Source organism: Ovis canadensis, chromosome 1 (genome assembly GCF_042477335.2).
Source record: "Ovis canadensis isolate MfBH-ARS-UI-01 breed Bighorn chromosome 1, ARS-UI_OviCan_v2, whole genome shotgun sequence".
NCBI lineage: Eukaryota > Metazoa > Chordata > Mammalia > Artiodactyla > Bovidae > Ovis > Ovis canadensis.
This window is the reverse complement of record NC_091245.1, coordinates 126,207,910-126,451,702: the sequence shown is the minus strand read 5'-3', so window position 1 is coordinate 126,451,702 and position 243,793 is coordinate 126,207,910. Positions and strand designations below refer to the sequence as shown.

The 243,793-nt window shown below is 47.0% G+C and overlaps 1 protein-coding gene across 2 annotated transcripts; it reads left to right on the top strand.

Annotated features, from left to right (window-relative positions):
* The first annotated feature begins 8,070 nt into the window (after positions 1–8,070).
* HUNK (hormonally up-regulated Neu-associated kinase) lies at positions 8,071–141,802 on the top strand. Of its 2 annotated transcripts, XR_011248476.1 has the most exons (12): positions 8,071–8,465; positions 55,002–55,294; positions 69,488–69,543; positions 75,559–75,694; positions 90,644–90,771; positions 102,573–102,708; positions 109,550–109,712; positions 119,733–119,816; positions 128,040–128,087; positions 133,775–133,955; positions 138,499–140,812; positions 141,094–141,802. XR_011248476.1 is itself a non-coding variant. In XM_069549413.1 (11 exons), exons 1-11 carry the CDS (start codon positions 8,202–8,204, stop codon positions 139,146–139,148), a joined length of 2,139 nt encoding a protein of 712 aa, XP_069405514.1. In that variant the 5' UTR covers positions 8,071–8,201; the 3' UTR covers positions 139,149–141,802. The 2 variants fall into 2 exon arrangements, 1 of the variants encoding a protein (XP_069405514.1); XM_069549413.1 differs by having other exon boundaries at positions 138,499–141,802.
* The last annotated feature ends 101,991 nt before the right edge of the window (positions 141,803–243,793 follow it).

The window sequence follows — 243,793 nt, the reverse complement described above, 5'->3', positions numbered from 1 at the left end:
CTCACTGATGGAGGAGGAAAAAGAACGAGCTTGGGTGTTGGTTGGTGTGTATGGTTACAAACCAAAAACACACAGTGATTCGCTATGACTGTCCCCAGGATTGGCCTTCTTTCTAATGGGTGGAGCTTCAGTGGTGTATCTGGTCATCTGCTGGTCTAGATGGAAAACATATGTCAATCATCTATGTCCTATCTCTACACACAGACTCATCAGCAATAACAGATGGCTTGTCAGCTGATGAGGGGTCTCTGGAGAAGGGAATAGCAATCCACTGCAGTATTCTTGCCTGGAGAATCCCATGGATAGAGGAACCTGTCGGGCTACAGTCCATGGGGTCACAAAGAGTCGGACACTGAGCAACTAATATTACTGGAAGGAGAAACATTGGAAGGTCATCATTCAAGGAGGTCTGAGGTGGGGTATGTGGATGGACCTACGATCGTAGGCACAGATGAAGATGTCTCTACCCATGTCAGTACTCCCCAGAAAGCCTCTGCCTTGAAAGGCAGAGGCTCTGAATGACCACATCTTTTCAACCATTCACTTTCCATTTTATTTTAAATTTATTGTTTTCAAAGGTATATCCCTGGTGGCTCAGATAGTAAAGAATCTGCCTGCAATGTAGGAGACCTGGGTTCAATCCCTGGGTTGGGAAGATCCCCTTGAGAAGGGAATGGCAACCCACTCTAGTATTCTTGCCTGGAGAATCCCATGGACAGAGGAGCCTGGTGGGCTGTAGTCCATGGAGTCGCAAAGTGTTGGACACAACTGAGTGGCTAATACATACAATGTATACCCAGGGCTTCCCTGGTGGCTTAGTGGTAAAGAATCTGCCTGCCAATTCAGGAGACTTGGATTTGATCCCTGGGTCTGGAAGTTTCCCTAGAGAAGGAAATGGCAACCCACTCCAGTATTCTTGCCAGGAGAATCCCATGGACAGAGGAACCTGGCGGGCTACAGTCCACAGGATCGCCAGAGAGTCAGACCTGACTTAGAGAATGAACAACCACGAGAATGTATGCCCCAGACACTTTGCGTTTTGGCTGAAGACACCAATGACCAAAGTAGCTTCCATTTAAGAGAGGCACTTCACGCCAATTTGCTTCATTTTATCCAGGCGACAGTCCTGGGGACTAGGCGTGACAGGAAGGAGCTATTCCCTTTAGAGACGGAGAGAAGGGAGGTCTGAGATAGTAAATACCCTACTCAGGGTCACCGAACGGGCTGGTGAGGGTCGATTCTGGTTTCCAGACTGGTGTTCTGTCTGTGGCTCCTTGGGCAGTTGAGTGGAGGGAAATCAGAGCCCAGTCGCCAGCAGGCGGCGCCTGACTCTTGTTTGTCTGAGTGCGGCCACTGGACCGCCCAGAGAAGGCTTGTGCAGTCAGCCTGCCTGAGTGCCCGACCTGCAACGGATGAGCGGACTCAGTTCCCCAGTGTCCGTCCTCTCTGACCCTCCGCCAGCACTCACATTCTAGAGCGGCTCCACTGTGTGGGCTCACTCCTCAGGGGTCACTGCAGACCCCAGGATGCTGCCGGGTGCAGCCCAGTCCCCAGCAAGAACCGGACAAGGGTTAGCACCCATAATGGAGGTCATCAATTTTCAGCCTTAGTGCTTATAATAGCCTTTCCCTTCCTGCCACACTACAAATGAGCTTGCTCGGAGGTTTATCTTTGTGGCATGGTTATTGATTCTTTTTTTTTTTTTCTTTCAAATCTGTCTTGATGATGTATGCTTTCACTAGCAAAACTCAGTTTCGCTGTGTTTCTTTTTTTCTGCTTTCTCGTGTCTGTGGGAGAACCTGTGAATTACAAATTCATTCAATCAGGACAGATGTGTATTGAGGACTTCCTGTAGGCCTGGCCCCAGGCAGAGAGCCCTGAACTCGAGTCCCAGCCATCATGGAGCCTCCATTAGAGGAAAGGAGACAGAGAGTAAACAAAGTAAACAAGGAAAATGCATGATTTGTTGCGTGGTGTTAAGTGCTAGGAAGGAAAATCAAGCAGAGAAGGGGAAGAGGGGGTTGGGGAGGTGAGAGTCTGGCGGAGGTCTGCATTGTAAACGAAGGGGTCAGACCCAGGCTCACAGAGGGGGTGACATTTGAACCAAGACCCAAAGAAGCAGGTATTTGGGAGGAAGTTTTTCTAGGGAATGCATAATTTAAAGGGCCCACTGCAGGAGTAAGCCTGGTACGCGTGGCAGCAACGTGCAGGCTGGTGTGGCTTCACTAGAGTGGAAAGGGGAGCTGAGGTCAGAGAAGTAAAGGGAAGGGGTCACAGAGGGGGAAGGGCTTCGTAGTCCACAGGGATGTTGCTAGTGAGGATGTTGTTGGTGTTGACTGACAATGAGAAATGCAAGCAAGGAGAAATGGTCGGTGGAGGAGGAGGTGTGAGGGCCTCTCTAAAAAACACTTTAACTTTCATTCCTTCTCAAAGCCTCCCTCTGGAATTTGGAGGAAGGGACCAAACCTTAAATGGTTGCTATTGTTCAGTCGCTAAGTTGTGTCCGACTCTTTGTAACCCCATGGACTGTAGCATGCAGGCTCCCCTGTCCTTCACTATCTCCTGGGTTTGCTCAAACTCATGTCCATGGAGTCGGTGATGCTATCTAACCATCTCATCCTCTGTCGTCCCCTTCTCCTTTTGACCTCAATCTTTCCCAGCATCAGGGTCCTTTCCAATGAGTCGGCTGTTCGCATCAGATGGCCAAAGTATTAGAACTTCAGCTTCAGCATCAGTCCTTCCAATGAATACTCAGGGCTGATTTCCTTTAGGACATGGATTAGGATGATAGAGAGCCTGGTGGCTGGCTTGAAGAGGGTGACAGAGGTGAAGGTGATGAGCTGTGGTCACATGTGGGTGTGTTGTGAAAATAAAACCCATGACATTTGTATAGTCCAACTCTCACATCCATACATGACTACTGGAAAAACTGTAGCAGTCATGTATGGATGTGAGAGTTGGACCATAAGGAAAGCTGAACACCGAAGAACTGATGCTTTTGAACTGTGATATTGGAGAAGACTCTCGAGAGTCCCTTGGACTAAAAGGAGATCCAACCGGTCCATCCTAAAGGAAATCAGTCCTGAATATTCATTGGAAGGACTGATGCTGAAGCTGAAGCTCAAATACTTTGGCCACCTGATGCAAAGAAGTGAGTCACTAGAAAAGACCCTGATGCTGGGAAAGATTGAATTTGGGAGGAGAAGGGGAAGACAGAGGGTGAGATGGTTGGATGGCATCACCAACTCAATGGATATGAGTTTGAGTCAACTCTGGGAATTGGTGATGGACAGGGAGGCCTTTCATGCTGCAGTCCATGGGGTCACAAAGAGTTGGACGCGACTGAGCAACTGAACTGAACGGAACTGACATTTGCTGAGGGACTAGATATGAGACCCAGGAAGGAGAGAAAGCAGAGGATGACTCTTAAATTTGGGGGCGAATTTGGGTGAAGCCCTAGGATAGGAGTAGGGCGGCGTGTGTGTGTGTGTGTGTGTGTGTGTGTGCGCGCGCGCGCGCGTGCGCGCGCGGGCTGAGCCCAGTGTAAGTCTGAGATCCTTTCAGACAGCCTGGTGGAGAAGAAAGGGGTTGATCACAGGACTCTGGACTTGGGGAAGTGATCCAAACTGGAGGAAATGCTTTGGCTTCCTCTGTGATAAGGGCAGTTGTGTTTGTGGCATTCTGGAGTGACTTCTGCAAGTGTGGCGATGATGCCAGTATTGACTGAAGGGGTGAGAGCTAAAATTTACCAGGGGCTTCTCAGCGCCAGGCTCTGGGCTGAAAGCTCTGTGAGCATCATGTCGCTGAATCCTCTCGCTTCCTCAATACTCCAGTTTTATAGCTGGAGGAGACTGGGGCACAGGGAGACGATGAGTCACGACTCACTTTCAGACGAGGAGTTCACTGCGAGGTGCCGCACGAGGTCCGCTCTCCAGAGCCAGGCGAAGTTGCCTCCCTACCCCAGCCTGTGCCAGAGGGCACCCTGCCTTCCTCAGCCTCTGTGCTGTGAAAAGATCACGGTGGACATGAACTCTGGGGACCATGAGTTTGAGTCCTGCCTCTGATTAACCGACAGCTTTCTTTGGGGAGAATCAAGGGGTAGCGTTCAGAGAATTGTCTTCCAGGCAAAGGTTCTTGGTGCCTGCTGTCTTCGCTTCCCTCTCCAGTCACCAGCCGGCTCTGCCAGCCTAACTCCCTCCAGCCAACTTTCATTTCCTGGCCATGCCAGCCTGATTACTTCTAATTGTCTTTGACTGCTTCCAGCTGGGTCTCCTAGCTGGCGTTCTGTGGGAGCACACAGACCGTCTCCCAGCCATATGGTGGGAGGAGATGGAGGAGACAGGGAGGAAGGAAGCAGCTGGTACAAGTCAACTGAGAAAGCTTTTCACGGCTTTCCAGCCCACTGTGGTTGGTAAATTTTTTTTAAAGGGTTAATGCATCTAAGTTCGAGAATTGTCCGTGTCTAACAAGACAAACAATTATATTTGTTGACCACCCATAGGCAACCGACGCTTTAGAAAGCTGTTTGAAACGTCTTCCCCCAGGACAGAGGGGAATCTTGCTGTCTGGAGCAATGAAACTCCACTCATTTGAGAATCCATGAACAATTGCTTTCACTTATGCAATAAAGATATACTGAGAAATGGCCCTGTCTCAGGCACTGTGCTAGGTGCTCTAGGGCAAATATCAATATAATATAAAATAAGGGTGCTCCCATTTGCAAAGAGTCTGAAAGAGAAGCAAGACATTCAATAGGAAGTAACATAGGACTTTGGGGGTCTTCCCTGGTGGCTCAGCGTTAAAGAATACACCTGCCAGTGCAGGAGACACAGGTTCGATCCCTGGGTTGGAACGACCTTCTGGAGAAGGAAATGGTGACCCACTCCAGTATTCTTGCCTGGAGAATCCCATGGACAGAGGAGCCTAGTGGGCTACAGTCCATGGGGTCGCAAAAGAGTCAGACATGACTTAGTGACTAAAAAACAACAAGGAGTGATATGGAACAAGAAAGAAGGAGGAGCGATTAGCCTCTTGCAGCTCAGTGATGGTGGAGGGCTTCATGGGGAATGGAAAGTCTGTGTTGGTTAGAAATGGGGTTGGGGCAGCCGACTGGGCAAGTTCATGGCAGAGGCAAAGGCGCAGAGGTGAGGAACCCCCATCCGGATGAAGGCAGCTGAAATGTAGTGCTCAGGGAGGTCTCACAGGCAGATAAGATACAGAGTTCAAGATAATCAGTAGACTCTTCAGTGCTGGACTGTGTTTCAGCCAGGTGTTTTCTGCATTTCTGTCTCATATGAGGGCAGTCCATTGTTTTGGGTACTCATCTGTCCTCCATAAAGGGATTTCTGGGGTTATTCCTTATTAAACAAGGCCACTTCAGAGAACAGGACCTGTAGTTCAAACACCAGTTACAAAGCCCAGGAAGGGTAGGATCTGGACTTCTCTTTGGCATCCATCCCAGCTAGTGGAGTTAGCAGTGAGCTTGAATCAAACCCAGGCATCAGGATTGAAAAAGATTTAACGGGCTTGGATTTTCTCTCTTCTTCACCGCTTTGCTGACCTCCACCCCAAGAGGATAATCAAAAGGAAAGAAAATCTCTATTTCATTGTAAATGTCTTCCACCATGTTTGGAAGAATCAGCTAGCTTTTTTTTTTTTTTTTTTTCAGTCCATAAAGACACTTTGATGAACTGTCTCTGATATTTGCCTTACATTATAAGAAAGTAATTTCTACATTTTCATACAGAGCTAATTATCCAAAAATTTAAAGAAAGTTAGAGTCCCTTGGACAGCAAGGAGAGCAAACCAGTCAATCCTAAAGGAAATCAACCCTGAATATTCATTGGAAGAACTAATGCTGTAGTTGAAGCTCCAATACTTTGACCACTTGATGCGAAGAGCCAGCTCATTGGAAAAGACCCTGATGCTGGGAAAGATTGAAGGCAGGAGAAGAGGGCAGCAGAGGATGCAACGGTTGGATGGCATCACTGACTCAATGGACACGAATCTGAGCAAACTCTGGGAGATAGTGAAGGACAGGGGAGCCTGGTGTGCTGCAGTCCATTGAGTGGCAAAGACTTGGTGACCGAACAGCAATACTCTATTAATACATATGCTATTAATAGGGAAAACTCTAAAACCTTTCTTGGAAAGACGAGGCAGAATGGTTTCGCTGTCAAAGTGAGCTTCGTATTTGTCATCCATGAAATGTTTGTTGAACATTCACCCTTCAGGCACGGTGCTGGTCATACAGCCTTTCTCTCTCCTGCCTTCCATTGTCCTAACATTTGATTACTGTATCTGAGACATTATTGTGATTACATTGGCCTTGCAGAAATTATGGGAGTGGAGTGGTGGTGAAGAAGCCCCTTAAGCACAACAAGAAAAACATTTTTATTTATTTATTTGTTTTTGCCCGACCCAAGAAAAACATTTTTAAAGTGTATTTTTAATATTGGGAAAAGGGAACGATGAGAAGGCTGACGGAAAACAACCTCAGTCATAACCCGTGAGTAGCTGATTATAGCATTTTTGAAATGAGTTCTACTTAAAATAGGCGTTTCTCTGGGTCAGAAAGCCCCGGAGACACTGGATTAATGACTGCCGAGCATCCCTTTCTCATCCTGCCCCGCCCCAATCTCAGAGCAGGGACGTGGATCATGCCATAATTGTTTACCAAGGAATTAGTAGTGAAAGGAACTTGGTTAGGACCAAATCCTGCCTTTCAGCTCTGATGCTGTAACTCTGACGGGGGGTTAAGTATGCATAAACGCTGGCGCCTTTTATCTGGCTGCTCAACAGGTAGTATTTTGTAATACAAAAGGGGGGTATCTCCCCCTACCGGCTCTTCACTCGCCACCCCTACCTCCCTGCCCTCATTTTTTGCTTTGAGAAGACTTTGGGGATCCCGGAGAGGATCAGAGTGGTCAGGGCGGCTGCATTTGTTTACCAGAGATGAGCAGGGTCCGGGAGCCTCAGAACAAAAGCCTCCAAGAGCAGGGAGCGCTGGTCCACCGGGTCCTGCAATCACCCGCATCGTTTCAATGGAAAGCAGCGAAGGTGTAAACGTACAAGCAGAGGGAGCAAACGCCCTGATTCCTACGTTGCTGCTGCTACTATTATTGTCGCGGCTGCTCCTCCTCCAACACCGCGTGCCCGCGTGGTGTGAGCCCAGGCTTTCGCCACTCCATCCTTCCATCCATCCACCCATCCCTCTATCCATCCATCCGGGGTCCAGAGGGTCCTACTGTGTGCGGGGCCCGGGGCTGGATACCGGGCGCTTAAACCACAGTCCACCGGCTTCGAGAGCGCCTCCTTCCCTTCCTCCTGCCCCGGGTGGGTGCGGCTGCTGGTGGCGGATTTCTTCGCCGAAAGGTCCAGAAATCCCAAGCCCAGAAGCCGGGCGAGAGGCACAGGCGGAGGCGGCCCGACTTGGGCTGCCCGGGAGCGCGCGTCTCAGAGGCCGCGCGGGGTCCCCCCAAGTCTGGAGCTCAGGTGGCCCCGCCGCCCCCCTCCCAGGGCCCTCCCCTCTCCGGAGAGGGTCGAGTTTGGCTGTTGTGCGCGGGGAAGGAGGGGCTACGAGGGATTTGAAACTGCACACGCTGCGGAGTGGAGCTCGCATCTGTTCCCGCCGCCCGCGACCGGATTAAATTTCTGCAAATTCAAACTGAATGGGGCTTTCTTCTGCTGCCTTCCAGAGGGCGCCTGCAGCCCGCCGCGCGCGCCGGCTCTCGGGCGGGAGCGGCCACCCGGCGCGCAGCTAGGAACCAGAGAGCCGGACTCGCGTCCGTGCGGGCCAGCCGGCGGCGGCGAGGGCGGAGGCGGCCGAGGAGCCCCGGGCTCCGGGACCCGGCACCGGATCGCGCCCCTCGCCGCACCAACGCCCCTCCACGGCCGGCGCGCTCCCCGCGCACCCGAGCAGGGAGACGGTCACTAGCGGCCCGGACGGGACTCGGGGCAGGGTCTCCGCAAGGAGCCTCAGTAGAAGAACTTCTTGGGGGTGGGGGGCGGGTCCCCGGTACCCGGTGGCCGCTATTGTCTGCGCGCGGCGCTCGGCGGCGGCCGGGGGCTCGGGAGCGGCGGGCCGGGCGGGGCCGGGCCCAAGGCAGCTGCGGCGGCGGCGGCGGCGGCGGGAGGAGCCCGGGGAGCCGGCCGAAGAGAAGCAGGAGCCGCGAGCGCGGGAGCCAGACCGGAGCGGCGCGATGCCGGCGGCGGCGGGGGACGGGCTCCTGGGCGAGCCGGCGGCGCCCGGGGGTGGCGGCGGCGCCGCCGAGGACGCGGCAAGGCCGGCGGCTGCCTGCGAAGGAAGTTTCCTGCCGGCCTGGGTGAGCGGCGTGCCCCGAGAGCGGCTCCGCGACTTCCAGCACCACAAGCGCGTGGGCAACTACCTCATCGGCAGCAGAAAGCTGGGCGAGGGCTCCTTCGCCAAGGTGCGCGAGGGACTGCACGTGCTGACCGGAGAGAAGGTGAGCTTCCCGGGGCGCTGGCCCCCGGATCCCCCCGCCCCTCCGCCCCGGGATGGGAGATCGGGGCGGGGACCCTACGGGAAACCCTGCGCTGCGAGTCTGGCTGCGGAGCCCCGGCCCAGCACCTCCCCGCTCCGCCTGCTTTTCCTCTCGGGTTGAACGCGGGGTCGAGCCAAGCGCGCGAGCCAGCTCTCGCAGACCAGGATACTGGCATTTCCCAGAGGAGCGATCTGGGGTCACTTTCCCTGGTTAGTGGGGTGGGGGGCGACTGGTTTCCCCGCGAAGCCAGACGCCCGCAGCTTTTTTGCATCTCGAAGGGCGCCGCCTGGCGGGCACCAGCGCGGGGTTGGGGGTGCAGTGGCGGAGGGAGGAGGGAACCTCTGCTCTCGGGCCGATAGGGGCGGCAAAATCAGTGGAGAAGCTGGACCCAGGACTGGAGTGCGTGGGCCCTGATGTTGACGGTGGGAGAGCCGATTAGCCAGCCCTTTGGGGCCAATTTAGAGCCTGATCCCCCTCGCGGGCTCTGGGGAGGAAGTAGGGAACGGCCGAGACGCCAGGGACATTCCCACCTGTGGGGTGCAGAGTTAGGGGACGTTTTACCTGGTCACAGGAGGGTTTTCACACGCCGCCCCTCCCACCATCCACCTTTCCCCCCGCTGCGTCCTGAATCGCCCCCACCGCACCCCCAGACATCCCACCCCCTCCTTCCCTCCTCACTCCCGCCGCTGGGGTGGGAGCTACTGGCACTGATACCCCCAGACTTCAGATGTTGGAAGATACCTTCTCATCTTCTAGAAGCAAGGGAAGCAAATGAAGACCTCCCCCCGCCCCCCCCCCCGCCCCCAAGTCCCCCAGACACCTGAAGGGGCAGCCCCTCCAGACCTTGAAAAGTTAGCAGGGTGTGATCCCTTGTCAGGCAAGGCCCTGCTGGACCTCAGCTGTTCACTTAGGTCTGAGAAGAAACTCAACACAGGATGACTTACTTTTGAGATGCTGCGCAAGCTAGCCTGACAGTTACCCTAAGTTTGGAGCCACTTCAGGCTGGAGCATCTCAGACTCAAACCACCCCCACCCCCCACCGCCCCAGTCACCCTCCCAACCCCCCACCCCAGGCTGGGGCTTGCTCAGCCCAGATCGGGTGGGAAGCAGCCCCCTTTGGTGGCCCATTCAGAGAGAGAGACGCCAACAGTTTGGGAAAGGCAGGGAGGTTCCGGGCTTCCCACCTGCCTAGCCACTCTCTGCCCTGGGATCCTCTGCCAGCCTGGGGGTCCCAGACACACTGCTGTGGGCCCTCTGACCCTAGGGGGAACTGCCCTGCCCTCTGACCCCCGGCATCTCCTGCCTTTAATCTCTCTCGCCAGTTCTCTCCTGTGTGCTGGAGCTCCTGGCATGTGACTGCAGGTCTTCATCACCCTTGTCACTTGTTCCCTTCCTACAGTCTCTCTCGGGGTGGGATGCCCCTTTGTTTCGGGTAAATGGGGTTAGCAGTGAGTAGTTTTCAAAGTGCCTCTGGCTTGAATTTCCATGCACAAGGGGGAGTGTTCGGGAGAGGAACTCACTGAATGGAGGGGCTCTTTCAAGAAGGAAAAAACCCCTCCAAACCTCCTTCTAGTCCAAAGTGAGCGCCAGCGCCGTTTACTCCTGGGTTCGCAGTGGGCTGGGAACTTAACCCGTCGCGTCTGGGCGAAGGCGGGGATGCCTGCGGATCCGGCTAGCTAATTACAGAGCGCTCACTTCCCCGTGCCTGGCACGGGTGGTAGAACTTTCTTTTCACTCGAAATGTAGATTAGTCAGTCTGGTTACGTCCGTTTCCTCTTTGAAACTTGGCAGAAAGAGACGGCAATGGCACCCCACTCCAGTACTCTTGCCTGGATAATCCCATGGATGGAGGAGCCTGGTGGGCTGCAGTCCATGGGGTCGCTAAGAGTCGGACACGACTGAGCGACTTCCCTTTCACTTTTCACTTTCATGCATTGGAGAAGGAAATGGCAACCCACTCCAGTATTCTTGCCTGGAGAATCCCAGGGACCGGGGAGCCTGGCGGGCTGCCGTCTATGGGGTCGCACACCAGTCGGACACGACTGAAGCGACTTAGCAGCAGCAGCAGCAGCATCGCAGCAGCAGCAGAAAGAGACGAGGTGCTTTGCTCACAGCATAATGGGCAACGTTTAGGCGCGCGCGCGCGCTCCCCCTGTCCGGCCGCTCAGCTTGTTCGGGCTGCCTTCCTCTCTCCCATGGCTCGGTTCCTCGCCGCTGATCTCCCCCCACCCCCCTTAATATCAGGCTGTGTGCTTTGGCTGAACTGCCTGGGGTTGCACTCTGAGCTCAGTCCCTAGCCGGGTGCTGCGGTTCTGGAGCTCAGGGCTGGGCCCCCAGGCACTCTGGAATGCGAGGAATTCCTGCCCGGATGGGGTCCAGTGAGGATTCCCCCGACCCTGACCGCCCCCCCCCGCACCCCTTAGAGGTTCATGCCCGTTTATCTCATCTTGTCTTTTTCAAACGCTGCATCTCACTTCCTCTCCGCAAGAGGAGGACCAATTAATTGGACGTAAAATTATTGCGCTGGACTAACTGATTGAATCTAGTTAAGGAAGGTGGATCTTAGAGTGGTGGAGGAAACTGGGAGATATTTCTGATGTGTGCCCTACTTCAGTCGGTAGAATCAGGGGCTCCGGGACTGCAAGCCTCCTGAGAAGTCTGGATTTTAGTTCACTTAATGGCCAGCTTTAAAGAAACCATGGGTGTCATTCATAGCTTTTACGTCACAGATTCAATAATGCCTTGCTGCTGCTGCTGCTAAGTTGCTTCAGTCGTTTGCGACTCTGTGTGACCCCACAGACGGCAGCCCACCAGGCTCTGCTGTCCCTGGGATTCTCCAGGCAAGAACACTGGAGTGGGTTGCCGTTTCCTTCTCCAGTGCATGAAAGTGAAAAGTGAAAGGGAAGTCGCTCAGTTGCGTCCAACTCTTAGGGACCCCATGGACTGCAGCCCACCAGGCCCCTCTGTCTATGGGATTTTCCAGGCAAGAGTACTGGAGTGGGGTGCCATTGCCTTCTCCTAATAATGCCTTAATGCTTAACTAATCGATTTGGGGTTTTGGCAGATTGTAGAGACTAAAATGTGTGTGTGTGTGTACGTGACTCTACCTTGTGTGTGTGTGTGCCTGTGTGTGTGCGCACGTGTAGATGCCTCTACCCAGGAAGGACTGCTGAGCTGATGCCTCCCCAGCCCCACTCATGTGCTGTATCCTGTCTTATTAAGAACAAAACAAAGGTGAACTCAACCTCACACAATTTGTAGCCTTCCAGGTCTCTTTAAAAGGTGACCTATTAATAGAGATTTTACCCAGAGAGTGGTTACTCCTGAGAGCCAAGCCAGGGGACACCTGGGGGTGACAGGACCTGGAGGAAGGGAAATGAAATGTCCCCAGAGTGGGTGATGTGAGTGTCCCAGGAGGCCCTCTCCTCTCAATAATTCCCCCTTTGGGGAGGTACATACTTTTTGGAGAAAGCTCTTCACTTTTCTCTTTTCCTTTCTTTTTGAGAGGACACGGACCACAGACCACACATGAAATCATAAATGCTGTACTAAGATGTGTGTGTGGGGGAATCGATGTATTCTCCCCTGCCCCTGCCCCCCACACCACCCCCAAAGTGCAAGGATCGAGGGCAATCTGTCCTGAGGAATCAGTTCAGGAAAAATCTGCAAAGGGGGCTGGAGAAAAGGAAGAAGAGGAGGCGCCCCACGACCGCAGTTGTAGTCTCAAACTGGGCATGTTGTTTTGGGTGATTTATGCCAAAATCCAGAGTATCACTGGTTTAGGGCACTTGGTGTGTGTTGCATTTTGACTTGTGCATGTTTCCAAAAAGCTTTGGGTGCCATCCTCCATGGCATGCTGGGAATTACTGTCTGAATCAGGTTGGAAAACGAGACACTTTTCCCTGACTTTCATTCAATTCTATCTTATCAAGAGGCACCTTCCCATCACTGCCTGCAGGACAGTATCCCCCTTCCCCCCCAACCCCCCACCGCCCTGGCTTTTCTTTCACATACCTCTTTCCAAAGTTGTTTGAGAGTCATTTGAATCTAGTTGGCCCTTTTACTGCTTGAAAAAAACCTACGGCTTTGGGCAGGGCCTCACTTTGTCCTCTAGGCGCTTTCAGCTGGTGCAGCCTGCCTTAATGTGGCTTTAAAAGTCAATAATTCACTAGATCATGTGAAACTCTTAACTGGCACATTCTCAGTCTTGTCTTTGACTAAGTTGATGATTAGACGAGGAAAAAAAATGATGATAGGATCAAACTTTGAAAAGGATTCTCAGTGGCTTTGAGACAAAGAATGAAGTTGCTGTGCAGGAGTATGAAGTGATAACTTGTGAAGACCCAGAGGGAAGGTGTGCTCACAGCCTCTGATGCTGGTCCCCAATACCTGGGCAATGCAGAGTCTCTGGCACTTGATAGGTTATTGTACTGAATTTTTCAGAAACATTTGTTTCTTTACCTATGGTTGCACTGGGCCGCTGTTGCTGCGCGGGCTCCTCTTTGTTGCGGCGCACGGACTTCTCATTGCAGTGGCTTCTCTCGTTGCAGAGCACGGGGTCGAGGGTGCACAGACTTCAGTAGTCACAGCACGTGAGTGCGGTGGTGATAACATGGGCTCTAGAGCACGGGCTCAGTAGTTATGCTTCACTGGCTCAGTTGCCTAGCGACTTGCAGGATCTTCCCGGACCAGGGATCAAACCCGGGTCCCCTGCATTGGCAGGTGGATCCTTAACCGCTGGACCAACAGGAAGGCCCAAGCTTATCACATTTAAAACATGAAGAAAGTATAGTTGGAGAGGCTGACAGGGATGAGCGTAGGTGCCTTCAGGTATAGAGCTGTTTTCACCGACAGGCAAAACTGCAGAAAGGGGAGAATAGTTATTGCTGCAATTACTTTTTTTTGTGATTAAGTCTCTGTGAAGTTAGGTACATAAAATGATTGGTTAGTTTTTTTTTTTTTAAGCCTGTTAATCATTTTCATTGGAGCTATTTTGGGGCTAAAAATAAGGGTTGCCTGCTTCGTAAGTTGCCAATAATTATGCCCGAGCATGACAGCACCATGTCACGCCAGGTACCTGGAGTGAAGGAGTTACTAAAAATAGAATTTACTATGTTTTTCAGAGCAGGAAATATGACTAATTTTAGAGGTGGCCTTTTGGCAGTTCCGTTTTTAGCAAGTATTTCGGAGACAAACAGGTGCTAAATCCTGTAATTTTTTTTTTAAGTGCTAGAAATCTAGGGGTAATAGCGCTGAGACACAAGAAATGCTTAGGGAACTGGATATTCCTATTAACCCTCGGCAGGGATTTCTTGGCAAGTGAGAGGCATCGGGCAGAAGGCACCTGCTCCAAGAGTCGCATGTGACAAGGCTGCGCCTATAATTTCGGAGATTGCATGCTGCAGTTCACAGGCACAGTCTTTTCTGAACTTCCTGCCCTGCCTCATCTTTTTGAAGTCCCTGTGAATGATGGAAATTGGCACGTAGGGCTCGCTTCGTTGATCCTCAAGTCCCAAGGACTTCAAAGGGCGCTTTGAGTCAGCACAACCGTGCTGAACCGTGCCCATGAAGAGGAGCACAACCCGAAATTTTCTCTGCGGGTATGTGGAGTCATTGCTACAGGCTGGGCTCAACTACAGCGGTGTGCACACTGGAGGCTGTTCCTGGGCCACGTGGCAGTCATCCACGTCCAGGGTTCTCCTCCCAGGAGGTGTGGAGAGTGGCCCCCATTGTCTGCCCTGAGAGGGGGCAGGCTGGGTGTCCCCTGTGAAAGGGTGGGCTGGGCACGAAGTATCATTTATCTCGGGCTATACACCCCATCTCGATTATTCATGATAAGCGAGCAACCTGTTTGCTCTCCTGGCTAATTGAAACCTATAGATAATCCCTGAGCCTTATTTTTAGCAAACTGGCGAAACCGCTTCCCCCGCTCAGCCTGGGCCCTGGCTGCTTTCAAGTGCTGATCTGAATTGAATTTCACGTTCTCTGATGTAGTGCTGCTGGCTGGTAGGATGACCGGCAGGAGAGAGGTGAGCCACAGGGCCTGAATGGTACCCAAGGAGGTGGAGGCTTCTACAAAGGCAGAGAGAGCTGTTGCCCCTTCTTTTTCCTGAATGCCAGCTCAGCGGTAGAGTGCTTTGTGGCGTATCCAGGGTCTTCCATGCATTTTCTCATTAGATGCTTGAAGTGACCCTGAGCAAATAAAAACCACCTCTCTGGTATCCTTACCTGCGTTCACCAAGAGGAGGTTGCCTTGGGTGGATTTTTTCCTCTGACCTTCTCTTCTCTATTGTCAGGGTGTGTGCATGCTAAGTCGTTTGAGTCATGTCCCAACTCTTTGCGACACTGTAGACTGTAGCCCACCAGACTCCTCTGTCCATGGGATTCTCCAGGCATGAATACTGGGGTGGGTTGCCATGCCTCCCTCCAGGGGATCTTCCTGATCCAGGGATCTAACCCATGTCTCCTGTGTCTTCTGCTTTGGAAGCCCTAACAAATGACCAAAAGGCAAGGGGAGTTTGGGGGAGAATGCATAGGTGTGTATATATGGCTGAGTGTCTCTGCTGTGCACCTGAAGCTATTATGACGTTGATAGCTTAGCTGGCTACTGTTGTTCAGTTGCTAAGTCATGTCCAGCATGACTTTCTCCTGGAGTTTGCTCAAACTCATGTCCGTTGAGTCGGTGATGCCGTCCAATCATATCTTCCTCTGCCACCCCCGTCTCCTTTTGCAGTACAAAATAAGAAGTTTCTTTTAAAAAATGACCGCAAACTGGAGGACTTAAAACAACAAAATTTTATTTTCTTAGACTTCTGGAAGCCCAGAGTCCAAAATCAAGGTGTGGGTGAACCTCTGAAAGCTTTAGGGGAGCTTCTGGTACTTGCCAACCACCCCTGGCATGTCTGTGCTTGGGCTGCAGCATCTCAGTGTCTGCCTCTGTCCTCACAGGTCCTTCTGTCCCCTGTGAGTCTTCCCTGTCTCCAAATCTCCCTCTCCTTATAAGGACACCAGCCATGGGATTTAGAAAAGTAGTGAAAGTGTCAGTCGCTCGGTTGCATCCGACTCTTTGCAAGCCCCTGCCAGGCTCCTCTGTCCATGGGATTCTCCAGACAAGAATACTGGAGCGGATAGCCATCTCCTTCTCCAGGGCACCTTCTGGACCTAGGGGTTGAACCCAGGTCTTCGGCATTGCAGTTCAATTCAGTCACTCAGTTGTGTCCAACTCTTTGCGGCCTCATGGACTGCATCACAGGCACATTCTTTACTGTCTGAGCCACAAGGGAAGCCAGCCCAGTTGGATTTAGGGTCGACCCTAAACTAGTAGGAGCTCGCCTTGATGGCATCTGCAAAGATCCCATTTCTCATAAGGCCATATTCACAGGTGCCAAGGGTGGGACCTATGCATCTCTCTGTGGGGCACAGTTCAACCCACAACAGCTTCTTAGATGATGAGGACTGGATTGTAGGTGACTTCCTGGGAAGCAGACCTCGGCAAGGAGGAGTGTGGTCTTGGGGTGTATGCTCAGTGTATATCAGCTCCATCAGAGGAGGAGAGGCGAGGGGAGAAGTCAGGCAGCCTTGGACCCTGATGCAGTCCCAGCTGAAGTCCTCCACCCACGCCATGCTGTGCTCCAGGAGCTGAGACGTCCAAGCAGGGGGCTTTATGTCTTTATCTCTAGGGAGGGGTCCGGGTTGTAGGGAGGGGATGGGGGCTTTATACCCGTGGGCCTGGACGATCATTGGCTGAGAGCGGCCCTGGAGAGGGGTGTGGCCTTGGACACCGGCCGAGGGCAGTTCCTGGGGCGAGCTCGCAGCAGAGCTCAGCAGCTGTGGAGGAAGTTCTTGGCCCAGAAGGGGAAGCGGGGCAGCGGGGCCAGGTGTCCACGGCTTCCTGTGGGAGACGGGCCAGAGTTCAGGGTCTTGATCTGAATCCAGGCCGGTTCCAATAAGGGAGTGGGGGGCCTCCCTGCCCCACCTTGCCCACCTAGTGTGGTGCTATCCACCCCCTGGAATGAGGGAACAGCCGCAGAGGCTAGTTTCCAACACCGCGCATCATCATGGGAATATTCTGGCATCATGTTTCTTTTCACTAGGATGCCCAGGACTCTCTGTTAGGTTTGTGGGTGCTTTTGAGATACAGTTCTATGTATTTTCCCTTGAGGATGTCATGGCCACAGAGTTGGGGTAACTTGTCGACCAGTGGGTCTAATCAAGAGACAGTGGGAGAGACCCTCCCTTTCAATCACTCTTGAGTTGTGGGAAACTGGATAGTTCTCTGAGTCCTGGTTTGGGACATTTGGGTGACAGAAGGGTTGCTAGGTGAGCGCCATCTCCTGACATCCTGTTACCACCTCCACTGAACTGGCTCTGCCCTCCCTAGCTGCTGCTGCTGCTGTCTGACTCTTAGCGACCCCATGGACTGCAGCCCACCAGGCTCCTCCATCCATGGGATTTTCCAGGCAAGAGTACTGGAGTGGGGTGCCATTGCCTTCTCCGCCCTCCCTAGCTATGCGGTTTCTACTTACTGAATCCTTTTTGGTTTTTAATCACTTGTGTGTGTGTATGTTTTAAGGGTCATTTGGTTAAAGTCTGGAGTGGGTGATACAGACACGTGGTCGTAAATGGAAAGGTCTCCAGAGGGGGTGCAGTGAGAGGTAGTTCTGCCTCCACCTGGGTGCCTTGGTGTGTGTTGGGTTCCTCTCCCCAGAGGCAACCCCGCTTCTGGCTTCCTGTGTCTCCTTCCACACATACTCCATCTGCATCCAAGTGTGCATACATTTGATATTCTGTACGCATACATTTGTAAATGGATAGATACAGGAACAGATATTTTTACACCATACATGCTGTTCAGTGTCTTGCTTTTTTCACTTAGCAATATGTCTTGAACATCCTTTCCCCTAAAGAATTGTCTTATTCTTTTTAATTACATGCTTTTAGTACATGCTGTTGTTCAGTTGCTAAGTCATGCTACTACATGCTATTTATTACATGCTATTACATGCGTTTGTACATGCTTTTAGTACATGCTGTTGGTACATGCTGTTGTTCGGTTGCTAAGTCGTGTCCGATTTTTTTCAGCCCCATGGACAATAGCCTGCCAGGCTCCTCTGTCCATGGGTTTTTCCAGGCAAGAATACTGGAATGGGTAGCCATTTCCTTCCCCAGGGGATCTTCCCAGATCAGGGATCAAAACTGCATCTCCTGCATTGGCAGAAGGACTCTTTACCACTGTGCCACCGTGGAAGCCCATTCAGTACATGGAGGTACCATATCTATTTAGCCATTCCTTGATGAGAAAGTCAATGAACATTAGTTAAAGAATTAAGCACAATTAAAGAATGGGCATTTAGGTTGCATACCATTTTTTTGTGACAGTGAATCCCCTATATATGAATTGAGTTCTGTTCTGAGAGCACATTCTGAGAGTAAGTCCACTTTGTTAGGAAATCCAACAGTTAGCCTAGGTACCCAACTAATGCAGTCAGTTATATAGTACTGTGCTGTAATACGTTCATAATACTTTTCACACAAAGAATACATAAAAACAAACACAAAAGTAAAGAAAGCCTTTTTAGTCTTACAGTACAGTACCTTGAAAAGTATAGCACAGTACAACAGCTGATGTGCAGGGGTTGGCGTTGAGTGAACAGGCAAGAAGTGTTACTGACTAGAGGTGGGAGATGGTAGAGCTGAAGGATCATTAGCAATAGGAGACAAAGGGCAAGCTACAGTGTCACTCCTGTTGATGGCAGAGGCTCTGAGCTTGAAATAAAGATACTGAGCGACTGGACTCTATACAGTGCTGTGCAGTGAAGTACACAAAAGCACAACCATCTGTAGAGAATGCACGCACGTGACAATGTACGCCAGACACGTGAACTTACTTGCAGCGTTGGACACGTGCTTGCCCAGTTGCATCTTTGAAAGTTCACAGCTTGAAGGTTCGTATGTAGGGGACTTGCTGTATCCCCAAATTGTGCTGTAGTACATATCCGTGCCTATGTATCATCTTGTCAATGTTCAAATATATCTGAGGTTTAAATTCCTAGTTCTAGGTGAAAGGGTATGTCTGATTTTTTTTTTTTTTTTTTTTGCCACACTGTGTGGCTTTCAGGATTTTAGTTCCCTGAACAGGAATCAAACCCTGGCCCTGGTAATGACAATGCCAACTGAGTCCTAACCACTGGACTGCCAGGGAATTCCCAAGGATATGATGTTTAAACTGTTGATGAGTCTCGCCAAATCGCCTGCCAAGGAAGTTGTCCTAGTTTATACTCTCATCAACCTGGTGTGGGGATATCTTTCCAGATTTTTATCAGTATAAGATACTGTCAGACTTGTTGATCTTGGCCAATCTAGTTGGTTAAACTTAATATCTTGTGTTACATGTAGGCTATCATGTTTGTGAGTTGAACGTATTTCATATGTCCAACAACAATTTGCACTTCATTTCTGTTCATTGTTCGTGACCATTCACCATTTTCCCTTGGGTTGTTGGTCTTTCTCTTCCTGATTTATAAGCACTTCTATGTATTAAGGCAATCAGTCCTCCTTCATGTATTTTGAATCCTCTTTTTGATGTATTTTGAAGCCTGACCCATCTTGCTTGCTCCCTGTTTCCTCTTGGTCTTTGTTTCTTGGTAGTTCTCACAGAGGTTAGTTCCCTGGATTCCATTAACTAGCAAGGGACCATAGAGGAGCTTTGAGGTTCTGTTCAGTTCAGTTCAGTCACTCAGTCTTTGCAACCCCATGCACTGCAGCACGCCAGGCCTCCCTGTCCATCGCCAACTCCCGGAACTTACTCAAACTCATGTCCATTGAGTCGGTGATGCCATCCAACCACCTCATCCTCTGTCATCCCCTTCTCCTCCTGCTTTCAATCTTTGAAGTTCTGTGGATCCCTATAAATTGTATATGTATATGTATATTTCTGGGATGAGGATCCATAACTTCATCAGATTCTAAAAGGAATTATTTACCCCCAAAATGTTAAGAGCTACTGCTTTGTTGCTCCTCCCTGTCAGCAGTGCTGTCTGAATGGAGGTTTGTGTGTTGGGATGAGGATTTGGGTCACTGTGGTGTGTTAGCACCTGTGCTAATTGAGTTTGAGTTGCGGATTACACTTGGGTTAGGCAGGTGTACGGTTGAGACTATGACCTTGGCTTGGCATGCCTGATTTCTTCCTTCCTGCCCCTGCCATGCCTGGGTCCCAGGGAAAGGATGTGATGGAGTGTAGACGGATCTTTGGGAGAGCTTGACTCTTGCTCGGGCAACTCTGAATTGTGTCCTGTTATTTCTTCCTGGCAAAGAGGATGGATAGAGTGTGTGGTGAGCGGATGAGAAGAAAGAAAAAGAGGGAGCATTGGGAGAAGTGAAACCCTCTTAAGGAGCAAAAGCTGTTGTTTAACTTGGACATAAAATGCACTGAGCCAGGTGTAAGCACAGGTGTAAAAATACGCCTGGGGCCCTTCGGGGCTGTTTTGTCCACCCAAGAAGCCCTTTGAGGGCTGGTCCCAGTGGAGTGAACAACCAGGCCTGTTTGGGATCCTGGGGGTCAGCATGGGCTCGCTCTGATGACCTTCTGTATTGTCCCTGTCCCCTGTTGCTCTCTGCTCCCCACCTTGCTCTGTCTTTCCTCAAAGCGCGTCCCATCACCTGTGTAAGTTTTCTAGAGCTGCTGTGACTAAGTACCGCACGCTAGGCGGTTAAATAGCAGACTTATTGCCACACGGCTCTGGAGGCCAGAGCCCAGGTCAGGGCTGGGTCTGCTCCAGGCCCCTCTCCCTGGTCTGTGGATGGCTGTCTTCCCGCTGTGTCCTTTCACGTCATTGCCCTCTGTGTGTGTCTTCTGCATTTCCCCTTTCTACGAGGATGTCAGTCGTATTGGATCAGGGTCCGTCCTGATAACCTCACGTGACGACCTCTGGCAAGATCATCGTTAAGGTCACGTTCTCAGGTCCTGGGGGTTAGCCTGAATGTGTCCCCTCAGAGTTCATAGGTTAAAACCTCATCCCTGAGGTGATGGTATTAGGAGGTGGGGCCTTTGGGAGGTGATTATTCACGAAAGCAGAGCCCTCGTGGGTGGGATTCGTGGTCTTAAAGAGGAGACCCCAGTAGCGTGGGGAACTCAGCTCAGTGCCCTATGATGACCTAGATGGGTGAGATGGGAGGCCCAGGAGGAAGGGATATATGTATACAGATAGCTGGTTTGCCTCGTTGTACAGCAGAAACTAACAGAACACTGTAAAGCAATTATACTCCAAACACACATATTTAAAAAGAAAAAAAGAGACCCCAGAAAGCTCTTGCCATTTCTGCCACGTGAAGACACAGTAAGTAGATGTCAGTCGATGAACCAGGGAGAGAACTCTGACCAGACACCAAATCTAAGCCTGGATCTTGGACTTCCCAGCCTTCAGAATTGGGTGAAATAAATTTCTGCTATTTATAAGCCATCTAGCCTCTGGTACGTGTTGTAGCAGCCTGAACAGACTAAGACAAGACTTCCACTGATGAATTGGGGGCAGACTCCTTCCAACTTATAACATCACCCGACCCCGTGGTATATATTTATGGGTTCATGTGTTTATTATTTGTCTCCCCTCTAGACTGGAAGCCCCAAGAGGAAGGGAGAACTGCTGTATGCCTGGTGGCTAGAATAGTACCTGGTAGAGAAAGGATGCTCAGTGAATGTTTTCTGAATGGATTGAAGAATGCTTTGATCTCCCCAGGACATGGGGGCGACCTTCTGGATGACAATGATGTTCTAGTTGCCGGGAATGGTTTGAAAGCCCTGTCTGTCTCACTCGCTTGCCTTTCCTGGTTGTGCCTATGTGAGCGGTGGGTAGATGGGACAGGTGGTCCAGCTAGCGCCCTTTGGGAAACATTCCAGACCCAGAACAGCTGTGCCTTCTTCGGAGACTCATTAAGGAAGCCACCTAGGCATTAGAGGGACCTACCAGAGGCAGAAAAATATTCTGCAGTGTCATAGGAATGTTAAAGGACCCTCAGCTCTTTGCTGAGAAAATGTACCGACACCACAACAGATGGACGACGCTGCTATTTGCAAACATACATTTCTTTGGATGTCTCCCATGGAGATATATGGAGCTTTGGATTCTGTCTCTTTGACTACACATTTTTTTTTTTAATAAGTTTATCAGTCTCTTAGCCAGCTTGCTGCCAAAACATTTAGCAAACCTGTTTACTTCTCTTGCCTGTTCTCTGAGCCATTTGATTTGTTCTCATCCCTTTCCTTGAGTTTTTCTGTCATTTTTTTTTAAATGAAGTATAGTTGATTTACAATGTTGTGTTAATTTTTGCTGTACAACAGAATGTTTGGCACATATATGTATATGATTCCCTGGTAGTGCAGATGGTAAAGCGTCTGCCTGCAGTGCTGGAGACCCAGGTTTGATCTCTGGGTTGGGAAGATCCCCTGGCGAAGGAAATGGCACCCCACTCTAGTATTCTTGCCTGGAAAATCCCATGGATGGAGGAACCTGACAGGCTACGATCCATGGGGTCGCAAAGAGTTGGATATGACTGAGCGACTTCACTTTCACTTTTCACTTTCATATATATATATATATATATATATATACTTTTCATATATATGCGTTCTTTTTTATCTTCTTTTAAATTATGGTTTATCATAGGGTATTGAAGATAGTTCCCTGTGCTGTACAGTAGGACCTTGTTGTTTATCCATTCTCTATATAAAAGATACATATATATCCATTCTGTATATATCTATTTTTACATCTGCTGGCCCCAACCTCCCGCTCCATCCCTCCCCTAACCCCTCCCCCTTGGCAGCCACTGGTCTGTTCTCTGTGTCTGTGATTCTGTGTCTGTTTCATGGATTGGTTCATTTGTGTTGTAGTTTAGACTTGGCATATCACATATCATATGTAAATACTCCCCATATACATGATATCATATATCATATATAAATACTCCCCATATACATGATAGCACATATCATAAATAAATACTCCCCATATACATGATATCACATATCATATATAAATATTCCCCATGTACATGATATCACATATCATATATAAATATTCCCCATATACATGATAGCACATATAATATATAAATATTCCCCATATACATGATATCACATATCATATATAAATACTCCCCATATACATGATATCACATGGTGGTATGATAATCTCTGTTTGTTTCAATGTTGCTGCAGATGGCATCATTTCATTACTTTTTTATGGCTGAGTAGTATTCCATTGTACATATATCACATCTCACATGTATATATATTTTTGGGGGGTAGTACCTTGTGGCTTGTGAGGTCTTAGTTCCTCGACCAGGGATTGAGCCTGGGGCTGTGGCAGTGAAAGGGCCCGAGTCCTGGCCCCTGGCCCCCCCGGGGGCTCCTGTGCCACATGTTTATTCTTTCATCTGTTGCTGCACGTTTAGGTTGTTGCCATGTTTCGATTATCGTGAATAGCGCTTCTGTGAGCAAGAGGGTGCATGCATCTTTTTGAATTATAGTTTTGTCTATATGCCCAGGAGTGGGATCGCTGGATCCTGGGGTAGCTCTGTTTGTTTTTTAAGGAACCTCTGCATTGTTCTCCATAGTAGCTGCCCTAATTCACATTCCCACCAACAGTGTTGGAGGGTTCCCCTGTCTCCACACTCTATCCACCATTTGTTGTTTGCAGACTTTTTAACGATGGCCTCTCCGGTGTGAGGTGACACCTCATTGTGGTTCTGATTTGCATTTCTCTAATAATTGGCCATGTTGTAGCTCTGCCATTTTAATCTCCTACAGAGTTTCTGTCATCTTACATCCAGTCTCACGGCTTTCTGGTAAGGTGTCCGGCTCAGACATTCTTCTTCCAGGAAGCTCCTCTCTTCGTCGTGACTTACTCTTCGCCAGAGCTCTGTGCAAGCGCATGGCGAGGGTGAACAGCGGTGATGGATGCTCTCCGGGCATGGAGCATGGTGCTGAGAGTCAGAGGAAGTGGAAGATGAAGCTACCCACGAGGAGGCTTGCTACCTCTGTTCCAGATGATGGGATAACGTTTAGAATCCCAGTGATTCTTTATCAACCTGGAACAAAGCAGGATTTTGTGTCCTTCTGAATCACCAAAAGTCTACAGGAAAGGATTGAGTGCTTGCTCTGCTTTGACCACAAGGATGTATCTAATACTGATAACGATAGTAATCATTAACATTTATGGATCGCATACCGTCTGCTAGGCAACGCCCTAGATGCTTTGCTGCAGAATAGAATTTATCCCTTATAATGGCCTTCTGTAGTAGGCACTTGTGTCCTGATTTTGCAGCCTTAGGTTGACCAGCTGTCCGGGGTGCCCAAGGGCCTCCAAAGTCTTGCATTTTGAGAACCTCCTTAGGAAATGGCAAAACGAAGAAATCTCATCAGCGTTTGTAATGCTGCTAAGGGTATTCAAATAAAAGTATTTTAAAAATATTTACTTACTTGACTGCATTGGATCTTAGTTGTGGCATAAGGGATGTTCGCTGCAGCTTCTCTGTAGCTGTGGAATGGGGGCTCCAGAGCTTGGGGCTCAGTAGTATCGGCACGTGGACTTGGTGGCTCTGCCATATGTGGGGTGTTAGTTCCCTGACCAGGGATTGAATTCACGTCTGCTGCACTGGAAGGTGAATTCTTAACCACTGGACCATCAGGGAACTCCCCTCAAATAAAAGTATTAAAGAGCAGTGAATCAGGTCATGAACCAGCCATGAATGAACCCAAACCTAAAGCCCTGGGGTTAACTGGACTGCTTGTTGTGGATGATGACCTCCATGTGTGGTCCTGGGTAGTGAGAGGGCTTTTTCCACCCCTAGGAAGGGGACAACAGAGGGTGAGATGGTTGGATGGCATCACTGACTCGATGGATGTGAGTTTGAGCAAGCTTTGGGAGTTGGTGATGGACAGGGAAGCCTGGCGTGCTGCAGTCCAGGTGGTCGCAAAGAGTTGGACTTGACTAAGTGACTGAACTGAACTGACAGCTCCAATATGCTAGGCTCACAGTGCACTCCAAGTCTCCCGAGTGTGGGTAGAGGTCCTGGTCTGCCATCTTTTACAAGTTCACTGTGCGATGAAGAGCTTGAGCCTGGTGTGTGTGTTTAGTTCAGTTCACTTCAGTCACTCAGTCGTGTCAGACTCTTTGGGACCCCATGAATCACAGCACGCCAGGCCTCCCTGTCCATCACCACCTCCTGGAGTTCACTCAAACTCATGTCCATCGAGTCAGTGATGCCATCCAGCCATCTCATCTTCTGTCGTCCCCTTCTCCTCCTGCCCCCAATCCCTCCCAGCATCAGGGTCTTTTCCAATGAGTCAACTCTTCGCATGAGGTGGCCAAAGTATTGGAGTTTCAGCTTCAGCATCAGTCCTTCCAATGACACCCAAAGGACTGATCTCCTTTAGGATGGACTGGTTGGATCTCCTTGCAGTCCAAGGGACTCTCAAGAGTTTTCTCCAACACCACAGTTCAAAAGCATCAATTCTTCGGCACTCAGCTTTCTTCAGAGTCCAACTCTCACATCCATACGTGACCACTGGAAAAACCACAGCCTTGACTAGATGGACCTCTGTTGGCAAAGTAATGTCTCTGCTTTTGAATATGCTATCTAGGTTGGTCATAACTTTCCTTTCAAGGAGTAAGTGTCTTTTAATTTCATGGCTGCAATCACCATCTGCCGTGATTTTGGAGCCCCCCAAAATAAAGTCTGACATTGTTTCCACAGTATGTGTGTACATTAAAAAAAAATCGTAATACTAAACTAAATATCAACACGCATAACTTTTTGGCAGCAGACTTTCTTAATGAAGGAAGTGATGAGGACTGGTACCCACTTTGAGTAGCTCTGGTTACCGTTCAGTCTTAATTTTAGTACCTTTCCTTTGCACTGGAGGCAGAAAATTCTGTATGAGGATTTTGAATTAAATGGTGAAGCTGCAAGTACATGTCTTAGGTGGCTCACTGAACATTCGCTAATAGCCTCCTTGTTAGACCACCCCCCTTCAAGAATGAGCACAGATTATTTATTGAAAACAAAGAAAATACCCAGTGCCTTGGCCTTGCTTACTATGCAGATGGGTGGAGCTAGACTAACTTTTCTAAGCTCTTGGTCTGTCCTCATCTGGACTGAGAAGGGACGTCGGAGGCAAATGGAAGGAGGAAGTCCCGAGTGAAAATGCAGGTTTAGGGAAAGTGGCTGTAAAGTCCGGGATCCAAATATTCTAGCACGTTATCTGAGCCCTACTTTAGTGAAACCAAATGGCTACAGATGAGTGTTACCACTCACATAATCTGGTCTTTCATTGGAATTACTGCAGCTCTGAAGTAGCAGTCAAGCTTTTAAAGTGCATTCTTTATTCCTGGTTAAAAATTTAATTAGAGAAACTAGTCGATGACTCAGTTCTCAGTTGAACATTTACACTTACAATACCAATAAAAAACTTGAAAACACTTCTTCAGGTTTGTAAAGTGTCAGTCCCACAGGATGACATTTTATTCCATTAAAAACTAACATTTGTGAGCGGCAGTTGTAATTTCAAGGCCAATTTGACATAATGAAACTTGAATTTCCCTTTGGAGGGAAGGTGCTTTGTGGCTACGGCACTCCTACCCAATTTGTTACCCTGAGATGCCTTTTCCCAGATCAAGAATGAGCTTTTTATCATAGAAGCCGTTAAACTAAAGTGCCTGAGAGCTCGTAGCGTAACATATAGTTTCTTTCCAATAATCAGACTTAGAATAATGTTCTACAGATTCCAACAGGGTATATTTATTTAAAATATATCTCTAAATCATCTAATATAAGTCTGTTTTCCTATGATTAACTGTAAATATCTCTAAAATAATTTTTTAAAGTACTTTGGACTAAGTAGCTCATGTTTTAGAATTCTTTAAGCTAGTCTAGTCACAGGTGCATTCTAGACTATTTTTTCAGTTAATCAAAATAAACCCAAGGCTAATATTTGTTAATTGCCATGGATTGATATTTTGTTCTTGCGTTGCCACTTATTTGCTACCACATTTGACTAAACATGTTTCATTATATACCCTACTTCTGTTTTAGATACCTTAAAAATTATCATTTTTAAATCTGATTATTTAAATATGATCCCCACCCCTAGTTCCTTGTGGAAAATAAACAGAAACACAAAGAAGAAAGTAAAAGTCATCTGTAATCATACTACCCAGCAATAATCACGGGTTTAGGTGTTTGGGCTGGTTACATGTGATAGAGATGTAAACATATACACACATGCATATGTGTGTGTATGTATACATTAAAAAGTGTGTTTTGATAATTAGTAAGGTTTATCATAATTTATGTATTTGATTGAAAGTGTGTTTCCTCTTTTATTAACTACTGTTAATGATTTATCCCCAGGATCCTCCTGTTTGTCTTATTGATTTGCACAGACTTTTTACATATTAAAGATAATAGCTTTTTTTATCTGTTATGCTGCAGATGTTTTCTCCCAATTGGCATTTGGCTTTTGATTCACTTTATGACTATTTTTTTCTGGAGAGGAGTACGGAAAAATTTTATATTTTGTCTAGTTAAGCCACTTAGTCTTTTTTTTTTCAGTTTTTCTCTTATTTTTTTATGCTAAAGTAAACTAGAGGGTTTGTTGTTGGTTTTACCTTATAAATTATCAGTGAGGCTTGCCAATGTTTCATTGTTGTCTGCAGAAAAATCTTTGTGTTGGATAGGGATTTTTGACTGAATTTTCTGACCTGTTGCATGACAATGGGGTCATGTATTAAAGCTCAGGCTTACAGACTGAAAGCCTTGGGTTCCTATGGCTTTTCTGGTGCTACGTAGTATCTGCGTGATCTTGTGCAAGGTGTTTAAATACTCTAAATTACAATTTTTGTGTTTGTAAACTGATGATAATATCTCATGAGAATTCAATGGAAATTTGATTAAATATATATGTGTGTATATAAAATGCATACCAATTATATAATATACATACATGTGTATCTTGTGTATATGTGGTGGGCTCCCCTGGTGACTCAGCTGTAAAGAATCTGTCTGCAGTGCAGGAGACACAAATTCAATGAGACCCAGGTTCAGTCCCTGGGTCAGGTAGATCTCTTGGAGGAGGAAATGGCAACCCACTCCAGTATTCTTGCCTGGGAAATCCTATGGACAGAGGAGCTTGGCAGGCTATAGTCCACGGGGTCACAAAAGAGTCAGACATGACTTAGCAATTCTACAACAACAACGAGGATATATGTGTAAAGCACACAGCGTGAAAATGTATTCAATACGTTAGTGAAAAAAAGGCAGTTGGTAATTTTCTTCTGTTAGATTTTCACATTTATATTCAACCCTTCTGTTAATTAGGCTCTTTCAGAAAACTAGAAATGGACACCCACTCAGTTCATCATGGAAGATGGAGTTTAAGGATAAAGGGAAGGTGAGGAAGAAAGACTTGGGCTGCATCTCTCATCTCTGCTGCCTACACCTCCCTGAGGATCGGAAGGACTGCAGCACCGCTTTGGGGCCCAATGTCTGCATTCCAAACATTCTGCTTTCCTCCTCTGCCTCTACCTGGCGCTTTCTAGGTTCCCAGGGAATATTCCTCTATCTACCGCCTTCCTCTCTCTCTGCCTTGTGGCTTCTCTGCCTCCTGGTTTTCCTTTCTGCTCTAAGTATTATTTGGTTCTTTGACATGTCTTGAATTGGTGACATAGTGCTTGGAAGTTCTGACCGTTGAATCCATACTGCCTTGACCTTCTTGTCACCTTTCTGGCACTGAGCATTCTTGAAAAGTTGAAGAAAGACTCAATGTATAGGTGATTTCCCCATGACTTACCAGATTGGTATGGATTAGAAAAATGTATCAGGCCACTTCATGCTCCATGCTTTTGATTTGGTAGCTAGCTCTTTCCTCAACACTCAGTAGAATATTTTTCTTCCTTTAGGGATTCTGATTTCTTCTACATGAATGGTTTTGGAGATACGGACCTATATTTGTTAGCTGTCCCTTTGCCAGGAGTTCCCATTATTTCCGTTGTGATCTAAGATCTCTTGAGAGTCGAGGATTGCACTGAGAATTTCTTACTGGATTATTATTGCCAAAATATCTGTCTTTCCAGTTCCTATAGTGCCCCCCCAGACTTATCCTCCGTTCTTCAAAGGCAACTTTATTCATCTACTTTTTCAGCTGCATTTGGTTCCCAGTCGTTCTGTGATATGAGAATAGAATATTGATTGTTTCCTGTTGCCTGTGGGACAGGAATGTTTCTTGAATTACAGCTAATTTTGGAGTTTAAAGTACTAAATGTCAACTTTTGAAGATACTCTAAGATCTCTTTGTTAAAGGGAAGGTTATTCAAGGCCGAGGGGAAGGGAAAGGAAGATAAAGAAGGGAAAAAAGAGAAAACAGCTGATGGCTTCTTCTCCCTCTTCTGAGTCATTCCCTCCACACTCATGGAAAACTCTTTCCATTTTCATAATGTTCTTGTTAAAGATTTATCTCTTCATCTGAAGCCATTTGCTAGGTGTACTGTGAGGTCAGAACGCTCATGGCTGGAGAAATTTCCCGGTTGTGAGTGAGTTCTTAGAGAGAGCATTACCTTGACTCGGCCGTTGCAGATGATCACGTATTTTTTTCATTCAAACATTTATTGATTTCTTTCATTATGCAGAGCCGCTGGCAACTTGTATGGGCTTTTGTACAAATTAGAAAAAGCATGAATGTCTAGACAGACTGGTTAGAAAAAGATGTTGCCCTGGGCAGACTGTTTAGAAAGAGGAGTCTCCCCTGGTAGACCAGTTGGAAAAAGGCGCCCCCTTTGAGTGGCTACAGCTCCATGGCGCCTGGCGCCTCGAGGGCACATGGGTGGGCAAGCCAAGTGGGGTCTGGGTTTCTGTCCCAAATGGCCCCTCCAGTGAACATCTTTGTGTGTGTGTGTGTGTCTAAGGCACCAAATGCACTGTGAGTAGACCCAAGAACCAGATCTGCCCTCAGGAAAATTGGGTTCTAGGATCAGAACTGAACCATGAACACAAATGCAGAACTTATGGTATTACAGTAAAAATGTTTCCACAGACTTTACTGTATAGCACAGGGAAGTATGTTCAGCATCCTGTGATAAACATACTGGAAAAGAATATGAAAAAGAATTATTCTTATGCTTAGTTGCTCAGTCCTGTCCGACTCTTTGGGACCCCATGGACTGTAGCCTGCCAGGCTCCTCTCTCTCCATGGGATTCTCCAAGTAAAAATATTGGCATGGGTTGCCTTTCCCTTCTCCAGGGGGTCTTCCCAACCCAGGGATGGAACCCAGGTCTCCTGCCTTGCAGGCAGATTCCCTACCGTCTGAGCTATGAGGGAAGTCCAATGGAAAAGAATATATATAAAAGAACTTACGTAAACTGAGTCAGTCAGTCAATCAACTATATATCAATAAAATTTAAAAAAGAAAATTTCCTCAATGAGTGACTGATGAAGCATTATAGGGTTTTAAGGAACCACAATTAAAATTCTGCAGAATCAGTCCTGGTTCCTCTATGGAAACATCCACTGTGTTACTTTGCTCCATAAAAGAAAGACAAGCAAGATGAAGCATCTGGGTGAAAAATAAATTCAGTTGTGTTTGTGTTACTCACTGTCTGGGAGACAGAAGACATGCTCTGGCATATGTAACATTAAGATCTTGGGGGAAATGCCCTTCAGTGGAGCCTCAAGACCTCTGACCCCTCTGTCTCCTGAGTCATCATTCAAGGCAATGGAGAGGCCCAGGGCTCAAACTTCCTGTGTGTTAAGAACTGTAGCAGCTGTTCAACTGGGATCCTATAGACCCTGCTGCAGGAGTTCAAGCAGAAATATTCCCCCAAAGTGCTGATTGGACCTCAGCTCTTTCGGCACAGTACTTACCTTCGATGGGTAAATAGTGTGACCATTTAATGAAGGGTCAGTGACAATTATATGAGAGTGGAGGGAATGAAAAGCAAGAGCCTTAAAACAGAGTTGGTTTTCGTTGTTGTTTTTTTCCGGGAAAGGAACATGATGGTGTTGGATTTCTCTGTGTGTAATCTGAGAGGTTCATCCATCTCAGGGTGACAGAGGAAAATTTCAACATTAGGAAAGTAACGTGATTTATTACAAACAGCTGGGTGGGCCATGCCTCATTGGTGCCTGGGCATCAGCGACCTTTTCAGTAGAGTTGCTCAGTGTGCTCTGCCCCTGAAAGGGTTTGTCGGGTGGTGTTTGGTGTTCGAAGTGGTTGTGAGCTGCTATCATCCCGAGCATCCTTACTTAGAGGTGCAAGCCTTGTATCTCTTGGGGTTTTGTTCTGGGATGAATTGTGTCCACCCTCACTCCTATCCACCTTGTCAAATCCAGTGTTGGAGTCCTAACCCCTCGGACCACAGAATGGAGCTGTTTTCGGAGATAAGAACTTTAAAGAGGTAATTACTATAGGATGAAGTCTCGTGGTTGGGCCCTGATCCAGCAGGACAGGTGTTTTCATAAGACTAGGGGACGAGAAGTGCCCTGTGTTGCTTGTCCCTCTGCCTTCCCACAGAAGCCTGTCCACCTGAGGGGACCCCAGCTCGAATCTGGGTCCTGTATTTCTTAACCTTGACGTTCACACACGTGACCCTTGATGAATCCCCAGCTGGCAGAACCATTTTATGGTTTGTCGTTAGTATCACGGCAGACTTTGTATATCATGGTTTTATCAGGGCTTCTCTGGTGCTCAGATGGTAAAGAATCCGCCTGGAGTGCAGGAGACTTGGGTTTGATCCCTGGGTTGGGAAGGTCCCCTGGAGGAGGAAATGGCAACCCACTCCAGTACTCTTGCCTGAACAATCCCATGGACAGAGGAGCCTGGTGAGCTGCAGTCCATGGAGTCACAAAAAGTCAGACACAACTGGGCAACTGAGCACACACACGCACACCAGGCAAAAGTAAGTGTATGGAATATGCATTTTGCAAGTTCTCTCTTCTTCCAGCCTCTGTCGGCCACCCCTCTATCTCTGGGTCACCCCTGGGAGAGGCCCAGCATTGAACTTTGCTGTGGGTTGGAGTGGGACAGGGCGGGGGGTGGGGTGGAGGGTGATTAAAGTCAGACCAATGTGCAAAGTAATGGGTTCACAAAGTTTGGCCGGAAGGCATTTTCTGTGGATACTCAAAGAGACTGGCTTCGAAAGCTAAGCCTTTGATATTCTCAGAGCATCCAGTCAGTGTGCTTCTGCAGTTTGGTGGGAGCCGTTGGTGAGCCTCCTCTCATTTATGGTGCGATGTTACAGACACCGATGTGCGTTGTAGTGGAAGCAGTTTCAGTGATTGTCAGTTATCACCCTCTTCCGCTGTTGTGATAGGCCTATCCCAGGAGAACGCTGATTCCGTACTTGCTGCTACAGAGGAAGTGACTTTAGGGCTAGTTGAGATTTCCTGATGAACTAACCCTACTCACATCTTCAGTTTCCACATTCATATTTGTTTCCCACAAACAGGGTGGCCTCAAACAACAGGAATGTGTTGTCCAACGGTTCTGGAGACTTAAAGATTCTGAAATCAGTCGTCAGCAATGCCTGTCTCCCTGTGAAACCCAGAGGGGAGCTTTTCCTTGCCCCTCTCCCAGCTTCACTGGTCTTCCCCGGTGGCTCAGATGGTAAAGCATTTGCCTGCAATGCAGAAGACCCGGGTTCGATCCTTGGGTTGGAAATATCCCCTGGAGAAGGGAATGGCTACCCATTCCAGTATTCTTGCTCAGAGACTCCCATGGACAGAGGAGCCTGGCAGGCTACAGTTGATGGGTCGGATTTGCAAAGGGTTGGACACAACTGAGTGACTAGCAGTTTCTTCCAGCTTCTGGTGGATTGGCAGCAGTCTCTGGTATTTCTTGGCTTGTAGCCACATCACCCCATCTCTCTCTGTTTTCACAGTGTTCTCCCCGTGTCCCTTCTCTTCCTATAAGGACACGAGCCACAGTGGATGAGGGACCCTGCCTATTCCTGTAGGACCTCATCTTGTCTTTACTAATTACACCCTCAATGACCTTGTTTATGAGCAAGGCCCCACTCTGAGGTTCAGGGTTAAGATTTTTAAAAAATACATTTTAAATTAATTCCTTTTATGTTTTGACTGCACTGTGTCTTCTTTGGTGCAAGCTGGATTTCTCCAGTTGTGGCAGCTACTCTGTAGTTGCATGTGGTGGCTTCTCTCATTGCAAAGCATGGACTCTAGAGCTTGGACTCAGTGGTTGAGGTTCATGGGTTTAGCTGCTCTGAGGAATGTGGGGTCTTCCTGGATCAGGCATTGAACCCATGTCCCCTGCTTTGGCAGGCGGATTTGTATCCACTGGACCACTGTGCGTGGATGCTAAGTTGCTTCAGTCGTGTCTGACTCTTTATGACTCCGTGGACTGTAGCCCCACAGGCTCCTCTGTCTGATTTCCCAGGCAAGAATAGTGGCGTGGGCTTCCATTTCCTTCTCCAGCAGGTCTTCCTGACCCAGGGATCGAACCCGGGTCTCCTGCATTGGAAGCAGATTCTTTCCCATCTGAGCCACCAGGGAAGCCCAGAACCAGGTTTTAGTGACTGGACATAAAGACTCCTCTGTGCCTTTCCTGATGTTTCATGCACGGCAGGACTTGGCAGCGCGGGAGACTCAAGGTCTTCCTGTGGGGGCTCTGTCTGCCCTTCTGGGGCTTTGTGACCGTCCAGAAGTTTCCTTTTGACAGCTGGACTCCGCTGAGCCCTGTGTGAGACGTCAGTTAATCAGTACTCTGGAAGTAAGCCTTTATCCAGAGTCGGCAGCCAGTTTACGGTGGTTTATTTTTAACTTCCTGTTGGGCCAGGTGAGGTGTGGTTGGGAAGGATTTTCCAGAGGTTTCAGGATGGACTGGGTGCTGGTAACCCCGGTGTCCTGGATTCATTTTCTGGGACTGTGTAACAGAGAACTGTAACCTGGGTGGCTTAGAACGACAGAAATTGTTTTCCCACGGTCCTGGAGGCCAAAAGTCCAACAACGAAGGTGTCAGTAGGGCCAGGCTCCGCTTCGAAGGCTCCAGGGAAGACCGTGCTCCGGGCCTCACCCCCAGCTCTGACAGTTCCTTGGTTTGCGTCAGCAGCGCTCCGACTTTCACTTGGTCTTCTCCCCGTGTGTATCTGTGTCCAGGTCCCCCCTCCCCCCTTTTATAGGGATGCCAGTCATTGGCTTAGCATCCTAGTGACCTCATCTGGAGAAGGCAATGGCCCCCCACTCCAGTACTCTTGCCTGGAAAGTCCCATGAATGGAGGAGCCTGGTAGGCTGCAGTCCATGGGGTCGCGAAGAGTTGGACATGACTGAGAGATTTCACTTTCACTTTTCACTTTCATGCACTGGAGAAGAAAATGGAAACCCACTCCAGTGTTCTTGCCTGGAGAATCCCAGGGATGGGGGAGCCTGGTGGGCTACCGTCTATGGGGTTGAACAGAGTTGGACATGACTGAAACGACTTAGCAGCAGCAGCAGCAGCAGCAGTGACCTCATCATAGGCTTCCCAGGTGGTGCTAGTGGTAAAGAACCCACCTGCTAATTCAGGAGACTTAAGAGATATGGGTTCGATCCCTGGGTCAGGAAGATCCCCTGGAGAGGGGCATGGCAACCCACTCCAGTATTCTTGCTTGGAGAATCCCATGGACAGAGCCTGGCGGGCTAATAGTCCATGGGGGTCACAAAGAGTCGGATAGGACTGAAGTGACTTAGCACACGAGCAGTGATCTCATCTTTAATTACATCTGCTGGGACTTTATTTCAAAGACAGTTAAATTATAAGGTACTGAGGGGTAAGCTGCTTAGTTGCTCAGTCATGTCCGACTCTTTGTGACTCCATGGACCATAGCCCACCAGGCTCCACTGCCCATGGGGATTCTCCAGGCAAGAATACTGGAGTGGGTTGCCATTTCCTCCTCCAGGGGATCTCCCCAACCCAGGAATGGAATCCAGGTCTCTCACATCACAGGCGGATTCTTTACCTTCTGAGCCACCAGGGAAGCCCACTGAGGGGCTGGCGTTCACATAAATGTTTTGGGGGCACATTTCAACCCATAACAGCCTGTAGAGCCTAGAGTGTGTTGGCTAGGTTGACTTGGGTAAAGCAATGAATTTGGAGGGAGGCACCCTGAGAGATGAAGGAGGCGAGGAGAAGGGGCTGACCACTCCCATCCACTCTGCTCACCTCTGTGTGCTAAGTGCTTCAGTCATGTCCACCTCTGTGCGATCTTATAGATTGTAGCCCGCCAGGCTCCTCTGTCCATGGAGTTTTTAAAGCAAGGATACTAGAGTGGATTGCCATTTCCTCCTCCAGGGGATCTTCCTGACCCAGGGATCGAACCTGTGTGTCTTACATCTCCTGTATTGACAGGCAGGTTCTTTACCACTACCGCCACCTGGGAAGCCCCTGCTTCCCTCTAGTCCCTGGGAGATAACTCTGGCCTATACACCCGGCTGTGGGTGCGTTGCAAGCAGTTCTCCCCTGGGGTTGTTGGGGGTGGGCTCAGGCTGGTGGCCAGAGGGGCCCACCAGGCCTCTGGATCCAGGCAGAGGTCATCAGGAATGGGAAGGCCCTGTTTGAGGGAGCTTCAGAGGCCTCAGCGTTGATTCCAGCATCAGTCACGTCCGTGTTCAGCTATTGTTTACACTTACGACTTGGCACTTCTCCGTTTACACCGTCTCACCTGTACCACTGCTTCCGCTGTTCACCGGGTTCTGGTCACGCGTGTGGCAGAACCCCTTCCTGTTTGTTAGGACAGATGGCATAGGATTGTTTCACCAGGCAATGGCATAATGTAGAGACTTAGGATTTACGCTTTAAAAGAGACTAATGTGGATAGTACAATAACTTGTTTTCATTTTTCTTGGTTGCATTGAGCTGTTTTATAATGATCTAATAACCCACTGGGTAAGACAGCTCGGGCTTCAACCCAGATCCAGTGGCCCCTCCACATGGCAAGAAGCAGCTTAGCTGTGGGTTGAGAGTCAAGTTCAGGCTGCGCCTCGTCCCAGCTGGGCTGCCTGTGGGACTCGGTATAAACCGAGTTTCCACTCTGGTAAAAAGGGAGAATAGAGACTTCCCTGGCAGTCCCATGGTTAAGACCTGTGCTTCCACCGCAGGGGCCCAGGTTTGATCCCTGATCAGAAAACTAAGATTCCACATGCTGTGAAGAGGCCCCCCCAAAAAGGGAAAATAGTGGAATCTGTGGGAGTTGCATGAGACGATGCATGTGAAACGTCTTGCAGCTTCTTGCTTGCCAAGTGCCTAACAAGTAGGACTAGTCCCAGTATGAACTTTCCATGGTTTGGTGGCTGTGGTCTTTTAATTTATTTCCACACTATGCAGTTAATGAAGAAATGGTGATTGCCCAATAGCTCATTAATCTTATGCTTATGGACAACTAAACTGGACAATTTACATAATCGAATGGCTCCCCAGCTAGTTCAAATGTTTATGTAGCTTCAGTTCTTGAGACAGCTGCCTACATTGATTGATCACTTTATCTGGACCATGGAGACCCAATCCTAATTACAACATGAATTTTTAATACTGTTCATACTATGAATCTTTTCTTTATGTAATGATAAAAATATGTTCAATATAATGAGATTATCACTACTGATCCATTTTAAAAAGTATGATAATGATCAGAGTATCTATTTTTTTTCTTTTGATGGAGAGGGAGGGGAAAGGTTGCAACCAGGAATCTTGTCTTCTATGAAAAACACTATTGAAATCTTTCCATTCTGATTTTGACATAACAAAGTGCCATTAATTTTAATGGAAGAAAGAGATAACTAGTACTTGACCCAAATTCACAGTACAAGACCCAGTGCCATAGGAAATCAAACTGAGTAATAACTCCCATCACAGGCACACCTCCACCCGCACAAAATAATCTCAGAATTTAAAATGTGTTTCCGTAGTGATCACTTTCTTTTTAAGTGAGAAACATCCTTTTGAAGTCAGTGACAGTCTATTCTCTTGAAATGATTCTTTTTATTGAACTTGACTATATAAATATTTATGTTGCTGTGTGTGCACATTTCGCGTTGCTTCATTAGTTGCTGTTTTGCCATTGGAATAACAAAAAATGTTTGCTAGGTACAGATAATAACTAGTTGAAAAATAATTGTTTAAGTTGAAAAATAATTTTAACTCTTGGCCAAACAGATTAGTTTATTATTATGATTCTGGCTGCACTGGGTCTTTTTTGCTGCACCCGGACTTTTTTCTACTTGTGGTGAGAGGGCTCGCTAGTTGCGGCTCGTGGGCTTAGCTGCCTGAGGCTGTGGGATCTCAGTTCCTCAAGCAGGGATTGAACCCATGTCCCTTGCAGTGGAAAGCAGATTCTTAACGACTGGACCACCAGGGAAGTCCCCACGTTAGTTCACTCTTGCCCCCAAAATTCACCTTTGCTGCAGGCCATTGAGTAAATGATGAATAAAAAGTCTAAATTTTAAAAGGATTGTGAACAATGGTGTCCTGGATAAAATTGGGATAATTTCATTCCAGTGTGCCACATTGTCAATGTCACCCTTGGTAAATCCCAAAACTCCTTTTAAATAAAATTTACCTCCTGTCATCAGTAGAAACAGAACTAAACTCCCACTGCCTTTTTGCTGCTACTGCTAAGTCACTTCAGTCGTGTCTGACTCTGTGCGACCCATAGACGGCAGCCCACCAGGCTCCCCCGTCCCTGGGATTCTCCAGGCAAGAACACTGGAGTGGGTTGTCATTTCCTTCTCCAATGCAGGAAAGGGAAGAGTGAAAGTGAAGTCACTCAGTCGTGTCTGACTTTTAGTGACCCCATGGACTGCAGCCCACCAGGCTCCTCCGTCCATGGGATTTTCCAGGCAAGGGTACTGGAGTGGGGTGCCATCGCCTTCTCTTAAGCGGTCACATTTTAGGAGGGTTTGTGCTTCGAAAAATGTATTAATACTTTGACAAGATGAGCAAGATTTTAGAGAAAAAAGAAACGTTTGAGGTTAAGTCTTTCTAAAAAATTATCAGATTGTATCTAATGGGATGAATCATATTGATTTAAAATGGTTTCTTCTCTTTTTGGATAGCTGATTCAGATGATGTTACTCTTAGGACTTTGATACCATCTAAGAAAACAAAATGCTATCAATGGAAAAATAGCCTCTGTGGGGATAGGTGTGAATTTCTCACCTGATAGTTACTGAAAGAGTTTTAGGGCTTCCCAGGTGGCGCTAGTGGTAAAGAACCCCCCTGCCAATGCAGGAGATGCAGGCGACACAGACGTGGGTTCGATCCCTGGGTCGGGAAGATGCCCTAGAGGAGGACACGGGAACCCACTCCAGTATTCTTGCCTGGAGAATTCTATGGCTGGGGAGGTTGGCAAGCTACAGTCCATAGGGTCGCAAAGAGTCGGACACGGCTGAAGTGACTTAGCACAGCACAGAGTTTTAAAGACCTCTTTAAGGAGGAGGGGCGCTTCCCTGGTGGCTCAGAGGTTAAAGTGTCTGCCTGGAATGCGGGAGACCCGGGTTCGATCCCTGGGTTGGGAAGATCCCCTGGAGAAGGAAACGGCAACCCACTCCAGTACTCTTGCCTGGAGAATCTCATGGAGGGAGGAGCCTGGTAGGCTACAGTCCACGGGGTCGCAAAGAGTCGGACACGACTGAATGACTTCACTTTAAGGAGGATGGAGCCAAAACCCAATTCAGTTCCTTCCTAGAACCATCTCTACCCACACCCCTTCCCCCTGCCCCCATAGGCTGAACAATTAATCACAGCTCCGTCTAGTATGATTTTGTGACTGTTCACCACAAAGGATTGGATTTTCACGTGCACATATTGAAATCCTGGAAAATTTCAACCAGGATTCATTTCAGGAAATCTTTAGGAATCCATCCTCACATCCCTTTTCTGTCTCTTTATTTTTTGCTAGACGTTAAAGGGACAAATGGTATGGAGTAGCGAGTGTAGTTATCTGGTGTTTCCTAAACTTTGTGTATCACTAAAGGCAGCCAAAAAAAAAAAAAAAAAGACAATTTGGTAAGCTTAAGTTTGTGTTCTAAGTCTGTGAGTTTGTTCATCTGCACCGTTTTTTAAGATTCCACGTATAAGTCTTATCATGTGGTGTTTGTCTTTCTGATTTGCTTCACTTAGATAACCTTTAGGTCCATCTGTGTTGCTGCAAATGACACGGCTTCCTTCCTTTTTATGGCCGAGTAATATTCCGTTGTATATATGTAGCACATCTTCTTTATCCAGTCCTCTGTGGATGAAAATAAATTTCTGTTGTTGAAGCCGCCCCATCTGACATTGTTATGGCAGCCCTTGCAAACGAATATACTGGGAGACGTTAATTCAGACGATGGAAAGAACAGCCTGTATTAAAAAGAAGTCCTGGAGCATTCTGGTCTCACCCAGGCGCTCTTCTTGCAGCCCGTGCCCTGTGCCCAAGTGCCTGCGAACATGCTCTCACTGCCCACCCAGCCCTTTTGTTACTTGCTTGTGAATTTCTGGCTGGCCCTAAGAGCCTTTATCTGCTGTCAGCCAAAGCTGAGCTTTCAGGATTCCCAGCAAGTGGAGGGGCAGCTGGGAGGATTTATGGTGTCATTGCAGGAACACAAATTCTGCTTTCACGCCGGCTGACACCATAAATGGAGGCGTATAAATCAGAGCACGAGCTGGGAAGGAAGACCTAGTTTTTCTCTTTCCAAGGAGCATGGGCGCTGGGGCCAGCCCTGATATTTAACACGTGATTTATGCAGAGAGGAAGGCAGCTTTGTGTGCAGGTGGCGCTGGGAACCGGTCAGCAGATGTGGACTGAGGCCCTCTTGGGAAGGGGCAGCAGCCGTCCGCGCGGCTGGAGGTGGGAGGGCTGGGAAGGATTCCTTGGCTTGGTGGGTGCACAACTATTACTGAGTTTCTTTTTCTGGAACCACCACATCTTCCCTGCCCTCCTCCCCCCAGTTTTCTGGGGGCTGGTGAACTTTTCCACCTCGAGCAGGTCGTCTCTCTCCTCGAAGGTTTCCGTGAGACGCCCCCTCTCCCCAGCAGGCCTTCCTCCCTTCTTTCCTCTCATCCCTTCCTCTCTCCCTCGCTTCCTACTTTACTCCCTGCCTCTTTACTGTGGTCCCCTCTCCCTTTTTTCCTTTCTTCACCTCCCTGAAAGCGTGCTGTGACTGTTGCTGTTGCGTTTGACTCTGTGCAAACCCATGGACTGCAGCACGCCAGGCTTCCCTGCCCTGTAATCGTGGTGTGGTTGATTACTGCCCTCAGGTCCTTTCCCCACTGTGGTGTCACTATTGTTTGCTCAGTTTTAACTGCAACTAGGGAATGGTCATTTTATGCCAACCCCTGTATGCGGTGTATCCTGGCCACTATCACCCCCTAGTTGACCAATCAACAATTTGAGGTTTATTGAAGTGAATTTTCTTGCATGGGGTTTCTCAGTTCTAGACCTCAACCTTGGTTTGGCTCCAATAGGTGTGATTTTATTCTCACTCTGAATCTGTGTGATTGGCCTTGTCCTTCACACTGTGCAGCTGAAGACCACGAGCATCTCTTCATTCCTGTCTTCGCTCACCAGACCTTTCTGTGAGTGCTCTGTCTCAGGGAGACTATGCTGGGTCCAGGGCTCAGAGAGTAAATGGTCAAAGCCGTGGAACCAGGACTGCCTGTCCGATCCTGGCCACCTGCTACATCCACCTGTTGAACCCTGGAAATGTGCCTGGTGTGAACTGAGGTGTGCTGTGAGTCTAAAATCCACGTCAGCCTTCGGAGACTTAGTATGAAAAAAGGAATGTGAAACAGTTTGTTAAGGATCATTCACAATGTGGAAAAAAGTATCTGCAGACAGATGGATTAAAAAAATGCAGCACACATGTGTGATAAAGTATTGTTGAGCATGAGAAGGAAGGAAACCCTGACACCTGTGACAATGTGGATGAACTTGGAGGACATTATGCTAAGTAAAATAAGCCAGACACAGAAACACAGATATTGCCTGATCTCACTCATATGGAATCTCAAAAGAAAAAAAAAAAAGACAAGTCAAAGAAAGGAGATTACCAGAGGAGGAAGTCATGGGGAGCTATTGCTTAAAGAGTAAGGAGCTTCGGTTTTGCAAGATGAAAAGAGTTCTGGCGATGGGTGGTGGTAATGGTTGCACAACGTGAATACATTTGACACCGCTGGATGGTGTACTTGATAATGCTTGATTTCATATTAGATGTCTTTTATCCAAATAAAAATAAATGAAGAACAAACAAAATCTTCAGGACCATGTGTCTCATTACGACTATTATATGAAAACATTTAAAGCATGAAAACTTCATTTGACTGACAGCATTTGGGCTAAATGAAAGTTGATAGAATTCAAGCTGCTCAAAATTTTGTTTCAAAAAAAGAAAAAGTAGATAAGGGGGCACTGGTGTCAGATCATGAACAAGTTTTAATTTCTCCTCAAGGAGTTGAGTTTCTTTTAATCGTTTCTGAGCACAGAAGATGGTCATAACCGTCCTTAGAAAGAAAACCTAGGAACTTCCCTAGGTCCAGTGGTTAAGATTCACCTTGTGATACAATCCCTGGTCAGAGAGCCAAGATCCCCCTTGCCTCAGAGCCAAGAAACCAAAACGTAAAACAGGAGCAATACTGTAACAAATTCAATAAAGGCTTGAGCAGGGAAGAAAGCTGGGATGCCTCAGTGGGTCGAGAAGGAGGAAGGTGGAGACTTGAGGGAACCTCAGGGAATCCTTAGGAGCCTGGGTCAGGGGTAGTGGAGGTGGGGAGGAAGGAAACTTCCAGATGAGATTGGGTGACTGCTTGCCATGGGGATGGGTTTTTGGGGGAGGAAGGGAGTCAAGTGCTCAGCCAGTTCAGTTCAGTCGCTCAGTCATGTCCGACTCTTTGTGACCCCATGGACTGCAGGACGCCAGGCCTCCCTGTCCATCACCAACTCCCGGAGTTTACTCAAACTCATGTCCATTGAGTCGATGATGCCATCCAACCATCTCATCCTCTGTCGTCCCCTTCTCCTCCTGCCTTCAGTCTTTCCCAGCACCAAGGTCTTTTCCAGTGAGTCAGTTCTTTGCATCAGGTGGCCAAAGTATTGGCGTTTCAGCTTCATATCAGTCCTTCCAATGAATATTCAGGTAGGTAGTGATAATGATGGGCTCAATAACGAGGGGAGCGACTATCTCAGAAGAGGAGTGTGGCGGGTATGGTCTTGGAGCAGCTGCGATGGGAGGGTTGGACGCAGGCTGTCTGAGTAGAGTATCCCATGGGCACCGGGGAGTTGCTGTTTGCAGCCCGTTGACAGTGATGGCTGATGAAGAGTAGTCAAGCCTAACCATCCCATTATCTTCTGGATTCCACGGATCGATTTCCTTCTAGGTGATGTAATTTGAGCCTTCCTCTGTATTGGCCCCAAGTTACATTCTGATTCATTATATGTATGCTTGCTCACTTGCTAAGTCGCTTCAGTCATGTTGGACTCTTTGTAGCCCTTCAAGCTCCTCTGTCCATGGGATTCTCCAGGCAAGGATACTGGAGTGGGTTGCCATGCCCTCCTCCAGGGGATCTTCCTGACCCAGGGATCGAACCTGCCTCTGTTACATCTCCTGCAGTGGGTTTTTTTTACCACTCCTGCCACCTGGGAAGCTCCATTATATATATACCTTTGGCTGATTCATGTTGATGTATTGCAGACACCAACACAATATTGTAAAGCAATTGTCCTTCAATTAAAAATAAATAAATTGAAAAAGCTGGGCCTAGTTGGAAGAGAATTGGAGCAGAAGGGGGCTGCTGGGGAATCAGAGTTAAAGGGTAGTTGAGACAAATGGACATTGAATCTTTTAATCAGTGTATTTATTGATGTAGTATATTTGGTGCTTTCAGAGCCAGACGCTGTGGGGAATATAAAGATGAATTACCCATGTTCTCAAAAAACTTGTCGGCTGTTGCTGAGCTGGGGCTTTTTGATGCTTTTCCAAAACCAAAGAGAAATGATTCTAGCATTACCTGTTTTAATTTGTACCTCATCTTTTAAAATTTGTACCTCATCTTCCCTTAGGATTTCTGAGTTTTGGTGAATTCCAATTGGGCAGGGAATTTGGGCTTCCTTTTATCCTTGTGGATCATAAATACATTTTGACAACAAAGGAAGCATGCATACTGTAACTAGGTAGACAGTAGACGGATTTATAGGAATTGCAGCAGCTGCACTACTGCTGCCCTTCTTGGGCAGCCTGGCCCATCCACCTAGCTCTCTCAGACATCCTCTGTTTTGTCCTTTTCCTCCTTGCAGGAAGCAGTTTCTGGATTCCTACCTGCAGGATGTTTCTAGGGTGTCAGGATGTGACTTGCTTTCTGAGTTGGAGCTGGAGTCAGGGCTTGGAGAGCCTGGTGATGGTGGCTTCAGAACTTCCCGAGGTGGGGGTGGGAGGGTCTCCCAACCCTGGGTTCTGCTCTCATCACCAAGAGCAGCCCTAATGAGCTCTGTTGTTTAAACTGGGGAAGGAAGCTTTCCCCCCTCATTTCCACAAAGACAGATTTTAGTGTAGAGTCCCGGGAGGGTGGCTGGCAAGGAGCCAGGGGTCAGAGCTGTGTTGCTCTGTGACATAAATTAGAGCAATTAATGGGCCCCCATAAAAGACTGCGATCTGTGTTTGCTGTCCAGCGTCATTTCTCCTTGAATTAGAGTGATGCTGAAATTAATTATACAGCAAGCAGAAGATATTTTCTGCTTTCTGTTAAATGAGTATACTCCACACAGGCTCACGCTTTACTCTGATGCGATGCGTTTAAGGCGTAAAACCAATTTGTTTTCAAAACTTCCCACTGGGTCGTGCCGATTGCCACAGTTTTCAGCCCTTTAACACCGAATTCAGGCTTGAGCTGGAGCCTCAGAGCCCTCAGCCCCATGCCGTTTTCTTCCTGAATTTTTGGGCATCCCCTCCAGGTCACGCCTGCTCAGTTTACTTCATCCAGCATTGTCTAGATTTCTATACATCTAGATTTCACTGATGTAGATGAGATTTCACGGCGAGCCAACCTATCACTAATAACTTGCATGAAGGTTCTGTATCAGTCCGCTCAGGCTGCCGTAACAAAAGAGCACAGCCTGGTGGTTGAAACGACAAGTTCATTGTCTCAGAGTTCTGGAGGCTAGAAGCCCGAGGTCAAGGTGGCAGCAGGTTAGATTTCTCCTGAAGCCTGTCCCCTCGACTTGCAGATGGCCGTCTTCCTGCTGTGTCCTTGCATAGCTTGTCCCCTGTATGACTGGTGTCTCCTCCTCTTCTTACAAGGACACCAGTCCTGTTGGATTAGGGCCCCACCCTTATGTCTTCATTTAACCTTTAACTCATCTCCTAGTAGTCTCGTTGGGGTTAAGTCTTTAACATAAGAATTTGAGGGGGGACATAATTCAGTCCATGACAGGTTCTGATGTAGTTAAAATCGAACCTTTTCCTTCCAGCTGTGCTTTCATTCGTTCATTCAGTCATTCATTTATTCATCCAGGAAATGTTTGTTGGGTGTTGTCTATGAACCAGAGAATATTCTGGTTGCAGAAAGCGTGACAGGAAAGGAGGCAGAGCACTGTCTGCAGCACCACGGGTCAGGCAGACTCCACACTCAGTGGATGAGTTCTGTGGGGTTCAAGAGGTGCTGTGCACCCTGGGGAGGAATAGACTGGAGTGAGGCTTTGCTGCTGTTCAGTTGCTCACTCGTGCCTGACTGTGACTCCACGGACTGCAGCACACCAGGCTTCCCTGTCCTTCACTACCTCCCGGAGTTTGCTCAAACTCATGTCCATTGACATGCCATCCAACCATCTCATCCTCTGTCATCCCCTTCTCCTCCTGCCCTCAGTCTTTCCCAGCATCAGGGTCTTTTCCAACGTGTGGGCTCTTTGCATCAAGTGGCCAAAGTATTTGAGCTTCAGCTTCAGCATCACTCCTTCCAGTGAATATTCAGGGTTGATTTCCTTTAGAATGGACTGGTTGGATCTCCTTGTGGTCTAAGGGACTCTCAAGAGTCTTCTCCAGCACCACAATTGGAAAGCATCAATTCCTCAGCGCTTAGCCTTCTTTATGGTCCAACTCGTACATCCATACATCACTACTGGAAAAACCATAGCTTTGACTAGACGGGCCTTCTGTTGGTAAAGTGATGTCTCTGCTTTTGAAGACGATGTCTCGGCTTCCTGGAGCTTTTCTTCAATGGAGCAGGGGTCTTAAGTCCATGGCTGCAGTTGCCGTCTGCAGTGATTCCGGATCCCAAGAAAATAAAACCTGTCACTGCTTCCCCTTTCTCCCCATCTATTTGCCACGAGATGCTGGGGCCCAGAGTGAGGGTTTGGCTGTTAGTAGGTGGGTCAGGGAGTCTGTGTAAGTGGTGCCATCTCAGCAAGACTTGGAGGTGAGGGTGAGAGCCTGTGGCTGGGGCGGAAATACCCTTGTCTCATCAGAGGACCTACAGGGAGGGCCGCGGGTGAGCAGAGGGGCTGAGAGGGGGTGGCAGGGAGATGTGGTCAGAGAAGGAGGCAGGTGCGTGATGCGTTCTCCAGGCACCTTCAGGACTGTGACTCTCTGGGAGAAGTGGAGATTCTGGGTGTGTCTGGTTGGTCTTTGCTTTAGGGGGGCTTTCTTCCCAGATGGAGCTAGTGGTAAAGAACCCGCCTGCCAGTGCAGGAGATGTCAGAGACATGGGTTCAATCCTTGGGTTGGGAAGATCCCCTGGAGGAGAGCATGGCAACCTACTCTACCAGTATTCTTGCCTGGAGAATCCCATGGACAGAGGAGCCTGGTGGTCTACGGCCCACAGGGTCTCAAAGAGGCAACTTGGCACACACACACTCACACCCTGTCCTTCTGGAGTAGCTATTCTGGAAAAGATGCAGATGGCTCAGACAAGGTGAGGAGGAGGGAGGGGTGCCTGGCAGGGGCACAGCCCAGACACTGGGAGGGAGGGACTTAGGGGGCACAAAGGGGAAGCAGGAGGCTCCTTCTGCGATGGACACCAGGTGCCCAGATGGCACACTTCACTGCTGGTCATGGCTGTCCTTCCAGCTCTCCTTCCCCTTGGTGACTTCTCCCAGCCAGGCTCTCAGGAAGGGAGAGAGTGCTTCCTTCAGCAGGCCGGCTGGGCGCCTCCAGTGGAGCAGGGGACCGCAGTCCGCCCCGCGTAGGCTGGCAGTGATCCTGAACGTCTCTCTGTGCTCTCTCTCACCCTGAGAGGGCCCACCACGGCTGCTGTTTGTTCTGCGTCATCAGATCTCTGTTCTAGTGTGAGCATCTCGTGTCCTCTGTCTGCCTTCTGTCCAGGAACCCACGAGGCTCGCGCATTAACTGGGGAGGCATGGAGCGTCCATCTGTCCATCCTTTCTCCCTTTCGCTCTCTCACTCCCTTCTCCTCTCCTTACCTTGCACAAGCCTTGGCTGTGTCAGTGGCCTCGTACACGTTGCCTGAGCCTCTTCTGCGTTCCTGACACTGCCAGGCATGGGGCGCAGAAGAGTGAGCTCTGTTTGAAGTGATGGTGGGGATTGGGCTCTAGAAGAAAGTGAAGTTACTCAGTTGTGTCTGACTCTTTATGACTCCGTGGACTGTAGCCCTCCAGGCTCCTCCGTCCAGGGGATTCTCCAGGCAAGAGTCCTGGAGTGGGTTGCCATTTCCTTCTCCAGGGGATCTTCCTGACCCAGGGATTGAACTCATGTCTCCTGCATTGCAGGCCGACTCTTTACCATTTGAGCTATTCTACAAAAAGGAGAAGGTTTGAAAAGTGGTGAGAAGGGTTCAGCAGGACCAGTCCCCAAATCAGAGAGCACTTTGTGCCATGAAGGAGGAAAGCCGTAATGGAACCAATGGAAAACCAGAATGGAGTAAGGGGGTTGTGGATTGCTGTCACGGAGGGTAGTGGGTGGAGGCCGTGGTGCAGCTCTAATTAGGCTGGTTAGGGAAGTCTCTGACCTGAGACTTTTGGAGAGGGGGTAAGAGTGGGAAGGAGTGTTTCTGCATCACAGTCACACATGAGCTGAAACCACGTGCACAGGTGGCTTCACATTTTGTAATTTCCGTGGTCAAAGAGAAGGCTTTGGTCAGCCTGTGTTGAAGCTGAGAAGGTGGAGGGGAGGTGTTGCTCAAGTGGCCAACTTACCCGTGGCAGGCATAGAGATGAGCCACTGCAGCAGCCAGTTGGGACCTTTTTCTTTTATTTCTTCCCCTCCTGTCCTCGCCCTGGATGAGCCAAGCGCAGTGCTGGAAGGCCAGATAGCTGCCTTCCTGGAAATGAAAGTGGAGGGCGTCCCCCACCGTTAAGAGTGTCTGTGAATGGTTGACAGCTGGGGAATTGCAGGGTGGCTCGAGCCACTCTGGGCCGGAGAAAAAAAACTGAAATCTGAGGTCAGAGAGAGGAGTTGGGAGTTGCTCTGACCGAAAGCCCTGTGTGGGAGGGAATTCCAGGCAGGGGTGGGAGACCTCCAGATGGGATGGTGGTGCAGCCAGCTGCCCAGGGGGGTGGGGGAGGAGAGGGCGTGCGGAGACTTTAAGAGGTGGAGGCCCTGGTGAATAATTACGTGTGGGACTAGGGGTGTGATGGACGGAGGAGGATGCGTGCTTGGGCTTCAAGGGCACCTGTGGATGGAACTGCTTCAGAGGGAGTAGGAGGAAGTGATGGGTTTGGGGAGCCAGTGTGTGTCTCAGTCACTCAGTTGTGTTTGACTCTTTGCAACCCCATGGACTGTACCCTGCTGGGCTCCTCTGTCCTTTGGATTTTCCAGGCAAGAATACTGGAGTGGGTTGCCATTTCCTCCTCCAGGGGCTCTTCCCAATCCAGGGATTGAACCCAGAGTATCCTGTATTTGCAGGCTTTACCTCTGTGCCACCTGGGAAGTTCTTGGGGAGCCAGAGGACCATTTACATGGAGATGTCCTGGGCAGTGCTTTATGACAACCGGGAGGATGGGGTGGGGAGGGAGATGGGAGGGGGGTTCAGGATCGGGGAGAGGGGAATGGGGACACACATGTCTACCTATGGCCGGTTCATGTTGATGTATGGCAAAAAGCAGCAAAATATTGTAAAGTAATTATCCTCCAATTTAAAATGAATAACTTAAAAAAAAAAGTTTGGGAAAGAGGTGTAAGCAGGATGTAGGTGGTGGGACTGGCCATTAAATGGATGCTTGTAGGCATCCCGGAAGTGGGGGAGGTGGACGGTACATTGCTAATGTGAGGAGGGAGGCGGCCTGCGGCAGCATCTTGGGAAGATCGGGCTGGGAGGAAAAGCAGGAGGCTAGGAGGGAGAGTGGCCTCACAGACTGGGTGGTCAGGACGCCCTGGGGACCCTGGTGAGGACCTCAGGGAGTGGCAGGGTTGGGAGCCAGGTAGGGCGTCTTCCTGGCCTCTGGTTCTACACACTCTTCCTACACAAAACACACAGACCCTAACAGTGGACACTTCCAGGGCTTCCAGGAATGTTCCCAGGGCTCACCACCCCATAAGGTAGGCACTATGATCACCCCTCCATTTTTTGCAACAGTGAGGAAGCTGAAGCTTAGCACAGTCCAAGGCACCAGGTGGGAGGGGCCAGCTTTGAAGTCCAGGTGCCCAGCCTGGGAACCTGAGTGTCTGGCTGCTGTGGTCTGCCACCCTCTGAGCTGCCAGCGTGTGGAAAAAAAGCAGGAAAGGAACTCTCAGACCCTACCTCAGCCCTTGGAGGATGGACACTCGCCCTCGGTTCTTACGTACAGTCGCGCTCTTCTGCAGGGTAAGGGCATCTCGTAGGATTGTGTGATGCTCGGTGGTCCATGAGTCTGCTCGGGTGGCCACAGAAGATCACAGACCAGGTGCATTAAGTGACAGACATTTATCTTCCCACATTTATGGAGGCTGGGAATCCCAGATCAAGGTGCCGGTAGGGTTGCTTTCTCAGGAGGCTTCTCTCCTTGGTTTGTAGGTGGCTGACTTCTTGCTGTGGCCTCTTATGGCCTTTCCTCCATGCAAGTGTGGAGAGAGAGAGAGGTCTCTGGCATCTCTTCCTTTTCTTATATGGACACCAATCCAATTAGATCAGGTCCCCACCCTCAGCTGAAGCTCCAGTAGTTTGGCCACCTGATGTGGAGAGCTGACTCGTTGGAAAAGATTCTGATGCTGGGAAAGATTGAGGGAAGGAGGAGAAGGGGGCAATAGAGGATGAGATGGTTGGATGGTACCATGACTCTATGGGACGCGAGTTTGAGCAAACCGTGGGAGACAGTGAAGGACAGGCAAGCCTGGTGTGCTGTAATCCATGGGGTCACAAAGAGCCGAACGTAACTTACTGACTGAACAGCAACAGTAACCCCACCCTTCTGGGCCCGTTTAACGTTTTTACTGCATACAGCTCTCTCCAGAGTTAGCGGTTAGGGCTTCAACTGTGAATTTGGGGGTGTGGTGTGGGGGGGAGATGATTCAGCCTGTGACAGATGGTCATCTTAAATCACTATTAAAAATCTGAGTTATGGCCACAAGTAGGCCTGAAGATCCATGTCTCTTTCAGAGCGTATGCTTGGTGTGTATAACAGTGTCAACTATATTTTAGGTGCCTTAATAAGAATTTGCTAAAGAAGAAAAGATTCACTCAAGTTTAACATAGTGTATTTATTAAGAAACCAACATATTCTGGAAAGAAAGCTGTCCTTGGCTCATTTTTATGTAAAAAGAAAATTCATTCGGATCGGAGCCTCCTATTCTCCATGCGTTCTGATTATTTAAAACATCACGAATAAAAGTACTTTGATGAAGGGAAGGCTGAACGTACAGAAGCACATTGTACATTGTGAAATGGCTGAAGCATATATGCATGTTTCTGTGATATTAAAGAGTAGTGTCTTTGATCAGTGTTTTCCTTCTCTCCATCATATGAGGATCCATTTTACATCTGCCTTTTCATTTTGGAGATTGGATGCGTGACCCATCCTTGATGTATTTCAGAGGAATGAATTTTAAAGGCAGGGAAGGGTGATCCAAGATGAAGGGATGAATTATTTTAAATCCGGTTAAGTCTGATCCTATGTAGGCAATCTCAATGAAGTCAATATTTAAAGGAGATGAGAGAGTAGACTAATATTAAACCACCGCCTTGGGATTTAAAAGCAGCTCTGTTCCAGAGAGTTCGAAACACTCAGATGTGATTCAAGCTGCTGCTGCTGCTGCTGCTTTTTTTTTTTTTTTTTTTAATATGCTAAGGTGACAGGTCAAGGCGATGCTTTTTTTTTTTTTTTTTTGGCTGAACTAAGTTTTGAATGCTCTTCACCCTCTACAGGTGGCCTCAGTGAAAGCAAAGCGATAATGATTATAGGAACATCTTTTTAAGGAGCTCTTATTAAGTCCCAGACATTTTACTGAGTGGTTTGTGAGCATCATCTTTACACACCCATGGGTCTGTGGAAGTGTGTGCCGAGACTAGGGCCACACGCTTTGTGCGTCCCTCATTCTAAGTAAAATTCGACATTGGAATTTTTCTCCTAAGACGTCACAGGGGTCATTAGGCATGAATGCCTTTCTGCAGCTGGCCCCTCTCCGGAGGAATTAGGATACGCTGTTTCTCCTCCTCCTTCCCCGCGTGGGAGGGAGCCGGGCTTCCCTTCCCCATAGACCAGCCTCTTCCTTTGCTTTCCGAGGATCTCCTTTCTTGCCATCACCCCTTCTTCCCTGTATCTTCTGTTTCTCTACACCATAGCTGCCACCGCCTCATCTTGGATCTATTCTTTTTTTTTTTTTTGCCTTGGTATATTTCCTTTTCTTTTGTGTGAGCTTAGCTATTTAAAAGTTTGCTGATTTTATACACTGAGAGGTATTTATTTATTTATTTTCTTGCAGGAGCCTGGGAGTGGTGATGGGGTGGGTGTTGCCATACTGTGAGAAGTGTGGTGTTTTGTTAATGAGAAGCTGATGAATGATCAGTTTCACCTGTGGTTCACTGGTGCTGTGTTCATCTCTCTAGTAATTTCTCAGACTTTGCTACTTACTTGGAAATGTGGGGGCAATCTTTGAAAGCTGTAAAATTTCAGGAGGCTATGCAACTTGAAGCCATCAAAAAGTTGGAAACTTTGTTTTATTGACCTTTCACAGCAAAACTTCTTTCCCCATATGCTCAGGATGAAACTCACAAACTCCCCTGACAGCACCTCCCACCCCCCTGCCCCACACCCCAATCACAAACTCAAAGACCATGTTGGGAGTTCTAGTCTGGTCCATCAACTTGGGTCCTCAGTCCGTCTGTGCAGATTTAATTTTACTCTTTAAAACTCTCTTGACTGAAGCAGCTTATCTTTTCAGCTAGAGACCCAGCATCACACTGGGCTTCCCCTGGGTAGAATTAGTGCCTGTAAATCTCTGATTGCTGTCAAACTAAATTAGATGCCTCCCTTTGCTGATCATTGATCACTGCCAATTCCTTAATTTCCCATTCATCCCCCCCCCATTTCAGTTGTTACAGATGAAGTTGATTAAATGGTTTTGTGTAATCAAGAAGAACGTCATTCCATCTTCAGTATTATCAATACAGAGTTTACAAGTTTAGCGATGCTTCCAAGTAAAGGTGTTTAAAAATAGAGAGGGGCCTTTATAGGATAGCTTCTATAGGTGGGTCTGCGTAAAGGTTCAGGGTTTTCACAAAGGGACTTTCAGAATCAGTAGAACTTGGGAACCAAGATGTCAGATGCTGGTGGGGTGGACCCTGGTGTGTTAGTTTCCTGTTGCTGCTGTAATGCATGGGTTTCCCAGGTGGCTCTAGTAGACATGGGTTCGATCCCAGGGTCGGGAAGATCCCCTGGAGGAGGGCATGGCAACCCACTCCAGTATTCTGGCCTGGAGAATCCCATGGACAGAGGCGCCTGGTGGACACAAAGAGTCGGACATGACTGAAGCAACTTAGCACGCACACACATGCTGTAATGCATTACCGCAAACTTGGTAACTTAAAACAACAGAAGTTTATTCTCTCACAGCTGTGGAGGCCAGAAGTCCAGAGTCAATTTCACTGGACCAAAGTCAAGGTGTCAACAAGGCTGTGCTTCCTCCGATGGCTCTAGGTGGATCTGTCCTTAGCCTATCCCAGCGCCTGGTGGCTGTATTATTCCATCCCTGCCATCTCTGCCCGCTTCACCACTTTGGACTTCTCTGTGTATTTGTGTGAAATCTCCCACTGCCTCTATTTTATGGGGACACTTGTGGTGACCTTTAGCACCACCCAGATAATCTAGGCTAATCTCATTTCAGCATCCTTCACTTTTTCCAAATAAAGTCACGTTCACACTGTCTAGGCGTGGGGGCTTAATGTCTTTGGGTGGCCATTATATAACTTACTCCAGGCAATGAAAGAGCTAAATAAATTATCCTCCTAATAATTGTGTGCTCTGTTAAGAAAGGCAGATCGTATTACTGCCGGGCTTTCAGACTGTTGTTTATTCACAGTACTTTTAAGAATTTCACTGCCAAAGGGTGTAATTTTTAAAACGTTGCAACATAGAGTTGAGCAGACAGAATCTAATTGTGCTTTTCAGCACTCCTCTTTCTGCCCCCACAAGATGATGGATGTATATTTGTGTGTATATATATGTGCCTGTGTTATGCATATATACATATATTTTGTCACAAATGAGTACAGTTTTTAAAGCTTTTGGTTTTGTATATACTGAACTGGTTGACCAAACTACAGCCCACTTCTGTGGGCAGATAGCATCGGCCTCGCGTCGCCCTGGGACGTAGCAGGTTCTGATTTATCTGGTCCAGTGGCTGATTGTCCCCCTTGGTCATATCTGTGGCTTAAGGGCCTGATAATCTCCTTTAAAATGGGCGAAGGCGGTCAAAAGGCACAAACTTCTGGTTGTAAGATAAGTCCGAAGGATGTAACAGGCAGCATGGTGACTGTAGTTAGCAAGGAAAGGGAAAGGAAGTGTTAGCTGCTCAGTCGTGTCCGACTCTTGTGACCCCATGGACTATAGCCCACCAGCCTTCTCAGTTCATGGGATTCTCCAGGCAAGAAAACTGGAGTGGGCTGCCATTTCCTCCTCCAGTAGTTAGCAATACCATATTGTATGTTTGGAAAGTTGCTAATATTGAAGATCATAAAAATTCTCACACACACACAAGTTTATAACTATAGTGATGGATGTTAACCTGATTTATTACGGTAAACACTTCCCAATAGAGACATACACCAAATCCTTATGTTGCATACCTAAAACTAATACAGTGTTATATGTCAATTACATCTCAAGTTTTTTTTTTAGAAAAGACTGTTCTAGAAGAAATGATAAACTGTTTACAGCTAGATTAAGCTGTTTTCAGCTAGTTTTGCTTCAGTGATTAAGAAAAAGGTTCACTGATTTGCTTGGTTAGTAACCTGCTGGTCACTCATCGTTTATAAAGCACTGTAGTGTGTCAAAGTGGGGAGTGGTCCCTGTGTGTTAAGGGGAGGGATTGGTGCTTTAAATGGTATCACAAGCGGTAGGCATGATGGGAGCATATGATAGGAGTGTTATAGAGACTTTCTGGAAGGAAGGTGGGACGGGAGTTAGTGTCTGAGGATTTGAAGGTGTAAAGAGGGTGTAGGGTAGCTGAACGTGTGGTCAGGGGGAGTGAGGAGACCTGCTCTGGGGAGCTGGGAGTCTGGGGTGAACAGTGTCGGGGTTGATGGAGAAGAAGCTTCAGTGCTGGGCTGAGGCTGTGGACCTTGCCCCATGGGCAGCAGGGAGCCCCCAAAGAGCTTCAGGCAAGAAATCAGAGTTCTAGACCTACTGATATCAAGGCAGGGCACAGTACGAATTCGAGTATCAAGGAAAAGAGGGAGGACATTGATGTCACAGTCCAGAGCAGCGTGGCCAGACTTTTATTTTTATCACAAACTTGTCAAGAAAATAACATTTGAAACTGACACAACAGTGTGAAGCAATTATCCTCCCATTAAAAAATTACAATTTGAGTGGTGGTTGCCAGGACCTGGGAGGACTTAGGATAGAGGATTAGTGTTAAAAAAAAAGAAAAGAAAAGAATGTTTGAGCCCCTTTGTACAAACATGTATCTGCCTGCCTGTTGTTGTTCAGTCGCTCAGTCATGTCCAACTCTTTGGACCCCATGGTCTGCAGCACGCCAGGCTTCCCTGTCCTTCACCATCTCCTGGAGTTCACCCAACTTCATGTCCGTTGAATTGGTGATGCCATCCAACCATCTCATCCTCGGCTCCCTCTTCTCCTGTCTTCACTCTTTTCCCAGCATCAGTCTATCTATCATCTATTAATCATTTACTAATTAATCTATATCACACTTCTATACACTGAATGCGTTATGAAGCAGTTACAAAATATAATTACACAAAAAAGAAATAAATAGAAATGGAAGGTCCAGTGTTTCTGTCCTGCAGCCCAGTGGCTTGACAGCCTCATAGAAGAATGCCCCTTGGGTTGCTAGAGTCTCACACAGACTCAGGGCATCTGAACGCTGGGAGGCAAGGTCCCAAATAAATGCAGCCTGGCATGGGAACAGAGAGGAAGGAAAAGTGAGAGAGGCAGTTAGCACAAGCAGATGGTGAGGTGTCACTGGCTGGTTGCCTTAGAAAGGAGAGAAGATGCAAGTAAGAAAATAAGAGGGCAAAACAGTGGCGTGTTTTAAGGCTGGGTAAGTGAATTGGTGATAGCCAACGAAGGAATGGTAGGAAGGTGGAGACTTGGGCAGAAGTCTTCTCTCCCCCTTCATCCCTCCATCCTTATTCCATTCTCCTTTCCCTCCCTTCCTCCTTCCTTCCTTCCCTTTCTACAAAGCTGGAGGGTCTATACATGTGACGCGTTGATTGCAGGGGAAGTGACCCAGGAGGGGCGTCCAGGCGGCAGAGGAGATGTGGCTTTGGAGCAGTGACAGGTTGGGCCTGACTTGGGGCCAAGAGTCCCTGCATCGTGATTCAGAGGGAAAGAGGTGACCACTGGAAGCCAGGGGCAGCCGGACCTGAGGGCCCGGTGTGGAACAGAGAAGGGTAGGGAGGAAGGGCAGGGTTACCAAATCCCTGGGCATTGCACCCCTCAGCTCCCTAAACACGTCCCAGAACCGAAGATGGAGGCAGATTTGGCTGTTTCAGAAACGAAAGCCTGGGGGCACCCAACCTGGAGCAATTACGAGCTCTGAGTGGGGTGGGGGTGGGGGTGGGGAGGGGCCTTGGCTGGAGGTGACCTTGGTGTTTTCTCCGCAGGATAAAACACCAGGTTTGACACTGACTCTTCACTGAGCCTTCCAGACTTCTTCGAGGTGGCCTGAGTGAATGTCATTCTCTTCCTTCGTGGTTGATTCTTCTGACCTTTGCTGATGTAACATTTTTCTTTTCTCCCTGGATGCTATTTCAGATCAGGTTTTGCTCCTGGTGCGGAGAAGAGGCGATGTGTCTTCCTAGGATTTTGTGGCTAGTCAAGGGGGTAAACTTCACCTGCAGTGTCTGGTAACAGCTGCGTCCCTGGTGTCTCCTTAGGTGGCCATCAAGGTCATCGACAAGAAGCGAGCCAAGAAAGACACCTACGTCACCAAAAACCTTCGGCGAGAGGGGCAGATCCAGCAGATGATCCGCCATCCCAACATCACCCAGCTCCTCGATATCTTAGAGACAGAGAACAGCTACTACCTGGTCATGGAGCTGTGCCCCGGGGGCAACCTGATGCACAAAATCTACGAGAAGAAGCGGCTGGAGGAGGCGGAAGCCCGTAGATACATCCGGCAGCTCATCTCTGCGGTGGAGCACCTGCACCGGGTCGGGGTGGTCCACAGGTAAGGGCTGCGCCGAGATGCTGGCCACCACCTCTGGGCCAGACGCGCCGTGCCGTGCTACAGTGCAAGGCAAACAAGGCTGAATCCATCCTGGCTCTGTCCTTTAAATAGTTATGTGACCCTAGCCTGGTTACTTAACCACTCTGAACCTCAGTCTCTTCTTCTGTAAAATGGGAATAATCATGATACTCATCTCATAGTTGGTATTAAGGGAAATGAGTTATTATATGGAAAGAACTTGGAACTACGTTTGGTATGTAATAGGGGCATTTTAAGTGTTGGCTGCTCTTGTTATTATTATTTCCAAAACAATAAAAACTCCTGCTCAGGTGCCCGAAAGAAGCATCAGTGTTAAGATGGCATGAGACTGTTTTTTAGCAATGCTTGATGGTGCTTTCACTGTATTTGCTTTACATGTGGTAGTTGCTCAATAGCTGTTTTATTCAATGGAATTGAATCACTACATGAATCGTGAACTTGCCTTTGAAAGTGAGGCTTATTCCCCATAAGCCAAACTAAACTTGCAAATAATTATGAAAAGCAGACTTATTTTTGGAATAGCTTTTTCCCTCCTGAGGAGGAGCTTTGCAAGCAAACTGAATGGAGACAGAACTCTTGGCAGTGTTGCTGTTGGTGGTGGGGGCCGACTTTTAGTGCTAGACTAAAATAAGGTCAATGCTGCTGCTAAGTCGCCTCAGTTGTGTCCGACTCTGTGAGACCCCATAGACGGCAGCCCACCAGGCTCCCCCGTCCCTGCGATTCTCCAGGCAAGAACACTGGAATGGGTTGCCATTTCCTTCCCCAATGCATGAAAGTGAAAAGTGAAAGGGAAGTCACTCAGTTGTCTCCGACTCTTAGCGACCCCATGGACTGCAGCCTATCAGGCTCCTCTGTCCATGGGATTTTCCAGGCAAGAGTACTGGAGTGGGGTGCCATTGCCTTCTCCTAATAAGGTCAATAGAATATAGTAAAATTTAAAAAAATGAAAGTGTCCTCTTTTCCTCCCGAAAAAGTGTTGACTTCATCAGTAAATGCATACTTCTTCCTTCATGGAGTTATAATTCATAATTACTCTGGGTTGTTGAGAAAAATTAGGGCTCATGTTTAATTGATTCTCATTTAAAAAATCAAGATCAAGGAATTATACAGATATGCACACACATATGTTTAAAAATTTTGTATTGAAATACAGCTCACATCCCATTAGTTCTCATTTTAAAGGGTGCAATTCAGTCATTTTCAGTATATTCAGAGTTGTGCAACTCTACTCACTGCCTTAATCCTAGACTATTTCCATCACCCCGAAAAGAAGCTGGGGCCCACTGGCAGTCACTCTGCGTTCCCTCCCCTCCCGCCAGGCCCTGGTGTAACCACTAGTCTTCTTTCTGTCTCTGTGGATCTGCCTATTCTGGACCTTGCATATAAATAGAAACAAGACATGGTCTTTTATGAGTGGCTTCCTTCAGTTAACTTTACCAATGGGCCCCGTGTGCCTGAATCCGGACACGGTAGGGAGGTCTCGGTGGAGGGGGAAGGGAGACACTGAGGGGAAGTCCCAATCTGGATTGGGACTCACTGGGACTTACTGTGGGAAAGTCTCTGGTACGGGTCGGGGGGCGGGGACACTGGGGGGAGGCCCCAGGCTGGGGGTAGGGGGACATAGAGGGGGCAGGAGATCAGGACTTGGGGGGAACTGGGGGGAGGGGGAGGTCCCGGGCTAGGGGAGGGGGGCACTGGGGGGAGGTCCCGGGCTTTGGTGGGACCTGGCGGGAGGGGGGAGGTCCCGGGCTTGAGCGGAACTGGGGGGTTGGGGGGATCCCGGGCTTGGAGGGAACTAGGGGGAGGGGGGAGGTCCCAGGCTGGGGGAGGGGGCACTGTGGGGAGGTGCCAGCCTTGGCCAGGCCCCATTCAGGCAGATCATTTCCTCACTAAGGTAAGAAAATCTCTCCATGTACGTATTTTCAGTCAGACACACTGTCAGCAAATCACGATTCATCAGAGCTCTTTTGAGTTTCGATCAGCAAGGAAGGGAACATTCAGAAACTGTAAGTGAATAACCCTGTTTTTGGCTGTTAACAACCCCCTTGTGTAACCTGCGGTGTCAGAGCTCTGCCGCGATGGGGGACATGATGATCGGAGGATGCCTGGTTTGGTGATGAAGACGACAAAGGCAGAAACCTCGCGAATGAATCAGCTTGGGTTACCCACTCCGCTGGTCGTGGAGGAAAACAGAACTGGGGGTGGAGCTTTCCGAGGGACTCAGGCTGTTATTACTCGGGTTTCGTGCTGTCAAAAATCAGATGCGCCCTGGCTCGGAGCTTCGGGGACAACAAAGGGAAAGCCAGCGAAGGCTGTGCACTGCTTGCTGGTCCCTCCCGCAGGAAATTCTCAGCAACCCTTTTAAAGTAATTTTAACAAAATCCAATCCCTCTCAGTGCAATTACTGTCAGAACGTCAAAGGAATGCATTTAATAATGTTTTGATAGCAACGAGGGTGCGCTTTTTCTCTCTCTGATCTCCGGCATTCCGCTTCGTTCCCTATCTCTTCGGAAATATATTCATCAGCCAGTAGTGGCAAAGGCTCAGATCTTTTGAAGTTAGGGAAGGTTGGAAATACAGGTGTCGTTTTGGAGGAGTTCTTCATTTTCTCCTCTAGAAATCCCGTTAATGAGTGTCAGCGCACGTGGGCACAGGTGATTAGGTGGTGGAGACATCACAGGAAACTGTTTCCAATATATTCCTGGGTGGCTATATCTGGAATGTCTTGAATTTTCAAAGGTTTTGAATGTCTCATTTCTAGCAGCCATAATCTGGTAATACACTGTAGCCTTTTTTAATGGTGGAGAATTGTCTCCTTTATGCTGCAGAGGTGGAATGAATTCATAAATGATTTCAAGGTTGGGCTTCCCTGGTGGCTCAGATGGTAAAGAATCTGGCTGTAATGTAGGAGACCTGGGTTTGATCCCTGGGTTCAGAAGATCCCCTGGAGAAGGTAATGGCAACCCATTTCAGAATTCTTGCCTGGAGAACCCCATGGACAGAGAGGACAGAGAGGTGGGTTACAGTCCATGGAGTCAAAAAGAGTCAACACAACTGAGGGACTAACATACACACATATTTCGAGGTTAGAGTTTTCAAATGAGGAAGAGAGTTTAGATAGCATTTCAGAGACTTCCTGGTGTCCCTAGCGGGAAGATTTCTGAGCAAACAGATTGGATCATCCAAAAGGATTTAGGATGAATTTTGGTGGCTACATTATGTGATTTAAAGGGCTTTAGGTGATGTGTGTTAGAGGCTGCTTTAAAAAGCATAGTTCCTGATGAGTCTGATACTGTATCGTCATATCATCATCAGCTTAATGCCTGGCAGAGCCCTCATTTCCTGTGAAATTAAATCTAAATAGTTAATTATCGATCCAGAGCTATTTAAATATCTTTTAAAGGAAGTGGATCTTTAGAAATCATGTTACTATTACAAGTAGAAGGGAAAAAAGGAAACCAAACGTCTGTAAAGCAGATTTCCTTAGCTGGCAGAGGACTTCATTTAAAACTGAACCTGGGCTTCCCTGGTGGCTTGGTAGTAAAGAATCTGCCTGCCAGTGCAGGAAACATCGGTTTGAGCCCTGATCTGGGAAGATCCCACATGCTGCACAGCAACTAAGCCCTCGAAATGCAACTATTGAGCCTGTGCTCTAAAGCCCGTGAGCCACAACTACTGGGTCCATGGTGTAATTACTGAAGCCCAGGTACCCTAGAGGCTGTGCTCCCCAACAGGAGAAGCCCCTTCAGTGAGAAGTCCGTGCATCACAACTAGAGAGTCGTCTCCTCTCGCCACAACCAGAGAAAAGCTCTCACAATAACAAAGGCCCAGCACAGCCAAAAATAAATTAAGTTATTAAAAAAAAAAAAAGACCTGCCATATACCTTTTGTGTCATCTGCTGCAACAGTGTGGTGGTTCACTTATGCAAAATTAGAATGTGGACCTCACATCTTCATTACACCCTCTGAGGACTGCCTGAGATAACTTTGGGTTTAAATTCCAACAAGGGTTTCTTTTTTCCCATTTTTCTTTTTCTCAACTGGGCTCACACCAACATCTGATGATTTTTCTATCATACAAAAAGCATCGACCTTACCTTCCATCATCAGGAATGCCGATTCTGCCGAGAGGCTCATTTGAGATTCAACTGTTCGTTCAAAATAACAAAGTCCAATCAAGCCGTACAGACAAAACATAGCCGGGTAACACAATACCGCCATCCCTAAGCAGGAAGAGACAAGCAGGACTGGGAGTGAGAGAGATGCGTGATCAAAGGGACCAGGCGCCCGTGTGTCAACACGTCTGCTCCCAGAGCCGTGACCCCAGTCACTCATCAGCGCTGGGAAGGGGCCTTCTGCACTCCGAGGAATGCCGGGCAAGAGAGGGGACCCTTCTTTGTTCTCGTGAGCCTGACAAGAAGCAGATCCCACCAGTGCTGATGGGGTTTTACGAAGTTCTTTTACCTTTTTGGTTTCCTTTGGAGAGGGGAGAGAGGGGAAGGCGGATGAGAAAGGGGTGACTTCTGCTTAACTTGGGGGGAGGGGGCTGTTGGAGATCCCAGGGTCTGAGCACGTATTTGGAGACACTGGTTATATAGATCAAAGTTTCTTTTGTTTAATGGGGACTGAGAAAACATGATAAGAAATGTGGGATTTCACAAAGCTCCAGCCTGACCAGTTGGGGTGCGCTGGGGTCAGTGTGTGGATTCTAAGCCAGACTGCCTGTATCTATGTTCCGGGTCTACCACTTAAAAGCTGCACTGGGCAAATCTCTCAGGCTTTTGTGCCTCACTTTCTAGAACTACACAATAGGGGTAAGGGATTATCCACTTCATGTGCTTGTTGTGAGGATTAAATGACTCAATTCCTGTGAAGTGCTTAGCTCGAGACCCTCAGGAAGTACTGAGGATATGTATACTGTAACTACCACTGAGTCCACCTCATTCGTTTTATCTGTGGAGGCCGAGTTCTGTGCGTTCAAGGCCCCAGAGCTGTTCTCTGCTTGTGTTTGTTGCTTGGTAGTGTCCGACTCTTTGCGACCCCATGGACTTATACAGTCCATGGAATTCTCCAGGCGAAAATACTGGAGTGGGTAGCCATTCCCATCTCCAGGGGATCTTCCCAACCCAGGAACTGAACCCAGGTCTCCTGCATTGCAGGCTGACTCTTTATCAGGTGAGCCACCAGGCTCTTGAAATCTTTGGCTGAATTGTCTTCATCCTTCAGGTCCCAGCTCAGAAGCTCACCTCCTCCAGGAGTCCCTTGTCTGGTCATAGACTCCCCAGCACCTTCTATTTTGTTTTCCAAATGCTTTTCACAAGATTGTTGTTCAGTCGCTCTCTTTGAGAGTCGGACACAACTAACTCCTTCACTAATGCCAGGAGCTTGCTCAAACTCAAGTCCTTTGAGTTGGTGATGCCATCAAAACCATCTCATCCTCTGCCACCCACTTCTCTTCCTGCCCTCACTCTTTCCCAGTGAGTCGGCTCTCGAATCAGGTGGCCAGAGTATTGAAGGAGCTTCAGCTTCAGCTTCACAAAATAACTGGCTTGTTTCCTCTCTACCTTTTGCACAGACCACCATCTAACCCAGCACCCAACCCAGTTCAGACACAGTAAGACTCTGTTGGATGAGTGAAAGGAAATTGAATGAATGCAGTTAGTGTCAGAGTTAGCACTGGGATGGAAGCTTTCTGGTCACCAATTCATGTTCTTTCTGGAATATTCCATATTCTCTGTAGAATTTTAAGGGAGTTTCTTCACTGACTTCATACCACTTTATTTAGTTTTCAGGTCACATTTTGTCAGGTGGCATCTTTTTAGCGAATGAATAGCTCTTCCATTTTATGAGCAGAATTTGTTTCTGGAGCATTGTAGGAATTCAATAAAGGTTTCATTTTGAATAAATAAATCAGGTACATGCTTAACACATTACTCTTGCATTTAACCAAATTGCTCATCTTATAAATAAGTCAAAGATTAAAAAATCATCTGGTTTTTAAAAAATTATTTATTTTTAATTGAAGGGTAATTGCTTTATAATATTGTGTTGGTTTCCACCATACAACAACATGAATCAGCCATAGGTATACATGTGTCCCCTCCCTCTTGAACCGCCTTCCCACTTCCCATATTTAGTTTTAATACAGTGCTTTTGATGATAAAACCTAACTAAAAAATATACAAAAAAAAAAAACAAACAAAAAAACTTGTTCACTGCAAAATGCCTGTTGCCTTGGGGAGTTATGTGCTTTTCTTGAATGCTTTATTCTTAGCTCATTACCAAAATCCATCTTGTGGCCATCTCTGCAGGCACAACTTTCTCCCCCAGACCTAGTCCTCTCTGAGTCTGGTCCAGGCTCCCCATCTCCTGTCTTGGGCCCCTTCAATCTGACCTTTCATTTGCCTCCCAAGGTGGGAAAGATTAAGGGCAGGAGGAGAAGGGGGGTGGGTACAGAGGATGAGATGGTTGGAGGGCATCGCCAACTCGATGGACATGAGTTTGAGCAAACTCCGGAAGACAGGAAAGGACAGGGAGGCCTGGCATGCTGCGGTCCATGGGGTCGAAAAGAGTCAGATGGGACTGAGCGACTGAACAACAACTGTTTGCTTGTCACCGAGGGGATCGCTTATCTGAAATCTGTTTCCAAGTCTCCCCTTCCCTGTGTCTTAGAACCTTTAGCTTCATCGTCTCCCCTGGCCACATCAGCGTCTCACCTCGTATCTGTCGGTGCTTGTGCAGCTGGAAGAGGCCCGTTTTTGTCATCTCTGCCTGTCAATCGGGCCTGCCAGGTGGCCCCTCTTAGGATACCATTTTCCAAAGAATCAGGAGCTCGGAGTGACTCTTCCAGGGCGGCTCAGCAGGTCCATTTGCAAGCCCTGGCCTCTGGAGCCTGTCTGCCCTACTCTCAGGCTGCCGTCCTGGCCCAGGTTCGCCCCCCTCCTCCACACTAGGCCTTTGCCAGCTCTCCCCCATCCCCCTCCCCTGCAGCCCTCTGACCTCCTCTCCCCTCCCTGGCAGCCTCTGCTTATGCCCCTCTGTTCCTCCCCTTTAGGAGAAGGCAATGGCACCCCACTCCAGTACTCTTGCCTGGAAAATCCCATGGATGGAGGAGCCTGGTAGGCTGCAGTCCATGGGGTCGCTAAGAGTCAGACACGACTGAGCGACTTCCCTTTCACTTTTCACTTTCAAGCATTGGAGAAGGAAATGGCAACCAACTCCAGTGTTCTTGCCTGGAGAATCCCAGGGACGGGGGAGCTTAGGGAGCTGCCGTCTATGGAGTCTTACAGAGTCGGACACGACTGAAGCGACTTAGCTAAGCAGCAGCAGTAGTTCCTCCCTTTCATCTTGGGTCTTAGCCCGGAATGGCCCCCATGGGCGAGCTCTCTAGAATTCCTGCCCCCCAGTTTAGGCCTGGGGTTTGTTAGAGGCCTGACCTTCACTGCCTCGCGAGGTGAGGCCCCATCATCCTGGTATTTGGGAAGCATGTTTGTGCATGCGCACACAGGCACACAGACACACAGACGTGTGCTTGCACACACGCGCACTCTCACGCATGAGCGTGTGTTCCCCTTGAAAGCCTGTGTGCACGCACACTCCCTTGCCCTGTCTCCCCAGCAGCTGCACCTCCCCTCCCCCAGGGCGCCCCAGGACCCCCTTTTTTGTTATGGCAACGGTCCTCCCCTCCACCCCCTGGGTCTGGGAGGGCAGAGTTCCCCATGGCCTGGCTCCAAACCTTAGAGATTACCATCTTGAAAGGGATACCTTTAAAGGAGCCTTTGGGTGGGTGGGTGTGTGGAGGGGGAGGGATGCCTGCTAGCCTGTGGGCGAAGCTTTAATTGTTAGTCAGGCCTGTTGGAGCTTGTGCTTTTGAAATAACCCAGAACAAAGGACTGGTGATTAGGGCTCTCCCCTTGGGCCTTCCTCTCAATCTCTAGAAAAATGCCTACCCACCCCCCCATTCCCCAACCTCAAACAGTGTAGAGAACCGGACCCAGTGCTGGGTCGGCGGGGCAAGGGTTGGGGAGTTGTGGGATGGATGCCATGAGGAGCCCCACCGGGCATTTCTCCTGGGACTGCCCAGTCATCAGAGAAGGGCCGAGAAGCCTCTGGGTTGTGCTCTCTTGGGCGGGCAAAGGGCCTCCACTGACTGCTTTCCTTCGCTCCCAGGACACAGTGTTCCCACCCCAGCCCCGCAGCACTGTCCTGATAGCCGGTTCCGCCACACATGCCCTGTCCCGTTTCTTACTTGTCCTGAGTCCTCTTGGAAGCCCTATTGGTCAAGGCAAAACCAGTTCCTATCCATTCAGGGACCACTTTCTTCCCTTCCCCGGGGTTTTCAGTAACTCATTCATACCACCTGCAGTCAGCTGACCGCAGAGAGAAACTTGTTCCACTGCGGGTCGAGAGGAAGAGCCCTCCACGTCTGCCTCTTCTCCGCAAGGTGGTTGATCCCATCAAGGGCTGTTAAATGTGAAACTGAGCATCGCCTTATGTCAGGTGCAAACTGATCAGCTGTCAGAACCTTCTCTCCCATCTCACAGACCTGACACCGAACACAGACAAATATTTTGCTCTCAGGATGGAGCTAAAAACCATGCTTTTCACATGCACCATGGGGAGGTTTTCTGGTTTACAGAGGCCTGCCAGTGTGTGTGTGTGTGTATATATATATATATATATATATGAATCTGCCTGCAATGTGGAAAACCCCAGTTTGATCCTTGGGCTGGGAAGATCCTCTGGAGAAGGGAATGGCAACCCACTCCAATGTTCTTGCCTGGAGAATTCCATGGACAGAGGAGCCTGGTGGGCTACAGTCCATGGGGTTGCAAAGAGTCAGACATGACTGACTGGCTGACACACACACACGGTACATTGTAATATACTAACACTAAAACTTTTTGAATAAATTCATCCTTTTGATTTTTAATTTTTTTTTTTGGCTGTACCACATGGCTTATAGGATCTTAGTACACCAATCAGGGATTGAACCCTAGCCTCCTGTTGTCGAAGTGCAGAGTTCTAACCACTGTACCATCAGGAAATCCCCTTGTCCTTCTTTTATTATTCAAGAAGTTATCCTTCAATTTTTGGCCTCATGAGATCATTCATGGTCTTTAGAGTCATTGTTGAGTAGCTGGGCAGAGGGTCTGAGTGGCCCGCTGTGCTGAATGGACTCATAATTAACTTCAGGTGGTAAGGATGCTTCACAGGAAACATCCTCATACCATTCCTAGTACTGATCTTATAGGAAGGGGAAAATATCCAAGTGTTACTTAAAAAGTTAATAGACTTAATTTTTTAAAGGAGTTTTAGGTTTACAGAAAAATCATGCAGAACTAGAGTTCCCACTTCCCTTCCATGTGTTTTCCCTATTATTGCTATCTTGTGATAGTATAGGACATTGGCTACAATCGCTGAATCAGTATTGACACATTATTGATAACCAATGTACACAGTTTACATTCGGGTTCTTCAGGGCACATAGTCCATTAGGATGTTCTTTGTGTTGTACACTGTATGAATTTCGCAGATACGTGGTGCCATCTGGCCACCACTGTAGTGTGCAGAATAGTTTGCTGTTGTTTATTTGTTAAGTCATGTCTGGCTCTTTGTGACTCTGTGCTCTGTAGCCTACCAGACTCCTCTGTCCTTGGGATTATCCAGCAAGAATACTGGAGTGGGTTGCCATTTCCTTCTCTAAGGGATCTTCCTGACCTAGGGATCAAACTTGAGTCTCCCGCATTCGCAGGCAGGGAAGTCCATACGGGATAAATTTGCCGCCCTAAAATAATGTGTTCTACCTGTGCGTTCTAGCCCTCCTTCCGCAACCTTAGGCAACTGGTGATCTTCTCCTTGTCTGTAGTTTTCTCTTGAGAAATGGAATATTTCCTGCCATATCACTAAGCAAAGGATATCACGGTCATCAGTAATTGCAGCCACCATAAATGGTGAGCTGGTGAGCCCTGAGGGAACCCAGGAAGGAAAGAATACCTGTAATCTAGTAGCCATCAGACCATAGCCACTCCCCGCAGTGAGCCCTGAGGACCCTCAAGAAGTGAAAATACAGGATCCTGGCCCCTGAGAGCAGAAGTGCACATCAAAGAATGAGTTCAGTGAGGCCAGACTCTTGCTTCTTACCATACGCTGCAAGGTGCTAAATTCCTTAACTTGGGACAGCTGGTTTTCTTTAATTTATAATAATCTTTCGACCAGCTGGTTTTCTTTAATTTATAATACTCTTTTGACGTTCAGACTACCTGCCTTTGTTGCAAAACTTCTACATAACCTAGCTCTCCTCCTTACCTCCTTGGAGCAGTTCCTTCAGGGTTATTTGAGATATTTCCTCCTGGGCTTGAAGTCCTAAAAATTCCTGCCGATTAAAACATAACTGTCAACTTTTAAGTTGTGAACATTTTTAAAATCTACAGTCTTTCAGAAGGTCATAGAGTTGGAATCATAGTTTATTCAGACAACCTTCTTTTACTTAGAAACATGCATTTAACGTTCCAAGTTCAGTCACTGGGTTGGGAGGATCCTCTAGAGAAGGAAATGGCTACCCACTCCTGTATTCTTTCTTGCCTGGAGAATCCCATGGACAGAGGAGCCTGGTGGGCTACAGACCATGAGGTCTCAAAGAGTTGGACATGACTGAGCGTAATAATTACATTTTAATACTTTCTGGTTTTATGACATTTCTCCTATTTTAAAAGTGGGCCTTTTTTTTTTTTCTCTTCTGCATCTTCTCTTAATTTTAGCCTTTCATTTATATTGTTCTTTTAATCACTGTGGTTGGTTGTTCCTTGGTCTTTTGTGGCCCTGGATTTATCCAGCTTAGTTTTATTATTCTTGGCAATTGCATTCTTTGACCTCACCTCTTTAAGCTGTTTTTCTTCATAATATTTGTTCTGAACCAAATTTCTCCTTTAATGCCTTCGTGTGGCTTCCATGCTTCCCAGGGAAAGAGGTTTAATTTTGCTGGAAATCAACTGTGGCCCTCTTTTAGATTAAAATAGTGCTGCTGCTTTATAATCAGTTTTCACAGAATTTACAGTTTGGACTGTTGTTGGCACATTGTTTTGTGAGTCCATGCAAGTGGCTGGGAATTTCCATATATGCTTGAATATAAGGGTAAGACATAGTCTATCATTTTCAGGAAGGAAGAAGTGCCTTACAGAATGCTTGCAAAGTCTCTCATAGTATCAGGGCACAATCTCCATTATTTTCAACAGCAAAATGCTAGTTAACCTTGACCTGACTCATCGATGGCCTTGGAAACTCTAGAAGTCTGAGGGAACCAGTGGAAAGGGAGGCGACAGCATTTTGCGTGGCTTTAATAACAGCTGCTACAGGGATATGACTCACAGTGGTGAGAGTTTGTGAGTCCACTCTAAAATCAATTGACTCAGTGGATAATTTATAGAGATTTTAAATGGGCTCTTATTATTTAAATGGCTTGGGATAATATTTCCAACAAGCACGTCACATACAGATTCGAATGGACTTTATCTCAATTGAAAGGTCGTGTTACACTGGAGACTCCTGCTCTTGCCTGCCACAAGCCTGAATGAAATTGTTTCAATAAGATATGAGGGCGTGGGAACAATATTTCTAAAGTAATTATGTTAAGAAGATAGTATATGTTCTGAAATAGGATGGTGCAGCTTCATAGATAAATAGTGTCAATAGTCATTTGATCATTTCAGTGCTTTTCTAAAAGTTATATATTTGTGTTTTTCAAAAAACCTTCCGAGGGGCAGAGTCTTCCTATTGGAAAAGTGAGAAGGATCACCTTATATGGTGGTAGTTGCGGGGGGGGGGTAACCCTGCATTTGGACATAGGTGACATCTTTTAAAGACCGGTACAGTTTTTTGAATGTATGGTTTTATTTGAATCGAAGGGCATGTATACAGTTCTTCCCATTGGTGAATGTGTATGGATTTGTTGTTGTTGAACTGCTAAGTCGTGTCCGACTCTTCTGAGACCCCATGGACTGTAGCCCGCCAGGTTCCTCTGTCCATGGGATTCCCCAGGCAAGAATACTGGAGTGGGTTGCCGTTCCCTTCTCCAGGGAATCTTCCCGATCCAGGGGTTGAACTCGAGTCTCCTGCACTGCAGGCGGATTCTTTACCAGTGAGCCACCTGGGAAGCAGGCGTGTGCACTGGGGACTATCTATTTACCTTCCCCAGCTGCTCGGTTCAACACAGTCTCCCTTCTCATTCAGGTATTCAGCCTTAAGGCTACGAGTCATGGGTCAAGGATTCCAGTTTTGAAATCCAGTGGTGACTGTTTGGAGCTCCCCTTTTCCTGCACTCGACTCCTTAACTCTTGTCATCTTGAAGTGCTGCCCTTTTGTCATTCCTATGCCAATACTTGCCTGACTGTTCCTTCTTAGATGGCTCTGAAGGTCCTTGTTCCTGCCAGCATGTTGGCGCCTCATTTTCTGCCCTCTCCCTGGGCGTCTCATGTCCTTTGAAGGCTCAGCTTCCTCCCATACTGAGGTTGAAAATTGGGAGTCTGTAGGCTGGATCTTGCCTGTAAGGTTGGCCCATGCACTGTGGTTGTTATTGTGAATTTGTTGCCAACGTTGAAAACCTGGGATTGAATCCAGATTTCTGGCCACTCTTGGAAGACGGGATGAAGTGGCAGTGCTGGGACCAAGTTGTAAACCCCTGTCCCCAGGAGATGGGACACAGATGGGGCACTTTGGCCCCCTGGGCCTCCAGAGTTCTAGCAAGTGCTGTTCCCCTCATCTCTGCACTTCCAAGAAGTGCTATCAGTCACCATTTTTGTTTATCATGACCACAATCTTCTAGTCCTAACAACAGAGATAAGAGGACAAAAATAACTCTTTTGGCTATGTCTGTGTTCAGAAGTGTGAACATAAAAGCTGGACCAAGAATGCTGTGTTTCAAAACAATGGAAAAAAGCATTTTGTGTATATATAGAAGGGAACTATATGCTCACACATTTAATGTTCATGGTGTGTCTGAGCTGACAGGTTGCAACTTAAGGTGCTCATGATCACTGACATAGATGGCTCATACCTTCACCCACGTTTTTTTCTTCTGGAATCCCAAGTGATCTCTTTAATAATGTAGTTTCATTGGTATTTACTGGGTTATGGAATGTGCAAAGGTACTGGGGCAGAGTGGTAAGCAAGGCAGAATGTTTCATACCTTCAAGGGGCTGACAGCTTGTACAGATACCACCAACCCCTCATACTCGGCATGACCAGGAGCATGTTTCTCCCTCCCACCTCCCAAGTTATCTCAGTGTCCATGGTCAAAAGCCACTCATCGTCTGATTAGCAATCTTCATCCCATCTGCAAACTTAATTCCCTTTGGTTATGTAATGTTTACATATCTGAGGATTAGAACCCTGACATTTTTGGGGTCTATTTTTCTGTCCACCATAATAGCTACCTGCTAAATAGTTTATCATCCCTTGCCAATATGTGGATGACTCTTGGGCTTCCCTGGTGGCTCAGCTGGTAAGGAATCCGCCTGCAATGTGGGATGCCTGGATTCTATCTGTGGGTTGGGAAGACCCCCTGGAGAAGGGAAAGGCTACACACTCCAGTACTCTGGCTTGGAGAATTCCATGGACTGTGTAGTCCAGGGGGCTCACAGAGGCGGACATGACTGAGTGACTTTCACTTCACTTGGGCTCCAAGCATGGAGGTTCTAGGACTGATAATCATATTTTCAATTAAGAGGAAAAAAAAAAGAAACTGTTTGCCTGAACATTCCTTACTCTGGCTGGTTTTGCTCACCATCTCACAAAAACATGGTCACATTTGTATTTTCTCAGCTGTTCTAGCAGTGCCTGTCTTGAATGATGTCTTCTACTGTCTCCTGGTTTTATTAACTTCTAAGTTTCAGCTCTGGCCCCACTTCTTTTGGAAACTGATTGGTTCTGCCCTCCTTGCTCTCTGTCTTCTCTGAAATCCTTTAGCTTTTTGACTCTGCAGCAATTACGTATATCATGTTTCATAAATATTTACTTATTGATTGTGTGAGTTTTGGCAGCAAGCCTTCTGGGTTGGTTCAAAGTGGCTCTCAACAGTTCGTTTCCCGTTGGAAGCAAAATGTTATTCTACTGTTTCAAGTGCTTATCTGAAATGTTGTATGGTTTTGTTTGTTTCAGAGACTTGAAGATAGAAAACTTGCTGCTAGATGAAGACAACAATATCAAGCTGATAGGTATGACTTTTTTTTTTTAAAGCAAGATTATCCTTTAAATGCTGTGTTGTCAATTCTCAGTTATTTATTTCTGACTTTGAAAATTACCATGGTCTGTTTCTAATCCCCAGACAATACTTCTAGCTCATCTCCTTTTACCTGCAACATCTAAGCATGGTTTTGAATAATTTAAACATAAAGCATGTTCTTAGGAATCTTCAGACTTTTGCTTCTCTGTTCATTCAGATGGAGCTGAACTTGTGGAGGGGTTCTTTTTACTTGAATTCACCTGAAATCTTCTTAAGAAAAGGGGAACATAGTTTGGTTCAAAGATGCTGCTATTAGATTGACCACGCTTTATTCCACTTTTCAGTGAATGTAGGGGCACAGAAATAAGAGGGAATGCAGCTTACCTCCTCTTTTTATTTTTATTTATTTATTTATTTTTTATTTTTTATTTTTTTACCTCCTCTTTTTAATGTCTTTGCTTTAGCTTTGTCGTACCGGATGATGGTACAGAGTGAAACAGAGGGCTGCTTTAGAGGTCTGTGCCAATCAGGAGGAAATTCCAGGGTGGAGTGAATCATAACTGATTCACCACTAAGGGTCCGTAAGCGAATTCACCCCATGGCTTCTTCTCCAGAAATATTCTACTTTTGTTTACCTGTGTGGTTGCTCTTGGCAAAATCATAGGGCATCATGTCTCCATTCAGACGTTAGCCTCATCTTTTACTCCTTTCTTTCTTTTCTCACCCCATGTACAAGTAATTTCTTCTGCCTCGAGGGCTTGAAAAGACTTTCTATTAGAAGAAAAGAGAAGGATCAACAGACCTTTGTGAATTTTAACTTTTGTACCCAAGAAGGAAATTTTGTTTCGCAAATGCTGAAAACCATCTCCAGACTCTCTAAAACACATCATTCAAATGACCAGTTATATTCCTTGGGATCCCAGATGGCTTCCAACCCAATAACAGGCAAGAGGCTGCCAGGGACTCCAGGCCTCTTGGCTGGGTGATTAAGCATCAGTGACAGGTGTTGATAAATACACCCATTATTAGGACATTAACAATTAAGAGGAAACCAGTCCTCCCCCCCTGCCCGCCTCAGGGATTTTATAGGATGTATTTGGGTTTTATTTATTTTAATTGGAGGATAATTACAATATTGTGGTTCTTGCCATAGATCAAGAGGAATTGGCCATAGGCATACAGGTGTCCCCTGCATCTTGAACCTCCCCCACCCCCACCCGATCCCTCCAACTTGTCACAGAGCACCAGCTTTGGGTGCCCTGTGTCACACATCAAACTTGCACTGGTTATCTATTTTACGTCTGGTAATATATATGTTTCAGTGCAGTTCTCTCAAGTCACCCCACCCTCTCCTTCTCCCACTGAGTCCAAAAGTCTGTTCTTTCCATCTGTGTCTCCTTTGCTGCCCTGCACGTAGGATTGTTGGTACCATCTTTCTAGATTCCACATAATATGCATTAATATACGGTATGTGTCCTTCTCTTTCTGACTTACTTCACTCTGTATAATAGGTGCTAGGTTCATCCACTTCGTTAGAACTGACTCAAATGTGTTATGATGTATTCTTAGAAGATTCTTGGATGATCAAGTTTCTTTTTCTCCTTAAATCAGATTGTTTTACTATTGCACTTGAGTTGTCCTGAAAGCCGGGTGCAGCAGCCTTAAACAAGGCAGACTCTGGAATGTCTGCAGGATGTCTTTTTGCTCCTGGTTTCCGAAGTCTGCAGCATTAAACAAAGGCACGTCCTGCTGGGACTGGGGGGTGAGGAATGGAGGCAAGGAGATTTCTTTGTGGGTTCCCTGAAAGGGTGACCTGGCACTTGTTTTTGGAAAATGTGTGGGGAACAGTCACAGAGTTGCCCTGAAGCTGCAGAGTGTGTAAGAGAGCAGGCGGTGTGAAGGCTGGGTGTCCATTATGGTCTGAATTAGAGCACTTCACTCCCCTGCGCATTTTCTGTGCCGAGGCCGGCGACCCCAGCACAGTGTAGGCCACCACCAGGTGGTCCCCTCACCCGCCCAGCACCCCCATGCTGTTTCTGCCCTTCACTTTGCCTCTCTCTCTGCCCCTGTGTGTGTTTTCGCGTCTTTCTCTTCAAGCGATAGACCTAGACAATCATCGGTGAGAGTGGAGAGTGTTGAAAAGCACAGACCTTTCCACTGCTGAGAAGATTCTGGAAGAACCAGTCTCTGCAGATAGTGGGTGCATTTGCAAGCAGCTCACACCTTGGCCGGGCTTCCCCAGTAGCTCAGCGGTAAAGAATCTGACCGCAATGCAGGAGACGCAGGTTTGATCCCTGGGTTGGCAAGATCCCTTGAAGGAGGAAATGGCAACCCGCTCCAGTGTTCTTGCCTGGAGAATCCCCTGACAGAGGAGCCCGTGGGGCAGCACACAGTTGGGCGCGCATGAGCACACACACACACTGGCCACATAATAAACCCTCTTAGAGGAGACCTGTACAAATAAGATGAAGACACGGCAGACTTACATTAGAGCCCTTGAGATGGGTGGGGGGACCCTTTAGATACCAGGACCATTTTAGGCAGAGTCATCACCTCTCAGCGTGGCAGCTTCTGAACTGTTACCCAGGCAGGCATCGTAGCTCGTCTGGACACAGTGGGCCGTGTCAGAAACCAGGGGTCAGGAACCAGAATTCCCAAAACAGCTGCAAAGGAGGCTTTCATAACTGGGTGTCCCTTTGTTAGAACTTCTCACTTGGCGCCTATTCTCTCCTGACCCGCTAAACCAAACAGCCCTAACGTACATGTGAATGGAAAGAGACAGTATGCCATCCCAGAGGGCAACTGGGAATTGTATTTTGTTTAGCAGAATCTGCATTTCCTCATTTTTTTTTCATACAGAGTAGGTGGGAGAAGAGGGGAGATGTTTGAGGCAAAGAAAGCCCAGTGTCCTAGGTGTTTTCTTGCTTTTGAGTTAGGCAATTTGGATCAAACATCCCTACAGCTGCCCTCTTGCAACTTGAAAGCCCTTTGAACCTTTTCTTCAAAGGAATTACCTAGTTGTTTATTCAAAGGTTGATTATGGCTATTACCATTTTCTCTTAACAGTTTCTCTTTCTTTGAAATAATCTGATATAAATAAATTTACTTAAGCCATGTAAGCCACAGTTCAAGTTAACTAGAATTAACTGGAATAAGATTTGATTTAATTAGGGTCCTTTCCCCCCTTTTAAAAAAAGAAAGCAGTCTGATGTTTTTAGTTTAGTATAATCATAAAGGGTAACAGCCACAACTTAAAACGATTTTGCATGTCAGTTTTCCAAGATAGAGTTTGTTTGGGTGTTTTTTGAGATTCATTTCATAACTCTCAGAAAACTGAGTGGTAATTGGCTTATGTGTATACCGAATCTAATTGAGGCAGACCCATGTGACATTACTGGGAGGTGAACTTCCCCCTAGTTTCACAATTCTAATTATAGGTGTATGTGTGAAATTTTAATAATTACAGTTGTGCATGTGAAACACACTAGTTATTTCTCCACAATATATTTTACATTAAACCCTTTAGGCCAGGTCTACATAAGTCACTTAAAATGTAGATTTTATCTTCTCTGTCCCACAGACCTCTGTTCATTTATCTTTTTGAAAGTGAGCTTAAGACAAGGCAAGACGCCAGTGTTCACAAGCTTGCCTGGGAGCAAGTGAGGAATCTGGTCTCTTATTTCCCCCCTCCCCATCCCTGCCCTCTTTTAAGATCAAGCACTTAGTTGTAGCCCCAAATCAAGAGCTGAGAGAGTAAATTGAAGGAGTTAATGGAACCCTCGGAGATCAGGAAGTGAGACTTTTAGTTTATGGGTTCTCAGGAGACTGGGCCTCTAACATGACTATTTATAAAATTATTCTTAAAATGTTGGCCCAGTTAATATGTTTATTCTAAGGTGCTGTCTCTCCATCTTACCATAGTGGGTGCTCTTTACGCATTGATGTTCTCCTTAAATTTCCCTTGGGAAATTTTTTTTCTTTTTAGAGACTTTTTTTTTAATGATGTGGACCGTTTATTAAAGTCTTTATTGAATTTGTTACCCTGTCGGTGGTGGTGGTGGTGGTTTCATCGTTAACACGTGTCCGACTCTTGCGATCCCATAGACAGTGTTGCTTTCTCTTTTATGCTTTGGAGTTTTGGCCACAAGGCATGTGGGATTGTAGATCCCTGACCCGGGATTGAGCCTGCAGCCCCTGCACTGGAAGGTGAAGTCTCAGCCACTGGGCCACCAGCGAATTTTAAATGGCTGTTCGACTGAAAGCTCAGAATCATTTTTCTACTCCTGACCCACCTCCCAGTTCTCCCACTTCAGTGATACTACAGAGTAGAGCCCTGAGAGCAGGGGCCCTCAGAGTCTCTAGAACAGAGATCTCCTCCTAAAACACGAATCCAAGAGAGCCATGGGCCCCCCAAAAGGGCCTCCTAATGCAAGCTGGGCTGAAGGGAAAGCAAATAGGGCCCTTTTGTTCTCCTGTTTGTGAAGGCGGGAGTGGATGAGTAGGGAGCAGAGGAAGGCAGGAGGAGAGAGGTTAAGAGAGAGAAAACAAAACTCTCCAAACAAAAGAAGAGTCAAGTGTGTGAACAGGCAGCGCTCCTGGTGGGTTTGCCCATCCCGATTTGGGTTCTGATTTTTCATTCCAACCTTCAGCTGAAGAGTTTGGGTGACCTTCAGAGCCCTGATGTGTTTTCTGCCTGGATGAGGTTCTATTTAGAAATGCTCTTTCATTGTACAGCTTAACCCAACGATCGTAGGGGGGAATGTTTGTGGTGCATCTTGACCCGTGGTGTGTGAGTAACTTCATGGACTCACAACTCTGCCTTCCCGGCTCCCAGCGGGTTTTTTCTTTCATGAGCTTCTCTACAGCTTTCACAAGAGGCATGGCTTTGCAGGTGGAGACGTGTTAGCGTGAAGGAAAACAAGAAGTTAGATGTATGTCCTGCCAGTTGAGAAAGTGCAAGGACTTTTTTTCTCTCTCGATGTGGAGCCTGTCTCGGACCACAGCCCCTTTCTATCTGAGCCCGGTGGGCCGAGTCTTCTCTTTGGGGACCAGAACCATAAATATTTACACTGAAGTTCAAAGGAGGAGGCATGATCTTAATTCTCCACTCAACAAAGTTTGAGGAATGATATCAGATGAGGACCAGACACTAATTGCTCCCTAATGATCTGTCAGCTGCCCTATCTATAAAATCAAAAGTAAACAGAGCACAGAGGGCATAATGGGCCCAGTGCGGCTTTGGATGCACTGAGTGCTTCTTTCTTCTGCCCCCCTGCCTTAATCACCCAGGATCCAAGCAATGGATCCTTGCTAGGAGGCCATTTAGTCTACTTCTCATTGCTATTTTTCTGGCTTTTTTTTTTTTTTTCCCAGCCAACGCTTGGCATTGTCTAAATCACTGGGTGTATTTTTCCCCCTCTCTTCAAATCACCATATGTTGCCTCGTGCATTGGGAACATTCTTTTTTAAGAGACTTGCATGCAAGGAAAACATTCAGCTGAAAAAAGTCAACTCTATCGGGTGGGATCGTGTGTCATCTGGGGTGACACTGACACCCGCCAGAGACTATCAGTCTTCCTTCGCCTCTTACCCCCTTGGCCACTTGGAAGCGAGCAGGCTGACTCCAACGACTGTTGGCTCGTTTTCTCCTCCTGCCTGAGTCCTCGAAAGCAAGCAAGCCTGTCTTGTTTTCCTGGATGACTCATAACCCAAGAGTTGATGAAAATATGTTTTGGTTCAGCATACTTTTTAGCTCTCACTGGATTTGATTGTGAGGCCCAGCTAGAAAATATTTCCAGTTCGGCCAGGGAACCACTGCCTGACATTCTTCTGTCTTGAGACCCATATCCAGAGGTTACAGTTCACAGCTGCTGGGTTTCCTGGTGGATGCGAAATGATGTGTTAGCCCCAGAGAATGTTTCCTTTCCCGCTGCCTGTCCCCCACCTCCCTCCTTGTTCGCGTCCATGGTTTTCTACATCTGAGCCAGTTTTGTCCTCCTCTTCGCAGACTTTGGTTTGAGCAACTGTGCAGGGATCCTGGGCCATTCCGACCCGTTCAGCACGCAGTGTGGCAGTCCTGCATACGCCGCTCCCGAACTCCTTGCCAGGAAGAAATACGGCCCCAAAATCGATGTCTGGTCCATGTGAGTTGCTGAGCTTCTAAAACGGCTCTCTTATGACCTATCTCCCTCCTACTGTCTGCATGGTCCCTTTCTGAGGAGATAACCTTTGAGTGTTTAATGAGCATGGATTATCAGCTCTGGGATATATACACAGTGATTCTTTGGGGTTCCACTTTCCGCCACTGTTCTTTCTGTCATTTTTCCACCAACTGCTCCAAGAGGCCCTAAATTTAAATTCCACAAGGTGCAGGGGGGAGAAGAAAACAACCAAGCACTTGCCAAGATGATTTTTGGTTTCATGAGTCACTCGTGTCCTTCCCTGCTTTCCATCAGCATCGGCGTAAATTCCAGCCTCGGCCCTGGCCCTGCACCTCACTGAGGGTCAGCCCACCTCTCCTGCCTCTTCACCCACTCCCCCCGCCCCTCCCCAGCTGCTCACGGTTCTTTACACAAGTTGTCTTCTGTTTTGTCTTCCCTGCCTCTGGGCTTTGCAGTCACTGTGTCTTTCACTGACGTGTAGTTGACGTACAATATCATGTTAGTTTCAGGTGCACAACACGGTGATCTGACATTTATATATATTGCGAACTGACCAGCGCAGGAAGTCTAGGAACCATCTGTCACCGTATGGAGTTACTGTCGTGTTAGACTATATTCCCTATGCTGTACATTACACCTCTGTGACTTATTTATTTTCTAACCAGAAGTTTGTACCTTTGAATCCCTTCATCTGTTTTGTTCCACCTCTCACCCCACCCCTGGCCTGGGCCAGCACTCAGTGGTGCTTTCCTCTGGAATGCTGTTTCCCAGCTCTTTGAATGGCCCGTCCAGCTCCACGTTCCGGTATTGATCAGTGTCACCACTGTGGAGTCTGTCTCTTGTTCTGGGGATGCCTAGCACATGGCATGGAGCCTGGGCTGGAGAGGGAGAATGAAGGAAGGAGGGAAGGAAGGATAGAGGGAGGGAGGAGGGAGAAGAAGGAGAGAAGGGAGGGACGGAGGGCAGGACAGGTATTTCAACCAGGTGAACAGAGGCTGGAGAGAGTGAAAGTGTTAGTAGTGGGGAAGATCCCCTGGAGGAGGAAATGGCAACCCACTCCAGTGTTCTTGCCTGGAGAATCCCATGGACAGAGGAGCCTGGCGGGCTACTTGGGGTCACAAAGAATCGGATGTGACTGAAGTGACTTCGCATGCACTTATGGATTATAGCCCGCCAGGCTCCTCTGTGCATGGGATTCTCCAAGCAAGAATACGGAGTGGGTTGCCATTTCCTCCTTCAGGGATCTTCCTTACCCAGGGATCGAACCCAGGTTTCCCACGTTGCAGGCAGACTCTTTAGCGTCTGAGCCACCAGGGAAGGCCCAGAAGCTAGAGGGTCAGCGCTAAAGCGGCAGAGGAAGCAAACAAGAATGTGAGTGAGTGAGGGGATTGCAGAAGATCTGGTTGGAGGTTATTCAGAGGAACCAGAGACGAAATGAGAATCTGAGGGCACCAGAATCCCCTGAACGTTCAAGAAAGGGCCAGCTCTCCTTGGAAGCGCAGCTCAGCTCATTCAGCCGGGGGGTGAGATGTTAGTGGGGGTCAGCCTCCGTTGCTGAGGCTCTGAGTCCGCTGTTTCCTTTGATCCTCAGGACCACCTGTGAGGCCGTCTATTACCCTTTTTCACGCAGACAGGAGGGTGGCTTGGTGGTTAGTGGGGCCCAGGGCCACTCAGCCTGTAGGCTGGGGAGCTGCACTCAGCCCTCAGGGCTCTTCAAGCCTCAGACTGAGCTCTGGGTTCCTCCCAGTTCTCCAGAGAATGTGAGAAGGCTGCCGTGTACAGCAGGTGCCATGTGCAGAAGGTGCTGTGTGCAGAGGGTGCCTGTGTGCAGAGGGTGCCTGTGTGCAGAGGGTGCCTGTGTGCAGAGGGTGCTTTGTACAGCTGACTCACTGGGGTCCCCTGGGGCAGGGGAGTGGTAGTAGGGAGCAGAGGCAAAGGGTGCTTCCTTTTTGAGGTGCCCTGGGTGATGTTACCAGCATTGCTACTCACAGACTCTCTTTATGCTGTGCCCAGACGGGCCTCAGAATCCTTCTCAACACAGTCCTCCAGGCAGCCAGCCTCAGTGGATTAGAGTCAATAGGTGAAATCCATTCATGCCCTCATAAGTATGTGGCATGTCATCTGCCCATAATAGTTATTTATGTATGAATGGGGGTTTCCCAGGTGGCTCAGCGGTAAAGAACCCATCTGTCAGTGCAGGAGCCACAGGAGATGCGGGTTCAATCCCTCGGTCGGGAAGATCCCCTGGAGGAAGAAACAGCAACCCACTCCGCTATTCTTGCCTGGGGCAGAGGAGCCACCTGACAGTCTACAGTCTGTGTGGGGTTGCAAAGAGTCAGACATGACTAAGTGACTGAGCACGCACGTACGCATGTATGAATGGGTGGATATGAAAGTCTGAGTCTATAATCACTCTCTTTCCTCAGCATTTAGGGAATGTATTTATGCTAAATGGAAAGCTTTGAGAGGAATGGTATGTGAAACAAAAAACAAAACGAAATGAAACAACAAACCCCCTCCCTCCTAAAAAAGAAAAAAAAAAACCACGTGGACAATGGGTAGTCTGAAAGACCAGGGGTTCAGGGGTGTCACAGAACTGTGGTGATGGGGACTGGGCCGGGTGACAGTGATCAAAGAAAGGGAAAGAGCTTGGAAAAGATGTGACGGTTTGCTCCTGGGGTCCTGCTCTCGAAGGGGCTGGACAGTACAGTGCCATCACTGGTTGTCATGGTGACGAAGCTCAGCCTGTATAGTGGGACCCTTTCTGGCCCATGACTAACAAAACAGGCATCTCCACAAAGTCTGGAACTGCTGGTGGAAGGAAGGAAGGAGCCTGTGGCTGTCAGAGCTGTAGGAGACCACTTGGCCTTATAACTGCCTGGGGCCTCTCCTGGGAACACTAAGACGGAGACTGATTCTTTACCTTGTGTGGAGAAATACAGAGGGAAATGAAGCGTATGGACCCTAAGGGAGAAAGGGGGAGCGGGATGGATTGGCAGATTGGGATTGACACTTACACACGACTGATGGGTGCGTGTGTCAGTTGCTCAGTCACGTCCTACTCTTTGCAACCCCCATGAACTGTAGCTGGCCAGGCTCCTCTGTCCGTGGGATCCTCCAGGCAAGAATGCTGGAATGGGCTGCCATGCCCTTCTTCAGGGAATCTTACCTACCCTGGGATCGAACCTGGGTAGGCTGCATCTCCTGCACTGGGAGGGGGATTCTTTACTACTAGTGCCAAGGCAACAGCAGCCCACTCCAGTCCTCCTGCCTGGAAACTCCCGTGGATGGAGGAGCCTGGTAGGCTGCAGTCCATGGGGTCGCTAAGAGTCGGACACGACTGAGCGACTTCCCTTTCACTTTTCACTTTCATGCATTGGAGAAGGAAATGGCAACTCCCTCCAGTGTTCTTGCCTGGAGAATCCCAGGGACGGGGGAGCCTGGTAGGCTGCCGTCTGTGGGGTCGCACTGAAGCGACTCAGCAGCAGCAGCAGCAGTGCCACGTGATGCTGTGTATAAAATAGACAACTGATGGGAACCTAGAGTACAGCACAGGGTACCCTGCTTAATGCCCTGTGGTGACCTGAATGGGAAGGAGATCCAGCAAAGAGGGGATATATGTGTGCATATAGCTAATTCATTTTGCTGTACAGTAGAAACTGACGCAACGTTGTAAAGCAACTATAGTCAAGTAAAAATTAACTTTTAATGAAAAGCACAGGCTGCAGAAGGATCCTAAGTCAGTGTTAAGCTCAGTCTTTGTTCCTGTCCCTTCTTCTGAGTCCCTGGACCCTGGAAAGGAATCCACGTTTAGTGACCATTTTAGATGCTCCCTTTCTTAGTTTTGGGGCCCTGGGATTAAAATAAAGGGGCTTGGGCCATTGCCACCTGCTGTGTCCACATCCGTCCAGTGGCTCCATCCAGGCAGAGGTGAAGCTTCAGAAGAAACTGCAGAAGCAGAGATGCCCTGAGACTGGGATGCCCAGACCTGCGCCTCCCTCTTCCACCCTTGTTGCTGGCAGGATTGTGTCTGGGGCAGTGGGGCACTTCTCTGCTAACTTCCACTTAATTGCATTTTTCTTTTTTTTTTCAAGATGATGATGTGTAACTGAAGGTCTCTTGAAAGCTCTCATCAGGCCTCATTCTTGGTCATAATGCTGTCAAGCAATGTACACGAAAGGCTTTGTTAAGTGACTATGTAATTTACGGACTCTGGGCTTCCAGTTGATCCTGGCAACACTCTGGAGGCCCATGGGGGATGTCCAGGTAGACCAGATACCCCAGCCCCCTGAGTCCTTTGTTTTGGTCCCCAACATGGGGAGTCGAGGTGGAATAAATTCTCACCCTTGCTCAGCCACCAAAGACCATGTTTTACTTTTTCTAGAAACCAGGTTTTCCCAGAGCAACTCTGTGTTAGCTGACTCCCTGGAACATTCCCCAGGGGGATGAGACCCCCATGATCCACACCTCATTCACAGGGATGCTATAAACTAAAGCTTAAAAAACCAATAGGAAGCCTCGTGAGCCACACACTGGCTTATGAGAGATTTGTTCATTCGGCACATATTTGTGGAGCCAGGCACTGGGCTGAATTCCGAGCTCACAACAGTCTGTCCAGCTCCTGTAATGACCGTGATTAACCCTTGCATACCTCCCTCCGAGTGTCGGGCAGTGTTCAAGGGCTTTGTGTGTTTCAGCTCATCTCATCTCGCCTGCTTCAGAAGTCTTCGGTCGAATGCTGCGTTGTCCCAGTTTGCAGATGAGGACACTGGGGCGTGAAGAGCTGTAGACACTCGCCCAGATAACACAGCTGATGGGTGATGGGGCCAGGATGGGCCAGGGTGGTTTGCCTCTAGAGTTCTGCCTTTAGTCGTCACCCTCTACTGCTTCTGCCACGTTGCTCTTCCTCTTGTAGGATTCTAGTGGGGCGGGCAGGCAGTTTTTTAAAAAGCTATAAATTCACTGCAGTAGCCTCTCTGGAGGAAGTGGGAGGGCTGCAGGGAACAAGGATGGGGGTGGCCTCTTGAGAAGACCTCAAAGCCGAATCTGAGGATGAGAAGAATCAGCTATGAGAGGAAGAAGATGTGGGCAGAGGCTCCAGGCAGGACAGAACAGGATGTGTGTAGGCCGTAGCGTGGGAAGGAGTGGGAAGGGGTGTGAATTTTGCCCTAAAGGAAGGGAGAGGCTATGGGACATTTGTAAACAGATGCACAACGAAATGTTATGGGTTGACTGCGTCTCTCCAGAGAAAGACATATGGGAGTCCTAACCCCCAGGACCTCAGAATATGACCTTACTTAGAGATGAGGTCTTGAATGAGTTGAATGAAATCATTAGGATGGGCTCTGTTCCAATAGGACTGTGTCCTCATACAAAGGGGAGATTTAGATCCAGCGAGACACAGGGAGAAGGCCATGCGACGATGAAGGCAGGGACCTGGGTGACCCATCTGCGTCAAGGAACCCCAGATGGCCAGCAAACCAGCAGAGGCTCGGGGGCCGCGGGAAGCAGACCCTCCCTCACTGCCCGCAGGGAACACCAACCCTGCTGACACCTTCAGCTCAGACTCCAAGCCTCCAGAATTGTGAGATGAAAAATTTCTGTTATGCAAACTCTGCCCTCTCAGGAAAGGTCAAAGGTGAGTGAGAACTGACCGGTCCAGATCCCAAGAGCCAATCTCTTCCCAAGTGTGAAATATTTCCTTTATGAAGTCCAGTGCGCTACCTAGTGGATGAACTGGACAGGCTGAAGTCTCGGCTACCCCTCATCCCCGCCCCCAGTGGCCTGTAAGCCTCCGTCAGGCCCCCCAAGAGAGGGCATCAGATGGTCAAATCATAAAACAGAAGTCTCAGTCCTTGCTGTGCCCTATAGGCAATGCATTGTTGGCTATATGAAACCCAGAAAGCAAAGAAAACCCCCAGTATGTAGAACTTCGTTTACATGATGGTGGAAAAGTCTCTGGAGTAAGAGAGGGTAAGCCTTGCTGCAGAAATACTTTTGAAGAGTCCTCTGAGTCACATTTGTTCGTGTCTATTTGGGCAAAACAGATGGCCCAGTAGCCAAGCCCAGGGTCAGGAGGAGAGATATTTTCTACTCCTTGATGGAAAGAGTAACGTGGAATTTGTGGTTATTTTAAAAAATGGAACACACTAGCTATTGCTATCTACAATCTGCCTGTAATGCCAGAGACTCGGGAGATGCCAGTTTGATCCCTGGATCAGGAAGATCCTCTGGAGTAAGAAATGGCAACCCACTCCAGTATTCTTGCCTGGAAAATTCTGTAGATAGACAAGAAGAACCTGGCGAGCTAGAGGCCATGGGGTCGCAAAGAATCGGACACGACTGAGCACGTGTGCAAAAACATGTTCTGCTGCGGATTGAATGGTGTCTCCCCCAAGTGCATATGTTAAAGCACTCACTCCCAATGTGATGGTATTCAGAGACGGAGCCTTTGGGAGGTCTTGAGGGTGGAGACTTCATGATGGCATTGGTGTTCTTTTGAGACGAGCTTGCTTAGTCTCTCAAATGTGAGGACGCAGAGAGAAGGTGGCTAGCTACTGCTACTGCTGCTAAGTTGCATCAGTCGTGTCCGACTCTGTGCGACCCCATGGACGGCAGCCCACCAGGCTCCCCGTCCCTGGGATTCTCCAGGCAAGAACACTGGAGTGGGTTGCCATTTCCTTCTCCAACGCATGCATGCATGCTAAGGTGCTTCAGCTGTGTCCAACTCTGTGCAACCCTATGGACAGCAGGCCACCAACCTCCTCTGTCCACGGGATTCTCTAGGCAAGAAAACTGGAGTGGGTTGCCATTTCCTTCTCCGAGGTGGCTGTCTACAAGCCAGGAAAAGAAACCTCAGTGGAACTTGACCATGCTGGCATCCTGATCCAGACTTCCAGCCTCTAGAATTGTGAGAAAATTAACTTCTGGTGGTTAAACCACCCCTTCAGGTTATGGTAGTCAAGCTAAGACACTTGCTTATAGGTGACCTAGAAGTTTCACCTTTAAACCAATAGAGCATGTCAGGAGACACTGTGCAGAGAACAAATGTGGTTGCTCAGGTAGGTTAAATTCAAGAAGGCATCAGGGACTTCCCTGGCAGTTCAGTGGTTGAGATTTCACCATTCAATACATGGGGTCCAGGTTCAGCCCCTGGTTGGCGAGGTAAGATCCCACAGGGCTCATAGCCAAGAAACCAAAACATAAAACAAAGCAGTATTGTAACAAAAAATTCAATAAAGACTTAAAAAATGGTCCACATAAAAATTTTTTTTTTTTTAAAGAGAGTCATCGGAGGAGAGTTGAATCTACTTCTGAGGGATGAAGTAGTTTGTCAGGTGGAGAAGAGGAGGAGAAAATTTCCAGGCAGAGGGAACAATTGAGCAAAGGCAGGAAGGCATGAAAAGCCTGATTCCTTCTGCTCTTAATCTTGGAGAAAACACAACTTCAGAGCCTTCTTTAAGAGATGAATTTCCCACCACTTTGGGGTGTTGTGTCTGAGATGCTGGGTAGGTTTCTGTTTGGTGCCCACAACTTGGCTGGCAGCACTGGAAATGGAAAGCCCAAAGAGAATTTAATTTGAAAGGCTGTTTAGAAAAAGAGTGAAATTGGGACCAATTTTCTCCCTGGGTCAGACACTGTTATTACAGAGCATCCCTCTTTATAGCTCTGAAACAACAACAGAAGGCAGAGTCCACTTCCAAAACCAAAAGCAGGCTCCCATCTCCAGACGTGCTTTTGTTTTCTTTTGTGACCTTGACAGGTAGATGGGGCCTTTCTTTAAGACTTCTGATACTGGTTCAGGAAGAAAACCAGCTTGTCATTCAAGGAAACCGTGAGAAAGAAAACTCTTCCCCACCAATGGGGCCCCTAGGAGACTTCTCCTCTAGTGAATCAGGAACAATGGAAATGGAAAATGGTGAGCATGTGGACGGTGACTGCAGCCCTGAATTAAAAGATGCTTGTTCCTTGGAAGGAAAGCTATGACCATCCTACAAAGCATATTAAAACGCAGAGACTTCCCTTTTCCAACAAAGGTCCATTTAGTCAATGTTACCATTTTTCCAGCAGTCTTGTACAGATGTGAGAGTTTGACCATAAAGAAGATTCTCCATTGCAAGTCCTGCTCAGGAAGGCTCAGGTCTCACTTTGGGTATAAGAATCAGCAGCATTTATCATCCTGAAGATTCAGCCTAAATTGAGAGAGGAAAATAAAAAGGGGCGGGGTCCCATTTTTAACATCCTATTACATATAATAATACAAGCTGTCTCAGCAATAAGCAATATTTATAGGGTCTTAATTATGAGTACTGATGAAGTGATGCTTTCAAATTGTGGTGCTGGAGAAGACTCTTGACAGTCCTTGAACAACAAGGAGATCAAACCAATCAATCCTAAAGGAAATCAACCCTGACTATTCATTGGAAAGACTGATGCTGAAGCTAAAGCTCCAGTACTTTGGCCACCTGATGCGAAGAACTGACTCATTGAAAGAGACCCTGATGCTGGGAAAGACTGAGGGCAGGAGGAGAAGGAGGTGACAGAGGATGAGATGGTTAGATAGCATCACTGACTTAATGGACATAAATTTGAGCAAACTCTGGGAGATAGCAGAGGACAGAGGAGCCTGGCGTGCTGCAGTCCATGGGGTCACAGAGTCAGAATACGACTTAGTGACTGAACAACAGCAACATCTTGGGGAATTCCCATTATTTTCAATGGTCAGTGTTTTTGTATTTGGACCATATACGAATATCTCTTCCCTTTAATCCATATGAATGAAATATCTATATCTTTATCTCCAATGAATTTTGAAATTTCAGAGGCAAAAACTAAATGTTCATTCTGTTGCAATGAACCTTTTTTTATTGTTGACTGGCTTTTCCTCAAAGTGGCATATATGCTAATTAAAAAAAAAACTTGAATGCAGATATACTTTTTAGATGAAAAGAATCAAAACTAACTTGATTTTCAAAATATTACAGTGCTCTCTAGAGAACTTTGGAGAGTCTCTAAGGGTAGAGAAAAGGGGAATGGAGAGTTCTGTCTCCTGGAGATTGAGAATACAACATTTTTTTCACCAAAGCTGCTCTTGGCTCTCATGGGGGCCATCTGGAGTGGGGGAAGCATTTGTGTGAAGACCTGGTGCTTAGTTGAGTGCCCTGTACAACATATCCAGACCATCTTCCCAGGCACACTGAGTGGGAAAAATCTGCCCCAGTGCTTTCCTTTTGGGTAGACAAGTTGGCTGAGGGGCGCCTTCTTGTTTCCAGCTCTTCCATCCCTGTGTAGACCTAGGCTTTCAGGAGGAAGAGCTGGAGAATTCATTTTCGTCCCCAAAACTGTTTTGTAAAAGTACACCAGACACCACCAGCTACTTCCAGGACTCAAATCTGGAAGGATAGCATTTTGTCTCCATTCAGACTCCCTTCAAATGAAAGATGGCAGGAGAAACAGACAGAAAGAACAGCCTGATGACTTCTTTTGGGTAGTTTAGAGCTTTTGACTTTTTTTTTTTTTTGAGCAGAGAAAGGTTCATTGCAAGGCCATGCAAAGAGATGAGGTGGCTTATGCCCTAAAAAGCCTCGAGTTCCCCAAAGGGTTTTGGCAAAGCATTTTTAAAAGCTAGGCGAGGGAGGAGGGATTCCTCAGGTTACATGCACATTGACTTTTAGAAGAGAAACTTTCTTTAGCTTCAGAGATTTTTCAGTTACAAAATCCAAGACTTTTTGTTTTGGGAGCTAGCACGCACATTTAGAAGAAGAGGGAAGAAAGGAAAAGAGGGGGAGTATTCTTAAAATCCACAAGAAAATAATCTTTTGCTGAAAGCAGACCATATAATGGAGTAGTAGTGAACTTCCTGATTTTCCAAATGGATGGATCTGTTCCCACTCTATTTTTAAGACCTTAAATTGGAGGTTGTACTGAAAGCTGATACTGAAATGTCGAAGGCTATTGCTTTTAGGCAGAGAATTATTTTTAATTTTTATAAGGCAGTTTCTTTCTCGAAGAATCACACGGAAGCAAGGCATGTCAGCTGAAGGTTCTCTCAGCTTCACTCCGGTATAATATGAGCTGCCCACCAGCCCCGTGAGAACCAGTATTCACACCCTCCCCCACACCAGAGCTCTGCCAGTTACTTTGTCTCTTGTGTCTTGTTAAAGTTGCTGGTTGACTTCTCCAGGGAGCTGAGTCCCTCTGTCTTTCCTTTCAGAGATGCCAAGTGATACCCTAGCTTTCCCTCCAGGGAGTATTTTTGTGTATTAGACTAAGTATAAGGACCACTACTTGGCTCCTAATTTAAAAAAAAAAATTATTTTCATTTACTTACTTTGCTGTGTTGGGTCTTGGTTGTGTCGCAAGGGCAGTAGAGTGCAGGCTAAGTAGTTGCAGCACATGAGGTCTCTAGCTGTGGCCCACAGGCTTAGTTGCCCTTTGGCATGTGGGATCTTAGTTCCCTGACCAAGGACTGAACCCGAATCCCCTGCATTGCACAGCAAGTTCTTAACCACTGGACCATCAGGGATGTCCCCTGGCCCCTGGTTTAATCCCAAAGATTCCACTTCTACATTTCCCGGGACCTCTTCCTCTCTTCTTCCAGCTACCCTTCTGGTGCACTTTTTCTTTCTCTTTTGACATCAGAGTATTCCACCTAGTCAGTGTCTCTGGATTTGCTTGCATCCGTTGGTGACTCACCCTTATTTCTCTCTGTTTGGAAGCCTTGAATTTTATTTCTTGTTGCCCTCCTTTGGGCTTTCCTCGTGACTCCGTGGTAAAGAATCTGCTTGCAATGCAGGAGATGTGCGTTCGATCCCTGGGTCTGGAAAATCCCCTGGAGGAAGAAATGGCAACCCATATCCAGTATTATCCCACAGACAGAGGAGCCTGGTGGGCTATGGTCCATGGGAATCCGACCAAAGAGTCGGACATGAATGAGCGACTGAGCATGCACGCGTGCCGCCCTCCTTCATCCCAGCATCTCGTTACTTTCTTTCAAACTCTCTGTGGTTCTTGGGGGCCCCATGTCTGCCAGGGAGAAGCGAGAAAGCCCCTGGGCCATGTTTCAAAAGACACATCAGGAAATTCTGAACGTGTTTTGAAACTTCTACTAATTCTGTGGGATTACGGAGGTTTATACACCACATTCCACTTTTCTCCCTTGGTATTCTCACATCCTTCCGAAATGTCAAAGGGGCTAGATTTTCCTTATCCAGATATTAAACATGTATGAAAACTCTAGGGGAGGGGGATTAAGATGCTCAGTCTGGTTTCCCTTTTCAAATGTACTGTGTAGGACTATTATGTAGATTTCCGTTATTATTTGGCAGTAGGGTAGTAGGGTACACATATAATTGTAGCTTTTTATCTCTTGTTTTTAAAAAGTTTTGTGATGAACCAATAGGTCACATTTATCAAGTACTAAGATTATGCCAGGCATGGCGTTCAATATTTTCTGTGGCTTAGTTCATTTGACCCTGATACGACCTGAGAGGTAGGGTCTATTATTATCCATGTTTTATAGGTAAGAGATGCTGGATAGAGAGCTGGGTCTTCTTTACAGATTTATGACTGTTTTTGTTGATGATAAACTTCTCCGAAAGAAGTGGAAATCTGGGGTGAATTTGGTCAAATATTCAGTTTGTTGTTGTTTCGTTGCTGAGTTGTGTCAACTCTTTGTGACCTCTTGGACTGTAGCCCTCCAAGCTCCTCTGTCCATGGCATTTTCCAGGCAAGAATACTGGAGTGGGTTGCCATTCCCTTCTCCAGGGGATCATACTGACCCAGGGATCAAACCTGAGTCTCCTGCATTGCAGGCAGGTTCTTTACCGTTTGAGCCACTAGGGAAGTCTACTATATGGATTGAGTATCCAAAAAAAAAAACAAAAAAAAACACCTGCGGGAAAAATCATTTTGTTTAAGTGCCAGACTCTTCAGCTTTACGTATGAGGGTCAGAGCGAGAATTAATGCACACCGAGGTGAGTGGGGACAGGACTGGCTGGTCCCACAGCTGATGGGTAGGAGTTGTAGACTCTGGCTCAGTATTTGAAGCCCTTGCCCATGCATAGTGTTGCCCTGAATGGCCTGAGCTGCCTTAGGGGGTTGGAAGAGCTTGACTCTGAAGCTTTACCGGGGTCCCCAACAACAACCTTGTGGAGTGTCCCAAGGGGTTTCCATCCCCAAGAGCCATGTGTCTAAGACCCCTTTAAATGCACAAATGGTACAATTTGGAGGGCCCTCTTAGCTTTCCCTCTTTATCAGTCTCCAAGAATCCTCCAAGCAAGGATGGCTCTGCCTCAAACATACGCACAGTGCAGCAATGCATTGAAGGTTCTCAAGCAGGTTAGATCCCCTAATCCCCTTTTCCTCTGCCGCCAGACTACCTCTCCTCCCGGCTTCCTGGCTTCTGTTATATCGCCACCATCGTCCGGCTTTCCACGCTGCGTCTTGGCGTCTCCCCTTCAAACGTCCCTATTGCTAATTTTCCTCCTCTCTCTTGCTACCGTATGCTGCCCCTCCCATTCAGAACTTAATGAACAACGTGCCTCAGTCTGCTGGTCCCCATTCTGAGCCCCTTTCACCCACTTCATGCCAGATGACTGCCCCACAAATTATTTGGCCGCAGAAGGTTTATTCACCCAACATCTAGTCTTGTCTCGAGGATGGTGTTCCACTAAGCACACACAGGGAAATGCTGCTTTACACAGTGCTGCATATGCTTTGTTCGTTCTTACCTGCGTTTCCTTTTTTAAAATTTAAATATTTAATTTAGCTGTGCTGGGTAGTTGTTGCTGAGCAAGGGCTTTCTCTCTTTGCTGCGGGTGGGGGCTACTCTCTAGTTGCGGTGCACAGGCTTCTCATTGCAGAAAGCAGGCCCCAGGGCACTCGGGCTTCGGTGGTTGCAGCGAGTGGGTTCCATAGTTGTGGCACATCGACTTGGTTACCCTGCAGCACGCGGAATCTTCCTGGATCAGGGATCGAGTTGGTGTGCTTTGCATTGCAAGGCAGATTCTTAAACACTGGACCACCAGGGAAGCCCTTTTGTCTCCACTTCTTGGTCCACATAATTTATCCTCATAACTAGTTGGCCAAGACAGATAAACTCACACACGTATACTTACCCCGAGAGGGCTCCCATCTTCAACTACTTATTATAGTTGTCTCTCTCCCTTAATTGAACTCGTCTGGGGTCCAGAGCAGCAGAGTTCAGCATTTTCTTATCCTCTCTGCACTCACTAGTTGAAACGCTTGAACTTATTTATTTGTTGATTTGCTGATTGTCTGCCTTCACCCAGTTCTAAGTCTGAGATGGCAGCTCCTTATCTGGTATCCCCCCCGGGGGCCATCCATCAATACGCTGCCTGAGACTCAGAGCCAGCCTGCAAGCATTTGAGAAGTGAATGGTGATGTATCCGTCTCCCTAACTCCACTTCGAGTTACAGAGCAAGAACTGGGTCTTAGTATACGTCTGCAATTCGAGAATGACTTCTAGCCAGAGCCTGTGGACTCTGGACCTGTCCCTCTCCAGAGTGCCGTAATTCAGAGGCACCTCAGTGGAACAGGCCCCATGGGTCTTCATTTCAATCAGTCTCATTGGATTTGTTTTGACTGGAGATCTTGTTGCCTCTTTTTAAAACACTCCCCGGGGCACTTTTGAGCACTCGAGACCTCTTGGCAGGCCAGGCATTTCACCCCATCAGGAAATCTCATCAAAATGGCATTAGGTTTTGCACGTCAGGAAAAGAAAAATCCTCCAAGAGATGTTGCTGTTCTCTAGTTTGGTTTTGGATGTAGGTAGTGAAGCCCATTCGGAAGGCATTTTGACCACATGTGAGCTGGATGGCAGAATCTCCCAATAAAAAATGATACGAAAAATAAGAGTGGGAAAGAGATCTCCCTTCCTCCCCACCTCCAGAGGAATTTCTCTAGGTACAGGCCAAAACGGATTTCAAGAGAAGAGCGAAACACCAGTTTGGGGTGTGAGGCTTCTGTCTCCAAGGACTGAGGAGTAGCCAAGCAGGCTAGCCAGACTGCGACTTGCCCTCCCGTGGAGGGTCTTGCCATGTACTTTTTTGATCTGGTCTCCTCCGGGCTCCACCTTGTAAACACTTGGAAACCACATCATGGCGGAACTACTTTTATTCTAGGTTCGTACTTACACAAGATTCCCCAGGCATTTTTCACATCATTTGGTCTAGACTTCCTTCCAGAAGAAAAGGACATAGTTTCCCCTCCTTATGGGGATAGCTTCTGAAGCTCTTTATTTACTTTTTAAAAGTTGGTTAGTTAATTTTTTGGCTGTGCCCCATGGCCCGTGGGATCTTAGTTCCCCGACCAGGGATCAAACCCATGTCCTCTGTAGTGGAAGTGTGGAGTCTTAACAGGACCTCCAGGAAAGTCCTTGAATTTATTTTTTTAATTTTTATTTTATATTGAAAGATAGTTGATTTACAGTATTGTGATGGTTTCAGGTGTACAGCAAAGTGCTTCAGTTATTCAGATACATGGATTCATTCTTTTCCAGATTCTTTCCCATATAGGTTATTACAGAATATTGAGTGGAGTTCCCTGTGCTATGTTATGGAGTGTGTGTATGTTAATCCCAAACTCCTAAGTTATCCCGCTGCCTCTCCCTTTTGGTTACCCCACGTTTCTTTTCTACGTCTGTCCCTGTTTTATAATAAGCTCACTTGTGTCGCCCCGACGCTCTTTAAGCCCCTGTTGTCACCAGGGTCCGAGTCTCCCCAGCTGGGCTTCCGCTCGCGCCTTCCACGCTTCCTGTCTCAGCGCAGGGCTGAGCGCTCTAGGAATGGCCCAGCAGCGCCGAGGCGGACGCGGAGGCGGCGGGACCCAGCTCCCCGACGGCCCTGGCCGCTCTGCCTTCTTCCCGGGTCGTTTTCCGGTCTCACGCTCTGGTGCGTCTCTCCTTTCAGAGGTGTGAACATGTATGCCATGCTGACCGGGACCCTGCCTTTCACAGTGGAGCCGTTCAGCCTGAGGGCCTTGTACCAGAAGATGGTGGACAAAGAAATGAACCCGCTCCCCGCCCAGCTCTCCACAGGTAACGCGTCTGCCGCTCCACGGTCCAGGGTCCTGCAGCTTTGGGATCTGGACGACCCTGTGACTGCCTTTGTCTCTTCCTAGTATGAAAACGAAGTCTCCAGAAACGGTTGGGTTTCCCATTTCTAAGGACACACTTCCCTTCATCTCCTCTGAGTCCTTTCCTTGTCCGTTATAATCCTGACCCCTCTAACTTCCTCCTTCCTCCTCCTGCACACAGTACACACCTGTCAAAAGGATTGTATAGTCTCCCTTGGAAAAATAATTGCAGGCTGAGTTGCGTTAAAACTCACCATATTATAATGTTGACTCAGAAAAAAGAAGGTCGATCATCACATTGCTATTGTGTGTTCCTTAGTCAGCTCACCGTAAAGAACTATTAGTTTCATTCGAGTTTATTCTGGGATTTGTTTAGTACTGTGAGTTTCCAAGTCTGTTCAGAAGCTTTTAAATATATATGGGTTCGGTTACTTGATTAGACTGAATCCTCAGGTGTGTTTGGAAATTACTCTCAAACTTGAGCTGGTTCACATTTCAGCAAACAGCTCATGTTAAGGTTTGGTTTCAGATCCAGGAAGTGAGTGCAATTTGCTCTTTTGTTTGGTTTGCAATTCACTTCAAGTTCCTGGCCTCCGCTTGGCCTTGATGGTCATTTAATTGGCTCTTTAGAATAAACTCAGCTTCACTGAGATAAGGCATGTGGCCAAAAAAGAAAAAAAAGTAATTATTTGATTTCAACTTATGATACATGGTTCAAATATGGCATTTTTGTTTGACTACTATTAGTTTTTTTGGTGGTTTTTTTTTTTTTTTGCTTGAGTTTATAAAGCATCCATGAAGCTGACCTAGAATTTATGCTTGCCAAATAGCACCCAAGCTGAAATGCATTCTTCTATAATTATCTAATTTGGCTCATTCTTTCACCTCTGCTGAGGCGTGTTGAATCTCTGGAGGCTGAAAGCAAAGCAGGCATTATGTACTTGGAAAGATGAGTTACGTTTCTGTTGTTATAAAAGGAATAGTTCTGCACTGAGACCTGTAACTTGTGGAGTTAGAAAATGTGCAAAATGTTGATCCAATTGTTTTGTTTAGGTTTTAGAGCTTGCCAGAATGTTGAAAGTGCTGCATTGGAAGCACATTCATTCATTCATATTTCACATTTACTCACTTATTCCATAAGTCGATCCTGGGCATCAACTTGGTGCTAGAGATGTTCTAGGCACCAGGAAGACAAAACAGTCTCTATCCATGTACAGCTTACATATCAGCAGAGGAGGCAAAAAATAACAGATAAACACACGTGATGTTTAGTAGTTTAAGTGTTCTAAAGAAAGTTGGAAAGGGGCTTCCCCAGTGACTCTGTGGTAAAGAATCCACCTGCCAATTCAGGAGACTCGGGTTCAATCCCTGGTCTGGGACGATCCCACCTGCCTCAAAGCAACTAAGCCCCTGTACCACAACTACTGAGCCTGTGCTCTGGAGCTGGAAACCGCAGCTCCTGAGTCCATGCACCGCAGCTCCTGAAGCCCATATGCCATCGAACCTCTGCTCCACAAGAAAGAGAGGCTTGTGCGCTGCAACTAGAGAAACGCCGTGCAGCAATGAAGACGCAGAACAGCCAAAAATAAAGAAGATAAACCAGGATACGGGGACGGAGAATAAAGATACAGTTGGGTTTTTGTTTGTTTTTTAGCCACTTAAGGTTTATAAAAAACTTCTGGTTGTGGTGTAAGTGTGGACTCATATGCAGTTGTGAGAAATCATGCAGAGATATGTTTACGCGTCACCCAGTTCCCCCCATTGATAGTCTCTCAAATAACTGCAGTTTAGGGTTGCCACTAAGACTCGGTTAAAGGCCGTTGACCTTATTCAGATGAACATGTGCTTGTGTTGGCGTGTATTTAATTCTCTGCAGTGTCATCACCACATGTGTAGATTCATGTGATGATTAAGTCAAGATATGGAACAATTCCATGACCAGAATTCCTTATCTTACCCTTCTGTAGCCTCAGCCAGCCCCCTGCCTCCCACCTTGCCTAACCCCTGGCCACCACTAACCTGTTCTCCAATTCTGTAATTTTGTCTTTTCAAAAATCCGATATAGTTGTATCTCTTCTTTTCACGTAGCATAATTCCTTTGGGATCCATCCAAGTCGTTTCACACACCAATCCTTTGTTTATTTTTTTCTTGCTGAGTAGTAGTCCATGGTATAGATTTACCATAGTGTATGTATTTACCCACAGAAGTATATTGAGTTGTTTCCAGATACTATGAATAAATCTGCTGTCAATATTTATATACAGGTTTTGTGAGAACATGTTTTCACTTGTCTGAGTGACATAGCTGGGTTGTATAATAAGCGTATAATTGGTTTTGTAAGCAACTGCTACATTTCTGTTCTGAGTGGCTGTACCATTTGCATTCTTTCTAGCAAGGCATGAGTGATCCAGTTTCTCTGCATCCTTGCCAGCATTTGGTACTCTCACTGTTTTTAATTTTAGCCATTCTGATAGGGATATAATGATACCTCATTGTGGTAACAAGTAAGATTTAACACTTACAAATAAATGCAATCTTTCAATGTAGTCTCTTTAAGAGTTTTATAATCACAGGGCTGCCATTTTTCAGAGTGATTTTGAAGTTCCTCTTATTGTTCAGAGCCTGTTTTGTCTAAAGTGTCCCAATACAAAGAATAATAGGAGGTAGGAGGTTGTTTCTAACTTCATGCCTGGAAAAAGCAGACAGTGTTCACTTTGAATTCCAGTGAGACCCTGAAGAGCTAGAGCTGCTTCTCATTGTACTTACTAGTCAGGATGCCTAGGTTATGCTGCAGTAACAAATAGCCCCCTGATCGCAGTGGCATAAGACAACAAAGATTCTTTTCTTTTTGTTGGTTGTGCCATGTAGCATGCAGAATCTTAGCTCTCCGAGCAGGGATTGAATGTATACACCCTGCCTTGGAAGCTCGGAGTCCTAATCACTGAACAACTAGGGAATTCAACCAAGATTCATGTCTCATTCATGCTATATATCTGTGGAGAGTTGGATCAGAAGTTGATCCCTCCCTGCTCATTCTTGTCAATCAGGCTCCCAGACCAGTGGGGCAGCCACTATTTCAAATGTGTCTGATCTGAGCAGAGGGAAACAGAAATCTAGGAGGTCTGTTTTCAGCAGTGAAATCTCCCACCAACATTCCACTCATAACTTGTAACTTTCTAAAACATTTCACATGGCTTCACCCAGCTAAAGGAGCTGAGGAAATGCAATCCTACCATGTGTCTGGAAGGTGAAAAGCCAGAAATATCTGATTAAGTGGCATTACTCGTGTGAGCCACAGGCTGTGGGAGGAGGGGGTCCCTGCCATCGGCACTGGGGTGGGTCGGGCAGCGGGGCAAGGACAGGCAGACTAAAACCGCAAGGAAATCAGTTTCATTGCTTCTGAACCAACCTTGTTTTTATCCCAGTACTATTACTTAGAAGGCTAGGCTCTAGGTGCCTTCTTATTGTGACAATTCAATTTGCCTTCAAAGAAGTAAAAGTTGCACCCTGAAAATATCTTTTTTTTTTTTAAAGTCTGAAGAGAACAGAAGAAATATTAGAAATGTTCCAAGCAATTTTGGTATCATTGGAGTTGATATCCAGTCTCACGTAGCTCTTGCTTGGAACAGTTTTGACATTGGCCTTAAACTCTGAACTGAACTTAAACTCTGTGTGTGCTTTTTAGAGATCTTCATATCTGTACAGGACCTTAGAGTCTTGATTGGTCAAGCATGAACAAGCATGAAATGCATTTTTATATCTGATTTTATGATACAGGAATTTGGACATGCCCTCCGCCCCTTTTGACTTCCCTAATGGCTCAGTGGGAAAGAATCTGCCTGCAATGCAAGAGACCTGGATTCGATCCCTGGGTTGGGAAGATCCCCTGGAGAAGGGCATGGCAACCCCCTCCAGTATTCTTGCTTGGAGAATCTCATGGGCAGAGGAGCCTGGTGGGACAGTCCATGGGATTGCAAAGAGTTAGACATAACTGAGCTACTAACACTTTCACTCCCCTCTTTTATTCTCTTACTATTCTGACACAGAGGGTTAAAGCCTGAGATGAGTAGATGTTTCAGTTCAGTTCAGTTCAGTCGCTGAGTCGTGTCCAACTCTTTGCGACCCCATAGACTGCAGCACGCCAGGCCTCCCTGTCCATCACCAACTCTCAGAGTCCACCCAAACCCATGTCCATTGAGTCAGTGATGCCATCCCACCATCTAATCCTCTGTTGTCTCCTTCTCCTCCTGCCTTCGATCTTTCCCAGCATCTGGGTCTTTTCAAATGAGTCAGTTCCTCGCATCAGGTGGCCAAAGGATTGGAGTTTCAGCTTCAGCATCATTCCTTCTAATGAATATTCAGGACTGATCTCCAATAGTAAGATATGTAAATATCTACTCATCTCAGGCTTTAACCTTTTGTGCCAGGTTTGTGCTATCAAGCATAGTGTTGGCACATAGTAGTTGTTCAGGGAATCTGAGTCCCTGGCCTGGCCCTTGTGTTAAAGTGTGTGGTCTGGGAAGCCAGCCCACAGACTCATTTGGCTACTCAGCTATGAGATCTGGCCCGATCCAGTAGGGCCCAGAACTGCACCCTTGATGGTGAGGAAGCTCAGGTCATCTTCTCTGGTTTATAGAGTGAAGGACATGAGTTCTGGAGATCAGCCACTGCTTTCCATCAGCCCCCTGCTTCTCCAGCTCTTTGTTATTTGCACCCCAAGTTGACCACTTTTTCCTTCCACCGTGCTGGCGCACCCTCATCTGTGGTACCATGTGACACCAGCTTGTTCACATCCCAGAATACTAGCTTCCAGCACAGGAGTGGCTGCCATTTATTGAATGGCCATGGGTAAGTGCTTTTCATAGTGTCTTCTGTTCTCATAACAACTCTGTAAGTTAAGCTCTATTATTCCCAATTTATCAAGGAGGAAACTGAGTCCCAGCAAGATTATATAGCTTCTCCAGTTTTTTATTTACTTCCCCTTGACCCCTAAATCTGAACTTCCCTCCTGTACTGAGTTGCTTCTTTGAAAGTGAAAGTGAAAGTCACTCAGCTGTGTCTGATTCTTTGCAACCATGGACTGTATAGTCCATGGAATTCTCCAGGCCAGAATACTGGAGTGGGTAGCCTTTCCCTTCTCTAGGGGATCTTCCCAACCCAGGGATGGAACCCAGGTCTCCCACATTGCAGGCGGATTCTTTACCAGCTGAGCTATGAGGGAAGCCCAAGAATACTGGAGTGGGTAGCCTATCCTTTCTCCAGCAGATCTCCCCAACCCAGGAATCAAACTAGGGTCTCCAGCCTTGCAGGCGGATTCTTTACCAACTGAGCTATGTATAAAGGGTTGCTTTGCTATTTTTTCTTACTTTATTTTGTGTAAGATGCCCCCCCTCCCTTCCCCACTGCAGATTTGGCAGTGTTATCTATTGTCCTCATGTTTTGAGTAATATCAAAACCGAAATATCCAAATTGAGAATGTGCCATTTTATTAAGTGTCTCATTACCACATCTTTATCAATTTATATCACTCATACTTGTAATGGTCTCTCCACTGTATAACAATACTCTTTTTTTAGATGAAGTTGGAAGAATTTTTGCCAAATTTGAGCTGAAAAAGAGCACAGTGTTATTGCCCTTTGAGTCTGTTCTGCATGCTTTCCAAGAATCGTCCCTCTTCCCCACCATGTAGTTCGAAAGCTTAAGCTGTTGGGATCTTTCCAATTCTGGCTTCCAGAGTTTCTCTTTGTGCTTGTTGGTGCTTGTACATCACAGAGTCATGAATGCCTTTCACAGCTTCCATGTTTACCTTTTCATCACTACACCTCAAGGAAGGCATTTTGAACACATTCCAGATACTCACTTAGATCAAGTGGGTTTTGCCCCATGAAGTCACTGAGGTGATACTAAAGGCAGGATGTTAGCATCTGCGAGGGATGTGTCAGTGCCAATTGATTTTACATGAAAAGATGCTCAGCATCACTCATTATTAGAGAGATGCAAATCAAAGCGACAATGAGGTATCGCCTCACACTGGTCAGAATGGCCATCATCAAAGAGTCTACAAATAATAAATGCTGGAGAGCATGTGGGAAAAAAAGGAACCATCCTACACTGTTGGTAGGAATGTGAAGTGGTGCAGCCACTACGGAGGACAGTATAGAGGTTCCCTAAAAACTAAAACTAGTTATTATCACGTGTGCATGTGTGCTGTCACTTCAGTCTTGTTGACTCTGCGACCCTCTGGACTGGAGCCCAGCAGGCTGCCATGTCCATGGGATTCTCCAGGCAAGAATACTGGAGTGGGTTGCCATGCCCTCCTTCAGGAGACCTTCCCGACCCAGGGATCGAACCTACATCTCCTGGGTTGCCTGCATCATAGGTGGTTTCTTTACCCACACGCCACTGGGGAAGCCAGAATTACCATATGACCCATCAATCCCACTCCTGGGCATGTATCTGGAGAATACTCTAATTTGAAAAGATACATGTTTGTAGCAGTATTATTTACAATAAGCAAGACAAGGAAGCAACCTAAATGTTCATTGACAGATGACTAGATAAAGAAATTGTGGTACACACACACACACCCCACTGGAATGCTACTTAGCCATAAAAATGAAGGAAATAATGCCATTGCAGCAACTTGGGTAGGCCTAGAGATTATCATAAAAAGTCAGACAGCTAGAGACAAATATCATATGTTATCACTTATATGTGAAATCGAAAAAAAATGATTTAAATGAATTTATTTATAAAACAGAAACAGATTCACAGATGTGGAAAACAAACTTATAGTTACCAAAGGGCAAAGGGAGGAGGGATAATTAGGAGTTTGGGATTAACAGATACACACGACTATATATAAAATAAACAAGGTCCTACTGTATAGCACAGGGAGCTATAGTCATTATCTTGTAATAAACTATAATGATGAGAATCTAAATAGAATTTATATAGATAGGGTGAAAAGGATTTCCGAGAAGTCTCAATCATCAAATAATTGTTGTTGCTGCTTTCTCCTGGGAGCTGAGGGGGAAGGAGCCTCTGGTACAGGTGAGATCTCTCTCAACATCCCACGGGCTGCAACAGAACAAAGAATTTGATGGCTTCGCCTGCTTCATGGGGCTCTTTCCCAAGGCACGGGGTCTTGGAGCTCACACAAGCCAGCCCAGGCTCCAGAAAGCTGATGCTTGGAGGAAGCAGGTTTTGCACCAGAGGAGTGTGTACCTTCTGTGACACGGGGTGCAGAGAGGGACTGCACCCTGGGTGGGGCATCCCTATGCCTGGCTCCGAATGGAGACCCCAAGCGCTAGCTTAGAAGTTCTGGGTGGGATGTGTAGCCATGGCTCCCACAGCTTTCCAGAACAGTGGAAAATATTTTTATGCCTTTTGCTCATGAGTCATAGGGATATTCAAGACCCTCACACAGACTTCAAAGAGCTCCAAAGATGTTTTCAAAATCCTTTTTGGATACTAATGCAATATTTGCAATGTCCAAAGAAAGAAAATTCACTGGTAAAGATCTGAACTAAAATTACTTGTGCTCATCAGTGATTTGTGATGGCACAGAGTGCTTGGTTCTGAAAATAGAACAAAAACTCACATCCAGTCTGTTCTTAGCTCTTCGGGGTAAAATCATACTCTGAAAAAGCCTGGGTTGCTGTTTAGGTCCTTTGAGGGTAAGCAACAGAGATGTCCAGTTTTCTGCTGATGGGTGGGTCTGTGTTCCCTCCCTGTAGTTTGGCAGGGGTAATGGCAACCTCCTTCTAAAGGACTTAGGCCAGTACACCGTGGCTCCTGGAACTGTTGTATTCAGTGCCCCTGACCCGCGGCAGGCCAGTGTCTTCCCATGCCTCTGCTGGAGACTCCTAGACACTCACAGGTAACTCTGGCTCAGTCTCTTGTGGGGTCGCTGCTCCTTTCTCCTGGGTCCTGGTGTGCACAAGGTTTTGTTTGTGCCTTCTAAGAGTCTGTTTCCCTAGTCCTGTGGAAGTTCTGTAATCAAATCCCACTGGCCGTCAAGTCAAATTCCCTGGGGGTTCTCAGTCTCTTTGCCAGATCCCCAGGTTGGGAAGTCTGCTGTGGACCCTAGAACTTTTGCAGCAGTGAGAGAACTTCTTTGGGATAACTGTTCTCCAGTTTGTGGGTTGTCTGGTTGGCAGCTCTATGGTGGGGCTGATGGCGATCTCCTCCAAGAGGACTTAAGCCACATGCTGCACCTCCAAGGCCTGCTGCAGCCAGAGCCCCTGTCCCCATGGCAGGCCACTGCTGACCCATGCCTGCACAGGAGACATGCAAACACTCAAAGGCAGGTCTGGCCCGGTCTCTTGTGGAGTATCTGGGTCCTGGTGCACACAAGCTTTTGTTTGAGCCCTCTTAGTATTTCTGGTGGCTATGGGGTTTAATTCTAAACACTATTTCACCCCTCCTACTGTCTTGTTGGAGCTTCTCCTTTGCCCTTGGATGTGGGATATCTTTTTTTGGTGGGATCCAACATTCTCCCGTCGATGAAAATACCGATCAAGAAGATAGCAGAGAAGTACTTGTGGAAAATTCTTTATGAAATGGGAATACCAGACCACCTTACCTGCGTCCTGAGAAACTGTATGCAGGTCAAGAAGCAACAGTTAGAACTGGACACGGAACAACAGACTAGTTCCAAATTGGGAAAGGAATACGTCTGTATATTGTCACCCTGCTTACTTAACTTATATGCAGAGTACATAATGAGAAATGCTGGGCTGGATGAAGCACAAGTTGGAATCAAGATTGCCAGGAGAAATGTCTGTAACCTCAGATATGCAGATGACATCACCCTTATGGCAGAAAGTGAAGAGGAACTAAAAAGCCTCTTGATGAAAGTGAAAGAGGAGAGTGAAAAAGTTGGCTTAAAACTCAGCATTCAAAAAACTAAGATCATGACATCTGGTCCCATCTCTTCATGGCAAATAGATGGAGAAACAATGGAAACAGTGAGAGACTTTATTTTGGGGGTCTCCAAAATCACTGCAGATGGTGACTGCAGCTATGAAATTAAAAGACGCTTGCTCCTTGGAAGAAAAGTTATGACCAACCTAGACAGCATATTAAAAAGCAGAGGCATTACTTTGTCAACAAAGGTCTGTCTAGTCAAAGCTATGGTTTATCCATTAGTCATGTATGGATGTAAGAGTTGGACCATAAAGAAGGCTGAGCACCAAAGAATTGATGCTTTTGAGCTGTGATGTTGGAGAAGACTCTTTAGAATCCCTTGGACTGCAAGGAGATCCAGCCTGTCAATCCTAAAGGAGATCAGTTCTGAATATTCATTGGAAGGGCTGATGCTGAAGCTCCAATACTTTGGCCACCTGATGCGAAGACTGACTCATTGGAAAAGACCCTGATGCTGGGAAAGATTGAGGGCAGGAGGAGATGACAAGGAAGTGATGACAAAATGACAAGAAGAGACAAGAAGATGACACAGAGGACAAGATGGTTGGATGGCATCACTGACTCGATGGATGTGAGTTTCGTGATGGACAGGGAGGCCCGGTGTGCTGCAGTCTACAGGGACGCAAAGAGTCGGACACAACTGAGCAACTAAACAATGACAACAGCAGAGATGTCTCAGAAACATCATTAACTGAAGAGTCTCCTGGTTTCAACTCATTATGCTCACAGTCTTTTTTTCTTTGACCAATTAAGTATCCAAATGACCTTACAATATAGGGAAGTGGAGAGAAGGGAGGTGGAGGTTCCAACAAGAGAGACCCCTCTTTTACAGCCCCATTTGCTCTTCAGAGCACTGAAGAACATTGTAGAAAAGTTGTATTTGGAGACCCAGCTATAAAACTTAGAATATTAAATACCTCTCATGTCTGCATTGTCATCTACACATATATTTTTACCCATTGCATTCTCAAAAGGAAATGGCCTTCCAGTGGCCTCATCCACTGTTTGGAAACCTTCGTGGAAGGGTTACCTGGTGGCCTGACCTAGCAAAAGTTTTTTCTTTGGGGTTGGTTCTGGCATCAGACGTAGCCCCTCTTGACAGCTTCATTTTTACCTTGCAAAGATGGTTGACCATAATACCCATCATTCTTCAAAGGACAGTTTTAAAATGACAACTGAAGCCTGTGAGAAAGTGACAACTTTTACGACTTTTCTTTGAAAGGTTAGATTATCCTGTTGATATTGTTCAGTCGCCAAGCCATGTCCAACTTTTTTGCAGCCCCTTGGACTGCAGCATGCCAGGCTCCTCTGTCCTTGACTATCTCTCGGAGCTAGCTCAAATTCATGTTCATTGAATCAGTGATGCCATCCAATCATCTCATCCTCCATCACACCCTTCTTCTGCCCTCAATCTTTGCCAGCATCAGGGTCTTTTTCAATGAGTTGGCTCTTCGCATCAGGTGGCCTAAGTATTGGAGCTTCAGCTTCAGCATCAGTCCTTCTAATGAGTATTCAGGGTTGATTTCCTGTAAGATTGATTGGTTTGATCTCCTTGCTTTCCAAGGAACTCTCAAGAGTCTTCTCCAACACCACAGTTTGAAAACATCAATTCTTTAGTGCCCTGCATTCTTGATGGTCCATTTCTCATATTTGTACATGACTACTGGAAAGACAATAGCCTTAACTATATGGATTATCTTAGGAAACTAAAAAATAGCTTTAGAGAAAAAGATTTAAAAAGTTTGGTGACCAAGCAAATTAAGATTCGTTTCCACAAAGTTTTATTTGGTATATTGGAAATGGGATATCATGTACAAAGTTCCATAAAAGAATATTTTTTCTATTGCAAGGGTACTATCACAGTGCTTTATAAAATGAGTATACATAAGAAAACATCCTGGTCCCCAAACTCAAGCAAGAGAGAGCATCTTCATTTTCAGGGAATCCCTGGCAGTCTTTGTCCATATGAGGACCTGCATATTCTCATGCTCAACAGTTTTGGAGCCTGTGACCTTCACGTGCATTATAAACATTTTCTTCAGTGTTGTGTTCTTGTCTCCATTGAAATAATCTTAAAGGATGCATGTGTAGCACAGGGAACTCTACTCAGTATTTTACAATCATCTATAAGGGAAATGAATCTGGAAAAGAATCTGAGTCTTGGCATGCGTGATCTTTTAGTTGTGGCATGTGGGGCCTAGTTCCTTGACAAGGTATTGAACCCAGGCCGTCTGTGTTGGGAGCACAGAGTCTTAGTTGCTGGACTGCCAGGGAATTCCATATATATATATATGGTGGTTTAGATGCTGTCATGTCCAACTCTTTGTGACCCCATGGACTGTAGCCCACTGGGCCCCTTGGTCCATGGGATTCTCCAGGCAGGAGTACTGGAATGGGTTGCCATGCCCTCCTCCAGGAGATCTTCCCGACCCAGGGGTCAAACCTGCATCTCTCATATCTCCTGCATTGGCAGGTGGGTTCTTTACCACTAGTGCCACCTGAAAGGCCTATGTATAAATTCCTTAAAACCCACCTTGAGATCCAGCGTTGTCCTTTTACATTCGTCCATTCCTCTTTGGCTAACCTTTAGTGGTGAACCATGAGAGAAACCACAAGGGGTTTGGAGAAGTATGGTATGTGGGGAGATTCACACCAGTTCCTGCTTTACCATGTTCCAGATACCTCCTTGGACAGATATCTTATACTCTGGATGGGTGGCCCCCCAAGATCCAGAAAATAGATGAGCAGTGGCCTGGGAGGTGTGGTGGGTCACCTGCCTTGGTCTGCCTTCAGCCTGTAACACGTGTGACGTTTGCCCAATGTCTTCACAGGAGCCGTGAACTTCCTGCGTTCTCTCCTGGAACCAGATCCTGTGAAGAGGCCCAACATTCAGCAGGCGCTGGCGAATCGCTGGCTGAATGAGAATTACGTGGGCAAAGTGCCGTGTAACATCACCTATCCCAACAGGTACTAAGTGCACGCAGAGGGACCCCTCCTCAGGCGAGATGGGGCCTGTCTTACAAGCCCTGAATAGTTGTGGAGAGGATGCTCTGTGTGACTCAAGGGAAGGCCACATCTTCTCTTGGCTGCCCTGCCCCTCTCTGCACCCACAGGTCTGCATGTGGGGCTCCCCTCCATGCACCAGGAGAAGTGTAGGCAGGGCCATCCCACATGGTTGTGCAGAGTGCACCCTTCAGGGGGCAGCTGCCAGAGGGTACGTGGGGGCTGAAGTCCAGGCTACTCTCCCCTCCTCAAACCTGCTGCTGAAGGCCTGTGTCTTTCTTGAGTGGCACCTCTTTCCAATTCACACAGAGGGACTGTTTAGACGAGCTAAGGCCTGAGTGAGCAAGTGAGTGTGTGTGTGTGTCTGAGTATGCTTGTTTGTGAGTGTCTGTGTGTGAGTGTATGTGTTTGAGTATGTGAATCTGTGTTTGAGTGTGTGAGGATAAGTGAGTGTGTATGTGTGTCCGTTGGAGGGTCTGTGTATCTGTTTGAGTGTGTGTGTGTCTGAGTATGCCTGTTTGTGTGTGTGAGTGTATGTGTTTCAGTGTGTGAATCTGTGAGCGTGTGAGGGTATGTGAGTGTGTATGTGTGTCTGTTGGAGTGTCTGTGAGTGTAACTGTGTGTGTGTGTCTGAGTATGCCTGGTTGTGGATGTCTGTGTCTGTATGTGTTTCAGTGTGTGAATCTGTGTTGAGTGTGTGAGGGTATGTGTGTATATGTGTCTGTTGGAGGGCCTGTTTGTGTATCTGTTTGAGTGTGTGTGTGTCTGAGTATGCCTGTTTGTGTGTGTGAGTGTATGTGTTTCAGTGTGTGAATCTGTGAGCGTGTGAGGGTATGTGAGTGTGTATGTGTGTCTGTTGGAGTGTCTGTGAGTGTAACTGTGTGTGTGTGTCTGAGTATGCCTGGTTGTGGATGTCTGTGTATGTGTTTCAGTGTGTGAATCTGTGTTGAGTGTGTGAGGGTATGTGTGTATGTGTGTCTGTTGGAGGGCCTGTTTGTGTATCTGTTTGAGTGTGTGTGTGTCTGAGTATGCCTGTTTGTGTGTGTGAGTGTATGTGTTTCAGTGTGTGAATCTGTGTTGAGTGTGTGAGGGTATGTGAGTATGCATGTGTCTGTTGGAGTGTCTGTGAGTGTATCTGTTTGAGAGTGTGTATGAGTGTGTGTGTGTGTTCACTCAAGAGCTGTCCTGCCAGCATAGGCTGGAATCCAGTGGAATTGCCCCGTCCCTTCAAAATGACCCACAGGCTCCTCTTCTGCCACCTCTTTGCTCTGATGTTTGTTTCAGCCCCGAGTCCCTGCTCTGAAATGTTGGGGGCAGGAAGAAAGGCAGGAAAGGCTTTAGCCCGTGTTTCCCTGTGCCATTTGCTCGAGAAGGAGTCCACGAGGAAGCTTCCAGGCAGGAGCCCACAGTATGGAAACATGGAGGGACACCTTGTGATGGCCCACGTGTCCCCCAGTGGGGGTATCGACTACAGACTTGTAAACAAGTACAGGAAAATCCTGGGCTTCCCTGGTGGCTCAAATAGTCAAGAATCCTGCAATGCCAGAGACCCGGATTTGATCCCTGGGTCGGGAAGATCCTCCGGAGAAGGGAATGGCTACCCACTCCAGAATTCTTTTCCTGGAGAACCCCATGGACAGAGGACCCTGGAGGGCGACATGGGGTGGCAAAGAGTCACACAGGAAAATACTTCCTTGCACTTTTCCCCTACTCGTTTGACATACTGCTCACTAGTCTGAGTTAGGGGAATAAGGACCCTCCCCTTGGTGACTATATTTTGTAAAAAATTTTTTTAAGATTTTTTTTTTAATGTGGACCATTATTTTTTAAAGTCTTCAATGAATTTGCTACAATACTGCTTCTGGGCTATGTTTTGGGTTTTTCTTGGCTGAGGCATGTGGGATCCCATCTCCTTGACCAGGAACGGAACCTGCACCCCCTGCCTTGGAAGGCGTAGCCCCAACCACTGCACCACCAGGGAAGGCCCCCACCCTTTGGTAACTTTAGAGCAAACATGAAGACCCCAGGGGTCAAATACCTTCCAGGACTGAGACCCACCTAGAGTCCTTCTTCCTTCAGACCTAGAGGGGCCTACACATTCTAGATCTGAAGCCCAGGTGACGATGTGGGGGCCACTGAAGAAGGGGGACTCGTAGAGCAGTGACAGGGCAGGGAAGGGGGTGACGTCCGCCCAGGACGGTCTGGAAACAGGCCCCGAGCCCTGTGAAAGCTGCAGCACCAGCTTCTCCAAACAAGAGGGGCAGGCAGAGCTCCGTCCTGGGGAGGAGGCTCTGAGGGGCTTCCTAGGGCGTGGGTGGACAGTGCTGGGACCTGCAACCTGGCTCCTGGGCCCCATTGACACTTGCTTTGGCCAGAGAGAGCTGCCATCTAGAATTCTAGCCTTTGACTCATGAGAGGTAATTTAAACAAAGTCTAGGGGACTTGGGTTACCAAGGGAACCTGGAAACAGACTGCTGGTTTCCAGCGCTGGCTCAATGTGGGCTAGTACCTGAAATAGACACCAGAAATATTAGCCCAACGTGAGATGGAAAGCGAAGCCAAGGGGCCGAGCCTCATTACCAGGCTCACGCTGCCTGGCAGTACACAGCTATGCTCTCTATAAGGGAGCAGGCACTGGTGGTGGCCAAATGAGTCATTAACCTAATGTAATCACCATCTAAATGAGCAGACTCAACCCCCTCAGTGCAGCAGGTGTTGAAAGGCGTGAAGCAGCTATTATAGACACAGCCCTCCCTCCTTGCCGGTTGCATCTTCATTCAGAGATTCATGCCTGGCTCATTTTGTCACTTCTCCACGGGTTATAAACAGCCTTTTGTAGATTAAATCTTAAATTGTAGTTACCTGTACTGGCTTTGCCAGTTTGGTCCTTTTTGCATTTGGACTTGGTCAGAGGCATAAAGGCTGTTCAAGATCTAGTTGGGTAGATTGTAAAAATGATTGAGAACTTGCATATGAAGGAAAGCAGCAGCTCAATGCCTTCTCTTTAGGTAAGGCTCATTACTCATTTAATGAGGCAAATCAATGTCCAATTTTTTGAGGCAAACCAATGTCCAATTTTTAAAGTAATGAAACCAGAAATCTGAACTATTAGAAAAGACACATCTTCCTTAGTCTTTATTTTGAAAAAGATAGAATGCAAAAAAAAAAAGTGCCCTTGATAATTATTTTTCTGAATTTGCCAGGACACAGATATACAAAAACATGCAACTGGAGAAAGGAATATTTTCTTTTTGAAGTCTATTTTATAGCTTCTCAACGTATGTAGCCCCAGATTTAATTATTGTAGATGTTGTCAGCGTTTTACGGTTGGAAAAGAGAGAAAATAAAGGTCTCATGTTTTCTATCACTGTTCTGTAAAGCCTTCTATTAATTCATTCAAGCCTCTGAGTTGACCTGCAAGAGGCAAGAAGAAAATATCTTTAAAAGGAAACTTTTTATAATAAGTTCATGCCAGTCAGTTACAGCTGTCTGCTGTATACCAGGCTCACCTCTCTGTTCCAGCAGCAGACATTTTTTTCTAGAGCAGATCTTGGCTGCCTCCTCCATCACCCTGCCTGGGACTGTCTCGCACACCTGAGGTTAGCTCTGGAGATGGAAGGGAGGGAAAGCAGGTCATTGGTAACAAAGGACAGAATTAGACCAAACTGGGATGAAATTGAATTTAATGCATATTGACTCAAAATTATACCTCGTATTCTAAGAACACTTTAAAAATGTTGTTTATATCATCAAAACTTGGAGAGGTAATACAAATTCAACAACTGATACAAGTATGGTTGGTGGTGGTTGAGTTGCTAAGTCGTGTCCTACTGTTTGTGACCCCATGGACTATATATAGCTTGCCAGGTTCCTCTGCCCATGGGATTCTTCAGGCACTCAATATATACATTGCATATTGAAAACGTTCAAAATATTGCTGTTAGTCAAGAGCCAGTCCACAGTCTACGTTTGGCAGAGCTCACCTGTTTTTGAAGACAGTGGGTAGGAAGGGCAGAGACTGCTCACTTTTCTCCTCTCTCCTCTGACTCCAGCCCCATCCTGGTGGCATCTCACACCCAGAGCACACTCCCTTCCAGGACCTGCTCCAGGTAGAGGGTGGAGACATCCAAATGGCAGCCATGGATGATTGGCTGGGGTGGAGTCACAAAAATCATGGTCTGATTGGCTGCAGGAGTGGCCATGAGGCTGTGGCCTGATTGGCCAACATAAAAGAGCAGTGATCTCATTGGCCAGGAGTGGGGTCAAGTAGGCGTGGTTTCATTGATCAAGGGCATGGCCAGGGGCACGTGGGTATTACCAGGTAGTTTCAAACAGTTGTGTTTTCTGTGTTAAGTGTTTTGGCAACCTTCAAGTAATCATATCCTTTTAAAACAAGTGTTATTATTTTTAACTATTAATCATAGCAAGCCTACTCCAAACGGTTTCTAGAATTTGCGATTTTTGTAGCCAATAGGAGTGAGGAAGGCAGATTTGGTGGTTTCTCGGACACCTTTTGTTTGGGTGGCACTTAGCCAGACCTAGGGGAGGGAGAGCTGACCTAGTTACAATGGCCAACAGACCCAGGTCTGCCCTTGCTGCCCCTGTGAGCTTGGCAAGTCGGTCTCTTCTTCTGCACCACTATGGGGTTGTACCTGTGGTTTTTCCTAGTGTCATGGTTCAGAGGTTCCACCAAAAATGTCTCCAGACTGTTTGGCGGGGCTACAGAGCTTTCTAGCCAGATGTGCCTGCTTTCTGCTCACAGACTACTGTCCTTGCCTCTTTCTTCAGGAATGTAGAATGTTGTATCTGATGACACACCTCCACTACCAACACATATATTCCCTATGCCCTTCTCCTACTTTCATGTTCTACATCGCTGCTACTTCTTGCCAGTGTGCCCCTGGAAAAGTTACTTTCCTGCTGCGGGCCTCAGTTTCTTCATCTGTTGAATGGGGATAATAATGGTTTGTTGTTGTTGTTTAGTTGCTAAGTCATGACCAACTCTTTGCAACTGCATGGACTGTAGCCCGCCAGGCTCCTCTGTCCATGGGATTTTCCAGGCAAGGATACTGGAGTGGGCTGTCATTTCCTTCTCCAGGGGATTTCTGCAACCCAAGGACTGAACCCATGTCTCCTGCATTGGCAGGTGGTTTCTCTATCACTGAGCCACCAGGGAAGCTCTGGGACCCTCGTAAGACTATTGTGAAGAATAAATGGATTTATTTTCTCTCTTCCCCATTGCCTTGTAAACTCCATGAAGCAGGGGCTTGAATGAGCAAATGAGATAAATACTCACCTGGCATTCATTTTAGGGGCATTTTATCCCAAGGGAGTTTATCTTCATATCACTCTTGTATAGAAGCTTTAACCTGTCCTCTGAGAGCATCCAACTTCACAGCTGAGTCCCAGATCCCCTCTTTGTGAACTTGTGAGCTCACATTGTTCCTCTAAACATGGTCTGGGCTGACTCCTGAATACCCTTCTTTCCCAACCCAACAGCCACTCAAGCTACGTGGGCTCTACCCATTTCAATAAATACATTTTAAGGGGAAAAAATGTCAGATTGTAAAGAAATTTGGGATGAATAGGGAAATTGGAATATAGTCTAGATATTAGAGAATATTAAGAGATTTCTAAAACTTTGGGGATATTTTGAAGGTATTATGATCCTGCAGGAGATGTCATTGGTTTTTAAAGATGCATCCGGAGGTGTTTAGGGAAAAATGTTGTGATTTGAAATACTTTAGTAAAGGAAGAAAGAGGGAAGCGAAGGGAAGAAGGAAGGACAGGAGAAAGAAAAAGAAAACAGAAAGGGAGAAAGAAAGAAAGGCAAAGTGCTAACAATTAGTTCAACCAGGTACTCAGTTCAGTTCAGTTCAGTCCCTCAGTCGTGTCCGACTCTTTGCGACCCCTTGAATCACAGCATGCCAGGCCTCCCTGTTCATCACCAACTGCCAGAGTCTACCCAAACCCATGTCCATTGAGTCGGTGATGCCATCCAACCATCTCATCCTCTGTTGTCCCCTTCTCCTCCTGCCTTTAATCCTTCACAGCATCAGGGTCTTTTCCAATGAGTCAGCTCTTCACATCAGGTGGCCAAAGGATTGGAGTTTCAGCTTCAGCATCAGTCCTTCCAATGAACACTCAGGACTGATCTCCTTTAGGATGGACTGGTTGGATCTCCTTGCAGTCCAAGGGACTCTCAAGAGTCTTCTCCAACACCGCAGTTGAAAAGCATCAATTCTTCGGCGCTCAGCCTTCTTCACAGTCCAACTCTCACATCCATACATGACCACTGGGAAAACCATAGCCTTGACTAGAAGGACCTTTGTTGACAAAGTAATGTCTTATTGGGTATACACATAGGGTAATACCCAGATGGCACTAATGGTAAAGAACTGCCTGCCAATACAGGAGACGCAAGAGTCGCGGGTTCAGTCCCTGGGTCAGGAAGATCCCTGGAGGAGGGCATGGCACCCCACTCTGGTATTCTTTCCTTGGAGAATCCCATGGACAGAGGAGCCTGGCAGGCTACAGTCCGTAGGCTCGCATAGTCAGCCACGAGTGAAGCAACTTAGCATGTACACATAGGGTAATTAGACTATTCCCTTTCTTTTGTTGTGTATGTTAATGGTTCATAATAAGTCAAGTGAATGAATGAGTGGACTGACTATCCAGGAGGGAGCCCTTGTGGGAGGGGGTGTTTGAGGGTGGGAGGGGGTTTCTGTGCTGCCATGCTTGTGAGCATCACTAAGGGGGCCCTGGAGCCTCACAGTGACTGGTTCTCTGTTCCTCTGTCGAGCAGGATTTCCCTGGAAGACCTGAGCCCCAGCGTGGTGCTGCACATGACCGAGAAGCTGGGCTACAAGAACAGCGATGTGATCAACACCGTGCTCTCCAACCGCGCCTGCCACATCCTCGCCATCTACTTCCTCCTGAACAAGAAGCTCGAGCGCTACTTGTCAGGGGTGAGTGGGGCCCCATACTGGTTTTCTCAGCTCTTTATGGAAAAAAAAAAAGAGAGAGAGAGCTCTGAAACCTGGAGTGTTTCCCAATGGCCGACACTTGATCTGAGCTGTTAATTGAAACTCATGTGAGGTTGAGTTTCCTGAACGTGGGAGAAAAGAGGAGCAAAAACTGCTTCTCGGGGAGCACTTTTTATCTGAGGTGTTTTTAAAACATTCTCCCACAGAGCTAAGCTCTGGGCCAACTCGCAAGAGACTCAAGCTTCTTTTCCCTTCAGCTTCTTGTTGCCTTTTTTGCTCCTGTTTCTCTTGGCTCCTTGGGGTCCCCACTTAGGGGCACTGGGGCTTGTGTGGTCATAAAAACTGGGGAGCAGAGCCCCTCAAACATTCACCTCTAAAGCAGGGTAGATGAGAAAGCCACTCTTTACATTGACTTCTCTAGAAAACAAGAGTGAAATTGACCACAGCTTCTTCACCTAGTCTGGGCACCAGGCGTCCTGTGTCACAGGTGAGGGAGGTGCAGCTGGGAGTCTGTGCTGAACCGTGGTGCCCTCATGCTTTGGTCACATGTATGCTTCTGCCGCCTGCAGTTTATAAACGCCCAGGAGAGGGAATTTACATGTTTCCATGTCTGTGTGTGTTGGAGAAGGCAATGGCACCCCACTCCAGTACTCTTGCCTGGAAAATCCCATGGACGGAAGAGCCTGGTAGGCTGCAGTCCACAGGGTCGCCAAGAGTCGGACATGACTGAGCGACTTCACTTTCACTTGTCACTTTCATGCATTGGAGAAGGAAATGGCAACCCACTCCAGTGTTCTTGCCTGGAGAATCCCAGGGACGGTGGAGCCTGGTGGGCTGCCATCTGTGGGGTTGCACAGAGTCGGACACGACTGAAGTGACTTAGCAGCACATCTGTGTGTGTGTGCTTAGTTGCTCAGTCGTGCCTGACTCTTGCAACCCCATAGACTGTAGTCCGCCAGGCTCTCTCTGTCCATGGGATTCTCCGGTCAAGGATACTGGAGTGGGTTGCCATTTCCTGCTCCAGGGGATCTTCCTGACCCAGGAATCGAACCCGGGTCTCCTGCATTGCAAGCAGACTCTTTACGTACAGAGCTACGAGGGTTTTGACTAAATTGTGCTGTGAGTGCTAAGTTGCTTCAGTTGTGACAGGTTCTTTGCGACCCCATGGACTGTATAGCCTGCCAAGTTCTTCCGTCCATGGAGTTTTCCAGGCAAGAATGCTGGAGTGGGTTGCCGATTCCTACTCTAGGGAATCTTCCTGACTCAGGGATTGAACCCAGGTCTCTTAGGTCACCTTCATTGGCAGGCGACTTCTTTACCACTAGCACCACCTGGGAAGCCCTTCGTAAATCATCTCTTTCCAATTGAACAATGACTGAAAAAGAAATCTGCAAAGAAAGCTAGATCAGAGGCAGTGGGGATTCTGCTTGTCTTTCCTACTCAGAATGGTGAGGGCTGACCAGATCTAACAAGAAGTCAGGCAGAGAAGTTTGCAGCTGTTGGGAAGCCCATCTGAAGTGTGATTTCACACCCACTCTCTTGAAGCATGGTCTTCACCCTGTGTGTGTGCGCCTTGAGATCTGACTGTGTGAGGTCATCACTGTTAGGAAGACATAGAATCCAGAAAATGAAGACGGAATTCTGGAGTTTTCCAGTGCTACTTAAAGTCATATGATATGGGAGATTGGGATCGACATATATTTACTATTTTCCCTGGTGGCTCAGATGGTAAAAAATCTGCCTTCAGTGCTAGAGACCTGGGTTTGATCCCTGTGTCAGGAAGATCCCCTGGAAGAAGGAAAGCACAACCCACTCCAGTACTCTTATCGGGAGAATCCCATGGACAGAGGAGCCTGGAGGGCTGCAGTCCACGGGGTCACAGAGTCAGACACGACTGAGCTACTGAGCACACATACTGTGTATACAATAGATGACTAATGAGATACAGCACAGGGAAGTCTACTCAGTGTTCTGTGGTGACCTAAGTGGGATGGAAATCCAAAAACAGAGGGGATACATGTATACACATGGCTGAGTCACTTTGCTACACAGCAGAAACTAACAGAACATTGAGAAATAACTGTATTCCAATAAAAATTTACAAAAATGCATAAAGTTATGTGATAGCCCAATTAGAGCTAAAGATGAAAATTCACTGACAGTTGGGGAAGTGGTATTCTCCTGGTGAGGTGGAAATGACCAAAACAACACCCAGAAGATAAGATGGTTAGAACGTGTCTCTTGTTAGCAAATAGCTTTGGAAGACGTCCAGAAAGCATTGCTAAACAGATCAAGAAGCTTAATGGGAAGTTTGTTAAACAATGCAGTGGAAGGATAGATGTTTCTAAGCTGATTTAGCTTAGAGTAGTTCATGGAAAAGAACTGCAAAAAAGCAAAATGGCTCTCTGGGGAGGCCTTACAAATAGCTGTGAAAAGAAGAGAGGCGAAAAGCAAAGGAGAAAAGGAAAGATATAAGCATCTGAATGCAGAGTTCCAAAAAATAGCAAGAAGAGATAAGAAAGCCTTCTTCAGTGATCAATGCAAAGAAATAGAGGAAAAGAACAGAATGGGAAAGACTAGAGATCTCTTCAAGAAAATTAGAGATACCAAGGGAACATTTCATGCAAAGATGGGCTCGACAAAGGACAGAAATGGTATGGACCTAACAGAAGCAGAAGATATTAAGAAGAGGTGGCAAGAATACATGGAAGAACTGTACAAAAAAGATCTTCACGGCCCAGATAATCATGATGATGTGATCACTAATCTAGAGCCAGACATCTTGGAATGTGAAGTCAAGTGGGCCTTAGAAAGCATCACTACAAACAAAGCTAGTGGAGGTGATGGAATTCCAGTTGAGCTGTTTCAAACCCTGAAAGATGATACTGTGAAAGTGCTGCACTCAATATGCCAGCAAATTTGGACAACTCAGCAGTGGCCACAGGACTGGAAAAGGTCAGTTTTCATTCCAATTCCAAAGAAAGGCAATGCAAAAGAATGCTCAAACTACTGCACAATTGCACTCATCTCACATGCTAGTAAAGAAGTGCTCAAAATTCTCCAAGCCAGACTTCAGCAATATGTGAACCGTGAACTTCCTGATGTTCAAGCTGGTTTTAGAAAAGGCAGAGGAACCAGAGATCAAATTGCCAACATCTGCTGGATCATGGAAAAAGCAAGAGAGTTCCAGAAAAACATCTATTTCTGCTTTATTGACTATGCCAAAGCCTTTGACTGTGTGGATCACAATAAACTGTGGAAAATTCTGAAAGAGATGGGAATACCAGACCACCTGACCTGCCTCTTGAGAAATCTGTATGCAGGTCAGGAAGCAACAGTTAGAACTGGACATGGAACAACAGACGGGTTCCAAATAGGAAAAGGAGTACATCAAGGCTGTATATTGTCACCCTGCTTATTTAACTTGTATGCAGAGTACATCATGAGAAACACTGGACTGGAAGAAACACAAGCTGGAATCAAGATTGCCAGGAGAAATATCAATAACCTCAGATATGCAGATGACACCACCCTTATGGCAGAAAGTAAAGAGAAGCTAAAAAGCCTCTTGATGAAAGTGAAAGAGGAGAGTGAAAAAGTTGGCCTAAAGCTCAACATTCAGAAAACAAAGATCATGGCATCTGGTCCCATCACTTCATGGGAAATAGATGGGGAAACAGTAGAAACAGTGTCAGACTTTATTTTTCTGGGCTCCAAAATCACTGCAGATGGTGACTGCAGCCATGAAATTAAAAGACGCTTACTCCTTGGAAGAAAAGATATGACCAACCTAGACAGTATATGCCAAAGCAGAGACATTACTTTGCCGACTAAGGTCCGTCTAGTCAAGGCTATGGTTTTTCCTGTGGTCATGTATGGATGTGAGAGTTGCACTGTGAAGAAGGCTGAGCGCCGAAGAATTGATGCTTTTGAACTGTGGTGTTGGAGAAGACTCTTGAGAGTCCCTTGGACTGCAAGGAGATCCAACCAGTCCATTCTGAAGGAGATCAACCCTGGGTGTTCTTTGGAAGGAATGATGCTCAAGCTGAAACTCCAGTACTTTGGCCACCTCATGCGAAGAGTTGACTCATTGGAAAAGACTCTGATACTGGGAGGGATTGGGGGCAGGAGGAGAAGAGGACGACCGAGGATGAGATGGCTGGATGGCATCACTGACTCGATGGACATGAGTCGATTGAACCCCGGGAGATGGTGATGAACAGGGAGGCCTGGCGTGCTGCGATTCATGGGGTCGAAAAGAGTCAGACACGACTGAGCGACTGAACTGAACTGAACTGAACTGAGTTCCTAGATTTGGCTTCGATGTGAAATTATCCACGGAAGAATGTTTCATTTTGTGTGAGCCACCAAGGAAAGATATAGGGCCTCCATGGTGGCTTAGATGTAAAGAATCCGCCTGCGGTGCAGGACACCCAGGTTTGACCCCTGGGTTGGGAAGATCCCCTGGTAAAGGGAATGGCTACCCACTCCAGTGTTCTTGCCTAGAGAATTCAATGGACAGAGGAACTTGGAGGGCTACAGTCCATGGGGTCACAAAGAATCAGACACGACTGAGCGACTAACACTTTCACAAAGGAAAGAGGTATTTTCCTTTGATAAGAAGAAACATTATAGTAAAAGGCTGTTAGAAATGAGAGCAGTGTTTCATGAGGGAGGAAAAAAAAAATGCTCTAGAAGCAGTGGTGGAATGAAACTTTGGAAGGGAGCAGAAATGCACCTGGATTTCAGAGACAATACCACGGTCACAGGAAAGCTGCCACAGGGGAGAAGTGGAAGTCAGAAAGACTGGACCCCTGACCCATAATGTATTATTTATGTCATTTTACTATGTGATAGGAGGGATTAAGAAATTCTCTTACACCAGAGAACAGAGGTCCTCTGTTCACCTATGATGATGGACTCAAAAGACATGTTAGACTTGAAGTCATTTCTCATCTCTCTTTTATTTCTTTAAAAGAAGTTGTGATTTGTTCATTTGGGGCCACTCTGAGTCTCCGTTGCTGTGCATGGGTTACTGTCTCATTTCAATGCTTGGGCTTCTCATTGCGGTGGCCTCTCTTCTTGAGGAGCACTGGCTCTAGGCACACAGGCTTCAGTAGTTGCAGCACGTGGGCTCAGTAGCTACGGTGCATGGACTTAGTGGCCCTATGGCAAGTGGGATCCTCCTGGACCAGGAATTGAACCTGTGTTTCTGTGTTGCAAAGTGGATTCTTAAGCACTGGACCGCCAGGGAAGCCCTAGCGGTTTTGTAAAAAAAAACCATATGTCCCATATATTCCTTATCCTTTTAAATCCCCATTTTATTGCATATTTTATAATGTATATGATATATTACTACAGAACATGCTTATAATTTATAAAATAAATATGCACATATTGTTGATGCCTGCTGACAACTTTTTCACCCATATGGGCTCAAGGTCACACCATTTAGACACCACCATGCTAGAGACAAGCAGTTCTCAAGTAAAAGGGGCAGAGGAGGGTCACACTGATTTTCTTTTTGAAATGATGAATGCCGCTCAAATATGAGTTTTAAACAGTGTTTCCAGGAAACTGCCTGTAAAGTTCATAATTCCACAAGTTTAAAGGATGACACTGCTACTTTCCTAAGCAAGCAAGCAGATTCAAACATCCTTCTTTCGGCAGAATCAGTTCTCTGAATACTGATCGATAAGATAGAGGGGCTTTTGTTTTAAAAAATAGTTTCTTGCGTCTACCTCTGTAGAGACCTGGTTACTCACACTCTTAAACAATCACGGGGCTCATCCCAAGTAAGAGACATTTGTGTGAAGCTCAGGCTGTGTCCTGCCTTTTCCAGGTGTTTTGCCATCTTCTGTGATCGCTCAGCATCAGAGCTGCAAATGTTGCAGTGTGGCAAACTTTGTGGTTTTGTCCACTGAGAAGCTGGAGTAGGAAATGGCAACCCACTGCAGTATTCTTGCTTGGGAAATCCCATGGACAGAGGAGCCTGGAGGGCTACAGTCTATGGAGGTGCAAAGAGTGGACGTGACCGAGCGACTGAGCACGTGCACGCGCACGCACGCACACACACACACACACAGGCACACACACACTGCTGAGAAGTTCCTGGTGGAAACTAACATAGTTCTAACAGGCAACAGTTCTTATTTTATTGTCTGTTTCACACTTAACCCCTTAAATCACAGGACATAGCTGGTCTGAGAACCAGTGCCTCAGTGGGTGACTGCTTTTAAGAGTGAATTATTCCCCACAAATAACTATAGCTAGTCCACTCAGTAATTTCCATGCAAGGCTAATTTAATTGTGCCCAAGGTACTGTCCCAGGCAGGAGGAGAAGGGGATGACAGAGGATGAGATGGCTGGATGGCATCACTGACTCGATGGATGTAAGTCTGAGTGAACTCCGGGAGTTGGTGATGGACAGGGAGGCCTGGCGTGCTGCGATTCATGGGGTCTCAAAGAGTCGGATACGATTGAGCGACTGAATTGAACTGAACTGAACTGAACCCATTACTAACAAGTATATAATTTTGAAAGGGCAACTAGTGAACTAAAAAGTAAAATATTATACTTTAATTGCCATTTCTCCCTTCTCCCTTGATTCTTGCTTCCTTTTTCTAAAACCTAGATGCATGGATTTTAATTTGGAGAGCCTGTAAAGGCCTTCCGGGAATATTTGTTGACTAATACATTAATCAGTCATTTAATTTCAGCTGTCACCAGAGAGAACTGCACCTAAATCGTACGCCTAGACCATCTTAGGTGTGGTTACATGTCTTCTTCTTTAAGCTATATTATGAATTGCTGTTACTTTTATTGGGATTGGGAGCAGGAACTAAGAGTGTTATTTCAATACTTGGAGTCTGGTTGATCCATAGTGTTGTGTTAGTTTCATGTGCACAGCAAAGTGATCCAGTTATACCTGTATTCGTATATATTCTTTTCCAGATTATTTTCCATTATGGGTTCTTATAAGACATCAGTTTAGTCGCTCAGTCGTATCCGACTCTTTGCGACCCCATGAATCGCAGCACACCAGGTCTCCCTGTCCATCACCATCTCCCAGAGTTCACTCAGACTCACGTCCATCGAGTCACTGATGCCATCCAGCCATCTCATCCTCTGTCATCCCCTTCTCCTCCTGCCTCCAATCCCTCCCAGTATCAGAGTCTTTTCCAATGAGTCAACTCTTCGCATGAGGTGGCCAAAGTACTGGAGTTTCAGCTTGAGCATCATTCCTTCCAAAGAACACCCAGGGTTGATCTCCTTCAGAATGGACTGGTTGGATCTCCTTGCAGTCCAAGGGACTCTCAAGAGTCTTCTCCACCACCACAGTTCAAAAGCATCAATTCTTCGGCGCTCAGCCTTCTTCACAGTGCAACTCTCACATCCATACATGACCACAGGAAAAACCATAGCCTTGACTAGACGGACCTTTGTTGGCAAAGTAATGTCTCTATCTACATTGGTCATCAATTTTCTTCCAAGGAGTAAGCGTCTTTTAATTTCATGGCTGCAGTCACCATCTGCAGTGATTTTGGAGCCCCCAAAAATAAAGTCTGACACTGTTTCTACTGTTCCATCTATTTCCCATGAAGTGATGGGACTGGATGCCATGATCTTTGTTTTCTGAATGTTGAGCTTTAAGCCAACTTTTTCACTCTCCTCTTTCACTTTCATCAAGAGGCTTTTTAGCTTCTCTTTACTTTCTGCCATAAGGGTGGTGTCATCTGCATATCTGAGGTTATTGATATTTCTCCTGGCAATCTTGATTCCAGCTTGTGCTTCTTCCAGCCCGGCGTTTCTCATGATGTACTCTGCATACAAGTTAAATAAGCAGGGTGACAATATACAGCCTTGATGTACTCCTTTTCCTATTTGGAACCCGTCTGTTGTTCCATGTCCAGTTCTAACTGTTGCTTCCTGACCTGCATACAGATTTCTCAAGAGGCAGGTCAGGTGGTCTGGTATTCCCATCTCTTTCAGAATTTTCCACAGTTTATTGTGATCCACACAGTCAAAGGCTTTGGCATAGTCAATAAAGCAGAAATAGATGTTTTTCTGGAACTCTCTTGCTTTTTCAATGATGTTGGCAATTTGATCTCTGGTTCCTCTGCCTTTTCTAAAACCAGCTTGAACATCAGGGAGTTCATGGTTCACATATTGTTGAAGCCTGGCTTGGAGAAATTTGAACATTACTTTACTAGCATGTGAGATGAGTACAACTGTGCAGTAGTTTGAGCATTCTTTGGCATTGCCTTTCTTTGGGATTGGAATGAAAACGGACCTTTCCCAGTCCTGTGGCCACTGCTGAGTTGTCCAAATTTGCTGGCATATTGAGTGCAGCACTTTCACAGCATCATATTTCAGGATTTGAAATAGCTCAACTGGAATTCCATCACCTCCACTAGCTTTGTTCATAGTGATGCTTTCTAAGGCCCACTTGACTTCACATTCCAGGATGTCTGGCTCTAGGTGAGTGAGCACACCATCGTGATTATCTGGGTCATGAAGATCTTTTTTGTACAGTTCTTCTGTGTATTCTTGCGACCTCTTCTTAATATCTTCTGCTTCTGTTAGGTCCATACCATTTCTGTCCTTTGTCGAGCCCATCTTTGCATGAAATGTTCCCTTGGTATCTCTAATTTTCTTGAAGAGATCTCTAGTCTTTCCCATTCTGTTCTTTTCCTCTATTTCTTTGCATTGATCACTGAAGAAGGCTTTCTTATCTCTTCTTGCTATTTTTTGGAACTCTGCATTCAGATGTTTATATCTTTCCTTTTCTTCTTTGCTTTTCGCCTCTCTTCTTTTCACAGCTATGTGTAAGGTCTCCCCAGACAGTCATTTTGCTTTTTTGCATTTCTTTTCCATGGGGATGGTCTTGATCCCTGTCTCCTGTACAATGTCATGAACCTCATTCCATAGTTCATCAGGAACTCTATCTATCAGATCGAGTCCCTTAAATCTATTTCTCACTTCCACTGTATCATCATAAGGGATTTGATTTAGATCATACCTGAATGGTATAGTGGTTTTCCCTACTTTCTTCAATTTGAGTCTGAATTTGGCAATAAGAAGTTCATGATCTGAGCCACAGTCAGCTCCTGGTCTTGTTTTTGTTGATTGTATAGAGCTTCTCCATCTTTGGCTGCAAAGAATATAATCAATCTGATTTCGGTGTTGACCATCTAGTGATGTCCATGTGTAGAGTCTTCTCTTGTGTTGTTGGAAGAGGGTGTTTGCTATGACCAGTGCATTTTCTTGGCAAAACTCTATAAGACATCAGATAATTAGTTCCCTGCACTATATAGTAGGTCCTTGTTGTTTATCCATTTTAGGCCTGTTTTTATTTTATAAGTTAATTTATTTTTGGTTGCACTGAGTCTGTGTTGCTTCATGCAAGCTTTTCTCTAGCTGCAGTGCATGGGCTTCTCATTGTGGTGGTTCTCTTGTTGTAGAAGACAGGCTCTACAGCACAGCTTTAGTAGTTGTGGTTGCAGGGGTTTAGTTGCTCCACAGCTTGTGGGATCTTATTGGACCAGGGATTGAACGCACGTCCCCTGCATTGGCTGGTGGATTCTTATCCACTGTTCCACTAGGGAAGTTCTTAAGCCTGTTTTTAAATAAGCAAGACCTGCATCCCATTCAGTAGTTCCATTAAGTAAGCTGTTCTCCCCAGATCACATATTTGGCCTCTGAGCTCACGTCTTAGCATGGCCTTCATCGCACAGGTGAAAGAACGGAGGTGCAGCAGGAGCAGTGGCGTGCCCAGGGCCACCAAGCCCTTTCCCGGCAGAGCCAGGAAGCTGCGTCCTGTCTCTCCCCATGCTCCTGCGGGCTGTCCTCGGAGGAGTCTTTCCACTGCTGTTAAGTGCCCTGCCAACCGCATTCTGTCGTTTCTCAGCCAAGCGCTGGTTTAAAAATTAATGACTGCTTGATAGACATTCCTATTTTCCGAGAGTTAAGCCAGGCTTTTTTTCTTTTCTTCTTCGGTAGAAATCTGACTTCCAGGACAACGTCTGCTACAAGACCCAGCTCTACCAGATAGACAGGTGCAGGCCCACCAAGGAGCCCTATGAGGTGAGTGGCTCCCCAGAGCAAAACCCAGGACCTCTTAGGAAGAGTGGATTTCCTTTATGGGAAGAGGACTGGAAGGGAAGCCAGTTGTTGTGGGACATGGGAGTAGCCAGAGACAAATGCTTACTCACTTTACTGAGTCCTTAAGAAATGGCTTACCCTGATGGCTCAGATGGTAAAGAATCTGCCTGCAATGCTGGAAACCCGGGTTTAGTCCCTGGGTGGGGAAGATCCCCTGGGAAAGGGAATGGCTACCCACTCTAGTATTCTTGCCTAGAGAATACCATGGACGGGGAGCCTGGCGGGCTACAGTCCCTAGGGTCAAAAAGAGTTGGACATAATGAAGTGACTCCCACTTTCACTTTGTAAGAAATGGCTTAGAGAGGGGCCACCATTGTTCAGTGTCCAGACTGTTGCTCTCAGCTGTGGTCATATAGTAGAATCCCCAGGGGGCATTTCAACTTGTGAATGCCTGGGCCACACTTCAGACGGATTCCATCGAAACTCAGGGCCAGCAGTGGGGCGGGGGTCGATGTTTTCTTTGTTTTGCTTCACCATGTAGCATGTGAGGGATCTTAGTTCCTCTACCATGCATTGAACCCATGCTCCTTGCGGTGGAAGCACGGAGTCCTAACCACTGGACTGCCAGGCAAGTCCCACATCCAGGGGGTCAGTAGATGACTGGATGATTCCCAATGGAGCCACAGTTGGAATCTGCTGTCAGATCACCAAAAGATAACCCTTGGCATCGGGAGAAGAAAGTAAGGAAGGTGAGGATCGGGACAAAGGATCAGGAGAGAACCTTTCCAGTCTGTTGTCCCTGGTGACCTGATGGACGTACTGAGAGAAAATACCAAGATTCTTTGGTTTCAGAGTAAAGACTAGTATAGTATTACCCCAAATTCAGACCCCAAATCCATGCTTGTTAAGAGATATGCTAGGATCTCCAGATCCAGAGCCTGGAGCACAGGGTGAGGGTCCCCCACCCCAGGGCCCCTCATTCACTGTTCTGTCCAGCGAGGGCTCCCCTGCCTGCTCAGGGATTTCCCATAGAATGTGGAGCCCGCTGGGCTGTGCTTCATCGTGGCAGCAGAAAGCAAGTGGGGCGTGGCCCAGACCACCGCAGTGATATGGGTGACAGGGGTGCTGAGCTGCCGTGTGTGAATGAAGCCACCCCGAGCATCGAGGCGGGGCTGGGGTAGGCAGCTGGGTTGGGAGGGGGAGGCTGATCACTCTAGACAGAGCCTGGGGGATGGCACGATTCAAGCAGATGGAGAAGAGGAGATGCTGATGCCAGAGGAACGAGAGAAGGTACTAGGGCAGCCGGAGACCCCGGAGGGAAGGATGTTGGGGAAGACGTGGGAAAGGTCAAGTATACTATGGCCCATGGTGATGGCTGAGCAGCTGCTTGTCATGGAGGAAGTGGAAGGGCAGAGAAGAGATTGCCTGGATTGGGGGGAGTGAAGACAGTGAGCATAGATCTCTCTGTGGATGATGCTGGCAATGAATACGGGGGGACATGACCACCTCTGCTTGAAGGATGCATGGGGTTGGGAAGGAGTCAGCTTAGGGGGCAGAGGAAGAAACGGCAGTGGAGGGTGGGGACGGGCCAGCATTCAGAGCAACCCGGGTCGGGTCTAGCCCTGACCCCGGACTGGAGGCCCCCTTCCTCTGAGACTGTGAGGCTCCAGCATGGTGAAGGTGGAGATGAGCCTTTGGTGGGGTGGGTTGTGTAGGTTGGTTCTGAGCAGGAAGCACAGGCATGGCTTTTGGGTTATGAGCGGAAGATAGAGACGGTGAAGGGCCAGACACCCCCGAGCTCCAGACCCTACCGGCCAATTGCTTACCAAATCTCCTCTTGCATGAGTGTAGGTCTCCAACCTAGCACACAGGAACCAACCCCACAGCAGCCCTCCTGCCCTGCCCCTGTTCTCTGTCTCCAAATGGCAGCCTCACCCTCATTACTGGGCAGAGTCCTTTTTATTCCTTTCCCTTACCCCCAAGAGCTTCCCGGGTGGCTCAGTGGTGAAGAATCTGCCTGAAATGCGGGAGACGCAGGTTCAATCTCCATGTCGAGAAAAATCCCCTGGAGAAGGAAATGGCAACCCATTCCAATATTCTTGCCTAAAAAAAAAAAAAAAAAATCCCATGGACAGAAGAGCCTGGTGGGCCACAGTTCATGGGGTTGCAAAGAGCTGGAGGTGACTGAGTGACTGAGCAGGCACATGGCAAGCTCGCCCCTGAGAGCCGGTCTGTCACCACATTCTGGCAGCTTGACTCCTGGAGCTCCCAGCCCCATCCTCCTGCCCCAGTCCAGCCCCTGTCACCTCTTGCAAGGATCTCAGCCACAGCCTCCTAACTATCCCCCCTTCGTCAGCATGAATGCCGTCATGACTACATGCTGTCCGCACACAGGCCAGAGTGAGCTGCTGCTGCTGCTAAGTTGCGTCAGTCGTGTCTAACTCTGTGCGACCCCATAGACGGCAGCCCACCAGGGTCCCCCATCCCTGGGATTCTCCAGGCAAGAACACTGGAGTGGGTTGCCATTTCCTTCTCCAATGCGTGAAAGTGAAAAGTGTCTGACTCCTAGCGACCCCATGGACTGCAGCGCACCAGGCTCCTCCATCCATGGGATTTTCCAGGCAAGAGTACTGGAGTGGGGTGCCATTATCTTCTCCCCAAAATGAGACCATATTGCTTCCCCGCTCGAAGCCTTTGTTGAGGTCCTTTAATGGACTGGAACCTGGTGGTCCAGAGTCGACGATAAGAAAGTAAAGGAGAGAAAGAGGCTGATATTCCTTGGTTTACATAGAAAGCCATTAAAGCCCCCAGCACGGGGCTTGCTCTGTTCATGGAGGCCTCAGGCACCCTCTCAATGGGGTGAAAGCACAGAGTGCCTTCTCTAGAGGATCTTAGAAGCTCAGGCAGGAAAGTGAACTCAGAGGGCCTCTGCGCTCCAAAGAAATAGCCTGAGAGAGAGAGAAAGAGAAAGAAAGACACAGGGACTATGCTCTGATGGAGCAAAGGTGTTTTAATCAACGTGGTGTGGGCATATATACTGAGTTACAAGGTAGTTATTCTTAGCAAAGATAAAGATTAAAATTCCAGACTTACAAAACAATCTGTATTAAAGAGAGAGAGAGAGTTGTAAACAATCACTTTTATCGTATGGTTCACAAGAAGGAAGAGGGTACTTATCTCTGTATAGAAAATCTAATGAAGGAAATGCCTGGATTCCTCAGTCCTGGGAGCAGGAACAGAGAATTCCTGACAGATCCAGAACAGCACACAGGAAGCCTCCTGTTAAATGCTTCCTGACAGCCTTCAAAGGCTTCTTTCCCATGGAAGACAAATTGCGACGTGGCCACCGTGTCCCAGATCGGACTGGCTTCTGTCAGCAACTCCAACCTTATCTTTTAGCTACCACTTCCCCCACCCCTGGGTCGGGAAGATCCTCTGGAGAAGGAAATGGCAACCCACTCCAGTACTCTTACCTGGAAAATCCCATGGACAGAAGAGCATGGTGGGCTACAGTCCATGGGGTCGCAAAGAGTCGGACACAACTGAGCGACTTCACTTTCACTTTCCCCCACCCTAGCACCTGCTTCTTACCCTTATTATTATGATGATGTTTTAATTTTCATTTGGTCACTCCCTGAGGCATGTGGGATCTTAGTTCCCCAACCAGGGATGGAACCTGTGGGCCCTGCATTGGAAGTGCAGAGTCTTAACCACTGTACCGCCAGGGACGTCCCCCTGCTTCTTGCTCATGCTCAGCCCCATGGGCCTTCAGACTTCTGTGCTCTCTCGGCTTCCAGGGCTGTGTACACCCTGTTCTCTTCCAGAATGTTCTCCCGATCTCTCTCTGCTGAGTTAATCTCTGTCTTCATATGTGACAGCAAGGTCATGTCCTCATTAGTCCAGTTCAGTTCAGTCGCTCAGTCATGTCCGACTCTTTGTGACCCCATGAATCGCAGCACGCCAGGCCTCCCTGTCTATCACCAACTCCTGGAGTCTACCCAAACTCATGTCCTTCAGGTCGGTGATGCCATCCAGCCATCTCATCCTCTGTCGTCCCCTTCTGCCCCCAATCCCTCCCAGCATCAGAGTCTTTTCCAATGAGTCAACTCTTCACATGAGGTGGCCAAAGTATTGGAGTATTGGAGTTTCAGTCCTTCCAGTGAACACCCAGGACTGATCTCCTTTAGGATGGACTGGTTGGATCTCCTTGCAGTCCAAGGGACTCTCAAGAGTCTTCTCCAACACCACAGTTAAAAAGCATCAATTCTTTGATGCTCAGCTTTCTTCACAGTCCAACTCACATCCATACATGACCACTGGAAAAACCATAGCCTTGACTAGACGGACCTTAGTCGGCAAAGTAATGTCTCTGCTTTTGAATATGCTATCTAGGTTGGACATCACTTTCCTTCGAAGGAGTAAGCATCTTTTAATTTCATGGCTGCAGTCACCATCTGCAGTGACTTTGGAGCCCCCCAAAATAAAGTCTGACACTGTTTCTACTGTTTCATCTGCCATGAAGTGATGGGACCAGATGCCATAATCTTCGTTTTCTAAATGTTGAGCTTTAAGCCAACTTTTTCACTCTCCTCTTTCACTTTCATCATGGACCCCTGCTATTCGCTGCCCTCTACCTTTGGGTCGCATCTCTCCAGTGCAGGCTGTCACATACCTCCTGCCTCCTGGGGCTGATCCCCTGGATGAGGTTCTGTTTGTTCTGAGATGATTTGATTCTCATCTCTCTCCCACGCTGGTCTGTGAATTCCTTAAGAGGAGGGAAGGCATCCCCTTATTTCTTGGTCTTAGTTGTAGCGCTTGGGCTTGGTTGCCCTGCAGCACGTGGGATCTTAGTTCCCCAACCAGGGATGAGACCCGAGTTCCCCTGCACTGGGCCCTTAAGCACTGGACCATCAGGAGGTTCCCTGGGACAGCATCCCTTTTGTTCCTCACAGTGTCTCCAGAACCTGCCTGATGCCTGGCTCACAGTAGAGGCTTAATAAATATTTGCTGAACGAAGAAATGAAATAATCAAGTGGACCTTGGCCTGAGTCTCAGAAAATGGAATTGGGTCAGTGTCTTAGGAAGGTCAAACATTCCAGCTGGGACACCTAGCTTGGTTAAAGTAGGGCGGCCACCTGCATGGCAGCATTCAAGCTGAATTACTAACACTTGATGGCCTTGCCCTTTGGGAGGGACTTCTTACGGTCACTTGCACTGGGGGTGGTCACCTCGGCTGGGGTCCAGGGGATACAGAAGTCGCCGTTAGGCTCCCCTGCCTCTTGTTTGACTCTTCAGGGCCTCAGGTAATAATGCAGCCTTAGGTGTACCACATCCCCTAAGTGTGTATCCTAGGCGACCTCTAAGCCCCTCGGCTGGTGCCCATGTCCTTGGTTGCCCTGGTACCCGCCGCTGCTTGTGTGCTCGAGAGTGTCAGAGCCACGATGTGAAAGGGGCCTCTTTTTTTTTTCATCTAGATTATTTTTCTCGGCTGCTTATTGCATTTGCCCCAAAAACACATGGTAAGCGTTTTAAAACATTTGTGGCAATATTTAATGGTTAAAGTTTCAATAGAAACACTAATGGGGAAACAGCATTTCAATTTTCTAGTTTCCATTTGTTTTCTCCAAACCGCAGAGATACTTGAGCTAATTAAATTACAGGCTCTGGCTAGATGACCCAGCTCCTCTCCGCTAGAACCTAGCAAAGTGGAATGGGGCCAGCTAGAAAAAGTGGTGAGAAAGGCTGAAAGAGGCCAGATTCTCCAGGGAGAGCCCACTCCGGGCCCCTGTGGGCTTCAGCCCAGCTGGTCCAGGAGGAGAAGCAGAGGGGATGGGTGGTGTGAACAGGAACAGCAGAGTGAAGTTCAAGGTTGTACACGAGCGTGCTAGGGGTGGCTCTGGGGCCGTGTCTGGGCATTGAGGGCAAGTGTTGGCCTCTTTCTTCTTCTGGATCCCAGTTATTTTGCTCCTAGGAAACAGAGGAGCTGAATTAAGCAGAAAACACTTCCCTCTCAGGATTCTAGTGCTCTCATGGTATGACTTGGCCCCTTTCCCCCCATCTTCTTACTGTAGCAGTCAGAGATCACATCTGGAAAAGGGGGACCCTTGTCTCACCTTGGGCTAATGCCCCAGAGACTCCTTTTCCTAAAAGAGAGGTCCAGGGGGGTGGTGGGAGGGGCACCATGGAGGGTCGTGGCAGGACAGTCATCACTAGTAAACTGGCTCAGTAAAGCCACAGAGAGCAGGAAGCCAGCGTTGTCCAAGTCTTGAAAAATAATGCTGATATATAGCAAAATGTCACTTAGAAACACGAGGGCTTTTCTGCGGTATCTAACACTGCAGTTTTGAAAGTTAAGTCATGCAGACGGTGGCACAGGGACTGCCTGGGTCTGTGAGGGCTCCCATCATGAAGTCCCACAAACCAAGTGGCTTAAACCAGGTGTCCCCCACCTCCAGAATCTAATGCCTGATGATCTGAGGTGGGGCTGATGTAGTCATAATAGGAATAAAGTGAGCAATAGAGGTGATGCGCTTGAATCATCCCCAAAGTATCTCCCACCCTGGTCTCTGGAAAAATGGTCTTCCACGGAACCAGCTCCCGCTGCCCCTGGGGACCGCTGGGTTAGACGAAAGAAACGTGTCGTCACCCGGTTTGGGTGTCCAGAAGGTCAAGGTCGTGGTGTCTGCAGGACTGATTCCCTCTGAGGATGGTGAGGGAGAATCTTTCATGCCTCCTAGCTTCTGGTGGATGCCAGCAGTCTTCAGGATTCATGGGCTTGTAGGAGCATCCCCCTGATCACTGCCTTCATCTTCATGTGGCATTCTGTGTGTGTGTGTCCATGACCAGTTTACCCCCTTTCTATAAGGATTCCCGGTCACACTGCACTAGAACCCACTCTGATGACCTTATCTTAACTTGGTCACCTCTGAAATGGTAATACCAGGAAGAGGTTCCATCTCAAAGGCCAAGGAGAGCAAGCTTTCACATTCTCCCCTGTACCTCCCACCAGGCTTCAGAGGGGATAGGACAGGCACCTCCTGACCGTGTCTTCAAGTAAAGCTGTATTTTGAGGTCTAGGGGTTAGGACTCCAACATCTGAATTTGGAGGAATGTGATGAAATGCGGTCTTCCCAGGTGACTCAGTGGTAAAGAACCCACTTGCCCAGCAGGAGATGCAGGAGATGTGGGTTCGATCCCTGGGTCGGGAAGATCCCATGGAGAAGGAAAGGGCAACCTACTCCAGTATTCTTGCCTGGGATGTTCCATGAACAGAGGAGCCTGGCAGGCTGCAGTCCATGGGGTCGCAAAGAGTTGGACATGACTGAGCAACTAAGCCACCACCACCATCGTAATTAAAGGCATAATGGGAACTAATAAAGGCATAATGGGAACTATAAGTTTAAAGGTAAAATATTACAGTATTTTCTTTGTGTCATTTCAAAATCTGTACACATTAAAAGAAACCTTTTAAAAAATGTATGTTCCTTTTGGCCACAGCGGGTTTTGGTGGTTGTGCCGAGGCTTCCTCTGGTTGCAAGGAGCAGGGGCTGCCCTTCACTGTGCTGTGTGGGCATCTCACTTGCAGCAGCCCCTCTCGCTGTGGCGCACAGGCTCTGGTAGTTATGGTCCATGGGCCTGAGCTCGCGGACTTCAGACGTTGTGGCCCATGGGCTCAGCCACTCCAAGCCGTGTGGAATCTTTCCAGATCAGGGATTGAATGCGTCTCCTTCACTGGCAGGCAGATTCTTACCCACTGGGCCACCAGGGAAGCCCTGCATAAATTTTAACAATCAAGTTTAGAATCAAGTCTCTGCTGTGGTAAATCAGAACGGTGGTTACCTTCGGGGACAGGAAGAGAATGTGGGAACGAGGGACTTGTGAGTGTTGGCTGGGTTCTGTTTCTTGATCCAGGCACCGTTTTCACGCATGCTTTTGTTGATTGAGAAAACCGAGTGAACGGCTTACTCATCATCAGAGCACCCCTCCATCATGCATCCTAGGCTTTAATATAAACCTTACCTGGAAAATCCCTCCAGGGCAGGAATTAGGACATCTGCTGCCTGCGTCTGGGACAGTTTGGTTTCTTGTCTGCAAACACTGACATGGGTAACCCTCAACCAGAGCTGCAGGTGGGAAGGGGTGAGTTTAGGGAATAAGCAACAAGTGCAGCTTCTTGAATTGTTGAAAAATGCTGTTTTTTTGCAGGCCTCCCTGGACACCTGGACAAGAGACCTTGAATTTCATGCTGTGCAGGTAAGAAATTGGGGGGGTTCTGATGGGTTAGACAGAGTCCTCCAGAAAAACGGAACAATTGGGTGTGTGTGTGTGTGTATGTGTGTGTGTGTGTGTGTGTGATGCATGGACACGCAGGGAAGAGTTTGTGTTTCAGCTCCAGTCCCAAGTCTTCTGGAGGCAGAATTCCTTCTTTCCCAGGACACTTCAGTCTTCTCTCTCTCTCTTTTTTTTTTAATTTAATTTATTTTTAATCAAAGGACATTTGCTTTATACTATTGTATCAGTTTCCGCCAAACATCTTCTCTTAAGCCCTTCAACTGATTGCCCAAGACCCACCAAGATTGTGGAGGATAAGCTGCTTTACTCAAAAGCCTACTGATTTAAATGTCATTCTCATCTAACACAAAGCTTCACCACAAACTGTAGACTGGTGTTTGACCAGACACTGGGTGCCCTGGCCTAGCCAACTTGACACATGAAAGTCACCATTGCATGTGACCCTGAAGATTAGTGAATCCCTGCCCAGAGCTCTGGACCCTGCACACTCCTCATCCTGTCCTGAATGCAGACATGCAGAATCCTATTGTAAGTGGATTTGTCAGAATCCCCTCAGATGAGATTAGCTTTCTCTATGTGTGTGTGAAGTCACTCAGTCATGTCCGACTCTTTGACCCCATGCAGTGTAGCCCACCAGGCTTCTCTGTCCATGGGATTCTCCAAGTTCTGGAGTGGGTTGCCGTGCCCTCTTCCAGGGAATCTTCTCAACCCAGAGGTCAAACCCATGTATGTCTCCTGCAGAGGTGTGTTCTTTACCGCTAGAGCCACCTGTGCAGTTCACCTTTTTTTATTCATCTTGCTATAACAACAAGCTTAGCTGTGCATTTGGTTTCTACCTGTAAAGAGGTGGGGTTTAGAACAGTCCACGGCGTCCTGGTTCAGTGGCCTAATTTATGAGCCAAGCCCTTTTTATTCTCCGCTCATTTGTTTGTTTCCTATGGCGGAATCAGGCCTCTGTGGCTTTCCTTTACAGAACGGGCTTGGGCTTGTGCTCAGCCGCTAAATCGTGTCTGACTCTTTGCAACCCCATGGACTACAGCCTGCCAGGCTCCTTTGTCTGTGGGGATTCTCCAGGCAAGAATACTGGAGTGGGTTGCCACGTCCTCCTCCAGGTTCAGTTCAGTTCAGTCACTCAGTCGTGTCTGACTCTTTGCGACCCCATGGACTGCAGCACGCCAGGCCTCCCTGTCCATCGCCAACTCCTGGAGTTTACCCAAACCCATGTCCATTAAGTCGGTGACGCCATCCAGCCATCTCATCCAAGATAGGATCTTCCTAACCCAGGGATCGAACACGCATCTCCTACGTCTCCTGCACTGGCCGGCGGATTCTTTACCACTGGACCACCAGGGACATCTGGGTCTGCATATTCAAGGCATCCAGTTTTTTTGAAAAACATCCATGCACATGTGTGGTGGTTGGAAAATGGTTTAAAGAGAAGAGGCTGTTTTGTGTGGGGTTTGCTTGCCTTTGGGGCTTCTGGTGTCCTCCTGGATCCGCCTTGGAGGGTATGGACTGAGCATGAGGGGGCAGAGAAGACCTCAGAAGCTTCAGCTCCACCACCAGCCCCTAGGCACTTGTGGATGAGGGGCACACTGCCCACCCATGAGAGTCAGAGGGAAACCGAAGAGGCCTGCAGGCAGCCAGCGTTGCTGGGTGGGGTGCGGGAGTGGGTGCAGGCATGTCGGAGGGGGAACATAATTAGTCCTTCTGAAGATCTGTTTCTGTTACATAAGGCAATTTAGCATCCTTCTCCCTGGGAAATCTCTCCTGGAGAAAATAGGCCATGCAAATGAAAATGGTAGAATTGGAAAATTGGTTGCATTTATGAGCCTCTGCTTGGAAGACATGAAGATGGCTGCTTGTAAACAAGTTGGTTTCCTGAGGGGTCACCAGGACAGACCCAGGACATTGTCCCTCACCTCCAAGGAGCAGATGGGTAGTAAATGCTCGGCATCTCCCTAGAAACCAGTCGCTATGAAGTCATCTGTTCTTTCAGGCTGAGAAGAATGCTCTGGGGGTGGGGGGAGAGGATGGGGGTAGTTTGGAGGAAGTAGTGCGGTGCAAAAGATTGAGGGCAGGAGAAGAAGGGGACGACAGAGGATGAGATGGTTCGATGGCATCACCGGCTCAATAGACATGAGTTTGAGCAAACTCTAGGAGATGTTGAAGGACACAGAAGCCTGGCATGCCACATTCCATGGAGTCACAAAGAGTTGGACACAGCTGAGCAACTGAACAATGCCAAGGTACAGGATCAACAGGGCGATGTGAGTAAGGTTCCCCAGACTCTAGTCCTAAATCCATGTCCCCTTTCTTCTGTCCCCATCGTGGCCTTTCTTGTTGTTATTGTTCAGTAGCTCAGTCGTGTCTGATTCTTTGTGACCCCATGAACTGCAGCACAGTTCCTCATCCTTCACTGTCTCCCAGAGTTTGCTCACACTCATATCCATTGGGTTGATGGTGCCATCCAACCATTTCATCCTCTGTTGCCCGCTTCTCCTGCCCTCCATCTTTCCCAGCATCGGGCTTGTCCAATGAGTCAGCTCTGCTTATTGCCAAAGATCCATCCCTTTGTGGGTTGCAGGAGAGAGTTCTAGAGCCAACCTTGATCTCGTCCTACAGAGAACTCTCACATCTTGGACACCCTTTGGTTTATGAGCTCTGGGTGGTGATACTGGCCCCCCTGAAAGTTTCCATCTTGATCCTTTATCTTTGAGAAGCCACAGAGAGTTAGAAAGGAGCTGAGATGAACCCAGGAGGCTGCTGGCAGGGGCCCTCTGAGAGTAGGAAATGCAGGGTACCCCAAAGGAAGATGTACTCACTGCCCTAAAAAGAAAAAAAAGGTGGGGGGCGGTGGGGGGGCGGGGAACTCCAGTTTTATTTTTTCTTCCAAATATTGTTTTACGATGTATCACAAAAGTCCATTTGATTTCTATTTTCCTGTTTAAGGTGTTATCAGGTAGAACTGATGGGTTTGCTGGTAAAAACAGATAGAATGGAGCCAGACTTTGGGATGGAATTCTGCCAGACTTTTGGGGACAGGCAGTTTGTTGCTGGGGGAGAGGCTGGGAATGGTGAAAGTTCATTCATTCTTCTTTGCTGTAGAGCAGAGGGCCTGTTGGTGTTTGATAGAAAGAGGGAAAGGGAGGCGGTGGAGAATTGGGCTTGGCCTTGACCTGGAGCAGATGCCCACCCTCTCCACTCCATCCTTTATAGCACCCTGCTGATGGTCTCATCTGTAGCATCCTGGATGCCCTGGACTACAGTGTGGTCCCTGCCCCAGCCAGTCGTTGCACCTAGCCTTTCTCTCTACCACTAGAACAAGCCTGGCCCTGCTCCAGCTTCCAGAGGGCAGCGTGGAGTCAAGGGTTAAGAACACATCGACTTTCAGGGAGGGCTGCAAAAATCTGAGTTGCTGTCAGGCTCCTGAGTGACTTCTTTTTTTAAAAAAATGAAATAGAGTTGATTTACAGTGTGTGCCCATGTCTGCTGTACAGCCAAGTCATACATGTGTATACATCCCTATTTTTGACTATTCTTTTCCATTATGGTTTCTCACAGGATATTGAATATAGTCCCCTGTGCTCGACGGTAGGCCCTTGTTCATCCATCCTACATGTAACAGTCTGCATCTGCCAACCCCCAAATCCCGCTCCATCCCTCCGCTTCCTCCTTCCCTTTGGTAACCACAGGGTGTTCTTTATGAGTCTCTGTTTTGTACCTAGGCTCACTTGTGCCCCATTTTAGGTTCCACGTATAAGGGATCTCCTATGCACTTGTCTTTCTCCTTCTGACTCGCTTCGCGCAGGATGAGACTCTCTAGTTGCATCCGTGTTGCTGCGAGTGGCCTTCTCTTTTCACAGCTGTGCAGCGTTCCCTGGTGTGTATGTAACCACACCTTCTTTATCCACTCATCTGTCTACAGACGTTTAGGTCGTTTCCAGGCCTAGGCTGTTGTGAATAGTGCTGTTGTGAGCACAGTGGTGCGTGTATCTTTTTGAATTGTCTGGGTATATTTAGCTACTGCAGGCACCTCTGGAAGAAGGGATAACAGCATTTGCCTCATCATGGGTCTTGCTCTTCGTGTAGTGTCTGGCGTTCCAAGTATCCTCAGTAAAGGTGGTGGTGGCTGATAAGACGCTGGTGAAGGTGTTTGCAGGAGCTTCACCTCTTCCTTCCTCCTGCTCACCCGCCCATGGACGGGAGCAAGCCACCTCAGCCGAAGGCTGGGCTCCCAGCAGGTGCTGCCCTGAGGTGGCACTCACTCAAGGCTGGGGTGGGTGCCCCCACACCCCATTTCTCTCCTGCCATCTTTCTCACTCAAAACCTGGACACAATGAACCCCAATCCAGAAATGCTTTGAAAATCCTTGTTAGAAAGGGCTACCCAAGTGCAAGGGGATGTTTCCTTGAGAAGCTTTTCAACAGCGTCCATGAAAAATAGATGAGCTTTCTTGAACTGCAAATATTCTTAAGGTTTAAGGCAAAAAATGTGAAAATTGGTCTCTTCCCCCGCTGCACCCCCCACTCCTGGTGAGGTCAGGGATTCGGTTGCCTCTGTTTAACAGTAAACATCAAACACAGACTTTAGGGCCAGAGAAAAGCTTCTTCCTTGTGGCATCACCCTTCCCAGAAGCTTGAACCCAATTAATTTTAATTCAGTTCTGTTTCCACTGGCTTTTTTTTTTTTTTTTTTATATTTCAGTAACTATTTGATAAGCTTTCTCTCTGTGCCTGGCTTCATGCCAGAGGCTGTGGGGTTGAAGATGTCTAAAACAGTCAAATTCAGTCCCATCAGAGGGATTATAATTGAGTTCAATCAGGGCAACACTTGACAGCATAAATGGCCGAATTGTGCCAATTTAAGTACACAGGTAAGAGCCCACGTGAGCTTCCCAGGTGGAGCAGTGGTGAAGAATCTGCCTGCAGTGCAGGAGACACGGGTTCGATCCCTGGGTCAGGAAGATCCCCTGGAAGAGGAAATGGCGACCCACTTCAGTATTCCTGCCTGGAAAATCCCATGGACAGAGGAGCCTGTTGGACTACAACCCATAGGGTCCCAGAGAGTCAGACATAACTGAGTGAGCCACGGTAGAGACATGGCTTAGTGACTAAACAACTACAGCAAGAGTGCACGTGAGCAGAGGAAGACAGGGCTCAGAAATTAACCCAGGCAGGCCCAGGGCTCCATGGGTTGGTCGTCCACCTCCTTGGCTTCACTGAACACATAAACACTGAGGTTATGATGGAGCACTTTTTGCCTCTGCAAATCTTAGGACTCTGCTGTAGCTAAGATGGGAGGTTACCAGGAGTCCTCATAGGCTTTACCTCGGTTTGTTGAGCTTGTTCTAGGAAAATGGATATCCTTGGATATCCCATGGATATCCTTGTCCTTGTTGGAGCATGTCAGACAGCACAGTGTGGGGAGCTGGGGACCACTAAGCCCACTGTGGCCCAGGGAGAGGGCCGTGGCTTCCCTGGAGCGTCCTCTAGGTCTGGGCACTTCCCTTGTTCAACATGCAGCTGAGAGCCTAGAGTTTTAGAAAACTGAGGTTTCTTAACTCTACTTTGATAACTCCTCAAAGAGGGATCCTGTTGTGCGTTCTTGTGTGCATCTGAGTACCTATGTTTGCTTCTGATTGGAAGGATAAAAAGCCCAAAGAACAAGAAAAAAGAGGGGATTTTCTTCATCGACCGTTTTCCAAGAAGCTGGACAAGAATCTGCCGTCGCACAAACAGCCGTCGGCCTCGCTCATCACTCAGATTCAGAGCACCAGGGCCCTGCTCAAGGATCGCAAGGCCTCCAAGCCTGGCTTCCCCGACAAAGGTGGGTCAGCGTGTGGGACTCTCCAGGCCTCTCGTGTTCAACTGTGTGGCTGCTGTGTATCCCATGCTGGTGTCTGTGTGGGCCCCTGGGACAGACACGACTCCTGTGCCCATGGGAAAGCAGAATTAATGTTTGAGAGGCAACGTGAGAACAAGCAAGGTCCTAACTGCTTGGTGTGGTCCACCTATGTGGGCGGTATTTGAGAAACCAGAGATGGGGTGTGTGCAGAAATCAGGGTGTAAAGTATTGCAGGAGTAGAGAGTGGGGTGCAGGAGCTTGTGGGTGCAGAAGTCAGGGTGTAGAGTATTACAGGAGTAGGGACTAGGGTGCAGGAGCAGAGATGGGGTGCAGGAGCCGAGATCAGGGTGCAGGAGCAGAAATGGGGTACAGGAATATAGATAGGATGTAGGAACAGAGATTGGGGTGCAGGAGTAGAGATGGAGTGCAGGAGTAGAGATTGGAGAGTAGGAGCAGAGATGGGGTACAGGAATAGAGATGGGGTGCAGAAGCAGAGATTGGGAGGGATGATTTTGCAGAAGCAGACGTCAAGGTGGGTAGTACTATGGGAGCAGAGGCTGGGGTGCATGGTTTTGTGGGAGAGCAGATACCAGGGTGCATGGGATTGTGGGAGTAGAAGCTGGGGTGCTTGGTATTTTATTGAGGTAGCAGAGATTGAGGTGTATCATGGAGCCAGGCATCAGTGTTCAGTTTTAGGGGGCAGAGATTGAGGTTCAGGAGCAGGGATGGGGCATGCTCTTGAGGGAGCCTTCCCCAAAAAGTACACCCTGAGAGGCAGTGACATGTGGTCCACAGAGTCTGGGCTCTGGGTGGAGGTGGGGTGCTCAAACCCAGCTCCGAGGCTGCTGATGCCCCAAGTTCCTCACCCTCTGAGGATCTTTACTGATTCCCTTCCTTGTGAAAGGAAACCTGCCTGTCAGAGAGCTATTGGGTGGATCCAGTGAGATAAGGGCCCCCTTGATGGTTCAGACGGTAAAGAATCGGCCTGCGAATGCAAGAGATCCAGGTTTGATCCCTACATCAGGAACATCCCCTGGAGGAGGAAATGGCAACCCACTCCAGTATTCCTGCCTAGAGAATTCCATGGACAGAAGAGCCTGGCGGGCTACAGTCCATGGGGTCGCAAAGAGTTGGATGCAACTGAGTGGTTTACACTTCCACTTTTCACTTCAATGAGAAACACGTGTGGGCTTCTCCTCCTCATTCGTCATCCAGCGCATGAGGTAACTGATGGATATGGGGCTCTCTCCTCTGGAGCAGGCATCCAGGGATGCGGAAAGGAGATTTAACACACCCTGAGAGCCTGGAGGGGCGCAGGGAGCCAGGGAGTGTGTCCTGAAGCCGACTGTGGGGTAGAGGAGCGTTCTCCTGACAGAGGGCGGATGGGTGGTGCAGTCCAGCCTTTGACCCCTTTGTTTTAAATGTGAAGAAGCTAAGGTTCCAGGAGGGCTCTGGCTGTCTGACATTAACCAGCAGGAAAGCACACTGTTGCTGTTCAGCCACGATGTCATCTCTGACTCCTTGCGACCCCGTGGACTGCAGCACGCCAGGCCTCCCTGTCCTTCACCATCTCCCGGAGTTCACTCAAACTCATGTCCATTGAGTTGATGATGCGGTCCAGCCACCTCATCCTCTGTCGCCCCCTTCTCCTGCCTTCAGTCTTGCCCAGCAGCAGGTGATGTGACCTGACTCACATCAGGTGGGCAGAGTAGTGGAGCTTCAGCTTCAGCATCAGTCCTCCCAATGAATATTCAGGGTTGACTTCCTTTAGGATAGACTGATTTGATCTCCCTGTAGTCCAAGGGACTCTCAAGAGTCTTCTCCAGCATCACAGTTCAAAAGCATCAATTCTTCGGTGCTCAAGCTTTCTTTATAGTCCAACTCGCACATCCATACATGACTACTGGGAAAACCATAGCTTTGACTAGACGGACCTTTGTTGGCAAAGTACTGGGGACATTCAAAACAGTAGCATGTGTCTTTCTGACTCTAGGAGGGACCAGCTGTCACCCAGGGAGGAGCAAATCTACTTGGTTCCATTTCATTCTGCAGGCGTCAGGAAGGCAGGGGCCCCACTAGAGAGACTGTGCTTGTCCCTCCTCGGGAGACCTTCCTTTCTGGCTTTGGAACCAGCAGTGAATCTGGGCCCTCAACAATGACATCCTGTGGGTTCCCCGAAGGAAGGTCTAGGTAGTAGCTGCATATTTGGGGTTAACTTTGTATTGGGCTTCCCTGGTGGCTCAGACGGTAAAGCGTCTGCCTACAATGCGGGAGACCCAGGTTTGATCCCTAGGTTGGGAAGATCCCTTGGAGAAGGAAATGGCAACCCACTCTAGTATTCTTGCCTGGAAAATTCCATGGATGGAGGAGCTTGGGGGGGGGGGGGCCTACAGTCCATGGGTCGCCAAGAGTCGGGCATGACTGAGCAGCTTCACTCACTCATGTAGCCCTGTTCCTTGGTACTTTCCTGGGCCAACTCTCATCTGTTCCTTTGCATTTTGTCTTTGTCCTGGGATTTGGAAGTTTGTGCCGAGAAGCGCTGAGGATCCTGTATTAACTGTTCACACTGACCACTCATGGGGTGGCGGGCATTGCTTCAGCTCTTACCTCAACCCATGAGATCATTCTCACCCCCATTTCTAGAGATGAGGAAATAGCATAGAGAGTTGTCCAAAGTCAGGGAGCTGGTAAGTGATGGAGTCCAGATTTCCAGCCCAGCAGCCTGGCTCCAGAGCTTTCTCTGCTGACCAGGGTAGCTGACTCCTTCCCGGGAAGGATGGGGTGAGGAGGAGCCAGCCGACATACCTAGGGCTTGGGTGGGTGACTCTGCCCTTCTCGCTGGGGACCATGCAGGGTCCAGGTCTCTGCCCCGGGGCTGACTCTGGGGTGGGGATAAATAGGGTGCCTGTGGGAGGTATCCTGCCAGGGTTTACACCTCTAGGCAAGCAGAGGAAGCAGAAGGGGGTGGAGGGAGAAGCTGGGCTACAAGATTGAGGCACACAGCCATCTCAGGGAGAGGCAGGGGGCTCGCGTGCCAGCTGGAACGCTGGAGACGTTAGCCGTCAATGAAATTTCCCGTCTCTCTGCCCGTGAATCTCAGGCATCTGTGCTGGCCCCAGGAGGAGACTTATTTGGGATCTGTGTATATATTTATGTGAGGGGAGGAGGATTCCCAGTGCCCTTGGCTGTTGCCGGTGGCAACAGCTCGTTCCTGCCTCCAGGCTCCAACAGGGCTGTCAGGTGTGATGGTAGGAGAACCACCCAAGACAGGGCCTGAACCTGGCCTCACTTCCCTCAGCGCCAAACACTGGGGGTTTTCCCTTCCTTCTCTGTCAAAGCTTGCAAACCTGGATTCTAGCCTGTGCCAGCTTGAGATGGAAGCCACGGGAGCTGGCTGGTTGCCTGAAATCTATAGGTGAAGAGTGTTTCACCCCTGTTCAGGACTGGGTGAGGGTCCGGGGAGGCCAGAAGTCACGAGAGAGTCTTTAAAAGGGAGGAAATTCTGGGGCCTCCCTGGTGGCTCAGTGGTAAAGAATCCGCCTGCCAATGCAGGAGCCACAGGTTTGACCCCTGATCTTGGAAAATCCCACATGCCGAGGAGCAAGTTGGCCTTTGCGCCACAACTGGGAACCCGTGCGCTAGAGCCCTTGAGCTGCAGCTGCTGAAGTCCGCACACACCAGAGCCCATGCTCTGCAGCAAGGGAGGCCGCCACAATGAGAAGCCTGCACACCGCAGCTAGAGAGTAGCCCCTGCACAGCAATGAAGGCTCGGCAGAGCCAAAAGTAATGAACAAATAAAAATTTGAAAAAGGGAGGAAATTCTGACACATGCTGCAGCACAGAGGAACCTGGAGAACACTGTACTCAGTGAAACAAGCCAGTTACGAAAGGACAAATGCTGTCGATTCCACCTACAGGAGGGAGCTAGAGTAGTCAGATGTGTAGACCAGTTGCCCCAGGCAACCGCTAGCAGATCTGCAAGTGAAGAGTTCTACTAGCATGTGAATGTACTTAAGTGCCCTGTACACTTAAAAGAGGTTAAGTAATAAATAGTTTAAAATTTATGTTAGGTAATTTTTACCATAGTTTTTTTTTTAAGTTACGAAGAAACCTTCCTTCCGGTTTTGATTATCTGAGGACCAAACTTGCAAGTCCTCAGGGAGTTGGGATCCACGTGCTTCCGGCAGTTTTGTGGTCATTCTGCTGAGTCACAGACCTTTTCATTCAGAGGCTCCTGGGCGGGGTCCAGAATTTTAAGGAACCGAAAGGAGAGCAGAAGTTAAGCTGGTGCTGTGAGGCAAGTCAGAATCCAGGAGGCCTCCTGTCCCTGGCCTTCTGTCCCCTGCACTCCAGGAAGACCGTCTGCTTCCCCGCGGGCAGAGTGGGAAGCCATGTGCTCTGTCTGACCTCCCCGGGCACCTCCCGCCCCGTCTCAGTACAACTGGGGGTCCGAGTGCGTGGGAACAGGGCTGTGGGCACTGACTGTGTGGCAGCTTCACGCCTCCTTTTCTTTCTTGGTATACAGATTCCTTCGGCTGCCGCAATCTTTTTCGCAAAACCTCGGACTCCAATTGTGTGGCCTCCTCCTCCATGGAGTTCATCCCCGTGCCACCCCCAAGGACCCCCAGGATCGTGAAGAAACCGGAGCCCCCTCAGCAGGGGCCTGGGAGCACCAGCCTCCCCGTCAAGGAAGACCCCCTGATGCTGGATATGGTGCGCTCCTTCGAGTCCGTGGATCGCGACGACCAGACAGAACTACTCTCCCCGTCCCATCACTATAGAATTCTGAACTCTCCCGGGGGTCTGGCTCGCTGTGAGCGGACACTCTCGCCCGTCCTGCTGCCTGGAAGCCCATCGCCTCTCCAAACTCCTTTGCACCCCACTCTGGTCTCCTTTGCTCATGAAGATAAGAACAGCCCCCCCAAAGAGGAGGGCACGTGCCCCCCAGCCCCGGGGCCCGGTAACAGCCCCGTGCAACCCCTGGGGAGCCCCAACTGTGTCAAGAGCCGAGGCAGGTTCCCCATGATGGGCATCGGACAGATGCTGAGGAAGCGGCATCAGAGCCTGCAGCCCCCTGCAGACAGGCCCCTGGAGGCCAGCATGCCCCCGCTGCAGCCCCTGACCCCCACAAGCCTCTCCTTTGACTTGGCTGATGGGGTTAAAGGCCAGTGCTAACCTGGGCCAGCAAAGGGGATCCGGGCATTTCTAAAGAAAGCAGTGGAGCAGCTCCACGTATCCATCAGGGTGTGAAGACTCTAACGCCTCTCCTGGAGTACCCTTCACAGCCTCATCTCCTCCTGACATTTGCTGTCCCTACAGCTGAAACCACAGACCCAGAGCCTGTACTCCCCGGTCTCACGTAGGGTCCCCACTGGAGATGCTTAGACTCCCAGGAGGGCTGGCTGGCTGTGTGGCCAACTCCATCAGCCATGGCCTCCTTCCTCCCACCTGCTCACTGGCCCTCCACCCACCTCCCTCAGCCGGGCTGGCAGGGAGAACCCTTTGCTGGCCTCAGCCTTCTCAGACAATACACCCTTCTGAGCTGTCTCTCCACGCTGTACTCTGTGTGTGCCTCTCAGTGGGTTGGTCTCATTTCAGCAGTCACATGGCAGGGGAAGCACAACGTGGTTCACCCAGGCCACAGATTCCCCTCCTTTAATCGAGAGAACTCCCTGCAGGGTGGCAAGAGCTCGTCACCCAGAGAACCCAGCTTCAGGACCCCCTGGGGAAGATGGGCAGGAAGCTTAGAAACCAGCACCACTCCCTCTGACTGGGTCCAAGACTGATCCCCACAGCGGGGTCCCCAGTGAATGGAAAGGACCAATGGGGGACCCTCATTTGCCAGGCAGGGTCTTGATGGAATTTTTTTTTCACTTGGTTGAAACTTGCTAACAGTTGAATTATTAGTATCTTCTCCAAAGGTGATTGTTCTTTATGTGATGTCATTAAATCGAGCCAACATGATTTTTAGAAACCTGGGTGGCGAAATGGGAAGTGATTTCACCAAACTCCTGTTCTCACGAGAGGATGAGCATGGAGGGCATCAAGGCTTGCCCAGGTGACATTTTCAGTGGGGCTGGCCCATGGTGGCCTGCAGGAGGGGACGTGACCCTAGCCGGCCACCTGTCCTTCCCATTGGATCACCAGAGCCCGGGTCCTTCTGGAAGGTGCAGAGCATAGTTACAGTCGGTTATTTAGAAAGAGAAGACAGGTAAGGTTGAATATGGACGCGCCCAGAAGGCACCGTTAGCTCTGTGCAATGCAGTTTTCAAGCTGCCAAGGCAACAAGTGTGGTTTAGAGCTCAGCCAGTTTGCCGTGAGCAGTGAGAGACTCGTGTGGAGGGACTCACGTTCAAAGTACAGTACTGTATCTTCTCTGAGGAAAGCAGGGTTCCTCAAACAAGGCTTTGAATCCGCGGTCGGTTTTCACACCCTTTGCCAAGGATGGAACCAAAGATGCACCTCTGGGTCTGTGTCCGTGCCGTCCCTGTGTATGTGTTTTGTGGACCCCAGTGTTGTCTGACCGCGTCTAGTTTGGAGCCTGCCGGGAGCTGTCTCCACTGGGGCCGGGGCCCTGGCCCTTGGTGGGGACCACTCGGCCATGAACAGAATTGGCAAAAGTAGAACTGGCACAGGTTGGATGCAGGTCAGCTCGGAGACAGGTTCCACTGTGGCTTGGAGTCTTCAACTGCTGGCTGGTGCGGGCGTGACCGCCGCTGGGGCCACCCCAGGGCTAGTCTTCCCAGCCCACTGATCCGAAAGAAGTCTGTGACCCTGGAGCCTTGCAGAGCCCGCCTTCGCTTCCACCGGCAGCCAGCCTGTGCCTGAGCGCGCTGGGGGTGGGTCTTCCTTTCTTCTCATTCCACACTGGTGACCTCCTTCTGCCCCAGATGTCCCTGACTGAGTGAAGAGAGGGTGGACACCTGGCTGTGCCCAGTCCTGGCCGATCTTGACGAGACCCTGGGCAGCTGCTCCCCTCGCCTTGTTGGGGATTGCCCCAGCCCTGGGGCTTGTTGGGAGGAGGTCAGACTCCCCACTGTGGGTGGCACTCCTTTGGTTGGCTCCAGACCAGGTTCTGGAACTTTCCATTGAAAAATAGAGCTTTTTTTTTTTTAAGCAGAGAGAAGAAAAGAAGCAGCTGAGAAGTCCCCTTCTCCGTTTGACACGGAGTGTTGGGTTTTTGATCAGTGAAGGAGCCTCTTTGAAGATGGTTCCCAGCTGCAAGTGTGGCTCCGCAGGCCTGCAGGCTGTGTGCGTGCGAACTTGGTCTAAGCTCTTTCTGTCTCTCGTGTTTTACTTGCCTCGAAACCATGAACGTTTCTGTGTCGCTGTGTTCGCCTGCTGGGACGTGTTCCCCAATCCTGGCACGCTTCCAGAACAGCCGACCGTCTGCATCACCACTGGCAACTTGAACTGTGAACTCAGGTTTTTTCCAAGCCCAGTGAGAGGTGAGGGGGCAGTGAGGAAGGGGAGAACCTGTATTTTGTGTGTGTGAGCGCCCGACAAATCTATGGAATCGAGTGAGAGGAGAAATATTGAATTCTTTATTATTTTATTATATTTATATGGAGACCTTGAGTATCTCTTTGGTAAGTACAAAGCGTGTTTTGTCTCTTGGACCCATGGCTGTCTCTTGTTAGTCTGCGCCCGTGAGCTCAGTCAGCCTGTGTGTAGTTACTGCCGAAAGTGACGGCTATCATCCTGTGATATCCGGAAGTCAAGTTGGCTTTGGTTGTACGATTTGGTCATAAGTAAGGACTGTATTTATGTCACCTGTATGAAATATATGTACTTTTATAACGACTGTGAAATACACTTTTCCCTCACTATGACTGCTTCGTTTATTGACTGATACGTCTGAAAACTAAGAGTATGTTGCCAAAGAGTGGTGTCGGCTTCTAAGCAAGGTTCTTGGCCCAGCAACGGACAGAATACAAGAGGGGATCGAGGTGCGGGTATTCAGGGCATATTTGGCTTTGCCTTATTGCTACAGGGGTGCCTGCAGACTTCTATCTGCCCGATGTACTGTAAATGGTCATTCAAAGTGAATCAGCATTTTTTTTTCTCTTTTGCAGGGGAAATGTTCGGGTTCTTCCTTGTGAGAGTGTAAAAGTGTTAGTCACTCAGTCATGTCTAACTCTTTGTGACCCTATAGACTGTAGCCCACCAGGCCCCTCTGTGTATGGAATTCTCCAGGCAAGAATACTGGAGAGGGTTGCCATTTCCTTCTGCAGGGGATCTTCCCGACCCAGGGATTGAACCCAGGTCTCCTGCATTGCAGGCAGATTCTTTACTGTCTGAGCCACCAAAGAAGCCCCGGAATTCCTGAATTTCCCTGGCCTCCCTCCCCATTTTCTCACAGGCATCTGCCCTAATAAAATCTTCACATGCTTGAACCCATTTCAATGTCTGCTTAAGCTAGACCCAGACAAGCTTAAGGCTCTGAAAACGACACGTGAAGAATGACATCAGTGAACGTCCCCTCTAGATCTGGTCCTTGTTTCAGGACTTGGTGAGGGTGAGGGGGAATTGAGGTGATGAGTAGAATGAAGGGGGAGTCCAGATGGGGTGTTTGGATTGGCCCAGCTCCGACTTCCTTTATAACTGTTCACAAAACATTTTTCATATTTATGGACTTGCTTAAGCCCTGTGTCCCCTGAGCTGTGTGGCCTCCCTGTGCAGTATAGTGTGGTGGAAAGCGAGAGGCCCATGGTTTCTGCTTCCTGAAGCTTTCTGAAGTTGGATGGGGTGGGGGTGTGGGGACCAGAAGCTGTAGCTAGTATTGATGATGATAGCAACCCATTCCAGTATTCCTGTCTGGAGAAGCCCATGGACAGAGGAGCCTGGAGGGCTCCAGTCCATAGGGTTGCAAAGCATCGGACACGACTGAATGATAAATCCTTCTTTGTTTCAGGAATCAGAGCATTTTAGAACAGAAAGGGACTTGAGATTATCTGGTGCAAGCCAGCTTTTTAAAAAATTCTTTTTGCTTTTGAACTTTTTATTTTTTATTGGGATATAGCCAATTGACAGTATCGTGATAGTTTTCAGGCGAACAGCGAAGGGACTCAGCTATACAAATACATGTATCCATTCTATCCCAAACTCCCCTCCCATCCAGGCTGCCACATAACATTGAGCAGAGTTCCATGGGGTGCAACCCCAGCTTTTCTGAAGAAGAGAAAACTGGGGGCCCAAATGGTTTAGGGACTCCAGGGTCCTGAGTGAACTGGTCCCAGAGGGGTTTCGGGGAACATGGCCCCTACCTCCATGAACACAGACCTCAGAGAGCTTGGCCACCACGGGCAGAGGGGAAGTCAACGCTGTCCTTATAGCACACATCTTTGAGTGTCTGTGTGGACCAGTCTTCACAGTGTTAAGTCATTCTCAAAATCATATGGCTTGTTGAGATTCTGAGCATCACAGCCTTTCCACCATCTACCATCAACTCCTAAACCGGGAGAAAGACTCTTTCTCAACAGGTCTCCCAAGTAAGCAGCCACCCTGGATCGCCTCCTTATCTACGTTAGCTGTTAAAAGGCTGCTGGGTTTTACTAGATTAAGTCAATAAAATACTTGCTATATAACCATGTCATAAAATGAGACCAATTCAGAAAGAATGCAAGACTGATATTTTTTTTGGGGGGGTGGCGTCTGGAAGCCTCTCGATTATTGCATTTGTTTTCTCTATAAGACCCTCTCTGTGCTACAGGCACAGTTAGAATAATTCAGAGCAGGACTGGGAGCTGGTTCAATTTCATGTCATCACTTTTCAGTGAAAGGAGCATATTTCCTGAGTAGTAAATGAGTGTATTATTTGTGGCAGTTTTTTTTTTTTTTTTTCCTGTCAAGGGAGTGCTTCAGACATCTGGTTCCAAAGACAAATGTGGGCCTATATTTGTACTTCTTTTCTGCGGACCTCTTTTCAGGACACTATCTCTCAGAGCTGATGTCTGTGGCACCAAGGTCTTGGGGTGGTGAAGAGTGGGGAACATTGTAGCCTTTGCAGTTTCCTTCAAACATGTATATCAGCCTTTGAACTGGGGTGCACATAAGGAGGCCTTTGGGGGCGGCAACTCTGAGTATGTGGAACAGACTGATGTGCTGGAAGCTCAGGCACTAACCAATGACAACAGCAGAGAGTGGACAATGGCAGGGAGATGCATTATTTACAGATGAAATAAGTAAGTAAATGGCTCTGATTTAAAGGCCTGAGCTAGTTACACAACATATTCCTTGCTCAGGCGATGGCCCAAAGCTATTTTTTTCCCTAGCATTTATTTCTGGCTGCATCGGGTCTTAGTTGCTGCATGTGGGGTCTTTGCTGTGCGCTCTCTAATTGTAGCAGGGCCTCAGTAGTTGCGACACATGGGCTTAGCTGTCCCGTGGCCTGCGGACTTCCCTAGTGGCTCAGGGGTAAGGAATCCGCAGTGGAGGAGATGCAGTTTGACTCCTGAGTCAGAAAGATGCCCTGGAGAAAGGAAATGGCCACCCACTCTGGTATTGTTGCCTGGAATATCCTGTGGATGGTGGAGCCTGGCCGGCTACTGTCTATGGGGTCACAAAAGCAATGGACACAACTGAGCAACTAAACAACAACGTGCGATCTTGGTTCCCCAACCAGAGATCAAGCCCAGGTCCCCTGCGTTGGATGGCAGATTCTTAACCACTGGACCTCGAGGGAAGTCCCAGCCTAATAGCTATTTTGAAAGAAAAGTCTTTGGCTGATACTGTATATATAAAGCCTCAGGAATAACAAACTATTCTTTCTAGGCTTTGTTACCATAGCCAGCTAACCAAGGGCAGAGTGCAAGCATTTGTTAGGAATAAGGCTTCCCGTGCAAGATTAGGTAGTGAATTCGCAGCAGGTCTGAGATGGACATGTCTTTTGTGACCCTTCCCCAGCATTCAGCTCTCTTCTGACAACCAGTGTGTGCAATAGATCAGGTTTTGGTGTGATAGATTGAGCCCCAGGTCGCTGTGATTTGCACAATAAAGCTTTATTTCTTACTTACACAGTGTTTATGCAGTTGCCAGAGATGCCAGAGCAGCTCTCCTCCACGTGGTAGCTCAGGGATCCAGGTTGCTTCCAGCCTGCGGTTCTGTCCATGCAGAATGAAGCTTCTCTGACTGCCATAGCCAAGAATCTTCCCGTACAGGGAAGCCTGGCATGTGCTGCAGTCCATGGGGTCATGAAGAGTCAGACACGACTGAGCAACTGAACAACAAAACAGCCAAAGAAGGGCAAGCTGGAGAGCTTGCACTGGCCCTTGAGAGCTCCATAAAGGCCAGAACTAGTCCTCTGGGCCTTCCTGTGGAGCAAGATGCTGAGAAATGTGAGGGAGTACTCTTTTGCCTGGAAAATCCCATGGATGGAGGAGCCTGGTGGGCTGCAGTCCATGGGGTCACTAAGAGTCCGGCACAACTGAGCGACTTCACTCTCACTTTTCACTTTCATGCATTGGAGAAGGAGGTGGCAACCCACTCCAGTGTTCTTGCCTTGAGAATCCCAGGGATGGGGGAGCCTGGTGGGTTGTTTTCTATGGGGCCGCACAGAGTTGGACACGACTGAAGCGACTTAGCAGCAGCAGCAGCAGCATATGGTAATTTTGAGCATTACTTTGCCAGCATGTGAAATGAGTGCAATTGTGCGGTAGTTTGAACTTTCTTTGGCATTGCCCTTCTTTGGGATTGGAATGAAAACTGACCTTTTCCAGTCCTGTGGCCCCTGCAGAATTTTCCAAATTTGCTGGCATATTGAGTGCAGCACTTTCACAGCAATATGCATCTTTTGGGTGTGCTTAATGTTTCTGCCACAGGGGAAGTACAGATGTCTCTCTTAACAGTCCCTTAACATTGGACTGGACTTTCCCATTGTTACATGGTTATGGACCCTCTTCATGTATAAGGATTGTTCATTGTTTGGTTGTTCTGTCATGCCCAGCTCTTTGTAACCCCATGGACTGCAGTGCTACAGGCTTCTCTGTCCTCCACTGTCTCCCAGAGTTTGCTCAAATTCTTGTCCCTTGAGTCGGTGATGCCTTCTAACCATCTCATCCTCTGCTGCCCTTCCATTCTCCTTTTGCCTTCAGTCTTTCCCAGCAACAGAGTCTTTTCCATTGAGTTGGCTCTTCACAGCAGGTGGATGAAATATTGGAGCTTCAGCTTCAACATCAGTCCTTCCAGTGAATATTCAGGATTGATTTCCTTTAGGGTTGACTGATCTCCTTGAAATCCAAGGGACTCTCAAGAGTCTTCTCCAGCAAGGATAAGGATTATTTGTCCTAAATAAAGGGATGAGCATTGTTAATTATTAACACTTCTCTTAATTTAAGAGGACAGTTATAGGCTGAATTGTACATACCCTCCAAAATTCATATACTGAAGACCTAACCCCAGATGTGGCTGTGGTTGGATATAGGGCCTTTAAAGAGGTGAGTTAGGGACTACCCTGGTGGTCTAGTGGTTAAAACTCCATGCTTCCACTTCAGGGGGCATGGTCAGGGAATTAAGATCTCACATGCCATGAGGCACAGCTAACAAAATACGTAAATAAATAAATAAACATAAAAAAGAGTTGAGTTTAAATAAGGCTACCATGTGGGCTTCCCTGGTGGCTCAGAGGTTAAAGCGTCTGTTTACAATGCAGGAGACCTGGGTTCAATCCCTAGGTCGGGAAGATCCCCTGGAGAAGGAAATGGCAACCCACTCCAGTATTCTTGCTTGGAGAATCCCATGGACAGAGGAGCTTGGTAGGCTACAGTCCATGGGGTCACAAAGAGTCAGACACGACTGAGCGACTTCACTTTCCTTATACATGAAGAGGAGCCATAACTGTGTAACAATGGGAAAGTCCAGTCCAATGGTAAAGGCTACCATTGGAAAGTGAAGTCACTTAGTCATGTCTGACTCTATGTGACCCCACAGACTGTAGCCTACCAGGCTCCTCCATTCATGGAATTCTCCAGACAAGAGTACTGGAATGGGTGGACATTTCCTTCTCCATTGGGTGGGCCCTAATTCAGTCTGACTGGTGTACTTATAAGAAGAGAAAATTTGGACACACACAGAGGGACACCAGAGAGGGGAAAGAACATGTGAAGACCCAGTGAGAAGGCACCCATCTGTTGGCCACAGAAAGTGGCCTCGGGAGAAACCCAACCTGCAGACACCTGGGTCTTGGACCTCTGGCCTCCGGAGCTGTGAGAAAATAAATGTCTGTTGTTTAAGCTGCACAGTCTGTGGTATTTGGTTACAGCAGCCCCAGCAGACTAACACAAGGGGACGGCCAAATAGAAATATTTATATATGCTACAAATCCTACAGATTTTTGTCCCATATGTTGAATCTCATTTACCCTTTTCTTGCAACTACATTACTCCCAGAAAGTTGTCCTTTTTTTCGTAGTGAAATTCCACCTTTTCCAAGCATCCCCTATGTGCTAGGCCCTAGGCCAGTTATTTTCAAGGGTATTTCTTCCTTCAATCCAGAGACCCACATGCTTTTTCTGTAAAGGGTCAGGTGGCAAACACTCAGCAGACGATCACGCAGTCCATTGTGTATTCTTCTTTGTGTTTTCCTTTTTAACGACCCTTGAATAATGTGGAAACCGGGGCTCCGCTGGTGGCTCAGTGGTAAAGAATCCACCTGCCAGTCCTTAGGAAACATGGATTGGATCCCTGATCTGGGAAGATCCCACGTGCCTCAGAGCAACTAAGCCCGTGAGCCACAACTACTGAGCCTGCGCTCCAGAGTCTGCGAGCCGCAACTACTGAGTCCGCGTGCTGCAACTGTTGAAGGCCACATGCTAGAGCCCTGCAGCGAGGGAAGCCCCCCAGTGAGAAGCCCGCACACAGCGACTGGAGAGGAGCCCTTGCTTGCTATGACTAGAGACAAGCCCAAGCAGCAACCAGCACCCAGCACAGACAAACATTAATAAAATTTTTAAAAATGTAGAAACCACTTTTTTTCTGGTGGGAAAACAGGCCACACAGACTTTGATCCTCAGGCCTCCGTCTTTAATCCTCACGTGGACCCTGTGGAATGGTCAAGTTGTCTTAATTTTAGAAGCATGTGTAGGTAGCTTTGGAGAAGGAAATGGCAACCCACCCCAGTATTCTCGCTGGGAAAATCCCAAGAACAGAGGAGCGTCATGGGCCACAGTCCATGGGGTTGAAAAGAATCAGACTGAGCATATACCGCACCACAGGCAGCTTGCCCTGTTCACATGAGCAGCACTAATGCAGTCACACACCACAGATGTTCAGATGTGTCCAGTCACCTGAGAGCTCCTGGGAATTCCCTGGTGGTCCAGTGGTTAAGACTCTGCTTCCAAAGCAAGGGGCATAGGTTTGATCCCTGGTCAGGGGACTAATACCAGGCACATTGTGTGGTATTAAAAAAAAATTACCATGATTAACAAAGTAGTTGAGTAATAAAAATATATACTAAAAAAAGAGAAAGCGAGAGCTTCCTCCTGTATTGCTCTCGGTAGATTCCCAGCTCTGGTTGCCATCCATAGGGCGCAAAAATGTTTCGGGGGAACATCTTGGTCACCAGTCTGTTGCTGCCACTTAGCGCCACTCTCGGACTCATCCTACAGAGCAGAGCGTGGCCCTAGTGCTCAAATCACATCCCATTCAAGCCGTTGTCCATTCTCTTTGTGAATGGCCTCTCTAAAATGGGCTCTTGCTTGCTCATAAAGAGAGAGAGCTTAGTCAACTTTTAAGGGAACAAGTCTAAATCTGGAGCTGACGTGGAGCTGCGTAATGCCTCGTAGACGAATCACAGCCATTACTCACACCTGAATGACGTGGCGTCACCACCGGCTGGACCAGCGTCCCCTCCACTGAAAGATGAATCGTGCTCTCTGAGTCAGAGAGCCCTGAAGAGCCCTTCCCACCCGTGGCCACTTCAATGACATGAGCCATACTCACTTTCAGAGCACTGGAGCCCAAGTCACAAAATCACAAGGATCTTGGGGTCACCTAGTTCCTGGGCTTAGTCCCCCCAGGAGTTTGGAGCAGTCCAAAAAGAGCAACGATAAACAGAGGTTCTCAGGATAAACACGAAGCAGCTTCTTGGAGCAGAGTTTTTATAGTCCACTGATAACCAAAAATAAATTTTCCTTTTGACTTAAACTAACATGTCATGTATTCAGACGCAAAATTAGTGTAAATATTGTGAATCCACCCCTGCCTGTCTTTGCTCTGGACATTTCAGGGGATAATTTAAGAGGCAGAGTCAGGGTCAACTTTCCTCATTTACAGATGATGCATTTGAGTCCAGACCGGAGAAATGAGGCATGAAGAACACAAGCTTGTCATTGGCAACATCTGCCTCCACGGTCAGTTCTCTTCTCACCACGCTGGGTGAAGAGACCAGAAGTAATGGGGCCTGGAGATTCTTAGGGCTGTCATGACGTCTGGAGTCCGTGTTTTCCCCTTCGCAAATTTTGGGCCACAGAGAGGGTGGACCTGGAGACGACCATAATAGAAAGACGGAAATTGATTTGTGAGGAGTGTTTGAAAGAAGAGGGTATGTCCAACTGCTCTTTCCACTTTCCCAAGTATGATTTGACTTGCCCTTCTCTGCATACTCCTGGTTCTCCATGAGTACATCCAACACATGGATGGATGGGTGAGTAGATGGTGGATGGATGGATGCATGGGTGGGTGGTGGATGAATGGATGGGGTGGTGGATGGTAGATGAATGGATGGGGGGTGATAGATGGATGGGTGGGTGGATGGTTGATGGATGGGTGGGTGGATGATGGGTTGGTTGGTGGATGTAAGTGGATGGATGGGTGGGTGGATGGTGGATGGATGGGTGGGTGGATGGTGGATGGATGGGTGGGTGGGTGGGAGAGCTGATGCATGAACGATAGAGTAGGTCCCCTACATATGAACAAGTTCTGTTCCCAGAGCATGTTAGTAAGTCCAGTTTGATCTTAAGTCCAACAAAGCTAGCCTAGGTACCCAACTAACACAATTGGCTATAGTACTATAATGTAATAGGTTTATACTACTTTTCACACAAACAATACATTTAGAAAAATGAAATAGTTTTAATCTTATAGTGCAGTACCTTGAAAAGTACAGTGGTACAGTACAACAGCTGGCATACAGGGGCTGGCATCATATAAACAGGCAAGAAGAGTTACTGACTGGGGGAGGGAGAGGAGGTGGGAGACGGCAGAGCTGAAGGATTGTCAACAAGGAGGGCAAGCTGCCGTTTTACTCCTGCCTGAAAAAGTTGATGGCACAGAGCTTGAAAGAAAGGAACTGAACTACTAGACTCTCTGCAGTACTGAAGAGCAAGGTACACCAAAGCACAACCGCTTGCAGAGGGTGCACGCCGACGACCACGTGCACCAGACACGTGAACTAACTTAGGTGATCGGACATGTGAACGCACGTTTGCTTCTTTGAAAGTTCACCACGCAAGGGTTCGTATGTAGGGGATTTACTGTATTAAGAGTGACTGTCAAGACGACTCAGGTGACTTTGATTACTGGATGGCTGAAGGGCACTTAAGGGAAAGGAGAATACTCCCAATCCAGAGTATAAGCCCCTGAATATAAACATTCAAGTAGAGGGTCTGGGAGACAAATAGGGCTCACAGATTGGGTACCAGCATCCTCCACAGAAGCTGGCCAGAGTGCCGACTCCTCCTAGTGTTGGTCCATGCGCCACCCCGGCAACAGGTAACCATGGGCTTTGGGTGCGTGGTGAGCCATTACCCCGTTTCTCCAATGCACGTATGTCCGCTTGACTGTTTTCCTTTGGTGACTGGGTGGAGACTTGGCACGAAGGTGAGATGCTGATGAGAGAAGCTGGGACAGTACCTGGCTCACCTTCTCCACCCTCCTGCTTGTTTACTAGGCCAGTTCACTGAGGCCCAAACTCTTCGGTGTGTTCTCATGCTGACTCTGAAGTGCTTTTTCTTATTAATTTTCATGTCTCACCACCCCAGTCTTTCAGCTCTCTTGCACACAAATCATCTGAAAGCTACAAACAGATAATGCATTCTTACAAGGGAGATAGAATGTCTAGTCAAGTTGGCATTCTTCCAACTCCATCTCACCCCAGTTGACCTGGTCCCTTCCCCTCTGCTATGGGCTGAATCCTGTCTTCCCACCATCTATATATTAAAGTCCCAATTTCCAGCATCTCAGGCTCTGAATATATCTGGAAATAAGGTCTGTTTAGAGAGATAATGAAGTTAAAATGAGGCTGCCGTTAGGGTGGGCCTTTATCCAATGTGACTAGTGTCCTTATAAAGAGAGGAAATTTGATCGTGCAGAGAAATGCCAGGGATACAAGAGCACAGAGGAGAGACGGCATGAGGACGCAGGGAGAAGGCAGCCGTCTGCAGGCCATGGAGAGAGGCCTCGGGAGGAGCCAGCCTGCCAGCCCCTTGATCATGGGCTTCCAGCCTCCAAGCTCTGAGCAAATACATTTCTGCTGCTTTAGCTCCCCTGTTGCTATAGGAGTCATTGCAAGCTAATACACCCACAGATTCCAGGTGTGGAAGCAATGAAGACCCCTCCCTCCCCCATGAGGACAGGCAGAGGCTATTTCTCAGAGCTCACTGTAGCCAGGGAGTCAGGATCATCTCTACAGCCAAGTGGGAAAGCTTCATGGGGGAATCAAGGGAAGGCATCAGGTGTGCCCCGACAGGAGGCTGTTTGCCATGGAGAAGCTGGAGGCAGGTTAACGAGAAGCAGGGCACCCTATGTGACTGGGTGGGGGAGCATGGGTGGCTGTTTCCAGTTGGTTTGCAGTTGGAAGCAGAGGTAAAACTAGGGAAACTGGCGGTCGCTGACCAAGTCCTGACCTGTGGGACTGACCGTTGCAGAGGGAATGGTTTGATTTCACAGGCTGGCTCTTGCAGAGGTTGAAAATCAGAGTCCCATTTTTCCATTTGTCTATCCTGCATCGCATAGGTCTTCTCATCCCATTTACCTGGCTGTGCTAGTTTCCCGGGGCTGCCGTAAAAAAATGACCACAAGCTTGGTGGCTTAAAAACAACAGAAATGTGTTCTCTCACAGCGCTCGAGAAGAGAGTTTGAAATCAAGGTGTCGGCCGGGCTGTGAAGGGTCTCAGGGAGGACACTTCCTTGCCTCTTTCAGCTTCCTGCGATTCTTGGCAATCCTTGGCATCCTTGGACTGTAGTCTCATGACTCCAAAGTCAGCCTCTGTCTTCACTTGCCATTCTTCCCTGTGTGTCTTTACACAGACTTCTTAGAAAGACAGCCGCCGTTGGATTGCTGTCTAACTCAGCAGGACCTCATCTTTAATCATATTTGCGAGATGCCTATTTCCAAATCAGGTCACATTTCTAGGGGTCCAGGTGGATGTGAATTTCAAGGGAGACAATATATGATGCACTAGTCTCATTAAGGGCTCTCTTCTGCCATCACCAGAGCAAATAACCTGGCAAGTCTGGACCCAGCACGGGGTCTTGGGCACCAGAGGGGAGTCAACTCTGTGAAGTCTCAAGATGTTCAGAACTGATTATATTAGGAAGTGATGTTTTGATTGAAAACTTTGGGATGCTTGGGGACGGGGCAGGGAAAGACAGGAAACCACATCTGGACTGAGTGGCAGGTTCACCCCAAGGAAGGCAGATCCTGGGGCCAGGTTGATGCTTTTTTTACGTTCTGACATAAACTTCTTTAAAAAACACTGTGCTCTCTGGGTCTTTGCTGCTGTGAGGGCTTTCTCTAGTTGCAGCAAGTGGGGGCTCCTCTCTAGTTGCAGTGTGGGGCCTTCTCCTTGTGGTGGCTTCTCTTATTGCAGAGCAGGGGCTGTAGGGGACACGGGCTTCAGTAGCTGTGGCACACAGGCTTGGCTGCCCTGCGGGAAGTGGGATCTTCCCAGACCAGGGATCAAATCTGTCCCCTGCATTGGTGGGTGGGTTCTTAACTGCTGGACCACCAGGGAAGTCCCTGACATAGACAGAGAGAGAGACAACCTGGGGCGGATGCTGAATTGTGAGAATACTGTGTCCAGTTCAGTTCAGTTCAGTTCAGTCGCTCAGTCGTGTCCGACTCTTTGTGACCCCATGAACTGCAGCACGCCAGGCCTCCCTGTCCATCACCAACTCCTAGAGGTCACCCAAACTCATGTCCATTGAGTCAGTGATGCCACCCAACCATTTCATCCTCTGTCGTCCCCTTCTCCTCCTACCTTCAATCTTTCCCAGCATCAGGGTCTTTTCAATGAGTCAGTTCTTCGCATCAGGTGGTCAAAGTATTGGGAGTTTCGCCTTCAGCATCAGTCTTTCCAATGACTATTCAGGACTGATTTCCAGGGGTTTATGAAATCTTGATTCTCCACAAAATCCATGGCTCAACATACTGTTCATCCTAAAACTCTGTCTTCAATAAGAATGTGCTCTGAACATCAGGCACATTTATCAAGCCCCAGGAAAAGATCGTATTCCACTCAGTGTCTCCCAAAACAAGTGATCTCATTCTTCAGACCAGCTTCTCCTGGGCTCCTTCTTGTAGTGAAGGACATCACCGATGTCTCCTTGTCCAGTTTGCTTCCTGGACCACACTCTCCTCCTCACATCCCATGTCTCGTCCATTCACAAATCCTGTTAGCTCCCCCTCCCAAAGATGGAGGGCTAGTGAAGGCTAGTACCAGCTCCACATGGAGGTATGAAACCCACTCTCCATTCATGCTGTTTAGCAGGGTGTAGAGGAAGATGCAGAAAATCCAGAATCATCTCTATAAATAGAAATTTGAGGTAAATGAGGGGGAAATAGTTAATATATGAAAGACCCTTAGAAAAGTCTGATACAAAGCAAGTGCTAGAGATGTGTCAGCTCTCCTGTGACGGCCATGCTATGCTGTTGTGCAAAGCACCAGAATCAAGGGCCTGGGTCCTCATTCTCAATCTGCAGTGAAGAGCTATGGAAAGCGGCCCTACTCTTTAGGAAGAGACTTCTCGCTGAAATAAAACAAAACCCTGATTTCAGCCCCTTGGGAAACTAGACTCGTGTTCTAGCATAGCTGCCATTTTTCAAAATGCTTTGGGGGAGTTCCGTTTGGGGGAATTCTCTCAGAATTCATAATATTCTTTTCTTAATTGACTTTTAAAGAAGAGTTTTATTCTGTGTTACCTTGGCTGCCCTGGGTCTTTGCAGCTGTGCGCAGGCTTTTCCCTAGTTGCGGCTAGTGGGGGCTGCTCTCTCGTTGCCCAGGCTTCTCGCTGCGGTGGCTTTCCTTGTTGTGGAGCATGGGTTCTAGAACCCTTCAGTGGTTATGGTGCACAGACTTAGTGGCCTGGGGCATGTGGAATCTTCCCAGTCCAGGGATTGAACCCAGGTCCCCTGCCTTGGCAGATAGATTCCAACCACGGGACCACCAAGGAAGTCCTTAATTGACCTTTTATTTTGGAAAAGTTTTAGATTTACAGAAAAATCACAAAGATACTACAGACAATTCTCCTTACCTGTATAATCTTCACCCCATTTCTGCCATTGTTGTACGTCGTACATTATCAGCGTATTTTTGTCACATTAAGAAACTGACATGGGTGTATTACTATTAACTCATCTCCAGATGTTACGGAAAGCACATCAGTTTTCCCATTAACTGGACATTTTCTGTCCCAGGATCTAGTCTAGGATAGCACATTGCATTTCATTATCACGTCTTCCCAGTCTCCTCTGATCAGTGGCAGTTCCTCAATCTTTTGTTTGAGGGTCTCAAGGAGTACTGGCCAGGTGTCCTGTAGAATGTCTCCTAACATGGATTTTTCTATTGGCTTTCTCATGATTAGACTGGACTACGGGTCTTTGTAAGGATCAGAGAAGGCAGAGAAGAAGTGCCCTTCTCATCACATTGTATCAGGGTGTGCCTGGGAGCCACACGGCAGTGTGATGCGAACCTCGATGATTTGCTTAAGGTAGAGTTGCCAGGTTTCTTTGGTGTCTAGTTACTGTTTTCCCCTTTCTCTACTCTTGGAGAAGGTGATGGCACCCCACTCCAGTACTCTTGTCTGGAAAATCCCATGGATGGAGGAGCCTGGTAGGCTGCAGTCCATCATGAAGAGTCAGACACGACTGAGCGACTTCACTTTCACTTTTCACTTTCATGCACTGGAGAAGGAAATGGCAACCCACTCCAGTGTTCTTGCCTGGAGAATCCCAGGGACGGGGGAGCCTGGTGGGCTGCTGTCTATGGGGTCGCACAGAGTTGGACACGACTGAAGCGACTTAGCAGCAGCAGCAGCAGCAGCAGCTACTCTAGTTTTTGGAAGCTAGTGACTGAGAAGAGGGGTACCCAAGCTTCCTCTATTGAATTATAACCAAAAGTATAAACTTATAAGCCATGAGTCCATGCTGATATCAATAAGTGGTTGAATAAGCAAACAAATGGGGGGAAAGAGGTATATCTCCTTTAGGTTATAATTCAATACACACGATTTATTTTGTTGCCCAAATTGTTCCAGATTTGGCCATTGAGAACTTTCCAGGTTGGCTCTGTGTTCCATCGGCACGCTTCCTCCCTTTTGCTTTTTGAGCACTCCCTCACTTTCTGTCATTCTATGATGCTCCAGACTCAGCTCAGGCTTTTCCTGCTTCAGTCCTAGAATCGGTCATGTTTCCAAGGAACCGTGATTCATGACGCTCTTTTGAATGTGCCAAGTCCAATTCCTTTGTGAGCAGGTTTAAAAAATATTCTAGGACTTTCCTGGTGGTCCAGTGACTAAGAATCTGCCTGCCAGTGCAGGGGACAGGGATTCAATCCCTGGTCCAGGAAGGTTCCACATGCCACGGAGCACTACTGCAGCCTGAGCCCTTAGAGCCCGTACTCCACAACAAGAGAAAGCCCACGTGCAGCAATGAAGACCCAGCGCAGCCAAAAAATAAAACAATAAATGCTGAAAAGGTATTTTAATAACCAAACACCATTTGCTATTTTATCTGGTGACACAGATTGGTAATGAAGGAGTTAAATAACCTCTTTCATTGGAAACTATGAGACAGAACAAAGTAAGGACTGAACCAAGGCAATGGCATAGTTGAGAAGCAAATCACAGTCAGTCTTATTAAAGAAGTATTTGACACTTCCCAATGACTTTTGTGTTTGTGCATGAAAAAACATGATCAACTCTCAGCTTTTGTGGGCTGCACTGAGCAAGAACGATGACACTGATGTGAAAGAAAGAAATGAACACTTCCCTTTTGCTTTGGAAACAGGGCATTTTTCCTAAATCTTAGGGATGTTGAAGTTTTCCACCATGAATATTGACACTTAGCTTCTGGATCATAATAGAAACACCATGTTCCATGATCAGTCACTATTTTTCTCAAAAACATGTGTGCTCTTTCATTTCTTCAAACCCCCCTTGAACAATCTGAGCAAATGCCAAGGCTTTTTAGCTTTAAGTTCATCAATCAAAATTCTTGGCAAGTTTTCACAGAAATTTCCCTGGCATTCAAGTCCACTTCCATCTGACTGTAACACTTCAGCCATCATGCTCACAATTAATTGTCCAGCGTGCAGATCTTTCAACATTTCCACTGCTCTTTTGAGTGACAAGGCAACTCCCCATTCTCCATCGCTGAACAACCTCCTTCCTTTCTTAAGCCTTTCGTGACAATCAAGAACTCTCTTCTTTGCCATCTGTTCTTGGCTTTTGCTCCAAATGCTTTTTTTTTTTTTTAATGTCACATGTCTAACTTGCCCATTGTTCTATTTTATAGGAAGTTGGAGACTCTTTGCTTTTAAAAACTGCCCTCACTTTTACTCAGGCTTGAAGAGACATGCACGTCCTCTGCAGCCCCCTGGCACAGACCTGCCTGCGTGGTGTGGGAAATCCTGCTGGTGCCAGGCAGAAGCAGGTTACAGCAAGTCCCTTTAAAAATCAGTTTCTGACTTCCGCAAGTCTCTTGGGCCACTCCTTTGGATACACAGAAATCCACTACAGTGGATGGACAGATATTCACAGTGCAAAGAGTCTGTCTTGTCTATGTGATTAATTTTACCTGTCAACCTGTCTGGCCATTGGGTGTCCAGATTCAGTTTTATTTGGAGTGTGTCTGTGAGGGTGGTTCCAGATGAGATTCCCATTGAAATGGGAGTGGACTCAGTGAAGCAGATGGTCCTCCCTGAAATGGGTGGGCATTATCCAATCCCAAATAGAACAACAGGTCGAGGAAGGAGAGAGTCTCCCCTTTCATCCCTGCCTAAGTGCCAGAGTGCGACATCCCATTTCATCTTCTCTGGCCTTTGAATTGGGGTTTATATATGAGATGGTCCCTGGTTCTCCTGTCTTTGGACTTAGACTAACTTATATCAGTAGCTTTCCTGGGTTTTCAGCTTGCAGAGGGCAAACTGTGGAATTTCTCAGTCCCCAATTCCTTATGATAAATCTCTCTCCCTCAGTTTCTCTCTATATAGGTGTGTGTGTGTTTGTGTGTGTGTGTGTTAGTTGCTTAGTCGTGTCTGACTCTCTGCAACCCCATAGGTATATGGGGGTTTCCCAGGTGGCTCTAGAGGTAAAGAACCTGCCTGCCAGTGTAGGAGACACAGGAGACATGGGTTTGATCTTTGAGTTGGGAAGATCCCCTGGAGTAGGAAATGGCAACCCACTCCAGCATTCTTGCCTGGAGAATCCCATGGACAGAGGAGCCTGGCGGGCTACAGTCCATAGGGTCGCAAATAGTCAGACACGACTGAAGCAACTTAGCACACATAAGTATAAACATTCTACTGATGCTCTTCTCTGAAGAAGCCTGACTCATACACTCTCCTTAGAAGGACCATGTGTCCTGTGGCCAGGAGCAACCCCTAAAATCAAGGCATTGTCAGGACTGAATGAAATTCTGGAGGCGCTGGTTGCCTGCCTTTTCAGCTTTTAGTGGTTGCCTAGATTCCTTGGCTTGGGGCCACTTCAAAGTACATGTCTCTTATCTCTGCTTCCTTCACCACACCCCCTTTTTTTCACTCTAAGCTTCCATTCCATTTGGAAGAACCGTTGTGATTAGACTGGGCCCATCTAGATAATCCAGGACACTCTCCCCTTGATAACATCCTTACATCCTTAATTTAAACACATCTGTAAAGTTCTTTGCCCTACAGAGTAACATTCATAGGTTCTGAAGGTTAGGATATGGATATCTTGGGGAGGGACATTCAGTTCAGTTCAGTTGCTCAGTCGTGTCCGACTCTTTGCGACCCCATGAATCGCAGCATGTCAGGCCTCCCTGTTCATCATCAACTCCCGGAGTTCACTCAAACTCACATCCATCGAGTCAGTGATGCCATCCAGCCATCTCATCCTCTGTCGTCCCCTTCTCCTCCTGCCCTCAATCCCTCCCAGCATCAGGGTCTTTCCCAATGAGTCAACTCTTCGCATGAGGTGGCCAAAGTACTGGAATTTCAGCTTCAGCATCATTCCTTCCAAAGAACGCCCAGGGCCAATTTTTAGAATGGACTGGTTGGATCTCCTTGCAGTCCAAAGGACTCTCAAGAGTCTTCTCCAACACCACAGTTCAAAAGCATCAACTCTTTGGCGCTCAGCTTTCTTCACAATCCAACTCTCACATCCATATTCAACCATAATGCCCTGCTCTGATTCTCCTGTAACTGTGGTGCATATCCTCATCACTTAAATTTTGTTAGTCTGTAGGTGTCTACTTCTGCATGTATCTTGCCCTTCTCACCCCAGCTGTTCTTCAAGCTTTGGAATCTTATCTTTCTCACCTTGTATTGCCCATACCAACTGTGCCTGGAACATAATAGGCGCTCAGCAAACATTTGTTGAATAATGTAATGAATGGAGATCTCACCCTGATTTTAAGATCGGACCTTTGGCTGGACTTGACGTATATTGAGATTGTCCAAGAATGTAGTAGTTCAGTGAGGAAAGGGCACAGTAAGTTGTTTCCCTCTCCTGTACCCATCCCTCCAAGCCCAGAGAAGCAACAGGCACCATTTTCAAAGAGCTAGAGGTTGGGGGTGTCCAGGCAGCCCTTCAGCTCCCTGAAGGTCCTTCCTCCCTACACAGGGGAGGTATGAGGTTTGGAGGTATTCGTATTGCCAGTTTTGCATGTTGCCAAACCACACAGAGTTGGACTTTGTGATCTGATTTGGACCCACCAACCACCCTCCCCACTGTGGTGAATGGGCTGTGAATTCCCCTGATTCTGGGCCAAGCCACAGCTGTGGGTTTGAAGCCACCATCCAGCTCTCCCACAGTGGTAACCTGGAGCCCTGATCCAGAGCCATGCCTGTGACCCCACTGACCTAGGAGATGTAAAGCTGTATGACTCTGGGTTAGCAAGGTTACCACAAGGTCGCATGTCCTGCCTTTAGCCTCCCAGTGTGGCCAGCATCTCAGATCCTGAAGGTCATCGGGCCCTGTGGTCCTTGTTCTGGGCTGCAGCAAGGTAGAATTTGGGGAGGGGCCTTCTGGGTAGGTATTAGTGTTATAAGTCAGTTTTTTCATGAGCAGTTCATCAGACTGGAAAATAATAAGGCAAAAGGGCTGGAGGGACACAAATGACAAACTTGTAAACAGCTGTTTTAGATTTGGGTCTGGAAAGGAGGGTTTCACAACGGCTGATCCAAATGCAGAGCTTACCCTTTGGTGGCCTGATGTGGGCTTGTCAGGAAAGCAGCTGGCTTGGAAAATGCAACGAAGGCCAGTGTGTGAGTTTTCAAAGGCTCTCGTGTATACCCTGGGCTGGGAGGCTTAAACAACAGGCATATACTGTCTTACAGTTCTGGAGGCCACAAGTCTGAGTTCATGGTGGCAGCAGGTTTCGTTTCCTCTGGAGGCTCTGGCAGAGAACCCGCTCCAGGCCTCTCTCCCAGCTTCTGGTGGCCTCAGGCGCTCCTTGGCTTGCAGTCGGCTGTCACCCTCCATCTTCACATCGCCTCCCCTCTGTGCATGTCTGTCCTTGTACCCAAATTCCCTCTTTTAAGAACACCAATCGGTTTGGATTAAGGCCCATCCTAACAACCCCATCTTAACTTAATTATCTCTCTGGGAACTCTCATAATCTCCAAATAAAGTCACATTCTGAAGTCCTGTGGGTGGCTTTTATCTTTTAGGGGGAGAGGGGTCAAATTTAACCTACAATAGCCAGTCAACTGGAAATGAGAATTTTGCTCAAAATGACATTTCTTCTGCAGAAGAACGTTCTCTGCATTTTGTGGGGTGGGTTGCTGTGGGTAGAAAGGGACAGAGGAGTCTGATGAAAGATACCAGATCTCCCATGTTGTGATTGAACTTCATAGAAAAGCTTGCTGATCATCAATGACAAGGCTACTAGCTCATGACATTGATAGAACAGTTCAGAACAGACCATCCTGTCCTTAGCTTGGGCTGAGACTGATGCCTTTGTTTTCTTTTCAGCCATTGCTCTGGTTTTCATCTCACCACTGATTAAAGGGATGGTGATTATATTAATAATTCCTTCAATACAAATTTATTTGTGTTTATAGACATAAATCTATACATATTTGTTTATTAAAAAGTGCGTTGCTAGAGATCTAACAATGAGGCTCTGCTTTGGCCCTTAAATATCAAAAGAGACTCACATTTCTATATTTAACTGGAAAAGTAGCAGAAGGCTTTTTAAAACTGAGAGTTTTCCCCCCTAATTATAATAATACAGCCTAGAAGGTTAGAAAAAAAAGGAAAAAAATGTTTTCCCCAGCTCCCATGCCTAAAAACATTTGTAATTCATTCCTATGCACTTATAAACACATTTTTTACCCTTCACAGGGTTTGCTTATTTTACTATTATTTTTAAACTTTTTATCTGGAAATAATTTTAGGCTCATGCAAGTTGCAAAGCTAGTATGGAGAGTTCTCAATTACCTTCCCTCAGTTTTCCCATGACGATATCACTTTTATTTATTTTTACTTTTGGGCCACACTGCAAAGCTTGCAGGATCTTAGTTGCCCAACCAGGGATTGAATCCTGGCCAAGGCAGTGAAAGCGCCAAGTCCTAACCCCTGGGCTACCTAACCAAGAGAATTCCCTTATTTTTAAAAAGTCATGTAAAATAAATACAACATAAATTTTGCATCATCTTAAGTGTCCCACTCAGTGTTGTTACGTACATCCACATTGTTGTGCAACCATCCCTGCTGTCCATCTTTGGAAATTCTTTCATCTTGCAAAACTACAACACCAGACTCATTAAGTCAGAACGCCCGTCTTCCTTCCTCCAAGCCCTTGCTTGTAGCCGTTCTACTTTCCGTCTCTGAATCAGCTCTGCTAAGGATCTCACATAAGAGGAAGCATACAGTATTCACCCTTCTGAGACTGGCTTGTGTCACTTATCACAATGGCGTCGAGGTTCGTCTGTGTCGGAGCCTGTGTCAGAATTTCCTTCCTTTTTTGAGGTTGTATGACTGTACTGCATTTTCTTTATTCATTTGCTGATGGGCACTTTCTTTACCTCTTGGCTATTGTGAATGATGCTGTTATAAACGTGGGTGTATAAATCTCTCTTCAAGATCCAGCTATCACTTCTTTTGGGTACACACCCAGAAGTGGAATTGCTGGATCACATGGTCATTCTCTGTTTAGTTCTCTGACACACTGCCATGCTGTTTGCCACAGGGGCTGCACCATTTTATACTCCCAGCAGCAAAACACAAGGTTCTAATTTCTCCACGTCCTCGTCAACACGCGCTATATTTTGTCTTTTTCATAAGAGCCATCCTAATGGTTGTACCCACTGATAACATCTTCTATAACCACAGCACAGTTAACAAGATATATGAGTTTTTTAATCTTCTTTTTCTTTTTAATTGCATATGCAATCTTTTGTGGCCCCCAGCTTTGTTTACTTAACAAAATACAGATACATAACAAAAGCATTTGGCCCTGTCACTAAAACCTCTCCATAAATACCATTATCTTTGGCAGTTTCCTGCTCCTTGGAGGGGCTGTGGTTTCCCTGCCATGAGTGGACTGGCCAGCCTGTGAGGCCAGCAGGTCACTGGGTCTCCTGTGTCCTGAGTGACTCCTTGAGCCTGATGACCAGGCGTGCGGCCGTTGAATGGGAAAATGAGACTTGGTGTGTGATGGCTGTTTTTCAGCTTATTGGTGCAGTAAGCCACCAGACTTGGAAATATCGCGATAGCAGGTCCATAGGAAGCCTTCAACATGTGGTCTTGAGGCTCAAAAGGGAAGACAGAAGCTGGAGCTTTGCTTTGGTCTGAGTGAGGGTCAAGCTAGCAATGGTTGATTGCAGAAGAAGAGCTACTCTCGTAGCGACTGTTTGGCCCCTACATTAAATCCAGGGCACTTAGACCTCAGGACATCGGCAGCTGCCCTTGCTGTTCCCGCTGGATGAAACAGCCCTAACTGCTTGGGGCCCTTACATCTCTGCCCCGTAATTACATATTCCTCCTGGCTTAGCTTCCTGTAGCTTCCATTAAAAAAGACCACAAACAGTGGCTCAGAACAGCAAAAAGTTACTCTCCTACAGTTCTGGAAGCCAGAAGTCTGAAATCAGTGTCCATAACCAAAGCTCACTTTGCTCTTGTTGTTTAATCACTAAGTTATATCCGACTCTTTTTGACCCCATAGACTTGTTTGTTAGCCTACCAGCCTCCTCTGTCCATGGAATTCTCCAGGCAAAAATATTGGAGTGAGTTGCCATTTCCTTCTCCAGGGATCTTCCTGACCTGGGGATCTTCCTGACCCAGGGATAGAGCACACATCTGCTACTTGGCAGGTGGATTCTTTACCACTGAGCTACCTGGGAAGCCCCTTATGACCTCATTTAACCTTAATTACCTTCTAGGGGGCCCGTCTCCAAACACAGTCACATGGGGGTTAGGGCTTCAGCATAGATTTGAGGAATCTGTAACATCCTCCATGAAGACTGGTCACCAAATACATTTGCAAGACACACAAGCCTGGAAGGCAGCCTCCTCCTGCCTCTGTGCTTGCATGGATGATGGGGGACCCCTACCTTGGCAGCCTCAAATGCACCTGGCACTGTGGCTGAGGGGTTGGGGTTTTCCAGGATCCCCCTGTGTATTTCCCCCAGCCTGACCTCTCTCTTTGGCAGCTGACAGCAGCCTCAGCGAGTCTGAGCCAGGAGTGTGAATGTCAGGAGGAGCCCAGGCATTGCTCTTTTCAGCGTGATGGGTGTGGAGGTTCCCAGAGGACCTCACGTTGGCAAAGGGCAGGGAAACTGTGGATGAAAGGCAGCATCTCAGACATCCTCATCTGTGCTGGGATAGGCATGCGGCAGTGGCGCCCAGCCTGTCCCCATCCATGTGGGGTCAAACAGCTCCCAGGAGGACATGGACAGGAATTCACGGCAAAGTCTGTGTCAGTGGTCCTCCCTGCCAGCCACAGACCCAGCTTGTTAGTTTCAGAGACTTGGGGCAAAACATACCATTGTAATGAGTTAGACCCATTTACAAAAGAAGCTCCACATAGGAGGTTTTGCCAGCATTTCTGTTTCACATCGACTTGCTGTTTGATTAAAATGTTTTGGTGAACTTCTTTGATGGTCAAGACGGTGTTTGCCATCTAGTCAAAGCTGTGGATTTTCCAGTAGTCATGTATGGATGTGAGAGTTGGACCATAAGGAAGGCTGAGCACTGAAGAATTGATGCTTTCGAACTGTGGTGCTGGAGAAGACTCTTGAAAGTCCCTTTGGACAGTAAGGAGATCAAACCAGTCAATCCTGAAGGAAATCAACCCTGAATACTTATTGGAAGGACTGATGCTGAAGCTCCAATATTTTGGCCACCTGATGCGAAGAGAGAACACTTGGAAAAGACCCTGATGCTGGGAAAGATTGAAGGCAAATGGAGAAAGGGGTGGCCGATGATGAGACGGTTGGATCACATCACTGACTCAGCGGACATAAATTTGCATGAACTCTGGGAGATAGTGAAGGACAGGGAAGTTTGGAGCTCTGTAGGCTGTGGGGTCGCAAAGAGTTGGACACTACTTAGCGACAGAACAACAGTGGTGTTGGCCAGGGAAATGTTATCAAATCTTGCATTAATTCTGGGAAATGGGTCCAGAAGTCTTAAGGATCCCAATGCAAGCATTTCCACCTTTTCATCTCATTCAGAATGACTGCAGAACCTTCCAAGGGATCTCCTGGATTTCCGGCAGACGGTAGCCCTTGCTCACCCTGCATCCCTGACGTTTTGCAGAGCTGTGACTTTGGGAGGTAAGCTCTGGATAGACCAATTCACAAGGGAACGAAATGCCTTATGGTGTTTCTGCAATGCTGGAAGTTTCAAGTTCAGTTCTGAACTTTCCTCTTTCCTGGGGGAATAGGAGGACACTGAGAAGGGAAGGAGATAGAAAATGGCCTCTGGTGTATGGAATAAAAACATGTCCTTCAACAGGTAAAAGGTAAAGATGCCTAGGACATTCCATCTTGCCTATGTGTGTTCATAGGTGATGCTAGGTGGTTTCAGCTTCATTTCAGAGGGCAATCCAGCCATGAAGTTCTTCACTGAACCTCCAAATCTGAGTTTTCTCTGGGCAGCAAAGGTGGAAGGTCTGCTAATAAATAGGTACCCAGGTTTTGACAGCTTTTAAGTTCTATTGCCCAACTTCAGTGGTTATGTGAACAGGCAGGTCTGGGTGTGGGCAGAGGGGAGGGGAACCCAAGGAAGGAAGAGCGGTAAGGGTCTGGGTGATATGGAGATGGAATAATTTCCTCTTGCAAAACTCGGTGCTGGTTGTTGGCTCTGATTTCTCCAAATGAAATCTCCATGTGACCAATGGCAAAGAAAAAGTGACTGTCATCTCTTAAGACTGCCATGAGTTATGATTTCAATAAACCCTGGGTACCACGCTTTTATTAAATCCCCCAATACCTGCCACTTTTGTTGGTATAATGGTCTTATTTTGCTATCATTAAAAAAAAAAAACAAAAAACACCAAATCAGAATCATGTCCATTTTGAGGTAAACCCTGGGAGTTATAAGTGAAAAGGTTTCCTCACTTGAAATGAGTGGAGACCACCTCCCTGAGTTGTTCAAAACCCTCCTAGGAAACTGTATTGTTGTTTTTAATTTCTGTTTCTGCAGTTCCTAGTGAGGTTGAACATCCTTTTTTTTTTTTTTTGTCATTTTAATTTTTCCCAGAGCATCCGGTCCTCGTCTCTTTCCTTAACTCTCTCTTGGAACCATCTTAGAATTTTGGAGACTATTAAGGAGAAGTTGTTTAGTTGCTGAGTCATGTCCGACTCTTTTGGTGACCCCGCGGACTGCAGCACACCTCTCTCCTCTACCATCTCCCGGAATTTGCTTCAATTCATGTCCACTGAGTCAGTGATACTCTCCAACCATCTCATCCTCTGTCATCCTCTTCCCCTCCTGTCCTCAATCTTTCCCAGCATCAGAGTCTTTTCAAATGAGTCGGCTCTTCGCATCAGGTGGCCAGAGTATTGGAGCTTCCGCTTCAGCCTCAGGTCTGGGTGTTCAATGAGTATTTAGAGTTGCTTCCTTTAGGATGGACTGGTTGGATCTCCCTGCAGTCCAAGGGACTCTCAAGAGTCTTCTCCAGCACCACAGTTCAAAGCATCCATTCTTTGGTGCTCAGCTTTCCTTATGGTCTCACTCTCACTTTGAACATCCTCAAAATAATATGACAGATTCATGTTATATCTGCTCGTGACCTGCATTTTAGATGACAAAATCTCATGATTATCTGAAAAGAAACAGTGAATCAGGTTTGTCTCGTACTTAAGGCGTCTAGACACCACCTACGTGGAAGATTTCAGAGAGGTACACTAACCCTGTTTCTGCTAACCCCCACCCACATCACTGGTGGACTCCAAGGACTCAGGGCTTATCTAGATTAGGGTTTGGAAGTGGCATCTGATCAAGAAAAGACAAATGGGCTGAGGAATTGAGTCTGTCCAGATTGATGGGCTTCCCTGGTGGCTCAAACGGTAGGAAACTGCCTGCAATGCAGGAGACCCAGGTTCGATCCTGGGGTCAGGAAGATCCCCTGGAGTAGGAAATGGCAACCCACTCCAGTATTCTAGCCTGGAGAATTCCATGGACAGAGGAGCCTGGCGGGCTCATGGGGTCGCAAAGAGTTGGACACGACTGCCGGACTAACACACATACACAGAGACTGACGGGGCCCAGGGAAGAGAAATGGCTGGAACGAGTGGCAGGATGTGTGTAAAGAATTCAGCCTTGCCCAGAGAGAGTCTGGCCTTTTTCCTCAGCTTCTTGGGGGAGACTTCTAAGCCCTTGGGATGTCATGCTTGATGGGAGCTTCTTTGGTTTGCCGAGTCACACCAACAATGTGATTTAGGGTGGGGGCTTTCCATGGCACGGTTATCAGTTAACCTCTGGAGGAGCTGGAGACAAATCAATCTGTGGGGGTGCCGACCAGGTTTAAATGATGGAGCCCCCGTAAAGGCTATGGATTCCGAGGCTTGGTGAGCTTTCTTGGTTGGCAGTACTGCGGATTGTCACACATCTGTGCTGGGAGAGTGGTGCTGGCCTGACTCTGCTGGGAGATAACAGCTGCAACTTTGCATCTGGCTCTTCCCCTTTCTTTAAAATCTTGCTTATTTTTGGCTACACTGGGTCTTTGTTGCTGGATGTTATGCCCAGAGTCCGAGTCCCCAAAACTGAGAGAATAAGACGTCCACAGCAATGCAAAAGCATGAAGGGGTTTTATTTCTAGCTCGAGCTAGGGCTCCCGCCACATCCAACGCAGTGGAGTGGAGCAAGGAGCCCCCAGCCCAGATTTACAGCAGTATTTATAGGTTTTAGAACAGAGCGTTGGCAAGGGCTGATTGGCCGCAGGAGTTTCCTAGTATTTACTAATTGGCTAATCTTTATTGGCTGCAGGGGTTTTGTATTTACTAATTGGCTATTGGCTGCAGGGGGATGTCTTTTACATCCTGATAAACTCAAACCAGGTTACGGGGAGTATGCTGATTAGACAAGTCCTGGCATCCGCAGGGATGACCTCACTGGGCAATGACTCAGCCTTTCCCGTGAGTCCTACCTTAGTCCCTGAAGCCTATCATGGCGTTTGTTAGGTCCCAACACTGGACGCAGGCTTTCTCTAGCTGCGGCAAGCAAGGGTTATTCTTCAGTGTGGTGTGCGGGCTTCCCTTCGCAGTGGCTTCTCTTCTTACAGAGCACAGGCTCTTAAGATGCATGGGCTTCAGTAGTTGTGGCTCACAGGCTTTGTTGCTCTGAGTCATGTGGAATCTTCCTGGACCAGGGATTAAACCCATGTCCCTTACATTGGCAGGCAGATTCTTATCCACTGTACCACCAGGGAAGTCCCTGCCTTTGCATCTTTCTCGGTCTCCACCCTATGCTTCTCTTCCCTTGCCTGGTTTTAATCTGTATCCTTTCACTGTTAAAAACTGTAACCATGAGCATAAAAGTTCAGTATGTTCTGTAAGTTCTCCTAATGAGTTATCAAACCTCAGGGTGGGGACTGTGCCCTCTGAACTTGGGTCTTGGTGCAGAGGTGAAGGCTCTCGGTACACAGCTCCCAGCCTTCACAGCTTCACAAGCAAAGACCAGCTAATAGTGGGAGGAAACAGGATGGAAGCTTAATTCTTCCCTTGTGACTAACTGTGCATCTTGCCTCCTCCATCATCCCCTTCCCTTCCTCCTGCTGGCCCTGCACCGGTGCCCACTGGGGCCAGATCTCCAGTTACCAATGAAGAAGTAGAAATGACTGAAGCGCACTTACCTTCATGGAGTTCCAAGGATTTCACACATGAACCCAGAGAAGGCAATGGCTCCCCACTCCAGTGTTCTTGCCTGGAGAATCCCAGGGACAGAGGAGCCTGGTGGGCTGCCGTCTGTGCGGTCGCACAGAGTCGGACACAACTGAAGCGACTTAGCAGCAGCAGCAGCAGCAGCAGCAGCAGCAGCAGCAGCAGCAGCAGCAGCAGCAGCAGCAGACATGAATCCAGTTAAGCCTTTCCTACGTTACAGAGGGAATTAGAAAAGCAGACTCAGATTAGCATCTTTTATCTGTTATTTAGTGAAGAATTAGTTCATGATTTGGCCCAAACAGAAGAGTAAGCCCCTTGGAGCTTCCATTCAGTCATCACCCATGAAAGGCAGGGTCTCCGTGCCCTTTCTGAGTCAGGACCAGCTCATTTTTAAATATATCTCATTTTGTGTCCCAAATCAGTACTGCCTAGGCTTCATTTGAGTTCAGGTGCTTTTATCTCTGACAAGCAAACACAGATATTAATTAAAGAGAAGCAAAACCATTCAAATGAAATGTCAAGTTCAGCCATTCAAGTGAAATGTCAAGTTCAACCATATGAATTTTCTTTTTTGCAGACTGAGCAACCGGCACACAGGATGGACAATGAGAGTCTGTCCCCGTAGACAGATACTCCAAGATGAAGAGGAGAAGGAGCTGAGCCTGGCCCGATAGGAGACCACATATTTCTCATTCTCAAGGTCAAGGAGATCTTCCTGACCATACATGAGAAAGGCTCCTCGAAGGTCAAAAAGGAAAGGAGCAGCACCTCATCATAGGTGATGTCAACTTACTCATAGGCCACTTCGCTAGGATCCATCTTGGCTACAAGATGCATGTGCACAAAGGGAAGAACCCTTAGATAGCCAAATACAGACTCAGAATCAGGCAGAACAAGATGATTAGCCAAAGGAAACCCAGAAGAAATGCCCCATATAAGTGATTTAAAATGCCATGAGGGTGCATGCAACTCTCTCTCTCTGAGCCTGCCTGTGTGCCTAGCCACACGTACCCTTTTCCCTCCACTTCACTTGTCTTACTACTTCCGGTCTCTATGTAGAAATTCATTTCTGTGCAGCTGACAGACCAGAGCCTTGTCATTGGCCACTGGTCTAGCGGCTAGGATTCAGCGCTCCCATCTCTTCAGCCCAACTTCAATCTCTGGCCAGGAACCAAAATCCTGCTTCAAGCCACTGCAGGCCAAGGCCACTGAGACCATAACAATTTCAGGGCACAGACCTGTGGGGAAGATATCCTCCCTAAGAGTGAAATAGAATTTTCTATGGACTGTTTTTCCTCTCTGTAAAAATCTTTCCCCTTATTCTACAACCTTTTGCCTCTACAAAGCAAAGGTTCTTGCTTGACATGTGAGAAGTTAGAATTCTATCTTCACCCACGACAGAGAGTATACACCCTGCCTGTTTCTTAAATGAGTATGGATAGTCCAGTTAGGAGGAGAAGACAGAATTACGATGGGCGGGGGGCTTTGCTGACCAAGTCAGCATCAGGTGATAAGCTAGAAGGGTGAAAACCTCTCCATCATTTTAATCAGAGATGGTTCACACCAGACTCCATGGACTCAGTCTGAATGCCAGTGGCTCATTTCCTCTCTCTGCGGCATCAGGATCCTGGTAGGAAACAAGCATTCTCAGGCTGGGTCACTGAGGGATGTTTACTGAAAGGACAGCCTCCAAGGTGTGGGCTGATTTAGAAAAAGAACCCTAGGAGGCAGCATCAGTGGGAAGCCGTTGCCTTCTGTGCCCGTGGGGGGGGCAGGGAGTGGTCACCTCCAGGCGAAGAGACAGTGGAGCAGCAGGAACTCTAGACGGGGCAGTGACATTTGCTAGATGGACAGAGCTGTAGGTGCACAAAAGTAAAGAATCGCCTGCCAATGCAGGAGATACAAGACACGCGGGTTCGATCCCTGAGTCAGGAAGGTCCCCTGGAGGAGGAAATGGCAACCCACTCCAGTATTCTTGCCTGGAGAATCTCAGGAACAGAGGAGCCTTGTGGGCTATGGTCCATGGGATCGCAAAGAGTCAGACACGACTGAGAAAGAGCGATGACCAATGGAGCCAAACCAGAGCCCCGCAGTGGAAAGGGACCCGGGAGAATGAACATCCGAGGCCCACGCTCCATCCTTTCGCCTAACTCCGGTGCTGCCTCCCACTGGCCAACACCAGCTGGGGGGAGGCTGGCAACACAGTGCATGTGGGCCAGCCTCGCAGTGGGAAGAGAAGAGTGGGGAAGGGCAGAGGCAAACGAGAAACATCAGGCCTGTCCATCTGTCAAGGCACATTCCAGGAGACCATGCCCTGGGTAAGGGTTTGCAAGCCCAGGCCTCCACGTGCCTTCCCTCTGCCCCTTCACCTCATAGACAAAACAGCTGCAAACCTCTTGTAGCTACAGAGAACTTTCCCCTGAGCATCCCTTGCCTGGCCCATCCAGGGCTGTCCCTGGGTGGAGAGAAGGCTAAGACATGCCACGGAATTCTTCCAAATCATTAGCTCAGATGACTCATTTCTTCCCACCCTGCTGTATGGCCTGTAGTTCCAGCTTTGTGGGGTGTGCGTGTGCGTGCGTGTGTGTGTGTGTGTGTGTGTGTGTGAGTGTGTGTGTATCCTTGGTCCACAGTCCCTGTATAAGAGCCACAAATGTCTTACCAAAGGGTCCTTCCAGAGCTTAGCACCAAGTGCAGCTGAAGCCTTTCTCTCCTTTCTCCTCCTAAAGTGTAAAAGTAAGACCTTCATTTATTGGACCTTATATGATCTTTGGGGTTCTCAATCTGGTGTTGGGGGAACTCAGGTTGTATGAAGAGGGAGCTGCTGGTTGGATGAACTGAGAACTCAGTGAGAGGAAAAGTTAAGGAATGTTTCCCAGAACCTAAAACACAGAATCTCCACTCTGACTGCAGAGTCTAGAATTTCCCTCTTAGATGCCCTGCGCTGCTTTGCAAATCCCTGAGAAGGCAGCATGATGTCATGACTGTCACCCTAGGAATGAGTTCATCAGGAACCTGCCTCCCAGGAGCTGGTTTTGCAGCAGGCGAGCCAGGGGCCAGACTGGGAGAGGAGACAGGGAGGGCGAAGGGTCCTTGGGGATTCTCCAGTGTTCTGGACTTTCATCTAACCCCAGCAGTGGTCCCTGAAATTCTAAACAAAGCATGAACTCCACAGAAGGCCCAGGTGTGAATTCCTCCTGGGGGTCTTCTCTAAAAAGAGTATGAATTCCCCTTGCATTTCTACCTCCGATTGGAGCAGAGTGGGAACTCTTGCCTCCCTCCCTCCCAGGCCCCTTCTTCTGGAGGAGAAGGACGTATGGGCTACATACCTTGGAAGACATAGCCCCCCTGCACCCCACCTGTGAGTGAAACCACTGCAGGCTGGCCAGTGGGAAGGGAGAGAAGCCACAGGTAGAAAGGGGCTTCCAGGAGAAATTCTGTTGGTATAGCACAGGCCAGAGATGCAATTTCTGGAAGGGCCAGTGTAGCGGCTCAACAATCAGCCTACACCGTGAAATCAGGGGAAAGAGACAGCAAAGGGCAGTTTTCCTGGAAATGAAACAAACAAGCAAAAACAAGCCACCCATACAAAGTGGGATGCGGATGGAAGAGGCAAGGATGGTGGGAAGACCTCACGGGATCTGCATCCTCAGGCCCCTTGAGGATTCTCTCTGCTGCCTGAGGCTGGGCCTTGGGTCCTGCTCAGCACGAAGCAGCCGCACCACCTTCTGATCTACTGCAACCAGCCCCCAAGCCACTGTCCTACCAGACTGGAGGCCCCGCAAACTTGGGACAGTCACTCCAACTTGTTCCTCTGGACCGTCTTTGCCTTAAAAGCCACATGAAGGGAGCTTCTTCCAGGCTCTACTTTTCCAGCTGGGAGATCTTTTCCCTGGGAAATGAAGAAAAGGGTCTGAGTTACCACCATCCACCTCCCTGGCTATTCCACCCCACGGACTTGGCTGCCACTACGCACCTCACCTGGATGCTACAGAACTTGACCTCAAGGTGAGGAGATCCCAGTCACACTGGCCCCTCGATCAAAGAACAAGCTTGGAAATGGCATTATTTCATTCTTTTTTTAATGGCTGAGTAACATTCCATACATACAGAGATTGTCATATTGAGTAAAGTAAGCAGAGAAAGACAATATTATATGATATTATTCATATGTGGAATCTAAAGAAATGGTACAAATGAACCTATTTATCAAACAGAAATAGAGTCACAGATATAGAAAACAAGCTTATAGTTACCAGAAGGAAAGAGAGGGAGAGATAAATTGGGAGATTGGTATTGACATATATGCACCACTATATGTATAGCACACAGAACTCTACTCAGTACTCTGTAATGGCCTGCATGGAAAAAGAATCGAAAATAGAAGGGATACATGTATATGTATAACTGACTCACTTCACTATACACAGGAAACTAACACAATGCTGTAAGTCAGTTATACGCCAATACAAATTAAAAAGGAAAACCTTGGCCCTCTGGCTGTTCGAGGCTGCCAGTCTGTTGAGAAGCTATAGACTAATTCTGAAGTGAACAGGGTCTCCCTACTAACAGAGAACTCTTGATGCGGGCTGTACATTAATCAGTGACGATGGTCTGCAGTCTAGTACCTTAAGATCCCTCCCTTCAGGAATATGACTCAGCTATAAGAAAGAATGGTTTATGGCCATTTGCAGCATCATGGATGAACCTAGAGATTTTTATCATATTAAGTGAAGTAACTCAGACAGACAAAGAGAAGTAGAGTAGGATATTAATTATATGTGGAATCTAAAAAATAGTACAAATGAACTTCAGTTCAGTTCAGTTCAGTGGCTCAGTCGTGTCTGACTCTTTGTGACCCCATGAATCGCAGCACACCAGGCCTCCCTGTCCATCACCATCTCCTGGAGTTCACTCAGACTCATGTCCATCAAGTCAGTTATGCCATCCAGCCATCTCATCCTCTGTTGTCCCCTTCTTCTCCTGCCCCCAATCCCTCCCAGCATCAGAGTCTTTTCTAATGAATCAACTCTTCGCATGAGGTGGCCAAAGTACTGGAGTTTCAGCTTTAGCATCATTCCTTCCAAAGAAATCCCAGGGTTGATCTTCTTCAGAATGGACTGGTTGGATCTCCTTGAGGTCCAAGGGACTCTCAAGAGTCTCCAACACCACAGTTCAAAAGCATCAATTCTTTGGTGCTCAGCCTTCTTCACAGTCCAACTCTCACATCCATACATGACCACAGGAAAAACCATAGCCTTGACAAGACAGACCGTAGTCGGCAAAGTAATGTCTCTGCTTCTGAATATACTATCTAGGTTGGTCATAACTTTTCTTCCAAGGAGTAAGCGTCTTTTAATTTCATGGCTGCAGTCACCATCTGCAGTGATTTTGGAGCCCCCCAAAATAAAGTCTGACACTGTTTCCACTGTTTCCCCATCTATTTCCCATGAAGTGATGGGACTGGATGCCATGATCTTTGTTTTCTGAATGCTGAGCTTTAAGCCAACTTTTTCACTCTCCTCTTTCACTTTCATCAAGAGGCTTTTTAGTTCCTCTTCACTCTCTGCCACAAGGGTGGTGTCATCTGCATATCTGAGGTTATTGATATTTCTCCTGGCAATCTTGATTCCAGCTTGTGTTTCATCCAGTCCAGCGTTTCTCATGATGTACTCTGCATATAAGTTAAATAAGCAGGGTGACAATATACAGCCTTGACGTACTCCTTTTCCTATTTGGAACCAGTCTGTTGTTCCACGTCCAGTTCTAACTGACCTGCATATAGATTTCTCAGGAGGCAGGTTAGGTGGTCTGGTATTCCCATCTCTTTCAGAATTTTCCACAGTTTATTGTGATCCACACAGACAAAGGCTTTGGCATAGTCAATAAAGCAGAAATAGATGTTTTTCTGGAACTCTCTTGCTTTTTCCATGATCCAGCGGATGTTGGCAATTTGATCTCTGGTTCCTCTGCCTTTTCTAAAACCAGCTTGAACATCAGGAAATTCACGGTTCACATATTGCTGAAGACTGGTGTGGAGAATTTTGAGCATTACTTTACTAGCATGTGAGATGAGTGCAATTGTGCGGCATTCTTTTGCATTGCCTTTCTTGGAATTGGAATGAAAACGGACCTTTTCCAGTCCTGTGGCCACTGCTGAGTTGTCCAAATTTGCTGGCATATTGAGAGCAGCACTTTCACAGCATCATCTTTCAGGATTTGAAACAGCTCAACTGGAATTCCATCACCTCCACTAGCTTTGTTTGTAGTGATGCTTTCTAAGGCCCACTTGACTTCACATTCCAAGATGTCTGGCTCTAGATTAGTGATCACATCATCATGATTATCTGGGTCGTGAAGATCTTTTTTGTACAGTTCTTCTGTGTATTCTTGCCACCTCTTCTTAATATCTTCTGCTTCTGTGAGGTCCATACCATTTCTGTCCTTTATTGAGCCCATCTTTGCATGAAATGTTCCCTTGGTATCTCTAATTTTCTTGAAGAGATCTCTAGTCTTTCCCATTTTGTTCTTTTCCTCTATTTCTTTGCATTGATCACTGAAGAAGGCTTTCTTATCTCTTCTTGCTATTCTTTGGAACTCTGCATTCAGATGCTTATATCTTTCCTTTTCTTCTTTGCTTTTCGCCTCTCTTCTTTTCACAGCTATGTGTAAGGTCTCCCCAGACAGTCATTTTGCTTTTTTGCATTTATTTTCCATGGGGATGGTCTTGATTCCTGTCTCCTGTACAATGTATGAACCTCATTCCATAGTTCATCAGGCACTCTATCTCAGATCTAGGCCCTTAAATCTATTTCTCACTTCCACTGTATAATCATAAGGGATTTGATTGAGGTCATATCTGAATGGTCTAGCGGTTTTCCCTATTTTCTTCAATTTAAGTCTGAATTTGGCAATAAGGAGTTCATGATCTGAGCCACAGTCAGCTAGAGCTTCTCCATATTTGGCTACAAAGAATATAATCAATCTGATTTCGGTGTTGACCATCTGGTGATGTCCATGTGTAGAGTCTTCTCTTGTGTTGTTGGAAGAGGGTGTTTGCTATGACCAGTGCATTTTCTTGGCAAAACTCTATTAGTCTTTGCCCTGCTTCATTCCGCATTCCAAGGCCAAATTTGCCTGTTTCTCCAGGTGTTTCCTGACTTTCTACTTTTGCATTCCAGTCCCCTATAATGAAAAGGACATCTTTTTTGGGTGTTAGTTCTAAAAGGTCTTGTAGGTCTTCATAAAACCATTCAACTTCAGCTTCTTCAGCATTTCTGGTTGGGGCATAGACTTGGATAACTGTGATATTGAATGGTTTGCCTTGGAGACGAACAGAGATCATTCTGTCATTTTTGAGATTGCATCCGAGTACTGCATTTTGGACTCTTTTGTTGACCATGATGGCTACTCCATTTCTTCTGAGGGATTCCTGCCCGCAGTAGTAGATATAATGGTCATCTGAGTTAAATTCACCCATTCCAGTCCATTTAGTTCGCTGATTCCTAGAATGTCGACATTCACCCTTGTCATCTCTTGTTTGACCACTTCCAATTTGCCTTGATTCATGGACCTGACATTCCAGGTTCCTATGCAATATTGTTCTTTACAGCATCGGATCTTACTTCTATCACCAGTCACATCCACAGCTGGGTATTGTTTTTGTTTTGGCTCCATCCCTTCCTTCTTTCTGGAGTTATTTCTCCACTGATCTCCAGTAGCATATTGGGCACCTAATGACCTGGGGAGGTCCTCTTTTGGTATCCTATCATTTTGCCTTTTCATACTGTTCATGGGGTTCTCAAGGCAAGAATACTGAAGTGGCTTGCCATTCCCTTCTCCAGTGGACCACATTCTGTCAGACCTCTCCACAATGACCTGCCCGTCGGTAAGAGAAACCCAAGTAAGATGGTAGGTGTTGCAAGAGGGCATCAGAGGGCAGACACACTGAAACCATACTCACAGAAAACTAATCAATCTAATCACACTAGGACCAGATCCTTGTCTAACTCAATGAAACAAATGAACTTACAGAACAAAAACAGACTTACAGACATAGAAACAAATTTATGACCCCACTTATTTAACTTCTATGCAGAGTACATCATGAGAAACACTGGACTGGAAGAAACACAAGCTGGAATCAAGATTGCCAGGAGAAATATCAATAACCTCAGATATGCAGATGACACCACCCTTGTGGCAGAAAATGAAGAGGAACTAAAAGGCCTCTTGATGAAAGTGAAAGAGGAGAGTGAAAAAGTTGGCCTAAAGCTCAACATTCAGAAAACGAAGATCATGGCATCCGGTCCCATCACTTCATGGGAAATAGATGGGGAAACAGTGGAAACAGTGGCTGACTTTATTTTGGGGAGGCTCCAAAATCACTGCAGATGGTGACTGCAGCCATGAAGTTAAAAGATGCTTACTCCTTGGAAGAAAAGTTATGACCAACCTAGATAGTATATTCAAAAGCAGAGACATAACTTTGCCAACTAAGGTCCATCTAGTCAAGGCTATGGTTTTTCCAGTGGCCATGTATGGATGTGAGAGTTGGCTTGTGAAGAAGGCTGAATGCTGAAGAATTGATGCTTTTGAACTGTAATGTTGGAGAAGACTCTTGAGAGTCCCTTGGACCTCAAGGAGATCCAACCAGTCCATTCTGAAGGAGATCAGCCCTGGCTTTTCTTTGGAAGGAATGATGCTAAAGCTGAAACTCCAGTACTTTGGCCACCTCATGCAAAGAGTTGACTCATTGGAAAAGACTCTGATGATGGGAGGGATTGGGGGCAGGAGAAGAAGGGGACGACCGAGGGTGAGATGGCTGGATGGCATCACTGAGTCGATGGATGTGAGTCTGAGTGAACTGCGGGAGTTGGTGATGGACAGGGAGGCCTGGTGTGCTGCGATTCATGGGGTTGCAAAGAGTCGGACACAACTGAGTGACGGAACTGAACTGATGGGGGAGGTAGAGGGGAAGGGACAAAGCAAAAGTATAGGATTAACAGGTACAAATTATACTATATATATATATATATAACCTGTATACTATAGACTATGTGTGCGTGCATACTCAGTTGCTTCAGTTGGGTCTGACTCTTTGTGACCCATGGACCCCAGACTCCTCTGTCTAGGCAAGAATACTGGAGTGGGTTGTCATGCCCTCCCCCAGGGGATCTTTCCAACCCAGGGATCAAACCTGCATCTTCTGTGTCTCCTGCATTGCAGGCAGATTCTTTACCCTCTGAGCCACCTGGGAAGCCACAGGTATATATATATACACATACATATACGCACACACACACACACACACATATATATATAGAGAGAGAGAGCAAGTTTGCCTTCTACATCTGTGACTCCTTCTGTTTTATAAATAAATTCATTTGTATCATTTTTTAGATTCCATATATATATACACACACACACATATTACTTTGCTACACACTTGACACTAGCACAATATTATGAGCTTCAATTAAAAAAAGATTCCACCCTTTAGAAAAAATCTTGCTTTCAAATATTTATCTTGTTTTGACAGTCAAGAGGAAACCTCGCGAGCTGATTTGTCTACAGAGGAGAGTCTCTCAGCCTGGGCACTACTGATGCCCTGGTTGGATCACTCTTTGTTCTCAGGTTGGTCCTGTGCCTTGCAGGGCACTTGGCAGCATCCCTGGCCTCGCCACACCAGATGCCAGTAGGGTCCATCCCCTCCACCAGTCATGGCAACCAAAAACATCTCCAGACATTGCCAAACATCTCCTGGGGGTGTGGGTGGGGCAAAATCAGCCCCAACCGAGGGTGCAACTGCAGAATGATTTTATTCAAACCTCAGATATGTGTTGCACAGGTCTGTGATACCTCATGATTTATTCATCTCAACTGAATCAGGAACTGGACGGGTAAAGCTACGACTAAGACATCACCGCTGTTCTCTTGAAGCTTGGCATGTGGGACTGGAGATGTCCCACAAATGACTGGACAGAGGAGAGAGTGAATGCCTCAAGGTAGAAGAGGAGCTCTCCCTGCCTCACTTTTGATCAGGAAGTAAACTTTCCCAACAGAGGATGAGATGGTTGGATGGCATCATCAACGTGATGAACATGAGTTTGAGCAAGCTCCAGGAGTTGGTGATGGACAGGGAAGCCTGGCGTGCTGCAGTCTATGGGTTGCAAAGAGTCAGACACAACTAAGCGACTGAACTGAACTGAAATAGCTTTTCCAAAAGTCCTCAGTAGATCCTTCCTTATGTCTCATTGGTTGGCCCTGGGTCAGTCACATGCTCACTCAGACCAATCACTGGTCAAAGGGGAGGTGATTGCCAGAGAGGCTGAGCCAGTTGTGACACCCTGTAGGGAGAGTGTTCGTACATGCCCCTGCCCCCAGCCACTCACCCTGGAAAACATTTTTTTATTTTTCCCCAGCAAAGAAGTAACTGGAAAGAGTACCAGTGATTCAGCCAGCAGAGTCTGCCACATCATACCCAGGACTGGGTCCCCCTGACCATTTTTTATCCTCTTATTACCACCCACAGAATATATTCTGCTCTTTGTGGTCACAGAAACTCTTGATTTAATGTTTTTGGCTTTGCTTCTTATAAGAAAGCCAAGTTTGGGCTGCCTTCAGATAAAGTCACAGTAGAGTTCAGTGCCTCGTGTCAAGAACAGACATCGAAAAAGAGTTGAGTTCGTTCTGCCTCGAAATGTGAGCAGTCTATTGTGGTTTCTAAGAGTTGATTCATCCTCCAGCCAAAGGGGTTTACACCTGCTTTATTAATAAACGTACAACTGGGTCACACAAAGAAGCCACTGGCTATGCGTGTCGTGCTCAGACGCTTACTTTGAAGACTGTAAGATATGCTTGTTGTCTGGTCGGCTGTGTGTCAGGCTGTCTTGCCCACACTTGGCCGTTCAGTGACAGCTGCCACTTACTGCACCCTTACCTGCCTGGTAAGAACTGTTGTAAGAATTTCTTCAGAGGGAAGGAAAATGATATAGGTTAAAAACCCATCCACACAAGAGAGGAAGAGCGTTAAGAAGGAATAAACGAAAGTAAAATAAAATATTTTATTTTTTTATTCTTGATTGATAATGGGCTTCCCTGATAGTTCACTTGGTAAAGAATCTGCCTGTGATGCAGGAGACCCCGATTTGATTCCTTGGTTGGGAAGATCCGCTGGAGAAGGGATAGGTTACCCACTCCAGTATTCTTGGGCTTCCCTTGTGACTCAGCTGGTAAAGAATCTGCCTGAAATGAAGAAGACCTAGGTTTGTTCAAAATGATAACAGCAACAGTGTATCATATGATTACAACTTATGGATAAGTGATATGAGTGACAGTAGTGTTATAAGAGGTGGAAAAGAGGAATTGGGAATACTGTGTCACTAAGGTGCTTGTACTACACATAGAGTGGCGTAATGTTATTTCAAGTTGGACCTAGATTAGCTATAAATGTATATTGCAACTCAAGGGCAACTGCTAAACACCTTTTAAAAAGAAGTAGAATTGATATGCTAAGAGTGGAGACAAAATGAGATCCTATAAAATGCTCAGTGAAAACCTCGAGAAGGCAAAAGAGAATGAAAGACCAAAAATGTAGTAAAAGACAATGAGCAGAAAATAGCAACAAATATATTTGTCTAAATATAATAATAATCGTTTTAAAATCTAAGGTCCAAATACATGAATTAAATGACCAACATCATCAGTGTGAATCAAAAAACAACACCCAACTATTCATGGTCTACAGGAAACCTACTTTATAGACATAATCAGAGGGCCTTCCCTGGTGGTCCAGTGGCTAAGACTCTGTGTTCCCAATGCAGGGAGCGTGGGTTCAATCCCAGGTCAGAGAGCTAGATCCCATGCCTCACAACTAAGAGCGAACATGCTGCAACCAAATATTCTGCAAGCCGAAACTAAGACCCGATGCAGCCAAATAAAGAAATACTGTGTTTTTTTAAAGGCATTAGATGAAAAGTAAAGGGCTTTCCTGGTGGCCTGCCAGTGCAAGAGATGCGGGTTCGATCCCTGGGTCAGGAAGACCCCCTGAATAAGGGAAAAGGAAATGGCCACCCACTCCAGTGTTCTTGCCTGGGAAATTCCATGGATAGAGGAGCCTGGTGGGCTACAGTCCATGGGATTGTAGAGTCGGACATGACTTAGCAACTAAACAACAACAAAGAGTATGAAGGAAGATACACTGTGCTAACATTAATTAAAAGAAAGCCAAGAGTAGCTATAAAAATATCAGACAAAGCAAACTTGAGAGCAAGGAAGTAATCAGTGGTTCCTACCAGTTCCAGAGGAGAGAGAGCGGGATGAATAAGCGGGGACAGTGGATTTTTAGGGCTGTGGCACTACTATAGATGATGCTCTATTGGTGGATACAAGGCGTTATGCGTTTGCCAAAACCTGTAGAACTATACGGGACGTTACCTATTTGCCAAAACTTATAGAACTGGACAGGACAAAGAGTGAACCCTGATGTAAATAATGGTCTGTAGTCAATAATAATAAATCAGTTTGGTTCACCAGTTGCACAAATGTACCACACCAACATAAGATATTAGTAGCAGGGGACATTTTGCAGGGAGACAAAGGCATATATGTAAAATCTATGTACTTTCTGATCAATTTTTCTTTGATCTTATACCTGCTCTTTAAAAACAGTTTAAATTTAAAATTTTAAAAATGAAACAACACTCACTGTGAGCACTTGGCCCTCTCCTCCCCCCATCACCAAGCCTGATCAGAGCCTTGCCTCTCTCCATCCATGGAGCCCCTGAGAACGGAACACCCTATGACACCCGTCAGGATCCCCAGCCTCTGCTGACAGTTCTGTTGTGTCCGTCTTGGACAGAGGGATTGGGGACAAGAGGCTCATGACAGAGTCCCAGGGATACACAAGGGGAACCCGAGTCCCCTCTCTGGTCTTCCAGAGAGATGTTAGGCAAGTGAGATGTGGTTTAATGAAAGAAAAGGGGGCAATTCAGCCAGAAGGAGGGCTCCTCCCTCCCCAGAAGCCCACTTCTGAAGAGGACTCAGTGGGTTGGAGACTCCTTGGGGCCACTTTGATGAAAGAAAATGAAGACTTCCAGTCCCTGTCTCACTCCTGGAGTTGAGTCATTTCCCCCTATCCACTCCTCCCAGGAACACTTGGATTGCACAAAACTGATGCCAAAGGAAATCTCTGACCTCATAAGACCCTGCAGTTGCAAATGATGCATGAGACCGGGTGCTCAGGGCTGGTGCCCTGGAATGACCCTGAGGGATGGGAAGGGGAGGGAGGTGGGAGGGGGCTCAGGATGGGGAACACATGTACACCCAGCTGATTCATGTCAATGTATGGCGAAAACCACCACAATATTGTAAAGTAATTAGCCCCCAATTAAAAAACAAAAACAAAAAACGAAGACCTTGCCAGTTGCAATTGATTCCTCCTGAGCTGTTAGGATTGGAATTTTCATTAATACCTTTCGATCTGGTGGCCCTGCCTGTCCATCCACAGTGACTGCAGACAAGAGAGAGAGGGAGCCACAGAAAAGAGAGATCCCTGGGACCTTTAGGGGTCAGGACCAGGCTTCTCTGCATAAGAAACTTTATTATTTTTTTTTCCCTGCATTTATTTTTTTTAATTTTTTTTTTTAAATTTTAAAATCTTTAATTCTTACATGCATTCCCAAACATGAACCCCCCTCCCACCTCCCTCCCCATAACATCTTTCTGGGTCATCCCCATTCACCAGCCCCAAGCATGCTGCATCCTTTAAATGAGGAGAACAGACTTTACCTGGGGACAGAGGTCCACCCACCTGCCCCAGTGTGCTCTCCTTTATGGAAAAAGATACAGCCTGGCCCTGCTTGGACCCCCTGGGCTTGCTGTAGGTCCAGGTGGGGCTTACAGTGGCCCATCTCCAGGCTCCGATCAGACCCTGCCACCTCCCCCCAGGACCTGCATAAACGAGATCTCTTCCTGTTTGAGAGCAGTTAGGGAGAACTGTTTCCTAGAACCTGGCTGGTGCCCCCCTCCCCCACCCAACTACCCTGGTTACAGAGCAATTGCTCACCTTGGAGACAGGACACCCCGCAGTTCTGAGCGGTCAGTTGTGGTTCACAGGACCACTGGCTCTCAGTCGTGGAGCTGTGAAGCCATGGAAAGCCTGCTGCCTGCCTCTGGATCCACTTTCTGGTTGATCCTGGAGCATCTGCAGGCTGCTCTTCTGGTGGTTTCTGAAATCTTGACCGATGTCCTGGGTCCCACTGCCTTTCTCTGGGAGATCCTGGTATGTGCTGTGATGATAGTTGTGATAGTGAAGAGGCGATACACTTTAAAAAGTGCGAAATTGCTGGGCCAAAAGGGTTCTGCCCACGATGAAGTCTGTGGACTATGCAGTGAGGATGAGAAGGCTAGACCAATGGCACAAGCTGATGAAGTCCTCAGGTCCCCTGGGGTGGAGGCCAGTCCTCCCAACTTACAAACCCTGTGTCGGTTGGGAGCCACGCAGAGCGAGTCCTCATTTTGGGGCAATGTTGACTTTCTGAAAAAGGCACAAGAGAGTCAGGCTCCGCAGTTTTCCCAAGTGACTGATGGAAAACCCATCTCAAAAGCATCAAAGAAGGGTGGAGAAGAATCTCAGAAGAAAATGGTTGATTCGAAGAAGATCACTCGTTTTCCAGAAAGTTCAGCTCTGCTGGCCCAAGGAATTGCTAGATGGAAGATGAGAGTCCAGCAAATGAAGGAGAAAAACAGGTTGGAGCGGTCCAAGTCACAGACAGAACAGGTCCTGAATGGTAAGCTCAGCCTACTGACACCGATGGCTGAGCACATGCTGAAGATTATTCCCTTGCTTGACCCCCTCAGACATCACGTGGAGGATGGGAACCCCAAGGTCTCACGAAAGAAGGAAGCAGAATATGGTCCTCCACCCATCCATCGATCAGAAGCTGATCTGAAAGGTGTCATCGGTGATGGTGACTTCAGTGGGTCCCTTTGGAGTCCTAAAGAAATAGCCCAACCACTGTGGGAAAAAAGGCAAAGGAATGAAGAGCTTTCAGGACAGATATCAAGTCTTGAAGGGGAAGAAGCATCTCTGCGGGATAAGAATTCAGAGGTAGAAAGAGAGATCCGGCGGCTAAGGCTGCAGCTTCAAGTTCTGCCCCAAACGTTTGAAGATCAGGTAGCACAACTTCAGAAAAAATGTCTTGAGGAGGACCTGCGCTGCTTAGACACGGAGAAGAAGCTTGCCAGGGTGTGTAAAACTGTGAAATCCTTGAGCGAGGATCGCGACCTCTATAAGAAGATGGCGGAGGAGCTGGGCAAAGAGCGGGAGAGAACCAACCGCTACCATCAAAAGCAGATCTGTGTCCATGAGAAACGGGCTCAAGCACTGGGGATGGCAGCTGTGTCTACTGAGAGGAGGCTCAGGGAGCTAAGGAGAGAAAGCGACCACACGAGGCAGATGCTGGCCAAGCTCCACTGCAAGTTCCAGCCTTTCCCAAGGGGCCCTCGTGCTCCTGCTGCTGCTCCACCCGCAGCCCAGAGAGGCCCCAAAGGGTCAGGGCAACCCCCTCCAGGTCGCCAGGCTCCCCAGGGAGCAGGAGGGTCATGCGGTGAGCGTTCCAGGGTCTGAGGTCACCTGCAGGTTTGACTCAGCTTCCCCAGAAGCCAGGTTCTGGCTTCTGCACCTGCAGCTCAGCACCTGCATATGCTTTCCCTTTAAAGAAATTTTGATGTCTCTCTTTTTAGTTTAGCGACTAATATTTAACTGATGCCACAATTGGTCTTATTCAAGGAGATATTCTAGTATTTTAAAATAAAGATTTATGTAATATAATTCTTATTTATTCCTTTTCTTCGTATATTCTTAACTTAATTCTTATGAGTATATTGAGCTTCCCTGGTGGCTCACCCGTAGAGAAACCACCTGCAGTGCAGGAGATGCAGGTTGGATCCCTGGGTCAGGAAGACCCCCTGGAGGAGGGCATGGCAACCCACTCTGGTCTTCTTGCCTGGAGAATCCCCTGGACAGAGGAGCCTGGCCAGCTGTAGTCCATAGGGTCGCACAGAGTCGGACACAACTGAAGTGACTTAGCACAGACACACTCATTAGAATATCATTTTCACAATATCCAACCCTCTAGAATATGTATTGCCATAGAATTTTGATTCAAAAAAAAAAAGCCCATTATTATTCTGATCATCACTGAAGTTTAACACGGATATACTTAAAACAATAAAGATGGTTTTGTATGCCATGAATGTTATTAGAAGTCTGTACAAGTAACATTTATCTGAATAAATTTTGATTAATTTTTTAAAAAAGAGTTGGGAAAAAACCCTACATGACACTCAATTCAAGCTTAACATATTTTTATTAGGTTAGTCCTAAATTCATAGGTTAAATTTTGAAGAGTTAGCGTTTTGCAACAATTTTTTTCTTATTTTGTCATTTTTTAAAGCTTTTTTGTCTTGTTGAAGACATTGTTTTTTAGATAGCTCTAAATTTTGTATAATTATAATAAAAGATTTCCCTGGATGGCAAACACACACACATACAACCACAATGTAGAAACAAGGCACTTTTAGTTTGTATGTCATTAACAGAGCATGCTTGAAATTAAAAAAAAAAAAACATTTAAAGAAAAAGAGAAAGAAAATTCATGCTCACACTGCATATACATAAAAGATACCCTAATGCATATATGAGTTAGCCAAAAACTTTGTGCTTTTGTGTAAGATGTTATGGAAAATCCAAACAAACTTTTTGGCCAGTCCAATATACTGAAATGGCAACCCCACTCCAGTATTCTTGCCTGGGAGATCCCATGGACAGAGGAGCCTGGCAGGCTACAGTCCATGGGGTCGCGAACGAGTCCGACACAGCTTAGCAACTAAACAGCAACAAATACACTGAATAGGAGAGTTGACTGGTTTATCAGATGGGATTCCAGCAATGCTTCATCCCAAATGGTGTAGATGGAGAGACTGTCGTGAAGGTTCAGCTTCCTGAGTCGTGGAAGGATGAAGGAAGGACCAAGGATGGGAGTGGGGCGGGATGTGGGGGGTGTGGGTCCCAGAGGCTGATGAGAGAGGACACAGTTCCCTCTCCGGGCCTGGAGGGAGGGCAGGTGTGTCGCCTGGTCAAGGGAAGGAGAACAACTGGCCCCCACCCCCTGCGCTCCCGAGGTTTTCTTTACTGCTGCAGTGACAGCAGCCACCTGCCAAGAGGGCCTGGGTGGTGTTGGCGGGGAGCCCACCTCCTGCTACAGAGCAGGCCAGGAAAGGGCTCAGGTGAACTTGGAGAGTGACCTGGAGATCTGAGCCTGTTTGAAAGTGTGTGTGTGCTGTGTTGCGTTTATTCTCGCTCATTTCTTGAGTACACATCTTCTGAGCCGCTACGATGCCCGCAGCACTGTTCTAGGTGCTCAGGATCCAGCTGATGGAAAAGCCACACCATGAGGCCTGTGGACCCACAGAACTAACATTCTAATGAGAGGCAAGGTCAGATAATATGAAGGAAGCAGAAGAGGTGATGGTGGACGAGGAGGAAATGACGAGATCCCCGGCTTGCGGCCGTAGCTGGGCTGGCCCCCTCTGCCCTCTGCAGGGGCCTTCGGGCTGTGGTCTTGGCAGGGCCTGACCTCAGCAGAACCCTCCTGGGCAGCAGTTTTCACAGCCCAGCATGCAGCCTGCTGGCCCCAGGGCTGAGCCTGTTGCCTGCCTTCTTCCCCGCTGGGGGCTGGGGCCCCAGGCTGGCGTGCAGAGGCAGGGCTCCTGCCAGAGCAGCAGTAGCCAGAGCGGAAGGAACACACCAGCTCCACCTTTGGGAGCCCCTAACAGTTCTTTCTGGAAGTACTCACTTCCCCTTTTGGGGGTGTTTTTTTGTGGCTGGATCCAGCCTCCTCACTGCCCAACTCAGCCAAGCATGGTGGTTAAGAGGCTGACTGTGGGTACCACCACGTGACGGCTGTGTGTCTTTGGCCAAGTCTCTTAACCTCTCTGTGCCTCAGTGTCTCATCTGTAAAATAAGAATGCTAATAAATAGTACGTATGGTGGGTGTGAGGTCACGTGATAACACTGTGCGTGCTTATTACGATGCTTGACACACACAGCAGAACCTATATACACCGGGAGGAGCAGCAGCAGCAGCAGCAGCAGCAGCAGTTTCCCCCTGGACCAAATGGAGCCCCGAAGTGATGGGCTGAGCCAGGCCTGGAAGGCAAGCAAGCCATCCACAGTGAGGCAGGTGCGTACGGATCCAGCTGGAGGATGAGGACGCAGGAGGTACAGCCAGCCTGGCCTGGGCTGGCTGAGCAGGGCATGACGGCAGTGGGGAGGCTGGGTGCTCAGGGTGCAGGTCCCCAGGAGGCTAAGGTGGCCACAAGGAAGCCACCAAGACCCACCGAGCCCTGGGACTCCAGCACCTCCAATAATCCACCCTCAGGCCCTCAAGGGTGGGGCCAGGCTGAGCCTGTAGGTTACATTGCTCTATGGGTCAGAGCTGGGCGGGCACCACCCTCATCATCTGTAGAAGTGGGTACCTACGGGCGCACTGAACATGAAGCCCATTCTCTAATGACCTTCATGGGGTTGGGGGAACCAAGAAGGGTGAGCCTGAGACACTTACAGCTGGGCGGACACTTGGCACACTGTGAAGCCTGTGGGTTCTTTTTTCTGAGCTTTTTTTTCTTTTTTTTAAAAAAAAGCTTTTCTCTTTTTCCTCCTTCCCAACGTGCTTGGATCTTCCACCCTGACCTTTGGCTCACTCCTAACGTTGATCATGCCTCTAAGCCTGAACTTTCCCTACTGGATCTATTTAAAATTCACACTTTCTTCCCTCTCTTTCACTCACATGGATCCATTCCTGAATACTTGTCAGCTCGGCATGAGATGAAGATTTTAATCTTGGATTAAAATCCAAGATGGATCCACACTGTACTCTGAAAGGCTGATGACTCTTGGGAACATTTGTATTTTAAAAAATGATGCCTGGTAGCAAAAGGACTCGGGTTTGAGGAAGTGCAAGAGGTGTTCTTCCTGATTCCCATATCTCCCGCTCATCTTTTCTCCCCATCTTTCCCTTCTCTCCTTCTCTCCAACCCCTCCTCTCTCCCCACTGAAGGAGTTCCTGTTCCCTAAAGTTGTATAGCAAGGAGGAAAAGACAAAGAAAGGGGTGTAACAAACATTTCCCTTAAAAAAATCACACTGCCCTTTCATTTCTACCTCCTTCCATCAGTTCAGTTCAGTCACTCAGTCATGTCCAACTCTTTGTGACCCCATGGGCTGCAGCACACCAGGCCTCCCGGTCCATCACCAACTCCTGGAGCTTAATCAAACTCATGTCCATCGAGTTGGTGATGCCATCCAACTGTCTCCTCCTCTGTCATCCCCTTCTCCTGCCTTCAATCTTTCCCAGCATCAGGGTCTTTTCCAATGAGTCAGTTCTTCACATCAGGTGGTTAAAATATTGGAATATCAGTTTCGGTATCCTTCCAATGAATATTCAGGACTGATTTCTTTTAAGATTCACTGGTTTGACCTCCTTGCAGTCCAGGGGACTCTTAACAGTCTTCTCCAATAGCACAGTTCAAAAGCATCGATTCTTCAGTGCTCAGCTTTCTTTAATAGTCCAACTCTCACATCCATATAGGACTACTGGAAAAACCATAATTTTGACTACATGGATCTTTATCAGTAAAGTAACCTCCAATAGTAACATTTTTTCCCAAGCCTTTGAAATTTGTTATGTTTTTGAATGTTGGTGCTTTTCTGGTCTTTTCTAAAGTTTTTTTAAAATTAATTTTATTGGATAAAATCTTTTAAAAGAAAATGTTAATTGCTATCTAAGATACATACATGAAATTGTACTTTACACACAGAGACATCAGAAATGTACAGTCTGACGAATGATCACAAATGGACACATGAACGTAACCACACCCCAGGGCAAGAAAGGGGTCCTTAGCAAGGTCTTCAGGCTTCCTCCCCATGCCACCTCCTCCCCTCTACTCTAATTCTAATGCCATAGGTTGGTTAGTGCTTCAATGCTTCACACTTGTTTTCTTTTGAGCTGGGTCTCTTTCCCTCTGCAGTTTGGTTTTGCGTCCAGGTGTGCTGCTTTCCTTCATTCTTAGCTAGTGTTTCATCATGTGAAGATATGGTAATGTATTCATCCTCTTGTTTTCAGACATCTGGGTGGTTTCATTTTTGAGTAATTACTAACAATGTGGCTATGAACATTCTTGTTCATGTCTTGGGGTAAACAGTATGTGTGCTCAGATGCTCAATCGTGTCCAACTCTTTGTGACCCCGTGGACTATAGCCCGCCAGGCTCCTCTGTCCATGGGATTCTCCAGGCAAGAATACTGGAGTGGCTTGCCACGCCCTCCTTCAGGGGATCTTCAGGACCCAGGCTTGAAACCTGAGTCTCCTGCACAGGCAGGCAGATTCCTTACCACTAGTGATTTATTTTCACTCATTTTACTTTACTTTTTTACCTAATTGAAGTCTTCTGGCTGTGGTCTCAGCAGCAGATCCATGACAGGGAATTTCAGATCTAAACTTGTTTCCAAAATGTCTTGGCCATCTACGTTAGTTCCCCAGGATTGCCATAGCAAATTACCACGAAGTTATTTTTTTATCGATATTATTTATTTTCACTGCTTCTTAGAATAGGCTCTTCTATGATGTGCCTGCCTGTTCAAGACTCTTACTCCTTGTTTCCTCTGGGTTGCCTTTTGCTCTTGTTGAATTAGTAGGGACCTTATAAATGTTTTATTTCCCTGCTTTTGGCTGCCCTGGGTCTCCGTTGCTGTGCCTGGGCTTTCTCTAGTTGTGAGTGATGAGTAGGGGCTGCTCTCTAGTTGCAGCGTGCAGGCTTCTCAGCACCCTGGATTCTATTGTTGTAGAGCACAGGTGCTGGAACACAAGCCTCAGTTATTCGGACGCATGCGTTTAGTTGCTCCTCGGCATGTGGGGTCTTCCCAGGCTGTAGACTGAACCCGTGCTCCTGTGATGGCAGGCGGATTCTTACCCACTGGACCGCCAGGGAAGTCCCTAAATAGTTAATAGTGTCTTTGATGAACAGAAGCTCTCTACTTTGGTGAAATCTAGTAAATCAATATTTTCTACGATGTTTGTTGTTTTATGTGTCTTGAATAAATCTGTGCTGACTCCAATGTCATGAAGACATTCCCCAGTTGCATTTCCAAAATTGTTATTGTTATCACTTAAACCTGATCTGGAATTGATTTCTTTGTATGGTGTGAGGAGGTTGGCAAGAGAAATATTTTTCCCTACAGATAGCTAACTGACCACGAACCATCTATTGAAAAGCCCCCGTTTCCCCTCAGTTTCATGGTGCAAATCTTTTGTTATAAATAAAAAACAAAAGTGTTCTTTGGTGTGTGGTTCTGTTGCTGGGTGCTCTATTCTGTTCCATTGGTCTGTTTGGCTGTCTTTTTGCTGATAACATACTATTTCAATGAGTAGCTTGGTAAAACGTCATGCTGTCCAGGGAGTCCAAGTCTTGCTTGTCCAGGGAGGGCAAGTGTTCTAGCTGTTTTGTAGTTCTTCAGGATGGTTTTGGCTGTTCCTGGGCGTTTGAACTTTCACACATATTTTAGAATCAACTTAACACTTTTCACAAGTATCTACATAGAGTTTGATTGTGGTTTCATTTAACCTACATTGTGACTGCATTAATCCATTTGGAGAGAACTGTTATCTTCGTGGGTTTCCCAGGTGGTCTTAGTGGTAAAGAACATGTCTGCCAATGCAGGAGATGTAAGAGACTTGGGTTCGATCCCTGGGTTGGGAAGATCCCCTGGAGGAGGGCATGGAACCCCACTCCAGTGTTCTTGCCTGGAGAATCCCCATGGACAGAGGAGCCTGTTGGGCTACAGTCCACAGGGTCGCAAAGAGTGGGAATGACTGAAGTGACTTAGCACACACCCATGATATCTTTACATTCCTGAACCTTCCAATCCATAAACTTAATATATACCTTCATTTGTCAAATCTTTACTTAAACTTGTAATTAAATTTACTGAGTGTTTTATTTTTCTGAGTATTTTATTTTTTCTGTGTGGAAGTCCTGCATATCTTCTGTTATATTTATTCTTAAGTATTTAACTTGGCTGATCCTATTATAAATGATAGAGTTTAAGTCTTTTATTTTCTAATTATTTGTTGATTATCATTCTCATGTTGATCTTGTATTCAGTAAAATCTAAATTAACTTCTAAAAATATTCTTATCAGTTAGCATCAGTATTTGTTTCCCAGGGCTGCCATAAACAATGAACACAAACTTAGTGACTTAAAACAGCACAAATTTATTCTCTCACAAGTTCTGGAGGCCAGAAGTCTAAATATAAGACGTCATCAGGGCTTCACTCCCTATGAAGTCTCTAGGGGAACATCGTTCCTTGCCCTTATCAGCTTTTGGTTCTTTGGTGTGTGGCAACATAATTCCAATCTCTGCCCCTGTTTTCACATGTCTTCTCTCTATGTGTCTCAAAGGTCCCTCTTGGACTTCCCTGGTGGCTCACTGGGTAAGAATCTGCCTGCCAGCACTATTTAAAATAGTTAGGATGTGGAAGCAACTTAGATGTCTGTCAATGGATGAATGGATAAAAAAGTTGTGAAACATATACACAATGGAATATTACTCGGCCATGAAAAGGAATAAAGTCAGTTCTACTGAGGTCGATGAACCTAGAGCCTATTATACAGAGTGATGTAAGTCAGAAAGATAAAAGCAAATGTCATATATTAATGCATATGTATGAAATCTAGGGAAATGGTACTGGTGAATCTATTTGCAGAGCAGAAATAGAGATGCTGATAAAGAGAATTGTGGACTTACGGGCACAGCAGGGAAAGGAGTGGGTGGGACGATTGAGAGAACAGTACTGAATACATACATTACCATATGCAAATAGAGAGCTAACAGGAAGTTGCTCTATAGCACAAGGAGCTCAACCTGGCGCCTTGTGACACCCTGGAGGGGTGGGATGGAGGGTGGGGAGGTGGGAGGGAGGTTCAAGGAGTGGGGAACATAGGCATGCTGAGCTGTGCTTAGTTGCTCAGCCATGTCCAACTCTTTGGGATGCCCGGGACTGTATCCTGCCAGGCTCCGCTGTCCGTGGGGGTTGTCCAGGAAAGAATACTGGAGTGGGTTGCCATGCTCTTCTCCGGGGGATCTTCCCAACCCAAGGGTTGAACCCAGGTCAGCCACATTGCAAGCGGATTCTTTACTGTCTGAGCCACCAGGAAAGCCCAAGAATGCTGGAGTAGGTAGCCTATCCCTTCTCAAGGGGATCTTCCCAACCAAGGAATCAAACCGGGATCTCCCACATTGCAGGTGGATTCTTTACAAGATGAGCTACCAGGGAACTCCGAACGTATACCTATGGCTGATTTATGCTGATGTATGGCAGAAACCAACACAACATTGTACAGTAATTATCCTCCAATTAAAACTAAGTAATTTCTTTAAAAAAAAAAAGGGGGGGGGAGGCTTAAAAAAAAAAAAAAGAATCCACCTGCAAGTGCAGGGAGCATGGGTTTGATCCTGGTCTGGGAGGATCCCGTGTGTGGAGTATCAGCTAAGCTGGGGCACCACAGCTACTGAGTCTGGGCTCTAGAACCCACGTTCTGTGACAATGGAGACCCAGCTCAGGCAAAATAAAATAATTTTTCAAAGTCTTGCTTTCTCTTAAAAAAAAAAAGTTCCCGCCCTGGGAACTTCCTGGTGGTCCAGTGGTTCTGATTCCATGCTTTCACTGCTGAGGGCTGGGGAACTAAGATTTGGGGCCCATTCTGAACCCAGGATGATCTTATCTCAAGATCCTCAATTTGATATCATCTGCCAAAGACCTTATGTCCAAATAGGTCACATTCATAGATACTGGGGGTTAGCACTTGGACATATCTTTGGTGGGAATACAATTCAACCTGCTATAGCATCCCAGCAAATTCTTGTGTTTCAGCCTTTCTTTGCTCGTGGAAGTTCTGCACTTTGCTTTCTTTTTTCGCTTTGCAGCGTGTCTCGAAGATTGTTCCATACCAGCCGTTCACATGTCGCCTTGTTCTCGCGAAGGTTGCTTGGTTCTCCACTTTGGGGAAATACCATAATTTAAGGGACCCGCCGTCTATTGCTGCACATTTGAGAGAAAGCAGAGCCTTAGAATCCACTCAGTCCCATTCTAGGAGGTGACTTCTCTGGCAGGGTGGTTTCTGTCCCTGAGTTCAGGTGCCTCCTCTGTAGGGTGGGCAATGGCGAGATGGTTGCCACCTGACTTCCAGCTACCAGGCGTCAAGGTCTGGTCTGCCCCTTCCGCTGTGCACTTTCCAGGGAGAGTCTGGGGAATGGAGACAGCACTCCGTCTTCCCTGATTCCTTCCCTGGGCACAGACTGATGGTGGTTTGCACACATGGGAGGGACGCTGAGGAGAAGATAGGGGGTTCTGACTCAAGCAGAAGGAGCATCGTGAATGAGCTCCATCTGTCGTGTCCACATCAGGGGCTTAGGGTGTTGGGTGGAGGAAAATTGCAGCTAGATGCCCTCTGCCCGAGGCTCTGCCCCCCTCAGAAGCACAAGCAGGACTCTCCTCGGGCCCCATAGGGTCCAGGCCACTAGTCACTTTCTTGCCTTTGTTTTATAATCCTCTGGGCAACTTCCATGCCTTATTAAGTTTCGGGTTTCTGAAATAAAAACCAGATGCTCAATGCCTCGGCACTGCGAACGCTTTTCTAGAACTCCTTTGGAGCCGCTCATCTCAGGAGTCCACGATGGCCGCAGGCAGTGTGCTCAAGAGCCTGCTGCAAAAATCATGTGTCATAATGTTATTCTTTAGCATAGGTTAATTATAGTAATTTTTCTCAGCTCACAGGAGCTAGAAAATCTTCTGTGACAGCCGACGATCCAGGTTCCTGGGATCTGTATGCACCCTGTGTTTCTGTTCCCATTTGCCTCGACATACCGGTCCTCCATGAGCCTAAGGTCACCTTGGTCTGCAGAGACCTGTCACATGCCGGCAGCCCTCGTGTCCTCACCCACTGCCACAGCTTGGGAATCCCAGAGCTTTCATAGCGGGTCAATGGTCTTGGGCGCAGCAACACTTGCCCAAACTGTCTTCCCCCGTGTATCCTTTTCATCTGAAATCATTCCTATTCATTTGTAAGTGCAAAGAAAGAAAGTGAAGTCGCTCAATCGTGTCCGACTCTTTGCGACCCCATGGACTGTAGCCTACCAGGCTCCTCTGTCCATGGGATTTTCCAGGCAAGAATACTGGAGAGGGTTGCCATTGCCTTCTCCAAAGCACAAAGTCTTCAGCTATCTAAACCCACAGCCGAGGCTCAGGGGGTCGACCTGGCAGGGTGAGGGTAGAGGCGCGTCTTCTGGCTCCGACACTACCATGAAAACCCATGACCTTAGGCTCTCCCATCACGGGTGCTGAGTGAGCCTCAGTTTACCCATGTATGCATTCAGTCACCTGCTGAGGCTACAGAAAGGAATCAGGCCCCCACAGGGGCTCACAGTCTAAGGTGGGAGACCAAGTTGAAAACCCAGGGCTGGACAACGCACTTCAGGGGCTTTGACAGAACTATGTAGGGCTGGCCATGTGGACACAATAGAGGAAAAGCTCAAATCTCCCGTGATGTCAAGATGCCAAGGTGGCACCAAATGTGGAATGTGAGTGGGCATTTACCCCACGGGGCAAAGAGCGGGGATTGTGGAGAGAGCAGAGGGATGGGAAGCCTGGCATCCTGGGGAATGAAAGGCAGCCTAACGTAGTTAGAGCATGGGCAGCAAGGGAGGGCTGAGCCGGGAAAGACCTGTGTGCTCGGCTCCGGCTTTGTCCCCAGGGTCTGGGTTCTCACTAGGGGTGTTTCCCAGTATCTGCAGACATCTAAGAAGAATTTTTTAGTTGCAGCATGTGGGATCAATTCCCTGCTCAGGGATCAAACCCCAGGCCCCCTGCATTGGGAATGCAGAGTCTTAGCCACTGGACCACCAGGGAAGTCCCTGAAGGCATTCTTGATTGTCACCGCCAGGGAGGTAGGGGTGCTACTGCCATGTGCCGGGTGGGAGCTAGGGATGAAGCTGAGCATCCTGAATGCTCAGGGCAGTGCTCTCCTCCCCTGCCCACCAAAGAATTATCCAGCCCCAACTTTCCAGGTGGGGCTAGTGGCAAAGAACCTGCCTGTCAATGCAGGAGACCTAAGAGACACAGGTTCGATCCCTAGGTCAGGAAGACCCCCTGGAGGAGGGCACGGCAACCCATTCCAGTGTTCTTGCCTAGAGAATTTCCATGGACAGATGAGCCTTGTGGACTACAGACCATGGGGTCACAAAGAGTCAGACACGACTGAAGCAACTTAGCGAGCACACACACGAGTATCAGTAATGCTAAGGCTGAGAAACCCAATTCTTAGGTTAATGGGGACCTGTCGGAGGGTTTTGAGCTGGAGAGTGGCACACACAGAGACCTTCCTAGGAACACCATAGAAAGCAGACCTGAGGCAGGAGTCCTGGACAAAGAAAGATTGCTTTGGGAAAGAGATGTGATGGCCCAAGCTAGGAGCTCACAAACTATTGTCCACGGTCCAAATCTGGCTCGCCATCTGTGCAAGAGGTGGAATGGATTTTACATTTTTCAATGGCTGAGAAAAATCAAAAGATGAATACTATATTGTCAGATGTAAAACATTAAATGCAAGTTTCAGTATCCAAGAGTAGTTGCTTTGGGACACAGCACATTTATTTCCCTATTTTCCTATTATTTAGGATGCCCTTTGAGCTACAGTGAGATCATCAAGTAGTTTTGACAGAGATCACACAGCCCACAAAGCCTAAATTGTTTACTATTTGGCTCCTTATAGAAAAAGTTTATCAACTCCTGGCTTCAACCAAGGCAATAAGGTGGAGATGGCAAAAAGACACAGGCCTGGTAATTATATAAAAGGAGTAGAATTGATGGCCTGATCACCAATTGACTATGGTAATATGAAAGAGAGCATTATCTAGCTTGGGAGCTTTGATAAGAGGGAAAAAGGATTCAGGTTTCAGGGGGAGATAATGGATTGGGTTTTGGATAGATAGAGTCAAATATGAGTGACATAAAATAACTATAAACTGTAATTCTGGGAGATAACAAAGGACATGGAAGCCTGGAGCGCTGCAGTCCACAAGGCTGCAAAGAGTCAGACACGACTGAATGATGGAAAAACGACCACCAAAATCTAGGTTGGACACACAGGACTGGGGCTTAAGAAAGATGTAGGGCTGGAGATGAAGATTCACAAACCTTCATCCAGCAGAGGGTGGATGAACTCAGGACAGCAAGTGAAATGACCTAAGACAATGTCTATTTTTTTCCCCTGTTTACAGGTCACAGCACTCTTGAGGAATCTACTAAAAGCTTTGGCCTTCCAGAGGGAAAAAGAACACACTCAATATTCTTCATGGGGGTTTCTGGTTCCAGAATCATAATGAAGTCTGGGACTCAAGTTTAAGAACTTCTGTTCTGGAACAAACAAGGGCAAAAAGAAGGTCAAGTATAACATCAATATTAGAGATGTGGGCAAAGGAAAAGAAAAAAAAAAAAAAAAAGAGCCTGTGACAGAAGCTGGTCTGACAGATGGGAAGAGAACCAAGCTCTAAAAACTAAGCCCAAGAAGAAGAGATTGGAGGTTCAAGGTGTTCTGTGCCTTAGAGAGGTTCAGCCACTTGGCTGAAGAGAGCCCATCGGGGATGCACGGGCAGTGGTCATGGGTGAGCTCTGTCTGGAGCTCTTGGGGGAACTGGAGACTAGGTGAGGGCTGGAGGTGGGGAAGGCAGACAGCGGGTGCAGGCTCTTCTGTCCGGGGTTGGCCGTGACAAAAGAAGAAAGCCATGGCAATAGTTTTGGTTGGATACAAGGAGTTGAGGATCACTGAGTATGTGTTGCTGGTATAGTCTTAATCTGAGATGGACTTGAGTTTTATATTTTGACGATGAATAACAGACAAAGAGAGGTCACAAATACAGCAGCGAGGAGCAGAAGAAGCTGAGGTGCAAGATTCTGGTCCTGAGAAACTATAAAACTCTTAGAGCAAAACATAGGTAGAACACTCCATGACATAAATCAGAGCAAGATCCTCTATGACCTACCTCCTAGAATAACGGAAATAAAAGACAAAAATAAACAAATAGGACCTAATCAAATTTAAAAGCTTTTCCACAGCAAAGAAAACTATAAACAAAGCGAAAAGACAAGCTTTAGAATGGGAGAAAATAACAACAAGCGAGACAACTGATTAAAGATTAATCTCCAAAATATACAAGTGTTTCATGTAGCTCAATACCAGAAAAACAACCCAGTCAAAAAGTGGGTAGGAGACCTAAACAGACATTTCTCCAAAGATATCAGTTCAGTTCAGTTCAGTCGTTCAGTCGTGTCTGACTCTTTGCAACCCCATGAATTGCAGTACCTCCCTGTCCATCACCAGCTCCTGGAGTTCACTCACACTCACGTCCATCAGATTAGTGATGCCATCCAGCCATCTCATCCTCTGTCGTCTCCTTTTCCTCCTGCCCTCAATCCCTCCCAGCATCAGAGTCTTTTCCAATGAGTCAACTCTTCACATGAGGTGGCCAAAGTATTAGAGTTTCAGCTTTAGCATCATTCCTTCCAAAGAACATCCAGGGCTGATCTCCTTTAGAATGGACTGGTTGGATCTCCTTGCAGTCCAAGGGACTCTCAAGAGTCTTCTCCAACACCACAGTTCAAAAGCATCAATTCTTCGGTGCTCAGCTTTCTTCACAGTCCAACTCTCACATCCATACATGACCACCGGAAAAACCATAGCCTTGACTAGACGGACCTTAGTCGGCAAAGTAATGTCTCCGCTTTTCAATTTGCTATCTAGGTTGGTCATAACTTTTCTTCCAAGGAGTAAGCGTCTTTTAATTTCATGGCTGCAGTCACCATCTGCAGTGATTTTGGAGCCCCAAAAAAGGCTAAAAAACACATGAAAAGATACTCAACATCATTCACTATTAGAGAAATGCAAATCAAAACTACAATGAGATATCATTTCACACTGGTCAGAGTGGCCCTCATCAAAAAATCCACAAACAATAAATGCTGGAGAAGGTGTATAGGAAAAGGAACCCTCTTGCACTGTTGCTGGGAATGTAAATTGACATAGCTACTATGGAGGACATTATGGAGATCCTTTAAAAAACTAGGAATAAAACTACCATGAAAGGAAAGTGAAAGTGGAGTCGCTCAGTCATGTCCAACTCTTTGTGACTCCATGGATTGTAGACCACCACACCCCTCCATCCATGGGATTTTTCAGGCAAGAGTACTGGAATGGGTTGCCGTTTCTACCGTATGACCCAACAATTCCACTGCTGGGCATATACTCTGAGAAAACCATAATCAAAAAAGACACATGCATCCTATTGTTCATTGCAGCACTATTTACAATGGCTAGGACATGGAAGCAACCTAGATGTCCATCAACAGATGAATGGATAAAGAAGTTGTGGTACGTATACACAATGGAATATTACTCAGCCATAAAAAGAAAGCATTTGAGTAATTGAAGGGTTTACTTGAAGGAATTGTAAAGCAATTATCCTTAAATTGGAAATAAACTTTTTTTAAAAAAGAAAAAAAGATCCTGGAGGAGATGGTGCAGATGATGGGGGTGGGGAAGTCAAGAGATTTCACTGTTGACCCTCCTGTTTTCCACACTTCCTTCCACTCACTGCATGTCCCCTGCTCACCACAACCAGACATTCAACTTCAGCTGAATGTCTATAGCTTCCCTTGTGTGTGTGTTCGGTCTCTTCAGTTGTGTCCGACTCTTGGCGATCCCATGGACTGTACGCTGCCAGGCTCCTCTGTCCATGGGATTCTCCAGGCCAGAACACTAGAGTGGGTCATCATGCCCTCCTCCAGGGGATCTTCCCGACCCAGGGATTGAACCCATGTCTCCTGCATCTCCTGCATTGCAGGTGGATTCTTTACCCACTCAACCATCTAGAAAGTCCATAGCCTCCGTTAGTCCTTCCTAATAATCTGTGATAAATGTCGATCTAGGTGGAAAAGTTTTTGGAACCTTATCCAAAATATTGGGTTGGACAACAGGTTCATTCTGGCTTTTCCATAGCACCTTGTGGAAAACTGGAATGAATTTTTTGGTCAACATAATACTTAGCCTAACTTGAACCTCACTGAAAAAGTCTGGCCCCTAAGCAGTATGTAAACTCAAATTTATTGATGCCATTATTTGCTTTTAAGGAAATGATAAGTAGGTGTTTATATTTTAATGGCAGTTACCTTGTTGAGTGGCATATATAAAAGTAGTTGGTTTAAGATATTTGAACCAATCAAACACACGCTATGTCAAATGAGACATGCAGATTAGTAGTAAAATACGTAACAAATTATCCTTTCCCAGTATTGCTGAGTTTAAAAATTCCTACATATGGTAATAGGAATTATTAGTAATCAGTCAGTACACATTTCCAGAGAACTTGCTAAAATATTCCTGTAATTGCTGAGTGTGGGAGATTGTTTCTTTGGTGGCTTCTAATGAATACAGGTCCCTCCCAGTGTCCCCTTCCTTTGAGTCTGGGTTGGCCTGGACCTTCTTTAAAAAGGTGAAAAAATAAAGTGTGTCAGGCATGATAGTTCTAGGTCTCTAGACCTAGAACATGAGCCAGTTCTAGGTCTCTATCTTTTAAAAGTAAAGTAGCTCCAGCTTTTGTGCTCTGAGGAAGTCAGTTACCATGTAAGAGGGCCAAATGCCCAGAGATAAATACGTCAGAAGGAAGGCCAAGCTAACTATGCGAAGAAGCCACATGGAAATTAGGGGCCACCCCTGATCCCAAGTGTGACAGCTGAGGCCCTGGACATATGAACCAAGCTGAACCATGTCAGACAGCCCTAGCTTCTCAGGCTACCAAGTGGGTGCCACATGGAGCAGCGACAAACTCCCCACTCCAAACTCTATCCAATTTGCAAAATCTTGAGCGCATAATAAAACAGTGCTATTTTAAGCTGCTAAATTTCAGGTATATTATTTTGCAGCAAAAGAAAATAGAATCTTGGAGCTTTCTTGTAAACTTAAATCACACAGACTGGAAGGAAGACATGCACAGTAAATGTTTGCAAAGGATCAGAGCAGTTGGTTGGCCTTGGGTAGTGATGAGAGGGATAAAGTTAGATCCTTCACTTCAACCCAGACGAAAGTCAATTCTGAATGGTATCAACACTTCTGTAAAACGTTATACAAAATGTTGGTAAGATTATATTGTTAGCGAACCAAACTTGAATCCATTTACCTACATGCAATAAAGCCAATCTACACCAGGTTGTGGTCAAGGAAAATGCAACATATATTGCTGACTCCAAGCAAGGAGCCCAGGTAGCTAGTGCTTAAAAAGCCTAAACTCCCTAAAGGCTTCCGGAGAAAGATTTTAAAGATAGGATGTGAGAAGGGGGGCTTGTGGGATGTGTAATCAGCTCATGGACATTCTTTTGATTGGTTGGTGGTGAGGAAATGAGGAATCAACATTATCAACCTTCTGGTTCCAACCAGTCTGGGATCTACATGCTTAGAGACAGTATGCCATTAACCTCTACCAGCTGGTGGGAGTTTCAGTGTTTGCAAAACCGTTCAAAGGATATGATTCAAGATGTTATCTCTATCTTTAGTCAAGGACTGAAGGTCCTTGACTTTGTTTAATGGCTAAACTATTACTATTTTGTCTTGCTTGACTTTTCCTTTCCTTCTGCCTTTTCTCACTTCTCTGGTTAAATTTACTCTTTGGAACTCAGGGAAGGCTTAGGAGGCTAAGTTTATCTCCCAGTGAGGTAGGTTACCTCCACAAGAGGCAGGTGGAGCATGTGGCAGGTGGGGGTTGTCTATTCTGGAAAGGCCCCATAGGGTTCTGCTCAGTTACAGTATGTTTATGAGTTTTGGGTCTACTTTGTCATGGTGTGGGATTTGGAAGGGAGCAGAGGCACAAATAATCTGTGATCCTTGTATAAAAATCCTGAAGGCCAGATATACAAAAAAGGAGAAAATAAAAAGTATCCACAGTCACATCACACAGAGATGACACTCTTAGCATTTTTGTTTATATTCTTCTAGAGGATTTTTTACGTGTGCTAATGAGGGTAAAATGTGGGCTTATATTGTGCAATCACTCCAATCTATTTTGTTTCACTCTATGCTTTATCGTAAACACATGTTCATATCTATCAACTAGGGCCACATAATTTTACATCAATGGATGTCTAACAAATTTCTGATTGTGGGACATTGAGACTGGTTGCAATTTTTCAGTTCCACAGGGAAGGCTTCGGTGAACACTGGTATAGCTAGATCTCTGTGCACATATACAATATTCCTTAGAATAAATTCTGATACATGGATTTGCTAAATAAATGAGCTTGCATTAGTGGAGGCTTTTTGCTGTGTAATTTCAAATTACCATAAAGAAAGAGATGCAAAAGTTCCGCCATTCCCAATAGTACCAGAGGATAATTTTCCCTGCATACATGTTCTTCCAAACCATGGGTATTGTCACTCTTGTTAGTTTTCAAAAAAGGCACTACTATTTGAAAATTGCTTCTAATATTTGACCAAATTGTCCATAGGTTCCAACTGCAGGTAAGCCAAGCACCATGGGAGGGGTGAAGGTCAGGAGAAGAGCAAGATAGTAAATATTTTAGGCTTTGTGAGTCAGACTGTGAGAATATTATGGAGATACTTACATCATCACTGAAAAATATGAAGATGGTTCTTAGCTTGTGGTGGTGCCAAGCAGAAGGTGGGCTGGATTTGACCTCTGGGCCACAGTTTGCTGACCGCTGCTCTAGACTGTCATTTCTCAAGCCTGAGGCACTTCCTCTGACAGTTTTTCAAAGGTCAGGGATGTGAGTCTACATAGGGTAACTCTCAGGATGACGTTTTCTACAAAAGTCCCCCGTGGAAGAATTTTCTGGAATCCTAGATTGCCGTCATTTTCTGTGGTCTATTAAAATACTCCAGCCGTGGCTCTGGTATCCAGGTGGCTACGTCCACGGTCATGTACGTGTGCACTCAGACAGCTAGCAGAACTCATGCCGTCAGCACACTGTTAAGAGGTAGGCTTCTTTCTCACTGTGTAATTTATAATACGTATGTTTTCTTTATATTTTTTCTTTATATATTTCTTTATAACATGTATGCTTTCTTTATACATATTCTTTATAATAGGTATGCTGGCTTACTTTTCTGATCATAGAAGTATTATATACTTGTTTTAAGAAGTAGAAAAATTATTAACACACTTGCCTATCAGAAAGGGTGTTAGTCCCTCAGTCACGTCCAACCCTTTGCTACCCCTATAGACCGTAGCCCGCTAGGCTCCTCTGTCCATGGGATTCTCCAGGCAAGAATACTGGAATGGGTGGCCATTCCCTTTTCCAGGGGATCTTCCCAACCCAGGGATTGAACCTGGCTCTCCTGCATTGCAGGTGGGTTCTTTGCCATCGGAACCACCAGGAAAGCCCCACCCATCAGAGACAACCTCTATTAATATCTTGGTTAATTTCCTTGTAGTTGTGTGTGTCTGAGAGAGAGACAGAAAAATGGAGACAGACAGAGAGATGGAAGGATAGACAGAGACAGAGAGAGAAATGAGGAAGAAAGAGACAGACACTCCAAAACTGGGATCTCCTTTGTATCAGTTCAGTTCAGTTCAGTCGCTCAGTCATGTCCAACTCTTTGCAACCCCATGAATCGCAGCACGCCAGGCCTCCCTGTCCATCACCAACTCCCGGAGTTCACTCAGACTCACGTCCATCGAGTCCATGATGCCATCCAGCCATCTCATCCTCTGTCGTCCCCTTCTCCTCCTGCCCCCGACCCCTCCCAGCATCAGAGTCTTTTCCAATGAATCAACTCTTCGAATGAGGTGGCCAAAGTACTGGAGTTTCAGCTTTAGCATCATTCCTTCCAAAGAACATCCAGGGCTGATCTCCTTCAGAATGGACTGGCTGGATCTTCTTGCAGTCCAAGGGACTCTCAAGAGTCTTCTCCAACACCACAGTTCAAAAGCATCAATTCTTTGGCACTCAGCCTTCTTCACAGTCCAACTCTCACATCCATACATGACCACTGGAAAAATCATAACCTTGACTAGACGGACCTTAGTCGGCAAAGTAATATCTCTGCTTTTGAATATGCTATCTAGGTTGGTCATAACTTTTCTTCCAAGGAGTAAGCGTCTTAATTTCATGGCTGCAGTCACCATCTGCAGTGATTTTGGAGCCTTAAAAAAATAAAGTCTGACACTGTTTCCACTGTTTCCCCATCTATTTCCCATGATACAGGGTTCTAAAGGGATAGTTTTATTCATTTAGTGTTGAGCAATGGGTGTCCTTGATTAGATGATACCACATCACATGGATGAGCCTTTTTCAAGTGAATTCCCAGCCGATAGACATTTGGGCTTTTCTCAATTTCCCAGTGTTATAAATGCCACACAGAATATGTTGTATAAGTCTTCATCCACGTTTTTAGCCTATTATCTCCTTACAATAGATTCCAAAAGCAGGAACTGTTTTTCAAAGAGTAGGCATGTATTTGGCCTTCCCTGGTGGCTCACTGGTAAAGAATCCGCCTGCCAAGCAGGAGACATGGGTTTGATCCCCGGGCTGGAAAGATCTCCTAGAGAGGGAAATGGCTACCCACTCCAGTATTCTTGCCTGGGAAATCCCATGGACAGAGGAGACTGGTGGTCTATGGTCCATAGGGTTGCAAAAAAGTCAGATATGACATAGCAACTAAACAACAGCAATACTTATCGCTACTTGCTTTTCCAGAGAAGTTGCACTCATTTATGGTAATGTACTTGTATGATCAGAAATATATCCTTAGAACAACAAAGTTTTCCAAATTTTGCTAAGTAAAATGCTGTTTTGTTGTTGAATTAAATCATATTAATTTGATTTCTAGCTGTTTTTTCTTACCATTTTCATGCGTATATTATCCATTTGCATTTCTTTTGTGAAATATATATTTGCATGTCTTACCCATTTTGCTATTTTTTCTATTTTCTTATTTTTTTGTAAGAATTCTGTAAACACTAATATTATTAACTCTATTTTTATGTTACGTCCTACATCTTGCTGATATTTTGCAACTTGCCCTTTAATTTTTGGGGGGTAACTTTTTGGTGTGGAGAAGTTTTATGTACCTTTACGTATTCATATCCAACAATTCTTTCTTTGTGACTCCTTCCCTTCCTTTTATGTTTGGGAAATTCATCTGTGGGATCATCCTCTAACCCGCTGCAACTTTGAAGTGTTTTTTTTTTTTAATGACTCCATGTTTTATGTTTAATTCTTTAAGCCATCTGGAATTAATTTTAGTCTAGGTTAAAGAGAAGGATCCAGCTTTGTCCTCCTCCCCCTTCCCCAAAGCTAACCATCTGATCTGTCTTTACGAACTAATCCTTTCCAAACATTTAATGCATGACTTTCTCCCACCCTGCTGTCTTGGGGGTGAGGAAGCAGGAAGGGGAAGGAAGAAGGAAGATAAAGAGATGGAGATTCTCTGAGCTCCCCCCACCCACCCCTGACTAAAGCTGCCTGGTAAGTCCTGGGGTGAGGATGGGGGACTTTTGTCCCCTGCACAGAGCAGCATTTCTCAGCCAGGAGCAACAGCAGTGACAGAGGCCATCTCCAGCCCTGGTCCCCAATCCGAGGTCTCTGATGCAACTTTGTCTGATGCTGAATTATCAACCAGAGCCTGGGGAATGGCGTGTCCATCTCAGGCATTCATGTGGTCACCAGCGTGCTTTGTTGAGGGATGGAAGTGACTGTCCAATGAAGACCCACCTTGCCCTCCGGGCTCCTCTCCCAAGTGTAATATATATGTGTATCCCATGACCCTGGGGCTTTCAGAGATTCATCTATCTGGTCATCTGTCTCCTGGAGACTATGTCCTTGACCACCTGTTGGCTAGTCATGAGCTCCCCTTGCTGCGTTATTTGTCTAAAAATTTACCATGTAGACAATGTGGACTATTTGCCACATACAACAAGGAAATCCAACCAGTCCATCCTAAAGGAAATCAGTCCTGAATATTCATTGGAAGGACTGATGCTGAAGCTGAAACTCTAATACTCTGGCCACCTGATGCAAAGAACTGACTCATTGGAAAAGACCCTGATGCTGGGAAAGATTGAAAGCGGGAAGAGAAGGGGACACCAGAGGTTGAGATGGTTGGATGGCATCACCGACTCAATGGACATGAGTTTGAGTGAGCTCCAGGAGTTGGTGATGGGCAGGGAAGCCTGGAGTGCTACAGACCATGGGGTCGCAAAGAGTTAGACACGGCTGAGCGACTGAACTGAAGGACCCTCTAGGACTGGGCTTCGCAGGTGGCACTAGTGGTAAAAGAACCTGCCTCCTGATGCAGGAGAAGTAAAAGACTCAGGTTTGATACCTGGGTCAGGAAGATCACTTGGAGGAGGAAATAGCAATCCGCTGCAGAACTCTTACCTGGGTAATCCCAGGGACAGAGGAGCTAGGTGGGCTATAGTCCATGGGGTTGCAAGACAGTCTGACACGACTGAAGCAACTTAGCAAGCATTGCCCTCTAGGAACTCACAGTCTGAATAGCATGTGGCCAAGAGGCATTTCACTGCTACCTGGGCCTTAAGGATGACAGGCAGGGAGCTCCGTGCTTGGGACTGCGATCCTAAACCCACAGCTAAACCTACAGACACTTACTCAACCAGTGTTTCTGGAGTGCCTCCGAGGTACCTGGACACTAGCCACTGGAGGAAGGCTGTGCAGATGCATTTTAAATAAATATATTCATATATGTACAAACATTGTTATAATTACAAACACACTTGCTTTTGAGTACATATGAACATGTTACAGTTGACCCTTGAATAGCAAAGAGTCAGGGTCGCAGCCAAAATTCCACATATAACTTTTAACTCCCCTCACAACTTAACAACCAAGAGCCTTCTGTTAAATGGAAGCCTTACCAATAACATAGTCAAGTCACACTTTTTTGCACATTATATTAATATGTATTAGATACTGTATTCTTACAATACGGTAAGCTAGAGAAAAGAAAATGTTGTTAAGACAATCGTAAGAAAATAAATAACCTATAAGGACCTACCAAGAGTTCTAACCAAGGACCCTGGGTAGCACAGGAACTCTTCTCAATATTCTGTAGTAGCCTATATGGGAAAAAAAATTGAAAAAAGAATGGATATAGGTATGTGTATAACTGATTCTCTGTAGTAGCCTATATGGGAAAAAAAATTGAAAAAAGAATGGATATAGGTATGTGTATAACTGATTCACTTTCTGTACATGTGAAACTAACACAGTGCTGTAGATCAACTATAATAACAAATCTTTTAAAAAATAAAGAGAAAAGAAAATCATAAGGAATAAAAAATACATTTACAGTCATATACTATATTTATTCACATCATACATTTCTGTCATCTGCTTATAAGATGAACTGTCTGTCAGTATCTACATCAGTATTATCTTGTATGATACAAAATAATGTGGATAGTATAGGATCCCATTCGGGTTACTTCTCTTTCCTTTCAGTTTTGTCCTTTAAAAAAACTTATTTATTTGTCTGTGCTGGGTCTTAGTTGCATCATGCAGGATCACTGCTGGGGCCCATGGGCTTCTCTAGTTGTGGCGTGCAGGCTCTGGGGCACGTGGGCTCAGCAGTTGTGGCACGTGGACTCAGTTGCCCTTCAGCATACTGCATCCTAGTTTTGAGACCAGGGATCGAACCTGTGTCCCCTGCATAAGAAGGTGGATTCTTAACCACTGGACCTCCAGGGAAGTTCTCTTGCTTCCTGCTTGCATCCACCAGCATATCTGCTTGCCCCCATGTCCAGATGACTCCTACTCTTTCTACAACTACATAGCAAAATGACGACCTTTGTATAGGATGCTTTGACTCTCAACCCAAAGGGTGCAAGCATAGTATATACATACTAGGGTATGGTGGCTTTTATCGTAAAGCTCGATCAACCGTGTGCAGAAGACATGCCGGGAAGAGAGGCCACACACACAGAAATTCACCCTTTAGCATCGTAATAAGCTTTGAAGGATTTTGCTTTTCTTTCTCCCCTACTTTCCTCCCTCCCTCAGTATAATTATTATTGACATTCTGAATGGATGATTGTTTTTTTCACCAAAGAAAAACTCTTGTCCTCTGCAGACAGTCTCCCTGCAAGGAGGAAAGTTGGGGCGCTTCTACTGCACAGTTCGATGTCTGCATCTCCATGGTCACGTGGAAGGTTGTTTGCAGTTGTAGTTACTGTCCTTAAAGTGTGTGCAGGGGAAAACACGTAAGCGCATTTTTAAAAGCATGTTCTTTTTGGTGGATCCAGATCCCTTTGTTCAGAGAGTGTCAGTCTGCCTACCTCTCTGCCCTTCTTCTTTCCCTAATGCAGCCACGTGCGCACAGGTCTGAGAATCCACCTAAATGGAGCCATAATATAACAGGAACATTGTGTAACCAACTGCCATTCCAGTCCCCGGGCTCCCGGCACTCTGCTGGACGCTGTATGTGGGCCGTTCCATTTAACCTTCACGGCAGCTCACAGAGGCAGGAACTCCTTTGGTCATGCCAGCTTTACAGATTGGGAAACTGAGGATCGGAGACATTAAGAAACTAGTTCAAAATCACATAGCTAGTCAGCGGCAGAGCTGGGGTTTGAACCCGGCTTCCTGGCTCTGGAGTCCCCACTCCTGATTTTTGGCGCTTCTAACACTAAGGCTTAGTTTATGGGGTTGTTGTCAAGAGTCCCCAAGCAGGCCTGGCTCCTACGCAGGCCCTGAATTGTAGCAGTGGTGGTGATTAGGGCTGGGATTTGTGACTTACTGTCTGGATGTCCCCAGGCAGTGTCCTGATGGGGGCCTGTGTCTCCCCATCACAGCTTAGGTCACTAGATGTCCACCTATTTTCCTGAGAGGCTCAGATGGTAAAGAATCTGCCTGCAATGCAGGAGACCTGGGTTCGATTCCCCAGGTCAGGAAGACCCCACCCCTCACCCCACCCCCGCCGGAGAAGGGCATGGCAACCCACTTCAGTATTCTTGCCTGGAGACTTCCACGGACAGAGGAGCCTGAGGGGCTACTGTCTATGGGGTCGCGAAGAGTCGGACACTACTGAGCGACTGTCACTTTCATTTCCACTTTATTTTTGTGGGCAAGGCTGAGCTGAGGGCCAGCCCCACCAGAAGGGCAAAGACTTCATCTCTTTGCCTTTGAGTTAATGCCTTTCCTGCAGGGCCCCCTCCCCTTTCTGCTTGTCTCTGTCCTTCCAGTCTGGTGCCACCTCGGGCCGTGTCCTGCCAGCACGTCAAAACCCGGTGCAGGGGCTTCTCTGACCACACTCATGCCGGCCTGGGCGTCGAGGCGCTTCCTCCTCTCCGCTTCCCCTTCTGCTGGGCATCAACTCAGTGACTGGGCCCGAGCCTGGCCAATTTGTCTGGAAGCATCACATGCCTATAGGTCCCCTATAACCAGAGCTGAGGAAATCGCCTTCTAGGATAATTTGGAATCTAAATGCCCCCTTGGAAGAAAAGTTATGACCAGCCTAGACATTGAAAAGCAGAGACATTACTTTGCCAGCAAAGGTCTGTTTAGTCAAGGCTATGGTTTTTCCATTGGTCATGTATGGATGTGAGAGTTGGACTATAAAGAAAGTTGAGCGCCGAAAAACTGATGCTTTTAAACTGTGGTGTTGGAGAAGAGTCTTGAGAGTCCCTTGGACTGCAAGGAGATCCAGCCAGTCAATCCTAAAGAAATCAGTCCTGAATATTCATTGGAAGGGCTGATGCTGAAGCTGAAACTCCACTACTTTGGCCACCTGAGGCAAAGAGCTGACTCATTTGAAAAGACCCTGATGCTGGGAAAGATTGAAGGCGGGAAGAGAAGGGGATGACAGAGGATGGGCTGGTTGGATGGCATCACCGACTCGATGGGCATGAGTTTGAGTAAACTTCAGGAGTTGGTGATGGACAGGGAGGCCTGGCGCGCTGTGGTTCATGGGGTCCAAAGAGTCGGACACAAGTGAGCGACTGAACTGAGCTGAGATGCCCCTGGGTGCTCTATAACTTTGGCACCACAGTGGGGACCACAGTGAAAAGCCAAAGAGAGAGAAGCACCGCCTGAGAGAGGAGCAGAGGGTGGGAGAGGGCACCTGGGGAGGGTGCCCTTGCACACATGAGCAGGGGGTGCCCCCACGTGGATGGTTCTCGTGTGGTTGTGGGCTGGAGGGAGCCACTGGCTACACGCCAGGTCTTCCTTGGGATGCTCTGCCTGCCATCTTGGCTCCCTCCCTGTTGCCAGGAAACGTGGATAGCATTCTGCCTCCCTGCGGCATCCAGAAGCAGACTCTGCTGCTGTGAGTCACCTCTCACACCTCCCCAGTGGAGAGGGCCCATCTGAGCCAGGACCACCAGCTGACACCACCATCAGGGCTCAGAGGCTCCCCAGGTATTCTGTGCAACATGTGTGCTGATTTGCAAAACAGGGCCTGCTCTGTGAATAGGCACGTTCAGTTGAGTCCTGTGTCCACGGCTGTGAGGTTAACTGTAATCTGCAAACAGAATCTCCAGGGGAGCTGGTTAAACAGGCCGATTCTAGGGCTGACCCCACATACTCGGAAGCTTGATCAAATCTAACCCTTACTTGGTGCCAAGAATGACCCTCTGCACTTTACACGTGTTAATTCACTCAGACCTGACAACCCTATGAGGCAGATGCTGCGATTATTGTTCCCCTTTCACACATGAGGAAACTGGCACAGAGAAGGTGGGTAACTTGCTCTGGCCACACAGCTCATAAGTGGCTGGTCTCTGAATCCAGACTGCACAGTTCCAGAAACCTCTGTCCAGCCAGTTTGAGAACCTGCTGTCTCAGGCAGATAAGTCATTCTACTCTCAGGAATGGCTTTTCAATTTACTGGGCTAATTAGAGTTTAAGTCATGAGCTTAAAGAAAACCTCATTCATCTATAAAATTCGTATTAACCCCACAAACATGCTTTTTCACCAAAAAGAGCTGAAAAGTTACATCTACACAAAAACTTTCATAAAGATGTTTATAGCAGCTTTGTTTATAATCACCAAAAGGTAGAAGCAACCAGACAGAGAAGGCAATGGCACCCCACTCCAGTACTCTTGCCTGGAAAATCCCATGGACAGAAGAGCCTGGTGGGCTGCAGTCCATGGGGTCGCTAAGGGTCGGACACGACTGAGCGACTTCACTTTCACTTTTCACTTTCATGCACTGGAGAAGGAAATGGCAACCCAATCCAGTGTTCTTGCCTGGAGAATCCCAGGGATGGGGGAGCCTGCTGGGCTGCCGTCTATGGGGTCACACAGAGTCGGACACAACTGAAGTGACTTAGCAGCAGCAGCAGAAGCAACTAGATGCCCTTCAGTGGGTGAGTGCATAAACTGTTTTGCTTGTAGAGAGTGGAATATTATTCAGCACTAATGAGAAATGAGCCATCAAGGCATGAAAAGACATGAAGGAAACTTAAGTGCAGATTACTAAGTGAAAGAAACCAATCTAGAAATTCTGCATACTGTAAGATTCCAACCGTATGACTTTCTGAAAGATGCAAAACTATGGAGATGGTAAAAATATCAGTGCTTATGGGTGGATAGAAGGAAAGGAGGGGTGAATGGGCAGAACACAGGATTCTTGGAGCCGTGAAAGTACTCTGTATGACGCTATAATGATGGATACCGGCCCTACATTGGTCCAAACACAGAGAATAAACCCTAACGTAAACTATGGACTTTGAGTAATAATCATTTGTCAATGTAAGTTTGTTGATGGTAACAAAAGCACCACAATATTGGAGTGTGTGGATAATGAAGGAAGCTGTGTATTTAGGGGGGTGGGAAGTATACAGGAAATCTCTGTACCCCCCATTCAATTTTGCAATGAACACAAAGTTGCTCTAAAACAGAAAGTTTATTAAAAAAAAAAAAATGGTTCTCGGTTGATCAGCCACCTCACTGTCCCCTAAGTGGGATGGAGTTATCTTTCCAAACTCTGTAAGAAGCTTCTGAACCCATGTGGGAGTCATTTACCATTTTGAGACTCTGAAGATAGTATGGATTCTCTCCTCATAAAAAGGCACTTACACACAAACATGCATGCACCTTTTATATATAATAAGCAGGGATCCTCAGGAAACCTATAAACCCCAGGTTGAGAACCCCAATCTCAACACGTTAATCCTCCCTTAGCTGTGCCTGCCTGGTCCCACCTTTGCGTCTCTTTTAAAATTCTTGGTCAGAGAGAAAGAATACCTAGGAAAATTATTTGGTTGGAGGCAAAGTAATTAAGGCACAATTTTACTTTTCCTTGGTGCTTATAAACATTCATCTTAATTAAAGTGCTTTAATGAGACTAGAGCTCAGGGCTGCCAGGAGACAGGATGAGACAGGGATTATGAAAAGTCATTGCTCGCTGAACCTAGGATGCTTAGCCCTGAAGTGACCCTTTGCCTTGGGTAAGTTTCAAAAGATTCTTCCTGGCAGCAGATGTGGGTATTTGCTTCCTCTTTGAAGTCAGCTTTCACCATAAACTGTAGAGTTATATTACTGTGTGTTATTCAGCGAATGTTCAATTAAGAAATACCTGGTGATGGTCAGTTTTATATGTCAACTTTGCCAGGCTCTGGTGCCCAGGTTTTTGTTTTTATTCATGTCATCATTTTTAAAAGTTTTTTTTAATTGGATGATCATTTGTTTACGATATTGTGTTAGTTTCTATCATACATCAACATGAAACAGCCATAGGTTTACCTATGTTCCCTCCATCATGAAACTCCTTCCAACCTCCCACCCCATCCCACCCCTCTAGTGGTCACAGAGCACCAGGTCTGAGCTCCCTGTATCATATAGCAAATTCCCACTGGGTGTCCAATTACTTAATCAAATACTAATCTAGGTGTTTCTGGGAAGGTATTTGTAGAAGTGGTTAATATCTACATAAGCTGATTTTAAGTGAATTACCCTTGATAAGATGGATGAGCCCCATCCAGTGAACGGAAAGCCCTTAGGAGTAAAAAACTGAGAAAAAGAAATTCTGCCAGAATATCCAGCCTCCCAGGAAGACCTATCAGCTTTGGACCTGACAGCCCTCGGAACTGCATGAAAGTGAAGTCGCTCAGTCGTGTCTGATTCTTTGCGACCCTACAGACTATAGCCCACCAGGCTCCTCCATCCATGGGATTCTCCTGGCAAGAGTACTGGAGTCGGTTGCCATTTCCTTCTCCAGGGGATCTTCCCAACCCAGGGGTCAAACCCGGTTCCCTCACATTGTAGGCAGACGCTTTACCATCTGAGCTTTTCAAAAATAAATACCTTAAATGGATAGATTGGTGAATGGATAGATCTGCTGATCAATCCAAAGATAGATCTGGATTTATCTACCTGTCAATCGATTGATCTAGCCATCCATCTATTTACCTATGAATCCACCCATCCATCTGCGTGTATCTCCCATTGACTTTATTTCTTTTGAAGAACCCTGAATGATACACAGCCCAAAGAAGCCAGCGATCCATATGGGTGACAGTCGCTCCCTAAAAAACGAACAATCGGCTGTCAAATGCCACCTGCTTATGCACACCCCATGCTCAGAGCTCCTGGTCCCTGGGAGGAGAGATGTGAGCTCAGAACGGGGAGCCGGGAGGCAGTCACCTGGGTGTTCCTCGAGCTTTCTCAAGCGGTGGTCTCCCTGAGGCCATTGCAGCAGGTGAGGGGTCAGGAGGGTTTGTTTAAAATGCAGACCCACCTCCCAAAGTTCTAAATCTATGGGTCTGGGCTCAGACCCCTGCCTTTGAACAATCCCTCAGGTTGATTCTACAGCAGGTGACCCTTTGAGAAGCAGAGCTTACAGGATGGCCTCCAAGCCCCAGACCAGACTGGAGTCTGGCCTTCACTCGCAGGACTTCCTCATCAGCCCCTCCAGTTCCAAAGCTGGGAGCAGCGGATGTAGCTTTCAACCCTCTGGGTCTCTGGACAGGTTTAGTGTTCTGACTGTGCCTGTTTAAGTACCTGACATCCAAGTACTTACAATCGGGGAAAGCAAAGGCTGGGCTCTGTGGCTTCCACAGCAGAGCCATTAATCTTATGGACTCTTAGACCAGACTGCCTTGGGTTCAGATCCCAGCTTGGTCTCTTACTGAGTCTTCTTCTTCCCCTCCTCCTCCTCTTCCTTCTTCTTCTTTACAACTATTTTTATAGCTACATCAGCTGATTTCTCTTCCCCCACACTTGAGGTACAACAGAGTGCACTTGCTTAACTTGCCAATCCAGTGGCCCTTTCGGTCTTCCCCCTACGATCCAAAGTTTAGGGGGGGCGGTTCACAGTTTGATATTGACCTATAAGCTAAAGCCTTACTTTATGCTGCAAACCTCACTGAGCAAGACAGAAAGGGACCCAGGACTTGTGCCAGGCACTGGCCCGACAGCCGCCACCAGCCTGGGACTTTCCTTCCCATGATCAGCGCACTGCTCCCCACCCCCCCGGCTGCATGCAGGGTAGCTTTGCCCCTCTTCCAGCAGAGGGGTTGGCCCGTTGCTGCCAAACCTCGGGGTGTGGTGTTCTCAGCAGATGCTGCTGGCCTGCGTTTGCGAGTGATGAATAGGGCTGACCTAACGTTGCCCTGGAGCTGGATTAAAGTCTCTCCTGGGAAGGGAGTGATGGGGGTGCAGGCTGGGTTTCTGGGGCAGAGCAGGGAGGAGAGTGGGGATGGGGTGGTCATAAAACATGAAGGTAGGAGGCTCCGTGTTTTTTCAGGTGACGGAGATCTCCCAGGCTGGCCCCCAGACGGTACCGAGGCCCCCTTTCCCTTCCAGCACTTGCTCCCTCTTGACACTCCTTACCTCTGGCCTCTCCTACAAACAGGCTGGGAAAACGTCTGGAAAAACAGTCCTGGGCTGCTCTAGCCAATGAAAGAGGCTGTGCGGAGTCTGTTTAGCTTTTTAAGTTCTGATTTTATCTTGTTTATAAAATCCATCTGGAGAGGGGAGGGAAAGGGGAGTGGGCCCTGGGGAACAAGTAACTTCTGACTGCTCGGAAGAAGTGGCATCTTTCCTGGGCCTGGGGCTTGCTTTGCCTGTCACACAATTCACAGCCTCTCCTGGGGAGAGCCTGTCTGCTTATCTGAGAGCAATTCAGAGGCAGTCTTTGTAGCTTTAGCTACTCAGCTAAATGTCACTCCCTCCAAGAAGCTCTCTCCAGGCTCCTCAGGTTTTCAATTATTTCCCTCATGGAATACATGAAGTTGTAGTTACAGATTTATTATATGACTTCATCTCTAAATAGCATCCCAGGTCCTCTAAGAGCAGGAATTAAGACTTGTTCTTTCGTAAATCCTAAGGTCTAGAAGAATGCTTTTCACAGAGTAAGGAAGAGGGAATAAACGGAGGGATGAATGTGCCAATGGTTGGATGGACGGATGGATAGATGGACAGACGGATGGATGGATGGAAAGATGAATGGATGTATGGGTGGGTGGAGAGGTGAACAGAGAGGTGAATAGAAGGATGGATGGAAAAAGTTTGTAGACTTGCCTCAAGGACTACCAACACTTGCTGTCTCTCTCTGAGTGGTCTTTGAATATGGTGCTAAAATGATTCCCTTTTCTTCAGCTCACATGAATCAGTGATCAGCACAATAAGCATAGGAGGAGTGATGGACTTTCACCAAAAGGTTAGCTCACTCCTAAAATATGGTTCCGGGAGATCCAGCCTGGGTTTGCTCCTCCTCAGGGGATTCTGCCTAGCACAGGTTGGGTACTTGTCTCAATTGAAAGCAGCTGTATCTGCCCCATTTCTCAAACTCCCCCATGGAATATCTGCCACGGCAGACCTGACCAAGTACATCACGGCCTTAGGGATCAGAAACAATTTTGCGGCATCCTTTATGAATCTCTCAGGTGGTGGGAGAAAATGACTCCCTCTTGCTAAGATGGAACATGGTATTTAACAAAGATTGCTGGGTTGGAAACCAGGACATCCACTCCTGGCCTGGTTCTGCCACTGATTTGCTCTGGGATTTGGGGGCTAGTCACTTCACCTCACTAGACCTCAGCCTCTTTGCAAAAAAAAAAAAAAAAAAAATGGGGACTGTACCAATGCCAAGATCAGCAGGCTCCAGAGGGAGACAAAATGTCTGGAAACCAGGCCCTCGACCTTGACCTTCATGACTCAGGGGACTCTAGCCCGCCCTCTGCCGAGGACACTTCCGGTGGGTTGGACACAGCCACGATGAGGCTGTTTAGCACCGTGGTTACAAGCTCAGAGCTTGGCTCCACGCTCTAGAGCTCTGCAGCCTCGGGCAAGTTCCTTAATCCCTCTGGGCCTCACTTTCCTTCTTTCTGTGAGATGCAGCACGCCTGCACAGTTGCTTCTGTCGCGTCTGACCCTTTGCAATTCTAAGGACTGGAACCCTCCAGTCTCCTCTGTCCATGGGATTCTCCAGGCAAGAATATTGCCATGCCCTCCTCCAGGGGACCTTCCTGACCCAGAGATCAAACCTGCGTCTCCTGCATTTCCCACTTTGCTGGTGGATTCTTTATCACTGAGCCATCAGGGAAGTGCTAAGGTGTACTAATGATGTGCTAATGGTCCCCCTCCCCCCACACTTCCAGCAGGGATTAGATGGAAAATGCCACACACACGAAGTGCCTCATGCAGTGAGCACTGAAGGGACGTGAGTTGTCACTACAGAGGCTCTGGGAGATGATGGTGGCCGTGACTCCTGGCCTTCCAATCCCGGGCCTTCCCCAGGTGGGGCTCAACCCCTGGATGCTGAAATCTGTGAGTCCTGGCTTCTAAAGTGCATTCAGCTGCCGCACTACTGGTGTGAATCTGGGTCGAAGTCAGAGACCTGGTGGCTTGAATGAAACCCTTGCCTGGATAAAGGGAGCCCAGCTGTAAAGGCCAGCCCTTTGAAGGCAGGAGCAGGGCTTCTGGTACCCCAGGTGCCTCTTTGTCTACTCCCTCCCTCTGTCCCTGTGGCTCTGTGGGCGCTTTCATCTGAGCAGAGGGCCTCTGACCTCTGACCGGGAGGTGGCTGCCCACCGCAGGCCTGGTGATCATGCAAAACATAAGGAGAGCCAGAGACTCCTGGGCCTAGGAGGGCTGCCTTCGCACAGAGGGCCCCGAGGAGGCAGCTGCCGCACCACTGATCATTGGAAAATGGCTTTGTCTCTGGCCGTCAACCCTTTGGCAGCCAGGCCCTTGAATGCTTTGGCGTAACAGGGCAGCAAAGTGGGCTGTTGTTGAAGGTGACTAAGGCGCCTCTCCCCAGGGGGCTGGAAAAGCAGCCCTGCATTGGAGTTGGAGTCAGCTCAGGCCATCCTAATGGAGGACCACCACTCCCAGGCATCGTCCCATGAGTCTGGAGGCTGAGATGAGGAGGTCCAAGGGTTGGCAGTATCACTGCCTCCTGGCAGCGGGGAGGGAGAAGCTGCTCCAGGCCCCTCCTCTAGCTTTCTGGGCTCTCTTCGGTGTCCTCGGCTTGGAGATGCACCCCTGCCTTCATCTTCATGCGGCCTTCTCCCCGTGTGCATGTCTGCATCCTAACTTCCCCATTTTACAAAGATAGTCACACTGGATGGGGGGCCTTCCTACTCCAGTCTGACCTCATTGTAACTAACTCCATCCGCAACAACCCTAGGTCCACGCATTGGTCACATTCTGGGGTCCTGGAGGTTAGGGCTTCTGCATGTGAATTTGAGGGAGACAGAGACAATTTAACCCAAAACAGCTGGCTTTTCCATAAAGAGGGGGCAGTATTGGGTCCACTCACAGCTGAGTTTCAAAGCTCATGGGAGACAACCCCCGTTTCCTCTCTGTGTAGAGAAGAGCTCAGAGGTAAAGGTGGTCTGCCTTCTGCTGATGGACCGCCTCCCACACCCAGGGCGGTGACTGTCCCCTCTGAGCTTGAATACATCCAGAAAGAGGAACGGAGAAGGAAATGGCAACCCACTCCAGTGTTCTTGCCTGGAGAATCCCAGGGACGGGGGAGCCTGGTGGGCTGCCGTCTATGGGGTCGCACAGAGTTGGACACGACTGAAGCGACTTAGCAGCAACAGCAGAAAGAGGAGCTGACTCCCACCTTCCCCGTCCTTGGACCATTCTTCAGTGGACCTCAGGTCTTTCCCAGTAGCTCCACCCCTTGTCTTCAGCTCACGGACATGCTCAAGGATGTCTTCAGCATCCCTCGTCTCAGCTTCAGATCACGGCAATAAGCATAGGAGGACTGATGAGCTTTCAGCTACTGTCACTGTAACACAGACCAAACTGAGTGTGCCACCAGGCCCCGTGGGTGGGAGAAGCGCCCTGGGCTGGCACTGGAAGATGCTGAAGGGACCCTGTCTTTGTGATCCACTCCAAGAACTTGACAGATGTCTTTGGACTGGTCACCGGGCCTCAATAAAATGAGATGTTGTAAGCAAGTCAGCAGGGCTTCCCCGGTGGTGCTAGTGGTAAAGAACCCACCTGCCAATGCAGGAAACAAGAGACACAGGTTCGATCCCTGGGTAAGGAAGGTCCTTGGAGGAAGGCATGGCAAGCCATTCCAGTGTTCTTGCCTGGAGAATGGGTGCACAAGCAGGCAGTAAAACAAGGCATGCGAGGGTGGGCAGGCCTGTGGTGGACTCTGGGAGGAGTCAGGTGAGCTGCGGCAGAGCCCGGGAGGGTGGACCCACAGGCTCCCGCCATCCAGCTGGGTTACAGGGAGGTTACTCACCCACTCAGTGCTCCCTAGTGTTGGGCATGGGCACAGAGCCCCTGCCCAAGGGTTTCTTGAGGATGATGCTCAGTGCAGCCAGCGCAGGGATGGACATGGACAGGAAGCAGGAGGCCCAACTTGGAGTCCTCTCCAGGACACTAGGCACCCTGACCTGGGCCCTCTTTCCTCCTTAAAGTGGGGTTGATGAAAATTGGGTCTGAATTGAGGAAACCCCTGTGATATGATCTGAAAATGAGGAAATGCTATACAGTGTATTATTATCTCCTTGGAGTCCAAGCCTTGGGAGATGATCGTCTTGCTTTGTTGGACCATGATTGTTTTTAATACGTTTGAAGGCAGTTCACTGATTTGTGCTTTTTCCATGTTGATTACTGAAGGTCTGTTTTCTTACTCTAACTATGCTGTGTTTTCTTGGCCATTCATGTTCCCGGTAGGTGTGTTTTGTTCCATACATTTGAGCAAGCAGTCCATAGGGTAGCCCAGAGTTGGACACAACTGAAGTGACTTAGCACACACACCCATTTGACATGGAGAGATCTTCACCAGCCAATCATTCTTAACTGGAGGTGCGATACAAGCAAATCCATCAGGGAGCCCTGGTGGTGTCCCCAGGTATCTGACAATAACTGCGTGAGTGACCCTAGGCGTGACAGCAGAGGTTCCCAACGAGGTCCAACCCAGTCTGCAGAACTCTGAGCAAAGGTGTTGGTTGTTATCCTAAGTCACTAAGTTTTGCTGGGTTGGCTCCCCAGCCCCCTATAGTCCTGCTGAAGAAGGCGGAGGGGCAGGCAAAGGTCTTGAGTCACAGAGGGAAGGAAGGGAGGCAGGCATGCAAGTCCCTCCTGTTCAGCTCTCCCAGCCTGAGCTCCCAGGATGAGCCCTCCAAACAGTTCACCAGCTTCTGTGGTGCTCCGTCCTGCTCTGTCTCCACACACTCCAAGCTCAGAAAGCCCTGGATCAAAGCCTTGCTCCACCCTCTTCTCACCCACCTCTACTGACAAACTGACTCCTGACAGCTGCTTCTCACTCGGCGAGCCGTGAATGCATCACCATGGAACACTCGAGCTGAAAGACCAGTTTCTCACTTGAGATCTCTGCGGCCAGGCAGAGTTGGGCCAAAATAAAATTTTAAAAAATCAGTATTAGCTTTGCATCTATCTGACATAAATTTGTTTTCATCTAAGATATTAAATCATTTACAAAGTCCCTCCAGAAATGATGTACTTTCTATCCTTCCATGAAAGGCAAGCAGTTGGAAAGACTTTTTTTTTTTTTTCCATTGGAGGATAATGGCTTTATAATGTTGTGTTGGTTTCTGCCATAAGTATATGTATGTCCCGTCCTTCTTGAACCTCCTTTCAACCCCATCCCCAACCCCAGCCCTCTAGGTTGTCACAGAGCACTAGGTTGAGCACTCTGTGTTACCCAGCATCTTCCCACTAGCTGTCTATGTTACATACTGTAATGTGTAAAGATCTTAATGAACTGAATCTTAATGTGTAGATCTTAACCAACCAGGTTGCTATGATGGGGTGGTTAGTCACCCAGAGCCACACATTCTGGAGTGTGAAGTCAAGTGTGCCTTAAGAAGTACTGCTGTTAATAAAGCTAGTGTATGTGATGAAATTCCAGCAAAACTATTCACATCCCTAAAGGGTGATGCCATCAGGGTTTTGCATTCATTATGTCAACAAATTTTGAAGACCCAGCAGTGGCCACAGCACTGGAAAATGTCAATCTTCCTCCCAGACCTCAAGAAGGGTAGTACCAAAAAATGTGCTAACCATCAGACAATTGCACGCACGTCCCAAGCTAGTAAGGTCTTACTTAAAATCTTGCATGCTAGTCTTCAGCATTATGGGAACCAAGAACTTCCAGATGTCCAAGCTGGGTTTAGAAAAGGAAGACGAACAAACTGCCAACATTTGCTGGATTATAGAGAAAGCAAGGGAATTTCAGAAAAGCATCTATCTCTGTTTCATCGACTATGCTAAAGCCTTTGATTGTGTGGATCATGATAAACTGTAGAAAGCTCTTAGAGAGATGGGAAAAGCAGGCCATCTTACCTGTCTCCTGAGAAACCTGTATGCTGATCAAGAAGCAACAGAACCCTGCATGGAACAACTGATTGGTTCAAGATCGAGAAAGGAGTCCAAGAGGGCTCTCTGTTGTCACCCTGTTTGTTTAACCTATTTGCTGAGCACATCATGAGAAATGACGGGCTGGAGGAGTTACAAGCTGGAATCAAGATAGGCGGAAAAACATCAACAACCTCAGATAGGAGGATGATACCATTCAATGGCAGAAAGCAAAGAGGAACTAAAGAACCTCCTGATGAGAGTGAAGGAGAAGAGTGAAAAATCTGGTTTAAGACTAAATATAAAAAAACTAAGATCATGGCATCCGGCCCCATTACTGCATGGCAAATAGAAGGGGAAGGGGTGGAAGAAGTGACGGGTTTCCCCTTCCTGGGCTCCAAAATCACTGCCGATGGTGACTGCAGCCATGAAATCAGAAAATGGTTGCTTGGCAGGAAAGTGATGACAAGCCTTTCAAACAGTGTGTTGAAAATCAGAGACATCAGTCTGCTGACAAAGGGCTGTATGGTCAGGGCTATGGTCTTCCCAGTGGTCACACACGGGTGTGAGAGCTGGGCCATAAAGAAGGCAGGATGCCAAAGAATTGATGCCTTCAAACTGTGGTGCTGGACTCCTAAAAGTCCCCTGGACTGCAAGGAGATCAAGCCAGTCAATCTTAAGGGAGATCAACCCTGAATATTCACTGGAAGGACTGATGCTGAAGCTGAAGCTCCAGTATTTTGGTCATCTGATGGAAAAAGACAACTCATTGGAAAAGTCCCTGATGGTAGGAAAGATTGAGGGCAGAGGAGAAGACAGTGTCAGAGGATGAGATGGCTGGATAGCATCATGGACGCAACGAACATGAACTGAGGCAAACTCCAGGAGACGGTGAGGGACAGGGAGGACTGTCCTGCTGCAGTCCATGGGGTTGCAAAGAGTCAGATACGACTGGGCAACTGGGCAACATCTCAATTCACCCCACCCTTGTCGTGTCCGCAAGTCTGTCCTCTGTCGGAGTCTCTATTCCTGCCCTGCAAATAGATTTTTTTTTTAAAGAAAGGATAAAAGAACACTGTATAATAGTATGCCAGAATCAGCCAGTCAGTGGGTCAGCCAGTTCAGTCACTCAGTCGTGTCTGACTCTTTGCGTCCCCATGAATCGCAGCACGCCAGGCCTCCCTGTCCATCACCAGCTCCCGGAGTTCACTCAGACACACGTCCATTGAGTCCGTGATGCCACCCAGCCATCTCATCCTCGGTCGTCCCCTTCCCCTCCTGCCCCCAATCGCTCCTAGCATCCGGGTCTTTTCCAATGAGTCAACTCTTCACATGAGGTGGCCAAAGTACTGGAGTTTCAGCTTCAGCATAGAAGGCTAAAAACAGTATTTTTCTAGCAAAACAAGAGATAGTCTAATTAGAGTATCTAGCTAATGGAGATTAACAAAATCTTTTTGGGAAACTCTATGGCCATGTGAAGAGCCATCCATGTTTGAGAGCTCTTAGCTCTGCGAGGGGAAGGGAGCGCCTCCCAGAGTGGAGCTGGCTGGGGTCACAAGGCTACCAGACCAACCTTTGCATTTTCCCCAGAGAGGAGGCTGTGGTCCAAGTGGTAACTGATGTTAGGTCTTTTGTCTGAATTAACTCAGTTCTCTAATAGCTCTTCATGGAGAATTAGTATCCCCGCTCAAGAGAGAGACAGAAGCTGAGACACTGAGTGCAACACGGACTGTAGGGGTCCGTGTATTGGACTGTATGGGGTCCAGTATTCTGGCCTGGAGAATTCCACAGACTGTAGTCCATGGGATGGCAGAGAGTCAGACAGGACTGAATGACTTCACATCACTTCACTTCACCAGAAACAAAAGCATCACAGACAGAATTTTAGGCGGCCTCCCTCCCGAGCATGGTCTCCGGGGCTCCAGGAGACCTACGCTAAGCTTGCCTCCATCCGGAAGACGACACGTGTTTGGATGTGAACCAGTGGTAAGAACATGAAAAAAAGAAAGGGGCAAAGATGGGGCTGACAGAAGGGCCGGGGGCACCCTCTGAGAGTGTCCCCTGCTCCCACGGGCCCTTGCTGTGATCCCAGGAGACAGGCAGGTGGACAGTTTTTGTGAGACCTCCCAGAGAGGCTGGCAAGGCCTGGGGGGAGCTTCAGGCTCCATGGACCAAAAGCATCATCCCCCAGGTGTTAACCCTCTTTGAAACCCTATTGCTCCCTGGGGGAGATGGTCAACCTTTTGGGCTGTACTTAAGTCTCCACTTTCTCCTTTGAGATGGCACTGTAATTTGCTCACTTTCTCTCTCTCTCACGAGCTGTGGCCTGCAATGCTGATCTAATAAGGGACCCCTATTCCCATCCCCTCCTATCCCAGTAAAGGAGGAAAGGAAAAGTCCTGGGTCTATTGCAGAAGGAGGTGCCTGGACTGGATGCATAGCAAGGATGGCAAAAGAACTCAAAAATGTCATCTGTGGAGCAGAAAGCAGTAGCCCCAGGGACCTACCTGGTCCCAGCAAGGATGCTGTCCTTCATGATGCTTGGACAGGTGAGCTCTCTGGAGTTTCATCTTTAACAAAGGCTGAGCACCTCCAGGCACCCTCAGGGTGGCTGAGAAAATGAAGAGGACAGATGCCCGAAGATCAAATGTTTTAGAGCCCACGGCATTCTTGCAAATACACAGCATTGTCAAGGGTGCCTAGTAATTTGAAGATGGGACCAGGCATGTGGACCAACTGCTCTATATTTCTTTCTTTTTTAATACTCCTTTTAAACTTTTATTTTTAATTTGTCTGCTCTGGGTTTTAGTTGCTGCATGTGGGATCTTCATTGCTGAACGCAGGCGTGTGGGCTCTAACTCCCTGACCAGGGATGGAAAACCGGGGCCCTTGCATAGAGAGAGCAGAGTCTTAGCCACTGACCACCAGGGACGTCCCTGCCCTATATTTCTTTAATTAAATAATTGATTTATACCCTGCCTTCTTCCAGAAGGTATTATAATGGAGCAGCTAAAGATCTCCATCAACATCATTGCTGTATTCCAGAAGTTATTAATTTTAGAAAATATAGATTTCAAAAATGCCAACCATCCCCTCTCCTCACCTCCACACTCATTGTATCCATTTTTGTATTCATTCTTCTGGGCTTTTTTTCTTATTATTATTTTTCTGTGCATCAATATACTTTTAAATATTTACTTAACGAAGACAGGATCTTACCAGATGATTGTTTCTTGAGCTTTATTTTTTACCTTGTAAATTGAGAATACCTTTCCATGTCTATAAACATAAATTTGCAATTATAATTGTTAGTGGCTCCTAGAATAAAACTTATAAAAATCTTAGGAGTCTGTAATAACACTGTGCATACACTTGAAACAAATCTTTTATTATTTTATCTACTATTTTTTTCTAGTTTTTCATTACTATACATGGTAGTAGGTTAAATATCTTCATGCAGAGTGTGGATGGGGATCTAAAGATAAATGAAACAGTGAAAAAAATCATGGTTTTGCCCACCGTATTCCCTTGCCTACCTCAAACTAGAAAATAAAAATGTGCTTAGTTCCTCAGTCATGTCCGACTCTTTGCGACACCAAGGACTGTCATAAAAAAGGTTCAGCCAGATTCTGGTTTATCTACTATGATACTCCTCCAGTCTGTTTTTGAATATCAAATGTATTTCTTTTTTTATTTTTATTGAAGTATAGTTGATGTACAATATTATGTGTTCAGTTCAGTTTAGTTCAGTTGCTCAGTTGTGTCCGACTCTTTGTGACCCGATGAATCGCAGCACGCCAGGCCTCCCTGTCCATCACCAACTCCCGCAGTTCACTCAGACTCACGTCCATCGAGTCAGCGATGCCATCCAGCCATCTCATCCTCGGTCGTCCCCTTCTCCTCCTGCCCCCAATCCCTCCCAGCATCAGAGTTTTTCCAATGAGTCAACTCTTCGCATGAGGTGGCCAAAGTACTGGAGTTTCAGCTTTAGCATCATTCCTTCCAAAGAAATCCCAGGACTGATCTCCTTTAGGATGGACTGGTTGGATCTCCTTGCAGTCCAAGGGACTCTCAAGAGTCTTCTCTAACACCACAGTTCAAAAGCATCAATTCTTCGGCGCTCAGCTTTCTTCACAGTCCAACTCTCACATCCATACATGACCACAGGAAAAACCATAGCCTTGACTAGATGGACATTTGTTGGCAAAGTAATGTCTCTGCTTTTCAGTTTGCTATCTAGGTTGGTCATAACTTTTCTTCCAAGGAGTAAGCATCTTTTAATTTCATGGCTGCAGTCACCATCTGCAGTGATTTTGGAGCCCAAACAAATAAAGTCTGACACTGTTTCCACTGGTTCCCCATCTATTTCCCATGAAGTGATGGGACCGGATGCCATGATCTTCGTTTTCTGAATGTTGAGCTTTAAGCCAACTTTTTCATTCTCCACTTTCACTTTCATCAAGAGGTTTTTAGTTCCTCTTCACTTTCTGCCATAAGGGTGGTGTCATCTGCATATCTGAGGTTATTGATATTTCTCCCAGCAATCTTGATTCCAGCTTGTGCTTATATGTTAAATGTGTACAATGTAGTGATTCACAATTTTTAAAGGTTATATTCCTTTTGTAGTTACAGCATATGAAGGTTGTATCCTTCATGCTGTTCAGTATGTCCTGATAGCTTGTTTTATATCTAATAATTTACATCTCTTTGTCCCCTATCTCTATATTGCCCTTCCTCCCCACCAGATGCAAAGAGATGACTCATGGGAAAAGACCCTGATGCTGGGAAAGATTGAGGGCAGAAGGAAGGGGGTGAAAGAGGATGGGATGGTTGAATGGTATCATCGACCCAATGGACCTGAGTTTGAGCAAACTCTGGGGGATGGTGAAGGACAGGGAAGCCTGGCGTGCTGCTATCCATGAGGTTGGAAAGAGTTAGACACAACTGAGTGACTGAACAACACCCTTCCCTCTCTCCTATCCCCACAACTCTTTTTTTTTTCCACTTTCTTCTTTAATTTTTAAATTATGAAAATATGATAGCATATTTATAGGAGACTTGGAAAATACAAAACAAAGTTATATATAATTCCACTATCAGTTCAATTCAGTTCAGTCACTCAGTATATTACAATTATTTTTTTTAAGTAGTATAACTCTTTCATTTTAAAAGAAAAGCTTTCTTTGCTTTACTGATGCCTAAACATGGGCTTAATTTTACCTCTTGGTGCTTTTATGCCAACACATCTTAGAATGACATTCTCAAAAAGAGATTCCTGGGCCAAAGGAAATGAATCTTTGCAAGACGGTGAAGACTCAATACCTAATTGTTTTCCAGAAATGATGTTATAGGTTTATATTTTTTAGAGGTGAACCTGTTTTTCCACACCCTCTTTGCTAATCTTTTAGACCAAAAGTAGCTTTGCTTTGTTTTCGTATGCTTTCTATTGACTAAGGAGGCTGAATCCTTTTTTTTTTTTTTTCACATTGATTGTGTGCACTTGTTGTAGGAATAGACAGTTCTTATTCCATCTCATTTACTTTATACTACACTATTTGCCTCTTTCTTTCATCAGGTATCCCTTTGTTTTTTAAGATATTAAATCCTGTGTATGTCACATATCACAGCTATTTTCCCAAATGTAATTTATCATTTATGTTTTTTCTTTTTTTAGAACTCTAAAATATTTACTATAGTCATTTCTCTGAGTATGCTACTTTATTGATATTTCCTTTGGTGGTATGCTTAGAAAGCTTTTCCTACTACACATTTCCTTCCTACACATTTACATAAAACTTTACCTCTTTTTCCTCTGGTACCTTGATTTTTTTTAAATATAGGGACCATGTGCAAGTTATTACCATGGATGTTATGAGGAGGAAATCCTGCTTGATTTTTTTCCAAATGGTTAGCCAGTTATTCCAAAATGATATATGGACTGGTTCATTCTTCTCCACTTAGTTGGAATTCCATCTTTATCATATTTGATTATTTATAATAAGTACAGTTATTTCTTTACTTTTCATTCTGTTCCTTACCTGTTTGTTCCTAAGACCATATCATTCTGTTTATATTCTTGTCACTTAAAAAATATGTTTTAATATCTGGTAAAAATCAATACCTTGGCTTCTTTTTAAAAACAAAACAAAACTGACATATTCACATATTCTGTTGGTTCAACTTTAAAATGACTGTCAAGTTCCAAAAATAATTTTTGGGGAATAGAGATTGAAATTCTATTGAATGTATATAGTTAGTTTGGGATGGATGAATACATTTATGATGTTAAACTACCCCAATTCTATTTTTTTAAAGTAGGCGTTAAAAAACTTAAAGTTTGTAGTTTTCTGACTCTAGATTCTGTATGCCCCTTGCTTTCTTAGTATTTTATATTTTTGTTGCTACTGTGAGCAACCTCTCTCTCTCCCTTCATGTTTTCTCAGCAACCACACAATGTTGCTAGTCGGTTTGTATTCCATCTCCATGAAGGCAGGAGCTCAGAGCCTGCAGGTCATTTGAGATCATTTTTCCCCCATTAACGTCAAAGTTGAGAGTTCTGGTGGAAGGTTCTACATGCACTTAAATTTGTTGGAAGCATCTGGGAATTCATAGTGCATTCTTTCAGAATCTCTTACCACCCCTAGATGTGATAACCAAAACACAGATCTCCCGGACAGATTTCCTCCTCTCCCCGGGGCAGTGTGCATTCAGTTTTCTCTCCCTCTGCTTCTCAAACGAAAATCCAAACACCCCATTCTCTCTCTGGTATGTGCAGACCAAGGGGGTCCCTGACGGCCTGTTTCACCTTCTGTGCATCTCACCTAGCGCAGTGATGAGCACAAAATTAGGACCCCTAATATAAATAATTGATTTTGAACCACTTGGAGACTAGACTATATCCAACGGTCCTCAAGGCTGGCTGAATATCAGAGTCATCTTAGGACTTTTAAATACTACTGATGCCTAGGTCCTAGCCTTGGAAATGCTGGCTCAACATATGGGATTGAGCATTAGCATATTCTAACCCCCTTCCCCCACCCCCACCCCAGGAGACTCTAAAGTACCTCCAGGGCTTAGAACCACTAATTTATTTATTTATTTATTATTTTTTTATATATTTTTATTTTTTATTTTTTTAAATTTTAAAATCTTTCATTCTTACATGTGTTCCCAAACATGAACCCCCCTCCCACCTCCCTCCCCATAACATCTCTCTGGGTCATCCCCATGCACCAGCCCCAAGCATGCTGTATCCTGCGTCAGACATAGACTGGCGATTCAATTCTTACATGATAGTATACATGTTAGAATGCCATTCTCCCACATCATCCCACCCTCTCCCTCTCCCTCTGAGTCCGAAAGTCCGTTATACACATCTGTGTCTTTTTTCCTGTCTTGCATACAGGGTTGTCATTGCCATCTTCCTAAATTCCATATATATGTGTTAGTATACTGTATTGGTGTTCTTCTTTCTGGCTTACTTCACTCTGTATAATTGGCTCCAGTTTCATCCATCTCATCAGAACTGATTCAAATGAATTCTTTTTAACGGCTGAGTAATACTCCATTGTGTATATGTACCACAGCTTTCTTATCCATTCATCTGCTGATGGACATCTAGGTTGTTTCCATGTCCTGGCTATTATAAACAGTGCTGCGATGAACATTGGGGTACATGTGTCTCTTTCAATTCTGGTTTCCTCGGTGTGTATGCCCAGCAGTGGGATTGCTGGGTCATAAGGTAGTTCTATTTGCAATTTTTTAAGGAATCTCCACACTGTTCTCCATAGTGGCTGTAGTAGTTTGCATTCCCACCAACAGTGTAGGAGGGTTCCCTTTTCTCCACACCCTCTCCAGCATTGATTGCTTGCAGATTTTTGGATCGCAGCCATTCTGACTGGTGTGAAGTGGTACCTCATTGTGGTTTTGATTTGCATTTCTCTAATAATGAGTGATGTTGAGCATCTTTTCATGTGTTTGTTAGCCATCCGTATGTCTTCTTTGGAGAAATGTCTATGTAGTTCTTTGGCGCATTTTTGGATTGGGTCGTTTATTTTTCTGGAATTGAGCTGCATAAGTTGCTTGTATATTTTTGAGATCAGTTGTTTGTCAGTTGCTTCATTTGCTATTATTTTCTCCCATTCAGAAGGCTGTCTTTTCACCTTGCTTATATTTTCCTTTGTTGTGCAGAAGCTTTTAATTTTAATTAGATCCCATTTGTTTATTTTTGCTTTTATTTCCAGAATTCTGGGAGGTGGATCATAGAGGATCCTGCTGTGATTTATGTCTGAGAGTGTTTTGCCTATGTTCTCCTCTAGGAGTTTTATAGTTTCTGATCTTACATTTAGATCTTTAATCCATCTTGAGTTTATTTTTGTGTGCGGTGTTAGAAAGTGATCTATTTTCATTCTTTTACAAGTGGTTGACCATTTTTCCCAGCACCACTTGTTAAAGAGATTGTCTTTACTCCAGTGTATATTCTTGCCTCCTTTGTCAAAGATAAGGTGTCCATAGGTGTGTGGATTTATCTCTGGGCTTTCTATTTTGTTCCATTGATCTATATGTCTGTCTTTGTGCCAGTACCATACTGTCTTGATGACTGTGGCTTTGTAGTAGAGCCTGAAGTCAGGCAAGTTGATTCCTCCAGTTCCATTCTTCTTTCTCAAGATTGCTTTGGTTATTCGAGGTTTTTTGTATTTCCATACAAATCTTGAAATTATTTGTTCTAGTTCTGTGAAAAATGTGGCTGGTAGTTTGATAGGGATTGCATTGAATTTGTAAATTGCTTTAAGGTAGTATACTCATTTTCACTATATTGATTCTTCCGATCCATGAACATGGTATATTTCTCCATCTATTAGTGTCCTCTTTGATTTCTTTCATCAGCGTTTTATAGTTTTCTATATATAGGTCTTTAGTTTCTTTAGGTAGATATATTCTTAAGTATTTTATTCTTTTCGTTGCAATGGTGAATGGAATTGTTTCCTTAATTTCTTTTTCTACTTTCTCATTATTCGTGTATAGGAATGCAAGGGATTTCTGTGTGTTGATTTTATATCCTGCAACTTTACTATATTCATTGATTAGCTCTAGTAATTTTCTGGTGGAGTCTCTAGGGTTTTCCATGTAGAGGATCATGTCATCTGCAAACAGTGAGAGTTTTACTTCTTCTTTTCCAATTTGGATTCCTTTTATTTCTTTTTCTGCTCTGATTGCTGTGGCCAAAACTTCCAGAACTATGTTGAATAGTAGCGGTGAAAGTGGATACCCTTGTCTTGTTCCTGACTTTAGGGGAAATGCTTTCAATTTTTCACCATTGAGGATAATGTTTGCTGTGGGTTTGTCATATATAGCTTTTATTATGTTGAGGTATGTTCCTTCTATTCCTGCTTTCTGGAGAGTTTTTATCATCAATGGATGTTGAATTTTGTCAAAGGCCTTCTCTGCATCTATTGAGATAATCATATGGTTTTTATTTTTCAATTAGAGCCACTAATTTAAATTATGGCCAACTTTTTCATCAAATTATAAGCAGCAGAAACACACTATGGATGATTTATGCAAAAGAGAGGGTTTATTTAAGTAATATTTAAATAACTATCTTTGATCTTTGGGAGGGCCAAATAACAATACAAATGTCCTACATCATATTATAGACTGGCACTGCTGAGCACTGAAGAACTGATGCTTTTGAACTGTGGTTCTGGAGAAGACTCTTGAGAGTCCCTTGGACTGCAAAGATTCCATCCTAAAGGAAATTAGTCCTGAATATGCATTGGAAGGAATGATGCTCAAGCTGAAACTCCAACACTTTGGCCACCTGATGCTAAGAGCTGACCCATTGGAAAAGATCCTAATGCTGAGGAAAATTGAAGGCAAAAGAAGAAAGGGGCAACAGAGAGTGAGATGGTTGGATGGTATCAGCAACTCAATGAACATGAATTTGAGCAAGGTTGAGGAGATAGTGGAGGACAGGGAAGCCTTGTGTGCCTCAGTCTATGCGGTCACAAAGAGTGAGACACGACTTAGAAACTAAAAAATAGCAACAATCGTGATAAAACTATTGCCCACAGCTGCACACATAGACCAAGGGGGCAGAGCTGGGTTTCAAGAAGTCATTCTCTAGCAAAAAATAATGAACTGAAAATTAGGCACAAAAGCAAATATTTAGAATGAAAGGAAAAAAATATCAAAAAACATTTTTAAACCTGATAAATACCATAAACATCACAAAATCTAGAAATAGTACATAATAATTTATTTGCCTGACACACCTCATGTTATATTTTTCCATTTCATTTTTGGGCTATGTAAGAATAGGGTTATCAAATATAATTTATAGTATTTTCTATAGAAAGATTGAAGGCAGGAGAAGGGGACAACAGAGGATGTGATGGTTTGATGGCATCACTGACTTGATGGACATGAGTTTGAGCGGGCTCTGGGAATTGGTGTTGGACAGGGAAGCCTGGTGTGCTGCTGTCCATGGAGTTGCAAAGAGTTGGACACAACTGAGCAACTTAACTGAACTGATAGAGGGAAGAGATAATTCAGTCTTTCTTTTACTCTGGTTGACCCAGATTTCTTTTCCAGGTAACTTTTAAAATGTAGAAGAGTTTCAGATTTACAGAAGTCGTAAAGATAGAGCAAAGAGCTCCTTTATACACCTCACCCGTTTTCCCCTATTATGTATTTGTTAACAAATGAATCAAATCAATCAGGTTTGAAACATTATTAAATAACTCCACACTTTATTTGAATTTTATTAGTTCTTCACTAAGCTCTCTTTTCTATTCCAGGATAATACATCCCACTCATTTAGTCATGTCTTCTTAGACTCCTCTGGGCTATGACAGTTTCTCAGATGTCCCTTCCTTGTGGTAACCTTGAAAGTTTTGAGCTTTATAGATATTTTGTAGAATGTTCCTCCATTTGAGTTTGTCTGTTTTCGTCATGGTTTGGTACAGAGTCTAGGTTTGGGGCAGGAAGACCACACAGATGAAGGACCACTTTCATCTCATCAGATGTTAACCCTGATCACCAGCTGGCTGAGATCCAAACTTGTTTTGTATTTTTTATAATTTAGAAATTTTCCTTTTGGCTTCATACCTGTTATTGCCAACATCACGGAAAGTTGTTGGATTGTTATCAGATTTGGGAAAACTTCTATCAAGTTTCATTTGTGATCCTGAGAGGTTCAGAAGGATTTCCCACAGCTTCTGGCTCTGTGCATTCCATATCTGATTTCTCCTCCGCTCTCCACACAGTTCACGACCTGGCATGAAGGACATATCTATTTGCAGCACAAGTCCTGGTCCTGAACCTTCATGACCTGAGGCTGAGTTGAAGCAGCACAGTGGGAGATTAAAGTGTTCCTGGAAGCCATTCTGATACCAAGTTGGATAGCACATAGAACCACATAGAAGAGTTACACTAGACCCAGATTAAATGTACCCCCACTCACCTTCCCCATAATTAGCTTGTCCCTCTCTCAATGCTGCAGCCACTCCAATACCAAGAGTAAAAGGACAGAGTGTTCTTGGGAGGGGAAAGAGAGTCTTAACCATTGGCAGCGAGAATATCTGGCTTTTGAAGGTTTTACAAAAATGCGTCAACACTTCGCTGAAATCGTCTTCTAGGTTTTGGAAGAGGCTCATTTGAGTAAGGAGGCCTGAAGGTAAAGAGTCATTGGAGGGGTGTCTCTGGCTGCAGCGGTTAAGACTCTGTGCTCCCAATGCAGTGCCTGCAGGTTCAGTCCCTGGTCAGGGAACTAAGATCCCACATTTGCTGTTATTCACTTGCTAAGCCACATCTGACTCTTTGCAACCCCATGAACTGCAGCGCGCCAGGCCTCCTTGTCCTTCTCTGTCCCCTGGGGTTTGCTCAAACTCATGTCCTTTGGGTCAGTGATGCCATCCCACCATCTCATCCTCTGTCACTCCCTTCTCCCACATGCTGTGCAACAAAAAAAAAAAAAAAGAGAGAGAAAGAAAGAAAGCAGAGTCACTGGACTCACTGTTAACCTGGCTTTGCAAATGCCTCAGTGGATACCACTGACCTGCTTGGCCCTGGACTCCAAATGCTGCCATCTGAACCACTGGCATCAGTGTCTCTGGTGTGCCTGCTTTGGCATTTCACCTCCTTCCAATTCACACTTTGGGCAGGTGGTTTTTGATTGGCTGAGCCTAGATTATATAACTTGGCCCCGACTGCGGACAAGGCTGGGGATGTATGTTTATTTGAGGTTACAAGGAGAGGGCAAGCTCTTCTAGTAAGGGATCTCCAAAACCAGAGAGGAAGCTTCATTGCTTATATTTGCATAAAGAAACACAAAATGATGCAAAAGTGGTTACCTCTGAGGGAAAGATATGTGGGGGGCACAACTTCTTAATACAAATATTTGCATGTCATTTTGAGTTTGGCAATGTAGGCATATACTATCTAGTCAGAAATAAAAGTTTTGGTTGGGGCCTTCCCTGGTGGTCCAGTGATTAAGACTGGATGCTTCTACTGTAGGGGGCGCAGTTTCCGTGCCTGGTTGGGGAACTAAGATCCTGCATATAAATACATAAAATTGTAAAAGATAGTATAATCATATTACCAAATGTCACAAATCTGGATAACTTCTCTCTTTAATCAACACTCTCAGCAAGGATCAAAAGAACAACTTTATGAAGTGTACCGCATTTAAATCTGTGATTTTATGTCACCAAATCCATCTATCCAATCTTCTACCATGACTTGCCTAGTGGCTGAGATGGTAAAGAATCCGCTTGCACTGCAGGACACCAGGGTTCAATCCCTGGGTCAGGAAGATCCCTTGGAGAAAGGAATGGCAACTCACTCCAGTATTCTTGCCTGGAAAACCCCATGGACGGAGGAGCCTGGCGGGCCCCAATCCATGGGATCGCAGAGTCAGGCATGTCTGAGCGATTAACACACAATCTCCTACCTCCTTTCTTGGCCTCTTTTGGAACCCCTCCAAATGACTCATTTTCACAAAAGCACCATGAATTGGCAGTGATTACCCTCACTAGGGAGGGGAAGAATGGTGTGGATTTCCCATACAATGTGGTGTAATTCGACTTGGTTTCTTATTGTGAGATTTCAGAAGAATTTCTTGCACACAAAGAGGCCCTATCAGAATCAAACACCACGTGGGGTCCTGAGGTAGAATGAACTAGTGGAATGATTCTGAAGATTTATTCATTGCCCAAAGATGAATCTTTAGGGCTTATGAAATTGAGGGTGGGGGTGCGAGAAATCACCATTCACGGGGAAACGTGGAAGGTTCCAGAAAGTGTCCCCAACCTCTGAGATATAATGCCTGATGGTCTGAGGTGGAGATAATGTAATCATAATAGAAATAACATGCATAATAAATGTAATGCCCTTGAATCATCCCCAAACTATCCTGCCATCTCCCCCGCTTCCCCTACTATCTGTAGGAAAACTGTCTTCTACAAAACAAGTCTCTGGTGCCAGGAAGGTTGGGGACTACTGCTTTAGGGCAATCTTTGTCCTTTGAGACCAGGATTTCTCTTAAGAAGAGAAAGCCCTTGAGGAGAATGATCCCTGGAAGGACAGGACCCAGCCAGTGTGATATTCAGAATTAGCAACTTGTATGGGATGAACCTGACCAATCAGAACATACTCCAGCCATTATCTTACTGCCAGATATCCAGCTGATTTTCTCAGCCCTTCCACTAATCACTTACATCAGCGTTTTCCTTCTCTTGGTCACTAGGGATTCTAGACCTTCTCCAAAGCTCAGAAACCCATGGATTCAGGAAGAGGAGGTAGAGAGACAGCTAGATCTTAATCACTATCTTTCGTGGAGCAGTCAGAAGCCATCATCACATAATCTATATAGTGAAAGTCAAAATGTTGGTCTGTCAGTCATATCTGACTCTTCGTGACACCATGGACTGTAGCCCTCCCGGTTCCTCTGTCCATGGACTTTCCCAGGCAAAAATACTGGAGTGGGTAGCCATTCCCTTCTCCAGGGGATCTTCCTGATGCAGAGACTGAACCTGGGTCTTCTGCATTGCAGGCAGATTCTTTATTGCCTGAGCCATCAGAGAAGCCTAACCAATAGAGACCCTAGACAAATAAGAGAATGTACACCTTACACTCAGTGGGCATTCAGTAAATATGTTTGACTCAGGGTGGGACATTATCTCCTTTGGAGTGAGCTTTATGGTGACATTCCTGGAACTGAATCCACTGACAAGTACTTAGGAAGTGGTCTATAAATATTAAGGACAAGTTGATTAAATTAATGTGTTGGCTATGGGCCCTGCCAAAGTCTTTCTATAAGGATCCTCCATTGGATTTTTAGAGATGCTCCATGCTCAGCAATACCATTCCTATCCTACATGGCCTAGTCTAAGAAATGTCAGAAGAGCCTGGTTTTGGAGGGTTTCTTCTCCTGGAAGGACAGGCATGGGAACAGATCCTGCTCTTCATGAGCTTCTGAAGAATCTTCTTGAGAAAGCTCAGATTCATCTGGAGTCCCTCCTGTTTCCCACCCTAAGAAGAAGGGAAACTTGCCTTCTTTGAATGCCATATGAAACTTACCATCTACTCCCACATCCAGGCCCTGTTCCTGTCCATCAGCACAATTGGAGTGTCAGTTATTCTGGGTATAATATGCAGAGATGGAAAATTCCAGGTGTCCATGTTAGTCATCACAACCAATGTGATTCCAAATATCTATTTAGTTGGAATTTTTTAAAGCTTTTCAGGTGAACCACTCCAGTCTTGGTTTTTTTAATGAAAGACATACCTAAGCATCATAGGATAAGCACCCAGTAAGAATAGGCTCCTGATCTCTCAGCCCTGGGTGTGATTCTTTTCTTCACATGTACGCATATTCCTTGTTCAGATTTTGGGGCTTTACTTCCTGGGATAACTCCAAGGTTGCCCTCAGGCAGAAGAGCTGTTGAGATTCTGTCTGACGTTCTGCCACAGATTTGATGCACTGATACATTCTGGGCATAGGGCCACTAATCAAGAATGAATGGCTCTGTGTGCAGTATAGAATTTACCTTGTCAAGGCCCTGCCTGAATAAAAGTGCCTTTGCTTGTTGAGAGGCCTTGGGCCATAACAGAAACTCTGTGCTAACACAGCAGTTTATGGTGGGGAACCTTGGACCACACGGTATCAAAACCTGCCTTTTGGAGAAGATGGGGGCAAAAGTCAGCCATGCAGATGTCCACCTGTGCCTACATGACTCAGCCCAGATAAAAACTCTGGACACAAAGGCTTGAGCTTCCCTGTTTAATAATACTTCATGCATATTGCTTCACATCACATTATATCATGGAGCAGTAGTTGTTCTTGGGACAACTTGCATCTAATGACCCCTGGACCCTATCCTGTACTCTCTTCCCCTGGCTGATTTTCACTGAAATCCTTTTCTGTTAATGAAATGTAGCCTCAAGTATAATGACTTTTCTGAGTTCTGTGAGTCCTTCTAGCAAATTATTGCACCCAAAAGGTAGTCTTTTTTTTCCAACTTATTTTATTGAAGTATAGATTTATAATGTTGTGTTAATTCTGAAGGCGGTCTTGTAAGTAGATAGGGTAAGGGTCCTTGGAGGAAGAGAACTAGGCAGGACTTTCTTGAAATGAGAGAAGTAATTTTTGACCTAGGCCATTTTGTGATCTAAGCCTGGCCACAATGTTTGTCCTTGAACAGGTCTCAATAATAATCTTAAGGGAACAAAAGAATGCAGGAACAAGTAACTGTTATCAGGCAAGAGGAGTAACAATAGCAAAGATAATAAATCAGTTGTAAAGACCCCCAACCTGGCTTCTCTGGTGGCTCAGATGGCAAAGAATTTGCCTGCAATGTGAGAGAGCCAGGTTCTGCCCCTGGCTCGGGAAGATCCCTGGAGAAGGGAATGGTTACCCACTCTAGTATTCTTCCCTGGAGAATTCCATGGGCAGAGAAGCTTGGGGGGCTACAGGCCACGGGGTTACAAAGAGTCAGACATGACTGAGCAACTATCACCTTGACTTTCAAAGACTTCCAGATCTGTTTCAATGGTAAAGATTAGCCTGACGTTTCTACCACCAGATCACTTGGAACCTAAGAGAGGATGATGTTGACCTCTTCTGACCTTCATGACTTCAATTAACCAAAGCTTGGACTCTGTGGATTGCTTCCACCCCTTCATGAATATTCATATACCCGTGGTTTAAAACTCCCCCAGTTTCGCTGTTTGGGGAGACACTGCTTTGGAAAAGATCCCTGGGGTTTTCCTCACTTGCTGCAAGTACTAAATCCTTCTTTCTCCCAACCTTTGTCTTGGCTGTATCTCTTGTCTCAACACCCACCAAGAGATGAACTTAGTTTTTGAGTAACAGTCTTGGCTCAAACTGGCAATTTGTGTCAGAGTGAGAGCAGTCTGGAAGACCCCCAACTTATTAGTGACAAAAGTGATGGTGGTCCTGAACTCTGCAACCCTCAAAGTGGAACCCCAGCACTAACCCACCTGGCCAGAGTGGCCGTGAGAAGCGACCAGCATCTTCACCTCAGGCCTCGGACACATTCAAGTCTCACCCCTGCCCAGGTCAGCAGGTCCCCCCTCAGTCACCCCAGACTGTTCCCAGCAGCCTCTTTCCACCACTGAAGTCCTGCTTGCCCTATGCGGCCTTCACTGCTTCATCCCCAAGCCAGGGTAAGCCATTCTTCTTTCTACTGAACCTCCTGTTGCAAAGGCTCCCTTCTCCATACCACTGCCTTCTCTTACCAGGTACAAACTCAGGTTCATACCTACCCAAACGAGATCTTTCTTCTGACAGTCAGTTTCGGAACCATCCAAATTCACTGTAGCTTCTGGGCTAGCATGTGCCTATCAAACCAGCTTGCTGAAAATAAGTTCCAATAATCAGACATAAGGAGATCCCATTAAAATAACCTGGGAGATTCACTGTTCACCACAGAGCTACACATGGAGACCTTGATTTGAATCCTGAAAAGCAGAAGCTCTCTGAGTTGAAGAGAAAGAAATGACGTGAGGTACTTTCTTGGTGATCCAATGGTTAAGAATCTGCTGTGTAATGCAAGGGATCAGGGTTCGATCCCTGGTTGGGGAACTAAGATCCCACGTGCCATGGAACAGCTAAGCCCATGAGCTGCAACTAGAGAGTCAGTGCATCACAACAAAAGATCTCACACGCCACAACAAAGACCCAACGCAGCCAAATAAATAAATATTAAAAAAAAGGAAGTGCATGAGAATTGGAAAGGACAGTGCTGTAGCTTGTAGAAGGCAAACCAATAAAAACTGAGAAAGTTTTCCTATTCTAGTTTTTCAATAGTGATCCAATTAATACTTGAGCTAAATGCCATCTACAGTAGTATCATGTTTCTTTAAATCTCCGATTAAATGTTGGCGAAGTGCAGTTAAAAACACAATAATTTGGATCAACTCGCAAAGAATTCCATATGAGTTAGGGGAAGTTAGAACTACAGAATATAATGGAAGAAATACAGCTATATTACTTCTAAGCACTTACATAGATTTTTAAAAAATGGTAACCCAGTAGAAGTGTTATGAGCTCATTGTCATAAATAGACAATTTTCATATGCCATCTCACATTATTTTAATCCAAATTGCTGTTACTCAATTGCTTTAATAATGTGGAAAAGAGTTTCCATTCTTAATCAGGTTAAATCTTCTTCCTCCAAGGCATGTAGGTTGTGTGGTAAATTTCGTAAAAGTCTTGTCCCTCATGAAGATAAAATTTGAGAAAAGAGGAGGAATGGGAAAGAAGCCGAAATCAATAAGAATTACTTGATTTGAATGAGTTGGCATATTATAGGTCTACAATATCAAGAGATGACTTGCTTTCCACCAATAAAAGCAGATACATACTAACAAATGTATGGTCCAAAAAGGCGCTACTCATTGCTCATCTCATTTACTTATGCAGTTTTATTTTCATGCACTAATTCACTTAGCAAACATTTCTTCAACGCCTTTCTCATTTCAGGCCTTGTATTTGGTTTTGATGATTCCAAGATGTGCAAAACACTATTTCTACCAGCAAGGAGTTTGCAGGGTCCAAATGACTACAGTGTGATGAATGGCTGTCTGGTGTGTTCTCAGAGAACACAGGGTGGGGATACTCTCCTTCTTCCTAACCAATAGAGTCAGCTATTTCCCAGCCTCCTGTACCGTGGCATATGGCCATGTGACTTAGTTCTCACAATGGAGTGCAGACAAAAGTCGTGCTGTCCACAGCCGGGCATCGGCTTTAAGAGATGGGTGTGCCCCCTCTAGTCTTTCTTTCTCTTGGAATGCGACAGAGTGTTTCAGCTTTGGCCATAGATGAGGACGATGTCCTTGAGTCTGGAGGATAATGGAGCAATGACTTGACAACCTGGAAAAGATTGAGTCCCAGCCCACAAGCCTGGCACCCCTGAGTGAACAGATGGAACAGAACTGCCCACAAACCTGGCATACTCACTTTGGCACTGTTACTTGAGGGGGAGAAAAACAACTATAATTTTAAAACTACTTTATGATCGTGTCTTTTTATTTATTTTTATTATGAAAAATATCAAACATATAGCAAAGTTTAAAAAATTATACAATGGACAGCCATATGCCCACAGCTTGTATCTACCATTAACATTTTACTACAAAAAAAAAAAATTATAAGCCTATCCATCTTTTCACCCAACTATCCATCCATCAGACTTTCTCACTTTTTGGACACAATTCAAAGTATATTGCAGACATCTGTATATGTTCCTTAGTACATTGGCATGCATATTATTACCTAGACTCCAATATTTGTTTTTCTCTTGATGAAAATTTTATATACAATGAAGTACACAAACCTTAAATGTATAACAATTCACCCATATAACCCAAACCTGTCTCAGGAGAAAAATCATTCCATTTCCCCACATGTTTTATTAGGGTATTTCTGTTACAGTAGCTTAGCTTTATCCCAACTCACTCAGAGTAGTAATTTTAATAACAGTTCCATGAGTTGAACACCTTTGATGAGTCAAGAATCATATATGCAAATCTTATATAATTTTCATAATAATGACACGAGGTAGGTATGATTAGCTGTACCCTATAGTTTAGAAAAATAAGGTTTAAGAATTGTTCAGGTTCACCCGGCTAGTAAGTGGCAGAGGCGGGTTCTGCATCCAGGGTGTCTGCCTCCAAGGTCCCCCAACTTCTCACCACCTTCTGGGTGACCGACCCTACCTGGGGGGCTCAAAGAAGAGGAAAACATTGAAGCTACATGTTAAGCTTCAGCCCTTGAAGACTGGGTTGACCTAAAGGACAGAGCAGGGATAGGCTTCCAGGCAGAAGGAGCATCATACACAAGGTCAGTGAAACATACAGTACAAGCAGCAGGGTGTGGCATTATGAGAATTACTATTGTCTCCATCCAACCAGTCCATCCTAAAGGAAATCAGTCCTGAGATATTCACTGGAAGGACGGATGTTGACGCTGAAGCTCCAATACTTTGGCCACCTAATGTGAAGAGCTGACTCATTAGAAAAGACCCTGATGCTGGGAAAGATTGAAGGCGGGAGGAGAAGGGGACGACAGAGGATGAGATGGTTGGATGGCATCACCAATTCAATGGACATGAGTCTGAGTAAGCTCCAGGAGTTTGTGATGGACAGGGAGGCCTGGCGTGTTACAGTCCATGGGATCACAAAGAGTCGGACACGACTGAGCGACTGAACTGAACTGAACTGATTGTCTCCATCTGCCTACAGCTCACGGTAAAGATGTGAGGGCGGCCAAAGATAAGAGTTAAAAGTTGACCAGGGTCCACCTGCCGATGCAGGAGACACTGGTTTGATCCCTGACTGGGATGATCCCACATACCGTGGAGCAACTAAGTCTGTGCGCCACAACTATTGCACCTGCGCTCTAGAGCCCGGCCGCCGTAACTGCTGAACCCACGTACCTGGAGCCTGTGCTCCGCAGCAAGAGAAGCCGCTGCAATGAGGAGCCTGCGCACCACAGTGAAGAGTAGCCTCCTCTCATCGCAGCTAGAGAAAGCCCTCACGGCAACAAAGACTCAGCACAGCTGGGGATAAATAAATAAAATACAAATTTAAAAGTTGACCAGGTTCCAGTGGTTGGCTCAGCAGATTGCACATGGTCCTCTATGCAGTGGGAAGCCATCCAAAGATTTTAAATAGGGAACTGACACAATTAAATTTGATTTTTAGGATACAATTTAGAATATTGTTGGTGATGTAGGGAGTTATATGAGAAAGAAACAGGAGCTAAAAAGACCTATTATGAAACAAGTGAAACAGTCCAGAGGCTTCAGGGCCCAAACTAGGGCAGTCACTGTGAAGACCAAGAGCACGCGTTTTGGAAACAGATCAGAGAATCCCCAGTCCTGGTTATTCTCTCTTCCCAGGAAAACTTACATCTCTTCTGTATGTGCTCTGATTAAGGAAATCTCTATTAATTTTGTGATAAGGACTGCCATTGTCTCCCACGATATCCTTTATTCCCTTCCATAGGAACAGAAGTTTCAGCTTGAGTCAGTTCAGTTCAATTCAGTTCAGTTGCTCAGTCATGTCCAACTCTTCACGGCCCCATGGACTGTAGCACACCAGGTCTCCCTGTCCATCACCAACCCCCGGAGCCTACTCAAACTCATGTCCACTGAGTCGGTGATACCATCCAACCATCTCATCCTCTGTTGTCACCTTCTCCTCCCACCTTCAATCTTTCCCAGCATCATGGTCTTTTCCAATGAGTCGGTTCTTCACATCAGGTGGCCAAAGTGTTGGAGTTTCAACTTCAGCATCAGTCCTTCCAATGAAAATTCAGGACTGATTTCCTTTAGGATGGACTGGTTGGATCTCCTTGCAGTCCCAGGGACTCTCAAGAGTCTTCTCCAACACCACAGTTCAAAAGCATCAATTCTTCAGTGCTCAGCTTTCTTTATAGTCCAATTCTCACATCTATACATGACTACTGGGAAAACCATAGCTTTGACTAGAAGGACCTTTGTTATTACCTTGAGTAATTTAGTTAAAAAGATTATGTTTTCCAGCCTCCCTTGTAGGCTACAATTATGACCAACTGTATGGTCAAGTTGGGTCACTGGGATGTGAGCAGAAATTGAGTGTGCAACTTCTCAAAGACACCCATACTCCCTTCCTGCTTCATCCCTTTCTCATGGGCTGGAATGTGGAGGTGATGGAGAGCCATCCCTGGCAATTTGTTCAAGGTGAAGCCTCTTACGGATGGAAAAGCAAAGGATGAAAATGTCTTGGCTCCACACACACTTGAGCTGCTTTCCTTTACTCCTTGTCTGGACTATTTCATGACAAAGAAATAAATCTTTATCCCACTTGAGCCACTGTATTTGAGGAGATGTTATTACTGGAATCCAGTGTGAGATAGTCCAGTGTAGTTAAAGAGACAGATTCTCCCCCTGTAGATTTACACTTGACAACTCAAGGGCAAAATGCAGTTAGGAGATCTGATGACAAAAATATAATCCTTGGTATTAGAGACACTGGGGGTCGGAATACAAGCATGCCATTGGCTGGGTGGCCTCAAGCAAGATTTTTTATTTTTTTGGCCATGCCTCAGGGTTTGTGAGATCTTAGTTTCCTGAACAGGGATCCAGGAATTGAACTTGGACCTCCTACTGAGGTGTGTGGGGTCCTAACCACTGGGCCACCAGGGAAGCCCCTCAGGCAAACTGTTTACCTTCTCTGGACCTTGCTTTGTCGTCATGACCTAACTGTTTTCTTTTGCAGAAGGGGGTAAATGGCCAGGTTACAGTGAAAGAGTAGTAAAAGTCCACTTTCCCTGTCTAGTAAAAACTCTGTGCCCAGTGGTGGGCCTCCCACACATTGGTTATTGTGGTGTGAATAACTGGGGGAAGAATGCAGAGACAGCCCGCCAGGAGAGGCATCTCAACACTGGGGCCAACACTTGCTTTTTCCTCTGATCAGCATCATACCGACTTTCTGATTTTTTAAGAGAGTTAATTTTTAAAAGAGAGGTTCTAGATTTACAGTGAAATTGAGGAGGTGCAGAGATTTCCCAGACACATGCATAGCCTCCTGCATTATCAGCATCAGTCATCAAAATGGCATATGTGTATTTTTACCGCAGATGAACCTACATGGACACATCATAATCACTCAAAGTCTGTAATTTTACTTTAAAGTTAACTCTTGGTATTGTCCTTTCTATGGGTTTAGGCAAATGCATAATGCCAAGTGGCCATCATTATAATATCATAGAGTATTTTCCCTAGCCTAAAAATCATCTCTGCTTTGTCTCTGTACTTCCGTTCCCCTTACCCCAGGCAACCGCTGATCTTTTTTATTTTCTCCACAATTTTGCCTTTTACTAAATGTCATATAGTTGAAATCATATAGTATGTAGTCTTTCCAGATTGGTTTCTCCAACATGACCTCCTTCCTCCCCTCCCTCCTCCCTCCACCCCTCTCTCCTCCCTGCTCCCCTCCCTCCTCCTCCCCTCCCTCCTCCTTTCCTCCCCTCCTCCCTCCTCCCCTTCTCCCCCCTCCCTCCCTTCCTCCACCCCTCTCTCCTCCCTTCCTCTCTCCCCTGCCCTCCCCCCCTCTTCCCGCTCCCTCCCTCCTCCTCTCCACCCTCCCCTCTTCCTCCCTCCCTCCTCCCTTCCTCCCCCTCCCTCCCTTCTTCCTTCCCTCCTCCCCTCCTCCCCCCTCCCTCCCTCCCTCCTTCCCTCTCTCCTTCCTTCCTTCTCCCCTCCCCTCCCTCCCCTCCCTCCTCCTTTCCTCCCTCCTCCCTCCCTCCCTTCATCCCTCCTCCCTTCCTCCCTCTCCCTCCTCCCTCCTCCCTCCTCCCCTCCACCCTCCCCTCTTCCTCCCTTCCTCCTCCCTTCCTCCCTACCTCCTCCCCTCCTCCCTCTCCCTCCTTCCCACCTTTCCCTCCCCTTGCTCCTCTCCCTCCCTCTCCCATTCCCTCTGCTTCTTCTTCCCCTCCCCCTCCCCACCCCCACCCCTCCTCCATCTGTCCATCCACCCACGTCCTCAGGAAGCCCCCAGTGAGATGCCCAGATGAGGAACGTCAGGCTGCCCAGGACGCAGCTCCCAGACAGCTCGGGGGCCGTCGAGAAGGGGAGGAGGCCAGGCTTATCTGAATGTCCTTCCGCTGTGCAAAGCCTGTCTCCTCTGCCGTTTTTAGCAGCGGCTTAACTCTGCCCTGGGCCTCCTGCCGTCATCCCAGACTCTCCCTCCCTGCTGTCACCGGCGCCCCACCGGCCGCTGACAGCCGGCCCGCTTCCCTGACATTGCGAGGCATCTGCCTGGACCGCGGAGGACGGTGCTGCAGTTACCCTGGAAACCCGAGTGCCCGTGGGGACTCTAATGGGACTCCGACTGACCACTGGAAAAGCCCTGGACACAATGTTAAGAGTTTAGGGACAGTGGTTAGCCAGCTTGCTTCTCTGGCAAAGAATTACAAACCCGAGCTTGAAAGGGGATAAGGGGCCATGTAAGAAGCTCAAATACAAACTCGCCTTTAAGTGGGTTATCTTGCCAGTTACCCCAGCTTTTGTTTGGTTATCCTTGGGGCAGGGGATCAGGAGGAGTTTGGGGTTATACCTGCAGAAAGAGAGAGATGGGGAAAGGGATGGAGAAGAGGAAGATGTCTCATTCCTCTGGGTGGGGAAGATCCCCTGGAGAAGAGATAGGCTACCCACTCCAGTGTTCTTGGGCTTCCCTGGTGGCTCAGACAGTAAAGAATTCGCCTGCAATGCGGGAGACCGGGGTTCGATCCCCGGGTTGGGAAGATCCCCTGGAGGAGAGCATGGCAACCCAATCCAATATTCTCAGGTGTACTCTGAAAGGGAACAGAAGGCTCAGTTTTGATGAGAGGTGTGTCGAATCCCCCTGCAGTACCAACAGCACCACCTGGGGTCCAGGGCATGCAGTCGGGGAGGGGCTCCATCTCAAGCGCCATCTTCTCCTCATTTTGCCCCAGGTCATGGTGCAACTCAGGACCTCTGAAGGCTTGGCTACCCTGAAAGGGGGACTTTGGGACCAGACAACATGTGGCTAATGGGCCAGTTCACCAAGATCCTCTCCCTCTCTGTCTGCCATGCCAGGGACTGGCTATGGAGCCTTTGGAGGTGCCAAAGAGAGGCCCCAAGGTAGAAGACTATGAATGAATTCTTTTCATTTTGAGAAAAAGCCACAATTGTAGTTCGGTTTCCCTGGTGGCTCAGAGATTAAAACGTCTGCCTACAATGCGAGAGACCTGGGTTCGATCCCTGGGTCGGGAAGATCCCCTGGAGAAGGAAATGGCAACCCACTCCAGTATTCTTGCCTGGAGAGTCCCATGAACTGAGGAGCCTGGTGGACTACAGTCCACAGGGTTGCAAAGAGTCGGACACAATTGTAGTTATTAGCTATAGCATCCCATTCAGGGATCTTAAACAACATGCAATTTTTCTTTATTGACTCAGGGATGGATATCATATGCTGTTTACTGAGCATGCTTCCCCAGGATCCACCCTCCCTTCCTCCTACAAGGTGCAGAAGTGCCCACTGGACTACATTTCCCAGCTCCCCCTGCAGCCAGCTATGCCCACGTGACTGTGCTGTGCTTAGAGTGTCTGACTGACTGCAATCCCATGGACTGTAACCTGCGAGGCTCCTCTGTCCATGGGGATTCTCCAGGCAAGAATTTTGGATTGGGTTGCCATGCCTTCCTCCAGGGGATCTTCCCAACCCAGGGATTGAACTCAGGTCTCCCACATTGCAGGCGGATTCTTTACTGTCTAAGCCACCAGGGAAGCCCAAGAATACTGGAGTGGGTAGCCTATCTCTTCTCCAGGGGATCTTCTCCACCGAGGGATCAAACCGGTGTCTCCTGCATTGCAGGCGGATTCGCTACCAACTGAGCCACCAGGGAAGTCCATGCCCATGTGACTAAGTCCCAGCAAATGGGATGCTGTGGAACTGAGGTGTACCACCCCCACGGTCCTGTCCTTCAGGGAAGCTGCCTGCCCTCCCTACCTTTTATCTGGGCTGGAAAGTGGACTTAGGTATAGTGAAGAAGTTCAGTGAGGGGGAGACCGCAGGAAGCAGCAAGGAGGGCTGACCTGGCTGACCTGGTG

Coding starts and splice junctions, on each gene's coding strand:
- HUNK (XM_069549413.1), top strand. CDS start 8,202: ATGCCGGCGGCGGCGGGGGACGGGCTCCTGGGCGAGCCGGCGGCGCCC. Junction 75,695..90,643: donor AAAATCGATGTCTGGTCCAT/GTGAGTTGCTGA, acceptor CTCTCCTTTCAG/AGGTGTGAACATGTATGCCA. Junction 109,713..119,732: donor TCGAGCGCTACTTGTCAGGG/GTGAGTGGGGCC, acceptor CTTCTTCGGTAG/AAATCTGACTTCCAGGACAA.